The 236845-nt window shown below is 40.2% G+C and overlaps 4 protein-coding genes and 3 long non-coding RNA genes across 18 annotated transcripts; 2 read left to right on the top strand and 5 right to left on the bottom strand.

Annotated features, from left to right (window-relative positions):
- Nucleotides 1-7342: 7342 nt before the first annotated feature.
- On the bottom strand, nt 7343-50499 carry LOC123586562 (membrane cofactor protein-like). The gene is made up of 13 exons (XM_045455800.1): nt 50491-50499; nt 43379-43730; nt 35121-35303; nt 34704-34806; nt 28432-28526; nt 26172-26369; nt 23709-23891; nt 22931-22975; nt 20922-20984; nt 16379-16426; nt 14855-14890; nt 14275-14335; nt 7343-8095 (listed from the first exon to the last, which is right to left on the bottom strand). The coding sequence occupies exons 1-13, from the start codon at nt 50497-50499 to the stop codon at nt 8023-8025; spliced, it is 1449 nt and encodes a 482-aa protein (XP_045311756.1). The 3' UTR covers nt 7343-8022.
- Nucleotides 50500-52498: 1999 nt separating this feature from the next.
- Nucleotides 52499-59178, bottom strand: LOC123587015. Its single transcript, XR_006707076.1, has 2 exons — nt 59004-59178; nt 52499-52673 (listed from the first exon to the last, which is right to left on the bottom strand). It is a non-coding gene; the product is annotated as an uncharacterized LOC123587015 (long non-coding RNA).
- Nucleotides 59179-70744: 11566 nt separating this feature from the next.
- On the top strand, nt 70745-114626 carry LOC123587013. 3 transcript variants are annotated; one of them, XR_006707074.1, is made up of 4 exons: nt 70745-70899; nt 90836-91015; nt 97008-97134; nt 106354-107911. It is a non-coding gene; the product is annotated as an uncharacterized LOC123587013 (long non-coding RNA). The 3 variants fall into 3 exon arrangements; XR_006707073.1 differs by lacking the exons at nt 70745-70899; nt 90836-91015; nt 97008-97134 and adding exons at nt 104949-105618; nt 113303-113480; nt 114439-114626 and having other exon boundaries at nt 106354-106745; XR_006707072.1 differs by lacking the exons at nt 70745-70899; nt 90836-91015; nt 97008-97134 and adding an exon at nt 104949-105618.
- On the bottom strand, nt 72266-104877 carry CD46 (CD46 molecule). Of its 4 annotated transcripts, none has more exons than XR_006707071.1 (10): nt 104653-104877; nt 96879-97058; nt 96450-96549; nt 91918-92003; nt 90910-91107; nt 81858-82040; nt 79195-79288; nt 73394-73444; nt 72847-72882; nt 72266-72348 (listed from the first exon to the last, which is right to left on the bottom strand). XR_006707071.1 is itself a non-coding variant. In XM_045456748.1 (10 exons), the coding sequence occupies exons 1-10, from the start codon at nt 104768-104770 to the stop codon at nt 72287-72289; spliced, it is 1062 nt and encodes a 353-aa protein (XP_045312704.1). In that variant the 5' UTR covers nt 104771-104877; the 3' UTR covers nt 72266-72286. The 4 variants fall into 4 exon arrangements, 3 of the variants coding, with proteins under 3 accessions (XP_045312704.1, XP_045312705.1, XP_045312706.1); XM_045456748.1 differs by having other exon boundaries at nt 79241-79288; XM_045456749.1 differs by lacking the exon at nt 104653-104877 and adding an exon at nt 99805-99936 and having other exon boundaries at nt 79241-79288.
- Nucleotides 109966-177400, bottom strand: CR1L (complement C3b/C4b receptor 1 like). The gene is made up of 19 exons (XM_045456736.1): nt 175923-177400; nt 170817-170996; nt 170074-170173; nt 163615-163700; nt 153652-154050; nt 151780-151956; nt 151581-151683; nt 150215-150300; nt 145401-145628; nt 142697-142876; nt 141983-142082; nt 136602-136687; nt 128306-128533; nt 127136-127312; nt 124351-124536; nt 120565-120588; nt 119705-119780; nt 114697-114798; nt 109966-110794 (listed from the first exon to the last, which is right to left on the bottom strand). The coding sequence occupies exons 1-19, from the start codon at nt 176038-176040 to the stop codon at nt 110782-110784; spliced, it is 2649 nt and encodes an 882-aa protein (XP_045312692.1). The 5' UTR covers nt 176041-177400; the 3' UTR covers nt 109966-110781.
- Nucleotides 177401-177974: 574 nt separating this feature from the next.
- LOC123587007 (complement receptor type 2-like) lies at nt 177975-213600 on the bottom strand. Of its 7 annotated transcripts, none has more exons than XM_045456728.1 (27): nt 213440-213599; nt 205775-205954; nt 204362-204461; nt 203859-203944; nt 202888-203286; nt 201709-201885; nt 201525-201627; nt 200783-200868; nt 199203-199592; nt 197661-197849; nt 197477-197576; nt 197141-197223; nt 196225-196635; nt 195249-195425; nt 195079-195169; nt 194706-194782; nt 193247-193654; nt 192476-192652; nt 192314-192401; nt 191878-191960; nt 190509-190901; nt 189099-189284; nt 187580-187768; nt 186820-186843; nt 185677-185752; nt 180814-180922; nt 177975-178718 (listed from the first exon to the last, which is right to left on the bottom strand). In XM_045456728.1, the coding sequence occupies exons 1-26, from the start codon at nt 213495-213497 to the stop codon at nt 180829-180831; spliced, it is 4425 nt and encodes a 1474-aa protein (XP_045312684.1). In that variant the 5' UTR covers nt 213498-213599; the 3' UTR covers nt 177975-178718; nt 180814-180828. The 7 variants fall into 7 exon arrangements, with proteins under 7 accessions (XP_045312684.1, XP_045312685.1, XP_045312686.1 ...); XM_045456729.1 differs by having other exon boundaries at nt 177975-178687; XM_045456730.1 differs by lacking the exon at nt 192476-192652.
- On the top strand, nt 179300-185997 carry LOC123587014. Its single transcript, XR_006707075.1, has 3 exons — nt 179300-180184; nt 180433-180434; nt 185986-185997. It is a non-coding gene; the product is annotated as an uncharacterized LOC123587014 (long non-coding RNA).
- Nucleotides 213601-236845: the final 23245 nt, after the last annotated feature.

Here is a 236845-nt window from a genome sequence, read left to right as displayed (position 1 = left end):
CTCACGATTTGGGAGTTCGAGCCCCGAGTCAGACTGTGTTCTGACAGTGCAGAGCCTGCTTGAGCTTCTCCCCTGCCCCTCTCCCTCTCCCTCTCCCTCTCTCTCAAAATAAACTTAAAAGAAAAAAGTGCAGAAGATCTACTTTTTGGTTCTTCGTTTCTATCACCGTTGAAGACAGGGTGAGCCAGTTCCGTGAAGGTATTCAGCAATTAGCCAGATTTTACTTCATGGGGGATTAAGCCTGGGGAATCTTCAGGTAGGAGGGCTGTGGCCCCTTGAGTGAGCATTTTGCACAAGACTCATGCGGCCAGCTATTAGTTACCTATGGTACTTCATGCCAGCGGCTCTCGGTAAGTGGTCGCAGCTCTAGCACCTGGGAAGCTTTTCTAAGTTCACGTCCCCCAGATGGCTGCCCTGCCTGGCGGGTGGGGGTGGGGGGGTGGTGGTGAAGCATCTGCTGGGAAGACTGCCCAGGGAGGGTGACGCACCCCTCCCTGCAGCTGCAATGCTATTTCGGGCTGTTGATTGAAGAATCCGTGTTCTCATCCCCAGGATGTGATGGTGGGGATGGTTTTGTTCCCTCCCTGGCCGCGCTAGGTACAGTAGGACCTGTGGGTCTAACAGCTTTGGCCCAGTTGTAGCGTGTTCAGCCAACTTTTGATTCCCCTACCGAGTCCCAAGCTCCAGCCTCAGAGTTGCACCAAGGATTCTGCCTTCGGGTTATGCTGATTCTGGCCACCCAAATGCTGGAAGTGCCGGAAGACCGGGTTTAGTATCAAAGCACAGAAACAGTGACTTGAGACGTCTTTTCCGAAAAGGGGGTCCCTCGTGCTCCCACCGAGTGCTAGGTCACGAGAAGCAAAGTGCACGCATAGCTGTGGTGCCTCTCACACAGGATTATTTTACTTTATTCGTCTAGATGCTGACAGCCCTTTACTTAAAATTGCCATTCCAGGTTGGGTTTTCATAACAAATTAGTGAGCAGAATGTTTCTTCTGGAGACTTTTTGTTTTGTTTATTTTTGAGAGAGAGTGAGCAGGGAAGGTGCAGGGCGGGGTGGGGGGGGGGTGGACAGACAGTCCGGATCGGGCTCCATGCTGACAGCACAGAGCCCACTGTGGGGCTCGAACCACGAACCGTGAGATCATGACCTGAGCCAAAGTCAGACGCTCGACCGACTGAAGCACCCAGGCGTCCCTCTCCTGGAGACATCTTGAATCTGTTTTTAAGGCCACGCTGTCGACCTAGATAGGAAATGCCGTGTCAGGCATGGGTCCCCATCACCTCAGTTTTACCACATCTTTAGCTGTAGGTGTGTAAGTGTAGAGGGAGGATTGGATCTAAGCCTCATGCAAGTTGGAAACTGGCGACTAATTCCCGTCTGTGAAAATGAGTGCAGGTGAATTAATATGACACAATCCAACCTGACCAATTGAGGTAAAACAGAATGTTTTAAGTCTTGAAACTGGTAATTCATGGAAGATGTTGGCCTGGCCTGCAACGAGAAGCTGGTGGATGTTTTAGGGGCTACCTAGCAGCCTAGGGTGTCCATATTTGGGGTAAGGTTAAGAACATTCCTTGAACACAAGTCATACTTTGGGTTTATACTAACCCAGTAGTGTTCTATAGTTAGATTCACCCAAGTAGCCTTTGAATTAGTGATACTTCGGGCCCACCTGTACGGGTTCTGGTTATACTGTTTTAGGGGCTTACATTTTTGTTCTAAGGTATTTCCAGATGATTCTGATTGGCAGCAATGGGTGAGAGCCGCTCCTCTGTGGTCTTGTTCTAAAAGGCTTTCTACTCCAATTGCGGTGGGAGGACCCCTAGCAAGGGTGTATTCATGTTCTGTAACAAGTCCCACAACTTGGTGTTGGTCTTAGTCCCCTCGGGCTGCTGTCAGAAAATACTAGACTGGGCAGTTTATAAACAACAGATATTTCTGTTTTGGATGCTGGGAAGTCCAAGATCAAGGTGCTGGCAGATTCAGTGTCGGGTGAGAGTCAGCTTTCTGGTTCAAAGACAGTGCCTTCTGGCTGTGCGTTCCCAGGGCAGCGGGCCTGAGGGAACTCTCTTGGACCTCTTCTTATTAGGGCACTAAACCCATTCATGACCTAATCCCTTCCCAAAGGCCCCACCTCCTAATACTATCACATTGGGGGTCAGGACTTTAACAGGATTTTCGTGGGACACATTCACACAGTGATTGTCTTACCACACAGGAGCTGGGTGGCTCAGTTGGTTAAGCATTTGACTCTTGATTTTGGCTTGTGACCCCGGGGTCCCGGAATCAAGGCCCAGTCCATGCTCATTATGGATGAAGGCTGCTTAAGATTCTCTCTCTCCCCGCCGTTCCTCTACCCCGTTTACGTACATTCTCTACAACAAAAACAAAAAAACACATCATTTATTTTAGTTCTGGAAGTCAAAAGTGTGATATCATTTCACTAGGCTGAAATGAAAGCATTGGCAGGGCCGGTCTCCCTCCAGAGGTTCTAGAAAAAAACCGTTTACTTGCCTTTCCCCACTTCTAGAGCTGCGTCCTTTGGCTTGCGGCCCCTGCCTCCATCCTGATGGCCAACAGCAGAACATTCTGCTTCCGGGTCACGCCTCCTTGTGCTGCAGTCAGGTCCCCCCTGCCTTCCCTTCTAGGGAACCTTGTGATTACATTCAGGGCCCCACCCAAGATCCCATCTGCAAAGACTCTCTGCCAGAGAGGTGACACTCACAGGTGTCAGGTGTTAGGACTCTGAAATCTCTGGAGGCCAGTAGCCTACCACAAATGGCAGTAGGTAGAACTCATGGAAATGCTGAACCCCGGCCCCACCTGGGACCTAGGGAATCAGAATCTGCATTTCAAAAAGACTTACTACACACGAAATTGAAGCGCAGTCCCATGGGGTCCTACACCAGGAATTCTCCAATAATGAACATCGATTACAGATCGAAGGGGTATTTTCCTGGGAGCCTTTTCAGGTGGTGCTGGGTGACCAGTTGACCAGTCATTTTCCCAAACACCATAACTAAGTGTCATCTAAACAATGGTGGTTTCCAGATTCTCACTGAAGCCACCAGCCCTAAGCACCAGGATGGCAGAGCTCTTGCTTGATTTCCATAGATCGGCACAAGGCTTGCCACGGCCACAGAAAATGGTTCAAGTTTTTAAAAGCTGCGTAAGGGAGATAAATGATGTTAACGTAAGTAGCTTATGCGAACATCAGTTTTACTACCCAGCTGCAAATGTTCTTGGGGTAGCAAGTCAGGAATCAGAGTGGGGAACTTTCTCCATGCGATCTATACTTGTGGTGATTTACCTTCAGGTACGAAACTGAGAGGGAAGGAAGATGTTATTGACCGCAGACCCCAGTATTGGATTTCTCCCATATTTAAGCAACAAGGGGCAGAGTTAAGCCCTTTTAGAATGATAATTTCACAGAAGGAAAGCAGAAAAGACCTAGTTAATACTGGATACAACATGAAATTAAAAACGGCTTCTGGGAATCACCGCAATGGTCGGAGCCTGTGAACGATGACAAAGTTGGAAGGACTTCGGGACTGTCAATGCCCGGGAAGGCCACAGGAGGGCAGCAGTGCCCTGTCATGCAAAGGCTGACCGCTTCAGTTTAGTGCAACCTTTTCTGAAAGGAACCTGGAAATGAAAGCAACATAGGGCCAAAAAAATAATAATAATAATAATAATAATTAAAAAATAAATGGTGCACAGGCACTCGATTTTTGCATCATTTCTGGAAGTCAGTAGACTATGTTAAATTGTTAAATCCTGCTCTTTAGCGGAAATATGCAAATATTTAAAATACGCAAGGGAGTTCATTCTTGGTTGCAGCTAGCTGGCAGGCATTACTAAATTTTAGAATACTGAAGTTGCCTGTTGTCCTTAAACCAAGCATATTCCTTAAGAGTGCAATTCTGCCCTTCCCTCCTCAGCATTCCTACAAAAGACTTTTTGTTACTTCTCCCTGTATATTTTATGATAATTTAAAAAATAAGGTGTAGTTTCAAATTAAAGCCCAATAAAATTTAATTTCATTTATAGAGAACCTAATTGGGGCCCCTGGGTGGCTCAGTCGGTTGGGCGTCCGACTTCGGCTCAGGTCATGATCTCGCGGTCTGTGAGTTCGAGCCCCGCGTCGGGCTCTGTGCTGACAGCTCAGAGCCTGGAGCCTGTTTCGGATTCTGTGTCTCCCTCTCTCTGATCCTTCCCCGTTCATGCTCTGTCTCTCTCTGTCTCAAAAATAAATAAAGGTTAAAAAAAATTTTATAGAGAACCTAATTTACATCAGATGTTATTGTAAAGATTGCTTTTTTCTTAAACCAGAGCCTTGTTAGCCATGCAACAAGACCATGATTTTAAGTCTTAGATGTTTTCGGATTTATTAAGTATGCTGAATGAATAAAACCTCGATTTTCTTTTGTAAATATAAGCCTGTGTCATTATAAACTTATGTCACTAATGCAGAAGTTCTCGGCCTTAGCTGCATATTAGAATCACTTGGGAAGCTGGGAAAATCCCTATGCCCAGGCAGGCCACATCCCAGACCAGTTACATAAGAAATCCAAGAGGGGTGGGACCCAGGCATGGGTAAAATGCCCTGTGATTCCATGTGCAACATGGTTCAGAACACTGAGGCCTGATCGCAGACATGTAGCAATCTGATTTAATTCGAATCTGCAAAAAAGACCAAGAAAACTTTTTGTGTAAACAAAAGCAAACCCTGTTATTACACAAATCAAACTTTCTACTTTTATCATTGGGGCTTGGGTTTGTAAGCACTTAATCATACCCACGCACTGACATGATGTGGAAGGTATATCTGCCACCAGATAGAGGCACAGAGACACCCGGTTAACTCAAGGTTCGGTAACATCACAAAGGCTCTAAGAGCTGGGCAAGTCGGGAGAAGCTTCACGGAATGGGCAGTAGGAGCTGAGCCTTGGGGAAGACGTCCAGGACCCGGCCAGGACTAGAAGTGCTACAGGCGACAGTGAACCAGGAACACAGCACAGCACGTGGGGCAGACGGTCCGCTCGACGGACAATAGGTTCTTTGAAGAAATGGAGAAGTCTTCGGAAGGCAAGTTGGGATTTAATTGTAGAAAGCTTCAGGGTGCCTGCGAGAAACCTTGCACTTGACACTGTGCACTTGGGACTGAACACCTCTGAGCAGGAGAGGCCCGGGACGGGCTGGGCGAGGAGCCTGGACACATTCAAGGCTCTGCAATGTGAGGGGCTGGAGTGGAACGCGTAGAGAAGTCGGGCCAAGTACAAGCATGCTCTGCTCTGAGCTAAAACACACTGGAAATGAACGCATCGTCACAAATGAAAATTCTCCCAATCTTGGATTTTATTTTTCACAACACTTGAAGATCCCATTTTCAAAATATGAACAATAAAGACCCCCCCCCCCCCACGGGACTTCTCATTTCACTGCAAATACATTCTTCCGGTTTTAGCAACCTTTCACATATGCTACTTTCCACGTCATTAGAGAAACTTTTCATTTTATCCCATATATATAAATGTATATAATGGCATATATAATTGCCATTATTTGAAAAACAAAATTTATATTTACATATCGAGAGCAATGTTGTATAAATATACAAAATAAAACAAATAAATTTGAAGCAGAAACTAGTATAAAAGTCTGTTTTGGAAAAACAACGTAACAATAACATAACAATTTTTTTGGAAAATAGCATAACAATCTTTGGTTGCAAAAGAGTCAACTGGGCTTGTTAAAAATCAACAGTACAGCCATCTCTTGTTTCTGAGCAAGTGCTACATCCCTGAAAAGTATGTGAAAATGGGTAGAGTAAAACTTCGCCTTCGTACTTAATTCAAAATTCCTGTTTCTTTCTGCTCAAGCGTATCTTCCCAAAGTACCTCACCGATCCCTCAGGGAGGGGACACTTACAGTGCATCATAAACATGCTTTATCCGTGAAACAATACTTGTAAAACACGATTCCCAATCATGTCCTTCTCAAGGCAGCGTTTCTTTGGCCTAACTTATGCTACTAACTATGAAAGTGCAAAACAAAATTTGTAAAACCGTACTCTGAATGAGTGGCCGTCCCTCCTCTCTGCCCAGTGGCTTATTTCAGAGACTCTGCCTGGTGTAAGGACTCAGGTCACGGTCAGTGCCACCTGAGCCCCAGGTGCCACTGCAGCTGTTTGCTTTCTCTGTCCCTTTGTTCGGCCAATAGCGGACACGGTCTCCTTTCTTGAAATAATGTGGCTGGATTTTTACTGTTCTTAGCAGTAAAGGTGAGATGCACATAAGAACTAAGATTCTGATACAACCTGAGGTTATCAGATGGAGATATTCCTGCCAAAGTCACTACTTTTACATGACGTTGTTTAAAGGCATCGTCTTATTCAAGTACAGGGAGAAAATCACCCGTTGCTGGAATTTAGAGTGGAATCTAATGTTATTAAAGAGCAGAATCTTCTTAGAGAAAATTATAGGCCACAGGTTCACTCTGTACCCCCAGCTGCCATTCCTTTTATGAGTGTGAGAACTCTCCAAAGTTGTACAGGAGTTTCCAACGGATTCTGAATTCCTAACTGACTTCTCTGACTGTTTACTGACGTTTGAAAAAGTGAAGAACAAAGGCCATAAACTTTCTAGCTTCTGGAAGTCACCAAGAAATTACAAATAGTTAAAAAACATATAGAATTCAACCCTATTGACTTTGTTTTCTGATAATATTCTCAGTTAAGGAAGTCAAACTTGTTCAAAATCCCAATTTTCGGTGTTCCTCTTTTTAATGTGAAAGGTGAAAGTAGCATACACATATTTGAAAGACTTTTTACACCGAACAATATGTAAAACACGTTTTAGAGTTGTTGAGAGAATGAATCTTAAGACTTCTCCTTAATCTTTTTACAAAAAAGATTTGTCACTTTCTTTACAAATGAAATGTAATTTATTTTGCACCACAGTTGTCTAAAGTTGGAAATTTCATTTTAAAAAATAATTTCCGCACCTAAATACCAGGGATATTGTATTGAGTTGCCCTATAAATGCACGTGTTATTTTAAGGAGAAACAGGCCAGATGTTCATACCCAAATGCATATACGGTTCAAAGAAGCATCGAAAGATGGTGAGTACATTCAGAGCACATTAAAACGCTAGCACGATGGCTTAATTAACAGTTGCATTCATGGAAGTGGGGGAAAAAACCTTAGGGAATAGTTTTTATACATCCTTTCTTTCCCCCTTTCTGGTTTTATTAACTGACACGTAACATTGTGTATAAGGTGTAGAGCATAATTTGAGAATGTATATACTATGAAATGATTACCACAATGAACTTAGTTCACATCCATTACTTCAATGATAAAAGTGTTTGCCTTCTGCTCAGCAACTCTCCAAAAATACAATATACTACTGACAGCAGACTGAACGATAATTACATCCCAGCACTCGTTAGTCTTAGAACTGGAAGTTTGTCCCTTTTGACCACCTTCAGCCAAATCTGCCCCCACCCCCCAGCAACCACCGATCTGATTTGTTTCTAGGGTCTTTTTGTTTTTGTTTTGTGGGGTTTTTTTTTTTTTTTTCCTTTTTAGATTCTACAAATGAGATCATACAGTATTTTGTCTTTGTTCGACCTTACTTCACTTAGCAAAATGCCTGAAGGTCCATGCATTTTGTGGCCAACAGCAAGATTTCCTTCCTTTTCATGGCTGGACAGTATGCCACCGTATTTGGATACCATGTTTTCTTTTAACGATTCATCTGTCCAGGGGCACTTAGGTTGGCATCCGTGTGGTGGCCGCTGTAAATAATGCTGCAGAGAACAGAGAGCTGCAGTGTTTTTGTTTGTTTGTTTGTTTCCTTTGGATATATGCCAGCAAGTGGAACTGCTAAATCATTCGTTGGTTTGGTTTTTAGTTTTTTGAGGAAGGCATGTATGTTTTCCATAGAGGCCATATGAATTTACCATCGATGTCAACATTCTAAAAGAATCAGAAGATGCACTGTGTGGAAACCGTTTACTGCGTGGACTCTGCTGGCGAAGCGGATTTATCCTGGTAAGTGCTGTATGAGGCGCTAACTTCTGTTTTCCTAGAAGGCGAGGTAAAAAAAGACAGGATCAGAGAGCAACATAAAATCAATTCCAAAGCCTATGTAGAAAATCCACAGTTCAAACAAAAACCTGCAGGGGTGCCAGGACTGGGAAATAAATGGTTTTTTAGGAACGATTTCGAATGCGTGGCTACTGCCAGTCTAGAAACCCTTCTATCCCTGTGTTACATTTTTGATTCTCTTCGAAACAACAGAACAGTGTGATACGAAGTACTTTGTAAATATTTTCCCATTTAAGTTAAAATGAGGGCTCGTGGAGAGAAACACTTACTTTCCTAACACCAACATTTTAAATCTGGCTCTGAAATGAAATGTTTAAAGGCAGAACGATTCCACCAGTGCTCAAGTTCAGTCATGCCCCATTTAGCCCTCACCGTCAAGGAAGCCATGCGTTTTGGAAAGAGATTCTCCTAAATAAGTGAAATTTACATCACAATTTTATGGCGGCAGTAGACCTCTAAAATCGATTATTCTAGTCCAGTGCCATCCAAAGAAATGCACTATGAGACACACAGGTAACTTTACATCTTCTAGAAGCCACATTAAAAAAGTAAAAGAAGCAAGCAAAATTGATTTTAATGTATTTTGCTTAACCGAACACGCATGTTCGTTTACATTTAACGTGTACTGAGTCTTTAGAGTCCGGCGTGTTTTATAAGCACCACTTACGCAGGACCAGCCACGTTCAAGTCCACAGTAGCCACACGGGACTACGGACGGTGGAACTGGAAAACGCAGGTGTAGTCCCTGCCTCAGTAAACGGACTAGAACGGGCAGACAGAAACTAACAGTGGCCAGTCAGCTGTTCACCGGTGTGTGCGCCCCAGCCAACACTTGAGGGACGCTCGATGCTACCCCACACAACAGCTAACCATGGTGGCTTTGGACCCCCTCCTGTTTCTCCTTGTGGGGGAGGCCGTCCTGGGAGCCACCACCGTCCCCAAACTACACTCGTCATAGAGCCACTTCCTGAGGGCGACGGGGAGCGTCTTTCGATTGTGGGTCAGGACTGTCACTGAATTCTCCACAACTGCTCTCGTTTTCTAGTTTTTTTGGAGTCAAAACTCCTTTTGTTGGTGTGGGAGTGGCATATCCTCTTCTGATGGAATTTTAAACAGAATCCGATGCGGGAGAAAGATCAAAAAGACTCTCCTACATTGTAAGACACATTGATTTGGCATAACAACGAAGCTATTTCAAGACGGTGAAAATCTAAAACTGGATTACTAATCACAGAAAGTTCACATTATCTTCAGCATCCATTAGATTACCTTCAGGTGTTCACAGACACCGTAAAGCTCACGACAGACTGAAATCTCCCTTCCTGGTTGGCTTTAGCCTCAGAGGAATTCTGGGACCAGGAAGATACACTGGGCTGGGTAGGCCTCGACTGCCAGTTTTAGTTGCTATGTTTGTCTTGTCCTTTGCTGCTGTGACCCAAGACACCACTCTGCTTTTACCAAGAAACTGCCCTTCCTGTTGGCTTTGACAGAGTCTGCTCCCAAACTCTAGACCGTAAGGGAGAGGAGCACCTCACATTGTGAGTGGGTGGGATACGTATCTGCTCTCTTCCTGGCTATGCAGACACACATTCTGGCACAAATAGAGGAACACTTCACTTCACTCAGACACAGGGCAGTGGGGCTCGAAGGGTCTAAGGCAATGCAATTCATAATTTTCCAAAATCCAGGATTTTTTTGTTGTTGGTTTCTCTCTCCTATGCTAAAAATATTCTGGTAAAGGAAAACATAAATGTCTTTACAGAATTAATATTTACAAGTTGAAATTGCGGGGTGCCTGGGTGGCTCAGTTGGTTAAATGTCCAAATTTGGCTCAGGTTATGATTTCACTGCTCGTGAGTTTGAGCCCCACATCAGGCTCTGCGCTAACAGCTCAGAGCCTGGAGCCTGCTTCAGATTCTGGGTCTCTCTCTCTCTCTGCCCCTCCCCCGCTCACGTTCTAGCTCTCTCTCTCAAAAATAAATTAAAAAACATTTAAAAAAAATTGAATGCATTTACAAGCTTAAGTAAAAAGTATTTAAGTTTCTGAAAGGAGTATTTTTCCTCCCTACACTTAAAAATAATAAGATTCTAGGATAATTTCCCACTGGGCTAAAAAAATTTCTGCATTTTGGATTCACAGCTACCATGAGGTCAAGGAAGCTAGATAGTCTAATAAAAGGACAATGGGGACATTACTCAGTTGGAGCCTACGTCAAAGTAAAAGTCTGCCAGTATGTATTTTTTTGTTTTTACTTTTAAAACAGGAGTGGTATAAAAACCAATAATTTAGCAAAGGGAACAGGAATCTAAGTGTTCCCCCTGATGTTTACTAAAGCCAACATATCTTAGTTCAAGGTACTGATATCTAAATAGTCATTGGATATTTTCTATTCTAGAAAGGGTATCTCTGAAAAGAAACATACAGAAGCAGGTACCTTTTAATGATAAAAGCAAACCTTTCTCTCATCTCTTCTTCTCAGAGAGAATTTAATTTTACTTCTCTGTGGCTCTCACCAGTTTGGTATGTGCTGAACAGAGGAAGGGAAAATGCTGAATAAAAAAGTCACAACAAACCAAAAGGAAGCAGAATGGCACAACAGGTGGGATAAAATGAATGACAAAGAGAATGGAAGTAGGGCTGACATTTAGAGTCACAAATTACGACTTTTCTGATTCTCCTTTAGGAATGTGAAACAGGAATTAGGTGCAGGGAGCTACTCTAATGTTGACATCTTACAGATCGTCTGGCAGATGAACTGATTCGGAATTTCTGTGCAATCTGTTTACCTCTAAAACCAATTAGCCTGATACGAATAATGTAAACTCTCTCTCCTAGCGTAAGACTGCGTGCGGACAAACGGCCCTTGTCTCTCACATCTTAGATTTAGAGGGAATACACAGAGCATATATTAAATATTATCTTAGCAATCAATTTTAGGACAAGCCAGACATTTTCAGATGCATCCTGACTTTCGCATCGAGTACAGTTTCTTCCTGCGGCACATCTGTTTTCACCCCGCGGAAAGACCTCTGTAAAACTTACTACATAACATCCCATTGTCCTGGGATGGATCTAAAGTTTGCTCTCAACTAACTACACCATCCTTTGTTATGTATACAATTTTTTGAAGTTTACAGCTCCAGAATTCGAGAGCCAAGTAGAACAATGTTCAAGTTAATTTGATCTTTTGGGTTTTTTCCCCCATGTCACTATACTCCCCACCACCTGATCTGGCCACTCTATGTAGTACATCCCAAAACGTTGTGTAACATTCACTTAAGCACAGACAGCTTAAGAACTGCAAATTTTTAAAAAATGTAAAAGAAAAGTTACAAACTTAGTGGGTCAGTCATTATTAATATGACATTAAAAACAGGTTTAAGTTATACCAAATAATAAATATCCTTAATGGAAATAAAGGAGAAACGATTTAGCCACAGGTGATAAAATACATAAAGTATGTATATGAGTCGAATGGACTTAAGCCAACTCTCACTTATCCAGGGATGATTTAACCGGACAAAAGAAAACCATGCATTTATGAAACACGTGCATGAAAACACTGATGTCAACAAATGGCATGTTTTCTAGAACCACACACTCATGACAAGCAAAACAGAACTCGAGCAATAGCAAGACACAGGGCAAGGGCTGCGCATTCCAAGACTAGAGATGGGAGCAAATTAGTTAAAGGAAACTGGCAGGAGAAGCTGCATTTCCGAGGCTCTGGGATCCCATCCTATTCCCAGCTGAGACTATGCAACCCTAGCAGAACACTCCAACCGGGGGCCACTTTTCATCACATAATTCAGGGATCTGTCCATCGATCTGAAAAATGACTACTTACACTATTTGTGTACTTTGGGATGGAGGCTGCAGGAGGGTAACGGTGTTTCCAGGTCATCATAAATACAAGTTTACATCAAAATCCGTTCTGTGCCAAGTTTTAGCAGCCATTTGGGACTATCTGTGCCTAGTGCCCTGCTTCCAGAGTTCTTACCTGCCTAGAAACAGAGAAGGAACTGCCTACGTTTCATAGTCTTGTAAGGAAGTTTCTAGGCGACAATGCTCCGTTTCAGGGGAACAGATGAAGGACATTAAACAGTGCAAAGGACATAATAGAAATCTTTACTTTTTTTTTCTTTTTTTTTTTTAAGAAAAGCAACATAAAGCCAAACTTTAGCCCACACACTTTTTAAAAACATACACATAGATGTGGTACCTTTTGAAAATTCAATGATCTTAAACAGGAGGAAATTTCACCTTTATGTTTGATGGCATTTCTTCCAATTTCAAGACTATGGGTGCATCACTAATAACCTACACTTGGTAACTCAGAGTGTCGCCCCGTCTGGCAGCAACATCGCCTGGGGCTCATTAGACATGGAATCTCAGATCACTAATGTCACTGAATCTTTCATCTGGGGTACAATGCTCAGACAATTGTTCAACTTTAAAAAATCCATTAATGGTGGCTAGAGAGAGTATCATTAATACTTGTTAAGGAATCTATACGTATTTTGATTCAGTGTCATTGTAAATAGTAAAGTAAGTAAAATAAGGAGCAGAGAGCTATTTTAGGGGTTTTTTGTTGTTTTTAAATATTTATTTTGAGAGCATGAGGGAGCAGGGGAGGGGTAGAGAGAGGAAGGGAGGGAGAGAGAGAATCCCAAACAGGCTCCGTGCTTAGCTTGGAGCCTGACCCGGGGCTTGTGAGATCATGACCTGAGCCGAAATCAAGAGTGGGAGGCTTAATACTGAGCCACCCACATGCCCCCAGAGGGCTATTTTGATTTGTTATTGTGAGAAGCTATTTCTATACAAACATTTTGGACTTGCAAAAATATTCCACGACAGTATTTCCTACTCAGAGTGCTGCGTATGTACAATTTTAAAAATATACTGCTGATTGAGAAATCAAATATGCATATCATATGTTCTACAAATATTAGACTGAAGATTCAAGTGAAGGCACTGCGGTACTTTGTTTTAAAAGTTGAGCTCTTTATGCGTAAAGAATGTTCTTTTTGGGGCGCCTGGGTGGCGCAGTCGGTTAAGCGTCCGACTTCAGCCAGGTCATGATCTCGCGGTCCGTGAGTTCGAGCCCCGCGTCAGGCTCTGGGCTGATGGCTCAGAGCCTGGAGCCTGCTTCCGATTCTGTGTCTCCAGAATGTTCTTTTATTACATATTCCAAACCAGATGATTAATATAAAGGGAAACTGTATCAAAAAACTATGAATACCAAAAGTCTTAAAATTATTAGTTTGATTTCAAAGGTATTTTCAAAGCAACAGGGAAAAAAATAAATCACTAAAGTTTAAAAATTTCAAAGCACCTAATTTGGTCTATGCTCCAGGATTTATTCCAAGTCTTTCATAAATTGTAAATTATTTCATTAAGATTTGTTTGATGTTTAAACATCCTATTCTGCTCAGAAGATATATACTTGTATTTTTTTTTTCTATTTTAAGATCCCCTGCTTTTCATTTTTACAGATTAAAACACAGATAAAGTTAAATAAGAAGGTGCTTTGTAAATCTTACCCCTTAGTAATGTTAAGTTTATCCCCAACAGTTTTACTGCAACCTAGTAAATCGAGAGAACATAAGAGGGAAATCAAACACTGCTGCTTTTCACTCCCCGGTTTAACAAGTGTAAGTAACAGCTCTAAAGGAAAAGAAATCAAACTGGATATTCGAAAGAGACACCTGCACAGCTTCTTACAATTCCCTAACTTACCCGGACAAATGGAAACTTTCACATAAAAACTCCACTGAATACAACTGTCCGAGTCTCCACAGTGAACTGTTCTAAGTTTCATCTTGGCCCCGGTCCAATTTAGGAAATAGGGGGAAGCTGGGTGGGGAAGGCCCCGTAATGCTCCGTGATTTGCTATAGAACTTAAACCTCAAGTCCCACCCCACAGAAATTTTTCGTGAAGTCCTAACAGACGAAGCAAGTCTGCGCAGGTCGCTCTGGCCGCCGGGACAGGAAAAGCAGCCTAAAATACTGTTAGTAAACAGATGCGACTGGCAGGGCACACTGATGCGGGCTCAGCTTAGGGAAAGATGGCATAGGCACAGGTGCAAATGCTGCACGCACGTAGGTGAGGCGTGAGAAGGACCGGAAGTTAGAAGAAATGTCCTTTAATTTACCCTTTCTTCTTGTGTCGATAAAATATGACCAGGATGCAGCAAAGGAATACAATGCCAGCAACTACAAGAAACCAGAAACAAATGACATGTAACTCTGAGAACTAATTGCCAAGATTCAAACTGTAGCAGCAGAAATAAGTAAGTGTTGGTTACATTTCAGTGGTCAGAAAATGCTATTTCATTTAAGCACATATATATTCATATTCCGTCTAGACTCTTCACTATCAGAAGTTCGTGAACAGTCCACAGTAAGTCAGGGAAGAATCCTTGCTTAGTTTAGAAAAGTACCCAAAGCATATTTGGGACGCAGAGCCATGACTAATCATCCTGAAAACACATGGAGTATTTAGGTTTGTTACTAAGTGGACAAGTGGAATATAAAAGAATACACATTCACCAACAAAACATAGTGTATTATATACAAAGTCAGACCGTTCTAGACTGCTGTACTTCACTTCAAGCTATAAAAACTATAGAAATTGGAAAGTTAAATTAAAAATAACTTAACTGCATACATTAAAAAATGCACTTGCTCACAGTATTATTTTCATTTAAGTAACATCAAGTTTGGGCTACTTACGAACAACAATGACAATCACAGCAATGATTCCTCTGCCTGAGAAAAAAACGAGAACAGTTTGAAGACAATTGAGCACACAAGGGTCCCAGAGAGTAGTCGCATTTAATCTTGCTCAGATCATACACTACAGCAAAGAAAGAGTTCCTCAGTGTAGTTTTAGCACGACTGCTACTGTGTCCAGATCGTTCCGATCACAGAGCCTTGGACTCTGATCCCACATCCAGGGTCCACCTTGTAAGACTCTTCAGAGGAACCTCACTTTTCATTGTTTTGTGCTGTCGTTGCCATATCAGGTTATTTAGTAAAGCTTACTAGGACAACTAAGAATTCAGTAGATCAGAGGGAAATTGCTTTAAAACGTATTACCCCATTATAGTTGGTTTACTTGAATCAGTATTCATCCTATCATTTATGATTTTGCTAGGAATTTGTATTTTTTCCACCAAAATGGGCTCTGTGGACTGGGTCATAAATAAATCTCTACTCATCTATCACAAACAAGGATGTTAGTTTCAGAATCTTCAAAATAATATTTTATCATCAACCCCTCCTGATCCTCTACCCCCTAAAAAAATAAGACATAATCCTAATTACCAAGGAGATTCTACATATGTAAATGAAACACCAGGGCACATAGATGAAAATAATGTATAGAGACTTAAACATGCATTTTTGACTACCCAGAGAGCAATAAATCACACTACAAAATCTTAATTCTTAGAAGTGATGTCAGGAGTACCTTGGCTTCTAAACTGCCATTACTTATATTAAAGTTCTGGAAGTCAGAGCATAAAATGTCATGTTTACGTCTGTTCTTTTCATTTCATAAAATATTAGGAAGCGTTTACCGTCTTAGGATGGCACTGGTTTTACTGGTACAATGACGGTCTGACTACAGTGTTCAGAGGGAAAATGTAACAAGCCTAAAGAGTTATAAAAAGGTTAGCCTTACTTACTAGTCTAATATAAATAAAAGTAATAGGCATTTCTCATTTACTGATCAAGAAACCTTTATATTTCCATTTAACGGTCGCAACTATAGCTTTTTCTTCATTTTCTTTAACATACATTGTGCGAACCATGCGAGCCTATGTAAAGTTTGCCATACCAGCCTGTAACAGAAAAAAACTAACCCAACCTGTAGTATTTTAAGGCTTATGTATACAAGGTACAAGTAGAAAGAAACTTTATCTCCAAATTGCCACAAAAAAATAACACTACCCCATGAACAGCAAGTTATGTTGTATGTATTTTAACCTATATATAATCATAGTATTTAAGAAAGTGACCTCACCCTACTAGGAATCCTATCTGGGGACAGCTCTTAAAAACTATATTGTGTACATGTATCTACAGACACAGCTTACGTCTGTCATCGTATCTGCACTATCAGAATAACTCCAAATGTGACATATTACCAATTTGTGACATGCTCTTTCTTATCTACACATAACTGAAATATGATATTTACACGTAGAACTCTAGGGTCTCATAATACAAAGCAATCAATAACCAAAATAGTACCTAAAGTATTAACGTCTCCAGGTGGTGGTATAGTGGTAGTGGGAGCTCCTGGGGGGGGGAAAATGGAAATAAGTTAAAAAGAAAAAAAAAAAAGAAAATAATAAAGCTTAAAGGCCTCCAAATTTAGAGGTTTTGATTTCTCGCTTTTGTATAAAAACCCTTGTAATTTCATTTTCCTTATATAAACTATGTTAAATGTTTCCCATTAAAAGTAGTATCATAATATATCATAAATTTGTATATTATTAGTATTCTTCCTATTCAGTAACATTTCCTGTGATAATATTCTATGGTATAACAAGCAACTGCATCATAGATAGCCTATGGATTCAATGTGAGTCTACTTAAAAGTAAAAATTTGGGGGGCCGAATAAACTATTTAGATGTTGATCTGCAATAGAAGGAGACACCATTGTGATAAAGGCCATTTATGAAAACGCCATCATTAGCATACTCAAAAACTGAAAAGTTTTCCCCTTAAGATCAGGAACAAGACAAGATGCTTGTGTTTTCCACTTACTATTTAACATAATATTAGAAGTTCTAGTCAGAGCAATTAGGCAAGAAAAAGAAATAAAAAGCATCCAAATTGGGAAGGAAGAACTAAAATGATCTCTATTCCACATGATGTGACCTTTACACAGAAAAGTCTTAAGGATCTCTCTCTCTCTCTCTCTCTCTCTCTCTCTCTCTCTCTCTCACACACACACACACACACACACACACACACCTGTTAGAATAAATGAATTCAGCAAAGTTGCAGGGCACAAAACCAACACACAAAAATCAGTTGTATTTCTATACACTAACAATGAACAATCCAAAAAGGAAATTAAGAAAATCCCATTTACAATAGCATCAAAAAAGAACAAAATGCTCAGGAATAAAACAAGAAGACGAAAAACTCATACACTGAAAACTACAAAACGTTGCTGAAACAAACTGAAGATATAAATAAATGGAAAGACATCCCGTGTTCATGAATTAGAAGACTATTATTAAAATGTTCATACTACACAAAGCAATCTACAGATTAAATGCAACCCCTATCACCATCTTGAATATGCATTTTGCAGAAACAGAAAAAACTAACCTATAATTCATATGGCATCTCAAGGGACTAATAATAGCCAAGATAATCTTTTTTTTTTTTTTTTTAATGTTTATTTTTGAGACAGAGAGAGCACAAGCAGGGGAGGGACAGAGAGAGAAGGGCATAGAGGATTCGAAGTAGGCTCCACGCTGTCAGCACAGAGCCCGATGTGGGGCTCAAACTCACGAACCTTGAGATCGTGACCTGAGCTGAAGTCAGACGTTTAACCGACTTCACCCAGGTGCCCCCAAGATAATCTTGAAAAGAAAAGAGCAAAGTTGAGAGGACTCACACTTCCTGATTTTAAAATTTACTACAAAGCTACAATAATCAAGCAGAGTGGTACTGACATAAAGACAGACACAAGACTGATGGAACAGAATAGAAAGCCCAGGAATAAACCCTTATGTCTGTGGTCAAATGATTGCCCACAAAGGTGCTAGGAATATTTAATGGAGAAAGGGCAAAATTTTCAACAAATGGTTTTTAGAACACTGGATATCCAAACACAAAAGAATGAAGTTGGACCCTCACTTTATACTACACACAAAAATTAATTCAAAACTCACACAAAACTAAAATAGGGCTACAAGTGTAACACTTTTCAAAGAAAACATATAGAACAAGCTTTTGTGATGCTGGATCTGGCAATCATTGCTTGGATGTGATACCAAAAGCACAGGCAACAAAAGAAAAAAAGAGGTAAGTTAGGTTTCATGAAAATGTAAGACCTCTGTCCATCTGTGGACACTGTCAATAGTGAAAAGGCAATCCACAGAATGAGAGAAAACATCTGCCAATCATACACCTGATAAGACCTCCATACACAAAATACATAATGAACTCCTAAAACTCAGTAGCAAAGAACAAGCCAATTAAAAAATGGGCAAAGGGTGATGGGCATTGAGGAGGGCACCTGTTGGGATGAGCACTAGGTGTTGTATGGAAACCAATTTGACAATAAATTATATTTAATAAGAAAAAATGGGCCAAGACTTTGAAAAGACATTCCTCCAAAGATCTGCAAAAGACCAAGAAACACATAAAAAGATGATGAAATCACGAATCATTAGGGAATTCAATACAAGCCACAAGGAGCTGCCACTTCGCATGTGCTAGGATGGCTATTCTCAAAACCCGGGAAGGAACGAGTGGTGCCAAAGAGGTGGAGAAACTGGAATATCTGTGCATCACTGATGGGAATGTAACATGGTGCAGCCACTGTGGACGACGGCAAGACTGCTCCTCAAAACAGTAGACACAGAACTAGCACGTGACCCAGCAATTGTACTCCTAGGTATATGAGCCACCAGAAGTGCAAAAGAGGGCCTCAGACAGTTTGGTGCTAATATTCAGAGAAACATTATCCAGAATAGCCAAAAGGCAGAAACAACCCAAGCATCGATCAACAGATGAATGGATAAACAAATGTGGTACATAATACAACGGAATAGGATTCGGCCGGAAAAAGAAGTAAGTTCTGATCCATGCTACCCCGCAAACCAAGAGCACACTGTATACACTGTATGTTCACCAACTTGACAATAGATTATATTTAAAAAATAAATAAATAAAACATTATGCTAAGTGAAATAAGCCAGAATACACTGGCTAACTGAAATAAGCTAGAAATGACTCCAGTTCTATAAGGTATTTGCAATAGTGAAATCCGTAAAGACAGAAACTAGAATAGTGGTTACCAGGGCTAAAGGGGGGTGGGGGGGGGGGAGAAGGGATGGAGAGTTATTGTTTAATGGGTATAAAGATTCAGTTTGAGATGATGAAAACGTTTTGGAGACACAGATAGCAGTGATGGTTGCAAATAATGCGGATACACGTAATGCCACTGAAATGTACATTTAAAATGGCTAAAACGGTAATAAAAGTTTATCTAGAAAAACTAACATACAGAATGGTCTAAACATTCCTGAAAATGAAGTGTTCTGCCAGATACTAAAACATATCATAGTCCCATAGTAAAAAAAAATGATTTGGTGCTGGCATAGGAGTGTATAGAGTTCAAGGGCACAGAAGGGTATGTAGGATACCCATGAATTTAATATATAATAAAAATTGGCACTTGAAAAGAGTTGGAGAGAAAACAACTTATTCAACGAATGTTGCTACTTTGCCACCAGGTAGGGGTGGGTGGAGTAGAGAGGAGCCCTACATCACACCATATACCACAGTGGATTTCAGATGCACCAATGATCTAAATGCAGAGAAAGTAATCGGAATGCATGGTTAATAGATTTCAGCCAAGGGAAGGCCTAAAGCTTTTATGAAGAAGACAAAATACACATAGCCATTAGAGAAGAGATCAATATATCCAACTGCTTGTTAATATAAAACGTCTTCATATATAAAAGACCCCTGATAGGAGAATAGTTATATCAACTCTGGCATATCTTAAAGTCACCATTGAAAGGATGGGATATAGTCATCTAATTACAACCACAATCCATGAAGTGGAAAAGTGCAAGTTTCAGAAAAAACAGCATGATGCCATTTTTATTTAAGAACAAAGAAAAAAAAAACCACCAAAGTATGTATCACTACACCTAAAAGGATGCTTATGTACAGAAATAGATGAAAAAATACCCTGAAATATTAAGTGATTAACTCAAGTAACAGACTAGAGAAAGAGAATGAGAACTAATCTTTTACTCTAAATACTTCTGTAATGTTTGAAATTTTATAAACTTATATTTGTATACTACTTATATATTACAATTATAAGACGTAAGGTGCCTGGGTGGCTCAGTTGGTGGAGTGTCCGACTTTTGATTTCAGCTCATGTCATGATCCCAGGGTCGTGGGTTCGGGCCCCCTGTCAGGCTCAGCACTGAGTACAGAGCCTGCTTAAGATTCTTGCTCTTTCTTGGGGCGCCTGGGTGGCTCAGTTGGTTAAGCATCTGACTTCATCTCAGGTCACGATCTCATGGCTTGTGAATTCGAGCCCCATGTTGGGCTCTGTGCTGACAGCTCAGAGCCTGGAACCTGCTTCAGATTTTGTCTCTGTCTCTCTGCCCCTCTCCCGCTCTCACACTGTCTCTCTCTCAAATATAAATAAACGCTAAAAAAATTTACATATAAAAAAGATTCTCATCTCTCTCTCTCTCTCTCCCTCCCTCTCTCCCCTACTCGTGAGCTCTCTCTCTCTGAAATAAAAATAAAATTTTTTTAAAAAAAAATTATGAAAAACAGTCTACATCTAAGAGTATAAAAATCTTAAAAGAACTGACTAGTAAAATTAAAGCAAAGAAAAAAATCCAGGAAAAAAAGTTGTTCACTTCATATTAACAGGGCTTTCATTTACAATCGAGAAAAATATTGTAGAAACCTAGTAGAAAAATGAGCAAAGGAAATGCAAATTAATGTAGGACATCATTTTTAATGCATCGCCTTATAAAGCTCTTAACAATGTAAGTAAGACAAAGAGTGCTGGACCTGGATGATCTGAATCTGGATGGCTTGAACCCGAAGTCGTAGTCATAAGAGGAGGCTTGGATTCTGAAAAAATTAATGTTTCAATTCACCAAACTTATTAATACAAAACTACGGATTTAATTTTGATTTTGACTTTAAAAAGATTATGTAAAAAAGAGTATGTAAAAAAATACATACTTCTTGAACTTTGTAATTCTACTTCTGGGAATTTAAACTAAGTATCTATTTGCACAAGTCCATCAGAATGTATGCATAATAACCATGTTTGCTGTAGCTTTGTGTTTTAAAATGGAAATCCCAGAAGTTAACTGGCAATAAATCACAAAAATAATGTGTTCAGAGATAGCAACTCTGAACCCTGGAAGATATTTCCTTCCAACCCTAGCAAAATAATCTTTTCGGTTCTCAAGCAGAGTAGCTCATTAGCAGAACATGCAAGATTCAGCGAATAAAGACTATTCCCGCCTTTCGGTGGCTACGAAATTTAGTTTCTATCGCCAAATAAAAATGCCAGTAAAGAGAAAAAGAATGAGTGTACGAGGTGAGGAGGGTTGGTGGAGGTGGGGGATGGAAATACAGGTCTTTAATTCTAGAGATAGCAGAAATTTCCCAGTTTAAACTGAGCTACAAAATAATTATGTGTGTATATATATATATATATATATATATATATATATATAATTTATATATATATTACTTATATATATGTATTATTTATATATATTATTTATATATATATACACACATATATACACACACATATATGTATATATATTATTTATATATATTATATATATTATTTATATATATTTATATATATTATGTATATTATATATATTATTTATATATATTTATATATATTATGTATATTATATATATTTACATATATATTATCTATATATATTATACATATATATTACATATATATGTACATTACATATATATATATTACATGCATACATATGTATATATAATATATATATATATATATATATATATATATATACACACACACACACACACACACATATATAAACAAAAAGAAACAAAACCCTAAGCTAAACTGGTTGCATTCCAGCAACTGAAACATTGTTCTGGACCAGGAAGATACCCTAAAGGAGCCAACAGATCACTTCTGAAAGGAGTAAAACATCAAAGTCAAAAGCACAGAATATGTACATGTTAAAAAACAGAAGCCAAGGGCCTTCCTTTTCACTAATATTAATTTGAGTGATGTCATATAAGCTGCCTTTAGGAGCTTCCCATGTGCCAGGCACTGTGCTGTTTTAAATGAATCCCATTAAGGGGTGCCTGGGTGGCTCGGTGGGTTGAGCATCCGACTTCAGCTCAGGTCATGATCTCACGGTTCATGAGTTCGAGCCCCGCAACTGGGCTCTGTGCTGACAGCTCAGAGCCTGGATGGAGCCTGCTTCCGATTCTGTGTCCCCCCCTCTCTCTGCCCCTCCCCCCAACCCTCTCTTTCTCTCTCTCTCAAAAATAAACATTAAAAAAAAAGTAAATGAATTCCATTAAACATTTACCATCACTCATTGAGGAAGGCATTAAATCATTTTGCAGGGGCGCCTGGGTGTCTCAGTTGGTCAAGTGTCTGACTTGATTTAGGCTCAGGTCATGATCTCACGGTGGTGAGATCGAGCCCCGCATTGGGCTCTGTGCTGACAGAGTAAAGCCTGCTTAGGACTCTCTCTCTCCCTCCCCTTCTCTCTGTCTCTTCCTTGCTCGAGCGCTAGTGCTCTATCTCTCTCTCTTAAAAAAAAAAAAAAAAAATCATTTTACAAATACGTAAATACATTTAAAGTTTGCATAAGTTGCCCAAGTTTACGTACCTGTTTATATCTGCATACTATGGCAAATAATTTTAGAATCGCTAACAACTTAAAATGGCTATCGATACGTTCTTCCTCCTTTCATTACTAAACATGATAAATGTGTGTAAAACATTAGAGATTTAGAAAGTTTTGAAAAATATAAGCAGGAAGGTACTAAACCTGAGACACTCGGAATTGGAGGTTTTATACTGGGAGGAGTTGACGCTGGAAAACAAAATAATGTAGATGCATCAAATCTTGGGGTTATTGCTGGCATTTGCACCAGAAATTTAAAAGACTTTTGGAAAATATAAGCAGAAAGTTAACTAAATCTGAATGATGCAAAATCGGAGGACTAGCGCTGAGAGGAATCAGTACTGACAAAAAAATACATAAATAAATAATGTAGACTGGATTAGTACACCCCTACCCCCGAATTACTGCTTTCTTTTCATTTAAGTGAATTATGCCTTTCATTTTTTTAAAATTTAAATTCAAGTTAGTTAACATACAGTGAGTGTAGTCTTGGCTTCAAGAGTAGAACCCAGTGATTCACCTCTTACACAGGACACTCAGTGCTCGTCCCAAAGCATGCCCTCCTTAATGCCGGTCATCCATTCACCCCATCTCCCACCCACCTCCCCTTCATTTTTATATACAAAAAAGCCATACAAGAGAAACTTATATACCTGTGTGACATACGTAACATGCAAAGACCCTAGGAAAACGGATAAGATCACAGCGTAACATGCAAAGACCCTAGGAAAACGGATAAGATCACAGCAGCAGAATGCTTCCGTGAATTCTGTAATACATCTGTCATGGAACTGAATATAAGGCAGAGTCCAATACTAAAATTGCGACCGTGTACCTATTTTTGGCGTCATTGTTATTTAACGTCAAAGAAACAAAATTACAAAAAAAGAGAGAGAGAGGAGGAAACAGATACCCATTGTACCTTTGTAACACATTGGGGCTGCAGGCTCCCAAGTACCGTTACTGCCACAGACTGCTATGTTGGTTCCATTATAGTAATAACCCTCTGAGCACGTAAACACAACTGTTGCTTTGTAGGAATATTTTCTTCCAAATCCTGACTTCAGCTTTCCATTGGCGGGTTCAGGATGTGGACATATGACCACTGAAAAGCAGAGAAACTCCAGAATCAATGGAAAGCGGTTTCAACAAAGGACAAAAAAAAAAAAAAAAAAAAAAAAAGAAAAGAAAGAAAAATAGTTTACAGTAGTCATTTCCAGCAGGAAGAAACATACAACTAATGAAAGGCAAGGTGTTAATTAACATAAAAAAAAAATACCCAAGAAATCTTTATGTGTATGTACACTTTAATTCCAGGAAAAAGGATTTAGAGAAATCTGTAACTTTTTTCCACCTAGAAAGACTGTCATTAGAGTTTATTGACTTTCCTGCTTTTTTTCCATTACTGACAGGTTTTGAGAAAGGTCTGACCACCACATACAAATCCAGGGCAAGTTCAAGAGCAACTTTTGATCCTCATTAGCTCCAGGGATTTTAATTAATTATTATTATTATTATTATTATTATTATTATTATTATTATTATTTTAGAGAGAAAGAGAGCATGAGCAGAAGAGAAAGGAAGAGAATCTTAAGCAGGTTGAGTGCTGAGCAACGTGGGGCTCAATCCCACAATCCTGGGATCGTGACCTGAGCTGAAATCAAGCGTCAGATGCTTGACCCAATGAGCCACCCAGGTGCGCCAGCTGTAGGTATTGTTTTTTTTTAAAGGTCATGCTAGCACTGGCTGCAGTACCCTGCTTTTCTAGAAAGGTAGGAAAGACTTTTCTGAGAAGGTAATACTCGAGTTCCGATTTAAAAGTTGAAAAGCAAGTAGCCATGCAAAGATATGCAAAAAGAAAGTGCTCAGGTAGCAACAACATACACAAATGGGATGTTCAAGAAACAGAAAGGCCAGTGGAGTTAGGGCAGTGTTTTCCAAACATCTTGGCCTGCAAGCCAGAGATCGAAAGGCACATTTTACATCGTAAACCAGTATATAAGCACACAGGCCTGAAATACAGGTCAGCCTCATACCAGCGTGCTCTCCTGTTTTCCATTCTACTTCACCTCTTGGGAAGTAAACTGCTCATGACCTGATAGATTCATTTCAGAATCTATTAATTAATCTATTAATTAATCTTTTCGCCGTTGTGCGAAACTACTGTTAACTGCACTAATAATTTTCTTTATGTTATGTTGGCTAGACATAATTTACGTACAGCAAAGCTCGTCCTCTTAAGCGGACAGCTGTATGAGGTTTGACAGAGGCAAATAATCATGTAATTACCACAATAAAGACACAGAAAACCTCCATTGCCCCCCAACATTTCCTCATGCCACTTTGTAATCAACCCTTCCCACCCCCACAACCACCTTCGCCAACCAGCCAAACACTGATTTGTTGTCTATTCCTATGGGGTTGTTTTTCCAGAATGTCATAATGAGCCTAATTTCTTCTTTTTTGGTTTCTTATGGTGGAAGCTTAGATCATGGGTTTGAGACTTTTTTCTAATATAAGTATTTCAGGCTATAAATATCCTTCTAAGTAATGCTTTTGCTGTATCCCACAAATAGTGAGATTTTGATATGTAGTCTTTTCATTTTTATTCAAGTCAAAACATTTTGCAATTTTCCTTGTGACGTCTCCTTTGACTCATGGGTTGGTTAGAAGTGTGTTGCATCGTTTTCAAATATTTGGGACTTTTATAGATACCTTTGATTTCTACATTCATTCCATTGTGATCTGATATTACACTCTGAATCATCTCAATTAAAAGAAAATTTTTAACTATCATATTGCATAGAATATGGTATTAGAAAATGTTCCATGTGTACCTGAACAGAGTAAATATTTTATTGCTCTTCAGTGGTCCCTTTCTTCTAACAATCAAATCCCCTCCTGTGTCTCCCCGCATTACGTCACTCTCTAGACCCTTATACATTAATTTTTAAATATGTTTTATCTAGGGTTTGTTATTCTTGTTTGTGAGATGGGTAGTCTTTTACAATTTATTCTACCATTTCCTATAGCCCGAACTCTCAAACATCTTGTAATAGAAGATAAAATTGTTATTTTTAAGCCAGTGTGTGCTGTGTTTTTTTGATGTTTCTCCCCCCCAAAAAAAAAAAAAATCCTAACTCACGCATACACAGAGGAGTTCACAATAAATACATTAGAATGCTAAGAATGTGTAGGGTAAGGGCTGGGGAACTCTATAAATAGAACTATTTTTGAGTCAATTTTACCTGTATTAAATTGAATTAGAGACCAATTTAACAGGAGGAACGAGCACATGGGGCTGTTTTGTTTACTTGTAGGTAGGTATCTACCAAGTGTTTCCAAAATATTTACAAATGCAGAAGGAAGAAAATGGAAGTATTACCTTTACACTGTGGAGGGTTACCACTCCATTCACCATTTCCGGTACAAACAAGTCTGCTCTCTCCAATAAGTGAATATGCATCTGGTCCACTTGATTGATCACAACTGTAAGTTACCACTTCATTATATTCATATTCTTCCTTGCCACTATTGGTATATTTCCCATTTGTTATTTTTGGCGGTGGTAGACACAATATCCCTTAAAAAATGAAAAAAAAAAAAAAAAAGGACATGAAAGGCAAAAGGAAAGGAAAAGATGAAGGTAACATTAGTGAAGTCCTATGAACTGCCTTCAATAAATTCATTAACACATGATTTCTACAAGCTGGCTATAAATCCAATATCTATTTACAAGAAAGTTTCTGTGAGAAAATGTATTCTTCCAAATTCAAACCATTAATATAGACATGAACTTTTAGCATAAAACTCATTTTCTTAAATACTTACAAAAGATACCTATATGAAATACCTATGTTTATCTGCAAGACCATTCTAAGTTCTCATCATAAGAGATGCTGATGCTTTAATGAGCAAATATGCTTGTGATTAAAAATAAAACTTAGTGCTAGTTGAGAAATGCTTTATAATTTATAAATACTCTTGACACTTGAACAACATCGGGGTTAGAACTGATCCCCTGCAGTTAAAACTCCTCATATCTTTTGATTCCCCCCAAACTTAACTACTAATAGGCTACTACTGACCAGAGCCTTACCAAGAACATAAAAAGTTGATTAAGACATATTTTTGGTATATGTAGTATATGCTGTATTCAGAAGAAAATGTTATTAAGAAAACCACAAGGAAGAAGAAACACATTTACCATACTGTATTGTTAAAAAACCACAAATAAGTGGACCCACAACAGTTAAAACCTGTGCTTTTCAAGAGTCAATTGTATAACCATTCACTAAATTGATAGTTCCCAGTATCAAAATATTATTATCTGTTTTCACTTTTATCCATATGAGTCTATGGTGAAATCATCCAGATACTATAAATTGTGTGATAACACCACCGACTGAATCCAGACATCTTCCTTTAAGCCAGATTTTGAAGAGATTTGCAAAAATGTAAAACAATACCCTATTCTATTCCTTGTGGAAAATTCTGCTTTTTTAAAATTTATTTATTTTTTGATGTTTGTTTATTTTTGACAGAGAGACGGAGTGCAAGTGGGGGAGGGGTAGAGAGAGAGGGCGACACAGAATCCGAAGCAGGCTCCAGGCTCTGAGCTGTCAGCACAGAGCCCAATGCAGGGCTCCGTCGAACTCACGAGCCGTAAGATAGGACCTGAGCCAAAGTTGGACGCTTAACGTACTAAGCCACTCAGGCACCCCGAAAATTCTGCTTTTTTAAAAAATTTGTTGGGGCGGCCTGGGTGGCTCAGTCAGTTAAGTGTCTGACTTCAGCTCAGGTCATGATCTCACTGTTCGTGGGTTCGAACCCCACATTGGGCTCTGTGTGACAGCTCAGAGCCTGGAGCCTGCTTCAGATTCTGTGTCTCCTCTCCCTGCCCTTCCCTGCTCACACTCTTTCTGTCTCCCACAAATAAACATTTAAAAAAATTGTTGCATAGGTTAACATGCATTGAGCTTACAGTTCTTAAAAGTGAATTAATAAATAATTATGAATATCAATAGACATAACCTGCATAGGAAAAGCTCTTTGTGGTTTTTATTAATTTAAAAGCATAAAGGGATCCCAACAGCAAAATTTTATTTTATTTTTGTTGTTGTTGTTGTTGTTGTTGCTGTAAGACTTTATTTTTTTAATATGAAATTTATTGTCAAATTGGTTTCCATACAACACCCAGTGCTCATCCAAACAGGTGCCTTCCTCAACACCCATCACCTCCTCTCCCCTCCCTCCCACCCCCCATCAACCCTTAGTTTATTCTCAGTTTTTTAAGAGTCACTTATGGTTTGCCTCCTTCCCTCTTTATAACTTTTTTTTCCCCTTCCCCTCCCCCATGGCCTTCTGTTAAGTCTCAGGATCCACAAAAGAGTGAAAACATATGGTATCTGTCTTTCTCTGTATGACTTATTTCCCTTAGCATCACACTCTCCACGTTGCTACAAAAGGCCATATTTCATTCTTTCTCATTGCCAAGTAGTATTCCATTGTGTATATAAACCACAATTTCTTTATCCATTCATCAGTTGATGGACATTTAGGCTCTTTCCATCATTTGGCTACTGTTGAAAGTGCTGCTATTTTAAAGACTAATCCTCTAAATTCAAAAGAAAGCATATACTTACTACTACATAGAGGGGGATTATCACTCCAAGCCATTGTATTATCGTCGATACTAGAAAGTTCACAATAAATAACTTTTGACCCAAACAATCGATAACTAGAAAAGAAAAAAAGTTACTGGATTCTTCAGCAGTTAACAAGATGTGTAGAGCAATGAAAAAACATTTCACATGGCTGTTTTTCTCTACTACAATAGTTTGAAGAAGAAGTTCCTTAAGGGACATATAATGAGAATGGTAACCATAGCTGCAACGTAACCAAATAAAGAATTTCTGCACTGAAATATACACTGGCCTAGAGCAAAGATTTCTAAATAAATCTGTCACAGCTGTCAGTCTGGCCTCTCTGCTATCTCCAGCCATCACATTACACATTCACTTCTATGCTCTGGCCATTCTTCTCAGTCAGAACAACCAAGCAGAGAGATTAGGCCCTAGGGCTTGCCTGGATGGAGCTGAGTCCCAGCTCCATGACTCGCTTTCTATCTGACCTCAGGCAAGTCCCTTAATGTTCCTCTTGCTCAGCTTCCTCATCCCGCCAAAGAGGGTAACAGCATATACATCATGGAGCTCTTTTTTTAACATGTATTTATTTTTGAGACAGAGAGAGAGAGAGAGCATAAACAGGGGAGGGTCAGAGAAAGAGGGAGACGCAGGATCTGAAACAGGCTCCAGGCTCTGAGCTGTCAGCACAGAACCCGATGCGAGGCTTGAACCCACGGACCGCAAGATCATGACCTGAGCCGAAGTCGGACGCTTAACCGACTGAGCCACCCAGGCACCCTCATCATGGAGCTCTTTTGAGGATTAGATGAGTTGCCATCTGGCACATAGCAAGTGTTAGGTGAGTTTTAGTCCTTATTCATTTTTACATCACAGTATCTGTTTTTATAAATGCTTATTCATTTGGGGGGGGGGGGGACCGAAAGAGAGGGAGAGAGAAGCTGACAGTGCAGAGCCTGATGTGGGGCTATATCCCACGAACCGTGGGATCATGACGTGAGCCGAAACCAAGAGCTGGCTCCTCAACTGACTGAGCCACCGAGGTGTCCCCATAGTATCTTTCTAACAAGGAGTAGCTCAGGGATATGCCTACTCATTATCTTCTCTGATGATTTAAATTCACAGTACTCTCTTCTCCTGAACTCTCATTGTAATGATCATGAATCATTATATTTATTTGGGACTATTCATTTGCTACTTTGTTTTGACATCTTTTTGTATGTATTTTGTTTCTCAATAAGGCTACAACTTCTCTGAGAAGAGAATAGGTCTTAAATTTTTACTGTTCCTTAAAGTGCCTAACAAGCTATCTCTAAATAACTATAGGCATACCTCGTTTTATTGCGTTTTTTTTTTTCTGTGCACTTGGCAGATACTGTATTTTTTTTAATAAATTGAAGGTCTGTGGCAATACTACAACATGCAAGTCAATCAGTGCATTTTTCAAACAGCATTGGCTCACTTCGCGTCTCTGTATAAACTTATCTTTAAATTAAGGTATGTACATTGTTTTTTTTTTTTTAATATATAATGCTATTGCACATTTACTAGACTCCATTATGGTATAAACCTAACTTTTATATGCACTAGAAAACCCAATAATTAATTTCACTCACTTTTTTGAAATACTTGCTTTATTGAGGGGTTATGGAACCAAACCCCCCACCTCTGAGGTATGCCTATGGTGACAGCGTGCTCCAATATTTTTACTGGACCAAGTTAAAAAACAGACAGTGAAACTGCCTACAAATGCTTCTAGCTGAATGTTCCCCCAGAATCAGTCAATCACTGATTCTCTATTAAAATGTATTAGGAGATTATTCTGGAACAATGGCAAGGTGGTAAGCACCAGGAATCTGTCTCTCGATCTAGAAGACAACTGCACTCTTAGGATCTATGTGATGTAAATATTTTAGAACTAGGGAGTCTGCTGATGGTCTACAACTTCCCAGGAAAGACTTGGGCAGGTAAACTGCATTGATTTCAGTCAATTTCATCTCAGCAGAGTGTCAGGTACCCATCCTCCACCCCCCAGCAGGCAGCTGTGCGTGCGTTCTTGGAGCAGCTTAGAAGCAGTTGGGAGATCCAGGGTGGGCAAAAAAAGACTCTGTCCTCCAAATAGCGGGGATCTGTGCTCTTATCACTGAACTCTGCTTCTGATCACAGAGAAGCAGTGAGGCAGGCAGTTACTGTTGTCACACCTGCCCCTAACTCTTGTAAGCCCCCTTCTACCAGCCTGAAGTGACTTCTAGGGGACTAAACATCCAGTGCCCTCTGCTCCTCATTTCATGTTTCATTTTTCTCCTCTCAGGAGCCAGACATTAAAGACTAGAACACTGAAAGACAATTGCATGTGTGAGAAAAAGTAAAAGTGAATGTGCATGCCCAGAGAAAGGCTAGAAAAAACTGAAAAGACCTTCGGTTTACATGTCAGGCTGATCCTTCGCATGGAGACAGCCTACAAGAATAACATAAAATGGCAAACCCTAGGGAAAGAGGAGAATCTGATTTCCAGAGTTAGCACATTAGTAGATTCAAATGTACAGTGCAACAAAAGTTACAAGGTATGCAAAGAAAGAGGAAAGTCTGGTCCATTCAAAGGAAAATATACATTAACAGAAATTAACAGAACTAGACAAAGACTTTAAAATAAAAGTCTTAAAGATGCTCAAAGAATTAAAGGAAGAAATGTAGAAAGTCAAGAAAACAATGTGTGAAGAAAATGGAAACATCTACTGAAGATAGAAAACCTACAACAAAACCAAAATGAAATTCTGGAGTTGAAAAGCATAATAACTACAATGAAAAATTCACTAGGGAATTGAATACAGATTTGAACATGCAGAAGAAAGAATTGGTGAAGAGAGGGCAATGGAAATTATGGAGTCTGAGGAGCAGAAAGAGAAAAGATTGAAGAAAAGTAGACAACCACAGGTACTTAGGTGACACCAATACGTTAGCCAACATACATGCTGTAAGACAATCAGAAGAGGATAGAAAGGGCACAGAGAATATCTGAAGAAATAATGGTTGGAAACTTCCCAATTTTGATGAAAGTTGTGAATATAAACATCTAAAATGCTTAACAAACTCCAAGTAAGAAGAATGCATAGAGACCCACACTAGAAAGCATAAGAAACTTTCAAAAGACAAAGACAAAGACAGAGAATCTTGAAAGCTGGGAGAAAGAAGTGAATCATTGCCGAGGAGGGATCCTAAATAAGATTATCAACAGATTTCACATCAGGACTTAGAGGTCAGAAGATAGTAGATGGACTGAAAGCTCAAAGGGCTAAAAGAAAAAGAACTGGCAACCAAAATTCCTCTATCCAGTAAAACTGTCCTTCAAAAGTGAGGGAGAAATCAAGACTTCCCCAGAAAAAAAAATCTGAGGGAGTTTGTGACCAACGGTTTGTGACTACAGTTTCGCTTGTAGGAAATGTCCAAGGGAGTCTACGAGGTGAAATGAATGGACACTAAAAAGTAACTTGAAGCTGTATGGATAAAGATCTCAATAAAGTAAATACCTGGGCAACATTAAAAGCTAGTATTATTGTAACAATGGTTTGTAAGTAAAATTTTTGTTTTCTATATGATTTAAGACACCAATGTTTTAGAAGAAAATAAGTTATTAGTGCAGAAGCTAGTATTACAATTATTAGTGTAGAGATCAGCGCGGCATCAGCAACCAAAAGGGTGGGGATGAAGCTGTAAGTGAGCAGTTTTTGTAATTTATTGAAGCTAACCTGGTATAAATTCAAACTGGAGTGCTAAGAGTGTAGGATGTTAACTGTAGTCCCCATGGTAACTACAAACAAAATAGCTGTAGAATATACACAAAAGGAAATGAGAGAGGAATTTAAACATTTCACTGTAAAAATAAACTAAATAAAAAATTAAACAGTAATACAGGAAATGAGGGACATAAAAAGGTATAAGGCATATAGAAAAAAATAGCACAATTTCAGAAGTGCCTCCTTGCCAGTAATTACTTTAAATGTAAATGGATTAAATTCTCCAATCAAAAGACAGCGATCAGCAGAATGGATGAAAACACATGCATGATCCAGGGGGACCTGGGTGGCTCAGTCAGTTGAGCATCTGACTCTTGATTTTGTGTCAGGTCATCTCACAGTTTATAGGATCAAACTGTGTTGGGCTCTGTGCTGACAACACATAGCCTGCTTAGGATTCTCTCTCCTTCTCTGACCCTCCCCAACTCAATTCTTTCTTTCTGTCAAAATAAACTAAACCCAAACCTAGCAGAAGGGAGTATTAAAGATTAGAGAGGAGATAAATAAAATAGAGGAGAAAAACCAAAAGTTGGTTCTTTGTAAAGATCAACTGAATTCACAAACCTTAGTTAGATGGACTAAGAGAGAGAGAAGACTCAATTTATTGAAATCAGAAACGCAAGTGGGAACATTACTATCAATTCTACAGAAATATAAAATATAATAAAAGAGTTCTATTAACAGTTTTGCACCAACAAGTTGGATAACCTAGATAAAATGGACAAATTCCTAGAAACACAAAGGCTACCAAAACTAAACCATGAAGAAACAGAAATTATGACTACTTAGTCACCTATAACTAGTAAGGAGATTGAATCAGTAATCGAAATTCTCTCAATAAAGAAAAACCCCAGACCTGATGGTTTCATGGGTGAATTCCACTAAACATTTAAAGAACTAATACCTATCCTTCTCAAACTTTTCCAAAAAATTTAAGAGGAGGGAAATCTTCCCAATTCATTCAATGAAACCAGCATCAACATGATACCAAAAGACACTACAAGCAAATAAAGCTACAGACCAATACTTCTTATGAACCATGATGCAAAAAATCATCAAAAAATACTAACCAACAAAATTCAGTAGCATATTACATACCATGAACAAGCAAAATTTATTCCTGGGATGCAAGGATGGTTCAACATATGAAAGATGACCAATGTCATATGTCACATCAGCAGAATGGACAAAAACCACACAATTATCTCAATTGATGCAGAAAAAGCATCTGACAAAATTCAACACTCTTTCATGGTAAATATATTCAATGAACTAGGAAGACAAGAAAACTATCTTAAGATAATAAAGGCCGTTCATGAAAAACCCACAGCAAATATTATACTCAATGGTGAAAAGCTGAAAGCTGTTCCTCTAAGATCAAGAACAAGTCAAGGATGCCTGTTTTTACCATTTCTATTCAACATAGTACTGGAAGTTCTAGCATAGCAATTAGGCAAGAAAAAGAAATAAAAGACATCCAAACTGGAAACGAAGAAGTAAAATTATCAGTTTGTAGACAATGTGATCTTATCTATAGAAAATCATAAAGATTCCACCAGAACAAAACAACTGTTAGTAGCACTAATAAATGAATTCAGCAAAGTAGCGGGATAAAAGACAATATAAAAAAAAAAAATCAGACGCATTTTCATATTGTATTGTTTACCTTCTAAATGAACATTTTTCATAAATGTCCAGTATCCCCAATATAGACTACTGAAAGAACCCTATAGAACAAAGGCTGTTAATCTTTTTAAAAAAATTTTTTTATGTTTATTTTTGAAAAAGAGAGAGAAAGACACAGTGTGAGTGAGGGAGGGGCCGAGAGAGAGGGAGACACAGAATCCAAAGCTGGCTCCAGGCCCTGAGCTGTAGTCACAGAGTCCGATGTGGGGCTTGAACTCATGAGCCTTGAGATCATGACCTGAGCTGAAGTCAGATGCTTAACCAACCAAGCCACTCAGATGCCTCAAAGGCTGTTATTCTTAAGTGCTCAATACCTCTTTTTGAGATACTTAACCTTTGTAACAATCACAAAATTCTAACTAACAGATCTTGATCATCATAAGGGTTCAGGTTAACCAGGTGAATTTTGGTCTGCTCTCAATATAAGAATATCTTCAGTTGGCAATTTGGTCTTTCATTTCTATAAGCCCAACTTCAACTGAGAGTTGGCCATTTTAAATAGGGTGCACTTTACTGTAAAAAATGAAGTCACCATTGTTAATGCTCACAATAGATTTATAGTAGATATGGTAAATATTATAGAATTTTGTTTTTCTTCAATTTAAATTTCTTTCTACTAATCACACATCTTTTCAGTTTCCATAAAAAGCCTGAGCCTTGTTAGGCGGTAAGTACGACTTGTCAATAGGAGGAAGATGCAATCAACTTAATGGGAACGCTTATGAAGAGAAGCAAAACAAAAATGGAATTAGGAATATTTACTTTATTTCCTCTAAGGAACAATTTACTTACCCCTCATTACAAGCATAGTGAACCTGTGATCCAAAGAGAAAACCTCCATTTACGCTGACCATATGGCCATTTACGGGATCTCCTGGATGTTGACATGATTTTTCTAAAAGAAAATTTTCAAATTTGTTGTTTCATGTCAATTTCAAAATACTTGAATTAAAATAAAAATTCTGCATTGCTTATCTGAATTCATGAGAGTATTTTCTATTTTTGACTATTATAAAGCCAAACTTAAGATTCACATTTAACCAGATAACCAATTGCCAAGAAAAAGATGCCTTGGGGATTTTTCGAGGACTGAAAAACTACTATTTAAAACCTACATTCACATGAGAAAACAATCACTGCACTAGTGGAATATGCAATCTCAAATGTGTGAAATCTCTAGAGCAATAAAAAAAAAATCTGTACACTTACTTGTACAAGCCTCCTGGAGAGGTGTCCATGTGTTATTAGGGTAACAAACAGAAGATACGGGAAGAAGAGGTGTAATACGCTTGTATCCTGGGCGACACTGAAATTGTACATTTTCCCCAGGATTATAACTGGATTTAACAACAGTTGGCCTCATAGAGTTGTACTGCGGAGGGTCACAGGCATCTAGGGATAAGAGAATGAGAACATGAAAATGAAGTATTTTCTCTCTGTCACCAACCAGGGACTGTGGTCTCCCAGCAGGAATGTAATACGGAATAGAAGGAAAACTCCAAGATTTTAAATGATTCTTCCATTCCTTTACCAAAGTTGTGATAGCAGTCGAGGATGTGCCTTGCTCATTTTAAATAAAAATAATATCCTACTAGGTTTGGGGAATAGGATGAATTTTCTTTCAACAATACGTTGAAGAAACAAAATCACTGGTTTTTGTCTTAACGATATATGTAAAAAAGCATCCTTCCCCATCTTTTTCTAAATTCATTTCAAAACTCACCTCTCCTCAGGGTGCCTGGGTAGCTCAGTCAGTTAAGGGTGCAACTCTTGGTTTCAGCTCAGGTCATGATCTCACGGTTTTGTGAGATCGGGCCCTGAGCCCGCTTGGGAGTCTCTCTCTCCCTCTCTTTCTGCCCTTCCTCAACTCACACTGTCTCTTTCAAAAATGAAAAAAAAAAAAAAAAAAAAACTATGAATAATTGCCCTTCCTCTAAGAAGCCTTCTATAGTATATATAGCACTCTGCTCTGAATACTCTTCCATAGCCTGAAACAAACTAAAATAACTTGTCACTTCAGGCTTAGTTTCCTCTCAGAAGGCAAATTCCTAGAGGTAAGGGATCATATGTCTTCTTTTTTCTATTACTGTACCCAGTGGGTGCTTACGAAATGCTATAGTAACAAGTGATTATTAAATAGGCGTAACGTATTTCATAGATCAAAATAAATACTCACTAAAGTCTTTCAAAATACAAGACTTCATTTCTTGTTTCATGTTAGTGAACTGGGCATTTTATAAGTGAATAAATACCATTTAAATATCAAAATTTACTATTCTGAAATCCTTTTTTTAAGTTTATTTATTTATGTAATCTCTACACTTAATGTGGGGCTCAAACTCATGACCCCAAGATCAAGAGTTGCAGGCTTTTCTGACTGACCAGCCAGGCACCACTCAAAATTGACTACTCTCAATAGCATTACATGAAAAATATGTTGCTTTGGGGGACATTATTTTAAGTATGATTTCATCTTCCTCCACTGATCAATGGATCACACATTCTTTCAGAAGCTCCCGGGGCGCCTGGGTGGCGCAGTCGGTTAAGCGTCCGACTTCAGCCAGGTCACGATCTCGCGGTCCGTGAGTTCCAGCCCCGCGTCAGGCTATGGGCTGATGGCTCAGAGCCTGGAGCCTATTTCCGATTCTGTGTCTCCCTCTCTCTCTGCCCCTCCCCCGTTCATGCTTTGTCTTTCTCTGTCCCAAAAATAAATAAACGTTGAAAAAAAAAAAAATTAAAAAAAAAAAAAAAAAAAAAAAAAGAAGCTCCCTAAACGCAGCTGTCTGGGCTGTTTATCCAATATACACCTCCAGGAGTGCTACGATACTGCTATGCTTTTAGAATTTTGAGGGGGTAAGGGAGGGTTTTTTTCCCCCTCCCTAGAATAGTGTCATTTCTACTTCAGCAATTCCTCTTCCCTTTCAATTAACCATGAGCTTGAAAACCAAACAGATCTGTCAGAACAATTATGTAAAACAATGGAGACACATCCAGTAAAGTCCTAAAGGGCTAAAAGAACATGGAAGCCTCTCCTGTAAGGGTGAGGACCTAAGGACAAAGGAGATAGATCTACTTTGATCCCTGAGGAAACTTTTCTTTCTTACTCCCTGGATCTCCGTCTTACTTCAGATTAAGAGACTGGTCAAGAGAACTCTACTCAAGTGAAATATTACTCTCCTTTTACACCATATTCCTAAATTCTAAAATTGTATCTATAAACACTGTCCAACATTTCCTTTACATCATGTCCTCAAATCCACCTACTGGCAATATGTTTTCCACATTACCACTATTCTGACCAAGATATGTGAATGTTCGTTCCTCAATCAACTGTCCAAATCAGAACAAAAGCAAAAAGCAAACAAAAAGTCATAGCAATTAAATGCATTAAAAAGATGATTAATAAAGAGATGAATTTTATTAATAACATTACATTTACATTAAAATGAATACCCTGAGTCATTTTATAATAGGGGGGAAAAAAGCTAGAAGTGCTAATATAATTCCATTCTAGATACAAATGCACCATGTCATTAGAAATCCTGGAACCACCAAGAAATAAATCAAGTAACAGCATTCCTCTGATTAAATTATGCAAGTATTCCTTGTTTTATGCATTCAACTTCAGTAACTATATTGAAACCAGATAAACATTTTAGAATTCCAAATATGACTTTCATATATAGTGACCTGTATGGAAAAAGAAATGTCAATTGGATGGTTTATCCATTCAACTAATTTGAAGTATTTTCTTCCTCCTAACACGTATAATTATAAGACATGCTTTCAAAAACATGCAAAGTTGACAACTTGGTTTGCAAGCTTTATACACTATAATAATTGAGTCCAATATTACACTGTTTTACAATAGCTTCTTCTCTTGCTGGGAACACTGATGATTTTTTTTTTTTTTTAACCCTCTGGCTACCCTTTGTTCTCTGCTTGATTGGATAATGTGATATTCCTGATGGCTTGCTCTAGGAATTCGTGTTACTTCATTCTGCAGATCCCTCAGGGTGAATATGTATACTCCCATGACCTTATTATCACTGAGAGGAGTTGCCTCCCGCATCCTGGTCCCCATCCTCAATCTCTAGCCAGGGTGCCAAATGTATATATCCAATTGCCCACCCACATGCTCCACTTGGAAATGTCACGCTATCTCCGATAACATTTTGAAGCCAAAGTGTGGTCTCTTGATTCTTTTCATACTTACACATGCCCAGCAAACAAAATAGATGGGTTTTAAAATTTCAATTCCTGTATAATTAACATACAGTGTTATTAGTTTTCAGGTGTACAATACAGTGATTCAACAACTCTATACATTACACAGTGATCATCATGATAAATATACTCTTTATCCCCTTCACCTATTTCATTCATCTCCCCACCCACCTACCCTCTAATAACCACAAGTTTCTTCTCTATATTTATGAGTCTGTTTTTTAGTTTATCTTTTTTGTTGTTCATATGTTTGGTTTCTTAAATTCAATATATGAGTGAAATCGGAGAGTATTTGTCTTTCTCTCACTGACTTATTTCACTTAGCATTATACTCTCTTGCTGCAAATAGCAACATTCCATTCTTTTTCATAACTAAGTAACGGTCCATTGTATATAGCTTCTTTATCCATTCATCTATCAACTCACCCTTGGGTTGCTTCCGTATCTGGGCTATTGTAAGTTAATGCTGCAATAAACATAGGGATGCATGTCTCTTACCAAATTAGTGTTTTCACATTCTTTGGGTAAATACCTAGTAGTGGAATTATGAATCATACAGTAATTGTATTCTTTTTTTTTTTTTTTTTTCAACGTTTATTTATTTTTGGGACAGAGAGAGACAGAGCATGAACGGGGGAGGGGCAGAGAGAGAGGGAGACACAGAATCGGAAACAGGCTCCAGGCTCTGAGCCATCAGCCCAGAGCCCGACGCGGGGCTCGAACTCACGGACCGCGAGATCGTGACCTGGCTGAAGTCGGATGCTTAACCGACTGCGCCACCCAGGCGCCCCCAGTAATTGTATTCTTAATCTTCTATGTTTTCCACAGTGGCTGCACCAGTCTGAATTCCCACCAAGAGGAGGACTTTTTACCCACAACCTTGTATTTTGGATTTTGGCCATTCTGACAAGTGTGAGGTGGTATCTCATTGTGGCTTGGTTTTGCTTTCTCTGATGACTGGTGATGTCGAGCACCTTTTCATGTGTCTCTTTGCCATTTGTCTGTCTTCTTATAGAAATGTCTGTTCATGCCTTCTATTTTTCATTAGATTATTTGGGGTTTTTTGTTCTTGAGTTAAATATAGATGGTCTTCAAAACAGAAATTCCTGTTCCTTCTCTTTTATTCTGCCTTTGCTTTGAGTTCAGATCACCATCATTTCTATCTACATGGCTACTAGCATTTATGAATAGGCCTCCTTACCTACCACCCACCTTTCAGCCAGGCAGCCTGGTTCCACTGCCAACACTTCTTCCCACCACATTCGTCTGAAACCCTCCCGCGCTTACACCAACACTCTACAATGTGGTCCTCAAGAAATGATCTTCTACTGAGTCTAGAGAAATTAAAGTAACTCTGGTTTAGATTTGCCATGTGCCAAGTCAAACAAAAGGGCTCAAGGTGCCCTAAAAGGACAGATGCTAACGTCATGTCTGAATTTTAATGATGGTGATTGTTCATTCTTGACTATCCTGTTGCTTTCACAGTGATCTGCTCTGTGATCCAGTCCTCTGCCTTTCTCTCGCCTCTGTGTCCTCCTGCTGCCACACCGGGCAGCTCCACAGTCCATGGATGCCCTAAGCTATGTCACATCGCTAAGCCTCTGATCACAGCGTTCCCTCTTCTCTGAACACCCTTCCTACCTGCTCACCCGCAAGCCCTGTTCAACTCTCGTCTCCTTACACTGGATCCACTCAACTGTTCCTCCAGCAAGCGTTTTCCACTTCCCCGGGGAGGCAGGGCCCCTTCCCCTTCCCTTGCACCGTCCTTTGCATGGACCTCTCAAGTCACTATCACATGTTTTTGTGTTTAACAGTTCCCATGGCTGGCTCCATTCATCCATGCAGCCACAACACCAAGCACAGCATGTCCCTCAGAGTAGCGAGGCAAAACAACATGGCACTCAAAGGACCACTGGTGTTACACAGAACACCATGGGGAAGAATACGCTGTCATGCATCTGACATTGAAACTAACCATCTTTAAGCTTTAAGCACTGGAGAAAGATCTGGCCATGTCATTTCTTCTGTTGCCTATCTCCCAGTATTCTGTAACCTAGCAACTGACCAGAAGGACTGTCCTCTGGGTATTACAATACGTAGAGTAAAGAAACTAAGAAACTAGCATGTAAGCACTTACAGATCTTGGCTTCTTTAATTAGAGAGAAAGAAAAGACCTAACAATATGACCCACAACAGGAGATAGTGGGTTTTATACAAAACAGCAGACCCTTTGGAGAAGAATGAGACTGGTCCCAAAACTGGACAAATGTTCCCTTCTGCCATCTCGTGCAGCTGGCAACTAACTACCTCTGAGGTGGTGGGCTTCCGGGCACAACACTGTCTGCCTACACACCTTCTCCTGAGAGGATGAGATGCATCAAAACTGATCTGTGTACTCCCTTCCCATTGTTTCCCTGCCCAATGTAATGAGGGCTCATTTGTACTTTCCCTAATTTCATACCTGTCCTGATTTTACCTTTAAAAAAATATTTTTTTTAATCTTTATTTTTGAGAGACAGAGTGCAAATAGGGGAGGGGCAGAGAGTCAGGGAGACACAGAATCTGAAGCAGGCTCCAGGCTCCGAGCCATCAGCACAGAGCCCAACACAGGACTCAAATTCACGAATCGTAAGATCATGACCTGAGCTGAAGTCGGACACTCAACTGACTGGGCCACCCAGGCACCCCATGATTTTACCTTTGAACCTTACACTTGGCCTTGATTTCCCTTTTCTTCGTTTTTAAGTCTTATTCCCTTCCATGTTGCACTCTGTTCATTTCATTTGTCTCTTTCCACTATTCCAAATGACATTCAGAGTCTCCTTCCCCTTTTAGCTATAAGGCTAATCTAACCTTGATCCTTTTTAAAAACTTCTTTTTGTTTTCTTTTTACCACCACTGGCCCCTCTCCACTCCACTCCCCCCACACAGAAATGAACTGTTTGATGATCAGTATCAAGCAAGACTATTGTGAGTACTGCAGACTCTACATAAACAGTGGAAGGCAGAGCCCCTCTGACAGGCGCCCCTGCCTTAGCTTAGGCACCACGGATAGGCCATCCTAAGCACGATGCTTTAAAGAACCTTCCTCCGGTACTGTAAGCCTCACCTGAATCCTTTATTTCATTTTCTGGTACTTAATGTGTATACAAGAGTGTTGATGCTGACGCAGAAAATGGGCATCTGGAACCACAAGTGTGACAAGACAGAGGAGCTCTCTGCATTCTACTGGGGAGAGCAGAAGACACAGTTTTGCAAGGGTGACTCCCAGTCGGGGGATTTGAGGTGGAGTGTGTGGGTCCACCTGAGACGGGGTGGTCAGAGAGGGGCCTTCCGAGGGGGCAACATCTCAGCTGAGTGTGAAGGACAAGAAGGAGCCTTAGGCACAAGGGGCCGGGGGTGGATGCTCCAAGTCTAAGGGAATACCAAGTGCAGAAGCCCCACAGTGGCAGAGCATGGCCTGTTTAAAGAGAAAACTGTTCCTGCCTCCAGTTAAATGCTGTCAGGGACTCAAGCTCCTTTCCTCCGGAGCACTTCTGCGCTACAACATATTTATTAGTAGTATGCTTGGTGTCTGCCACTCCCAATAGATTTTAGCAACAATTTCTTGACGGCCACTGTGTGCATGGCACTGGGGGCCTCACAGTGAGTAATGCAGTCTCTGCTTATATCGTTGTGACTGCAACCAGATCAATAGTGAAATCAGGATCATGAAAATGGGGCAGTTTTATGAGTGCTCACCAGTGTATCCTGAGGACCAGCACAGAACCTGGCACACAGAAGACAAATATTTGGTGAATGAATGCTACTAAGGAAAGAATGCAGCATACATAACGTATACCTAATAGGCTCCTAGAAATAACTTGGGCAGAGAAACACAGGTACAGATATAGACAGAATGAAATATACTAAAGTTCTGAAAATGGTTGTTGCTTGAATGTTAAGTGTTTAACAATGAGCACTCTTTTTTAACACACGTGCACACACACACACACACACACACATATATTATAAGCACTCATTCCTATTCAGTGAAACATTACACAAATTTAATGGATGGGCCTTCAGCTTCTGTTAATGCATGCAAGAGAAAACCACACTGACATTATTTATCATGTTATTTCTTAGGATACTCATTTATCAGTAAGCTACCAATCTTTTTGATTCATTCAGTGGGCACCTGGATGGTTCAGTCAGTTCAGCCTCCAACTCCTGACTTTGGCTCAGGTCATGATCTCATGGTTGGTGAGTTGGAGCCCTGCATCTGACCCCGCACAGCAGGGCACCTGCTTGGGATTCTCTCTCCCTGCCTCTGCTCTTCTTCTGCTTGAGAGCGCAGGCTCTCTCACTCTCTCTCTCAAAATAAATAAAATTAAATTAAAAAAAAATTCCCTCAAATATGACCCACCCTAATGAAAAGAAGGAAATGGCCAAAAAGCCATTAGGTAATGGAATTGGGTAATGTCTATTGGATGGGAACAGGAAGATGATTCTATGTCCAAAAAAAAAAAAAAAAAAGAACAGCATTTGACCAACACCAATATGATTGATCTTGGACAACAAGGAGACTGTTGTCTTTAGGTACAAAAAGCAAGGTGTGGCCTTCCCAAACTCTAAGCCCCAGGGACCCACAGCATTTTTGCACTCAGAGGCTCTCAGTCAACCTTGCACACACACGGGGGCTTCTCAGCCCCAGTGCAAACCAAGCAGAGAGCTTTCTTACCCAACACTCGACACCATAGGCCTGGTCACTTCCGTAAAGCACACACCCGGTAACACCCAGCCTGGGGTCCCCTAGCCCGGCACAAATTATACCCTCTTCCCAAGGCAGCACCCCTCCAAGAAACACAGGGCAAATATCCCCACAGGCACAGCGCGGATCCTAGCAACAGCTGCACGCACTGAACACGAAGACCAAACCTTCACCCTGAACTCCAGGTCCGCAAGTGCTCAGGCCCAGAAGCACACTGCAAGCTATCGCTGGGGTCAGGGATCCGCCCTGGGAAAACACCCGCCGCACCCATCGCCCGCAAGACTTACTCCAACGCCTCACAAGTCTTCACCTCCGGCACCCCAGAATCCCCAACCGATAGGTGCTCGCACAGCACGTCCAGGGGCACCCCCGGCCCGCGCCTGCTCCCGACCCACCAAAGCAAGCTCCGGGGCCCTGGATCCGGTCGGCCCGCTCGCAGACCCGCTCCGGCTCGCCACTTGAGCGCACACCCGATCCAGGCTCTTACCGGAGGGCATGGGTAGCAGTAGCACTGGGGCCACCAAAAGGATTACAAAGCAGGACAGTGAAGAGCGCCTCTCGGGGAGGCCGGGATCTGCGTGGAACAGCGCGCAAGACGCCATCATCTTCCGGGAGACCAGCGGGAACCGGGGAGCTCGCCGGGCAAAGACCTTCCCGAGTCCGGGTACCAGACGCAACAATTCCCCTCGTATGCAGGTGTCAGGCTCCCAGGAGCAGGGGCGTGGCCTGCGGAAGTGAGTGGAAGTGACGCAGTTGGGCGGGAGTGAGAGGACTTCCGGACTGGGCGGGGCTAGCCAGCAGCTGGAAGCGGGATCTGCTTGGCGGCGTGCGGGACTCGGCTGGCTCAGGATGAGAAAGGGATCCGGAAGGGTGGAAAGGAAAGGAGGGCTAGGGAGTCATCTTTGTCCCTTTTCCGGAGCGGAACGCCGCTTTGAGGGAAAAGCGCCTCGCCCTGAAAATACAAACCCAGAGCCCAGGCAGCGGGTCGTCGTGGGGCCAGCACCCCTCGGGGCTCCGGTCGTGTCCTGAGGCACTCGGGACTGTCCGGACCCCCTGGGCCCTTGTTTCAAGAGTTGGCAGTGATCGGGCATATTTAGGGACAATACTTGTGATTTCCGGGGCTCAGCACCTGCTCTTGGATCTTCTCAAGGCCTGCTAGATTTCAGAATCACAAAGGTTTGGCCACTGCACTCCCAACCCCTAAGGAAAGGATGGGAGATGAATTATTAAAGGACACCGGGCCATTAGCATATCGGGCCTCACCTCTCTGGGGCCCTTGCCCTTGAGCAGCTGAATGTTTTATTGAAGAGGAAAAAACATGCACGAAAAAGGTAAGGACAAGGGAGTATTAATTGCCAATCTCCTGGAGATACTTAAAGCCGTTATTGTTGGGATGCGAGGAATTGATAATAGAGAGCTCTTCTGGGGAAACAATCTCTCGGTGGAAAGTCAAGCGGAAAATGAAGAATGAGCCAGATCTATTTGTAGCGTTGTGATTAAACCTGTATGACTAGTAAGAGGAGAAGTAACATGACCTGTATTAAAAGAGCACACAAAAGGAGGTGATGTTTTCTTCCTGTTAGCTGGCAAAGAAGGATAAACGTCAACCAGCGTGAGTAAATGTATGGGGGGGGGGGCAACACCCTCAAACTTTTGGCTTTCAGGTTGTCCATACGTTAAGTTTTCAAATGGACATGACTTTTAAACCATTAGTTGTTCCATTTAGGGTTCATGCCAAAGAAATCGTCAGAGCTGTGACCAAAGATGTATAATTTAGGGGGGAAAAATAAATCCTAAGTGTCTAGCAAAAGTAGAAGGCAGTTTTGATAGGTGACTTTACGGTATGAATGTCTAGGCAGAAGCAGTTAAAAATCCACGTGAGAAACTACGCAATATCTTTGTGAGTTAAAAAAAAAAAAAAAAAAAAAAAAAAACCTCCATAAAGTATTTCACTTTTGGCATTCTCATAGAGGAATTAGTGTAAAATATTCCAGAATTAACTAATGGTGATAGTGATGAGGGAGTATGAGGCAGGCTGAGGGCAAAACACAAACTAGCACCCCCCTCTCCCACAGTGGGACATGTGTGATATTCCTTGGCCACTTCCACCTGCCCCAAAACCAGAAAGGACAAAAAACCAAATGGTGAAACTGATGAGAGTCTCCACCCGTTTACCAGAAAAAGTCAGTCCCATCAACAGCCTAAAATTCAGGCTCTCCCTACTGTCTCAATGTTAATGCCTTGCTAGAGGGAAAAACAACCTTAGCTGGGCAATAGCTAGGCCTCCAGTAAGTCTTTAGCAAACTCCCTCTTGACTTTTTGTCCCCAGCCTCCATAAAATGGTCACCCCCACACTTACAGTGCAGGTCTTCCTGCCCATGAGTCATGTCCCCGTGCTTTCACAAAATCACCTTTTTGCACCAAAGCCGGCTCCAAGAGGGCTTTCCTGGCCGTTGGTGCCAGACCCCACGAACCCCCCATCACCCCAAAACTTCAATAGGATCATGGAGATTTCATTTTCATTGTGGTTTTTAGTTTTCTTTAATGCCCCTGTGCTACACTGGGAATCAGATGAAGGAAAAAATTGTCAAAGTCCAACTTCTCCATCCACTGCTGTTTCGTTCATAGAATCTCTCAGAGTTAAGTTATAATGTGAATGGTGAGGAAATGTGAGCTTTTTGTATTAATTTCAAATGCATCTTCTGGAATTGTAAAATGCTGTATGCATTTAAAGAATTCTAAAGCAGAGATGTACTAAAAACTTTGTGGGTTCAACAAACCGTGGAATTTCCTCTTTCTCCCAGAACAAAACAATGTCTAGATTCTTGGCACTGTGTATAAAACGTTATGTAAAGTGATACATAAAACAAACACCTTAGCATCTTAGATTGTAAAATCCAGACACTCCGTGATGACATTGACTTGAAGGAAGTATAGTTAAGGAGACAGTGAGGGGGAATTATTTCTGTTCATTCTTAACAGTTGCAAAAGACTGACAGAACAGAAGTGTCCTATGGACCAATGTTGATACTTAACGCGTAAAAACAGAGAATGTATTTATTGTTCTCTGTAACCATCTGTATAAAATGGTATATATCATTGACATCTCAATAGGATGAAAGCATTTTCCCATCTATTTGTGGTCTTAGAAGTAAGTGGGTTTTTTGCTTATGAGTAAATTAAAGGTTCAGAACATGGCTGGGGTTTGGTTTGTTAGTTACAAGCGCTGAATTAGATTCAGGAATTGGGGTTGCACGGTTGCACTGGAACTTTCCTTCTGTCAGTAAAGCCTATCCTTGGGGTTCAGCAAACCCTTCTTAATGTAACTGAGTACTTTCACATTGATTAATTAATTTTCAAATGACCCAATTAAGGCTCCCTTTGAAAGGTTCTGAGCCCCATTCCCTCTTGTTCTGGACAAGCTCCATGAGACAGGGATAGAGTTCTCTTGCTGTAGCTCCAGTGCTGAGACAGTTCTGTGTCTGTAAGGTGTATAATAAAAACCTATATATACTGAATGAAATAAATGGGGGTTGCTGTCTCGTGCATCTAACATGTCTCTGCCAATTCTCCGCCACCATGGATTTACCAAATGCTGGGGAAGCTCTGAGAGATTTTGTTGTAAGAATTTTAAGATACTGGGAGCAAAGTGGGGTTTGCCTCTAAAAGGATGAGCTACAACTGTGTGCACACAAACCGTTCCTGGATCGGGCAGTGCAAGCTGTGTTACGAAGCAGAGCTGCTGTCTGTCCCTTAGCCTTGAGATCGTTTTAGTGACTTGGTTCAGAGGGAGAGTGTCGACAGTGAACTCCTTGAAGCCCTGACGGGAATGGCACTCAAGAGTCCAGGCTTTGAGTGAAGCAGGGGAGTAAACACTCATGGTTTCTGCAGCTCCCCCTGGAGATTCTGTCACACTGCTAAAGTGCAGGAGAGGAGAGCATGGAGAACATGCCTGTGCGTAGACCAGGTTTGGAGCTGCGAGCTACATCTCCTTTCAGACTGTGTGAAGGCCAGTGGGGAGGAGGTAGGTGTGTGAGGATGTCTTTAAACACAGGCCAACTTCTGGAAAATAAATCGTAATGTTGGATGATTCCTGGCCTCCTAAATTAGTCTGTTTCCATCGTGCTTATCAGAGGTCGGGGTAGCAGCAAGAATGGGCCTGTGAGTGCTCTCAGGAGAGGCTTTCCACTGCCATGGTAAATTACACACGAGGCATTTGTGAAAACCTGAAAGAGGATGGCTAGACAGGATGGTTCAACCATCTTGCTGATGTTGGCCCTGGGGGCTGTGCCACCGCCCTTTGTATCTGGTAAACACCTGCCATTCAGTTGACCTTCTTATTTAGCTCTTACCAGCAAGAGCGTTCCTGTGGTAAGCCATTACCTGCCTGGGGGTTCTAAAACAATCAAGTGCAGAAAGGAAGGCGTTTCTTAGAAGGAACACATTCATTTTGTTTCCTCTTGGCTTGTGAAGGTTTAAAATGTAAATAGATTACAAACCATAGTCCACAAGTAGATTTAGAAAGGAAAATCTTTTATCCCTTTCTTATAATGATGGAGACAAAACATTTTATTTAAATGTCATAGATTTAAACTAACGTACACCTTACACTTGCATATACACAAAAGGCAAATGAGAAAAAAGAGAATATTAGCACTAGGAATAACTTTGGAGACCAGCTGGACCAGCCCCTACTTTTCAGAAGGAAAATGTAAGGCCAGAGGTTAACACAGTTGCTCAAGAATATAAATAAAGTTTGTATTTAAAAATTTTTTAATTTGAAATTCAGTATTTTACCCATAGTTAGTATATAGAGTATTTCCCTTATATAAATGTTGTACAGGTAAAAAAAAGTCTAATGAATTTCTTGAAATTAAATGACCCAGGCATCAGATAGTTGTTAACCATAATACTCACAGACCTACTTCATTCTGGGTGGAAAAAAAGGAATTTACATTTTTTTCATGTGATAGGGAATTTTGATTCTAAAACAGCCCAGTCCCCAACAACTATTTTCTAGCCCTCCTTTAAAATGTACTTCTTCAGAAGCTCGAGACGTAATAGATTTCCCTATGTTCCAGCTAAGCAAAGCCATTTAGGATCTTTTTATGTATTCATAGGTCACTTCCCTTTCTTCTTTTGGTGACCTGGCTGTATATCTTTTGCCCTTTTGCAGGGAGGGGGAATGGAGAGGGATGGTTTTTGAATTTTTAACTCTCTAAATATGCCTGTTTCCCCTGTCCATGATCTAAGTTGTAATTTTTTCTTCTGGTTTGTCAGTTGACTTTGCTTATTCTGTTTTTCCCTACCTTCCATGATTTTAAAGAAAACTTCAAGTTGATGTTCAGCTCACTCTTTATATTTATCAAGGTCAATTTGGCAGAATACACTCTAAAAGCAACTTAAAACCCAAGATTACACGGTAGATAGCAGTAGTCATATGCGAATCTATTGTTAAATATCCAGGAAGATTCTGATATTTTCTAGATTATTAGCATGACCCATAATATCACACCAGATAATTTTTGATCCGTAAGTATGTGGACTAGTTAAGGACTCCAAGACCACTTATTTATATATTAATTTTTTAACTTCTTTTTATTTAAAAAAATTTTTTTTTCAACGTTTATTTATTTTTGGGACAGAGAGAGACAAAGCATGAACGGGGGAGGGGCAGAGAGAGGGAGACACAGAATCGGAAACAGGCTCCAGGCTCTGAGCCATCAGCCCAGAGCCTGACGCGGGGCTCGAACTCACGGACCGCGAGATCGTGACCTGGCTGAAGTCGGACGCTTAACCGACTGCGCCACCCAGGCGCCCCTTAACTTCTTTTTAAAAAAAATTTTTTTTTACCGTTTATTCATTTTTGAGAGACAGAGAGAGACAGAGCATGAGCAGGGAAGGGGCAGAGAGAGGAGGAGACACAGAATCGGAAGCAGGCTCCAGGTTCTGAGCCGTCAGGCTCAGAGCCTGGAGCCTGCTTCCGATTCTGTGTCTCGCTCTCTCTCTGCCCCTCCCCCGTTCATGCTCTCTCTCGTCCCAAAAATAAAATAAATGTTGAAAAAAAAAATTAAAAAAAAAAAGTCATAGTTTCTTAGTTTATTTAGTGTATTCTGAATCCATACAAAAGTAAGCCAGTTGCTTTTATAATAAAATTGATCTTTTATTTAAAATAGTTATGTTTTTGTAAAGAATAGAGTAAAAGTGCTTTTGAAATAGAACTTAGGTAATATCCAAAGCTCATTGTTTCAGATATTTCTCTTGAAAACCTCTTCTCCAGAATCATTTAATGTTTTTTTTTAATAAACAGAAAATATTCTTTTCTAAGGAAGTAAAAACTGATGTAGCTATATTTTACTCGGATCTAATAGGAGGAGGTTTTGCTCTATAAAGAAAAACTAACTATTTAAGTAAGACTTGTGTATAAAGAAACATACATGAAGAAAGGTTAGCAGAAAATGAATCGAAATATTACCAGTGGTTATCACAGAGTAGTATAATTCTATGTGACTTGTTTTTCACATCGTCCCTCTGGATTTTCAAATTCTCATTAATGAGGGCATTCCATAGTATGGACATTTGAAAATAAGAAAGGAAAATACAAACTGGTAAACCAAGATCCTAGGCAACACCTTTGTCCTTTAAGTAAGTGAGGCTATTTATATAGCCCAAGGGCAGTCTTTCCCCCTAAATGGATGGTGTGTGCTTTGAGCACAAGGACAGAGGGTGAAGGAGTGACAGTAATCCAAACTAAGAGGAGGGAGCTTTTCCTAGATTCCGGGGGCACTTCGGCATCTTCAAGTGCACATGCTTGCATCTCTGTGAGGTCACTTCCACTTGGGATTTTATGCGTTTCACATCTTATTCTGTTGAAGTGAATCGCTTTCTTCCCGACCAACATTTTAATTCGAGGTGTTCTCCAGCTTTATATACTTTGTCAAGGAAGGACACCGAAATAACAGGATATTTTTATTCAGATGACAGCATGGCTGAAATGAATTACCCAGAACTTACTGGTAATAATCATGAGGACAGTATTACACCAATTATGAGTTCAGAAGAAGTGTTTATTGCCTTCCTTAGCGGTTGCTGTGCAGGGCACAAGAAGGTATTGCATAAGCTGAGACACTTAATAGATAAGAGAGAGATTAATGAATAAGCTGACCTTTCCCCGTTGCTGCTTTTATCAAAGGAAAAATGTTTCTCAGCGTTGGGCAACTAAATAAAAAGAGCCTCATTCCAGAAACAGAGGTTCCTTATAACACACCAAATGTTTCTGAGTCTCTTCTGAACCATGTTGTGGCAGGGGAAAGCAAACAGGAGCTGGTAGTTTGGAGGACGGCCAGCCTCAGAGAACAGGTCCTCGACCCTCAACACCGTCAAGACTGGAAGAAATCATTGTATCATCCATGATGTCCAGATGCTTCCCTGCCCATGCTGAAGCCTCTCCCCTTCCTCGAGGCCGGGAAGACTGTCCTTCTGCCAGTGGACAGATCCCTGTTGAGGCCCATCAGCTCACCGGACACCCCGTTATTACTGCCACCTGATCCCCCATCATTGTTCCCTTTCTACCTCATGACACGTCCCAACGCTTGGTACCTGCGTCATCTTTGAACATTCTCATGTCCTTCAGCATGCAGCTGTGTCTTTGGAGTCTGCCTCTTTCCCTGTATCACCCTCTGCCCTTGCACTTGGCTCGGGTGCACGGGTCCTAAGCTTGGTACAGACACTAACTCACTCCTTGTCTGCCATATGTGGCCACAAATGATCAACCTCGCTCCTGTGGAACACTGTGGCTAAAATCCCAATCTTGAAAAAGAGACTTGTGACAAATTCATTTCGGACTTCCTGTATTATTATTAAAACGGTGGTCAACAGTCAGTCTACACAATTTGAGATGCACCTTGATGTCAAAAAACATTTCCAAAAAGTTAGGTAAAATGAAATTTCAAACAGTTCCCTCTCAAATATCTATACTTCTCATTTGATTAAGTCCATACACAGAAAGTTTGGGAAATTTAAAAAGGAGTCGTTACTCATAAGCTATCATGAGAAAGAAAACATAAGCACAATGCATAGTACGTGTTACAAGTGACTAATTCATGTTTGAAGAACAGAGGAATGTGCTAGTGAATACAATAGTGGTAACAGGCAAAAAACATCAAATGTCATTGACTGCTGTGTGATAGGAGTTTTTAATGATAAAGAAAATGGTCTTCATTTGGTGAAAACAAAATCGGGATTCGGTATTACACAGTGAATATACTCTCAGTGCATAATCTTGCAAATATTAAACAATATGTAAATAAAAGAAACTTAAAATACTAACCACTGGGTGGAAGCTATTACAGATAATTTTTATATTCTTTATATTTTTATTTTCGATGTATTTTTGGCAATGAGCACTTATAGGTCTTGAAAGGTAACAGTTTATTTAAAACATGTTATAGGAAGTGCTGTGAGTTTTAAAGAAAGACATCACTTTGGACTGGCACACTTTGGGAGAGCTCCTTAGATGAGTGAATTCTGAGCCTGATTAATGCCACTTAGATTGGAAAAAAGGTGGCAAAGTGTTTACGTACATAACCAGGCAGGAAGGAGTAGAAATCAAATGATATTTTAAGCCCTCTTGTGAACTAGTTTTTAAAGTAACTTTTGTAAAGACAACCACGCAGTCTACGTCTCTGTGGCTTCTACTCAACTCTGTTGTTGCAGCATGAAAAGCAGCCATAAATAGGCTAACGGTGGGGGAGGCTGTGTTCCAGTAACTTTATTTACAAAAACAGTCACTTTCTAGTCCAGTGATTTTTTTTTTTTTTTATGTTTATTTTTGAGAGAGAGAGAGAGAGAGAGCACAAGCAGGGAAGGGGCAGAGAGAGAGGGAGACACAGAATCTAAAGCAGGCTCCAGGCTCTGAGCTGTCAGCACACAGCCCAACGCAAGGCTCAAACCCTCAAGGGTTAAGATGGTGACGTGAGCCAAAGTTGGACACTTAACCGACTGAGCCACTCAGGCGCCCCTGGTCCCGTGATTTCTAATATTCGCTTCTACGTGTGTGCCACTTTGGCACACATAGTTTGGTAATTTCCCTTTTCACCCCGGTCCTGTAGCAAACAGCTAAACAGTGACCACCCAACAGCTATGGTAGTAGGCTGATACTTTGACTAGGTGGCATGCAGGGATGAGGTGTGGTGACAAGCCCCTGTTGGGGAGGACAGGAAACAGGAAGGGGAGAGCAGTCCTAGGAGACCTGGTGAGGCAGAGAATTCAGTGGGAGCCAGAAAGCAGGGGGAGGTAAATGCGAAGTCTCCACAGGATCCCCAGGTGATCCTGCACATTTAAGGGAAGGGGGAGCCAGGGGGACACCCAAGTTGCAAATGCTTGCGTTTCACAAGAAAACAAAAGCTTGCTTCTTCTCGAAGGTTTATAGCACCAGCGCACAAAAATACAGGAATGCTTTGAGAAAACAGTGCCCGGAGCACAGCGCTGACAGCCATCACCCAACTCCCTGGGAACAAGAATCTAAGAAAACAACAACCAAGGCATTTCCAGTTCCTGAAGAACTTTCTATCTCCGGTGGTCCCAGTGATCCAGCCAGAGCAACATCTTAGGCACATCCTGTTCTCACTTTCGCTCTGAGTTACTGACAACATTATGAATTCAATATGTACATTAGGTACCTGCTGTTTTCCTGATTTGTTTGCACAGTTTGAGGACTTACACCGCTGTCTTCTTGAGGGTGTAAATGGATACTCTCCTTACATTTTTCATCTGTAGTTTTGCTAATTGGCAGAGGGAGAAAAATAAGACAAATCATTTTATACATTTCAGTCTTGGAAGAAAGTAGTCAGTGGCTTTCATTTTGAAATTGAGGGCATAACTTGCCTCAAGTTTCTGAAATCTTTGCACGATATGTAAGAGGAAAACAACCAAATCCCACCTCTCCAGACTAAATAACTCAGAGTAGGAAATAAAACTAAAACCATCTTGTACGTTGCCAGGAGACTAGAATTGCTTATACACAAGTGTCCATGCCTTCAAAGGACATTTGCTTCCAAAGTCATTTTGACTGGTAAATACTGTTTACCACCAGGTGGTGACATTTAGGCTTCACAAGGGCAACAGCTTTGCACAACAATCTTACACAAGGCTTCCTTCTTCCGATACAGCGAAGATAGAAGTTCTGTTTTGTGTACAGTTAACACCCAGAGTTTGGAAAGCAGCAGCAGTTGTCCGGAGGCATATGAGGACTAGGGTAAATCCAAGCATTTAAGCACTTTTATGTATTTTTTTTTAATTTTTTGAAATGTTAGTGGGGGAGGGGCAGAGAGAGAGGGACACACAGAATCCGAAGCAGGCTCCAGGTTCTGAGCTGTCAGCACAGAACCTGACTCCGGGCTTGAAGCCATGATCATGACCTGAGCCGAAGTTCGCTGCTCAACCAACTGAGCCAGCCAAGAACCCCTAAGCACTTTTAAATGTCAATAACAATCACATGTAAATAACAATAGCGCACACTTTCTGACATTCATCCTAACTGAGGCACCATGTTAAGTGAGGTAGGAGCTATTATTGTCCCCACATTACAGACAAGGAAAATAAAGTTTAGAGAAGATGAGTGCCTTGCTGAGGGTTTCATAGCTAGTAAGTGGGTGTGACACGGCTCCTAATGATTGCAAAGCCCATCATCTTACCTGGGATGCTACTCTGCCTCTTTGGCAGTTGTTTAAGCACTTCATTTTACATAAACGACATGGTAAATGGTACAATACCAGTACCCTTAGAGGTCAAATATGTGTTGGTATTAGGGACTTAAGGATCGAAACGCAAAGAGTTAACTCACTCCACCGCCTCCCAGTACTTCCTCATTGCTCAGTTAGTCTTTACCCTTTGGTGGAAATTACAAAGAGGGCATCCCTGAGACAAAGAGGAAGACTGAGTCAGAAGCCAAAGTGTTCCCAGAATGAGGAAGGACAAACTTGAGATCCACGCCTCAGGAAGAGTAGAGGGTTGTACTGACAGGTGTTATGGGCGTCCACGGAGCAATGACTAGTAAGTGGTTAGCCAAGGAATGGCTGAAAGTGGTTTTGGATGATGACCAGTACATGGGCCTGAGAGAATACAACCTTGGTATGTGCTGAGTGGATGGCTATCCACTTGATTGGTGGTAGTCAATGTGGGCATGGGGTAATGCAGGGATACTTCATAGAAGGCGGTCTTAGTAATTTTGTCACTCCAAGCATCATACCAATGAAGACTTTATAGCTTTATCTGAGTATATACAAGAAGGCTGTTTTGTATGGGAATGGGAATGGATCAGAGGCAGAAACAAGGAGCAAGGCTAAGTGGGCTATGAATGCAGGAATTTAGCAGTATTATTCCTCAGTGATCAGTGCATGACTTATCCTGCTTAACATTTGCCACAAATCAGGGTGCTTGGATGGCTCAGTCCATTGAGCATCTGACTCTTGAGTTTTGATCAGGTCATGATCCCGGGGTCGTGGGATCAAGCCCTGTGTCAGGGTCCATACTGAGCGAGTATGGAGCCTGCTCAAGATTCTCTCTCTCTCTCCCTCTGCACCCCCCTTCTCTCTCTAAAAAACAAAAAACAACATTTGCCACAAATTCTTGTGTAAATATACTTTGAAATGGAATGTATGCAGAGATGACATGTTTTTTACTAGTGAAAAGCCAGTAAAGTTAAGTCATCAAACTTGCTAGTCTATGTGAATGGACAGGAAAATTTTCACTGAGCCTAGTAAGGACAGAAGCCCTTCCCGAATTACTGTAATTTCCATAGAGGCTGATAACTCAGGATAGAGTAAAAGGGAGAGATTGCATACTGTTCTCTAGGATACCTGCCCCATGTACCAGACTAGCTAAAACAAACAAACAACAACACACATACCAATAAAATGGACAGGGTAAAGTACTATAAGAAAAAAAGGAAACCTCCCACTTTTGTGCTATATGCAGTTCTGGGTGGTACAGAATCAAATTCAGAAATGGCAGCTGAGATTATTACCGGGTAGCTGAATGGGTTCAGGGTCCTAAGATCATCGGGACTGAAGCCCTACTCCTGAAGGACCACCTGCTGGTACAATTTTAAGCAAGCCACTGAATTTCTCTGCACCTCAGACCCTTCTCTGCTTTGGGATAACAATGCAATTGGACCTACCTACCTCACAGAGTTGCTCTGAGGGTCAAAGAAGACAATAAATGGTAAAATATTTTGTAAACAAATACATTAGCTGTTGCTATTATCCTATTAATCCTGACTGCTGTACAATTGGAAGTCAAAAAATCATTAACTGAAAATGATTTTTGCGCCTAGAGGTGGTCTCTGCTTACGAGAAGCTCATTTTCTGCTTGGTGTGTGTGTGTGATTTTGGGGGGGGGGTGATTAATGAGGAAGGTAGGGGGATTAAGGAGACGAGAAATAATTTAACAGAGTGTGGGGAACGCAGCGTGGGGCAGAGGGAGCAAACGTCCCGAGTAATTAGACATGCTGAATCTGGGAAAGCTAAGGACCGAGGAGGCATATGAAATCATCAGTGATGTGACATAAGTGCAAAGCAGGCTTGTTTACCAAGTCCAGTGGCAGAATATTAAAACAACGAGCATCCTTGAAACCTCTGGTAAGTTTAGGACAATTAAAAACGTCCCACCTGATAGACAGTTGCCACCGAATTCCCTGGTGGAGGAGAGGGCTGTCAAGTCCTTCAGTCCTGGGTCATAACACAACCACAGGAAGATGCCACTATTTGATCACAACCCTGCTTTGTGCTGGACACTAACCAACACCTCAGCCCGTTGACTCCTATTTTGTAGCTGGTATTTTCCATGCTAACCCCACTTCTGGCCACTTCTCCTGCCTTGCTCTTTAAACAGGGCAGGAGAAAACAATCTTCTTTTCTTAAGACAGCATAAGCAGTTTAAAGATTTCCTAACTAATTAACATGAGGCAATCTCAGAGTGCCGGGGGGGGGGGGGGGCTCAGTCAGCTGAGCAACTGACTCTTGATTTCAGCTCAAGTCATGATCTCACGTTTCATTAGATCAAGTCCCACATCAGGCTCTCTGCACTGAGATCACGGGGCCCGCTTGAGATTCTCTCTCTTCATCTGTCTCTATCTCTTCCCCACTCGCACTCACTCGCTTGCTCTCTCAAAATAGACATCTTTAAAAAATGAGACAAAAATAGGATGCACACAGACACACAGGCATGATCCCCTGTGTGTCCCCATTGAGGAGGACATGAGGTGGTCCCTATTGAGGAGACCATGTTGATCATGGTATTAAAAATTGTGTCTTTCCCACATCCACGTTTCGAAACTCTGTTATTCTCAGTTTTCTCCTAGTCTTTGTATCCTCTTTATTTTTTAATTTTTTTAACATTTATTCATTTTTGAGAGACAGCGACAGAGTGTGAGCAGGGGAGGGGCAGAGAGAGAGAGGGAGACGCAGAATCTGAAGCAGACTCCAGGCTCTGGGCTGTCAACACAGACCCCAACGTGGGGCTTGAGCTCATGAACCTGAGAGATCGTGACCTGAGCCGAAGTTGGACACTTCAACCAACTGAGCCACCCAGGCATCCCTTCATCGCCTTTATTCTAATTAATTAATTGTGTGTCTAATTTATAGTCTCTGTGCCACCACTGGAGTGAAAACTCCATAAAGGAGTCCATTTTTGCTGATGGATACACAACAAACCTCAGAACTGTCCTTGGGACAAGGAAGTACTCAATAAAATATTTGCAAAATGAAATGAGCCATGCTAAAACATCACCTAAGAGTGTTCCCACAAAATGTAGCGTGTTGTCTCCTGTGTCCGAGAGGTAGACTTGCGCCTGCAACCCTCCAGGCCTGGTGTGATCCTGCGTCTCCCATGGAGCAGGCCATTCCTTCTACACTGTTCTGTCAGTCTTTTGGGGCTCTGACATAAACTGCTCTTCTGTCGAGGTCATATTCTGTGCCTGTCACATGGCTTCCTTCTCGTTACTGTAAGGAACTTCCCTTCCTGTGAGGAAAGCTTGAGATCCAGATAAGAATAATCAATCTGCACCCACACAAGGACACAGAACAATGATTACTCACCCAACTGCTTCCAAGAACAAGGTCTTGGGCATTCCGATTATTTAAGCACAACACCCCCTCCTGCTAATCTCACTTACGTGTTATTTCTAACATGAAAATAAATGGCATTTTCTTAACGTAATTCGCCCATTACTCCAAGAAGTGCAAACAGGCCAAATACATACATACATACATACATGTTTAGCTAGGTTTTGAAATTTTTATGGATTACATATGTATGATATGTTCTATGGTGGATTATTTAGACGTTTGGGAGGTTTTACTCCATGATCTTTTTCCCTGCCACATCCCTGGTTGCTACTGGTCAGCAAATGCTTATGCCACGGCTTTACACTTCTAAAGAACATAGGGACGACAGGAGGCAGGTTCAAAGCCATGGAGTACATGAAGAAATGGCATATGATCTGAGGGTACTTAGAGGGGATGAGATCACCATTTCTAAGGAAATCATTTTTATGAAATGGCTGTTGAATCTTTTTCATGCCCAAGGATGATAATAGGAGGGAACCATCTTAAGTTACATGGGTGAAACGAATCAATAGCTGGGCTAGGGAATTCGATCGGCAGTTGATGAACTTGGACCAGGCCACAGGAGTTGGAATGAAGTAGTTGGAAGGGAGGAGGAGAGAGACTGTTGTGAATATCTCTAAGAGAAGAGTCGTGTACTCTGGCTGGTTTTAACTGGACATTGGTCCAGAAATAGAAAATTAGAAGCCCCAACTACTTTAATTCAGCCTTAATTTTTAAAACAGCCTAATTAAAAAAATTTTTGACCCAAATTATAGTAGTAATAAAAGAGAAACTTTAAGGGGAAAAGGTTATTGACACAAAGGCTTTTGCGAACATCAAGCATTAAGGCTACTTTCACTTTCTATTTATAGTGCAGATGAGGGAAGCATATTTACTTGTCAAACCGCAACATCTAGAGAACATTTGTTATGAAGGATAAAACCGTATCTTAAATGTAAATCCCTACTAATTGCTTTACCATGAAATTAAGTTCCTGACTAGATCATTAAGATGTTCTGCTGTGATGCTCTACCTTTAAAAAGTTTACACTGGCCTCCTCCGTGAAATAGCAACTTTTCATTTCTGTTAGGCTTCTTTTAGGAGACTGCATTTGCTTAGAAAAAGTTATAAACTGTTTCTCATGGGTGTCGAATTTGCTTATCAAGGTGATAACATTGATCTGATTGACTTTGAGCTCCCAGATTTTGTTCTAAATAAGTCAATTAACACAAACACTGTATATGTTCTCTTCCTAGTCAAAACTGTTTCTTTAATCCTTGCAAGGTTTTAGCAAGTTTAAAACTTGGGTGGGTTTAGGGCGCCTGGATGGCTCAGTTGGTTAAGCACCTGACTCTGGATTTCGGCTCAGGTCATGATCTCAGTTTGTGAGATCAAGCCCTGAGCTGGGCTCCATGTTGACAGTTCAGAGTCTGCTTGGGATTCTCTCTCCTTCTCTCTCTCTGCCCTTCCGCCTCTCGCATCCACACGCACACGCACTCTCTCTCTCTCTCTCTCAAAATAAATAAACTTTAAAAAAATTAGGTGGACTTATAAAATATTTTTTAACACCCTACACAAAGCCTCAATTCTTCGACACTGGCAGCCTGTGATGTATGTTCCAGTGGGCACACTGTAACTCCTAGTGCCTTGATGAGGCCTGTGTCTAGCGGTCTGTTTGGAATGTTTCAGCAAAACTGGGATAGCAACAGCCTCATCAACACTTTTGGAAATTCCTTCTATTTTCCTTTGGGTAAAACTTGAGTACTTCTTAAAATCCCAAGTTTTTTTTTTTTTTTTAAAAAAAACTATTCTTATTATCATGTATTTCTTTTAGTGTGAATATTTCTCTATCCATCATGTGTGTCAAGGGCCTTCTTTATAATTATGAATCGTATCAGAGATTATCTAGTAGTGCTTGTTCTGAGGTTTTCTTTTACTTCTCTTTGGCTTCCAAGAGGAGGCAAGGACACTTACAACCTTTTTCTAGGCGAGTTTGGTTGTACTTACCCTTGTTTGTGCTTTACAATTATCCAACCAGCCATGATGATGGGTAAAAGAAAGAAGATCGTGCCAAAGAAAATGCCTAGGCAGTAAAACAGGGTCATTGGATGCATGGCAAATATAACGCATGGGTCTTAAACAATGAATAAATATCTAGTCCCGCTAGAGGCTGCCAGTGAGTTTTTTAAAGGCAACTATAAATTCTGCCTTTAAGAACCCCCTCACACAGGCTTAGCTTGAAGATTTTCCCTCTGCTCCTGGTTTGATCTGGTGCATTAGTCTTACTACCCCAGGGTCACAGACGAGGGGTGAGCAGAGCAGTGCGTAACCTTTAGTCCAAAGCAGCCTTTCATCAAGGAGCTGAGAACCGCCCGGGAGCTCCTGGCTGTGGCGCCCGTGGCCCCGCACTCGTGTCTTATGTCAGGCACAGGCTACCGACTCCACTGATCCCTGCAGGCAAAGTCTCACCAAACCACTCCTCTTGCACAGGCAGGTCACAGAAATGGCTAAGAAAATTGATCTTCGTGGCTTCTAATTCGTGCAAGCGGGCACGACTACCATCCTGAAGAATCTTCCCGGCTTGTAAACCAAAGGGGACGTTGTGTTCTCCAGCCCCGTTAAAATAGGAAGGATGACGATTATTCATTTGTAATGATTCAAAGACGGTGTAGAACCTTCGATAGAGGACACTCACTCACTCTGTGCCTGTGAGGATACCAGTCTTGCCACACCATAGCCTGAATGTAGACTCTTTTCCTTCTGACTAAAATTGTAAGAGATTTTGAGGAGCATCTGGGTGGCTCAGTTGGTTAAGCGTCTGACTCTTGGTTTTGGCTCAGGTCATGGTCTCACTGTTGTGAGATTGAGCCCTGTGTTGGGCTCAGTATGGAGCCTGCTTTGGATTCTCTCTCTCTCTCTCTCTCTCTGCCCTTCTCCCCTGCTCATACTCTCTCTTTCTCTGTCCAAAATAAAAAAATGATAATAATAAAAAGAGATTTTTATCTTTCTCTCCTTTTTTTTTCTTTTTTTTGAGAGGGAGAGAGAGAGCACATGTGCAAGAGAGCCAGGAGGGGAGGGGTAGAGGAAGAGCGAAAGAGGGAGAGAGAGAGAGGGAGAGGGAGAATCTTAAGCAGACTCTATGCTCAGCGTGGAGCCTAATGCAGAGCTCGATCCCATAATCCTGGGATCATGACCTCAGCTGATATCAAGAGACAGGCACTCAACTGACTGAGCCACCCAAGCGCCCCTGAGATTTTCTCCGTTGTACCTGGACTGTGTGACTTGCTGTGTGCCTGGAGGACGGTTCCATCCCCATCGGCGGCGTTGCACCCGCTCCTAGAGGCCCCGGAACACCCAGCTGCACTTGCAGTGTGGCTGGAATCAGACTTGCCACCTGCACGGTCAAGTGCCGGACCCCCGGGAGCACCACTGGACCCATCTCTTACACAGGCTGACCGATTTCTCCTGGTGTTCAGAGTCTGTTTTTGTCTAGCACCATTTGAAATCGGTTATGATGTAGGGGGAAAAGCAGCAGCCTCGAAACCTCACGCCAAGTCTGGTGAGCAACAGCCTCTGTTCTCCTGGAAGACGTGGTCTCCCGGAAGACGGATGGGCAGAAGGTGGGGAAGGACGATCACGCTTTTTTCACTAACTTCTTTCACTGCATTAATGATACATTATTGCAGAGGTAAAAGAGAATTTAATGTATTTTTGAAACAAATCACTATAATGTTTCTGATGTCCTGGGGTGCATTTTGCTAAAATGTGGCAGTGCTGTATATTCTGTAAACGGCTGCTGTCAAATTCTCTTTCTGTTAAGAGTCTATTCATGTGGGTTTTCAGTCGGTTGGACGTCCGATTCTTGATTTCGGCTCAGGTCATGATCCTCTCTCTGTCCCTTGCTTGTGTATGCTCTCTTTCTCTCTCAAAATAAATACATAAAATTTTTTTTTTAAAAGAAGAGTCTATTCATGCATCCGGACCTGAATATTTTACTCTATGTTTCCGTTTCTTTGTGTTCTTCTTCAATTTCCTTTCTAAGCTTTCTATAGTTTTCAGCATACAGATCTTTTACATCTTTGCTCAGGTTTATTCCTAGGTATTTTATAGTTCTCGATGCAATTGTAAATGTGATCAATTTCTTCATTTTTCTTTCTGTTGCTTCATTATTGGTGTATAGAAATGCAACCAATTTCTGTACATTGATTTTGTATCCTGCAACTTTGCTGAATTCATGTATCAGTTCTAGCAGCTCTTTGGTGGAGTCTTTCAGGTTTTCCATGTAAAGTGTCATGTCATTTTCGAAAAGTGAAAGTTTGACTTCTTCATTGCCAAGTGGGATGCCTTTTATTTCATTTCGTTGTCAGATTGCTGATGCTAGGACTTCCAACACTATGTTAAACAACACTGGTGAGAGTGGACATCCCTGTTGTGTTCCTGATCTCAGGGGAAAACTCTCAGTTTTTCCCCATTGAGGATGATATTAGCTGTGGGCTTTTCATATATGGGTTTTATGATGTTAAAGTATGTTCCTTCTATCCCAACTTTCTTGAGGGTTTTTATTGGGAAAGGATGCTGAATTTTGTCAAGTGCTTTTTCTGCATCTATTGACAGAATCATATGGTCCTTATTCTTTCTTCTATTAATGTGATGTATCACATTGATTGATTTGTGAATATTGAACCAGCCCTGCAACCCAGGAATGAATCCCACTTGATCATGGTGAATAATTCTTTTAACGTACTGTTGAATTTGATTTACTAGTATCTTGTTGAGAATTTTTGCATCCATATTCATCAGGGATATTGGCCTGTAGTCTCCTTTTTAGTGGGATCTCTTTCCGGTTTGGGAATCAATGTAATGCTGGCTTCAGAGAATAAGTCCAGAAGCTTTCCTTCCATTTCTATTTTTTAGAACAGCTTAAGAAGGTATTAACTCTGCTTTAAGTGTCTGGTAGAATTCCCCTGGAAAACCATTTGGCCCAGGACTCTTATTTGTTGGGAGATTTTTGATAACTTATTCAATTTCTTCACTGGTTATGGGTCTGTTGCCATTTTCTATTTCTTCCCATTTGAGTTTTGGTAGTGTGTGGGTGTCTAGGAATTTGTCCATTTCTTCCAGGTTGTCCAGTTTGTTGGCATATAATTTCTCATAGTGTTCTCTAATAATTGTTTGTATTTTTCTGGTGTAGGTTGTGATCTCCTCTTTCATTCATGATATTATCAGGGTTCTCTCTTTTCTTTTTGAGAAGTCTGGCTAGGGGTTTTTCAATTTTGTTTATTTTTTCAAAAAACCAGCTCTTAAATTCATTGATCTGTTCTACTGTTTTGTTTTATTTTGTTTTGTTTTGTTTGATTCTACATTGTTTATTTCTGCTCTAATCTCTATTATTTCTCTTCTGCTGCTGACTTTGGGATTTCTTTGCTTTTCTGCTTCTAGTTCCTTTAGGTTTGTGGTTAGGTTTTGTATTTGGGATTTTTCTTGCTTCTCGAGGTAGGCCTGAATTGCAACGTATTTTTCCCTTAGTACTGCCTTTGCTGCATCCCAAAGGGTTTGGACTGTTGTGTTTTCAATTTCATTTGCTTCCATATATTTTTAAATTTCTTCTTTAATTGCCTGGTTGACCCAATCATTCTTTAGTAGGATGTTCTTTAACCTCCATGCATTTGGAGGCTTTCCAAAAAATTTTTTTGTGGTTGATTTCAAGTTTTATAGCATTGTGATCTCAAAATATGCATGGGATGATCTCAATTCTTGTATATTTATTGACAGCTGTTTTGTTACCCAGTATGTGATCTATCTTGGAGAATGTTCCATGTGCACTCGAGAAGAATGTGTATTCTGCTGCTTTTGAATGAAAAGTTCTGAATATATCTGTCAAGTCCATCTGGTCCAGTGTATAATTCAAGGCCATTGTTTCTTTATTGATTTTCTGCTTAGATGATCTGTCCATTGTTGTAAGTGGAGTATTAAAGTCTCCTGCAAATACTGTATTCTTATCAATAAGATCGCTTATGTTTGTGATTGATTTGGTATTTGGGTGCCTTCAAGTTGGGAGCATAAACATTTACAATTATTATCTCTTCTTGATGGATAGGCCCCGTAATTATGATATAATGCCCTTCTTCATCTCTTGTTACAGTCTTTAGTTTAAAATTTGTTTTGTCTGATATAAGTATGGCTACTCCAGCTTTCTTTTGACTTCCACTAGCATGATAGATGGTTCTCCGTCACCTCGCTTTCAATCTGAAGGTGTCCTCAGGTCTCAAGTGAGTCTCTGGTAGACAGCATATAGATGGATCTTGTTTTTTATCCATTCTGATACCCTATGTCTTTTGATCGGAGCATTTAGCCTATTTATATTCAGAGTTATTATTGAAAGATATGGATTTAGTGCCATGGTGATATCTGTAGGTTTCATGCTTGTGGTGATGTCTCTGGTCCTTTGTGGTCTTTGCTGCTTTCCATTCACAGAGTCCCCCTTAGGATCTCCTGCAGGGCTGGTTTAGTGGTCATGAACTCCTTCAGTTTTTGTCTTTCTGGGAAAGCCTTTATCTCTCCTTCTCTTCTGAATGACAGCCTTGCTGGATAAAGGACTCTTGGCTGCATATTTTTCCTATTCATCACATTGATATTTCCTGCCACTCCCTTCTGGCTAACTGCCCTTATGTGTCTACCTTGTAGGCTAAGGCCCGTTTGTCCCGAGCTGCTTTCAGAATTCTCTCTTTATCTTTGTATTTTGCCAGTTTCACTCTAATATGCCATGGAGAAGAACTATTCTTGTTAAATCTGAAGGGAGTTCTCTATGCTTCCTGGATTTGGAAGTCTGCCTCCTTCCCCTTCATATATATATAAGAATTGACCAAGAATCAAATCAGAAAATTGAAAACCACTGGACCGATATCTGATGGTGCCTTGGAACCAGTGGCTGCACTGGTCTGGTGGAGGGGCCGTCTGGTTTGGTCCCACGGAGGGGTGCGGTTTGGTGTAGGTGGGTCCCGCCTCCACTGTGGGCCCACTGTCGATTCCCTGAAGCCCCACCATGTTGGTCATCAGGCAAAAAATAGCAACACCCCAGTCTCTCCACCCTCCCCACCAGGTGTCCCAAACCACTCTGTTCAGGCTGTCCTCCCAGTGCCCCTAGCATGAGTGGGCCAGTTTGTTTCCCTCCACACTCTTCTGTGCCTCCCAGGCACTGGGCCGGAGGGCATTAGCCTACCACAAATGGCAGTAGGTAGAACTCATGGAAATGCTGAACCCCGGCCCCACCTGGGACCTAGGGAATCAGAATCTGCATTTCAAAAAGACTTACTACACACGAAATTGAAGCGCAGTCCCATGGGGTCCTACACCAGGAATTCTCCAATAATGAACATCGATTACAGATCGAAGGGGTATTTTCCTGGGAGCCTTTTCAGGTGGTGCTGGGTGACCAGTTGACCAGTCATTTTCCCAAACACCATAACTAAGTATCATCTAAACAATGGTGGTTTCCAGATTCTCACTGAAGCCACCAGCCCTAAGCACCAGGATGGCAGAGCTCTTGCTTGATTTCCATAGATCGGCACAAGGCTTGCCACGGCCACAGAAAATGGTTCAAGTTTTTAAAAGCTGCGTAAGGGAGATAAATGATGTTAACGTAAGTAGCTTATGCGAACATCAGTTTTACTACCCAGCTGCAAATGTTCTTGGGGTAGCAAGTCAGGAATCAGAGTGGGGAACTTTCTCCACGCGATCTATACTTGTGGTGATTTACCTTCAGGTACGGAACTGAGAGGGAAGGAAGATGTTATTGACCACAGACCCCAGTATTGGATTTCTCCCATATTTAAGCAACAAGGGGCAGAGTTAAGCCCTTTTAGAATGGTAATTTCACAGAAGGAAAGTAGAAAAGACCTAGTTAATACTGGATACAACATGAAATTAAAAACGGCTTCTGGGAATCACCGCAATGGTCGGAGCCTGTGAACGATGACAAAGTTGGAAGGACTTCGGGACTGTCAATGCCCGGGAAGGCCACAGGAGGGCAGCAGTGCCCCGTCATGGAAAGGCTGACGGCTTCAGTTTAGTGCAACCTTTTTTTTATTTTTTATTTTTTATTTTTCATGTTTATTTACTTTTAAGAATGAGAGAGAGCGTGAGCAGGAGAGGGGCAGAGAGAAGGAGACACAGAATCCAAAGCAGGCTCCAAGCTCCAGGCTGTCAGCACAGAGCCTGACATGGGGCTCAAACTCACGGAACATGAGATCATGACCTGAGCCAAAGTGGGACGCCTAACAGACTGACCCACCCAGGCGCCCCATAGTGTAACCTTTTCTGAAATGAACCTGGAAATGATGAAAGCAACCATGCGTAAGGGGGGAGGAAATGCATGGACACTCAATTTTTACATCTTTCTGGAAGTCAGTAGACTATGTTAAAATCTGCTCTTAAGTAAAAATATGCAAATTTGTAAAAGATCTAAGAAAGTGCATTCTTGGTTAAAATTAAGTTTAACTGTCAGACATTATTAAGTTTTCAAATACCAGAGCGGTTGTTTCTTTAAAGGTAGAGTATCCTGTAACAATGCAAATTCCGATTTGTGCCCATCCTCTCTCTCTTCAGCATTGTTTGAGGAGACTTTTGGTAGTCACCTTTTCACCTTAAAAGCTCCCCTGGTTACCAAAACAAACAAACAAACAAACAAACAAAAAAAAAACAACCAAAAACCAAAAAACAACAAAAAAAACTTCCTTGTATATTTTATACCAATTTAAAAAATATGCTACACTCTCAATCTAAAGCCATATACAATTTAGTAAGTTATTTTCTATATTTATAAACAACCTAACTTTCATCCAGAGCTGCTATCAGAAAGATTGCCTCTGTTTTTTTCAAACCACAAAAAGTCTTGTTTTGTTAACCAGGCAATAACATTTTAAGTTTCAAACTGTATTGTGATGTAATATGCTCAATTAAAACAAACAGCATTTTGTAAATATAAGCCTTTACGTCCTGTTTTTATTAGTTATTATATGTAGAAATGGGCTATGGAGCTTGAGAATCACTAATGCAGAGGTTCTAAACCATAGCTGCATTATTAGAATCGCTTGAAAAACTTAGAAAAAATAGCAATGCCAAAGCATCATCCCAGATCAATGACATGAGAAACTTATGGGGGATGGGACCCGGGCATCAGCAAAACTCCCCAGGCAATTCCAACGTGCAGCCATGATACTAAAAATACTGAGGTCTGATCTCAGACATGTAGCAATCTGATTTAATTCGAATCTGCAAAAAAGACCAAGAAAACTTTTTGTGTAAACAAAAGCAAACCCTGTTATTACACAAATCAAACTTTCTACTTTCATCATTGGGGCTTGGGTTTGTAAGCACTTAATCATACCCACGCACTGACATGATGTGGAAGGTATATCTGCCACCAGATACAGGCACAGAGACACCCGGTTAACTCAAGGTTCGGTAACATCACAAAGGCTCTAAGAGCTGGGCAAGTCGGGAGAAGCTTCACGGAATGGGCAGTAGGAGCTGAGCCTTGGGGAAGACGTCCAGGACCCGGCCAGGACTAGAAGTGCTACAGGCGACAGTGAACCAGGAACACAGCCCAGCACGTGGGGCAGACGGTCCGCTCGACGGACAATAGGTTCTTTGAAGAAATGGAGAAGTCTTCGGAAGGCAAGTTGGGATTTAATTGTAGAAAGCTTCAGGGTGCCTGCGAGAAACCTTGCACTTGACACTGTGCACTTGGGACTGAACACCTCTGAGCAGGAGAGGCCCGGGACGGGCTGGGCGAGGAGCCTGGACACATTCAAGGCTCTGCAATGTGAGGGGCTGGAGTGGAACGCGTAGAGAAGTCGGGCCAAGTACAAGCATGCTCTGCTCTGAGCTAAAACACACTGGAAATGAACGCATCGTCACAAATGAAAATTCTCCCGATCAACACTTGAAGATCCCATTTTCAAAATATGAACAATAAAGACCCCCCCCCCCCCACGGGACTTCTCATTTCACTGCAAATACATTTTTCCGGTTTTAGCAACCTTTCACATATGCTACTTTCCACGTCATTAGAGAAACTTTTCATTTTATCCCATATATATAAATGTATATAATGGCATATATAATTGCCATTATTTGAAAAACAAAATTTATATTTACATATCGAGAGCAATTTTGTATAAATATACAAAATAAAACAAATTTGAAGCAGAAACTAGTATAAAAGTCTGTTTTGGAAAAACAACGTAACAATAACATAACAATTTTTTTGGAAAACAGCATAACAATCTTTGGTTGCAAAAGAGTCAACTGGGCTTGTTAAAAATCAACAGTACAGCCATCTCTTGTTTCTGAGCAAGTGCTAAATCCCTGAAAAGTATGTGAAAATTGGGTAGAGTAAAACTTCGCCTTCGTACTTAATTCAAAATTCCTGTTTCTTTCTGCTCAAGCGTATCTTCCCAAAGTACCTCACCGATCCCTCAGGGAGGGGACACTTACAGTGCATCATAAACATGCTTTATCCGTGAAACAATACTTGTAAAACATGATTCCCAATCATGTCCTTCTCAAGGCAGCGTTTCTTTGGCCTAACTTATGCTACTAACTGTAAAAGTGCAAAACAAAATTTGCAAAACCGTAATCTGAATGTGAGCGGCCGTCCCTCCTCTCTGCCCAGTGGTTTGTTTGAAAGAGACCCTGCCTGATGTGAGGACTCAGCGAGGTCACGGTCTGTTCCACCCCAGCATCCGGTGCTAGCACAGCTGTTTGCTTTTTTTGGTTCCTTTGTTCCACCGACAGCAGATACTGTTTCCTTTCCTGAAATGCATGGCTTAATTTCTACTGTGCGTTTAGCAGATATGATAAGATGCACATAAAAACTAAGATTCCAGGGGCACCTGGGTGGCTCAGTCCGTTAAGCTCAGGTCACAATCTTGCGGTCTGTGGGTTCAAGCCCTGTGTCAGCCTCTCTGCTTTCAGCAAGGAGCCTATTTTGGATTCTCTGTCCCCCTCTCTCTGCCCCTTCCTAGTTCATTCTCTCTCTCTCTCTCTCTCTCTCTCTCTCTCTCTCAAAAGTAACAGTAAAAAAACAAAAAAAAACAAAAAAAAAAACACCACTAAGATTCTGATACAACCTGAGGTTATTGGATGGAGATGTTCCTGCCAAACTCACTACTCTTATATGACATTGTTTAAAGTAAGACATGTTCTTATTCAAGTACGGGGAGAAAATCACCCATTGCTGGAATTTAGAGTGGAATCTAACTTTCTTAAAGAGCGAAATCCTCTCCGAGAAGACTACAGGCCACAGGTTCACTCTGTGCCCCCGCCCAGCACTGCTACGAGTGTGAGAGCTCTCTAACATACAGAAGTTTCTGACTGATTCTGAATTCCTAACTGATTTCTCACTGTTATTGTTGTTTGAAAAAGTGAAGAACAAAGGCCATAAACTTTATAGCTTCCTTCGGTCACCAAGATATTATAAATAGCTAAAAAGTATGTAGAATTCTATCCTATTTACTTTGAGTATTTCTCAATAATATTCTTAGTTCAGGAAGTCAAACTTGTTCACATTCCCAGTTTTCAGTGTTCTTGTTTCTAATGTTTAAGGGCTGAGATAGAATATATATATTTGTAAATGCATTTAACACCCAACCATATATAAAACACATTTTAGAGTTGTTGAAAGAATGAATCTTAAAACTTGGCATTACTCTGTGAACAAAAGAAACTTTAAAATAACTTTCTTTTTTTTTTTTTTTTTAACATTTATTTATTTTTGAGACAGGGAGAGACAGAGCACGAACAGGGGAGGGTCAGAGAGAGGGAGACACAGAATCTGAAACTGGCTGCAGGCTCTGAGCTGTCAGCACAGAGCCCGACACGGGGCTCGAACTCACGGACCGCGAGATCATGACCTGAGCCGAAGTCGGCCGCTTAACCGACTGAGCCACCCAGGCGCCCCTAAAATAACTTTCTTTACAAATGCAATGTAATTTATTTTGGACGATAGTTCCCTAGATATGGAGATTTAGTTTAAAAATTGTTTCCCCATCTAAATACTCCCAGGGGTATTGTACAGAGTTGCTTTATAAATACAAGTGTTATTTAAGGGAAAACAGGCCAGATGTTCATACCCAAATGCATACACCATTCAAAGCAGCATCAAAGGGTGGTGATTACACTCAAACCACATTGAAATGTCAGCCTTATGGCTTAATGGTTGCATTGTGAGAGTACAAGCACTAGAGAACAGCTTCTGTAGATCTTAAGATTTTAATTGTATCGAAAGATAAAGTGATGCCCTCATTTGTAGAAACCACTTGGTACATCTGCTCTGCCTCAGTGGTTGATCTATTCCAGTAAGTGGTATATTCACCTCTAACCTCTGTTTCACTAAAAGGCAAGGTATGCAGATAGCATAATTTAGTACAGGAATTAAATCCAGAGGCCTAGTAGGAAAATGGACAACTAAAAACATATATTTGTAGTAGCAAGAGACCCTGATCTAGGAAATAAATGATTCTTTTCAAAATAATTTCACATGTCGGGGTGCCTGGGTGGCTCAGTAGGTTAAGTGTCAGACTTCGGTTCAGGTTATGATCTCAAGATTCGTGAATTTGAACCCCACATTAAGCTCTGTGCTGACAGCTCGGAGCCTGGAGCCTGCTTCAGATTCTGTGTCTCCCTCTCTCTCTGCCCCTTCTCTGCTCATGCTTTGTCTTTCTATCTCTCTCAAAGATAAACATAAAAAAAAAGAACTGTCTCTTTATTTGTTACTGTATTGCTGACCAGCAGGGCCTGGTTATCAAGGGACGTGTGAGTTGCAGCCACAAAAGCTGTGGTGCCAGACGTGTATATGAGGTCCTTTCTCAGAGACACTGACAATCTGGGCAGGATAGGCGAGTTCAAGGATGGTGCCTGCCCACCAGTCTCCCCAGTTTCTGGGGGGGGGGGGATTGCCTTGGGCTCACCGACATGTGTTTAATTAGAAGCCCGTTCCTCAGGCCATAGCTATGCAGATAAGCTAAAAGGCGAGTCACAGAAAGACCGGGATGATTTCAGTTGGCCACCTCTGTGCTATGTCCTGGGTAGGGCGGCCAGTTAACAACTGTTCCTCCATTTATTCCAGTCCTACGTGACCTGCCAACATAAGCCCTGAGGGCCACCAGACAGGTGCACAAGCTCCTTTTCGGGAGGCACTGGCGATGTAGAGCACGGCAGAGGGAGCGTGAAAGGTCGCTCCGGCCCTCCAAGGTCTGCGGAGAGGACTGCGGCCAGACTTGGGTCTAGGTAGAAGAAGCCTGTCACCTCAGGCCTCAGCTACACAGATAAGCTAATAGGCCTCTTTCCCAGAAAGACTGGGGGTGCATTTCAGACTGCTGTGTCTGTGCTGTACCCTGGAGGGTTGGCCAAAGTAAAACCACATGAGCACTTTAAGAACTGTTTCTCGGTTGGCTGTAGCCTTGTGGACATAGGCCCCACTGGCTTTCAGAGCCAGATGTTTTGTGGACCCATCTCTGGGGTGCAGGTCTTAAAAGCTGGGGTGCCAGACGTGGGGTTCAAACATTTGGCTTCCCAGGAAGAAGCTCAGAGTTGTGAGCTTCCACCTAACTGTGGGTTGCCACACTGGGGGAGGAGTTTATGGTGAGACACTATCTCCTACTCATTTTTGATGTGGGTTTGTGTTTGTTTGTCTTCTTTTTCTTTTTCAAGTAGGCTGCACACCCAATGTGGGCCTTGAACTCATGACCCTGAGACCAAGAGTCACATGCTCCGCTGACTGAGCCAGCCAGGCACCCCTTGATGTGGTTTTGTATCCACCCAACGTAGATTTAGTTTTCAGATCTCCTTCAGAGAGAAACTGTTCTGAACGTGGCTATAGACGTCGTGTGTCGGACAGGAGGTGAGTTCAGGGGATCCTCTCACGTTGCCATCTTGAACCAGAGGCTCAGCTTACAAGACCCATTACTTGGTAGCTAAAGAGATTTTGATTAATACTTGTGAAGGAACCAGCATTTTGATGCAGAGAATTGAAACAAAAAAGGAAAGTGAGGAGCAAAAAGCTATCTTGTTTTGCTTTCTCCACAAAACTTTTTGAGACTTGTAAGAATATTCTACTGACAATATTTCCTGCTCACGCTATGTGTATGTGCAATTTAAAAAATGTATGCCACTGATTGACAAATCAAATAGGCATATCAAGTGTCTTACAAATATAAGATCGAAGATTCAAGTGGAGGCATTGTGATTTAAAAAAGATAACCAATAACATAAAAGAGTGTGAGCTCGTTATGTGTAGAGAATGTATTTTTATTACATGCCCTAAACCAGATGACTAGTATAAAGGCAAAATATATCATAAACCCATGAATACCAAAAGTCTTAAAATTATTAGGTTTGCTGTGAAAGTCATTTCCAAAACTACAAGGAAAGAAAATTACTGAAAATCAATAAAAATCAAATTTCAAAGTACCTAATCTTAGTCTATGCTCCAGGATTTATTCTAAGTCTTTCACTAAATTGAAAAGTATTTCATTAAAATTTAAGTTTGATGTTTAAAAACCCTATTCTCCCTAGAAGATACGTACTTGTACACTTTTTTTTCTATTATAAGTCCCTCCCCCACATTTTTCATTTTTATAGATGAAAACAAAAATAAGGGTAATGAGGTGCCTTGTAAATCTTACCCCTCAGTAATGTTAAGTTTATCCCCAACAGTTTTACTGCAACCTAGTAAATTGAGAGAACATAAGAGGGAAATCAAACACTGCTGCTTTTCACTCCCCGGTTTAACAAGTGTAAGTAACAGCTCTAAAGGAAAAGAAATCAAACTGGGTATTCGAAAGAGACACCTGCACAGCTTCTTACAATTCCCTAACTTACCCGGACAAATGGAACCTTTCACATAAAAACTCCACTGAATACAACTGTCCGAGTCTCCACAGTGAACTGTTCTAAGTTTCATCTTGGCCCCGGTCCAATTTAGGAAATAGGGGGAAGCTGGGTGGGGAAGGCCCCGTAACGGTCCATGATTTGCTATAGAACTTAGGTCTCAAGTCCCACAGAAATTTTTCGTGAAGTCATAACAGACGAAGCAAGTCTGCGCTGGTCGCTCTGGCTGCCGGGACAGGAAAAGCAGCCTAAAATATTGTTAGTAAACAGATGCGACTGGCAGGGCACACTGATGCGGGCTCAGCTTAGGGAAAGATGGCATAGGCACAGGTCCAAATGCTGCACACACGTAGATGAGGAGTGAGAAGGACCGGAAGTTAGAAGAAATGTCCTTTAATTTACCCTTTCTTTCTTTGAAGACATCTGTACAGGCAGGTGCAAAGTACTGCAAGGCCGACAACTACAAGAAACCAGGAAACAAACGACATGTAACTGAGAGCTAATTGCCAAGATTCAAACTGTAGCAGCAGAAATAAGTAAGTGTTGGTTACATTTCAGTGGTCAGAAAATGCTACTTCATTTAAGCACATATATATTCATATTCCGTCTAGACTCTTCACTATCAGAAGTTCGTGAACAGTCCACAGTAAGTCAGGGAAGAATCCTTGCTTAGTTTAGAAAAGTACCCAAAGCATATTTGGGACGCAGGGTCATGACTAATCATCCTGAAAACACATGGAATATTTAGGTTTGTTACTAAGTGGACAAGTGGAATATAAAAGAATATACATTCACCAGCAAAACGTGTAGTATCATATACAAGGTCAGACTGTTCTAGACTGCTGTACTTCATTTCAAGCTATAAAAACCACAGAAACTGAAAAGTCACTTAAAAAAATAATGCACTTCCTCGCAATACTGTTTTGATTTAAGTGGCATTGAAGTTTGGGCTACTTACGGATAGTAAGAATAATCACAGCAATGATACCTGCATCTGGGAAAACATGAAAACAGTTTGAAGATAATTGAGCGCACAAGGGTCCCAGAGAGTAGTCGCATTTAATCTTGCTCAGATCATACACTACATCTATACACGACAGCAAAGAAAGAGTTCCTCAGTGTAGTTTTAGCACGACTGCTAGTGTGTCCCGATCATTCTGATCACAGAGCCCTTGGACTCTGATCCCACATCCAGGGGCCATCTTGTGAAACTCTTAATTGGAATCGCTTTTCATTGTTTGGTGTTGTGGCTACTACACCAGGTTATTTAGTAAAGCTTATTGGGCACTTAGAATTCCCTAGATGGGAGGAAATTACCTACATGTGTCTACACATAAGTACCACTTATGTTTATCATGTTATCTGGACTACTAAAATCACTATCAATGTCAAATTTTGTGAAACTTGGTTCCTTCCTTAACTACAAATAATTGGAACATGATAGCTATTTCTATATAGTACTCCAAGGTTTCATAAGGAAGAGTAATTAATAGCCAAAATAATACCTAATTCCTCCAATTCTTCAAATAATGCTGATTCATTGGGCTCAGGATAGCCTGGGGGGCAAAATGGAAAAAAAGAAGAAAGACTAAACCTTAAAGATCCATAAATTCACTGGTTTTTATTTTTTGCTTTTGTATGAAACTGCTAATAATTTCATTTTCCTTATATATTAATGTTTCTTAATAAAAATATCATAAGTTATAAATTTATATTTGATGTCACCAACAATCTTCTTCCTGTACATTGGTATTTCCTGTGACAAGATTCTGCAGTATGGCAAGCAAATTTATCACCACCGCATCCTCAAAATTAGCCGGAATTCAACATGAGTCTACTTAAAATTAAAAGATAGAGGAGGACTTTAAAACAATTTAGAAGTTGATCAGGAATAGAAAGACTCTTCAACATAATAAAAGCCATTTATGAAAAACCCATAGCCAACATCATATTTAAGACTGCAAGTTTTTCCTTTAAGATCAGGAACAGGACAGGGTGCTTATGTTTGTCGCTTCTATTCAACATAAATACTGCAAGTTCATATTAGAGCAATTAGGTAAAAAAAAATAAAATAAAAACATCCAAATTGGGAAGAAATAAGATGATCTCTGTTCACACATGACATGATATTTTACATAGAAAACTCTAACTCTAACACACACACACACGTATTACAACCAATAAATGAATTCAGTAAAGTTGCAGGATACAAAATCAACATGCAAAAATCAATTGTGTTTTGGGGTGCCTGGGTGGCTCAGTCGGTTGAGTGTCCAACTTCAGCTCAGGTCATAATCTCACACTCCGTGGGTTCGAGCCTTGCGTCGGGCTCTGTGCTGACAGCTCAGAGCCTGGAGCTGCTTCGGATTCTGTGTCTCCCCCTCTGGCTGCCCCTCCCCTGCTCATGCTCTGTCTCTCTCTGTCTCAAAAATAAATAAAAACATTAAAAAAAATAAAAGTTGATGGGGAGTGGGAGGGGGGGTGGGCGGGTGATGGGTATAGAGGAGGGCACCTGTTGGGATGAGCACTGGGTGTTTTATGGAAACCAACTTGACAATACATGTCATATTAAAAAATAATAATAAATAATAAAATAAATTAAAAAAATCAATTGTGTTTCTACACACTAACAGTAAGCAATGTAAAAAGGAAATTAAGAAAACAATTCCATTTACAATTGAATGAAAAGGAGCTACCCTATGACCTGGCAATTGCACTACTAGATATTTATCCAGAGCATAAAAAATGCTGATTCAAAGGGGCACACGCACCCCGATGTTTGTAGAAGCACTATTGACAATAACGAAATTATGGAAAGATGCCCATTGACTGATGAATAGATAAAGAAGATAAGGAATATATTTAAAATGGAATATTACTCAGTGATTTAAAACAATGACATCCTGCCCTTTGCAACAATGTGGATGGAACTAGAACGAATACATTCAATACGTGCGAAGCGAAATAAGTCAGTTGGAGAAAGACAAATATATTATTTCACTCATATGTGGAATTTAAGAAGCAAAACAGATGAACATAGGGGAAGAGAAGGAAAAGTAAGAGAAAAACAGAGAGGGAGGCAAACCATAAGAGACCCTTTTTAAAAAATGTTTGTTTATTTATTTTTCTAAAAATAATTTATTGTCAAGTTAGCTAACATACAGCGCATACAGTGTGCTCTTGGTTTGGGGAGTAGATTCTCATGATTTCTTGCTTACATACAACACCCAGTGCTCATCTTAACAAGTGCCCTCTTTAATGCCCATTACCCATTCCCCCCTCCCTCCTGCCTCCCCCTACAACCCTCAGTTTGTTCTCTGTATGTAACAGTCTCTTAGGTTTGCCTCCCTCTCTCTTTGTAACTATTTTTTCCCCTTCCTTTCCCCCATGGTCTTCTGCGAAGTTTCTCAAGTTCCACGTATGAGTGAAAACATATGGTATCTGTATTTCTCTGACTGACTTATTTCACTTAGCATAATACCTTCCAGTTCCATCCATGTAGTTGCAAATGGCCAGATTTCATTCTTTCTCATTGCCAAGTAGTAATCCACTGTATCTATAAACCACATCTTCTTTATCCATCCGTCAGTTGATGGACACTCAACAATTTGGCTATTGTTGATAGTGCTGCTATAAGGAGACTCTTAAATACAGAGAACAAACCGAGGATTGCTGGAGGGGTGGTTGGTGGGAGGATGGGCTAAATGGGTGATGGGCACTAAGGAAGGCACTTGATGGGATGAGCACTAGGTGTTATATGTAAGTGATGAATCACGAAATTCTATTCCTGAAACCATAATTACGCTATAGTTAGCTAACTTGGATTTAAATAAAATTCTAAAAAAAATAATAAAAGACTTTGGAATAAACTTCACAAAGGAGGTAAAAGATTTGTACACTGAAAACTATAAAACACCGCAGTAAGAAATTTAAAAAGACATAAGTAAATGGAAAGAAATCCTGTGTTCATGGATTGGAGGACCTAATAAAGTTAAGATGCCAATATGATATGAAGCAACCTACAGATGAAGTAGCCAAAAGCCTAATGATGCCCTTTGCAGAAATAGAAAAATCCATTTGAAAATTCATATGGAATCTCAAGGGACGAGGAATAGTTAAAACAATCATGAAAAGAGAGAGCAAAGTTGGAAGGACTTGTACTTCCTGATTTCAAAACTTACTACAAGTACAATAATCAAAACAGAATGGCACTGGCATAAAGCAGGGCACCTGGGTGGCTCAGTCAGGTAAGCGTCTGACCCTTGATTTTAGCTCATGTCATGATCTCATGGTTTGTGAGTTCAAGCTCCATGTCAGACTCTGAGCTGATGTCATGAAGCCTGCTTGGGATTTTCTCTCTCCCTTTGTCTCTGCCCTTCCCCTGCTCTCTCTCTTTCAAAAGTAAATAAACATTAAGAAAAAAAAAAAAAAGACAGACAGACAGACCAATGGAATAGAAGAGAGGCCACAAAATAAACCTTTGCATATATAGTCAAATAATTCTCTACGAGGGTGCTATCAAAATTCAATAGGGAAAGAGCAAACTTCTCACAAATGGTTTTGAAAACTGGATATCCACATACACAAAAGGATGAATTTTAACTCTTGCCCTACAACAAACACAAAAATTAAAATCGATCAAAGACCCTAAATATCTAAAACCATAAAAACTCTTAGAAGAAAATAAGATGTTGGATCTGGTTTCATGATGTTGGATCTGGTAATGTTTTATTGAATGTGACACCAAAAGCATAGGCAACAAAAGGAAAAACCAAACAAATTAGACTACATTAAAACTAAAAACTTTTGTGCATCAAAGGACACTATCAATAGAGTGAAAAAACAACCCACAGAACGGGGAAAAAAAAAAACATTTGAAAATCATATATCTAATAAGGGATTGAGATCCAAAATATAAAATGAGCTCCTAAAACTCAAAAACAAGACAGAAAAACAACCCATCAAAAATGGACAAAGGACTTGCATAGACATTTCTCCAAAGAAGATACACAAATGGCCATTAAGCACACAAGAGGATGCTCAACACATTATTAACTGTTAAGGAAATGAAAGTAAAAACCACAATATACCTCATGTATATTAACTAACATATATTATGATGGTTATTACCAAAAAGCAGAAAATAATACGTGTTGATAGAGGTCAAGAAATTGAAACTTTTTCAAATTAAAACAAAAAAAGAAATTTAATTTTTTTTTTTTTTTTGAGAGAGAGCACAGGCAATAGAGGTAGAGAATCCCAAGCAGGCTCTATACCCAGTGTGGAGCCTGACACAGGGCTGATCTCATGATACTGAGATCATAACGTGAACCGAAACCAAGAGTTGGACGCTTAACCGAGCGAGTCACCTAGGCACCCCACGAAATCGGAACTTTTGTTGCTGATGGGAATGTAAAATGGTATAGCCACTATGGAAGACAGTATGGTTGTTCCTCGAAAAAGTGAACACCGAATTGTCATATAACCAGCAATTCTCCTAGATATATAGCACCCCAAAATTGCAAACAGGGGCCCAAAATTAAAACTTTTCAATTAAGTTCACAATTGAAAGTAGGACTCAAACACTTGAAAGCCAATATTCAGAGATACATTATTCAGAGTAGCCAAAATGTGGAAAAACCCCAAGCAAGTGTCTTTTCAACAGATGAATGAACAAACAAAATGTACAAAACAATGGAATATTATTCAGCCATAGAAAGGAATGAGGTTCTGATACATGCTGCAAGGTGGATGAACCTTGAAAACATTATGCTACGTGAAATAAGGCAGAAATGATTCCACTTCTATGAAGTAGCTCGACTAGTCAAATTTATAAAGACAGAAAACAGAATGGTTACCAGGGATGGGGTGGTGGTGGGGGGGGGCGGGGGCGGATTGAGAGTTATTGTTTAATGTGTATAAGGTTTCAATTTGAGATGATGAAAAAATTTGGGGGATAGTGCTGGTTACAAACAATGTGGATGCACTTTATGCCACTGAAATGCACACTGAAAATGGTTAAAACGGTAATAAAATATAATACAAGTTTATCTAGAAAAACTAGTATACAGAATAGTCTAAGTGTTGCTAAAAAGGAAGTGTTCTGCCAGATATTAAAACAAATTATAGTGGGGCACCTGGATGGCTCATCTCAGGTCACGACATCATGGTTTGCAGGTTCAAGCCCCACGTCGGGCTCCGTGCGGTCAGTGAGGAGCCTGCTTGGGATTCTCTCTCTCTCCCTCTCTCTCTGCCCCTCCTCTGCTCTGCTCTCGCTCTCTCCCTCTCAAAATAAATAGACTTAATAAAAATTAAAAAAAACAAACCCAAAACATATCATAGTATTATAGCGGGGGAAAAATGACTCAGTGCTGTTACAAGAATGGCCAGAGTTTAAGGAAACATAAAGATGACTGGAAAACAGTTGGAGAGAGGACAACTTCTTCAACAGATGTTGCTATTTCACCATTACAAGGGGGTGGGTAGAGTGGCGAGGAGACCTATCTCACTCCATTTGTCAGAATGAATTTCAGATGCACCAATGATTTAAATGCAAAGAATACAATCAGAACACAGGGTTGAAATGTTTATAAAGTTTTATCATGGGAAAAGCCTAAAGCTTTTATAAGACAGGCAAAATACACACAGCCGTTAGGGAGAAGATCGATACGTCCATCAGTCCATCTACTCATTGATGTAAAATTTCTATACATGTAAAAGACCACTAACAGAATACTTCAATAAATAAATACGGTATACATTTCAAAGTCATCATTGGAAAGAATGGCAATAAATCTAAATACAACCCCAATATAAGACATTCAATGGGAAAAGGGCAAGTTTCAAAAAATTACATACAAGATGATGTCAATTTTGTTTAAGATAAAAGAAAAAATGCCCAACTATATGTATCTAAGGATGTATCTAAAGACTAAAGTAATTCTTCACTCTGTATACTTTCACAATGTTTGAAAATTTATAAAAATATATCATCCATTTACCACTCATGTAACAAAATGTTACAAAAAGCCATCTATAACCAATAATACACCATAAAAATCTTGAAAGGAAACTGACCAGTGAAAATAAGGCCCCAAAGCCCCTGAAAAAATGTTCACTTCGTATTAAAAGTGTTTTAGCTTATAATGAACTCTCACAAATCAACAAGAAAAATATTTTAGAAATCTGATTTTTAAAAAATGAGCAAAGGGCCTGGATAAATCAAAGTGGGGCAAAAAAGTTCAAATTCTTTGTTGATAATTAAAGAAATGCAAATTAGAACAAGACACAACGTGGCACTCATCACCTTATAAAGTTGTTAACTATATAAGCAGGAGGAAAAATTACTGAACCTGGATACTTTGAAACTGGAGGTTTGGTTGGATGAGTAGGCTTGAAACCTGGAAAAGTAAATTGGATACAATTCACTAGCCTTATCAACACAAAATTAGGGATTTAATTTTGAATTATTTTCCAAAAAGACTCATTATTTCTCAAAATGAAAAATACAAATACTTTCCAAAGTTTGCAATTCTACTTCTGGGAATGTAGTCTAATGTATATTTGCACAAGTTCATAAGCGTGTATGACTAAGAATGTTCCCTACAACTTTGTATTTTATATGGAAATCCTAGAAGTTGACTAATAATAAATCATAAAAATAATGTGTTCAGAGTAAACACACATATCTGTAAAAAAAAAAATACCATCCAAGTCGTATCATGCTACATAAGAAGGTGTACCTTTTTCTCTTCTGCCTTGTATTTCTTGGACTTAAAAAATATTTGCACATTTAGATCTGCTTTCACACCATTATCTGTTGCTGGTCCTTTTGATACAGTCTTTCTCTGACTGATGAAAAAAAAATGATTGACAATCCCATGGAGAGTTTTGATTTTGATTTTTTAAAAAGGATCCCTGTAGTTTGTCCTCTTTATAAGCTTTTTCTTACAATTTTTCTTCTAAAAACTAAACTGTACAGTGTTTTATAAGTCCTTTATGAAATGCTTATGGTTCAACTCTTTCAAAAGAGCATATCAACAAACATAGGATACACCACAGTGCATATACTCACTAGGATCATGTAAGTAAATACGGATGGTTCATGGAGTATAAATTTCATATGCAATCTTAATAAATCAGTCCACCAAAAAAAACCATTTTCTTTCCCCCCAAACCTCATAGCCCTCAACTAAAGCACACAAGGAGGGTATCAGGTACTAGGTTTAGAGGAATTATTTAAAAAATATATTCTAATTACCGTATTAACATGCATAATTCCACAAATCCTTTAAAATACTATGGCCATAGGAAATATACAAACAAATTAAAAGCTATTAATCATGATCTGTTTGAGTTCAACACTTTCAAAAAACGGGAAGCTAAAGTCCACAGAAATGAGGTTACTTGAGTAAGCTGAGCCAAACTAGGACCTTAGTGAGGTCGCCCAGGATAATGTTCTTCCCACTATTCCTGTTGTCTCTTGCTTCTGATGGAAAGAGAGGCCAAAGATAGGAGCACTGAAGTCAGGAAGATATTTCCTTCCAACGTAGTAAAAATAATCTTTCAAGTCTTGAACAAAGTAGCTGACCTATAGGAAATCCTTCATTTCATTTCATTTCAATGAATAAGGATTTTTCCTGCCTTTCAGTTGCTATGAAGTTTAGGTGCAGTTGCCAAATAAAAATGCCCAGTAAAGGGAAAAAGAAAAATTGTATGAAGTTGGAAGGGGTGGGGGTGGGGGGAGGACATACAGGTCTTATTTGGAGATAGCAGATATTTCCCAGTTTACAGTGTGCTACGTAAAAAACAACAAACTAAACTGGTTGTAGTCCAGCAAGTGAAACATAGTCCTAGACCAGGAAGATACCCTGGGAGCAAACTGATCACTTTAAAAAAAAAAAAAAAAAAAAAACGAAACAGCAAAGTCGACCCAGAAAACACACATGTTAAAAAACAGAAGCCCTAATCCTTCCTCTTCGCTGATACTAATTCGAGCGATGCTATGTCATATGAGCAACCTTTACAAGCTCCCCATATGCCAGGCACTATGCTAAGTGTTAAATGCATCCCACTTAAACGGTATGTAACCTTCCCAAGTTTACATACCTGTTTATATCTGTGGACTCTGCCAAATAATTTTAGAAAAACTAAATAGAACTAAAATGGCTGTAAATACGTCCTTCACCCTTTCACTACTCAAAATGTGAATGACTATAAATCACATAAATGTAAAGGATTGTTGTAAAATATAAGCAGGAAAGTACAAATCGGAATGACTCAAAATTAGAGGTTTTATTTTGGGAGAAATCTGTACCGAAAAATGAAATAATGTAGAATCAACGACTTCAGAATTATTGGCTTCATTTCATTTATATAAATGAATATTATTCTTTTATTCTTGACTTATAAGTGTAAATAAATGTACGTAAAATTCTTTTAGTCTTGACTTACAAATGTAAAAAATTCTCATGCTTCAGGCTACTCTAAAAGTGGTTGCTAGGGGTGCCTGGGTGGCTCAGTCGGTTGAGCGTCCGGCTCGGCTCAGGTCATGATCTCACGGTTTGTGAGTTGGAGCCCCGCGTCGGGCTCTGTGCTGACAGCTCAGAGCCTGGAGCCTGTTTCGGATTCCCTCTCTCTCTGCTCCTACCCTGCTCACATTCTGTCTGTCTCTCTCTCAAAAATAAACATTAAAAAATTAAAAAAAAAATAAATAAAAAATAAAAGTGGTTGCTATACATTTTTATACATAAAAATACTAAATGAGAAATTTGTATGTGATGTAGATAATGTGGAAAGACCCTATGAAAACGTACAAAATCACAACATAGGAATGATGTCATATCTCCATCATGTAAATAAATACAAGATGGAACAAAATACTAAATTTTTAAAAATTATTTGTTTTCACTGATATTTCATGTCAAAAAAATTAAAACTAAAAAGATGAAAAAAAAACCACATTTGTACCTTTAATACATGTCGGCATCTCAGGTTCCCAAGTATTTCTCTCACCACAGAACACTGGGTTGCTGCCATTAAGATAGAAACCTGGGAGGCATTCAAATAGAACCACTGCTTGGTAGGAATAGGTTTCTCTGACTCCTGATACCAGTCTTCCATTCACAAGTACTGGATGTTCACATCTGACCACTGAAAAGTATAGAAACTCTAGAGTTAATGGAAAGCTGCTTTAACATAGGATTAGAAAAAATAGCACCAAGTAGTAATTTCCAGCGGGAAGAAACATACAAGGAATGAAAGGCAAGGTGTTAAAAGAAAAAAAAATACCCAAGAAACCTTTATACATATGCACATTTTAATTCCAAGGAAATGGATTTAGAGAAATCTAATAACTTTTTTCCACCTAGAAAGACTGTCATTAGAATTTATTGACTTTCTTACATTTTCTTCCATTACTAACAATTTTTTTTACATTTATTTATTTTTTGAGAGACATAGAGAGACAGAGCACAAGTTGGGGAGGGGCAGAGAGAGAAGGAGACACAGAATCCAAAGCAGGCTCCAGGCTGCGAGCCATCAGCACAGAGCCCGATGTGGGGCTCGAACTCATGAACTGTGAGATCATGACCTGAGCTGAAGTTGGACGCTCAACCGACTAAGCCACCCAGGCGCCCCTCCATTACTGACAATTTTTGAGAAAGGTCTGACCACCACATACAAATTCGAGGCAAGTTTTGATCTTCATCAATTCTAGGGATTTTTTTTAAAGGTCATGCTGACACTGGCTGCAGTACCCTGCTTTTCTAGAAAGGTAAGAAAGACTTTTCTGAGAAGGTAATACTTGAGTTCAGATTTAAAAGTTGAAAAGCAAGTAGCCATGCAAAGATATGCAAAAAGAAAGTGCTCAGGTAGCAACAACATACACAAATGGGATGTTCTTTTTTTTTCTTTTTTTTTTTTAATATATGAAATTTATTGTCAAATTGGTTTCCATACAACACCCAGTGCTCATCCCAAAAGGTGCCCTCCTCAATACCCATCACCCACCTCCCCTCCCTCCCACCCCCCATCAACCCTCAGTTTGTTCTCAGTTTTTAACAGTCTCTTATGCTTTGGCTCTCTCCCACTCTAACCTCTTTTTTTTTTTTTTCCTTCCCCTCCCCCATGGGTTTCTGTTAAGTTTCTCAGGATCCACATAAGAGTGAAACCATATGGTATCTGTCTTTCTCTGTATGGCTTATTTCACTTAGCATCACACTCTCCAGTTCCATCCACGTTGCTACAAAAGGCCATATTTCATTCTTTCTCATTGCCACGTAGTATTCCATTGTGTATATAAACCACAATTTCTTTATCCATTCATCAGTTGATGGACATTTAGGCTCTTTCCACAATTTGGCTATTGTTGAGAGTGCTGCTATAAACATTGGGGTACAAGTGCCCCTATGCATCAGTACTCCTGTATCCCTTGGGTAAATTCCTAGCAGTGCTATTGCTGGGTCATAGGGTAGGTCTATTTTTAATTTTCTGAGGAACCTCCACACTGCTTTCCAGAGCGGCTGCACCCATTTGCATTCCCACCAACAGTGCAAGAGGGTTCACAAATGGGATGTTCAAGAAACAGAAAGGCCAGTGGAGTTAGGGCAGTGTTTTCCAAACATCTTGGCCTGCAAGCCAGAGATCGAAAGGCACATTTTACATTGTAAACCAGTATATTAGCACACAGGCCTGAAATACAGGTCAGCCTCATACTAGCGTGCTCTGCTGTTTTCCATTCTACTCCACCTCTTGGGAAGTAAACTACTGCTCATGACCTGATAGATTCATTTCAGAATATATTAATTAATCTTTTCGCCATTGTGTGAAACTACTGTTAACTGCACTAATGATTTTCTTTATGTTATGTTGGCTAGACACAATTTACGTATAGCAAAGCTCGTCCTCTTAAGTGGACAGCTGTATGAGGTTTGACAGAGGCAAATAATTATGTAATTACCACAATAAAGACACAGAAAAGCTCCATTGCCCCCCAACATTTCCTCATGCCGCTTTGTAATCAACCCTTCCCACCCCCACAACCACCTTCACCAACCAGCCAAACACTGGTCTGTTGTCCATTCCTAAAGAGTCGCTTTTCCAGAATGTCATAAGGGGATCACAGCCTCTGAGTATGAGTTATTTCACTCAGCATCATGCATTTGAGAGCCATTCCTATTGGTGCATGGGTTAGAGCTCACTCCTTTCGATTGCTGAGTATAATTGCATTGTATGGACGTACCATGGTGGTTTGCCATTCACCAGCTAAAGGGCTAGTGGGTTGTCTCCAGTGCGGGACAATTACGACTAAGGCAGCTGAATATTCTCACACAGGTTTCTATGTGAACATGTTTTCATTTACTTGGATTGATGAGTTGTATGGTAAGTATATGTTTTTAACTTTATGAAAAATGTAAAAATATATTCCAAGTGGTCATATACCACTTTGTATTCTTACTAGCACTGTGTGAAAATTCCAATTGTTCTACATCATTGCTGGTACATGGTATTGTTAGTTTTTTGTATTCAATTTCAGTTCTTTTATTAGGGGTGTTGAGTGGTATCTCTTTGTGGTTTTAAATTTTTTTTTTCAACGTTTATTTATTTTTGGGACAGAGAGAGACAGAGCATGAACGGGGGAGGGGCAGAGAGAGAGGGAGACAAAGAATCGGAAACAGGCCCCAGGCTCTGAGCCATCAGCCCAGAGCCCGACGCGGGGCTCAAACTCACAGACCGCGAGATCGTGACCTGGCTGAAGTCGGACGCTTAACCGACTGCGCCACCCAGGAGCCCCTCTTTGTGGTTTTAAATTACATTTCTGTAATCACTAATTGAGAAATTTTCATGTGCTTTTTTGTCTTCCATATATCATGTTTGTTGAAATAGGTCTACTCAAATATTTTACACATTTTTTAAAAAAATTGGCTTGTTTTCTATGATTGAGCTTGGACAATTCTTTATGTATCATAGATAAAAGTTATTATTTGATATATGCCTTGCTAATATTTTTTCCCAGTCTATTGCTAATTTTTTCCCCATTCCTTTAACAATTTTTTTGCAGACCAGAAGTCTCAAATTTGGAACATCCAAGTTTTTTTCTTTAAAGGATCACACACTTTATGGGTGGTATTTAAGAAATTTTTGGCTAGGTCACAAGTATTTTGTATGTTCTCTTGCAAAAATCTTATGGTTTTAGGTTTTACATGTAATTCTATGATCCATTTTTTCCCAAAGTTTATTTATTTTTAATTTTTTAATTTTAATTGCTCTTTTATTTTTTTAGCATGAGAATTACACATCACAGCTCAGCATGTAGAATTCATTATCCAAAGAAATAGAAGTCATTTTTAGTTTTTTCCTTTTTTATATATTTTTAAATTTATTTATTTAAATTCAAGTTAGTTAACATACAGTGCAGTATTGTGGTCAGAGGCAGAATGTAGTGATTCATCACACATAACACCCAGTGCTCATCCCCAAAAGTGCCCTCCTTAATGCCCATCACCCATTTAGTGCATCCCCCACCACCCTCCCCTCCAGCAACCTTCAGTTTGTTCTCCGTATTTAAGAGGCTCTTATGGTTTGCCTCCCTCTCTGTTTTAATCTTATTTTTCCTTCCCTTTCCCTATGTTCATCTGTTTTGTTTCTTAAATTCCACACGTGAATGAAATCATATGGCATTTGTCTTTCTCAGTCTAACTTATTTCACTTAGCATAAAGTTTCTAGGTCCATTCATGTTGCAAGTGGCAAGTTCTCATCTCATCCTTTTTATAGCTGTGTAATATTCCTGTGTGTGTGTGTGTGTGTGTGTGTGTGTGTGTGCGCGCATACATTACATCTTCTTTAGCCATTCATCTCTTGATGGATACTCAGGTTGCTTCTATAGCTTGACTATTCTAAATAATGCTGCAATAAACACAGGAGTGCATATATCTTTTCAAATTGGTGTTTTCATCTTGGATAAATAGGCAGTAGTGGAATCATTGGATCTCTGATTCATTTTGAATAAATGTGTGTCTATGGTTCTAACATCGATGAAGGTTCCCTTTTTTTGGCACATGGATATCCGATTGTGTTGTATCATTTGTTGAAAATATCAACATTTTCCACTGAACTGTTTGTATACCCGTACACCTGAAGAAAATCCACTGGACATATTGGCAGGTATCTAATTCTGGATGTAGTACTCTATTCCATTGCTCTCTATGGCTATCCTTTTACCTATACCACATTGTTTTGATTATATGCCTTAAGTGTGCTTTATATTAAGTCTTAACGTCCGGTAGAGCGAATCTTCTAATTTTTTTCAAAATTATTTTCACTATTCTAGATATTCTCTTTCCACATAAATTTCCGAATCAGTTTAATTTATACAAAAGGTTCTGCTGGGATCACCTGGGGAGCTCAGTCAGTTGGGTGTCCAGCTTCAACTCAGGTCATGGTCTCATGGCTTGTGGGTTTGAGCCCCGCGAAGGACTCTGTGCTGAGAGCTCAGAGCCTGGAGTCTGTTTTGGATTCTGTCTCTCTCTCTCTCTGCCCCTCCCTCACTCATGCTCTGTCTCTCTGTCTCTCAAGAACAAATAACCATTAAAAAAAGGTTCTGCTAGGATTTTTGTTGGGATTGTGCTGAGTTTAGATAAATTAGAGAGGCTTGACTATTACATTGAATCCTCCAAACCGTACCTAGTGTATATCCCTTCATTGATTAAGGATTTCTTTAGTTTCCATTATTAGTGTTTAGTAGGTTTTAGCATTAATATCTTTCACATATATTGTTAGATTTATACTCAAGAATTTCATATTTTGGAACTACTGTAAATGCTTCTTAAAATTTCAATTTCTTTTTTTTTATGAATATAACTTATTGTCAAATTGGCTTACATACCACACCCAGTGCTCATCCCAGCAAGGGCCCTCTCCTCAATGCCCATCACCCATTTTTCCCTTTCCCCCACCTCCCCCCATCCACCTCAGTTTGTTCTCTGTATTTAAGAGTCTCTTGTGGTTTGCCTCCCTCCCTCTCTGTAACTATTTTTTTTCTCCCTTCCCTTCCCCCGTGGCCTTCTGCTAAGTTTCTCAAGATCCAAATATGAGTGAAAATATGTGATATCTGTCCTTCTCTGACTGACGTATTTCACTTAGCATAATATCTTCCAGTTCCATCCACGTTGCTCAAATGGCATGATTTCATTCTTTCTCATTGCCAAGTAGCATTCCATTGTATATAGGAAACCACATCTTTTTAATCTATTCTTCTGTTGATGGGACAATAGGCTCTTTCCATAATTTGGCCATTGTTAAGAGCATTGCTATAAACATTGAGGTACACGTGCCCCTATGCATCAGCACTCCTGTATCCCTTGGGTAAATTCCTAGTAGTGCTATTGCTGGATCATTGGGTAGATCTTTCTTTAATTTTTTGAGGAACTTCCACACTGTTTTCCAGAGTGGCTGCACCAGTTTGCATTCCCACCAACAGTGCATGAGGATTCCCGTTTCTCCACATCCTTGCCAGCATCTGTAGTCTCCTGATTTGTTCATTTTAGCCACTCTGACTGGTGTGACGTGGTATCTCAATGTGGTTTTAATTTGTATTTCTCCGATGACAAGTGATGTTGAGCATCTTTTCATGTATCTCTTGGCCATCTGGATGTCTCCTTTGGAAAAGTGTCTATTCATGTCTTTCGCCCAATTCTTCACTGGATTATTTGTTTTTCGGGTGTGGAGTTTGGTGAGTTCTTTACAGATTTTGGATACTAGCCCTTTACCTGATAGGTCATTTGCAAATATCTTTTCCCATTCTGTTGTTTGCCTTTTAGTTTTGTTGATTAAAATTTCTATTTCTAATGGCTTATTCCTAGTATATAGACATATAATTGTCTTCCATATGCTGATCTCATATTTTGAAACCTTGTTAAAACTTCAGTCATTGGAATATTGTATACAACCAAGTCGTAAGTGAATAGAGACTATATTTCTTACTTTCCAATGTGTATGTCTAATTCTTTCTCTTGCCTTGTTATAGTAGCTAAGACCTCTTGTACAACGCTGGAGAGTAGTGGGAGTGGATTTCCTTCTCTTTTTCCTGCTTGGGGGGAAATTAGTCTTAACATTAAAGTATAATGTTAGCTCTGAGATTTTTGTTGATGGCTTTTATCAGAATGAAGTAGTTACTTCCTTTCTATTCCCACTTTGTTGAGAAATTTTATCCTGAAAAAGATGATGAATTCTGTGAAGTGCTTTTTTTAAAATATCTATTAAAAGTTTCACTTTTTTTAAATTTATAGTCTCCTCATCTAGTATACTGATTAATCTTTGAATTTGAACGAATCTTGCATTTATGGGATAAATCTTACTTTGTTGTGATGTATTATTATTGTTATACATGGCAGGATTTGCTTTGTTACATTTTGTTGAGAAGTTTTGGTTCTATGGTCATTAAAGATATTGTTTGTAATTTATTGCAATGTTTTTGTCCAGTTTTGGCATCAGGGTAATGCTGTCCTCATGAAATGAGTTGAGAAACATTCCTTTCTCTTATATGTCTTTAAATTTTTTTCATTACTGTTTTTATTTTTGAGAGAGAAAGCATGTAGAAGGAGCAGGGAGAGAAGGACAGAGAAGAACAGAGAAGGAGACAGAGGGAGAGAGAGAGAGAATCCAAGGCAGGCTCCTCACTGTCAGCACAGAGCCTGACATCGGGCTCAAACTCAGGAACCATGAGATCATGACCCGAGCTGAAACCAAGAGTTGGATGCTTAACTGACTGAGCCACCCAGGTGTCCCTCTCCTCTTATATGTCTTGCAAAGCTTGCATGAAGGTACTATTATTTATTCCTGAAATGTTTGCTAGAATTCCCCAGGGAGGCCATGTGGGCCTGCAGTTCTTACTGTGGGAAGTTTTTTGTTTTTTTTTAATGTTTACTTATTTTTGAGGTGGGGGGAAGAGCAAAAGTGGGGAAGGGAGAGAGAGAGGAAGACACAGAATCAGAAGCAGGCTCCAGGCTGTGAGCTATCACTACAGAGCCCGACCTGGGGCTCGAATTCACAAACCGTAAGATCATGACCTGAGACGAAGTCCCAGGCTCAACTGACTGAGCCACCCAGGCGCCCCTTTAGGAAGGTTTCTAACTGTAAGTTCTATTTCTTTAATAGATATAAGACTATTCAGAGGTGCCTAGCTGGCTTAGTGGGTATAGCATGTGACTCTTGATCTCAGGGTTGTGAGTTCAAACCCCATATTAGGCATAGAACTTACTTAAAAAAGCAAAAGGAGGGGGAGGAAGAGGGGGAGGAGAAGAAGGAGACAATTATTCAGCTTATGTACATCTTTGAATAAGTTTGGGTTGGTATTTTGTGTCTTTGAAGGAATTTGTCAATTTCATACCTATGTTGTCAAATTTATAAACACAAATTTGTTTGCATAATATTCCCCTATTATCCCTTAAACATCTGTAGGATATTTGGTTTTTTTTTTTTTTTCATTTTTGATGTTAATAATAAGTATCTTCTTTTTTTTCTTCCAGTCTGGCTATAACTTTATCTACTTTATTGGTTTTCCCCCCAAACCAGGCGCTGTTTTCAGTAATTTTCTCTTTTCAATTTCACTGATTTGTTTCTAAAGATATTCTCTCTTTCTGTCTCCTTGTTTAGAGCTTAATTTGTTCTTTTTTAGAAGCACAGGTTATTGAGACTTTTCTTTTTTTCTAACATTAACTATTTCATGTCATAAATTTTCCTCCAAGCAATGTTTTTGATATTTTGATATGCTGTATTTTCCTTTTTATCCAATTTATTCAATTCAAAACACTTTCTAAATTGCCTTATGAATTCTTCTTTGATTCATGGGTTGGTTAGCAGTATTTTGCATAATTTTCAAATATTTGAAGATTTCTAAGTTATTAACCTGTTTTGATTTCTACATTCATTCCACTGTAATCAGGTAATGTACTTGGAATCATATCAATTTTTTGAAATTTGTTAAAAATTATCTTGCTCATTTTAGAGAATGTTCCATGTGCGCTCGAAAACAGTAAATATTTTGCTATTATTCAGTGGTCGCTTTCTTCCAAGAGTCAAATCCTCTCCAGTGACCCCCTGCTTTTGATCGTTCTCCAGTGTCTTAATCATTGTTTTTTATTTTATTTATTTTAATTTTTTTAATGTTTATTTATTTTTGAGACAGAGGGAGACAGAGCGTGAGTGGGGGAGGGGCAGAGAGAGAGGGAGACACAGAATCCAAAGCAGTCTCCAGGCTCTGAGCTGTCAGCACAGAGCCTGATGCAGGGCTCGAACCCACGGACCGTGACCTCGTGACCTGAGCTGAAGTCGGCGCTCAACCGACTGAGCCACCCAGGCGATCCCGTTTTTTAAATATGTTTTGTACAGAGCTTATCAATCTTGGCTGTGAGAGGGTTAGTCTTATATAATTTACTGTCCAGCCAGAACTCTCAGACATCTTGTAATATAAGAAAAGATTTCTTTTTTTTTTTTTTAATTTTCTTTTAACGTTTTTATTTATTTTTGAGACAGAGAGAGACAGAGCATGAACGGGGAGGGGCAGAGAGAGAGGGAGACACAGAATCGGAAGCAGGCTCCAGACTCTGAGCCGTCAGCACAGAGCCCGATGCGGGGCTCGAACCCATGGACCGCGAGATCGTGACCTGGGCTGAAGTCGGACGCTTAACCGACTGAGCCACCCAGGCGCCCCAAGATTTCTTATTTTTAAGACAGTATATGTTGAATTTTTGAGCTCTTTCAAGCCAAAAATTCCTAACTCATGCCATATACGCAGTGGTTCACAATGTGTGAACTAGAATTCTGAGAACGTGTGAAATGGGGGGTGGGTAGCTCTGTAAAACTGATTTGACTTTCTCTATATTAATCTATGTTGGGAGTCAATTTAACAGGAGGAGGAAGCACATATGACTGTTTTGCTTACTTACAGATAAAACCATTTACAAACTGTTTCCAAACTTACAATTAACAAATGAAGAAGGAAATAAATGGAAACATCATTACCTTTACACTGAGGAGGGTCACTACTCCACTTGTTATTCCCAACACAAATAAGTTTGCTGTCTCCAACAAGTGAAAATTCGTCTGATCCTTGTGAAGGATTACAACTGTAAGTTATTAGTTCATTATATTCAAATATAGTTCTGTGGCTATTGCTGTATTTTCCGTTATTTATTTTTGCAGGCGGTTGACAGTAAATCTCTTAAAAAGGAAATACAAAGAGACAAGACAGGGCCAAAGGAAAAGTGTCAAGATAGCATTGTAAAGTCCTATGAACTGCCTTCAGTAAATTCATTAACATGATTTCTACAAGCTGTTTATTTAGGCTTCTATGAGAAAATGTATTATTATCCCCAATTCAAGCCATAAACAAATGAACTTTCAGAACAAAACTCTTTTTCTCAAATACCTCTATGAAAAACCTATTATTACTTTAGAAGGCCATGCTAAGTTTCGTTCTAGTCTCATTACTGAAAATGTAATGAGAAAAAATGCTTGTGATTAAAAATAAAATTCACTGCTATTTGAGAAATTCTTTATAATATTTAAATATACCCATTTGCTAAATGGGTGATTCACAATAATACCAAGATATTGTCTTTCTTTACATCCTTATGAATGTACAGTGAAATTTTCCAAGCTACTAATTGTGAGCTTTCACAACAGACTGAATCCAGATGTCCTTCTGTAAGCCAGATATTAAAGAGATTTGCAAAAATGTAAAAAAAAGGCATTATTTTCAGCCTTTGTTTCAGAAAATTATTTTTCATAAAAATATGCTACATACATTAACATGTATTGAGCTTACTGTTCTTAAACAGGAATGAATATATAACTATTTTCCTAACTTCTCAGTTTTTCTTCCAATATAATGAATATCAATAAACACAGCCCACATTAAAAAAAAAAAATCTCTTTGGGATCTTTGACAATTTAAAAGCTTAAAGGGGATATGAGGTCAAAAAAGACTGAGGCTTGCTAGTCTAAATTCTAAACTGAAAATTTACTTACTTTTACATTGTGGGGGGTTATCACTCCAATACACGTCATTTCCACGAAGGTTACAAACTATAACTTGTTGCCCAACTAAGTAATAACTAAATGAGAAAAGAAAAACTTACTGTTTTCTCTATTAGTTAACAAGATGTGCATAATAATGACAATTTCAATACTGTTGCGTTTCTGCACTACAGGAGTCTGAGGGAGAAGTTTCTTAAACAACATTATACCGTGAAAGCGCTAACCATATCTGCACTTAATGAAATAGAGTTTCCACAGGTGAATGCTCACTGACCAAAAGCCAGAAGATTTTGAAATAACTCTGTCGTACCTGTCAGTCTGGTCTCTCTGTCATCTCCAGCAACCACATTACACATCCATTTCTATGTCTATGCTCACTCCATTCTTCTCAGTAAAAGCAACTGAGACATTAGGCCCTAGAGCTAGCCTGCCTGGATCTGAGTCCCAGTTCCATGACTCACTTTCTGTTTGAGCCCAGGCAAGTCCTTTAATGTTTCTCTTGCTCAGATTCCTCATCTATGAAAAGGGGATAATAGTAAATATTCCATGGGATTGTTTTAAGGATTAGATGAGTTAGCATCTGGTACATAGTGAGTGCTGGGTAGTTTTCAGCCCCTTTAATACTTTTAGGTAAGAATATTTTTCTGGGAATAGCTCAGGAATACTACATAATGAAATTTTCTCTCATGATTTAAATTCACAGTACTCTCTTCTGCTCGACTTTTTTGTAACAATCATGAATAATTTTATTTATTTGCTACTTCTCATTAATTATTTTGCTTTGACACCTCTCTGTATACATTGTGTTTCTCAACAAGGCTATAGCTTCTTGGAGAAAAGAATAGGTCTTAAACTTTCGGCATCCCTCAAACTGCCTAGCAGGCTCTCTCTCTAAAACTACTGACTGGATATTCCAGTATGTTTTCTTGATCAAGTGAAAAAAGTAGTCAGTGAAAATGTCTATACATGGATGCGGTTGCCTTTTCTCTCTATTAGAGTGTTTGGGGGAGAATTCCAGGAAAATGGCAGAGTGGAAAGTGCCAGGAACCTGTCTCCCCAACTGGGCAACAACTGCAATGGCAGAATCTGTCAAGGGTGACTACTGTGGAACTCTGGAGTCTGTTGATGGCTTGCAACTTCCCAGGAAAGACTTGGACAGGTAAACTCCATTGATTTCAGTCGATTTCATCTTAGCACAGTGTCAGGTACCCATCCCTGACCCCCAGCAGGCAGCTGTGCACATATTCCTGGAGCAGCTTGGAAGCAGTTTGGGGGATCAAGGGTGGGCAAAAAGGGCCCCGTCCTCTGAATAGCAGGGATCTGTGCTCTTATCACTGAATTCTGGTTCTGGTCACAGAGATGTAGTCAACTCCTAACTCTTTTAAGCCCGTTCCTAATTGGCTGAAGTGACTTCCAGGGGATTTAAACAGCCAGTGCTCTTTGATCCCCATATCATTTTTCATTTTTCCCCTCTCAGGAGCCAGACATTAAAGATTATTCAGAAACATCTTACTATGTGAATAAAGTTAAAAAGTGAATGTGCATGGCCAGGGAAAGGCTGAGAAAAGACTGAGAAGGCCTTCAGTTTAAATTTCAGGCTGGTCTTCAACAGAGATATTGTACAACATTCAAAAACAAAACAAAACAAAAAAACACATGAACAATAACATAAAACAACTGGCCCTGGGGAAAGGGAAGAATCTGGTTTACAGAGTGCCCACATTATTAGATTCAAATGTCCAGTATTCCACAAAAAAAATCACAAGATATACAAAGAAACGGGAGAGTTTGGAACACTGAAAAGAAAAAAATAAATAAACGAAAACTGTTCCCCCAAAAGACCGGATGGCAGATTTACTAGACAAAGACTTCAAAATAACTATTTTTACATGCTCAAAAAACTAAGGAAGAACTGGAGAAAGTCAAGAAAATCATGCTTGATCAAAATGGAGATGTCAATGGGGTGACAGAAACCCTAAAAAGAAATAAAAAATAAATTCTGGAACATAAAAATAAAATAACTGGGATATGAAAAATTCACTAGAGGAATTGAATGCAGATTTGAGCAGCAGGAGAAATTAGTGGACATGGAGACAGAAGAATGGGAATTATTGAGTCTGAGGAAAAGAAAGAAAAAAGAGTGAAGAAAAGTGAGCAGAACATATGGGACCCGTGGGACACCATCAAGTGGACCAACATACATATTGTGGGAGTCCCAGAAGGAGAAGAGAGACAGACAGAGGCAGAGAGAACATCTGAATAAGTGATGGCCGACAACTTCCCAAATTTAATGAAAGACATGAATATATTGGGGGCGCCTGGGTGGCTCAGTCAGTTAAACCTCCGACTCTTGATTTTGGCTCAGGTCATGATCTCATGGTTCATGGGATCGAGCCCTATGTTGGGCTCTGGGCTGACAGCATGAAGCCCTTGGGATTCTCTTTCTTATTGCCCCTCCCCTGTTCTAGCACACATATTCTCTCTCTCTCTCTCTCTCTCTCTCTCTCTCTCTTTCTCAAAATAAATAAATAAAATTAAAGAAAAAGAGACATAAATATAAACATCCAAGAAGCTCAAAAACTTCCAGGTAAAGTGAACTCAAAGAGTAACTAAGACACATAACACTCAAACTTTCAAAAGACAAAGACAAAGAGAGAATCTTCAAAAGAAGGACGACAGAAGTGAGTCATCATACAAGGGATCCTTAATAAGACTATCAGCAGATTTCTTATCAGAAGCTTTGGTGGCCAGAAGACAGTGGGACAATATACTCAAAAAGTGCTAGAAGAAAAAAAACTGTCAACTAAGAATCCTCTATCCAGCAAAGCTGTCTTTCAAAAGTGAAGGGGGATGTTGGGAAGAGTACTGGGTATTGTATAGAAACCAATTTCACAATAAATTTCATATTAAAAAAAAATAAAGGTTAAATGTGTATTTCTGAAAAAAAAAAGTGAAGGAGAAACTAAGACTTGATAGATACGCAAAAGCTGAAGGAGTTAGTGACCACTAGACATTCCCTGCAAGAAATAAATTCTCAAGGGAGTCCTGCAAGATGAAATGAAGGAATACTAGAAAGTATCTTTGAGCCATAAGGAGAGATAAATATCACACTAAAGGTAAATACATGGGAAATTATTACAGCTTGTATTATTGTAACAATGGCTAATAATTGCAATTTTTATTTTCTTTATAACTTAAGAGACTAGTACATTTAAAAGAAAAAAAAGAAACAATCAGTGTAAAACATAGTATTACTGTAACTTTGTTTTTAACACCAAATCTTGTTTTCTACATAACTGAAAGGACTAATTTATAAGAACTATTAGTTTATGTTATGGCATACATGATGTATAAAGATGTACTTTTGTGTAATAAACAACCAAATGGGGTGGGGATGGAGTTATAAAGGATAAAAGTTTTTGTATGTTATGAAGTTAAACTGGTATAAATTCAAATTAGAATGTTTTAACTTTAGGATGTTAAATGTAATCTCCATGGTAACCACAGAAAAACAGCCATAGGATATAGACAAAAGGAAATGAGAAAGGAATAAGAACAGTTTACCAGAAAAAGTCAAATAAACAAAGAAGACAGTAATGCAAGAGATGAGGGCCAAAACAAGCTGTAAGGCATACTGAAAACAAATAGCACAATGACAGAAGTAATTCCTCTCCTTATCAGCAATTACTTCAAACTTAAGTGGATTAAAACTCTCCAATCAAAAGACAGAGATTGGTAGAATAGATAAAAACACATGATCCCACCATATGCTATGTATAAGAGACTCCCCTTGAGATCCAAAGATGAAAACAGGTTGAAAGTAAATGGACTAAATAAGATATTTCAGCAAATAGTAACCAAAAGAGAGTATGGTTGGCTATACTAATATCACACCAAGTAGACTTTAAATTAAAAAAGGTTACCAGAGACAAAGGATATTATATGTTACTAATTAATAAGGGTTCATGCAACAAGAAGATGTCACAATTGTAAACATTTATGCCACCTGATGCAGACCGTCAAAACATCTGAAGCAAAAACTGACAGAATTGGACAAAACAATACACATTTCTACATAATAGGCATTTCTACAACAGTAGTTGGAAGCCTCACTACCCAATTCACAATAATGGATAGAACAAGCAGACAATGTAAGTAAAGAAAGAAATAGAGGACTTTAAGAACACAACATTTCTGTACATCCTCCTTCAAACCTGAGAGTTGGCATTTTAAATAGGATATACTTTGTCAAGAATAAAGTCACCATGATTACTACATTTTTGGTGCTTACAATAAACTTATTATTAGGTATAGTATTAGACAATTTTGCTTCACTTCAATATAAATTTCCTTGAATTAATTATGCATCTTTTCAGTCTCCATAAAAAGCCCAAGAGTTGTTTGGCTATAAATGTGAGTTGTCACATACAAAATAATGAAATAAACTTTATGGGAACGCTTGCGAAACAAAACAAAAATGGACTTAGTGACATTCAACTGATTTTCTCTAAGGAGCAACTTACCCCTCATCACAATAAAAGTGAGCTTCGTGATCAAACGAAAAGGTTTTATTTGGGGCAACAACTTCACCATGTTGAAGTGATAGCCTATCGCATTCTTTTTCTGAAATAAGATTGAAAAAAAACTTTAATGCCAATTTCAGAACAGATTTAAATCAAGGTCAAAATTCTGCACGACTCTCTGCAACTAACACAATATTATTTTCTATACCTAGCTGTTATGCAAACTTAAAAATTCACACTCAACCAAGTAAACAATTATTGCCAAGAAAAAGATCCCCTGGAGATTTATCAAATTCTGGAAAAAACATTGCTATCTGAAACTAGTTTTTCACATGAGAAAAATTGCGGTAGTGGAAAATGGACCCTAATATTTGTAAAAATCTCTAGAGAAAACAATATATATACATACACGTTGTTTTGTTTACTTACTCATACAAGCTTCTTGGAGAGGGAACCACGAGTGATTCTGCTCACAATAAGCCATGACGGGAAACACAGTAATGCGTCCTGGAAGACACTCATAATATATTTTCTCTCCAACCTCATAATATTTTTTAGGTTTACCCTTGAGCTTCATAGTTTCGAATTTTGGTGGTTCACCACAGGCATCTAGTGATAAGACAACGAGAATATGAAAATGAAGTATTTATCTCTTTCACCAGCCAAGGCTCTGGTCTGGCAGCAGGTAGGTAATAGAATAAAAAAGGGAAAGATCTTTGCAAGATTTTAATGATTCTTCCATGCTTTTGCCCACTTAGTGGGAGTATGTAAGATGTGTGCCTTGTTTGCGTTAAATAACCGCCTATTAGCTTTTGATTTGATGGGGAACAAGCTGAATTTACATTCAACAATAAAACTGAAAAGACAAAATTAATGTTCATGTTCTTAAAATATATACAGATAGGCAACCTTCCCCACTTTTATCTAAATTCATTTCAAAACTCACTCTTCCTTGGGGCGCCTGGGTGGCTCAGTCGGTTAAGCGGCCGACTTCGGCTCAGGTCATGATCTCACGGTTTGTGAGTTCGAGCCCCGCGTCGGGCTCTGTGCTGACAGCTCAGAGCCTGGAGCTTGTTTCAGATTCTGTGCCTTCCTCTCTTTCTCTCTGACCCTCCCCCGTTCATGCTCTGTCTCTCTCCTGTCTCAAAAATAAATAAACGTTAAAAAAAAATAAAAAAAATAAAACCTCGCTCCTCCTCCAAGAAGCCTTCTACAGCATATAGCACTCTTCTCTGATTACTCTCCCATGATCTGAAACAAACTAATGATAACCTGTGACTTCAGGTTCAGTCTCTCTCAGAAGGAGAGTTCCTAGAGGTCAGGCAACTTACGTCTTCTTTTTCTAGTATACTCTGTACCCAGTGGATGCTTAAGAAATGCTATAGTAACAAGTGATTATTAAATAAGCATTATGTATTTCATAGCTCAAAATAAATATGCATTGAAGTCTTTCAAAATATAAGGCTTCATTTCATGTTAGTGAACTGAGCTTTTCATAAGTGAAAAGATGTCACTTAAATATCAAAATTTACTACTCTGAATAGCCCTACATGGAAAAAAAAAATGTTGCGTTTTAGGGCATTATGTCAAATAAAAGTTCATCTTCCTCTACCGATCAGTGGATCACACATTCCTTCAGAAACTCCCTGAGGTAGCTGTCTGGGCTGTTTATCCAATATCCACTTACAGAAAAGCTACGATGTTGCTATGCTTTTAGAATTTTGAGGGGAGTGGGGGGGAGATTTTTCCCCCCTAGAATAGTGTCATTTCTACTTCAGCAACTCCTCTTCCTTTTTAATTAACCATGAGCTTGAAAACCAAACAGATCTGTCAGAACAATTATGTAAAAAAACATGATGGAGACACATCCAGTAAAGTCCTAAAGGGCTAAAAGAACATGGAGGCCTCTCCTGTAAGGGTGAGGACCTAAGGACAAAGGAGATAGATCTACTTTGATCCCTGAGGAAACTTTTCTTTCATACTCCCTGGATCTCCGTCTTACTTCAGATTAAGAGACTGGTCAAGAGAACTCTATTCAAGTGAAATATTACTCTCCTTTTACACCATATTCCTAAATTCTAAAATTGTATCTATAAACACCGTCCAACATTTCCTTTACATCATGTCCTCAAATCCACCTACTGGCAATATGTTTTGTTTTGTTTTTAACATTTCCACTCTGCTGACCAAGATAAGTGAATGTTCCTCAATCAACTGTCCAAATTAGAACAAAAGCAAAAAGCAAACAAAAAAATCATAGTAATTAGAAGCATTGTTTAAAAAGAGGACTAATATAGAGTTGTATTAATGACATTACGTGCACTGAATACCCTGAGTCATTTTACAATAGGAAAAAAAAAAAAAGGTAAAAATGCTACATAATTCCATTATAGATACAAATATATAATATCATTAGAAATCCTGGAACCACCAAGAAAAAGATTGAGTAACAGCATACCCCTGATTAAATTATACAAGTATTCCTGTTTTATGCATTCAATTTCAGTAACTATCTTGAAAGCAGATAAAGAAGATAGAATTCCAAATATGACTTTTATAGACAGTGATCTGTATGGAAAAAGAAATAATCAATTGGGTTGTTTAACTTATTCAACTAAGTTGAAGTGTTTCTTCCTTCTAACATGCACTATAAAAGACATGCTTTCAACAACATGCAGAGTTTATAATTTAGTTTGGCAACCAGTTGATTGATTACATGCTTTATACCTCTTATAATCAGACTTCTTCTATTGCTCAGAATTTTTTTCCTATGGGGATTTTGAAACTAAATATTTCCAGCTCCAGAAAAAGAGTATCTTGGCTTAGTTTGTTCTAGATAGTTTACATGTAATTACTATTACCCGGCAATGGTATACTTTAATAATAGATGCCATTATATAATACCATAAGCAGTATACAGAAAATTCCCCAATGTTCCAAAGGAGTTTCAAGAAAGTGAAATAGTGCTCTACTATGGATCAAGACAACTGTTCACGTCTACACTTGCAAAAATCATGCAAGCACTCCCTAACCTTGCAACAATTAAAATAACTCCCAGACAGCGGCACCCACCCACAGCTCCACCCAAAACGCTACCTTCAGAAAATCATGGTCTCTGACCAAAACTGTAATCTCAGTGAAACCTGACCTACCCGCTACATCTCGTGCGTCTACACAACCTAGTTTTCTTTGCTTCCTTAAAACACAGACTCTGGCATCTACCCCTGTCAATTGTAATCTCACTTTCCACTCATTTCTGAGTCTATAAAAATCACTTAAATTATTCAAAGTCATTAGGTGGCTCTCTTCTTGGTAAATTCATCTTAACAGTTTCTTCCTCAGTGATGTCAGTTACCCTGTGTATAACACCTGTAGCCATTGATGACTCTTAGCTGTCTCCTGCCCAAAAAGCTCTCTCCTTGGTTTCCAGGACAGCAAACCACCCTGGTTTTCAGCTTGTACTCTGGCTACCTTTCCTTCTCCGCCTCATTAGATAATGTGATGTTCCCGACGGGTTCCTGTAGGAGCTCTTGTTACTTCATTCTGTAGATCCTTCTGGGGGTGAGTGTGCATACTCTCATGACTTCATTAGCACTGAGAAGACCTGCCTCCCGTATCCTGGTCTGCCAGGGAGATCCTCGATCTCTAGCCAGGGAGCCTACTGCATATATTCAGTTGCTTCCCTGAAACTGTACCCCATCAGCTTAATGAGGTTGAAACTAGCACAAAGCTTAAACCTTTTTTTTTTTTTCTTCCAGAGAACTGTTTCTCCCTGATCAGCTACTGTTTCTTTTCAGACCCTACTAAAAAAACTCAGAAGATTTTTCTGCAGCAGCCTGGTTTCAAGGTCAATGGATGAACAAGCAAGGCCATACATTCCTTACCCGAGATAAGGAGTCCAAGACCCAATCCAGGTTATACTGGCTCTCAGAGCAGACCCATAGCCCCTTCTCCTTGTCCTAAGATAACTGCATGAGGCCGGGGTGCTAAATTTTGCCTCCTTCTGATGCTAAGTATCCACCCCAAAGGGAACGTGGGATATATGCTTGCGGTCACTGAATGCACATGCTCTACCTCTCCTCATGATTAGTTGTAAGTTTCCCACTGTTTTATCAATATGTATATAATCCCAACCCTATGATTATAAAAAAAAAAAACTTGTTCTTGCCTCCCTCAGAGAGGGAGCTTTGGGGCTTGTTCTCCCATCCCCTCCTTGGGTTGCCTCTCAAATAAACTTTCCTCGCTGCATATCCAATAGCTTTGTGCTGGGCTTTGCTGCATATCAGGCAGATGAACTTGTCTTTGGTTCAATCCCCACACGCTCCACTTGGAAAGTGTCAAGCTATCTCAAATAATATTATGAAGGCAGAGTGTGGCCTCTCGACTCTTCAGCCTCACGTATGCCCAGCAAACAAGATAGAGGGTTTTCACAACTGAAATTCCTGTTCCATCTCTCTAATTCTGCCTTTCCTTTGAGCTCAAATCACCACCCTGTCTTATCTACATTGCCACTAGCATTTCTGAATGCCACCAGCACTCCAGACCTCCCATGCATCATTTAACTTTTCAACCAGAGATTCCAAGTCCCTCCCGCCCACTCATCCCTCAGCTTCCGCTGAGATGCCACTTGTTACGGCTCTTGACATCTCTCATCGAAAAACTGGGTTAGGTATCCTCATGATGTCCCATTTACCTCTTCCAGAGAACACTTCAAAGTGTTAGTCTTTATTGTTCATACTCCCTATGAGACGGTCACCTTCTGAGGACCATGTGTGATTCATCACTGCACTTCCAATGCCAAGTGCCAGAGCTGAATGAACACTGTCATCAGTTCCATACGCTCTCAGATCAAAACTCAAATTCTTTTCTGCTCAGCTAACTTCTTCCGGAGATAGCGGCAAATTATACGTTTTTTTTTTTCTCTGCTGTTTTATGCCTGTCTTCAAACTATTTCCTTCGGTTTAACGACAACTATTTCCCCTGGTCAGAGTATTTAATTTCTTTCATGTCAATCTGTCTATGCTTTCTTGTTTTATTATGAACGCTTTCTCCCTTACTGCTATTATTAGAAACAGTATTTTGACATTACAGAAGGTGAACTCCAAACACTGGGGATTTTGTTTTCTCCCAAAGTACAGTAATGAAGGATTCTGTATCCTGTTTTCTCAAACAACAGTGGTGACACTAATAATTTTAGAAATTGCAAACATTCAACACTACTTGTGCAACCATTATTTTAAGAGCATTTTGACTAACAATCTTCATACGCATCCAATGAGTTGGGTTCTATCCACCCTCTCCCCACCCCACCCCATAAGATGAGCAAACTGAGGCAAGGGGATTAAGTAAATTACCCCCAAAAATATTCCAGCAGCGAGGCACCATGGTTCCACTGCCAACACTTCTTCCCACCACATTCGTCTAAAACCCTCCCGCACTTACACCAACACTCTACAATGTGGTCCTCAAGAAATGATCTTCTACTGAGTCTAGAGAAATTAGAGTAACTCTGGTTTAGATTTGCCATGTGCCAAGTCAAACAAAAGGGCTCAAGGTGCCCTAAAAGGACAGATGCTAACGTCATGTCTGAATTTTAATGATGGTGATTGTTCATTCTTGACTATCCTGTTGCTTTCACAGTGATCTGCTCTGTGATCCAGTCCTCTGCCTTTCTCTCGCCTCTGTGTCCTCCTGCTGCCACACCGGGCAGCTCCACAGTCCATGGATGCCCTAAGCCATGTCACATCGCTAAGCCTCTGATCACAGCGTTCCCTCTGCTCTGAACACCCTTCCTACCTGCTCACCCGCAAGCCCTGTTCAACTCTCGTCTCCTTACACTGAATCCACTCAACTGTTCCTCCAGCAAGCGTTTTCCACTTCCCCGGGGAGGCAGGGCCCCTTCCCCTTCCCTTGCACCATCCTTTGCATGGACCTCTCAAGTCACTATCACATGTTTTTGTGTTTAACAGTTCCCATGTGGGGCGCCTGGGTGGCGCAGTCGGTTAAGCGTCCGACTTCAGCCAGGTCACGATCTCGCGGTCCGTGAGTTCGAGCCGCGCGTCAGGCTCTGGGCTGATGGCTCAGAGCCTGGAGCCTGCTTCCGATTCTGTGTCTCCCTCTCTCTCTGCCCCTCCCCCGTTCATGCTCTGTCTCTCTCTGTCCCAAAAATAAATAAACTTTAAAAAAAAAATTAAAAAAAAAAAAACAACAAAAAAAAAACAGTTCCCATGGCTGGCTCCATTCATCCATGCAGCCACAACACCAAGCACAGCATGTCCCTCAGAGTAGCGAGGCAAAACAACATGGCACTCAAAGGACCACTGGTGTCAAACAGAACACCATGGGGAAGAATACTCTGTCAGGCATCTGACATTGAAACATTGAAACTAACCATCTTTAAGCTTGAAGCACTGGAGAAAGATCTGGCCATGTCATTTCTTCTGTTGCCTATCTCCCAGTATTCTGTAACCTAGCAACTGACCAGAAGGACTGTCCTCTGGGTATTACAATAGGTAGGGTAAAGAAACCAAGAAACTAGCATGTAAGCACTTATAGATCTTGGCTTCTTTAATTAGAGAGAAAGAAAAGACCTAACGATATAACTCACAACAGGAGATAGTGGGTTTTGTACAAAACCAGCAGACCCTTTGGGGAAGAATGAGACTGGTCCTGAAACTGGACAAATGTTCCCTTCTGTCATCTCATGCAGCTGGCAACTAACTCCCTCTGAGATGGTGGGCTTCCGGGCACAACACTGTCTGCCTACACACCTTCTCCTGAGAGGATGAGAGGCATCAAAACTGAACCGTGTACGCCCTTCCCACTGTTTCCCTGCCCAACATAATGAAGGCTCATTTGTACTTTCCCTAATTTCATACCTGTCCTGATTTTACCTTTAAAAAAAATTTTTTTTTAATCTTTATTTTTGAGAGACAGAGTGCAAATAGGGGAGGGGCAGAGAGTCAGGGAGACACAGAATCTGAAGCAGGCTCCAGGCTCTGAGCCATCAGCACAGAGCCCGACACAGGACTCAAACTCACGAATCGTAAGATCATGACCTGAGCTGAAGTCGGACACTCAACCGACTGGGCCACCCAGGCACCCCATGATTTTACCTTTGAACCTTACACTTGGCCTTGATTTCCCTTTTCTTCGTTTTTAAGTCTTATTCCCTTCCATGTTGCACTCTGTTCATTTCATTTGTCTCTTTCCTCTATTCCAAATGACATTCAGAGTCTCCTTCCCCTTTTAGCTATAAGGCTAATCTAACCTTGATCCTTTTTAAAAACTTCTCCACTCCACTCCTCTCCCTCTCCACTCCACTCCCCCCACACAGAAATGAACTGTTTGATGATCAGTATCAAGCAAGACTATTGTGAGTACTGCAGACTCTACATAAACAGTGGAAGGCAGAGCCCCTCTGACAGGCGCCCCTGCCTTAGCTTAGGCACCACGGATAGGCCATCCTAAGCACGATGCTTTAAAGAACCTTCCTCCGGTACTGTAAGCCTCACCTGAATCCTTTATTTCATTTTCTGGTACTTAATGTGTATACAAGAGTGTTGATGCTGACGCAGAAAATGGGCATCTGGAACCACAAGTGTGACAAGACAGAGGAGCTCTCTGCATTCTACTGGGGAGAGCAGAAGACACAGTTTTGCAAGGGTGACTCCCAGTCGGGGGATTTGAGGTGGAGTGTGTGGGTCCACCTGAGACGGGGTGGTCAGAGAGGGGCCTTCCGAGGGGGCAACATCTCAGCTGAGTGTGAAGGACAAGAAGGAGCCTTAGGCACAAGGGGCCGGGGGTGGATGCTCCAAGTCTAAGGGAATACCAAGTGCAGAAGCCCCACAGTGGCAGAGCATGGCCTGTTTAAAGAGAAAACTGTTCCTGCCTCCAGTTAAATGCTGTCAGGGACTCAAGCTCCTTTCCTCCAGAGCACTTCTGCGCTACAACATATTTATTAGTAGTATGCTTGGTGTCTGCCACTCCCAATAGATTTTAGCAACAATTTCTTGACGGCCACTGTGTGCATGGCACTGGGGGCCTCACAGTGAGTAATGCAGTCTCTGCTTATCGGTGTGACTGCAACCAGATCAATAGTGAGACAAGGATCCGAAAGTAAGGAAAGTAAAGGTCCGGGGCCTTGGGCCTTTGGACCCGCTCCCCCTTGCAGCCAGGGGGCACACCCTCTCCAGGCTCTTACCAGAGTTTAGAGAGAGCAGGAGCACTGGGGCTACCAAAAGAATCCCGACCACGCGCCAAGAAAGGCGCCTCTCGGGGAGGCGGGGACGGCAAGGGCGCCGCGCGCAGGACGCCATCATCCTCCTGGATATCTGTGGGAACCCGAGAGTCCGCAGAGCAGGGACCCTTCCGAGTCCGGTACCAGACGCAACAATTCCCCCAGGACCCAGGTGTCATTCGCCCAGGCGCAGGGCGTGGCCTGGGCGGTGCTTGGGCGGAAGTGCCAGGACTTCCAGTCAGTGTGGGCGGGGCCGGCAGGGGGCTGGAGGCGGGGCCTGCGAGCGGGGCCCGTTAGACTGGGGTCTCCCCACCCGGTGGGCAGCCGCCTGCGTCCACTATCGCGGGCGCCCTGCGGCGACCCCGTCTGGGCACCTGCGCGAGGCCCCCGGCGGCTTGCAGGACTCGGCCGGCTCCCCGCCGCATCTGGAAGGGTCGAAAAGAAACGAGAGCTGGGGAATCATCCTTTCCGCTCCTTTCCGGAGCAGAAAAGCGCCTCGCCCTGAAAATACAAACCCAGAGCCCAGGCAGTGGGTCGTCGTGGGGCCAGCACCCCTCGGGGCTCCGGTCGTGTCCTGAGGCACTCGGGACTGTCCGGACCCCCTGGGCCCTTGTTTCAAGAGTTGGCAGTGATCCAACTGCCCTAAATGATCCCTAAATGTTTAGGGACATTTAGGCAGTGTCCCTAAATATTTAGGGACAATACTTGTGATTTCCGGGGCTCAGCACCTGCTCTTGGATCTTCTCAAGGCCTGCTAGATTTCAGAATCTCAAAGGTTTGGCCACTGCACTCCCAACCCCTAAGGAAAGGATGGGAGATGAATTATTAAAGGACACCGGGCCATTAGCATATCGGGCCTCACCTCTCTGGGGCCCTTGCCCTTGAGCAGCTGAATGTTTTATTGAAGAGGAAAAAACATGCACGAAAAAGGTAAGGACAAGGGAGTATTAATTGCCAATCTCCTGGAGATACTCAAAGCCGTTATTGTTGGGATGCGAGGAATTGATACGAGAGAGCTTTTCTGGGGAAACAATCTCTCGGTGGAAAGTCAAGCGGAAAATGAAGAATGAGCCAGATCTATTTGTAGCGTTGTGATTAAACCTGTATGACTAGTAAGAGGAAAAGTAACATGACCTTTATTAAAAGAGCACACAAAAGGAGGTGACATTTTCTTCCTATTAGCTGGCAAAGAAGGATAAATGTCAACCAGCGTGAGTAAATGTATCGAGGGGCCAACACCCTCAAACTTTTGGCTTTCAGGTTGTCCATACGTTAAGTTTTCAAATGGACATGACTTTTAAACCACTAGTTGTTCCATTTAGGGTTCATGCCAAAGAAATCGTCAGAGCTGTGACCAAAGATGTATAATTTAGGGGGGAAAAATAAATCCTAAGTGTCTAGCAAAAGTAGAAGGCAGTTTTGATAGGTGGCTTTACGGTATGAATGTCTATGCAGCGAGCAGTGTAAAAAAAAATCCATGTTAAAAATATGATACCTATGTAAGTGGAAAAAGCAGATTCCAGATCAGTATGTGCCTTTTGGTATTCCTTTATTAAAACGAAAGTAGTATATTCATACATGTAAATAGAGATTAGTTGGACATATACCAAAATTAACTAATACTTGAGAGGATTATGGATATTTCATTTTCTTTGTGCTTTTCAGTTTTCTGTTACGCTCTTACATTACATTTGGAATCAGTAAAGAAAAAAAACCCAACTGCTACTGTTTTCACGAATGGTACTGATAAAACCTGCACCACAAGAGTCAAGGTAAGAGACGATGGGAAGGACATGTCAGCTCTCTACATAAACTTCGATGCATATTCTGGAATTACAGAAATCTCTATTTTTAAAATTCTGTACCCAAAATGCACTGAAGACATTCTGGGTTGGACAAACCGTGGAATTTCCTCTTCCCAGACCAAAACATTATTTTCAATTCTGGGGGCAGCCTGTAGGCCACAAAATTGTGGGTTGTTGTATAAAATCAACACCTTACCTACTATCTTGGAGTATAAAAACGAGACACACCATGATGACACTTAATTGAAGGAGGTATATATAATTAAGGAGACACTGGAAACTCAAATGAGGGAGAATTATCATTTCTGGAAATTATTACAATTGTTAAGAGTGATAGGACAGAAATGTTTTACAGCTCAATGTTGACATTATTTCTGCAAACAGATAATCTATTTCTTACTCTTTGCAACCATCTGTACACAATGATATATGTCAGTTGTATCTCAGTTAAGCTGAAAAAACTTCCACATTTATTTCTAGGCTTGGAAGTCACATTTTCTCATGAAAAAATTTAAAAGATGTGGAACGGTATATGGCTAGTGTTTGGTTTCTTAGTTTCATATACTAGATTAGATTCAAGACTTGGGGTTTTGCTGGAACTTTCAATCAGTCAAGTTTCTATACCTGGCGTTCATCAAACCACTCTTAATATAATTGAGTACTTTCACATTGATTATTTTTATTTGACGCAATGCATCACATAATTTATCTGAAAGGTCCCGAGCCCTGTTCCTTATTTTTCTGGACAAGCTCCATGAGACAGGGATAGAGTTCTCTTGCTGTAGCTCCAGTGCTGAGACAGTTCTGTGTCTGTAAGGTGTATAATAAAAACCTATATATACTGAATGAAATAAATGGGGGTTGCTGTCTCGTGCATCTAACATGTCTCTGCCAATTCTCCGCCACCATGGATTTACCAAATGCTGGGGAAGCTCTGAGAGATTTTGTTGTAAGAATTTTAAGATACTGGGAGCAAAGTGGGGTTTGCCTCTAAAAGGATGAGCTACAACTGTGTGCACACAAACCGTTCCTGGATCGGGCAGTGCAAGCTGTGTTACGAAGCAGAGCTGCTGTCTGTCCCTTAGCCTTGAGATCGTTTTAGTGACTTGGTTCAGAGGGAGAGTGTCGACAGTGAACTCCTTGAAGCCCTGACGGGAATGGCACTCAAGAGTCCAGGCTTTGAGTGAAGCAGGGGAGTAAACACGCATGGTTTCTGCAGCTCCCCCTGGAGATTCTGTCACACTGCTAAAGTGCAGGAGAGGAGAGCATGGAGAACATGCCTGTGCGTAGACCAGGTTTGGAGCTGCGAGCTACATCTCCTTTCAGACTGTGTGAAGGCCAGTGGGGAGGAGGTAGGTGTGTGAGGATGTCTTTAAACACAGGCCAACTTCTGGAAAATAAATCGTAATGTTGGATGATTCCTGGCCTCCTAAATTAGTCTGTTTCCATCGTGCTTATCAGAGGTCGGGGTAGCAGCAAGAATGGGCCTGTGAGTGCTCTCAGGAGAGGCTTTCCACTGCCATGGTGAATTACACACGAGGCATTTGTGAAAACCTGAAAGAGGATGGCTAGACAGGATGGTTCAACCATCTTGCTGATGTTGGCCCTGGGGGCTGTGCCACCGCCCTTTGTATCTGGTAAACACCTGCCATTCAGTTGACCTTCTTATTTAGCTCTTACCAGCAAGAGCATTCCTGTGGTAAGCCATTACCTGCCTGGGGATTCTAAAACAATCAAGTGCAGAAAGGAAGGCGTTTCTTAGAAGGAACACATTCATTTTGTTTCCTCTTGGCTTGTGAAGGTTTAAAATGTAAATAGATTACAAACCATAGTCCACAAGTAGATTTAGAAAGGAAAATCTCTTATCCCTTTCTTATAATGATGGAGACAGAACATTTTATTTAAATGTCATAGATTTAAACTAACGTACACCTTACACTTGCATGTACACAAAAGGCAAATGAGAAAAAAGAGAATATTAGCACTAGGAATAACTTTGGAGACCAGCTGGACCAGCCCCTACTTTTCAGAAGGAAAATGTAAGGCCAGAGGTTAACACAATTGCTCAAGAATACAAATAAAGTTTGTATTTAAAAATTTTTAATTTAAAAATTTTTAAACTTGAAATTCATTATTTTACCCATAGTTAGTATATAGAGTATTTCCCTTATATAAATGTTGTACAGGTGAAAAAAAGTCTCATGAATTTCTTGAAATTAAATGTCCCAGGCATCAGATAGTTGTTAATCACAATACTCACAGACCTACTTCATTCTGGGTGGAAAGAAAGGAATTTACATTTTTTTCATGTGATAGGGAATTTTGATTCTAAAACAGCCCAGTCCCCAACAACTATTTTCTAGCCCTCCTTTAAAATGTACTTCTTCAGGGGTGCCTGAGTGGCTTAGTCGGTTTAGCGGCTGACTTCAGCTCAGGTCATGATCTCTCGGTACGTGAGTTCAAGATACGGGTTGGGCTCTGTGCTGACAGCTCAGAGCCTGGAGCCTGTTTCAGATTCTGTGTCTCCCTCTTGCTGACCATCCCCTGTTCATGCTCTGTCTCTCCCTGTCTCAAAAATAAATCAAACGTTAAAAAAAATTTTAAAAAAATGTACTTCTTCAGAAGCTCGAGACGTAATAGATTTCCCTATGTTCCAGCTAAGCAAAGCCATTTAGGATCTTTTTATATATTCATAGGTCACTTCCCTTTCTTCTTTTGGTGACCTGGCTGTATATCTTTTGCCCTTTTGCAGGGAGGGGGAATGGAGAGGGATGGTTTTTGAATTTTTAATTCTCTAAATATGCCTGTTTCCCCTGTCCATGATCTAAGTTGTAATTTTTTCTTCTGGTTTGTCAGTTGACTTTGCTTATTCTGTTTTTCCCTACCTTCCATGATTTTAAAGAAAACTTCAAGTTGATGTTCAGCTCACTCTTTATATTTATCAAGGTCAATTTGGCAGAATACACTCTAAAAGCAACTTAAAACCCAAGATTACACAGTAGATAGCAGTAGTCATATGCGAATCTATTGTTAAATATTCAGGAAGGTTCTGATATTTTCTAGATTATTAGCATGACCCATAATATCACACCAAATAATTTTTGATCCGTAAGTATGTGGACTAGTTAAGGTCTCCAAGACCACTTATTTATATATTAATTTTTTAACTTATTTAAAAAAAAATTTTTTTTTTACCGTTTATTCATTTTTGAGAGACAGAGAGAGACAGAGCATGAGCAGGGAAGGGGCAGAGAGAGGGGGAGACACAGAATCTGAAGCAGGCTCCAGGCTCTGAGCTGTCAGCACAGAGCCCAATGCGGGGCTCGAACTCCCGAACTGTGAGATCATGACCTGAGCCGAAGTCGGACGCTCAACCGACTGAGCCACCCAGGAGCCCCAATTTTTTAACTTCTTAAAGTCATAGTTTCTTAGTTTATTTAGTGTATTCTGAATCCATACAAAAGTAAGCCAGTTGCTTTTATAATAAAATTATTCTTTTATTTAAAATAGTTATGTTTTTGTAAAGAATAGAGTAAAAGTGCTTTTGAAAATCAACTTAGGAATATCCAAAACTCATTGTTTCAGATATTTCTCTTGAAAACCTCTCTCCAGAATCATTTAATGTTTTTTTTTAATAAACAGAAAATATTCTTTTTTCTAAGGAAAGTAAAAACTGATATAGCTATATTTTACTCAGATCTAATAGGAGGAGATTTTGCTCTATAACAGAAAACCTAACTATTTAAGTAAGACTTGTGTATAAAGAAACATAGATGAAGAAAGGTTAGCAAAAAATCAAAGGTTAGCAGAAAAATAAAAATATTACCAGCGGTTATCACAGAGTAGTATAATTCTATGTGACTTGTTTTTCACATCGTCCCTCTGGATTTTCAAATTCTCATTAATGAGGGCATTCCATAGTATGGACATTTGAAAATAAGAAAGGAAAATACAAACTGGTAAACCAAGATCCTAGGCAACACCTTTGTCCTTTAAGTAAGTGAGGCTATTTATATAGCCCAAGGGCAGTCTTTCCCCCTAAATGGATGGTGTGTGCTTTGAGCACAAGGACAGAGGGTGAAGGAGTGACAGTAATCCAAACTAAGAGGAGGGAGCTTTTCCTAGATTCCGGGGGCACTTCGGCATCTTCAAGTGCACATGCTTGCATCTCTGTGAGGTCACTTCCACTTGGGATTTTATGCGTTTCACATCTTATTCTGTTGAAGTGAATCGCTTTCTTCCCGACCAACATTTTAATTCGAGGTGTTCTCCAGCTTTATATACTTTGTCAAGGAAGGACACTGAAATAACAGGATATTTTTATTCAGATGACAGCATGGCTGAAATGAATTACCCAGAACTTCCTGGTAATAATCATGAGGACAGTATTACACCAATTATGAGTTCAGAAGAAGTGTTTATTGCCTTCCTTAGCGGTTGCTGTGCAGGGCACAAGAAGGTATTGCATAAGCTGAGACACTTAATAGATAAGAGAGAGATTAATGAATAAGCTGACCTTTCCCCGTTGCTGCTTTTATCAAAGGAAAAATGTTTCTCAGCGTTGGGCAACTAAATAAAAAGAGCCTCATTCCAGAAACAGAGGTTCCTTATAACACACCAAATGTTTCTGAGTCTCTTCTGAGCCATGTTGTGGCAGGGGAAAGCAAACAGGAGCTGGTAGTTTGGAGGAGGGCCAGACTCAGAGAACAGGTCCTTGTCCCCCAACACCGTCAAGACTGAAAGAAATTATTGTATGGTCTATGATGTCCAAATGCTTTCTGCCCATGCTGAAGCCTCTCCTCTTCCTCGAGGCCGGGAAGACTGTCCTTCTGCCAGTGGACAGATCCCTGTTGAGGCCCTTCGGCTCACCGGACACCCCGTTATTACTGCCACCTGATCCCCCACCATTGTTCCCTTTCTACCTCGTGACACGTCCCAACGCTTGGTACCTGCGTCATCTTTGAACATTCTCATGTCCTTCAGCATGCAGCTGTGTCTTTGGAGTCTGCCTCTTTCCCTGTATCACCCTCTGCCCTTGCACTTGCCTTGGGTGCACGGGTCTTAAGCTTGGTACAGACACTAACTCACTCCTTGTCTGCCATATGTGGCCACAAATGATCAACCTCGCTCCTGTGGAACACTGTGGCCAAAATCTAATCTTGAAAAAGAGACTTGAGACAAATTCATTCGGGACTTCCTATATTATTATTAAAACGATGGTCAGCAGTCTACACAATTTGAGATGCACCTTGATGTAAAAAAAAGTTTCCAAAAAGTTGAGGATAAATGAAATTTTGATAAATTTATTCTCAACTGTTTAGTGTGCACTTCTCATCTTAGTAAGTCTGTACTTAGAATTTGGGGAAATTAACTTACTCATTAGTTAATTTAGCATGGGAAAGAAAACTCATAAGTACAATATTGGTAGATTACAAGTGACAAATGTTTGAAGAATGAATGAGCAAGCGCATGAATGCATTGGTGTTACTGGGCAAAAACAATAAATGAAATATTGGATACTGTGGGATATAAGCATATATACAGTTTTTAATGATAAAGGGATGGTGGTTATTTGGTAGAAACCACACTAGGAATAGTTATACAGTCAATATAATCTCAGTGTATAACCCTGTAAATGTGAAGAAGCTTAAGAGTACTAGCCACTGGATGAAGGCTGTTATAGGTCATTTTTATATACTTTATATTTTCTGTATTTTCTACCTTTTCAATAAGCACATATTACTATTAAAAGACACTATTTTAAAAATGGTATAGACACTAAGTTCTATGAGTGCCAAAGAAAGACATTACTTTGGACCACAGCACATTGGGAGAGCTTCTTGGGTGAGTGAATTCTGAGCGGAGTAATGCAGATAGGATTGGAAGGAAAATGGTAAAGCATTTAGGTGGGTAACCGGCCAGGATTGAGGAGATATCAAATGATATTTTAAGTATAATTCTGTATTATTTTTGAATGGACTTTCGTAAAGACAACCATTGCCCTCACAGTGGGCAGTTACTTTGTGTGTTTACAGTGGGTGACAATCCGGCTAGGGATGAATCAGTCTGGCCCAACTTTTCCATCATAGTAAAGGACAAGCAGTACATCACCCCAAGAGCCTCGGAGGCATAATGTAAAGTATTCCTGAAAGCATAGTATTATCTGTCTTATTTTATCTTAAAATCTGCATTATTTGACTTCTGTTCCTATACCTATGTATTTGTGTTAAGATATAAATAATGCTCTTTTCATTTCAAACTACTGGGATCACAGTAGAAAAAAAAAACACTCTCCTAGGAAATCATGCCATTCCTGTCTCATGACTTCTATATCCTACTGATATAGTAGTCAAGCTTCTCTAGGTATATGCTCTTTTGAGAAGAATCAGGCTGATGGTTATTATAGCTTCAAAAAGTTAATTACTAATACTGAGTTTTTAAAAAGCAATGCACATTTCATTTGCTTCCATAAACAGTCATGAAAAACAAACTGTTCAGCAAAAGCAAGGTGAGTACAAGCCAGAAAACAAACCTAGGGATTCGCAAATTTCTATTTAGGAGAAAGTTGACCATACCCGATATATTTGTTCAAACGATTTGAATTGCCTATGTCTTGATTATAAAATGCCTCTCTGACCCCTTGCCTTTTCCTGTGGCCACTTCTACTGTCCGATGTTGAATTTAAGATTTGGGACATGTGTGCAGATATAAAATGCCAAGTTTAGATAAGTGCATGTTGATATATGGGAAAGAGGACAGAAAGGAAATTGACGAAAACACATGATACTTTTTGCTTCTGCTTTCTACAGGAGTGGCCAATCCCCTTTATGGCATTTTCGTGCTGGTGTTTCAGACACCCAAGAATCTGAATAAAAATTTTAGGATACTTAGGCACAGCCAGAGGAAGCAAGCACTGGGTGAATTGCTCTGTATGATAAAGAAAAAATGGAATTTTGAATTTACGACAAGACCAAGAGTCAAAATGAGGTACCCTGAGAACACATTAAAGATTTTAACAAGGGGCGCCTGGGTGGCGCAGTTGGTTAAGCGTCCGACTTCAGCCAGGTCACGATCTCGCGGTCCGTGAGTTCGAGCCCCGCGTCAGGCTCTGGGCTGATGGCTCAGAGCCTGGAGCCTGTTTCCGATTCTGTGTCTCCCTCTCTCTCTGCCCCTCCCCCATTCATGCTCTGTCTCTCTCTGTCCCAAAAATAAATAAACGTTGAAAAAAAAAATTAAAAAAAAAAAAAAGATTTTAACAAAACTGACAAGTGTCTAATGTGAGAGTGGCCTAGGAAAAGACTGGAAAGCCAAGGCTTACAGGGGAACTAAACAGTGAGAAAATCCTGATCATATGATAGAGTTCAGGGTTTGGCATTTTTCTTCTGAAGGACCAGATAGTAAGTCTTGGTCTCTGTAGCTTCTACTCAATTCTGCTGTTAGAACATGAAAGCAGCCATAAATAGGCTAACAGTGGGGGAGGCTGGGTTCCAATACCTATATTTACAAAACAGTCCATTGATTTTTAGTCCATTGATTTCTAATATTCACTTCTACCTGTGTGCCACTTTGGTACACATAATTTGGTAATTTCCCTTTTCACCCCGGTCCTGTAGCAAACAGCTAAACAGTGACCACCCAACAGCTATGGTAGTAGGCTGGTACTTTGACTAGGTGGCATGCAGGGATGAAGTGTGGTGACAAGCCCCTGTTGGGGAGGACAGGAAACAGGAAGGAGAGAGCAGTCCTAGGAGACCTGGTGAGGCAGAGAATTCAGTGGGAGCCAGAAAGCGGGGGGGGGGGGGGGGGGGGGGGGGGGGGTATGTGCGAAGTCTCCACAGGATCCCCAGGTGATCCTGCACATTTAAGGGAAGGGGAAGCCAGGGGGACACCCAAGTGCCAAATGCTTGCGTTCCACAAGAAAACAAAAGCTTGCTTCTTCTTGAAGGTTTATAGCACCAGCACACAAAAATACAGGAATGCTTTGAGAAAACAGTGCCCGGAGCACAGCGCTGACAGCCATCACCCAACTCCCTGGGAACAAGAATCTAAGAAAACAACAACCAAGGCATTTCCAGTTCCTGAAGAACTTTCTATCTCCGGTGGTCCCAGTGATCCAGCCAGAGCAACATCTTAGGCACATGCTGTTCTCACTTTCACTCTGAGTTACTGACAACATTATGAACTCAATATGTACATTAGGTACCTGCTGTTTTCCTGATTTGTTTGCACAGTTTGAGGACTTACACCGCTGTCTTCTTGAGGGTGTAAATGGATACTCTCCTTACATTTTTCATCTGTAGTTTTGCTAATTGGCAGAGGGAGAAAAATAAGACAAATCATTTTATACATTTCAGTCTTGGAAGAAAGTAGTCAGTGGCTTTCATTTTGAAATTGAGGGCATAAGTTGCCTCAAGTTTCTGAAATCTTTGCACGATATGTAAAAAGGACACAACCAAATCTCACCTCTCCAGACTAAATAACTCAGAGTAGGAAATAAAACTAAAACCATCCTGTACGTTGCCAGGAGACTAGAATTGCTTATACACAAGTGTCCATGCCTTCAAAGGACATTTGCTTCCAAAGTCATTTTGACTGGTAAATACTGTTTACCACCAGGTGGTGACATTTAGGCTTCACAAGGGCAACAGCTTTGCACAACAATCTTACACAAGGCTTCCTTCTTCCGCTACAGGGAAGATAGAAGTTCTGTTTTGTGTACAGTTAACACCCAGAGTTTGGAAAGCAGCAGCAGTTGTCCGGAGGCATATGAGGACTAGGGTAAATCCAAGTATTTAAGCACTTTTAAATGTCGATAACAATCACATGTAAATAACAATAGCGCACACTTTCTGACATTCATCCTAACTGAGGCACCATGTTAAGTGAGGTAGGAGCTATTATTGTCCCCACATTACAGACAAGGAAAATAAAGTTTAGAGAAGATGAGTGCCTTGCTGAGGGTTTCATAGCTAGTAAGTGGGTGTGACACGGCTCCTAATGATTGCAAAGCCCATCATCTTACCTGGGATGCTACTCTGCCTCTTTGGCAGTTGTTTAAGCACTTCATTTTACATAAACGACATGGTAAATGGTACAATACCAGTACCCTTAGAGGTCAAATATGTGTTGGTATTAGGGACTTAAGGATCGAAACGCAAAGAGTTAACTCACTCCACCGCCTCCCAGTACTTCCTCATTGCTCAGTTAGTCTTTACCCTTTGGTGGAAATTACAAAGAGGGCATCCCTGAGACAAAGAGGAAGACTGAGTCAGAAGCCAAAGTGTTCCCAGAATGAGGAAGGACAAACTTGAGATCCACGCCTCAGGAAGAGTAGAGGGTTGTACTGACAGGTGTTGTGGGCGTCCACGGAGCAATGACTAAGTGGTTAGCCGAGGAATGGCATAAAAGTAGTCTTGGGTGAGTGGTACGTGGGGTATGAGAAAATACAACCTTAATATACGTTGAATGAATACCTATCCAGTTGATTGATGGTGGTTATGAGGTAACAGAAAATATATATTGTTTTCTTCCCTCAGTCCTTGGCACGGATATCTGAAACCCATGTATAATTTTAAGAGCACTAGGATGATCTCTTGTTTTAACATTTATTTTTTGACCCCATCTCTGACACATTCTCCTAAAATCCTTGTGAAGTCCTAAGTGGTAAGAGCCCTAGGAGAATCTTTTTTTCAAATGAGGTGACTCTGGCTGTGCTCCTGGATGGCTCCCGGATAGCTCATTGGTCACTAGAATGATGAAACTGTGAGCAGAAGGTTGGAATTTCAGCCCCATCCCCTACCCTCCAGAGAGGGGAGAGAGGCTGGAAATGGAATTAATAATTGATCATGCCTACATCAACAAACTTCCATAAAATCTCAGAGGTATGGGGTTCAGAGAGCTTCCTAGCATGTGAATGTATCCATGTTTGGGGAATGTGATGCACCCCAGCTCCGTAGGGACAGAAGCTCCTGTGCTTGGGACCCTTCCAGATCACACCCTATGTCTTTCCTCAGCTGGCTGTTCATTGTATTCTTTCTCATATCCCTTAATAAACGGATAAATCTAAATAAATGCTTCCCTGAGTTCTATGAGCCACTTGAGCAAATACATCAAACTCAAGGAGGGATTCCTGAGAGCTCAGATTTATAGCCCATCTGTCAGAAGCACAGATGACAACTTGTACTTGAGATCGACATGTGAAGTGGGGTGGGAATAGTCTTGCAGAACTGAGACCCGAAGCTGTGCGATCTGACATTATCTCCAGGTAGACAGTTTAAGAATTGACTTAAGTTAAATTGTAGGACACACAGCTGGTGTCACAGAATTGTTTGGTATGGGGGGGGGGGAACCCCGCACATTTAGTGACCAGAAGTCAAAAGTGAAGTGTTCTGTGTGAGCAGTTAAGGGGACCCACAGGAGGAAAGACAGATTTTTGTAATATTGTGGTTAATGTGAACATAGGAAAACACAGGGAGCCTTTGCACAGAGGGGCTTTAATAGTTTTGTCACACGAAGCATTAAGCCAACAAAGACCTTAAAGTGCTGTCTCACTATGGACAAGAAGGCTGTTTGTAGAGAAAAGGAAATAGATCAGCGGCAGAAATAAGAGGCAAGGATAAACGGGCTCTGAATGGACAAGTGTAACAGCATTACTCCTCAGTGATCAAGCTCATGACTTACCTTGTTAACATTTGTCGCAAGTATTTAGTAAATACACAGTGAAATGCCAACTGTGCAGATAACAGCATTTTTCACTAGTGAAGTATCAGGCCAGTGAGATTTTGTAATCACAAAATGAACAATTTCAATCTTTAAACATGCAGTCACTCAAAATGAGTAAGCAGACTTTTATTCAAACCTTACAAACAACCTTCACATTTAGCCTGAGATTAATCATGAGAAAGCTGAACCCGTGGTTACTTTTCATTGCCCAGTTAAGCATCTGAACACAAAGTATTTCCAGTGAACACGCATTTATCAAACATGATCATCCCAATGAACTTGACAATGAATAGTGACCCAAACCAAACTGTAATTTACTCTGGTCTACATGATCCTCAGAGCCTAAAAGTACCTATTTAGTAACGATTTTAAAAAGTCACAGAACTTGAAGTCTGCATGAATGGACTTCCCTAAGTTTTCAGCAAACCTAATAAAGGCTAATGAAGGGCTTCATAAGGACAGAGGCCCTGACAGAAATATTATAATTATCTTATAGTATAATAACTGAGAATAAAAAGGAAGAGACTGCATACTATTCTCTAGGAGAATAATGTACTCTTAATGTACCAGAGTCCCTAAAAAAAAAAAAAAAATCCAATAAAGCAGATGGGAAATATTGAAAGAAAAACGGAATTATTCCCGTTTTGTGCTGTATGCTGTACTGGATGATACAGAATCAGATTCAGAAATGAGCAGCTGAAATTTTTACCTGAGAGCCAAATGGGTTCAGGATTCTAAGATCATCAGGCTGAAGCCCTACCCCTGAACAACTTCCTGCTGGTACGATTTTAAGCAAGCCACTGAATGTCTCTGCAAACTCAGAGCCTTCTGCTTTGGGATAACACCGTTTTTGGGCTTCCCTACCTCACAGGGTTGCTTTGAGGAAGAAACAAGACAATAAATGGTAAAGTATTTTGTAAACAAATGTATTAGCTGTTGCAACTCTTCATGAATCTTAACTACTAATGCAAGGAAAAGTAAAAAAAAAAAAATCATTAAAATTATTTTTAAACTAGACTTGCTGTTGTTATCATTTTGCAACGTATACAAATACCAACTCATTATGTTGCACACCTGAGACCAATATAATGTTTTATGTCAATTATACCTCAATTAAAAAGAAATCACTTAGGGGCGCCTGCGTGGCTCAGTGCGTTAAGCCTCCGACTTCAGCTCAGGGCGTGATCTTAACAATTCGTGGGTCGGGGCGCCTGGGTGGCGCAGTCGGTTAAGCGTCCGACTTCAGCCAGGTCATGATCTCACGGTCCTTGAGTTCGAGCCCCGCGTCGGGCTCTGGGCTGATGGCTCAGAGCCTGGAGCCTGTTTCCAATTCTGTGTCTCCCTCTCTCTCTGCCCCTCCCCCGTTCATGCTCTGTTTCTCTGTCCCAAAAATAAAAATAAACGCTGAAAAAAAAAAAAAAACAATTCGTGGGTTCGAACCCCACGTCGGGCTCTGTGTTGACAGCTCAGAGCCTGGAGCCTGCTTTGGAGGCTCCATCTCCAAAGAGACATGCTCTGTCTCTCAAAAATATGTTTACAAAACAAAAACAAAAGAAATCACCTAAAAAATGATTTTGAGTAGCTACAGGCGGTCCCTGCTCATAAAATGTTCATTGTCTAGGGAGGGGACTGAGGAGACAAGAGCTAATTTAATAGAGCATGGGAAGGCCCGATGCAGGGCAGAGAGAGGAAACACATGACCCTCTGCTTCTTAAAAAGTTTACATTAGATTGGCATCCTCTATAAATTATCAACATTTCAGTTTCTGTAAAGCTTGTTTAAGAGACTCTTTGCTTAGAACGTTTACCGCAGAAAACTGTTCACTTAAAGTTATAAACTTTCTCATAGATCTAGAATTTGCTCATCAAGCTTATAACATTGATCTCATTGACTTTGACCCAATGATTTTGCTAGAAATAAATAGTACAAAAGCTGTATGCATTCTTTTCCCAGTCAAAATGTTTATTTAGATCTTAATCATTGCAAAGGTTTTGCAAAGTTAAAAAGTAAATGGTGTTTATAAAAGTTTGGTTTTTTTTTTTATACTCCAAAGCAAGTCTCACTTCTTCCATACTGGCAGCCTGTGATGGCAACCAGTGGATCATACTCTCTAACTTCTAGTGCCTTGATGAGGGCTGTGTATAGAGGTCTGAGTCTGGAATGTTTTGGCAAAACTGGGATACCAACTGTCTCACTCATCTTTGGAAAAATTCCTTCTGTCCATTTTCCCTTTCGCAAAATTTGAGTCCTTAAAATCCTAAGCTTTTAAAAAACATATTATAATATATATTTCTTTTAGTGTGAATACTTATCTATCCACAGTGTGCCTCAGGGCCTTCTTGACGATTATTACATCTGTTTATATAGTAGTGGTGGGTTGTTTTTTTTTTAATTTTTTTTTTTCAGGTTTTCTTTTTTATTCCTCTTGGCTTCCAAGAGGAGGCAAGGACACTTACAATCTTTTTCTAGGCGAGTTTGGTTGTACTTACCCTTGTTTGTGCTTCACAACTATCCAACCGACCACGATGATGGGTAAAAGAAAGAAGATCGTGCCAAAGAAAATGCCTAGGCAGTAAAACAGGGTCATTGGATGCATGGCAAATATAACGCATGGGTCTTAATGAATATCTAGTCCCGCTAGAGGCTGCCAGTGAGTTTTTTATAAACTATAAATTCTGCCTTTAAGAAACCCCTCACACAGGCTTAGCTTGAAGATTTTCCCTCTGCTCCTGGTTTGATCTGGTGCATTAGTCTTACTACCCCAGGGTCACAGACGAGGGGTGAGCAGAGCAGTGCGTAACCTTTAGTCCAAAGCAGCCTTTCATCAAGGAGCTGAGAACCGCCCGGGAGCTCCTGGCTGTGGCGCCCGTGGCCCCGCACTCGTGTCTTATGTCAGGCACAGGCTACCGACTCCACTGATCCCTGCAGGCAAAGTCTCACCAAACCACTCCTCTTGCACAGGCAGGTCACAGAAATAGCTAAGAAAATTGATCTTTGTGGCTTCTAATTTGCACAAGCGGGCACGACTACCATCCTGAAGAATCTTCCCGGCTTGTAAACCAAAGGGGACGTTGTGTTCTCCAGCCCCGTTAAAATAGGAAGGATGACGATTATTCATTTGTAATGATTCAAAGACGGTGTAGAACCTTCGATAGAGGACACTCACTCACTCTGTGCCTGTGAGGATACCAGTCTTGCCACACCATGGCCTGAATGTAGACTCTTTTCCTTCTGACTGAAATTGTAACGTTACAGATTTTGATCTCTCCTTATACATCTCACCCATTGTAAGTGAGTACTTACTGTGGAACGTGCTAGAGCTCCTCAGCAAACCCTTCACAGAACTTACCAGCTATGAGAGCATCATGTGTGCCTACAGGGAAGACAGAAGCCAGGACGACATCAGTCTGGTACACAGGGTGATCAAACAGGAGCTCTCAGCCAGTGAAAATTCATCTGATATTTTTCAGCACACAGTCTAATGTTTTTCTAATATAAAAAGCCATTGGTTTCCCTCACACAACCTCATTTTATCTTGTGCACTCAGCAAAGTATGTTTTTATTTCTTTTTAACATAACATTTTAGCATAAAAGTAACATAATTACAGCAGAGAGTTATAAAACAGTACAAAAGAAAAATACCACACCTGGTCCCACTACCCTGAAATTTTTTGTTCTTGGTAAAACAGTCCAAAAATTGTGGGGTACATTTCTCCAGCTTCCTAGGCAGACGATGCTTGCCTAATGGTACCTTTTTTCTACATTCAGATCTAAAAAGCTATTTCTGGAAGTTATGATTTCATAACTCTGGTTAAGTCTTCAGGGACTAGAGGGCCTTTAATTCGATCTTACTTTTTAGGACTAATTCTACTTCTATCTCTCTTTTACCTTGTTCTAAAAAGAATAATAGAGGAATGATAGAAGAGGGTACAAGTCCTTGCAGTCAATTTGGCTTGGTTAAAAATCAGTTTTATTACTAAATAGCCATATATTTGCCATGTTAGTTGATTTCTCGGTGTCTCATTTATCTTATCTGCATATGGGGGTTCACAGTACATCTAACTCATAACATCATTCATTCAGTAAATATTTATGGAGCACATATTATGAGCTATTTAATTCTGGGTACTGGGGACACAGAAGTGAAATAAAGAGCAAAAATCTCTGCCCTCATGGAGGTTTTATACATCTATATTCCTATATCTCTCTATCTCTCTATCTATATTCATATATTTCCCCCAATTTAATATTAAAAACCAAAAAAATTAAAAAAAAAAGGGGGGGCGCCTGGGTGGCTCAGTTGGTTAAGCGGCCGACTTCGGCTCAGGTCATGATCTCACAGTCCGTGGGTTCGAGCCCTGCGTCGGGCTCTGTGCTGACAGCTCAGAGCCTGGAGCCTGTTTCAGATTCTGTGTCTCCTTCTCTCTGACCCTCCCCCCTTCATGCTCTGTCTCTCTCTGTCTCAAAAAATAAATATATGTTAAAAAAAATTTTTTTTTAAATATTAAAAACCACTTAATGGGACAAACTTTTTATTACTTTAGGCATAATCATTAATTAACTTGCTCAAGATTTCATAGAATTAAAAGAACAAATGTAAAGGACTCAGAGAAGTGCTTGTCGTAAAGGTATTAATAAATAGATATTAGTTCTTGTTTACTGTTCATAATGTATATGTATTTTTTCTTCATCACAAATGTAATAGTATCCAAATAATGTACAAACATGTGAAGGAAAAATAAGAGTCCCTGTAATATTCTCCTGTACTGTTAAGAATTTGGGGGGGGGGGTGCCTGGGTGGCTCAGTCAGTTAAGCATCCGACTTCGGCTCAGGCCATGATCTCATGGTTTGTGAGTTCAAGCCCCGCGTCAGGCTCTGTGCTGACAGCTCAGAGCCTGGAGCCTGCTTCGGATTCTGCGTCTCCCTCTCTCTCTGCCCCTGCCCTGCTCAAAATCTGTCTCTGTCTCTCAAGAAGTGAATAAACATTTAAAAAAAAAATGGCTCTTAATGTATTTGGTGGACTTTTCTTCCTAGGGCATCTATGAAATGAATTCTCAGGATGTAATAAGCCAAAAACTGGTTATAATCAGTATTCATCCAGGAAGCATCAAGTGATTTCTTTGTTTCTTTCTTCTTTCTTTCTTTCTTTTTTTTTCTTTGCCAAATTTTCTCTAGAGAACAAAATCACTTTGGTTGAGAAGCACTGTTGTTTTTTGGTTTTTGGTTTTTTTTTAATATCCTGAAATGTTTTGGTACGTTCTTTCCTGGGACATTTTCCCATGCATCTAAGTTTTTACGTGGTTCTAGACTCTCTATATGCATCTAATATTTGAACGATGGAATCAACTTTTGCAATCCTCACAACCATCACTATTGCTAATTTGCACGATAACACTATTAGCTCTTCATTATATTGAACATATTTCTCATCTGGCTAACGTCGTCCATTTACTTTTCAATGTACGTAAATTCTAAGTCAAATTTGTTGACCTTTCATGATTTCCTCCATCCTATCAAGAGGCTCAAACCGCTGGCCTTCTTCTAGCTGTTTCATGAACATTCTTTTTTTATGGTTTACCTTGGCTTTTCCGTATTCACGTTGAAAACTTCTCTTTATTCAATCTGGTGTTTATTGTAAGATAAAAAGAAAGGGTCTAAATTTTCTTCCATGCTACCTCGAGTATCTGCCCATCTTTTCCTTTCCCATGGGTTGATGTTCGTTATTAAATTTTACTTATAACTTTTCTTTTTAGTAATCGTTATTTTATTAATATCTGTTTTGTTCCACTTATAAAAAATAAGTTTATTTTTGTGCTAGCATAAAGTGATTTATGTAATGTGGTTTTATATTTTGTTTTGATATCTGGTAGGGCTGGTTCCTCAATTATGTGAATTTTCTCTCACAGCCACCTCTTCAGGATACTCTAAAGGCATCCAGTCAGTTCCATGGTGAGATTTTTGCCAAAGAAGTGAATATAATTTGACATGAAGGGAGTGTCAAGCTTATAATTTGGAAATATTACTGAGTCAGCTTAATTAACGTGTTTAAGGGATTAACTAGAAAAAAGTAGATCCTGGGGCGCCTGGGTGGCGCAGTCGGTTAAGTGTCCGACTTCAGCCAGGTCACGATCTCGTGGTCCGTGAGTTCGAGCCCCGCGTCAGGCTCTGGGCTGATGGCTCAGAGCCTGGAGCCTGTTTCCGATTCTGTGTTTCCCTCTCTCTCTGCCCCTCCCCCGTTCATGCTCTGTCTCTCTCTGTCCCGAAAATAAATAAACAAAAAAAAAAAAAAAAAAAAAAAAAAAAAAAAAAAAAAAAAGTAGATCCTGAACAATCTTAGTATTCAATCATGTATTATAAAAAAGAGTTCTAAGCATTGTGGAGGGCAGCCTAGCACTAATTTAGATTGTCTGTTGAAATAAACGATTTTTTTTGTTACCTGTTTCTTCTGCCCAACAAATATTATAATAAATCCTCTTTAAAAAAAAAAAAAGGTACAAGAATTATGGAGGGCAGCCTAGCACTAGTTTAGATGAAGGATGATTATGCATTGTTGACTTTGCTCATCAGCAACTTGCTGTGTACGAGTTTGGGGTTTAGGGTTTTCTATCTTACATCATTCTCTGTTTGCCAGCAGAGGGCTACTCGTCTACTGAACTCAAGGATACGTGATTTCTAAACTGCTCTAGTCAGCTCTACCAGCTTAAAATCCTGTAGCCTACACCAGTGAGCGAGGCTGACCATCTGGTCTCTGCAACTTGGAAAGTGCTCCCTCACTCATGTTGAAATATTCTTGAAGGTCTGCTTTACCACTGATGTGCTTCCTCTGACTCTTAAGGCCCACAGGCTACGAAATCATTTCCATGCCATGCAATCAGCAGTAGAGTAATATAGACAAAAAAGGGTCAGAGGGGGTCCTGAGGAGAGTTGAATGGGTTGAGCACTGTGAGAAGAGCAAGGCCTGCTTTACTTTCATTGCCAAGGGCTTTCTTGGAAGAATTAGGGGCTCTCCCACTGGATTCCTTCGTTCTTAGCAGGTGCCATGAACATCACACCACATTCAATGACAGGATGGACGAGTGAATGAACAGTGACCATGACGAAGGAAGGACCTACATTTCTTGCAGGTACACTTACTAGATGCACACATGGCCAGAGGAGGGTCCCATGTGTTATCTGCCTGGCACTGGCTCTGGGGACTACCTTTCAGAGTATACCCCTCTTCACACTCCAAAGTTACATTATCTCCATGGTGATAGACTTTTCTCATTTCCACGTCCTTCCGGATTCCATTCATATGCGCTGGGAGTCTACATTTTGCCTCTGAAAACAGAAAAATCAGAAGGAAATGGATATTTTATTAATTTTTAGTTGAAACTGCCATAATGCAAAGATCTATGACCCCCAAACTACCCTGCCTTCAGCAAAGATGAGTCATGTTTTCAATCAAGACCTATTGACACCTACCCAACACCGTACAATTTTAAATTCTCTTTCATTTCTTAGGTAAAGAAAGAGAATACAGAAGGTACTGCAATCCGCTTTTAATTATTGACAACTCTGCAACTGTAAAGTGGTCGACAGGTTGGGAGTTATGATAACCATGTTCTAATCCTGGATCCGCTTGGGTCACACCGTAAGGAAAGAGGAATATCACATTAACTCTCTCTAGGTATACAACAAATACTGGTATTTTGCTTCTTGGTTAAATGCATGTTTCTGGCTCATTTCTATGCATAGAAGCTAGTAAATCATGATTCTCAATTTAAAACATAATTTTAAAATTTAATTTATTTTATCTCATTTATCTTATCCTTTGTTTTGCTTTCTTTCTCTGCCCAGCTATTGATACCTCCTTCAACCAGCAAAGCCGGCTTTCCAGTTGTAATTATCTCAAAATTAGGCGAAATTATTATTTTCAAAGAACCAACAAGGCGAAGTGGTATTTCCCAAAATATGGTCTGTGGTCTTCCTACATCAGAATATGCTGATGGGTCTGTTAAAAATAGACCTCGAGACCCCACCTCAAAATGTCAGAATCAGAGTTCTTAGGAATGGAGCTTGAGACTGGAATCTTCTTAACTAGGTGCTTGGCTGATTTTGCTAATGCTAAATACAGAATGACCGCTATAAAGCACGTTTGACGAGGACAATTATTAAGACAAAACGAATTTCACTTGGAAGCAGCTGCCAAGAGGCTAGAATAGTACCCTTTTATATTCAGGAGAAGAAACGTCCCAGAGTCTTAATTTGAATAATCCGTCTTTGAAGTATTCTCTGAATCTTCATACTTCTCCATGTAACTAAAGCAAAGAGGGGTGAGCTTTCTTCCTGTTCCTGCAGAGGCACAGGCACTCCACAGTTCGTGGAGAATAGAGAAGAGCCACTTACCGTCTCTGTAGAGGATATTTTCTCTATCTCTAAAACCAGAGGTCGGCTGGACAAGAAGGACTTCTGAGACTTTTAGGTTGGGGAGAGCCCCATGATCCTGTCACCACCCCAGCAGCCATAGGACTAACTGCTCCTTAACGTTGGAAACACAGGCCTGTCTGAAGTCCCTCCTACCTCATCCCTGCCCTTCGCCTAGTTTACTACAAAGGAGACAAAGAGCAAACTGCTAACTTAAAGTTGTGCCAAGTCAAAAGAACCACATTTAATAGGAGACAGAATACAGTGCAGTGTTCCAAAGCATGGGCTGGGCAGTCACCCAGTCTTGGCACCCCCGTCTGGGAGCTGCCTATCGTCGAGTGATTACTGGGGCTCTCTATTTCCTCTTCTGTAAAATAGCAAGAATAATCCCATCTCATCAGATTCTTTTGGAGACTAACACAAATGACTTTTTTTTTTTTTTTCAACGTTTATTTATTTTTGGGACAGAGAGAGACAGAGCATGAATGGGGGAGGGGCAGAGAGAGAGGGAGACACAGAATCGGCAACAGGCTCCAGGCTCTGAGCCATCAGCCCAGAGCCCGACGCGGGGCTCGAACTCACGGACCGTGAGATCGTGACCTGGCTGAAGTCGGACGCTCAACCGACTGCGCCACCCAGGCGCCCCCACAAATGACTTTTATAAAGACCTCGGTACCATGCTTAGTCACTGAATAATATTTTTAATTCCATATTTTGTGGGGTTTTTTTAATTTTTTTTTTTAACGTTTATTTATTTTTGAGACGGAGAGACAGCATGAACGGGGGAGGGTCAGAGAGAGAGGGAGACACAGAATCAGAAACAGGCTCCAGGCTCTGAGCTGTCAGCACAGAGCCTGATGCGGGGCTCGAACTCATGGACCGCGAGATCATGACCTGAGCCGAAGTCGGATGCTTAAACGACTGAGCCACTCAGGCGCCCCAATTGTGGGTTTTGTTTTTTTTTAAAGAATATTGCCAACAAAAGATGTTTTGAGTCAGATGCCAGTTTTGCAAACATAGACAGGAATAAAGGAAGTAAGTTTTGGCACTTGTTTTAAGGAAGAGATGAAACAGACATTTCACCTTTGGTCTTGGAAATTATAACGAGGACCCATATCCAGTAATTCCGGTAATTAATTGCTCTCAACCTTCCTCCATATTTCAGTTTTCCTCACAAGAAAGTGTGCTTCCAGCCTCCTCTCGAAGGTATTTATGAGGACCACTTGTAACTCCTCTGAGGTCTCTTAGAGCTGAGATATTTTATTAGTTAAAAGCCTGCAAAGCATTTTAAATTGGTGTTTGATGTCTACTGTATTACCAGAAATTCCATCAGTTCTTCTTACTTGTTTGGTAGAGCTGAGAATCCTTGGGCAGCCTCCTTCCTATCTTTGTCTCTGCTTTTCTCCCCCTTCTATTGATACTCATTTCACAATCCTCTCAGAAAGGTGGCTTAGCCTTAGCAGCCTCATTCATCAATTTTCCATTAACAAAACCCAGCAAGAATAAGAAATACCTCTGCAATAATGTTCAAAATGACTCCAGGTTCCCAGGTACGTGCAGAAGATGAAGTTCCTTCCCACCAACAAGTAGCCTGGGTCACAAGTGTAGCTGACCGTCATCCCAGGAAGATATGGAAATGGATGTTCTCCAATGTAATGCCCATTGTGGATCCTGGGTGGATGTGGGCATGCTAAGAACAAGACCCCCCCCCCCCAAAAAAAAAAAAACCACAAGAAAAGACATTCAGTTAAACAAAGAAGTACAAATACGCCAACGTATCTAATAACATCTCTATTAGAGCCACACGGAGACCCAAGGCAGGCAGGTTCCAAAGGCACTAAATATTTACTGATCCCTGGGAAGAATGATTCTTCAATCGGAGACCTCTCAGCCTTTAAGCAGGACCATCTGTGTTGTCCCCTGCATACTGCACTGGCTGGGAATACCACCAGGATCTCAAATGACCAGTTGCACGCTGTCTGTCCTCGCTGGCTCACAGAGCTTGTGTGGACAATCACAGCCACAGATGAGCCTCCAAGTGCCTGGCACTGTCACTTCATGCCAGACTAATGTGTAAAAGGAATGAGCTGCTAAGAGCACAACCTTGAACTCCGCTTCTCTAGGGCGTGTTGAGTTCCTATTGCTACAAGTGAGACAAAGGGTCACCAAAATGCAGTTACAGGCTGAGCAGAACACTTAGAAGTAACAAAAGGAATACAAGTGCCTATGTTGGAGTTTCTTTATTTCTGTAGCCTCCAGTCTGAAGTAAAATGAGGCCATCAACATGTGCTTTTTGCTCTGCACACCCACTTAGCGAGTATAAAGACAACTTGTACTGGAGATGGCACGACAGAGTATTTTCTTTGGCACTTGTATTTTACTGCTTTGAAAATACTCTCGAGAAAATCTGGGCCTCGCTGTCTCTCCCCATTCTCCACCTCCTCCTCTTTTCACTGTCCCACACTCCTCGCCCCCGTGGGAAGGATCATCAGAGTACCACGGATTGGGACACAGCATGGCACATCTAGAACCCTTCTATTAAGTTGCTCAGCAGGTAATTCTGTGTGTCTGACTTTTATAACCAAGCCACGTTCACAAGCAAAAACAGCTGTCACCACAGACATGAGGACATTCTAGCCTAGATATTCTGATCCGGCTGGGGCATAGGGAAGTGGGTACTGACCAGCAGGGCCAGCAAGTTCACAGGAAGGGGCAGGGCCGCTCCAAATCCCGTTCCCTTCACCGTCGCTTGTGCAGCGGATGGTGCTCTCCCCGACGAGGTTGAAGGTCATCCCTCTGGCTGAGCGGGGTTCACACATGTAAGTAACTTCCTCTCCATAGGGAACGTCTCCCTGAGAAGTTCTGGGGTGGTTCCCATTAGGGATAGATGGAGGACTTGGACAAAAGATTTCTAGAAAGAGAACAAGAGCTTTAGATCCCATTAGAGTTTTAATCAAAACGATCGTACAGCAGGGGTGCCCTGGGACTGTATTTTTTCCGTGAGAACACAACTACAGTGGGTGGACTTAAGTATGTAAGGCTTCTTCTGAGAAGGAATGAACTGAAGTGAGACTTGAATTACAGTTTATTGCAAAAGTTCCAAGACCCTCCAGGTAGCTAAGGTTTTAATCAATTTGAAAGGTAACTAATTTGCTTTTTCAGCACCTATCATTTGTCTACTTTCTGTTTGGCATAAAGACAGTCCTGGGTTGACACTGAGACACAAGGCAGACAAGATTGGCCCTCAAAGATCCGAAGTTGCCAAGAAATCTTTGTAAATCTTTAGTAAACACAGATGACCACCTTCAGCAGATATAAATGTTTCTTGATAATTCAAGACCATTATCTGTGTCACTAACAAATACACAATAATATCTTCAGGATACACTGATTACAGGGCTTTTCAGAGCCAGATTAAGTGGCTCTAGGGAGGCGGGTTTTTTTTCCCTTTTGCTTTTTTTTCTTTCTTCCAGGTGACCAGCTGTCCTTTCTTTCTGCTGTTAGTGTATCTGTTTCTAGCAGTTCCCTCCCTAAACTAATCTGATGCTTTGAATCTGACATGAACTTAAGCATAGATACCCAAGCCTGTCAGAATTGTGTGAATAAACAAAGTGAAGGTCCTAGGACGTCAAACAGTGATTGACTTCTCATATCTGGATTTTACCCATGTGTTTATGTTTATCTAAAGTTTATTTATGTATTTACTTTCAGATTTACATGTCTCAGGAAAGTAGAGTTTGTTTTTGTTGGATATCTGAGTTTTATTTATACCGATCGTTCTTGTAAAGTTCCATCACAATCCCATCAGGTGTCCAAATAGATTTCTAGCAAAGATATTTCAACAAAATCCAGATGAAAATAGCCATTCACAACTGAACAAAGGTGCCTCTGTACATTACATTTCTGCACACCTGCGCTTCGAAAAACAATGAGGATAGTTATCTCAGAGGCTGCTATGGATCCAAGGGAGCTGGGATCCAAGGGAATTGGGGGGAATTGCCCCACCCACATTTGCTGGAGAGAGAAAAACATGGTGGACATGCACCAGAGACAGAGGTTTTGCAGAGGCCCAGCCAACTTGATGGGAGAAGCGGGCACCCATCTAGGCAGGACAGAGGCAGAGGAGAAGGATCTTGAGGAGCCAGCTGCGTCTTTAGGGCCAGTGACTTCCCTCACAGAAGAGGTGGAAAGTGAAAGTGGTGAGTGACTGTGACCCATTTCTATCCAGCTGCACAGATTTCTGAGGGGGGCACCTGTGCACCTGGGAGAGAGAGGAAAGGGAAGGAGAGGCAGTCAAGAATAAAAAAGGGCCTTGAAGGGACCTGTTCCCTGGCTATCAGCTTTGGGATGTTAGCGGGAGGTTTGCTCTCAGACCTCTGGGAGTACCCCTGATCTGTGGGCAGTGGGCACCCACAGAGCAACAGGTGTTAAACCCACACTTCCTCCAACTCCACCGTCAGCTGTTTCTACACCAGCTTTTTAAAACCAGCATGCTCCCCTGTGCAGCCCAGGGCCACTGCAGGCGAAGAGAAACCAAAAACTTGAGCTAAGGCGCCACCTTCTGGAAAACAAAAGAATGGTTTCTAATTGCAAGTTAGTTGAACTGGAGTAAACAAATAAAGGTGTGTGCTACTTCAAGTGCAATGGCAGAACACTCTCCAGTTCCATCCATGTTGCTACAAAAGGCCATATTTCATTCTTTCTCATTGCCAAGTAGTATTCTATTGTGTATATAAAGCACAATTTCCTTATCCCTTCATCCATTGATGGACATTTAGGCTCTTTCCATACTTCGGCTATTGTTGAAAGTGCTGCTATAAACATTGGGGTACAAGTGCCCCTATGCATCAGCACTCCTGTATCCCTTGGGTAAATTCCTAGCAGCGCTATTGCTGGGCCACGGGGAAGATCTATTTTTAATTTTCAGAGGAACGTACAGAGAAAGACAGATACCCTATGTTTTCACTCTTATGTGGATCCTGAGAAACTTAACAGAAGACCATGGGGGAGGGGAAGGAAAAAAAAAAAGTTAGAGAGGGAGAGAGCCAAACCATAAGAGACTCTTAAAAACTGAGAATAAACTGAGGGTTGATGGAGGTTGGGAGGGAGGGGAGGGTGGGTGATGGGCATTGAGGAGGGCACCCGTTGGGATGAGCACTGGGTGTTGCATGGAAACCAATTCGACAATAAATTTCATATTAAAAAATGCAATGGCAGAGATACATTTTGTCAAACACAATGAAAAATCACAGGAATATTGAATCGCAAAGAGGAAATGATAATTCTCCAGCGATCGATTACAAAGGCATGGAGTATTGCAATCTAACTGACAAAGAATTCAAAACAGCTGTTACGAAGAGATTCAATGAGCTACAAGAAAATTCAGCATGATGAGTCGATGAGTTTAGGAATAAAATTAATGGACAAGAGTTCTTTACCAAAGAGACTGAAATTAAAAAAAAAAGAACCAGACACCCACTAAACTACCCTTTTATTCATGTACAATAAAGTTTTCTATTTCTCTAAAAGAAAAAAAAAAAACCCAGAAATTCCGGAGATGATAAATTCAATGAATCAGATGAAAAACAGAATGGAGAGCTTAGGAAATAGGGTGGATCAGATTGAAGAACAAATTAGTGACTTGGAGGATAGGAATTTAGAAAGGACTCTGAAGAGGAGAGAGAGCTAAGATTTTTTTAAAGCGATGAAACCCTATTAGAGCTATGCGATATGAGAAAAACAAATATAACTGGTTTGCCAGAAGAAGAAGAGAGGGGGAAAGGAGCAAGAAAACAGTAGCTGAGAATTTTTCTAACGTGGGGAAGAAATTGAACATACACATCTAAGAAGCTAATAGAACACCCTATTATCCCATTGCAAAAAGACCCTCCTAAAATATATTATAATGAAACTGTCAAAAATCAATGAGCAAAAAAGGATCTTAAAAGCAGCTAGTGGAGGGGGGTGGGGAAGAAAACAATCTACAAAGGAACCCCCATTAGGCTATCAGTGTATTTCTCAGCAGAAACTCTATAGGCCAGGAGAGAGGAATGATATATTCAAAGTGGTGAAAGATAAAAGTTGCCAGCCACCAACACTTTATCTAGCAAAACTGGCCTTCAAATATGAATGGGAGATAAAGGCTTTCCCAGAAAATAAAACAACTGAGGGAGGCTCATCACCGCTAGACCTGCTTACAAGAAATATTGAAGGAAGGAAGCCCTTCAGCTGAAACGAAGAGACGTTAACGAGTGACATGATAGCAGATGAAAGTACACAGCACTCTGGCCAAGGTGAAAAATAAAGACAACTGTAACTCTATATTGGAATGGCATATTAACCATTTAATTATAATATAAAAGCTTACAGAGGGGCACCTGGGTGGCTCAGTCAGTTAAGTGTCCAACTCTTGATCTTGGCCCAGTCATGATCTCACGGTTCATGGGTTCCAGCTCCATGCTGGGCTTTGTGCTTGGGATTCTCTCTCTCTCTCTCTCTCTCTCTCTCTCTGCCCCTCCCCGACCCTCTCCCTTTCTCTCCCAAAACAAATAAATAAACTTAAAAAAATATATCCTGGTCTTTTTAAAAAAAAGCTTACGGAAAAGAACATTACAAATAACTATACCTACTATAATTTCTCAATGAATTCACAGCATAAAAAGAGGTAACCTGTAACATCAAAAATATAAAAGGGGACGAGTAGAAGGGTGGAAGCTTTATAGGTGAATGAAGATAGGGTGTTATCAACATAAAAAAGGACTGTTTATCTATGAGATGCTTCGTGTAAGCCACATGGCAACCACAAAGCAAAAGTCGAGAATAGACTCATGAAACATAAAACATGAAGAGAATGAGTAAATCACCCTAGAAAACCACCATTTTGCAAAGACAAAAAAGGGGTGGGGGGGGGGGAAGGAGAAACAAGACAATAACCGAAGGCAAATGATCCGATGGCAGTAGTAAGTCCTTATGTAGCAACAGTTACTCTAAATATAAATGGATGAATTCACCAATCACCAGGCACAGAGTAGCTGAGTGGATAAAATATAACACCCAACATATGGTGCCCACAGGAAATTCATTTCAGCTCTGAAGACATATAGGCTCAAAGTGGACAGATAGAAGGGGATATTCTTGCAAGTGGAAATCAAAAAAAGTGGGCATAGACATACTTTATAGAAGACAGAATAGACTTCATGCCAAAAATAAGAGACAAAGAATGTCATTATATAATGATAAAAGGGTTGGGTCAATATATCTAGAAGATATAACAATTGTACGAATATACACACCCAACACTGGAGCACTAAATATATTAGGCAAATACTGAGAGATATAAAGAGAGAAACAGAAAACTCTCCAATAGTAGTAGGGGACTTCAGTACCCCTACTGTGAGCAAAGGATAGATCAGACAGAAAACCAACAAGGAAACATTGGAATTGAACCATGCTCTAGAACAAATGGACTTGACATACATATATAGAACATTCTACCTAACAGCAGCAGAATACACATTCTTCTTGAGTGCACACAAAACATTTTCCATGGTAGATCATATGATATGGCACAAAACAAATCTCAGCAAATTGAACAAGACTGAAATCATACCAACTATTTTTTTTCTGACTACAATAATAGGACACCAGAAATCCACAACAAGGGGAAAACTGGAAAATCTACAAATATGTGCACTAAACAACACACTTCTGAACAACCAATGGATCAAAGAAGAAATCAAAAAGGAAATTAAAAAGTTATCTTGAGAGAAATAAAAATGGAAATACAACATATCAAATCTTATGGGATGGAGCATAAGCAGTTCGGAAAGGAAAGTTTGTGGTGATAAACGCATATATTGAGAAACTGAATGACCTCAAATAACCTAACTTTACACTTCAGGTAACTAGAAAAAGAAGAACAGATTAAGTCCAAAGTTATGAGAAGAAGGAAATAATAAAGATCAGAGTGGAAATAAATGAAATAGAGAACAGAAAAGCAACAAAACTAAAAGTTGGTTTTGTGAAAAGGTAAACAAAAACTGACAAACCTTTAGCCAGACTCACCAAAAAAAGAGAGAGAAGACTCAATAAATAAAATTAGAAATGCAAAAGGAGACAACGGATACTACAGAAATACATAAGACCATAAGACACTATTATGAACAATTATATGCCAACAAATTAGATAATCTAGAAGAAATGGATAAGTTTCTAGAAACATAACACCTATCAAGACCAACTCAGGAAGAAATACAAAATCTGAAAAGACCAATGACAAGCAAAGAGATTGACTCAGGAATCAAAAGCCTTCCAACACAGAAAATTCTAAAGCTGATCACTTCACTGGTGAATTCTACCAAACGTTCCAAGAAAAATTAATACCAATCCCACTCAAACCTTTCCAAAAAACTGCAGAGGTGGGACTACATCTAAACTACATCTAAACTCATTCTATGAGACCTTGACACCAATTCCAGATAAGGACACAACAAAAAAAGTAAACTATAGATCAATATTCCTGATGATATAGATGCAAAAATTCTCAACAAAATATTAGCAAACCAAATTCAAGAACACAAAAAAAAGGATTATACACTATGACCAAGTGGGATTAATCCCTGATATGCGAGGATGCTTTAGCATACACAAATCAATAAATATAATATATCACATTAATAAAATGAAAATTTTTAAATCACATGATCATCTCAACAGATGCAGAAAAAACATTTGACAAAATACAGCATCCTTTCATAATAAAAACCCTTGGCAGATTAGGTATAGAGGGAGTATTTACATACCTTAATGTCATAAATACCATATATGCCAAACTCACAGCCAACATTATACTCAATGGAGAAAAGTTGAAAGCTTTTCCTCTAAGATCAGGAACAAGACAAGGGTGCCCACTCTCACCGGTCTTATTCAATGTAGTATTAGACATCCTGGCTAGAACAATTAGACAAAGAAATAAAAGACAAAGAAATAAAAGGCATTCAAACCAGGAAGGAAGAAGTAAAACTGTCACTATTTGCAGATGATATGATTCTATATATAGGAAATTCAAATGAATCAAACAACAGCTGGAACTAACCAATGATTTCAGTAAAGCTGCAGGATATGAAATCAAGATACATTTCTATACACTAAGGATGAAACATCTGAAAAAGAAATCAAGAAAAATTTCCCATTAATTTGATGTTATTACATCAAAAAGAATAAAATACTTAAGAATTAGTTTAACCAAGAAAATGAAAGATCTGTACAATGAAAATCACAAGACTTTGCTGAGAGAAATCAAACAAGCCACAAACAAATGGAAAGACAACCTATGTTCATGGATTGGAAAAATAAATACTGTTAAAATGTCTACACTACCCAAACCCATCTATAGATTCAGTACAATCCACATCAAAATATCAATGGTATTCTTCACAGAAAATAGAAAAAAAAAACATTTCTAAAATTTGTTTGGAACCACAATGTAAAAACAAATCAAAACACTAAGACCCAGATTAGCCAAAGCGATTTTGATGAAAAAGAACAAAGCTCGAGGTATCATACATTCTGATTTCAAACTATACTACAAGGCTACAGTAATAAAAACAGTAGAGTACTGGCACAGAAACAGATACCTAGACCAATAAAATAGAATAGAAAGCCCAGAATGAAATTCCTGGTTATACAGTCAGTTAATAGTTGGCAAGACAGCCAAGAGCACCACTCACAAAAATTAACTCGAAATGGATCAAAGACCTGATACTATAAGACTCCTGGCAGAAAATGAAGAGAATGCCCTTGACATTGGTCTAGGCATTGATTTTTTGGACATGACACCAAAAGCACAAACCTCAAAAGCAAAATCAACAAATGGGACTACAACAAACCTGAAAACTTTTGCACAGCAAAAGAAACAATTCACAAAATGAAAAGGCAATCTACAGAATGGGAGAAAACTTTTACAAATCATATAGCGGATAAAGGGGTTAATATCCAAAAAATATAAAGGACTCATAAAACAACTCACTAGCAAAAACCAAACAGTCTGATTTAAAAAGGGCAATCTCTAATTCCTCACGGTATACTTTTTACATTTCTTAAAAATTTATCAGACTTATTTTTAATAAGTTTTATTTCTTCCATTAGCTATTTTCCAACCATGCTGAACATTTAGATTTTTAACATTTTCCACTGTCATAAGTATTGTTGCATTGAGTGTCTGTGAACCAAAATCATGGGAAAATTCCATGATGATTTTCTTGGGATAAACTCTGGGAAATGGAATTACTAGGTCAAAGGGCATTTACATTAGGCTTTTGTATATATTGCTCATAAGCCGTCCAGAAGTTTGTGCCCACTTTTACTGCCATCAGTCCTGTGTGTTTGATCTTGACTTCCTCAGAGCCTTACAATTTTACCAATTTGCAATCGGTCATTCTTCCGTGTTCCTCAAAGTTTTGGAGGTTCACTTTGCAATATCCCACTGAAAAGATGCAGGGTCAACTAATCAAGAACAAATACAACCTGGAAGAATTTAAAGAAAGGATAAAGCGCAGAACGATCAGAGGCTTGGGGCAATTGCTAAGATTTACGAGATCTTATTTCCTTTTTCAGAGTAAAAATAATAAGAAAGGGAGTTACCTACTTTTTGGGCTTATCACATGCTACTAAGAGGTGGCAGAGACAAATTTTATTTTCTTCAATGTCTTTTCATTTAGTCATGAGGAAAAGCCTTACACTGGGAAGCATTTACTATCAAAGTAGGAAAGGAGAGCAATTTTACCTGAGTTCAGGTTCACAGTTTTAGACAAATAACCTCCTAAAATAAAGAAAAATCTGGACAACTATGTAGCATAGGACTCTGGATTTCAAATATCAGGGAGACTACTCTCTGCAAGATGGATTGGATTTCCTCTTCATAACATGAGGCAGATATGGATGGAGCAGAGGGAATTATGGGAAAAAATACTTCAACTCACTCTTACAAATAGGTGTTTCCTTATCCCAAGTGACAGTATTGCCCGAGAGGTGACAGGCTGCAGAAGGGGAGCCAACGAGTCGATACCTAGAAGCAAAGAATGAAAAATGATTACACTCTACACTTCTTACTTAAGTCGCCATGAGAAAATAATTGCAGGTAGATGTTACAAATTACAGGCAGATTCAAACAGGAGAAGTCAAGGAAGAAACCTCATCTCTATCTGCGAATTAGTCCTTTATTTCTAAGGACAAGCTTATATTCTTCCTGCTTTTATCCATGTTTACTGCTAGTTCCTCACCACTGAACACAAAAATTCCCTTCATCGTGGGACATTTTGTACTTGTCTTTAGCGAACCTCAGGAGTTATTTTATTCATGCGCACTTCCATCAAGGAAATGATAAGCTCCTTGATTAACAGGGAAGATGCCTTATTGAAATATTCACATCCTCTAGCACCTTGCCTAGAGATCAAGCATGTGGCACTCAAAGGACAGAAAGATGGCCTTACTAAGAAGATTCAAAAGTGAGAAGCAGGGGAAACAGCTAACCATCTTCACACCTTAAATGTAAAAGGCAGGGGTACTTAACTATTTTGCCATCAAATCACTCAAAGTAGGCCACAAAATTTGGAACATTTTGTCATCACTTCTTTTTTATTGATTAGGTAACTATACAGTTACCGTAAGACATGTCACAAAGGATATCCAGCTAAACCATTCACGTGTTCCATGTACAGTAGGGTTAAACTTGATTAAGTAAAAGGTAAGGGATATCATGCAATGTCATATAATAGTGAGCAGTTACTGGAACAGCTAAGAACTTGGCTTCTTGATTACCCAAGACACGTGATCAGGACAGTAACCATTTGTAGCAGAGTCTACTGATATCTCCAGTATCTCCTTTCCTCTTCTTCATTAGTAATGAAACTGTGTGTTTTTAACTGGGCCATTGGCCACCTCATTAAAGGCTTCATTTCTCAGCTTCCCTACAGTTGCGTACAGCCATATGGCTAAGTTCTGGCTAAAGGGATGCCCCTGGAGGGTCTTGTGAAACTTCTGGAAAGTGTCTGTAAAGGAATGGGTGTTCTCTTCTTCCATTATTTCTCTCTGCTGGCTGGAGTTTGGGCCGTGTGATGACACAGAGTCTCAAATAGAAGGATCCCAGGTTTATGTGGATCATGGAGCCAGCTATCAGCCCTGGACTTGGAAACTTTACAGTCTTCTTTGAAGGACTGCCCCTGTTCTTAACCTCAGAGAGAAGTAAACTACTATCTTGTTTAAGCTCCTATTATTTTCTTTGTTCTTTTACAGCTTAATCTAACCCTAATATACACCAGCTCTTGCAAAAATAGTGATATAAAGATGATGGGGAGCTATGTGGGCATAGCAATGACAGTGAATACTTTTGGAGGCATATTGAGTCACTTTTGTTGACAGCTTGTAGACAAATTGAGTGAATTTTACTTACTGTTACTTTTCATTGATTATAGTGTAAAATCCTTTCAAATGTGCCAACAAATATTTCATCTTCAGAATTTCTTCAAAGAAACAGCTTGAGAGCCACTAGTATGTTTCCTTCCGCCTGCTTTCTGTCCTACATTTAAAAGTTGTCTTACCAGCACAACATCACGGATGTTGCTCGACTTCTGACTATAGAGGTTGCTCTTAATGTGTTCACTATGACTAAGTTAGAGAACTGGAGTAAAAAAAAATGTGAAGCAGCTTCCAGCCTATGTGTGGCTGTAAAAAACAGCGAATATTTTTTAAAGCATTATAAGACACTAATATGCTACGATCGCCATTATGTTGTAATTCTTCCTGACTCGATTACCCATCTCTCTGAAACTCATAACTGTACTCAAGCCTTACTCCTTAGCTTCCATCAGCATTAGAAATTTGGGTGGCCATAAAGCAAAACCACTGGTCAAGAAAAGCCATGAGATTCCCTTCCCTATAAGCAAATATACACACTGTGAGAAGCATGCGGAGACAGGCATCGGAGAGTCCATTGCATGAGGTCAGGGATGGGATAATTAAGGGCTGGAGGGTGGTGCTCCTTCCATCCTTCCTATTTGTTCACGGACTTCTAAGTATTTGGGAGTAGAGGGAATCTATGGAGATATTCAATAGGCTGCAAATGATTAAAAGTTGCTCACAGATAGGATGCTGCGGCACAAATCATATAACAATATGATAAATCATAGCAATAAATCATAACACAATTGTGTATTAAACTTTGCATCTCACAGAGAATATAAACTTTCTCTCCAGGAGCCATTTATAAAAGTTGTATCATATCCCTCGGCAGAGTGTACCCCAAGAATTTGCACAGAGAAGAAATCAAAACAGCTCTACACCCTCATTATAATATAACAACACTAGGAATTAATAATCACAGAATAAACACAAAATTGAAAGTTTTGGATCTTGGTCAAAGACGAAAGTAAAACAGCCATTGCAGATTACCTATAGGATAACAATGACGCATGATCATTGAGTCATGTGCCCAAAACTCTTCAAAGTGCTTTGCATCAATTAATTTAATCTTTATTTTTTAAAATTTTTTTTAACGTTTATTTATTTTTGAGACAGAGAGAGACAGAGCATGAATGGGGGAGGGGCAGAGAGAGAGGGAGACACAGAATCGGAAGCAGGCTCCAGGCTCTGAGCCATCAGCCCAGAGCCCGACGCGGGGCTCGAACTCACGGACCACGAGATCGTGACCTGGCTGAAGTCGGACGCTTAACCGACTGAGCCACCCAGGCGCCCCGAATTAATTTAATCTTTAAAATGATGCCTTGAAGTGAATGTTATGCATAGCTCCCATTTACAAAAGAGGAAACAGAGAGTTTAACAAATTTGTTCAAATTCACATGACAGATATTGAGGTTCGAGTTTGAATAATGTTAATTGGCCTTAACAGCCTGTAGTAATAAACCTTACATTATTCAGCTACTTCATTACAAATGCTGATGCAATATTACTCTTTGAAAATTTCTAGGACACTGATGCCAAAACCGTCCTTAGAGAAATATTTAGTACTTTTGTTATTTGACGAGAAAATTTTCAAATAAATGAACACAACATTTTATGTTAGATGTTTTAAAGACTATAAACATGAACATATGAAAGAAGCTGGTCTGAGGAATTACTAAAATAAATTAATAAGTAAGAAAAATGGAATATAAATGATGAATAAATCTAAGAGCCATTTCTTTAAAGTGGTCGATTGAAATAAACAGAACTTGGTCAATTGTAACCTCACAAAATGACACATCTACAAATACACATGAACGAGAAAGTAGTTATCATCACAGATATTTAAAAAACTCAATACTTTATCAAAATATTATATCCTCTCTATCTTAATGAAATTGAAAACATCCATGAGATGTATCAATCTAAAGGGAAAATAAAATGTATCAGGATGTATTTAAAAATAGGTAGAACGGCTGATAAACCCGTATCTGTTTGACTATATGTTTTTAATCTTTTTGGATATGTACCTAGGATTGGAATTGCTGGATCATATGGTAATTCTGTGTTAACTTTTGAATCACCGAACGGTTTTTCTCAGAGGCTGCACCATTTTACATTCCCAGTAGTAATCACAAGGGTTCCATTTTGTCCACATCCTCACCACACTTTTGTTTTCCATTATAGCCATCCTATAAGGTATGGAGTGAGTTTCATATGCATTTCTCTAATGACTAATAATATTTAGTATCTGTTCATGTGTTTCCTGGACAATTTGTCTGTCCTCTTTGGAGAAATGTCTACTCAAATCCCTTGCCCATTTTTAAGTTGGGTTGTTAGTTTTTTTGTTGTTTAGTTGCAGGACTTCTTTATATAGTCTGTATATCAAACCCTTATTAGATAAATGATTTGCAAATATTCTCTCCCATTCTGTGGGCTGTCCTGTCACTGCCTTGATATGTCCCTGGTGTTGCCTGGGGCTCCCGTCATTTGAAGGACTGATGAACTAAGAAGTCAGAACTCCTTGTTGGGGGCAAGGGGTGAGCAGGGCAAAATCCATACTTTCCAGATAATGCAATTGATACTTGTGTCCAATTTAACCACCTCTCTCTTCTAAGGGTAACTGAGCTCAACTGACATGTGGGTTACATGCATATTTTCAGGTAAAAAAGGCTAGAAGACTTCATAGCAAAATATTAACTATGATGAGTTAATTGTGGGTAGAACTGTGGGTGGTGATTTTTTTGATCTTTGGGTTATTCATGGCTTCCAAGTATGGCTAATGAATATATGTTCAATCCAATAAATATGTTCAATCCAATAAAATTCATTGGATTTTACAATCCAATAAAATTCTATTTTTTTCTCTGAATTTGTTGTGGCAACTGAAAATTAATACACATTCTTTAATTGCTCCCTTTAAGTTGAGGCGATGTTTCTGGCATGGTTCCCTGCGCTAAGGAAAAGTTCAGAGCAAGAACTCATTAATGTTCCCGCTTTGTGCATGTTCATACAGAGCTGCTATCATGTTAAGATTTACCCTGCAACCCCTAATTCAAGGTCCTCCAATTCAGCTATAGTGCTCGCTGATCTTAGTTAAGAACATTGCATGCACGGGGGCACCTGGGTGGCTCAGTTGGTTAAGCCTCCAACTTCAGCTCAGGTCATGATCTCGCAGAGCTTGAGTTCGAGCCCCGCGTCAGGCTCTGTGCTGACAGCTCAGAGCCTGGAGCCTGCTTCGATTCTGTGTCCCCCTCTCTCTTCACCCCTCCCCTGCTTGTACTCTGTCTTTCTCTCAAAAATAAATTAAAAACAATTTTTTTAAAGAATGTTCCATGCATGGTACAACTAGCATTTTTCCTTTTACTCATTTAATAGACTGGTCCTTTTTATCCAGTGAATATCTTACCAGGCTTCACACATACTACCTTCCGCAGGAACCTGGTGCTGTCCTCTAGTTAAAATACAAATTGCTTGCTACTCTTTTTTTTATTTTTAGAATTTATTTTTTAAATTATTTTTTCTAAAAGTTCACTTATTTATTTTGAGAGAGGTGGGGGGAGGGGCAGAGAGAAAGAGAGAATCCCAAGCAGGCTCTGCACTGTGCCCAACACAGAGCCCAACACGACACTTGAACCCACAGACCATGAGATACTGACCCGAGCAGAAATCAAGAGTCAAGACACTCAACCAACTGAGCCACCTAGGCATTCCAGCTGTTGCTATTTCTTTTTTATATTCCTTTGGTCATACGCCCATGTTCAAGCTACCATCTCTATCCGGAAGTTCCTATTGATAACTTTTTGAAGTGTAGATGATAGTCTAGTGTGTCTGGTTGGGAGTAGGTCAGAGATAGCATTGTTGTTCTGAAACTCACATTCCAGGGATAGTGCTTTCAACTCACCCTTCATTACAAGAATAATTCACTGTTGATCCAAACTGGGTATCTGTGTTTATATGTACCATGCCATTGAAGGGTTCTGGAGGAGCTCCACATGATTTTCCTATGGGAGAGAAGGAAAATTTGGGACTAGGTGTAGAGTTCAAATTACCTTTGCTTTTACGATTCAGTCTGGAGTGTAGCAGACTGAACAGTCTATATACTTCTGATTGTTCCAAAGGATTGACCACATTGAGGAAGTGCACCAACTTCAGACTCAAGCAGCTCTGGAGCACTGCTTTTTAAAAGATGATGCCTGAATCTCCCAACAGAAGAAATATATGGATAAAGAATTGTTTTCTCATCCCACGAGCCTAAATCAAAGGCCTCAAAATTTGAGATTTCCTCTCCATCTTGGTTATTGAAGCACAGGTCACTGTGATCCACGTGATTTTCTTTTGTGTCCCTATTTCACTCATGTCATGGTTTTAGCCATCAAAAGTAACCTCCAGGGAATGGAAACTTCCCCTGATTCCTTTTGTGAGAGACATTCTTGCGAAATAAACATTGAGTCAAGACTGCAAAAACTCCAGGCAGTAAGAAAGGCTGACCTACAAGTTCACCCTCCATTTAAATACCGTGGGCAAACTCAGATGTCTACAAAATTTGAACAAATTAAATGAGATCCCACAGACGCTTCGACATACATGAATTAGCTCCCAGGATGGGGTTACTCACGTCTACACGTATCTTCGGCACTGGACCAGACCAAGTTTTCTAAGCAGGTGATAGAAAACGTAGACTCAAAATACCCAGGGGAACATTTAAAAGTCAAAGATGTCCCAACTGGAAACTCAGATTCATCAGTCTGAGTTGTAGGCTTGGCAAATGGAAACTGTTTTGGGGCTTTACAGTAACCTGGAGAGCAAAACCACAGGAATACAAAAGTGAGCCGAGAGATTTGCGCCCGTCCTCCTCTTTCTGTCCAGTTAAGCTGATAGATGGGTTCATGGAGACAGACTTCTAAAAACGGCAAAAGGTCTTTTTCCCCTTCAAGTTACCTTAGGATGGGGCTTTCCAGCAGCATTTACTCATCAGGAAATTTTTACTACTTAGAAGACGATTCACCTTTTTGGCCTTTTTGCCCTTGTTTCACCAAAGCAAGAGTTTTATTGATTTTTAAAGTTTATTCATTTATTTTGAAAGCCAGAGAGAGCACAAGCAAGAGAGGGGCAGAGAGAGAGGGAAAGAGAGAGAATCCCAAGCCGGCTCTACACCACCAGCACAGAGCCCAATGAGGTGCTCAAACTCACAAACCATGGGATCATGAACTGAGCCAAAACCAAGAGTTGGACGCATAACCGACTGAGCCACCTAGGCACCCAAAGCAAGGATTTTAGCTAAGGATGTCATGTGTCAGGCCTATCAGACTGCCTCTGTGTAGAGTTAACCATTCATACCCTCATTTATTAGCGTTAATATACTCATATCCATCAAGACATATTTTACCCTCTCTCTCCATTTGTTCCTCCCAACCTTATTCTCAGGGTGTCCACCATAAGTAGCTTCTCTGGCACTAAATAGCAGTCACTACTTATAGTGGGTTGAATGATGTCCCCCGAAAAGATACATGCATCCAGGACCTCACAATGGAAACGTACTTGGAACAAGGATCTTTTCAGCTATAATTAAGGTAACAATCTCAAGATGAGATCATCCTGGATTACCAGGGTGGGCCTTCAATCCAATGACTGGTGGTGTCTATAAGAGAAACGAGAGGGACATTTGAGACACAGAGACACAGGGGAGAAGGCCATGTGAAGACAGAGGCAAAGATTAGAACGATGTGTCCACTAGCCCTGGAATGCCAGGAGCCACCAGTATCTAAGAGAGGTAAAGGAGGAGTCTCCTCTAGAGTCACAGGAGGGAGCACGGCCCCACCAAAACCCTGATTTCAGAATTCTAGCCTCCAGATCAGTGAAGAGAATAAATTTCTATTGTGTGAAGCCACCTAGTTTGTGGTAATTTCTAGGCAGTCCTAGGGAACGAACAGAGCACTCTTCTTCTGATGCTAAACCAGAGATTTAAGGAAAAGGACAAAACAGACGAAGCCATCAAGTAGCTTCTTTAGCATATGAAAATCCCTTTGGAAACTTCCCCTTCCCCTTGCCTTTACCTCCCCCCCATACCCCCCCACCCCCACCCATATAACCAGTCTCTCCTCAAGGTCCTGAGGCAGCTCTTGCTGCCCATGGGTCCTGTCTCCGTCCTTTAATAAAAACACCTTTCTGCGCTGGAAAAAAAAAAAAAAAAAAAAAAAAGAAGCTATGTCTTTTTTTATGAGAGGGTATATTGTGTGCTACATATTTCAAATAGAGTCTGACCTCAACGATCTCCTTTTTGGAGGAGACTGCTTCTGTTTGCCCACTCAATAAGCGTGCCTGGTGGCCTAGGCAACTGCTTTTAAAGAAATCTCACTAGATTCTAATGGGAAGGGGAGGGGCAGCAAAGAAAAGTTAACGCGTTTTATCATGTGTTGCCTTTTCTCATCGGATTGCTTTTCTCTGTCATGTGGTATCCCAAGTCTGGTGCCACCTCCCTGTGTACCCTGCTTCTGTCTTGGGAAGGCCTACAGTCAGTCCTCAAGAAGCAGGTAATTTTCAGTCCTTCGGAAGAAACAGCCTCGTCCTTTCCATACTCTTTCCCTTGAGCTGATCTTTCCTTGCTTCTAACTCTCAGAACGGGTAAGTTCAAGGGCAAAGATTAAGGTGGGCCCCACAAGCCAGCAGACAGAGGGGCATACTTTGAGTCAAGGTCTTAAGCTACAAAAGTAGAGTCCCTTTGGTCACTTAGCCTATTTGGCATAAGACTGGCTAAAGCCTTAGCTAAATAATATCCATATTGCCAGTTTTGCAGACGATGAACTTGAGGGGAGTGTTTGGCAATCATCCGGCATTGGTTACTGTTCATAGCCAGTTGTTTTCATGTCCTCTCCAGTGAATACGTTTTTCTTTTTTTTTTTTTTTTTTCAACGTTTATTTATTTTTGGGACAGAGAGAGACAGAGCATGAACGGGGGAGGGGCAGAGAGAGAGGGAGACACAGAATCGGAAACAGGCTCCAGGCTCCGAGCCATCAGCCCAGAGCCCGACGCGGGGCTCGAACTCACGGACGGCGAGATCGTGACCTGGCTGAAGTCGGACGCTTAACCGACTGCCCCACCCAGGCGCCCCGAATACGTTTTTCTTCTTGATCTTCCCCTCCCCGTCCCTCTCCCTTCTTACCCCACTCTGCTCACCACTGCACCAGCAAGAAGAGTTTTAGAACTTTGACGCTTCCACTTATGACAAAGTTGAACTCACAAGCACACACCATAATCTTAGAGACATATGAAGGATCTGGGCCTGATATTCTGAATCCACTTGGGGTATGTGGGTACTGACCAGCAGGACCAGCAAGTTCACAGGAAGGGGCAGGGCCGCTCCAAATCCCATTCCCTTCACCGTCGCTTGTGCAGCGGATGGTGCTCTCCCCGACGAGGTTGAAGGTCGTCCCTCTGGCCGAGCGGGGGTCACACATATAAGTAATTTCCTCTCCATAGGGAACGTCTCCCTGAGGAGTTCCGGTGTGGTTCCCATTAAGGATAGATGGAGGGCTTGGACAAAAGATTTCTAGAAGGAACACAAGAGCTATAAGTTACATCAAAATGTTTACATTTTAACCCAAGTTGATTCTACAATTATGGGATGCTGTGACTGTGTAGCCAATTAAATGACTAAACTCTCAGGGAGAGTATAAACCATAAAATAAATATATTAGGCTGCTGTTGAGATGCTTCCAAATGAAATGACACTGAAACCAATGTTTATTATTACAACGTCCAGGAGGGATTTAATCATCCTGAACTCTTTGAAGACATAAAACTTCTGGATAATTGAGAGCTCATTCTTTTAAAATAGACAAAAATCTTAACCACATTGACAAGGAAGGCATTCATTTAATAAGGAAGTTATCCATTAATTCAACAGGACCTACTGTACATCCCCTACTATTTTAAGTACAAGATAGACCAAATCTTTTAACATCGAGGCTCTTCATCCCAGAGAAATCTTTCAAAATATATTATACATTTACTATCTATCACTGATTTAATCTTTTCTTGATGACTTGAGGCTGTTAGGCTCCAAAGCAAAATGAATGGTTGTAGTAATGTCATCATAATGAAATGAAACATCCCAATGTTCCTGTGCATGCTCCAGAAGACTCAGAAATGTTTTACGACTTTGTGATACTTATTGGTTTCTACAGGGGTTTTTGTTTGTTTGTTTGTTTTTATTTGTTTTTGTTTTTAATTTTTTAATGTTTTTATTTTTTTGAAGGAGAGAGAGCGGGGGAGAAGCAGAGAGAGAGAGAGGGAGACACCGAATCCAAAGCAGGCTCCAGGCTCTGAGCTGTCAGCACAGAGCCTGACGCGGGGCTCAAACTCACAAACCGTGAGATCATGACCCAAGACGGAGTCTGGACGCTCAACCGACTGAGCCACCCAGGCGCCCCTGTGTGTTTGTTTTTAAATAACGATCTGGAGAAGCTCCTTTCCCCTTCTGCTTTGATCTATATTTGGGAAGATGATACTCTTGAAAGGATTATGGATAAACTAATCAAAGGTGGACTAACCTAACCAATGTTTGTCCTTTAGCAAGTGATTTTAGCTGTATCTGGCTTCTAGAGAGCATTTTTTTCTTTCTTTCATGCTTCTTAATTAACTATATTCCAGGAAAGTTAACATTTTCAAATAGCTGGCTTCCAAATATGAAGGATATAATGATCAAGTTTCGTTATATAAATACAAAAGTTCCAAACAATTTTAGAGCAAAACATTCATTTGAAAAAAAAATTCTATTATAAACATATTTTTCAATAGTTATGATCAGAAGGTGAAGCAACATCCTGTTTGTTTTAGTGAAGAAGTAAATGGGCAGACTGAATATATTCATAGTATTTCTGTATTTAACACATTATATTTCTGTCCTCTTAAAAACAAAAACTAGGGCACCTGGGTGGCTCAGTCGGTTGAGGGTTTGACTTCAGCTCAGGTCATGATCTCATGGTTTGTGAGTTTGAGCCCCATATCGGGCTCTCTGCTGTCAGCACAGAGCCTGCCTCAGAGCCTCTGTCTCCCTCTCTCTCTGCCCCTCTCCTGCTTGAGCTCTCTCTCTCAAAAATAAACATTAAAACACACACACACACACACACACACACACACACACACACCAAAACCAAAAAACTAGCTCCCTTCATCCCACTTCCCTGTGCAGCAATAATCCCATTTCTCTACTCCTGTGACACCAGGACTCCTCTAGGAGATGTGGTCTATGGTCTGCCCTTCCTTCCCTTCATTCCCCCTTGAACTCATTCCAATCAGACATTTGTCCCACAATTCCACTGAAACTCCTTGTTGAGGCCAACTGGCACCTTCAAGTCATTATACCCAATAATAATTTTCCACCATCTTATTTGACCTCTCTGGAGAATCTCACCTCCTTCAGAGAATTTTCTCTTGGCTTCTAAGATATATCACCCTCCTGTTTCTCTGTCTCTGTCTCCCTCTCTCTCTCCCTGGGTATGGTTGACTGGACAACCGTATCCCTTCCCATATCTTACACTCTGCTCTCCACAAGTGAAGCTCCTGTATGTCCGCACCCATCGCCATTACAGTATCATTGACTGTATTCCTTACGTTGCATCTTTTGTTCCCGTGACGTACTCATTCTGTAACCGGAAGCCTGTACCTCCTCCTTTCCTGGTTTTTCTCTTAATATACTGGCTGCTTCTTCTTCATCTCTTTTGTTGATTCATTCTCACCTTTCCAACTTATTAGTGTTGGATTTACAAGGCTCAGCCCACGCATCCCTTTTCTGGCCCCATTCCCCCCCTCGGTGATCTCACTGAATTTCTATTTTAAACTCTGTTTCTTGGGGCGCCTGGGTGGCTCAGTTGGTTATGCATCTGACTTCGGCTCAGGTCATGATCTCATGGTCCATGAGTTCGAGCCCCACATTGGGCTCTGTGCTGACAGTTCAGAGCCTGGAGCCTGCTTCGGATTCTGTCTCTCTCTCTCTCTCTGCCCCTCCCCTGCTCATGCTCTGTCTCAAAAATAAATAAAAACATTAAAAAAAAAAAAAACTCTGTTTCTAAACCATCGGCAAATTGTGTCATTTCACCTTTCAGAATACACCCAGCCTGTGACCACTTCTTACCTCTTCTCCCACTGCTATCCAACATCTGTGGTTAGATCTGTGTAACAACCTTCCAACTTACACCCTCAGCCATCCCCCTACATTTCCTTGGCTGCATCTCCCTTTTGGGCCCTCAGCTGCTTTCTCACTTGGGAATGCTGATTGACACCCCTGTCACCTCCTTTTCTAACAGTACTGGCTGTCTCAGCCCCCCGGAAGTGAGGGGGAGATAGGGGCTCTCGCACATTACGTAGAGGTCACAGTAACTCCCACATCCAAGCCAACATGACTGGGATCCATGGCCACTCTGGCTCCTTCCACCACTTCTGGTCTTAAATGGAGCAGGTCATGGGCTCCGGTGTCTTCAGAGTTTGTCCAGAGGGATGAGATAATACAGCGTAGAAATAAGGGCCTTAATACCCTTGGGATAAACGGGAGACAAGAGACAGGGAAGATCCAGCAAATAAACTGCTCATTCTTTCTCTTTCTACTAGACAGTTCTGGTTTCACAGAACCTCTTCAGGGATGTGTTATATGAGCCAACAGCCAGCTGGTTTTTTTGTTTGCTTGTTTTGGTAAAGCTTACGGCCACCTCAGCAACACAACATATTTTATTTATCAGCTTTTCTTTCCTTCCTGCACCCTTTTTTCCTCCTTCAGTCTTGTTGCTCCAGAACGGCACCCTCTAATAGAGCATGACAATTTATGCTTTGCCTCCAACACTGTTTTCCGGAGACTCTCGATTGAAGGTACGTTCCTTCCAACTGAGTCCTCTCTAGAGTAGCCAAAGTGATATCATTAAAAATAAATTCCATCATGTTACTTTACTACTTACAATGCTCCAGTGGCTTTCTATCTTGCTCAGAATGAAAACCCACGTTGTTACGGGATGTACATTTACCTCTCTTTTATCACCTCCGACTACTCCTCTATTCGCTCGCTCCGTATCAGCCATATCGGCTTCTGAGAACATGTCGAAGACAGGTTTGCCAAAGAAAATGCCGGGAACGTGTCTGCCTTGGGCCTTTATACCATCTGTATGGGAAGTTATTCCTCTGTCTGTGTCCATTGGTAGTGACCACTTTCCATCAATACTCAAATGTCACTTTCTCAGTGAGGATTCTCATCATCACCTTATTTTACTTATTTATTATTTTTAAATGTTTATTTATTTATTTTGAGAGAGAGAGAGAGAGAGAGAGAGAGAGAATGAACAAGTGACGAAGTGCCAGAGAGAAAGAGAGAGAGAGAGAATCCCAAGCAGGCTCCATGCTGTCCAGTGCAGAACCCGACGTGGGCTCAGTCTCACAAGCCATGAGATCACGACCTGAGCTGAAACCAACAGTCGGATGCTTAACTGACTGAGGGACCGAGGTGCCCCTCTATAATCACCTTATTTTAAATGGAGACTTTATTTTTTTCCTGGCATTCCTTATCCCCCTTCATATAACCATTTTATTGCATCACTCTGGTTTTTTTTCTTAATAACACTTGGCGTTATTTGAAATCGTCTATTTATGCGTTTGTTTGTTATTTCCTTTGTCTTTCCTTCTGCACAAGAATATAAACAACACAAAAGCAAGGTCCTAGTCTTTCTTGTTGACAGGTATATTCCTAGTGTCTAGAAGACTGGTTGTTGGCACATAGCAGGTGCTCAAAAATTTTTGTTGAAAGAATGAGGACAGGAATGAATAGATGATTGAAGAAGGACAGAAAAGCGGAAGCGGGAGTATCATTTTTGACAGGAAAAAGAGCCCAGGCCTTAAATTTCTCTCCATCTGTGAAGCATGTCTTTCCACCTGTAGCACAAAGGATGCTCGTAAACGTTTATAGGATGGTATCCAAAACACACGATGCGCAGATTTATTTCCCCCAGAAACAATCCTTGCAACAAAGAAATATTTCAATCAAAAGTGAAGATAAACAGAGGGGCAAACGTTAGCTAATTTTACAGGCAGAGCACATTGAACAAACAAACAAGGAGGAAGGTGCAGACCTGAACAGATATCCCTTGTACTCACGCTCACACACAGGAACACTGTTGTTCCAAAGGCTTTTCATTTCAACCAAGGTACAGTAACTAGCAGAACTTCCCTTTAAACGGAACCTGAGGAACAAAAGCAGTAGTGACCGGGTGAGCACACATGTCTCTCTCCCCTTCACTGACAGATCTCAGCTTCTGTCTTCCTGCTGAAATACAGTTTCATTCCTAAGTTAAACCCCAGGTGAAAAAGTTCTGCTCATTTGTTTTCTCAGCTGATAGAGGGACTGACACCAAGACGTCTGGAGGGATTGCAGTTTCCAGTGAGGACAGAGCAGTAACAACTGTCTCTGGTCCTCGGCCTTCAGGAGGTCGTCTGCCCCTGACTGCCCTCGGACAGCTCCCTATTTGTCTCTGTAAGGAATTTTGTCCTCTAATGCAACCCGTAGCCCTTTCCTTTCTTACTGGACCAGGAGGGAAACAACTGCCAATTCAAGTTAGCAAAGAGAAAGGCATCAGAGACTGCCCTTTTTTGCCAACACATCCGGAATGTTCCCGAATGACACCTGTGGCATATCCAGATTATTGATGAGAAAACCAAATTATCTAGGAAAAATAAGAAAAGGTGAGAAAAGAGGATTCTTTGGAGGACAATCATCCCCAAACATCTGGTTTATTGTTGGACCAATAGCTGCCTGAGTTGCCTCCAGGTGTTTATTGGGTGACAGATATTTGATGCCTGATGAAGGGCCCTTGGAATGTACTGACAACAACATGCTTTTTACCTGTCAGCGGTGTGGGAACATAATACCAAGATCACTTACAGTCACATAAAGAGTTAATGACATTGCTTGGAACATGAACATCAGTCTTCATGCTCCTTCAACACAGCCTAATCCTAATCAGATGGCATATAATTAGATTCAAAAATACTCCCATTTACTCTTACATTCCTATTCCACATTTCACTACTGACTGGTTTCAAATGTTCTTGAAACAGTCCCTGCATGTCACTTATCTTATAAGTAACTTTCTTTTCTATATCAAACTTTTTTAAAACAACCCCTCTGCAATATTTCTCCCTTCGCGCCTACAAACTACTTTTTATTCATACGTGTAATAAATAGGCATCAGTAGTAATAAATAGTTTCACTTCAATAGTCAAGATCTGTTGTTATACTTCTGCTGTTCAGTATATTTTACTGTTCTTCCTTTTTAAGCATCCGTTCATGGTTCTATGTGGTTGCTACAATACTTCCCAATCATTGCCTCAAATACTAGTCTTTTTTGGTACTTCCGTTCCATTAGACAGCTTGCTTTTTGGATAAACCCCCACTGCCCAGGGCGCCAGCATATTAGCATCCAGAACTGAGTCCCTGGTCTCCATGCCAGGTCATCATACTCACCCCTCATTGCAAATGAAGGACACTTTTGCCCCAAGCTGGAAATTAAGTGGAAAGAGCACACGACCGTTAGGGAGTTGGTCCAGGAAGTCATCACATGATTTCACTAGGAAAACAACAACAACAACAACAACAAAGAGGTAAGACTGCCTCTGTGAAGAACAAGAAGACTGATCTGCAAACCAGAGGAAACCGCAGGTACCTGCACATGTAGGGGCTGCTGGGCTCCAGTTTCCCTGGGGCGTACAGCGCACAGAAGCAGTCCCTCTGAGATCATAGCCAGGCTCACAACTGTAGAATACTTCCTGCCCAGGGGAAAAGCTGTCCTTGTCGCTTGGGGTGGGCTTACCATGCGGAATTTCTGGAGGCGGCGCACATACTGTGGAAAGAACAGGTGCCAAGTACCAGTCATTTATGGAGAAATATCTTTGGCTAAATTCTAACCCTTCTGAGGAGTCAGAGACACAGTTAAAGGGGCTTGGTGTTATAAGAAGGGAAATCAAACGATACTCTAGCCCCCTCCTTTTACTGATATGGAAGTTAAAAATATGGCGATGTAGCCGAAGATCTCACAGCTAGTCAGAAGCAGATAATTAGAGCCAAGTTCTCCCCAGCACAAGGTGAAATACATTTACAAGTCCCTTCTTCTAGTGCTGGCTATTCAAGATGGAGTTATTAGTATTGGTGGGGTTCTCCACCCACATATTTGGTAGAGAGGTGATCCAATTTACAGGCTCATCTTTCAGAGGAGAGGGCTGCCTGAGCCTAAATCTATTTAATAGATTTCCCATGTCTTTTACTGTACTCCTATGATCGAATGTAGTGATCATTCATATTTATATCGCTTTGTCTGTTTGTCCTTCCAGCTCTCAGTGGTTGTACAAGGCTGGTGTTAGTTGGCACAAGAATGGTAAAGTCCGTCTTTGTCCCTACGTATCAGCCACAGCATTTACCCATCCACTCCTAAGGCAGCTATTGTGGCATACAAGGCCATTGAGATAAGCCACTGAGAACAACATCCACTCAATAAACCCATCCTTGTAACGAGAGGGCATATTGCTTAAAGAGTATTTGACTCAAGGTCTGGCCAGCTCCATTCATAGCCCTCTTCGTGCTCAAGGCATCTGAACTCATTTGCACTTCAACCTAATCTGTATCCAATTAACAATGAGGGAAAATCTGTTTGGCTTTAAGCAACTTTCACTCTCAACTTCAGATTCCTAATGATAAAATGTAGGAGATGGACCAGAACAGACAAACTCTAAGGTCTTGGCCACTATTCTGAGGCTATGATATCTGTCTTCAGAAGCCAGTTTCTTATTTTCTGGGAGAGATGCTGACAGAAGTATAACTAGGACCAGAGAACTCAGGCCCTGGAGTCTGACCCATTTGCTTCCATTCCTGGGTACTCCACTTAATAGCACGTGATCTGGACGGTTCACTCAACCTCTGAAATACCAAACTTCACTGCCATATGGATATAAGAATAGCCCTTTTGTAAAGGAGTGTTGTGAAGGGTAGATGAGATCATGCATTTAAGGTGCTGATCGCAGGGGCGCCTGGCCGATTGAGCGTCTGACTTCGGCTCAGGTCCATGATCTCACAGTGAGTGGGTTCGAGCCCCGCATCAGGCTTTGCACTGACAGTGCAGAGCCTGCCTCGGATGCTCTGTCTCCCTCTCTCTCTGCCCCTTCCCTGCCTGCTTTCTCAAAAATAAATAAAGACTAAAAAAAATGGAGTGCTTATGACACAGCTGACTAGAAAGTCCACCTCAGTTTTCAATATATTTGAGAGATACTGGAGCTGGTATTTCGCCCGGAGACGTGCTCAATAGGAGAGTCTCAAATGTCTCCTTCCTTGATTAACTAAACTCCTGCTTTCAAAACGAAGGCGCATATACATAAGAGCACACACACATACATGCACACGCCCACTTTCTTAATTTCATGCTCCATCCCCCCAAATTGACCCACACTGCTTCCCATGCATCCTCCCCCGGAACAAACACTAATCTCCCCATCCTTTTACAACTCATGCCATTTGTAGGCCCCTTCAAAGCCTCAGTCAGACTCACGCCTAGAGCAGCTTGGCAGCTGTGGCCCCCATCTGTTTCGAGGTTGGCATCTCACACTGGAAGGTCCTTTCATGTCAAAGCCGGACTCACACATAAACACCACGATTTCATTTAAGGAATATAAGGTTTTGCGCTCAGATACTATTATTGCATTTTCAATTTCCGGAGGTGTGCATTTATTAGGTATAATGCACTGAGGGGGAGGGCCGCTCCACGTGCCGATGCGGTTGTCTTTGCTGGTGCAATATATTGACGGCTGGCCCACAAGCTCAAACGGCTTTTTCCCTCTCTGTCCAGAATTGCAGCGATAGGTCACCACGGTCCCGTATGGAAAATATTCTCTGTTGATGCTAATGAAACTTCCATTGGCAATGTTTGGGGGCGGCCCACAAGGAATTCCTGGGAAAAGAGAGAGTGATTTAAATAATAGTGAATTAAAATAACTAGTCAGAGATCCAATGAGTATAACTCTTTTTACATTTGCTATTTGCTTTTGATCTTTCCTCACATGTGGGTATGTTTTTACAAAGTCATATTTTATTTTTAATTTATTTTTTAATATGAAATTTATTGTCAAATTGGTTTCCATACAACACCCAGTTTTCATCCCAACAGGTGCCCTCCTCAATGTACAAAGTCGTAATTTAGGTGGGCATAATAAATAGCATGCGTACTGCCTTTCTTACTTACATTATTTCCTATAAGCATATGCATTTTTAATATAAATTCACATTCCTTTCATTTTAAACAGTTCTTTGATCATTTTATTTTACCATACTTTACACAGCTTTCCCCTACTCTTTTCCATTTTCCTTCTTAATTTTCATTTTTGTTATTAGCTCAGTAAAGCTTTAAAAAAATAAAAAAAAACCCTTGCTAAAAGAAAAAAATGTAAGGGAAGAGAAACAACACAGATATACAACAGTGGGAAATAGTATTAAATATATTTGCATATATGTGAGAAATTTATACAGCTGTAGGCTAATATATGTTAATTAAACATTTTGAAAATCTAAATGATATAAATGGAAATGGAAATTACCAATATGCATTCAAGAAGATATAGAAAGCCAGAATGGGCAAAGAAACTTGTAAGAATAGAAGAAAATATTTTACATAAAAATGCTATCAAGTTACTTTCAGGTAAATATACTTTCAAATGTAATTTCAAATTTTTCACAAGATGTAGAAAATAGAAAACTTACCAAATCATTTCATCAAGCCTAAGTTTGGTATCACAACATGATACCCATGTAAAAGGGATCATACATTAGTTCATAAAAAAAAAAAACAAACTCTCAATACAGTTGAAAATCTAGAAGTAGGACATAGTACATTGTACAACTATAATACTATATAACTAGAATGAAGTAACTTCAGCCAAAACTCCAAAACACTTGAAGTTAAAAATAAAAATTCTTAAGAAGGATACTCCTTCTGATAAGGGTAACCTTAACAATTTAAATCAAACATCATTCTACCCCTCCATTCTCCTTCCCCCCCCCAAGAAAGACTATAAATGCTGGATAAAATATAAACTATGTCTGTGGATGTATCAGAAAGCAATGAACTAGTGAAGCATTATCAGACCATAATCTGATAGAAGATAAAAAGCTGGGTAAGAGGCATTTAGGCTGCTGTTCTGCGGGAAGGATAGCTGAATCAGGAGGGGGGATCTGAGTGGTGAGCAGACTTTGATAGTCTCAAGGAGTCAAGGAACTAAAGTGGAATCCACATCTTGCAAGGTGGAATCCTTGGTAATATCTTCTGCTGTATACTTATGGGGACCTCAAAGAAATAGGCCTTGGGAATCAAGATTACTGGAGTTGTTCCTCAAGTACTGTGGGTGGCCTAGAAAAATAACAGTTTCTGAAATTGAATGAAAGTGGTCCCAGACTGCTAGGTCCCCAGGTTTCTGGAAGAAATAACAACAACAAAAATCCTTCCTGAAGAAGGTTCGTTTTCTAAGACCTTGAATTTATTTGTACAGAGGAAGGTTCTCAAGTATAATTCCTGACATACAATCAATGAGATACTTAATGAGATAAAATAACATGAATTAGAAGCAGCATAATCACTGACAATAGAAACTGAACCGTTAGGACCCCAGCTATTGGAATTTTCACTCACAGATTTAAGATAATTATGTTTATCTATTCAAAGGTAAAATATACGAAACCCAAACTTTTGGTAAGAACAAGAAACAATTAAAAACAACAGGGAAAATTTTGAAGGGAATCAAATAAAAGTTGTTGTCATTGTAAAATACAGTTACTGAAATTAAGAATCTGATGGAATTAACAGCAGGTGGGACACAGTTGAATAAAGATCAATGAACTGGAAGCCAGGACTGAAGAAAATATCCAGAATAAAACACAGAGACACAGAAGGATCAGAAATACATAAAAAAGAGTAATAGACTTATAGGATAGAGGGATAAGGAAGGCCTAATGCATGTTTAAGTGAATTCCAATAATGAGAGGAGAGCGATAACACAGGGCGTGAACATTTGAAGAAGTAATGGCTGAGAATTTTCCAAAACCAATAAAAGACATCATTAAACCTACAGATTCAAGAAGCCATACAAACTCAAACAATACAAATACTAAAAAAAAAAAAAAAGGAAAAACTTTACCTAGACACATCATAGTAATATCGTAAAAAAAAAAAAAAATCAAGAGCAATCAATTTTAAAAGAAGCCAGAAAATAGGGATGATAACTTTTAAGAAAGCATGCCTAGAAAAATATTTAAAGAATCTATTGCCAGAAGACCTACAATACAAAAATGCTAAAAGATAATTTTTTAGATTGAAGGAAAATAGTGTCATAAAGAACTGACTGAACTACAATTTGGAGGAAGTATAGCAGAAATAGTTAATAGATGGAGGAGTATAAATACTCTTTTTATAAAAACAACAATAACGTCTTGTGAGATCAATGTAAAAGCACAAAAACTGACACAATGAAGGAGAAATAGGATCTGATCGTCTCATTAAATGAACAGTGATAAATTAGAATACACATTCGTGATAAATCTTTTAGCAAGTTAGGTATAAAAAGCAACTTCCTTAATCTGATAAAGACTATCTCCCTAAAACCTTCTGTAAACATCATGCTTTATAATGACTATTAAAAAACCAATATTAAAAAACCAATATAATGACTATTAAAAAACCTGGGTGGTTCAGTCCGTTAAGCATCCGACATCGGCTGAGGTCATGATCTCACAGTCTGTGGGTTCAAGCCCCACGTCAAGTTCTGTGATGATAGCTTGGAGCTTGGAGCCTGCTTTGGATTCTGTCCCTCTCTCTCTCTCTCTCTCTCTGCACCTCCCCCACTCACACTTTGCCTCTCTTTCTCAAAAATAAATAAACATAAAAAAAATGTTTTTAAAAACCCAGTATCTTCTCTTCCATTCAACATTGCACTGGAGGTTCTAGCCAATGCAGTAAAGCAAGAGAAATAAAAAGCTGCAAGAAAGGAAAAGATTAAAAAAATAGGATAATTATTTACCAATGACATGATTATTTATACAGCATATCCAAAAGAATATACAGATAAACTACAGCATTTCTAAGTAAATTTAGCAAGATTGTTGGTTCCAAAGTCAAATGATTGCGTGTTTAAGAAACAATTAGAAAATGTTACATTTTTCAACGTTACATATCTATGTTTACATTATTTTCTATAATGTAAATAGGCAAATATTATTAAGATTTCAAAAATTTCAAAAATTTATGTTCATGAATTTAAAATTAAAAAATGTCAGTGGCCCACAATTGCATCTGCTGAGTCAATAGAAACCCAATGCCAATTCAAGTAGTATTCTTTTTGTGGAAACTGACAAGCTGGTTCTAAATTTTATATGGAGATGCAAAGGGCCAAGAATCACCAAATAAATCTTGGAAGAAGTACATGGCAGAGGATATGCCACCAGATATCAACTCTTATTAGAATACTGTAGTAATGAATACTATAGTAATGAATACTATAGTAATGAAATACTATAGTGATGAAAACTATAGTAATGAAAATAGCACAGAACCTCTCTGAAATGAGACCCACATATAATGACACCTGACATAGATATTAAACTATTGTATTGTGATATACAAAAGTGTTTTTTTAATGGTTTTTAAAATCAGTAATATTAGATGAATCGCCTACCCATTAGGAAAAAAACAAACAAAAACACATACAAAAAAGGAAATACATTCCTTGACCATACTTCACACCACACAAAAAATAAATTTGAGGTGAATCATAAACTTAAGAGATAAAATGATAGGCAAAGCTTCCTTACATAGAACAGAGAAAGTGGTGGGGCGCCTGGGTGGCCCATCTAGTTGGTTGAGCATCCAACTCTTGATTTAGGCTCAGGTCATGATCCCAGGATTGTGGGGTCGAGCCTCATGTCAGGCTCCATGTTGAGTGTGGAGCCTGCTTAAGATTCTCTCTCTCCTTCTCTCTCTGCCCCTCCCCCACTCATACTTGCTCTCTCTCTCAAAAATAAAAATAAAACATTAAAAAAAAAGAACAGAGAAAGTAGTGACTAGAAAGGAAAAGATTTATTAAGTCTTATTAAAAAACACTATAAAAATGTATACCTTCTATCATCAAAAGACATCATTAAGAAAGCAAAAGGACCAATTTTAGCCTGGAAGAAAATGTGTTTTGTTAAGTGTTATGTTTATTTTGTATAAAGAATTTCTACAAGACAATAAAAAAGATACACAAACTAGCAAACATTGGGTGAAAATTTTGAACAGGCACTACACAAAGATATGAAAAGGTGCTCTGCATCATCAGTCATTAGGAAAATGTGAATTAAAGCCACAGTGAGCCCCCAGAATTGCTGAAATTTAAACAATTGATAACTATCAAGTTGACAAAGATATTGAGCAGCTGGACTTTTCATCTGATTTCGGTAGAAGTGTAATGTGTACAACCACAGTATGAAATCTTTTGGCAGTATCTATTAAGACTGGCTATGTTCATACTCAACAATTCCACTTATGTAAATATAAACACTATATAGATGTGCATATATATATATAAATATTTGAAAATTTATATTTGCATATATATGGATATTTATTGCATATGCACATGCATAAAATACTGCTGATATATAAACAGCTGAGTTTACGAATTCATTGTTAAGTTCTTACAATGAAATACATACAACAATTAAAATAAAAGATCCAATTAATCCATATACAACAACATGGATAAGTCTCCTACATATAACACTCAACAGAAGTTGGACACAAAAGAGTACATGCTTTTTGATTCCTTTAATAGAAAATTCAAGACGGGGCAAACTAATCCTTGTGATAGAAGCCAGAATAATGGTTATTTGGGAAAGATGATCACTGAGGAAGAGCATGGGGAAACTTCTGATGTGCTGTATCTTATTTGAATGCTATTAATGTGTGTTCACTTTGTAAAGATTCATTGAAGTGAATAATTACTACTGAGCACTTTATATATATATGTAGTAATATATAAATATATGTCTTTCAATAAAAAGTCTAGATGGTATGAAAAAATTGTTGCAAAAAAGACCTTCCAGGGGAGTCGGGCAGGGGGATGGGTTAAGTAGGCGATGGCTATCAAGGAGGGCACTCTTTGTAATGGGCACTGGGTGTTGTATATAAGTGATGAATCACTCAATTCTATTCCTGAAGCTAATATTACACTATATGTTAGCTGGCTGGAATTTAAATAAAAACTTGGAGATTTAAAAAAGGAGAAGAAAAAAAGAACTTCCAGCAACATAAACTATAGGCAATAGGGCTTTATTGGTGAGTTTTTTTCAAATATCTAAGGAAGAAATAATGCCTTAAAGGGAAACAAATCTATGGAACACAATCAGGTGGCTTTATGAGTCTATTGTAAGTTTGATACCAAAACCTCATAAGGACATGAGAAAAATATTTTATTTTTTTCTCACGGGAGAAATGAAATGGGAAAAATATTACACGGGATATTTAAGTCACGGGAAAAATATTACAGTCTGATCCCTCTAAAACACATTAGGAATGGGGTGATAAAAGTGTTCTAGAATGAGTGGTGCTGGTCGCACAACCTTACGAATATACTAAAAATCATTACAGTGTATCCTTTAAAAGAGTAACTTTATGATATGTAAATTATATCTCAAAAACATCTAAAATACATTACAAAAGCACATTAAACAACATACAAAAATTATAAAATATTTTGTCAAGTTGATGTATTCCAAGAATATAAAATTGGAATTCAAAATCAGTTTGTCTTTCAAAAAGAAATTAAAACTATTCATTACATTAAGAGAGTAACGGAGAGGGGCGCCTGGGTGGCTCAGTCGGTTGAGCATCCGACTTCAGCTCAGGTCATGATCTTGCAGCTTGTGGGTTCGAGCCCCGCGTCGGGCTCTGTGCTGACAGCTCAGAGCCTGGAGCCTGTTTTGGATTCTGTGTCTCCCTCTCTCTCTGTCCCAACCCACTCGCATTCTGTCTCTGTCTCTCTCAAAAAGAAATAAACATTAAAAAAAAAAAAAAAAGAGAGTAACAGAGAAACAGATATGATTGTTCAATATATGTAGCCAATGTGTTTGGTAAACTTTACGGTTTAATGATAAAAAAAATTCTTAGCAATGAAGAATATTATAAGGGAATTTTCTTAATCTAAAAATGGGTATCTACAAAAGCCTACAGCAAATATTGGTTAATGGTGAAATATTCCAATCTTTCCCTTTGAGATGGGGAACAAGACAAAGATACCTTCATCAAGATTTTATTAGGGGTCCTATCTAGTATATGAACAAAAGAGAGAAGGAAGACAAGGAGGGAGGGAGGAAGGGAGGAAGCAAGTAGGAGAGATGGAAGGAAGGAAGGGAGGGAGGGAGGAAAAGCGAGCTGGTTGGTGGCTTGCTTCCAAGTGCTTTGGAGAACTTAAGAGGAAGAAAATGTTCTAAATTCCTGTTCAGGGTCTGGTTCTGAAAGCTTCTCTACCTGCCCTAAAAGAAATACTTGTAGGGCACCTAGGTGGCTCAGTCAGTTGAGTGTCTGACTCTTGATTTGGGCTAAGGTCATGATCTCAAGGTTGGTGTGATAGAGCCCGCTTCGTGCTCTGCGCTGACAGCGCTCTCTCTCCCTCTCCCTCTCTCTCTGCTCCTCCCCAGCTCCCACGCTCACTGTCTCTCCTCTCTCTCTCTCCCAAAATAAATAAATAAACTTAAAAAGAAAAAAGAAAAGAAAAACACTTGCATTCCGTAGCCACAGAGCCAAAATTTCTGAAGCACAAATCTAACATCTAATCAATCCCGTAGCTGGATTCCACGACAAATCGAATTCATGACAGGGTCTCTTATGTTAAAGTTTGAGAACTGATTGGAAGGAGGACTCTGAAAATTGGGATGGAGATATATGGACAGATTCGAACAAAGCTGAATACCTTGAACCTGTGAGTTCTGCTGAGTCTCCTTTGCTAGGGGAAACAGGCCCTCCTCCCCTGTCTGAGGGGGTCCTCCCCTTCTCTAAAGAAAATGTAATGATCTCTTGTGAGGCAGCTGCCCTGATAAGATTGCCAGAGAAAATATAGAATGTCCAGTTAAATTTGAATTTCAGAAAAACATTGAAAAAACTCTAAGCGTAAGTATATCCCCAATATCACAAGGCACATAGTTAGAATACAAAAGTATTTGTTGCTTATTTGAAATTTGAGTTTAACTGAACATCGTGTATTTTTATTTACTAAATCGGGCAGCCCAAATTTCAGGGACTGCTGATCTTCCTCCGGACCTACCCCTACTACTTCACATTGTTTCTGGTCCTTAAACCTGATTTAAGTCCTGGCAGACCTGGAAGTACAGGAGGGGGTGGGGAGTACAAGTTATGACCTACAAGAAGGTGCAGAACACCAGAAATGAGACTGTGAATTCAGCGGGTCAGAGTCTGGCCTCTGCTGAACGAAGCTGAAATACCAGAGCTTTTTCAGGATACTGTTGAGGAAGCAATTCTATGACTTGGGGATTTAGGAATGCCAGAGTGGATTTATGTAGTATCTGTTTGTCAACTCCCCAACAATGTGCACAGGGGTGGGGTGTTTAAAGAGAGAAATTTAGGGGCACCCGGGGGGATTGGTCAGTTGAGCATCCAACTTGGGCTCAGGTCCAGATCTCGCAGTTTGTGGGTTCAAGCCCCACGTTGGGCTCTGTGCTGACAGCTCAGAGCCTGGAGTCTGCTTCCGATTCTGTCTCCCCCTCTCTGTGCCCCTCCCAAGCCCATGCTCTGTCTCTCAATAATAAATAAGTGTTAAAAAAAAAAAAAAAAAAGAAACAGAGAACATTTACCTTTTCACCCAAGGCTTTGAGTAATACATTCATGCAGAATATTCAGTAACCTTGAAAAACATCTATGGTGCTTATTCTCTGTAGGCTGGGAATGACATTGGGATTTAGTTATGGAATTGTCTTCCCTGAATTTAACGGTGACGGAAGGACCTCAGGATGGTAGGCGTCAAGTGGCAGCACTCGAGGGCCAGAGGGCCAGAGACAATTGAAACAGAAATGAGAATGATTTGCCTGCAGAAATCTTTGTTCCTGGCTGATTGATTGCGGAATCTCTAAAACCGAAATAGAAGAATAACAGACTAAAGTGTTATTAGATGGGTATAAGCAGAAAAGATCTAGGTTTGACTTGAATCACTGAAAAAAAAAAAAAGTTATGGTTATTCACCAACCAATGCCCAGATTTGAGAGCCAGTTTATGGACCTAGGGCAGTTTGAATAAATAGGAGACTGGATCTTCTTGAGAAAGCATGCGGCTGCACGGTCAAAATGTCTACCAGAAGTTTCCTCCCACTTTCACCAAGGAGGCGGAAAGCCATTCACCAAGGTTTAGATATACAAAAGGTTACAGATTTAGAAACAGAGATGAAAATACAGGAATAGATATAGGTGTGTTATATTTAAATTAAGAGATCTAGCCAGAGTACTGTCCTGTCACCTAATTTTTTCACATAAAATATATAATTAACATCTTTACATGTCATGAAGTGCTTTTCCATGACATCTTTTTTTTTTTAATGCTTATTTATTTTTGAGATAGAGAGAGAGAGAGAGAAAGAGTTGGGAAGGGGCACAGAGAGAGGAGACACAGAATCTGAAGCAGGCTCCAGGCTCTGAGCTGTCAGCACAGAGCCCGATGGAGAGGCTCAAACCCACAAACTGTAACATCATGACCTGAGCTGAAGTCCCAAGCTTAACCAGCTGAGCCACCCAGGTGACACCCCCCCCCCCTTTTTTTTAATGGCTGAATAATATTCTGGTGCATGGCTGGTATTTCTTCTAACTCTGATTTTATGTTTCTTAGGGAATTCTCCATAGTCATTTTTAACATGACTCCTTCCAGTACTTTCCAGACCATGATTTGAAACATTTAGGTTACTGTAACATTTTTGCCATTATAAAGAATGCAGCAATGAAATGTTTACAGTGAACTCCTAGTAAAAGTCTGTGTTTATTTCCCAAGCATAAGTTCTAAGAACTGGGTCAAAATAGATGCCCACTTTTGAGGGTCACAGTACATGGTACCCTTCAAGAGGTTTTGTGTAACTCTAGGTACATGAAAATGTTGATTCATACACAGCTTCACCAACCTTGGAGAGTAACACTTAAAAAAAAACTTCACTAATTTGCCAAGCAGAATGATTGTTATACTGGGGGTGGTACAGTCAACATAATTCCAAATTATTTGAAGTAAAAATAAAGTTTGAAGGCTTTTCTGCATTTAAGTCCCCAGATTCAGAAAAGGTACATCCTGGGATAAGGAAACATTTAAGGAAACAGTTGCCAGAAACCCCCTAGGGATTGAGGGACAGAATGCACAAAAGGAATTCAATTAAGATTTTTACAACTCCAGGAGGAAACTTAGAATCCATTGGTGAAGGTAACAGGAAAGAATATCTCAACTCACTTTCACAAGTAGGTGGGTTGTTATCCCAGACGACAGTATTGCCCGAGATGAGGCACGTGCTAGAGGGCTGACCAATGAGTCGGTATCTAAAGATAAAGAAGAATGAATGTTATATTCCCTGTTCATTTTCCTACTTGTATTGCTACTTACTAGAGATCGCAATCTTGGAGAATTCAGAAGGACAATTTCCATTTGTCATAGTACTATCACTTTCCCAAAGTTTATGTCTTCATTTGGACTTTAAATTTTTTTCTTCATGCTTTCTCAACTAAATGGGCTCTCTCTACTTTAAGCCACGCTTTTGTAGAAACCTACAGTATTTAAGATTCATCAACCTCAAACCAAAGGAAATCCAAACAGAACAACAAAAGTCCAACACTGATTTCATATTTAAAATGGTCAAGGCAGAAATTCTCACTTAGTATGCCACAAACTATTCCAAGCGTTCCATAAATGTGGAATATCTCCCCCATTGATAATGTCTTGCAAAACTATAGTAGAATATTACAACCAGGACATTGGCATAGGTATGATCTGCCAATTTGGTTCAAATTTCCTCAGTTTTATTTGTGCTAATTTGTGTGAGGGGTGCATGTGTATTTACATCTATGCAATTTTTTTTATACAGACTATTTTAAAGAGGAGTTTCAAGTTTACAGAAATATTGACCAGAAGGTACAGGGATTTACCATATACTCCCTTTCCACACACATGCACAACCTCCCACATTACCAACATCCCCCACCAGAATGGTACAATTTGTTGCAATTGATGAAGCTACGTGGACACATCATTATCATCTCAAGTCCATAGTTTACATCAGGGTTCACTCTTGGTGTTGGACATTCTATGGGCTTGGACCAATGTAAAATGACATGTATCCAAAGAGTCGGACGCTCACCCAATTGAGCCACCCAGGTGCACACCCCCCCCCCCACCGCCGTGTTGTTTTAGTTTGCATTCTCCTAATGGCTAATGAAGCTGAATATATGTTCATGTACTTACATCGCATATTCTCTTCAATGACATGTCCATTCATGTCCATTCTGGATTCAATAGTATGCCTCTAAATTTATGTCCTGAAACCTCAGAATCTGACTTTATTTGGAAATAAGTTTGTGGCAGATGTAACAGAGTTAGGATGAGGTCACACTGGATTAGCGGGGGCCCTACTCCAATGACTGGTGTCCTCAAAGGAAGAAGGAAGTTTGGACAAAGAGACACACAGAGGGAAGACAAAGGTAACACATACAGAGGCAAAGTCATGTGAGGCAAAGCCAGACAGAGGCAGAGATGGAGAGATGTGTTTATAGCCAAGTGATACCAAGGACTGCTGGTAACCACCAGAAGCTAGGGGAAAAGCATGGAATAAATTCTTCCTTAGAGCCTCCAGTAGGAACCAACCTGCTTACACTTTGATTTCAGACTTGTTCAATTCCATCCCTAACTTGCTGTGAGTCTTTACCATGATTTGTTATTGGACTTTGTCAACTGCAATTTCTGGGACCGTTGATATGAGCATATATATTTTCTACTTTGAGCATACAAATTTATATGAGCTTGGGTGGATCAGTCGATTAAGTGTCTGACTCAATTTCAGCTCAGGTCACGATCTCACAGTTCACCAGCTAGAACCCACATCGGGCTCTATGCTAACAGTGTGGAGCCCGCTCGGGATTCTCTCTCTCCTTCTCCCTCTGCCCCTCTTCCGCTCTCTCTCTCTCTTAAAATACATACATAAAACACTTCTAAAATATTAAAAAAATTTTCCTCTTTAGCCTGTTAATATAGTTGATTATGTTCATTGATTTTTGAATGTTGAATCTGTCTTGCATCCCTGGAGTAGTTTCGACTGTGGTCACTGTAGGCAATTTTTTAAATGCCTTACTGGGTTTGATTTGCTAACATTTTATAGACGGTAAAAAAACTTCAATAAAGTATTAACAAATCAAACCCAACAGTTTGATAAACTGAATCATATACAATAGCCAACTGGGATTTATTCCAGGTATGCGATTAATATTTTTAAAGACATGGAGTTCACAGTTAATAAGTTCTTTTCTTTCGTATTTGGGAAAGGTGTGCCACTTCCTTCTTGCCTCCATATTTTCAGATAGTAAACCCACTGCCATTCAAATTGTGTTCCCCTATAGGTAGTGTGTCCTTTCTCTTTGCTTGCCTTTAAGATTTTTCTCAAGGGAATTTGTAATTACTTATTGAAGCGATTTTATGAAGGCTGCTTTAAAATCTTCGTTAGATAGTTCCAACATCTGATTCATCTTGGCTTTGGCATCCTTACTGGTATTGATTATCCCTTCTCAGTCAAGCTGCCATTTCCCTGGTTCTTGATGTGACACGTGATTTTTCTCTTGGATCCTAACACTTGGGATATTGTGTTAAGGGACTCTTGCTCTTAGTGAAATCAAGTTTAGCACGTAACTACTCTCTTTAGGGTAGTGTGTAGATTCTGGCCTATTTTTGTGGGCTTTAGTTCCAACGACAATTGGATTTTCCAGTCTTGCAGGGCTATTCTGGTCGGCTTCATTCTCCTGGCTCCGCATCCCTGCTGACACTGCCTGGGACGGCAGAGGCGCTTCTCTGACCTGCCTGGTACCACTAGGTGAGGCGTGAGAGATGTTCAACCCTTGCATGGAGAGGAACCTCCCTGGCCTGTTCTCTGGCTATCTGGGGAGGGGGGAGCTCCCCCTTCGTTTTGTGTTGTGGCCACCAGGGGAGGGAAGCCCCTATCTAGGCTGCATTTTCCTGCTGGGTGGAGAACCAGGAGTCATGGGTCTGGGAGGCTCTCTCCTACTGCATGGAGGAGGAGGAAACCCCGAACCTGGTTCCCTTTCTGCTGCTGGGTTGAAGTCTAGGTCTCGCCAACTGGGCTCCGTTGACGCCGTCACCACCGGCAGAAGAGAGCTCACTGCTGCTGGCTGGTGTGGGGCATTAGATAAAATTGTCATTGGGACTGAAGCCCAGGTTCTACCATTGATACAGCTGCTGGTGACCTGGGGACCTGCTGCTTCTCAGGGCTTCTCTGAGAAGGAGAGACGCTCCCCTGACCCCATCCCTGATTTCTGCTTATGCTGCTAAGCTGGGCAGATTGGACCACTATTGCCATCAACATGTCTCCCCACCACCTCCCCACTAAGCTTCCCTTTTCCCAGCCCTTTGACCAGAGAACAGGCTTCTCTCTCCCTCTCTTCCTGCCTGCTGAATATTCAGGGTTGCGTTCCTTCCAAGCACCCAGTCTGGGAGATAAAAAGGAAATCCAGGGACCTCACTAAGGGGTCACTCTGTAAGTTTTATAGTCCTCCAGCCCATCTCCTTTCCACCTTTTGTGGCCCTTTCATGGTCGTGTGTTGAACAGTTTCCAGGGTATTTAGCTACATAGAGAGACGCAGAGAAAAGTGAGTCTGCCCATCATGTCCTGGAACTGGAAGTTCTTGCAATCGACATAAGTTTTAATGCTCTTGGAAGATATGGAAGTATTAAATGTGTATGCACCTAATTACATAGCCTCAAATATATAAAACAAAACCCAGAAATACAAGAGGAAATTGGAAAAAAAAATTGATAGATCAAGCCTGCTTTAGAAAAGAAACACACTCTGCTCATTTTATGAGGATAAATTGGTTATAAAGCCAGACAAGGACAGCATGAGAATGGGAAATTATGAGGCCTATCATACTTATGAGAATAAAAAGGAAAAAAATCTGAAATAAAATATTATAAAACAGATCTAGCAGTATATAGAAAATATTTATTATACTTCCAGACTGAGTTGGGTTCCTCCAACATTTCAGGTTTAATCTGTTAGCACAATTCATGACATGCATTCCTCCTACTTCACTCTTTTGTATTTGGTTATTCAGTTGCCCCAGGCCCAGTTGTTGAAAAGATTCTTCTTTTACCTTTGAACAGTCTTGGTGCCTTGTTGCAAAATAGTTGATAAATGTATGGTTTTACTTCTGGATTCCCAATTCTGTTCTATTGATCTGTACATCTGTCCTTATGTCAGTATCACACATTCTTGATTGCTGTAGGTTTATAGTAAGTTTTGAAATTGAGAAGTTCTGCTTTCTCAAGATTTTTTTTGACTGTATGGGTGCCTTGCACTTCCATAAGAATTTCAGGATCAACTTGTCGATTTCTGCAAAAGGATGCTGGAATTTATAGGGATTGTATTAAATCTGCGGGTCAATTTGGTGAAGTCAATATTCTATAATTCTATAATATTCAATATTATTATAACACTAGCAATATTAAGTCATCCAATCTATGAATATAGAATATATTTCCATTTATGTAGATCCTCTTTCATTTTGTTTTCAAAAATATTTCATAATCTTCAGTGTATAATTTTATACTTCTTTGGTGCAGTTTATTTCTAAGTGATTTTATTTTTTTGATGTTATTGTAAGTGGAACTGGTTTCTTAATTTCATTCTCAGATTGTTTATTGCTGGAGTATAGAAATTCAATTTAATTTTGCGTATTGGTCTGATATCCTGAATCTTGTTGAACTATTTATTAGCTGTAATAGGTTTTTTGGTGTGTGTGTGTGTGTGTGTGTGTGTGTGTACATTCCTTAGGATTTTCTATACAAAACACATCATTTTCAAACAGTTATTTATTTAAATTTTTTAATGTTTGTTTATTTTTGAGAGAGAGAGTGAGAGAGCGTGAGCAGGGGAAGGACAGAGAGAGGGGGAGACACAGAATCTGAAGCAGGCTCCAGGCTCTGAGCTGTCAGCACAGAGTCCAATGCGGGGCTCAAACCCATGAACTGTGAGATCATGACCTGAGCTGAAGTCGGATTCTTAACTGACTGAGCCACCCAGGTGCCCCCAAACAGAAACTGTTTTAATCCTTCCTTCCAATTTGGATGCCTTTTGCTTCTTTTTCTTGATTAATTGTCCTGGCTTGAACCTCCAGTACAATGTTGATTAGAAGTGGTAAGAAGTTTTCAATAACTTTTAATTTATTTTAAAATTGTGTGTGATGTGTATGTGTGTGTGTGTGTGTGTGTTATAAAACTACATTTCTTAGCTGTGGATCATGGTAAGAGAAGTTTGAAAACCACTGTCCTAAGGAAACTTTGGTACATGTGCGCTAGGAGGCATGTATATTCATATCAAGAATGCTTAGAGTAGCCAAAACAAAACAAAGTAAAACAAACTGGCAACAATCCAAATATAACAAGCAAGAAAAAATAAATTGTGGCATACCACATAAGGAAATACTCTCCCAAGTGAAAATGAACTAACCACAACCACATAGATAATTGGCAGAAACAAACTGTTAAATAGAAAAGCCAGTTGAAGAGAAGTACATAGCGTATCATGCCAGTGACATAAAGCTTAAAATAGGGAAAGCTAAATGTAAACTGACTTGGAGTATGTATGGGAGAAAAGGGGAACAAATGGAAGGGAACGAACCACACAAAATTCGGGATGGTCGTTACTTCCACACAGATGTTGGAGGTAGAAGGGGAATTGGAAAAGGCACATAGGAGGCTTCCAAGGTACTTAGCAATGTTTCTTAAGGTAGGTGGTGTATACGCCGAAGTTCATTTTATTGTTATTGCTTATGCTACAGTAAATGTATTTTAAGTGAGCAATAAATAATAAAAACAAAGCAAAAGTTAAGATCTATGGTAAAGCAGTCTCTCTACTTCTTTCCTGAATTGGTTGTCTCCCTTCAGGATAAGCCAAGAATATGCCCACAGCAAGATTTCTGCACTGTGTGCGTTTCTGGAGAGGGGCTCTAACAATTGAAATTTGCCTGTCTACCATTCAGCTCCATCATCCCAAACAAATCATTCTTTCCCACTTCTCCGTCCAACATCTCTAGTTCTTGGTGCTTTGGGGCAAGAATATATGCATGGATCAACTAATGTTTGTTCCATTCGCTTCTTTAGAGAGCTGGTCCTTCCCATTTAATGAATGTTTCGCTTGGTTTTAGGTACATTAATTGGTTGTGCAGTAGGCATCTTTCCTCTCCACCCCCAGGTTTCTAGCACGGATATAGGTTTTTTCCTACTTTTCCAATATTTGTTTAGTCATTTCAGGCAGAGTTGAATGCTTGGATTCAAGCCACCACTTCTATTTAGAAATCTTATTGCTGTTTTTTTAACCTCTTTTTTAAAAAATTTATTTTAAGAGAGAGAGAGAGAGCAGGGGAGGGGCAGAGAGAGAGAGGGTGAGAGAGAGAATCTCAAACAGGCTTTTCAGCATCAGAGCAGAGCCCGAGGCAGGGCTCAGACTCATGATATCGGGATCATGACCTGAGCCAAAACCAAGAGTCAGACGCTTAACCAACTGAGCCACCCAGGCACCTCTCTTATTGCTGTGTTGTTAATAGGCAGGTAGACTTTCTAAGACTATTGCTTAGAGATTGGTGCTACAATTCTGGAACTGTCGTCCCAAACAGTGATGCTTGGCACTAGACTCACCCTTCATTACAAGCATAATTAACAGTTGATCCAAACTTGGTGTCTCCGTTTATGGTCATTCTGCCATTTATGAGTTCTGGAGGAGTTCCACATGATTTACCTATGGGAAAGAAGTCGAATTTGGGGACCGGACATCGAACACTCCAAACTTCTCTTAGTAAGTACATAAGATCCCAACTGGCTGTCCCAACCTTTACTGAAAAGCATTTGTAGTTCCAAGGCTTTTGCCCCCTTGCAGACACTTACAAAACTGCCTTAGGACCAGCCACCCACTAAGCACCACTTTCAAAAAGAGCCTCCCTCCAGATCTACCTCATCCTCATACTGTGCCTCCCAGAAAAATGTAAACTTCCCTTATTCCCAAAGTGTTCACTTTGTAATTCAACCAGTGTAAATCAGGGTCTCGAAGTGTGGGATTTTCTCCCCGCCTACACTTCTCTTTCCTTTCCCAAGTCACTCGTTACTCAGTTTCAGTGGTGACAACGGGGAACCCCTACTGAATGGAGGTTTTCCCTCAGTCATGCCTTGTGATAGTCATTTCTCATGAATCGAACTTATAATGGAGGTGTCAGGAAATCAAAGCAATAGGAAGATAGGACGCAGAGAATAACTCTCACATCTGCAATCCCTTTTACGCAAACTTCTTAAGTCATATGCGTCTTGGTTCCAAAACCTGAACAATTGAATCAGCTTTTATGGACGTTTAACTGACACAGTAGAATTCTCAGTCTAAAGGTACTTACGTTCACATTTGTTTTCAGCACTTGACCAGGTCAAGTTCTCTTGGCAGGTGATTCGGAACTGTTTCTTGTAGTAACCAGGGCGGCACATGTAGTTCAAAGATGCCCCAATAGGAAACTCAAACTTCTCAATCGGTTCTGTAGGCCTGGCAAACGGGAGCTGTGCCGGGACTTTGCAATTACCTGGAGACCAAGACCACAGTGGCATCAAAGTTAATGGAGAAACTTCTACTCTGCTGTCTGTTTTTCTCCAATATGCTTCATGGATGTGATCAAAGAAGAAGAATACTGTAATAATGGTAAAATGATTGCTTCCCTTAGTAGCGATCTTAGATATGAACTTTTTAAATCAGCATCTACTCACTTAGAAAGTTGTTGCTATTTTGAAGGCAATTAAGAGTTAAATATATATATGTGTGTGTATGTGTATGTATATATATGTGTGTATATATATATATATATATATATATACATATATATATATATTTAAATACTAGACTCAGCTATCTCCCCTTCAGGCCTAATAGGTTTAAGTTAAGGTAATAAAAATAATATTTACAGTCAAACAGTATGTAATCAAGAAGAAATATCTGTTGGAAAAATATCATTTTATTCTAGGCTTGGAAATCTGTCGGTTTTGTTTTTTCAAATTTTTAATTTTTATTATTTAAATTTTTGTTCAATTTTTACTTATTTTTGGGAGAGGGAGAGCTCCTGTGGGGCAGGGGCAGAGGGAGGACAACAAAAAATCCAAAGGGAATCTGCACTGACAGCAGTGAACCCTACGTGGGGCTTGAACTTGCAAACTGTGAGATCGTGACCTGAACTGAAGTTGGTTCATTAAGCTTGTGGTAATTTGTAACAGCAGTAATAAGAAACTAATACAAAATATAATGGTGTATAGTGTTAGGGACTGGATTCATATCGATCTGGACTTGAACTTCTACTTACTAGCTGTGAGGCAAAAGTAAAAATGCAAATATGGATAATAGCCCAAATAAAAAAGAATGTATGAATCCTCACTAGAGAAAGCTTGACCTAGCTTCCTTTTCCTCCTTCATTTCCAATCCCTCAAATTATTTATCCTATTTATCCTATAATAAATAAATTATTTATCTTATTTGTCCTATAGTAAATATATTAACGTGAACTCCATAAACTCAAGATCTACTCTAATTTATTAAAAAAAACCTCTTCCGCATAGCTTTACAGTATATTAAATACAATAACTGAAAAGTATTTGGAGTATTCAATTTGATGACTTTTGACACATGTATGCCCCATGAAACTATTACCACAATGGAAATAACAAACACTTCCATCAGGCTCCCTCTAGTTTCCTCACGTCCCTTTGTAATGCATCCACCTCTCCACCTCCTCCTCTAGGTGATCTCTGACCTGCTTCCTCTTACAACAGACTGATTTGACCTTCTAGAATTTCATATAAACCACATCACTCAGTTGGTACTTTTTTTTCTTTTCTTTTCTTTTGGCCTAGCTTTTACACAGAAAGCTTATTTTGAGATTTATCCGGGTTGTTGCATTTAAAAAAAAATTATTTCTTTTTGCTCGGTAATATTCAGTTGTACAAATATACTTAATTTAGTTCATCTCTATAGCTGCTGGAGGTTATTTGGATTGTTTCCAGTTGTGGGCTATTACAAGTGAAGCCACTGTGAAAATTCTATAGAAGTCTTTGTGCGGTCGCATGCTTTCACATCTCTTGAGTAAATACCTAGGGGTAAAATGCTCAGTCGAATGACACATTTGTGTCTAACTTTTTAAGAAACTGCCAAAATGTTTTCCAAAGGAGTTGGAAGTCATTCCAGTTAGTTCATCGTATTGCCAACACTGTATGGTTAATTTTTAACATTTTAGCTATTCTAGTGGGCGTATACTACCATCTCGCTGTGGTTTTGTCTTGGGTGACCCAGTCCACATTGAAATACTCCCAATCCAAACTTTCCATTCAAGGCAGATTGATTTATTCTGTGCTAGAAACACAATTTACTTATTACTTCTATGCTTCTGTTCAAACATGAACTGTCAACCTGGGGCACACTCTGGTCTCCAGTCTGCAGATTCTACTCTTTTATGAAAAGATCTGCAAATGTCTGCAAATGTTTTGTTAAAACACCTTCATCAGTTAAGGAAAAAAAGCATACATTAAAAAAAAATTAATCTACTTATATTTAATATTAAAAATATTTATATATTTTATAATATTAGTATATACTACATATTCTATTTGGTATATTATGTAATCTAATGTAATATATAATATTATGTATTATATAGTTTGGAATATTATGTTATATATAACATATTCATTTATTATATTATAATATATAATATATACTGTATCTATTATACAGATTAATGTGTATTATAAATTACTTATAAACTATATATACAAACTATAACAACTTAATACTACACATTAAATTATATTCGTATTATACAGCTTAATAAATTTCACATGTATAATATATGATGTAATTATATGTTAATTATATAACAAATTGTAATGTCATGTTATATATACATAAATATAACATAATTTATATAACATTGTTATATAAAAGAACTACATCACATATATTATATATTAAAATAGTAAATATATTTAAATATATGTGATAATTTTATATTTATAAAACTATATAATATCACATGTTATACATAAATAGAAATTTTAAAATACGCGATAGAGGTGAAATAAACATTTTAAATGCTTTGCTAATCATGATGACTTAATATGATCATTAATTAATGTCTAAAGGGACAAAATAGTCACAATGAGTTTCTCTGTTCACAAGGTGGATGTTCATTTCAAGTAGTCTTGACATTTTCTCGTTTTTTTATTTTGTGAACTTCTGGTCACTTGTGATTAGACTGACAATGTTTCTTCCTCTTAGTCTCTCTGACAAAGAGCTTGGATATGTGTGTGCCTACGTGTGCCTGTGTGCGCATGTCTGCGTGTGTCCATGCGTGGAAGGGATTGTCTTGTTTGCTTAAGTTGGCCTTATTAGAATTATCTTCATTCTGTTTCTATGTGGAAACACTTCAAAGTTACTTGTGCGATCACAGAGGTTATATTAGTTAAAATGAGGTAATATAAACCATAAACCTGCTCATCTGAACACATGTAAACTGAAATAGGTGACAATTCACAGAAAGCCACTGGACTTGCCATCTTTTCTACCTTGCGTCTTTACACAGCACGGCAACAGAGTGAGATCTGCCCCAAGGACCAGGTGAGGGCGCCAGAGTCCGTCCTATGCTCCACACAGCCCTACTACCTGGAGTGTGCTCCTGTGTATGTGAAATAACTATCCGGGTGAATCCGCATGTCCAATTTGGATTCACTCCTTAAATGCTGCGAGCGCCATGCCCCTTGCCCTCTGCCTTCTCTGATCATCAAAGCTGAGATGTCCCCCTTTTGAGTCATGCTGTGGTCTTTAGGCTCTTGTCAGGGAAGGTCCTACTCATGGTTTCTCAGATCTACAGGGGCTTTTCAGGTTACAAAAAACACTGTCACATACACTACCTCATTTGATTTTCACAATAGTCCTCTCATATGGCAGGATGTCGACTATGTTCATTTTCTATGTATGGACACTGAAAGTCAGGGATGTGATTGGCTTGCTGGGCTCCAGGCCGACAGATAGTAAGTAGCGGCTGAAAAAAACAGAACCCAGGCCTCCTAATTAAGAAAAGTTCATAAAACTCCACCACACAGCTTCTACATGAATGCACCTTGGAGAAATAGCTCTCTCATAAAGTCCGAAGTGCTGTGCACACTGTCAGCATTCCATAAACATTTTCTTTACCTAAATTCCTTTGGCAAGTAAATTACTAAGCTGTTTCACATTTTCAGGTTATTATGATAACCTTAGTAAATATTTTTTTTTGCAATTAACATTCCAGTAAGAAGAGACACAAATATACTCAAAAGGTTCACAAAAATTTCTACTCATTGACCATAGATTGCTTAATACACTTGGCTTGCTTCTCTTCTAGTAATAAAACTTTCGGCTTTATCACGTTTCTTCACCTGGTTGGTTACTTTAGGACGTCTATTAGTAATGACTTCAGTGGAAACTTGGTTTTCCATTTTCCTTACTCTCTTAGACGGCACAAACAATGAACACACAATGTCTAGCGACAAGAGAGAACAAAGTCACTTGGTCAAGAAGATGCCGGACAAAAATAATTAAGACTCTCATTTCAACGGAGAGGTTTTACCAATGAGTCCAAGCAACTAAGACTTCTCAGAAAGCCAAAAATAAGAAGAGAAGGGTTCAAACTGAAAATGTTTACCTACATAAAAGGAAGGAAGGAAGGGAAGATGCCACCTCAAAATTTCCCATCAGTTATAACAGGCTTTATTTTCTACTAAAACACATGACCACACTGCCACACTGTGAAAACATCTCTCCACTTCCCTTCTATCTGCAACTAGTGACACTGAGGGTTCTGGAACTTCGCTGGCTCTTCCAACCCCGTGGGACTTCTTCACACGTTGGCGCTCAATAGGTGCACGTGGTGGTCTGGGGTGTGAGTGGGGCGCATCCAACCAGATGCAAGGCAGTTTACGGTGAAAACTCCACCGGCAGGACTCCTTGTCCAAACACCCTCACGCACAAAGTTCAGAAAGATTGGCTGGAGGAAAGAACTTAAGTGACAGGCTCTGTGTTAGACCCCTGGACACACTTCATGCCATTTAGGTAACAACACCACGAGGTAGAAATCCAGGTTCACACCACACAGAAAAGGAAACGGACTCGGGCAGGTGCGGGAACCTTCCTCACACTTAAGAACTTGCTAGGATTAGAACCCATGTTGGTCGTATTTCCAGCCCCCCGTTTCTTGGCTGCAATCAGCACTACGCTCCTCTCTCGCCGGCCTTTGTTAACAGACGAAGGCAGAGAAATTTCCTGCTGCACCTGCTCTGCACCTGCTCGGCACCTGCGCGCTCCCGGGCGCTGGCACAACACAAGCCCCGGCAGAGGGGATCACCCGGAGCCACCAGGGTCCGGGCATGGGCGGGGATCTCAGAGTCCCCCTGCCTTCTCGCCCCACCCAGCGCCCAGCCCCGAGTCTCACCCCAGGCCGCCGGCAGCGTGAGCAGCAGCCGAACTGCGAGGAGGGCTCCTCCGAAGCGGGAGAGAGGGGGCGCCGGCGGCCCGAGAGGCTGCGGGCTCCTCCGAGAAGAGGCTCCCATCCTTTTCAGGAAGAGGTGCGACCTCGAAGGAAAGCGCAGCAGAGAGCGCAGCGGGGAGATGAGAGGCAACGCGCTCGCTCCCAGCGCTGCGGAGTGTGGAGAGCGCAGCTGGGAGGGGCGGAAAGAAGACTTTGACCGCAGCTTCCCCTTAAGGGGCGAGGGCTTGTTTACTACTAATTTGCATCGTTTCTAACGAGTTTCGCTCCCACGACCACCATCGGGAGCCCTCCGCAGGAGCAAAAGCTGGTGATGCTTCGTTTCCTTGATGTCGCCCGCGTGGAGGCTGGGCGGCTCCGGATAAAGGCGGTGGAATCTTGCTGCTCAGCTTTCCAACGCCTCCGCATGACTTTTCCCCTGGTCAAGAATCCGCGTGAATAGGTCAGCAAACGAAATGCTTGCTCCTTGTGTGAAAGCCACCGTTTGGGGCAACATGTACAGTATGTAGGAAATACCAGGAACTAATTCCTTTAAGTTGAATTGAGAAATACCAAGCCACCGGAAAAATTTTTTTTCAGCTGGCCTAATCAGATTTACATTTTAAACATATAATTGTCTATACGGCGGGGAGACTGGCTTGGAATAAGGCGATAGTGAATGGGGCTGACCAGCAAGGAGGTTTTGCCATCATCCAGGTGAGATTTGATGGTGGCCTTGACTGGAGGTAAAGTGGACAATTAAGAAACTGGACACAGAATGAACAGAATTTATTCATGCATTGGATTTTGGTTACTTCCTTTCTTAAAGTTAGTGCTGAGAAAGAGAATTAGCCTTGAATCCTGAATTAGCCTCAGGATTCAAAATGAACGATGGTGCTATTTATTGAAATGAACAAAAACGTGGAGGAAGGATGCATTTGGAGCAGGGGGTTAAGAATTCAAGGGTGAGAGAAATGGGTGTGTGTGATGGGTTGAATAATGACCCCAAAGATGCCCACATCCTAATCCCCAGACCAGTGACTATGTTATTTTAGGTGGCAAGAGGGGGTTTGCAAATGTGATTGATTTAAGGGCTTTGAGATGGGAGATTACCCTGGATTATCCAGGTGGGCAGTGTTATCACAGGGGTCCTTATGAAAGGGAGGCACTAGATCAGAGTGAGAGAAGGCAATGACCCAAGCACAGACTGGAGAGGTGCTGCCATGAGCCGAACAGAATGACAGCCACCTCTAGATGCTGGAAAAGGCAGCACCTTGGTCTTAGCTCTGTAGGATTCATTTGGCCTCCTGACCTCCAGGCTGGTAAAAGAATACATCTGAGTCATTTCCAGCTACAAAGTAACTTGTTGCAGCACCAGTAGGAAACATACGGGAGAGAGAGGGTAACTTGATCAAGGGAGAGTATGTTGGGGCACCCAGATGACTCAGCTGGTAAAGTGTCAGCCTTTGGCTCAGGTCATGACCTCACAGTTTGTGAGTTCAAGCCCCGCATCACTTTGGATCCTCTGCCTCTGGAAATCTGTTGCACAATAATGAATATGCAAACATTTATGAACTGTACATTGGAAAATGGTTAAGATTCTAAATTTTATGTTATGTATATTTTAAAACAAAAACAAAAAAGATGCCAAACAGAATACATAGTCTAGGAGAGGATGGCAAGAGAAATTTGTGGTAGCCACGGAGCAAGGTTTTATTTTCTCAATAGTATAAATGCCACAACAAGGAAACTTGTCAGCTGGATTTCGAGTGTGGTGGCAGGGGGCTAGGGAAAGGCGTTGTCTGGACGAATAGAGAATATCTTGAGGATGAGGGAATGGAGTTTGTGGGTTGCAAGTCGGCTAAAACAACCAAGTGGGAAGATCCAGAATGTATAAATGTTAGATCAGGAACTCTAGAAACCTTAACTAACTGCAATTAAAATTCAAAACAAAAAACGAAAAACGAAAACTCTAAGAGTTCATTGACTCTAAGAAAAAAAAATCCTGTAAGGCAAATGTTTTTGTTAAAAGATAAAATTTATTTGAGTAACCACTGTACACATTATTAAAGGACACAGAGCTTTGACAAAACTGCCAAGGAAATATCCAAAGCCTGAATTGTACACCAAAACCTTACAGTGAAAACTTGACTCCTATAATGAAAAAAAAAATGTGCAAATTGGAATTACTGAGTGATTATGGAAAGGCAAAGTATACATTGTGGAAAAAGAACAACAACCCTCAAAACAAGCGGAAATACAGGTGAAATGTTTAACCATATGAGAGCAAGATGCTACTATTAACATAAAATTAGACTTCCCAACAGAAGAATGCCCATCATAACTGCATGAAATCCTCTCTCCTTTGCTTAAATATTTAAAACCACTCTAGAACCAAAAATATATGGTGACAGTAAGTATGCTGATTACAAAAGAAGGGTCGAGATAGGAGGCAGCGCTTTTTAGCGCCTTCCTTAATTAAAATGGCGACACTTATGGAGTTCTGTTGTTTGTAGCCATAGCCAGGCTCCAGGCACATCACAGGGGAGGCGGCAAAAAGTCCTTGAAGAGAGTGTGGCGGTGAGACTGGGATCCCATCTTTATTATCAAGCAAACTTTCTTTGTTCTGCTTGAGAGAAAGTGCATATGGGAAATCATAGCTTATGAAGTCATTTCACTGATGTTGAGACCATACTCATAGACTGGCTGATATTAAAATCGTTTCGTCCCAACTGATGTTCAGTAGGATCCAAACAAGGCACACTGCAATAGAGAATTTCTGTTCAGGGGGCAGCAGGAAGAGCAGTGATGTGACTCAAAATTTACATAATGAGAACGTTAACATTCTCTCTCTCCCCCAACTGTGCTATAACCGATAGAGCATCAAGCCTCTTAGAAGACACTTTCTATCAAGAGATCCCTTCTCCAGAAACAGGATCTGAAGGAAATGATAATTAAATTTTATGTTGATAAGTAATAAGTAATGAGATAGAAATCCAAGCAATGGTATCATTCTTTCTCATTCATGCATTCATTCAACAAATTATTTATAAACTAGTTTTACTTGGGACCCCTAGCGGTTTGGATTTAGGTATCACTCTAGCCTGGTCTCCGCTGTTCTCTTTCCTCTTTCCATGGTTCACCAGCAGTAGGTAATCTTGGCTTTCTTAGCTACCATACCAGTTTTTCTGTATCTTGTTTAAGGTACTTACTCTCACACTATGATAAGTCGATGTCTATTTTTTGTTCTATTGTTTTTTATTTTGTTCTATTGTTTTCTATTTCTATTTCTATATTTCTATTTCTGTTTTCTATTCCATATTGTTCTATTGTTTTCTATTTTTTGTTCTATCGTTTTGTCTTTTTGTTGTAAATGAGTTCCAAGAGGGCAAAGGGGTTTATTTTTATATTTTGTAGATTATGTAAGAGAAAACAATTTGAATGTAGATTTGGGCTTGAATTCAGCCTCTGCCCATTACTGATCCTGAGACCCTAGCCGATAGTTCAGCTTTGCTTCTCTCACCTTGGATAGTGTATGCTCACCTGGGTATTATTTGGAGATAATACTTTTCACTGTTGTAGCAGGGACTGAGACGAGGCATGAAAAGTGAGTATTATCCCAAAATAATACCGAGGTTCCCTCTCATACTCCATGACTCTGGATGTGGAAGGACTCAAGGTCCGGCACGTGGACCTTTTCTCTTCCCTAGCCCCTTTCACCCCCTTGCTAATCTTATTGGATTTCATTATTACATACATCCATATGCTGACAGGGCCCATATTTATGTCTTGAGCCTGGACTTATTCTCTGAAATACACACTTGTACATCCACTGCCTTCTTGATACTTCTACTTGGATGCCCGTTAGATATCTCATTTCTAACCTCTCCAAAGTGAAACTCTTGTTTTTTTCTCCCTAATCCTGCCTTTTCACATTGCCAGCCATCCTCATTAGTGGCAATTCTGTCGTTCCAGTCGTCAGGCCAAAAAACCTTGCCATCGTCACTGCCTCCTCCCTTACAAACCATGAGCAAACCCTACTGTTGCTCTCTTAAAAATAATGCAGGGACCCCTGGGTGGCTCAGTCAGTAAGTGCCCAACTCTTGGACTTCGGCTCAGGTCATATGCTGATTACAAAAGAAGGGTCGAGATAGGAGGGCAGCGCTTTTTAGCGCCTTCCTTAATTAAAATGGCGACACTTATGGAGTTCTGTTGTTTGTAGCCATGGCGTCCCATGTTGGGCTCTACGCTCACAGCTCAGAGCCTGCCTGGGATTCTTGCTCTTCTTCCTCTCCCTCCCCACTCCTTCTCGCTCTCAAAAATAAATAAATAAACTTCAAAGCAATGCAGAAGCTGCCCTCTTCTCACCGTCCTGGTGGCAGCCACTCACGACCTCCTCCCTAGACTGTTGTGATAAAGTCTTCATGGATGCCTCCATCTTCCACCTTTGTCTTCCTATACTCCATTCTCCACACAGCAGTTAAAGTGACCATTCTCCCCTCTGCTTAAAACCCTCCATTGGTTTCCATCTCAGAATACTCACCAAGCTCATTACAATGACCCAGCATACTCTATAGGAGTATGCTTTCTTTCTCTTCAAAATACATATCATCTTCTCCATTTTATCCTTAATTGTTACACTATGTATTCAGTATTTGTTGAATGGATGAATGAACTGAAAAGAACCCATGGCATTAGTTTGGCAATACGAAGTAGGTAAGTTAACAATTTCTGGGCATGATTGCTGAAGACTTGTGCAATTCAACCATACTCATCTAGTACTATACTTATTGGCAAATATAAACTGAAGGCGTTTTGACAGATGGGTGAATAAAAATATTTCAATTTCATTAGATACCAGTTTGTCTTCCGATTAGCTTGCCGGGTTGTATGGATCAATAGAATATACTTCTTGTGTTTCTAAATGAAGATCTCCTTCTATAGGGCTTTTGTTTGTATAATAATTCCTAAATGGAAAAAGGAAGAAAAAAGGAAACTCTTTACTCATTGGCCCTGATTACTATAAACATGTCATAGTTGTTTGTTTTCTGTAATTCCCATCACGTGATAAGTACTTTTCATGAATGGGTTCATTTTGATGTCCTAAGTATCGTATGAGATGATCACTATAACCCCTATTATTTGGAAAGGCCCCTAAAAATAAATAACTTGCTAGGATGCTAAGTGTCCAAATCAAAAGCTGGTACAAGGTTGCCTTCCCTCGGATCCAGGACCCTCAATAACTTAGAACTATGATCTTCAGTTTGAAAAAATAAATTAAAAAAAGAAGCTTTAATTTTAGGGTATGACCATAAATTTACCTTTGTGGGACACAGTCTTCCAGTCTAACTTAAAGGAAAGTTTTCATATTTGATGTTAAATTCTGAATCCTTCTGTAGTCTTACAGCACTAAAAGCTTGAGATAATTTTTAAGAGGACATTTTTACTTTTACACTTTGAAAGCCCACACACTTCACTGTGCTCCTAAAACCCCTTGGCCAAAATTAGCAAGAGACATGAAAATGTGATCACATTATCAGGTAGCACTCTGAAATAAAGTATTACAGAATTACCAAAGAATGATTTCTGCTAAGGTTACTCAGAGCATGTCACTTACTACCATATTTAAGACGTCAGCTTATAGATAGAGGCGTCAAGAATATTATACAATAGTAATTTTTAGGTCTACTTGAGATTTAGGTTTCATTAAAAGATCTTAGATTACTAGAGAAGAAGAGTGGTCTCTCTCAAATGTTTGGGTGGCTTTAAAAAATATTTAATTTCGCGGAGCCTGGGGGGCTCAGTCAGTTAAGCATCTGACTCTTGATTTCGGCTCAGGTCATGATCTCACAGTTTGATCGAGTCCCGCCTTGGGCTCTGAGCTGACAGCTGACAACGCGGGGCCTGCTTGGGATTTTCTCTTTCTCCGCTCCTCACCCTTGCGCAAACTCTTTCTCTCAAAATAAATAAATAAACATTTTAGAAAATATTTAGTTTTGTTACTTAGGCAAAATTTCTAAGTGACCGATTATTTATCTCGTTTACAGAAAGTATTTAAGGCAGCTCAAACATCTAGATCAACTATCAGAAAATAAATTGAAGTCAGTTACAAATTGGAAATAAAACGAGTGATGCTTAGGAATGGAGTTTAACATATAGGTTTGGTTTATATCAATGGAGGTGCTTCAGTATAGTACATGATATAGTCCCATTCATAAACTAAATAATCTGCCTGGAACATTATGAATTACTTGAGTTTATAGGCATTCCTAAAGTTTGCCAATTTTCCTACACATGTGACTCTCTGATAACAAAATTAGTAGTATGAAGGAAAGTGATAGAGACCACATTTTCTATTTATTTAAATTTCTAATTACTCTTGGCTAAAATTATCTTCTAACTTCCTGTGAGGAAAGCCATGTGACTGACATCCCTATTTTTCTTTTTTGAGACCCTTTTCTCCCTTGATTCTGTGAGACTACTCCTTCCGTTTTCTGACTGTCCCTTCTTCTCCTCCCTTGTAAGCATTACTGTCCTCCTGAGGTCCGTTTTCATCCCTATTCTTACCTTTTATGTTCTTTTTGGTCTCAAGGCTTCAAATGTGATCTAAATGTCACCTGCCGGAGTCCAGGTCCCTCTCTTGCGTCCTGCATCATGAGTGCCCCCAAAGTGAACTCCTCTTTCTCCACAAAACTGCCCCTCTCCTCTTTTGGTGAACCACTGGATCCACTCCACATGAGTCATTCTTTTTCTCTCCCTTCTGCCCGCATTTGGCAAGTCACTAAGTCCCAGAAATCCTCTCTTCTAAATAGTGACGATCTTCTACCTGTTCCATCCTCCCGATCCCCACCACGGCTGCTTTGGTTGGAAGCCCAATCCTGCCCTTCTTTTGAAAATGCGTATCTTGGGGCGCCTGGGTGGCGCAGTCGGTTAGGCGTCCGACTTCAGCCAGGTCACGATCTCGCGGTCCGTGGGTTCGAGCCCCGCATCAGGCTCTGGGCTGATGGCTCAGAGCCTGGAGCCTGTTTCCGATTCTGCGTCTCCCTCTCTCTCTGCCCCTCCCCCGTTCATGCTCTGTCTCTCTCTGTCCCAAAAATGAATAAACGTTGAAAAAAAAAATTAAAAAACAAAAAAGAAAAAAAAGAAAATGCGTATCTGAACATATTATTACCTTGCTCAAGATCTGACGGGATACCCACCAACTCCTCTGTCATGGTATGCAAGGCTTTTGATGATCTAGCTACTGCCCACCTCTCTAGATTTCCCAGTGACTGTTCAGTGGAACATTAGTTCCATGGGATGTTCAAGCATTAGTTGAGAAAGAGTTCTCCAGTCCAATTAATTTGGGGAACTCCGGTTTGAAAATAAAATGAAACAGGCTTCTTCGTTGTAGGGCTTTAAATATTCTCATGGTCATTGTGAATCTTCATGAGAAAAATAACGCATGTTATTTGGTCACAGAACACCCTTTTTATTTCCTGAAGTCATTGACAAAATGAGGGCTATAAGGTCCGTATTCTGGTAAACACTACAGGCTAAAGTATATCACAGTTGTAGATCCTTGTAGGACCTGCGGTGCTCAGGCCCCGCCGGGCTCAGAACAAAGCACTCAGGTTCATAGGTGACATCGTTACAGAGGTTCAGCGTAACCCCGTCACGTCTAATGCCTCCATCAGGCATTTTACAACGGTGAACAGTGCGTCAGCCCTGATAGATCCAAGTGACTTAGCATGTGAAAGTAATGTTGCTGGAGTTTATGGGTGACATGTTTGGGGTGACATGACATGGTCACCCCCCCCCCAACACACACACTAGAGGTTACCTGAGACGTGGTAAGGCTTCACCTGATTATCTTCTCTAACACTGGCACATACAGAGATTCAAGAACCTATGCACACAGACCATCCTAGGCTGACATCTGATGGTCTCATTTGCTAAAAAGGTATCCTTGGCACTTATCAGAATATTTTGATACAAGATTTATGGGTTAGAGGGGTCTTTTACGCCATCTCTCCACCTAAATCTATGCTGCCTTTTCCTTCAGTCACCATGTCCCAGTTGTGTCAGATTGCGTGCGTATTTCTCATAACACATGATGGAATGACAAGCCTCTGGGTTTTCACTCAAACTGCTCGCTTACTCTTTCCAGGAAAGCCTTTCTCTCCTGGTCTACAGTTTCTTGAGGCACTTTTGAAACATTTTGTTCACCATGGGATTTTTTTTTTCTGCTACAAATTCTCTGTGACTTGACCATTTGCTTTGTGCACCCACCAAATAGCACATAACCCACTATGGCAGTCAGTATTACATTATAGATTAAAATATTTTTTTTTCAACGTTTATTTATTTTTGGGACAGAGAGAGACAGAGTATGAACAGGGGAGGGGCAGAGAGAGAGGGAGACACAGAATCGGAAACAGGCTCCAGGCTCTGAGCCATCAGCCCAGAGCCTGACGCGGGGCTCGAACTCACGGACCGCGAGATCGTGACCTGGCTGAAGTCGGACGCTTAACCGACTGCGCCACCCAGGCGCCCCAGATTAAAATATTTTAAAACTTTAATAAGTTAAAAATAAAACTAGATCTAATCTCTGGATAATAAAACATAATATAACAAAACACAGAAAACCTAGTAATATATTTAAAAGTAGTCATGAAAACAACAACCAAGCGGAAGAAAAGATCACTTGAACGAATAGAAAGGCCTACGATGCTTCCGAAGAGGAACACATTACAGAAAAAGATGCCAATTTCTCACCCACTAATCTACAGACTTAAGTGTAATCACAACATATGTTTTTTTTTTTTTGGAAATGGCAAATGATCTAAAAGTCGCCTGGTAAGAATAAACAGAAGACAATAGAAAAGAAAATAGTAAAAATTATAGCAAGGGAATTCTTGCCCTGCCGTATATTAGAACAGTATAAAACTATACTAATTAAACACAAAGTGATTTGTGATAGAAGAACAGATAAGTCAATACAGCAGGAATAAAAAGTCCAGAAACACAACACATCCAAAATACATTAATTATTCAATGTTTGGTCAAGTTAGAGCAAACTTTTTGGAAAGTCATTGGGCACTATTTATTAAGCACCTTAGATGTTCATACTCTTAGTAATTCTAGACATCTTGTGCTACAGAAATAAGTAGATGGGGGAAAGGTTTTATTCAAAAAGGTCTTATTCAAAGGGGTTTCTTGTATCTTTATTTATTATCAAAGTAAATGTGGAAGCAACCTAAAATTTCTACAATACAGAAATACATAGAACGATCTGCTGTTAAGTAACTAAAAAAGAAAACATACGATACAAAAGACAAAGGCCAAATTTTAAAAATTTAGGTGGGAGACTATCATGCTAAAATTTCAGTTAAAGAGAGAAAAAGAGGAAGAAAGAGAAAGATCAGATAGGAATATACCAAAATATCTGCAGTTGTTACCACTGAGATTTTTCAAATTTTAATTTTCTAGATTTTTTTAAATAATATATCACCTGAATAAACATCATTCAAATAAAGTAAGTGTTTGATAATTTTTTTAAGTTCTTACAGAGAGGGCTTCCTCTCAAGAGCCCTTGAGAGGACAAGGGACCCACACAAGATCCCTTACTCCAGTGATCACACTACAATATTCATGGCATATAACTTGTGCTTCTGAATTTAGTTTCAGGCAAGAAGCCAAAACCTTTTGTGCCTTTTGGTCAAGTGTGCAATGAACTTACCGTTCTCTGTGTTTTAATATCGTGCATAAGGTGACACCAATCAAGAATATAAGAAGTACTGAGCCTGCAGAAAGACCTAGAAAACAAAACAGCAAGTATCAAACGCCAGAAAAGTGTGACCTGTATTGTTTTGAAGTCATTGCAGGACTATTCCTAGTGTGTGGGGGGAATGTTATGTGATTTTATACCTATCCTTTTTCAGCCATATAAATACCGAATTCCTAAATAATCATAGTTGGGATTAAGTGGGTTTTTTTTTGATTCAGTCCAGCCCACATTTAATCTAAAGCACTGAGCATGTGACCACAGGGCTCCAGTCACGTTTGTGTCTCCTTTCAGTTTTATTAGCAATATTCTCGTTGCTGGGATGAGGAGTTCAGGACACCGGGGTCCCACGACTTGGCCTAACAGCATAACTCAGCTGTGAAATATATTTGGCCGCTGCAGAATAAGCCAACCTATTTGATAGTACCGAATCATGCAAATGACCAGAAGTTAATATAAACTACACTTCCAGGTTAAAAACTTGGAATAGCTGGCTGTTTAAGCCATTTATTCAACTTGATGCAAAAGTGTCAGTGTGTAATATGGAGGACACATTAATAGAGCCTTAAACAGCAAAAAGGATCATTTCCTAGGACTTAACAGGCAGGATATAGGGCCTCAAAATACACGCATATTTTTAAAAAATGTTTATTCATTTTTGAGAGAGAGAGAGAGAAAGCGAGCACAAACAGGGGAGGGGCAGAGAGAGAGGGAGAATCTGAAGCAGCTTCCAGCCTCCAAGCTGTCAGCACAGAGCCCAGCACAGGGCTCGAACTCACGAACCGCGAGATCATAACCTGAGCCGAAGTGGGACGCCACCCAGGCACGACTTACATATTTTTTAGAAAACATTAGAGGGGTGCCTGGGTGGCTCAGTCGGGTAAGCATCCGACTCTTGCTTTCGGCTCAGGTCATGATCTCATCGTTCATGGGTCTGAGCTCCACATCGGTCGCTGTACTGACAGTGCAGAGCCTGCTGGGATTCTCTCTCTCCCACTTCCTCTCTGCCCGTCCCACATGCTCTGGCTCTCTCAAAATAAATAAATAAACTTAAAAAAAATCATTAGAGATTTAATTCAAATATTTAAGAAAACTTACCAGAAAGAAGAGGAGCAAGTGAGGCTAAAGAGAATACAGAACCATGAAAATATTAGTCTAGTTGCATGCTTCAGTGCAGCCCAAAGTCCCATGGTCATGTCCCCAAAGTTAACATTCAGCTCCTCTCTCTCAAAATCCACTTAAAAAAGATGTGATGGGACCCTGGATTATAATCACGCTTCATTTTTTATGCGACAACTCACTGGACTTAAAAAAAAAACAAAACTCACTTTAAGTCGGGGTAGTTCCTGAACGAAAAAACCAACATAGTCAATTTCATAATCAGAGACTTCTCAGGTTATAATGCAGATATTAGCTGTTGATATTTATCATTAATTCTAACAGGTTGTTCACCGTAGAGAGTTGTCAGAGGTGAGCCATATAGTTTGTAACAGGTGAACGAACGCCCTTAGTTGGCATAACAACAATGTTCACCGTTGTCCAATCGGTAAGTGGTTATAAAACAAGATTCAGCAAGGGAAAGCTCAGTAGTGACTCCTTTCAAAACGTAAGGTTGTTAGTCTTGCACCTTATAAGTTAGTATTCCTCTCCCTTTATTTCCTTTCTTTATTTCCTCCATCCTCAGAGAGTTTTGCTTTTTGTAGAATCGACTACTAACTTCAAACTCTTCCATCAGTGTAGTGCTGGTCACAGACCCATGTCAAGTTAAAACCTAGAACTTAATGCTGAGGCATAGCCCTTACTCTCTTCTCTCCAGTGAGGCAAGTACACGAGCTGCAATAGAGCCCTTGGTACTTACCTGGCGATTTGCAAACAGCCAGGGGCGGGTTCCACCGGTGATCATCCTGGCACTGGCTCTGGGGACTGCCTTCCAGGGTATACCCCTCCTCACACTCCAAAGTGACAATAGCTCCATACTGATACATTTTCCCAGGCTCCAGCCCCTTCTGGATTCCGTTAATATACTCTGGGGAGCTACAGTTCACCTCTGAAATGGAAGAAAGCTAATGGAAGCTGGGTCATAGTTTAGCCTTTTCTCGAGGAAGTAGATGCCGCCCTGAAGGGAACGGTTTAGGAAACCAACTCCGTTCATTCTAAGTAAAGCCTCACTGTGATAACACAAAAGGATATTGTAGGCAGTCTTTTCGTGTCAACAATCCATCTCGATTACCTCTAGGCAATTGAAGCCAGATTATTTTCCTCCTTTGTGCTTTAGTTTCTAAACGGATAGCGTTGGATCGTTTTGATGGCTTCCTGGAGAAATGGTGAGGGCTGAATGGGTAATATTAAGAATTCTGAATGACTGTCTCATCTGCTTCACTGTTACCTAGAATTCTCCTTATAGGAACATGCTCCCTCATTTCTTCTTTCAACTTGCAGTGTAGGGAGTGATAGTGGGAGATTTGGGATTTGAATCATGACTCCTAGACTTCCCAGCTGTGCGACTTCAGGTAGGTTACAAATCTCTCATTCTACCGAGACCTCACCTGTCATACAGAAATAGTGGCACCAACTTCATATTGTTCTCAGGAGGATTAATGAAATAATGCATGCAAAATGCTGTGCATGGTTTCTGGTATTTAGTAAAAAGTGCTTGACAAGTATTGGATATTAACTCACTGCGTATTTCACATGTGTTGTTTATGCTAATGAAAGTGAAATCCTGAAACTTTTATTAAAAAAATAGACCCAGGGGCGCCTGGGTGGTGCAGTCGGTTAAGCGTCCGACTTCAGCCAGGTCACGATCTCGCGGTCCGTGAGTTCGAGCCCCGCGTCAGGCTCTGGGCTGATGGCTCAGAGCCTGGAGCCTGTTTCCGATTCTGTGTCTCCCTCTCTCTCTGCCCCTCCCCCGTTCATGCTCTGTCTCTCTCTGTCCCAAAAATAAATAAACGTTGAAAAAAAAATAAAAAAAAAATAAATTAAAAAAATGGACCCATAATGCCACCACCACTGATAGGAAATATACTGACAAGGTCATTGTGCGTTGTATCAGCATTTTGTCGAATGCGCACTTCCATAACTACAACCGTAGTATAAATTCAACCTGTATTTAGTTACATAAGTTGTGTAAGTACTTCAATTTTCTGTACTTAAAGGACTACATAAGCGATCACTCATCAGACAAGCTATTCCTTAAGTCATTTTTTCTTATTTTGTGGTTAATTAGTGGATTAACCCAATTAAATCAGTCCAATCAAATGCATTGTATTAAATGATCCAATTAACGCATTTGTCTATTTTAAGTTGAAAGCACCGAACTGAATATATCTACGTGGGAGAAATTTAATTGACAAATAAGAAAATAATAGACACCGCACCTTTACAATAAGGGGCAGGTTGGCTCCAGGTTCCCTCATGTGTGCAAAGGAGGAATGCCTCTCCCACCAGCAGGTAGCCTTGGTCACAGCTGTACAGGATTGACATTCCGGGAGAAAATCGAGCCATAGCTCCACCAGTGTGATTCCCATTGGGTATATCAAGTGGACGTTGACATCCTAAGAAAGCTTGGACACCAAGAAAAAAAAGGATCGTTAATTTAGCACAGAGGAACATATAGCCAACTCTCTCCGTGAGTGACAGTGATACTGAAAGAAGGTAGGAAACAAGCCAATGAATTGGTACCCAGAAATACTCATCCCACCCAAGCCAAGCAGCAACGGATAGAAATGTGCATTTTCTACATCTCTCATAAGTGACCTGAAGATGTCAGAAGTGAAATAATGAAAAATCAATGGTTGTAGCCCACAGTTGTAATCTATCAGCTAATAGTATTCTTTTCTTTTCCCTTTAAATAGCAGAGAGGCTGTAGTTTAAGGGTCTCACACTCAAATGCCTACTGGAACCAGGAAGGGAAGCTGCTATAAATGATGAATCCAAGAGCATCTGTCCTAAAAATGGCGGCCATTGCTACCCAATTCAAGCTACTGGCACCTTGCAGGAAAGCAAAGCACCATATTTCAGCCAAAGAAAACAGTTCTGGTGAGCTGGGTTCGGTTCTTAGGGCACCAATTGGCAGGCTCGGTGGTAGGTAGTTTCTGACAGGAGCAAAACTGCCACACAATAACTAAAAAAAGAAAGACTAATTCAATGGGTTTGAAGGCCAGCATTCCTCTTGAGAAACACAAAGTTCTCTTCCTGGCTGCTATCACCGTTTTATATATCAAATCATCAAGCAGTATTATCGCCAGACATTTCCCCTCCCAAAGACATGTGTATTTTTTAAAATTATAAATTAGTAAAAAGAATAGATTTTAGAGACTCCATCAGTTTGGGAGGTAACCATTATCCTCTCATGTACTTTTGCTCGACGCACTTAGAAAAGGGGAAAAAGGGGCGCCTGGGTGGCTCAGTCGGTTAAGCGTCCGACTTCAGCTCAGGTCACAATCTTGCGGCCTGTGAGTTCGAGCCCCGCGTCGGGCTCTGGGCTGATGGCTCAGAGCCTGGAGCCTGTTTCCAATTCTGTGTCTCCCTCTTTCTCTGCCCCTCCCCTGTTCATGCTCTGTCTCTCTCTGTCTCAAAAATAAATAAACGTTAAAAAAATTAAAAAAAAAAAAAGGGGGGGAAAAAAGAATCAGATGAAAAGACAAGACAAGGCAGGTATCTTGTAAAACAATGTGACTGTCTTTGCTTTTACATGCTTTTCTGCAGTTCAAATGGCCAGTGGAGATTCAAAGCCCTTTCCTTTATTCTCTGCACCATCCCATACTTAATTCCTTAAAATATCTTACCCATTTTGATACAAGTTGGTACACCTGGCACCCACTGGTTGTTGGTATGACACCTAATCAAGTTACTGCCATTCATGATGAAGCCGGGATTGCAGGCGACATATACTATGTCATTGTGGGCATATGAAGAACGAGTTTTGTTTAGCTTATATCCATGTTTGACTTCTGGGTTAGGGCAGTGGGTCACAGGAGGAGATTTGAAGCACTGGGGGGTAGGTCCACTCCAAGATCCATGTCCTTTAGAATCACTGATGCATCGTATATTTTTCTCTCCCAGAAGGGAGAATCCCTGGTCACATTCATAAGAGACTTCATTTCCATATAGGAAGTGTTCTGCCATCACACCCCTGGGCCTTCCGTGGTCAATCACTGGTGGAGGCGGGCAGTGAATAGCTGTAGAAGAGAGTTAGGAAATTCTACTTCAGTTGGACAGTCTTCATTCAGGCACGAATGAAACTAGGCAACTGTAGGTATTACACAGAACGATAAAATAACTTAGATTTTAGGACCCGGGTTATACTTTCTTGAAAACAACTTTATTAGGGGTGCCTGGGTGGCTCAGTCGGTTAGGCGTCCGACTTCGGCTCAGGTCATGATCTCCCGGTCTGTGAGTTCGAGCCCCACGTCAGGCTCTGTGCTGACAGCTCAGGGACTGGGGCCTGCTTTGGATTCTGTGTCTCCCATGCTCTCTGCCCCTCCCCCACTCATGCTCTGTCTCTCTCTCTCTCTCTCTCACTCTCAAAAATGAATAAATGTTAAAAAAAATTTAAATATTTAAAAACAGCTTTATTGGGGCACCCGGGTGGCTCAGTCAGTTGAGCCTCTGACTTCGGCTCAGGTCATGATCTTGCACTCTGTGAGTTCGAGCCCTGCGTCAGGCTCTGTGCTGACAGCTCAGAGCCTGGAGCCTCCTTCGGATTCTGTGTCTCCTTCTCTCTCTGCCCTTCTGCCTCTCATGCTCTCTCTCTCTCTTCTCTCTCTCAAAAATAAATAAATATTAAAAAATTAAAAAAAACAGCTTTATTAAATTCTCTATGTGACTAATACGTCATACTCATTCAAAAAAAATTCAGGAAACACAGTGAAGTCTTCAGAAAGGAATAAATGCAGCTATGCTACCATGAACTAGAAACCTAGGCCATATATATATTTTCTTAAATCTTGAGCAGATATACGGCAAATACTGAGTTCCTACTTGACAACTTCATTTCCCAGTGTCAGTGCCCATCAAACACGGAAAGATTTGCCTTATCTTATGTACACGGAGACTGAACACACAGACCACTGAGGTAGTTATAGGCTAGCTCCTCAGTGGCCTGCCCTCTCTAACCCCCTACTGCCCCTCCAACAACTTTTTTTTCTGACTTACCTTTACAAAGCGGAATCTTTTGGAACCAAACCCTATTCTCAGCATCTTGACACTTCTGATAAGCATGTCCAGTCAATCGGTACCTAGAGAGAGACTGTAATGCATTTCCTCTTCCTGATAGCACATCTCTGCCGCCTCTCTTCCTCAAATCACAGATGCAGGGGCATTTCTGAGTAAGAACTTGGGGGGGACAGGAGCTAAAACTCTCGGCCCTCCAAGCACAAAAGCTACTTTAAACAGAGTTTTGCACAGCACAGTTATTTCCATGTCAAGAAAGGACTGAAAAGTCCTAGATGTTAGACCTTTAGAACCTCACGTTCCCTGTGAGTGCGACAATGAGGGACTTGTAAATGGAGTCACCAAGACAGGTTGAGGATAGGATTAATGCATAAAGCTAGTGAAGACCCTTCCCAAGAGTGGACCCTCTTCTACTCACCCCTCTTGACAGGACGTATTAACCAGTACTACGTGTGAGTGAACAGGAGGCTCTCGAAGATCTTCTCTCACAGGTTGACACGGTGCTTCTGGACGAGCAAAGTTTGAGTTACTTATACATGCCTGATATCACGGAGAAAGACAACTCTGGAACTGAAAGTACCTTCACACCGAGGGGCAGAAGGACTCCAATTTCCCGAAGGCATACAGTGAATGGATTTGTTTCCCACCAGCAAGTAGCCAGGGTCACAGGTGTAGTCTACAGTCATCCCAGAGACAAAAAGGACCCTATTTCCACCTGTATGCCGACCATGCTGGAGCCCAAAAGGTGGCGGGCAGCCTGAAGAGAAAACTCCCCACATAAATACCAACAACAACAACAAAAAAGGAATTTATACGTGAGAACATTAAGTATACATCGTTCGACAGCAGACAATCTGAAACTTAAACCAAAGACCATGAAGTGCTAATTCATTACTGAATGTTTTCTGCTCTTTTGCAGGAACTAGGCACCTTTAAAAAGGTCGGGAAACAGATGCTTAGCTACAGAGAACAAACTGATGGTTGCCAGAGGGAAGGTGGTTGGGGGGGTGGGTTAAATAGGTGACAGGGATTAAGGAGGACACTTGTGATGAGCAGCTGATGTTGTATCACCAAATTCTACATCTGAAACTAATATTACACTGTATATTAACTAACTGGAATTTAACTAAAAACTTGGAAACCATAAAAAGGTCCTCTCATTACCTACCCTGAATACATCCCAGATCCATGGGGGCATTCACATGAAGAATATATAAAACCACATAGAACATTCCATCACAGAATGGGAGAGATGGGATAGTAATGTGTGCATGCTTGCCTTTTTCCGTGACTCTAATTTTGGGTTGGAGATAATAAGAATAAATAAATAAATACCTCACTGGGTCGTTACCTTTTTCACAGACTGGTATTTCAGGATCCCAGGTGTTATTGGCTTTGCAGCGAATCTGACTGCTGCCCTTCAAAGTAAATCCCTTATTACACTTGAATGTCACACTGTCATTGTAGAAATATGGGGCTTCCTTGCCAGATATCTTGTATCCATTTGCCACGTGGGCAGGTGGACACTGAACAGCAGGGAGGGAGAGTTTACAGACAGGGGCAGGGCCACTCCAGATGCCCCTCTCTTGGTCATTGCTTATACAACGGATGGTGCTCTCTCCAACGAGGATGAATTCCACTCCGCTCTCTGGCCCAGGGTTGCATGTGTAGGTGACCGTGGTGCCATATGGAACATTTTCGGAGGAACTCCTGGTGTGTTTCCCATTGTAGATCACAGGGGGTGGCGGGCAGGTGATTTCTGGAGAAAGAAGAATTTACTGTAGAATTCTGTTCCAGTATTAGACACAAAAGAAGAGAAGGGAAGCTGGTTACAGACCTCTTGTTATCAGGTTTCCTGGAGGATATGGATGAGTTTTGATGGTAGAAGTTACATCAAAGCTCATTATGTATGTAAAATGTGATTTAAACAGATATCATAGCAAAGATCTTTGTAACGGAAATCTGTGTTTAAAGTGAACATGTACATCAATGTCATGTTGTGAGGCAGTAAAGTCCAGTAGAAAATAGGCCCCCCGTGTCGGGCTCTGTGCGGACAGCCCGGAGTCTGGAGCCTGCTTCGGATTCTGCGTCTCCCTCTCTCTCTGCCCCTCCCCAGCTTACACTCGGTCTCTCTCTCAAAAAATAAACATTAAAAAAATTTTTTTAAATCATTGTTTTGTTTTTTTTTTTTAAATCAGTAATAGGTGAATAAAAGCCACAGGGGAGTAGAATTAAGCTTTTTTGAGTATCATCTTTGTGCTGATGTGATATGATAGGTTACGCAAGAAAGACTGTCGATTGAGCACCTATTTTGACAGGCAATTTTCTTAGCTACTAAATAGGAATAGTACCACTTAATTCTAATAACATGGAAGTCTGCAGTCTTAGGTTAACTTCACAGGTAAGAGCCTAGGATTTCCGAGAAGTTACATAAATTGCCCAAGGTCCAATCAAGCAATAGCAGCAGAATCTGGGTTCAGATTCCACACGATTCCCCTTTCTCCCCACTAAACTCCAGTGTTCCCTCTATCAAGGATGGTGGCTCATATACTCACTGTCCTTATTACTTTTATACTCCTCAATCACAAAAGAGAATCAGAAACTAAATAGGTTTACATTGATGGTCATGCTCTGAAGTAGAAAGAGGCGACAGCAGAAAGACAGCAAGACTGCACAACTAGAAGCGGTGACAAAGTGAATCAAATAGAATCTAATATTCTTATTCCCGTAACAGCACCTCAAGCGGCAATCTCCCGGGAAACGCATACATCTTACCCTGTTTGAGGTCCTCCGTAATTTTTGCTACTCACCTTCACAAAGACGACGCTCCATAAACCAAGGAATCGCACCTTGACACAACTGATAAACACTCCCACCTAACCGGTACCTGGAGACAAAGAGTCATGTCATTTTGCCATCCGGTGCCCACTAAGCTAAGCAAGAGCTATTGGCTCAAAGCGGACTCCCCACTTTTAGGATAAGAAACAATAGGAACAAAAATGTAGCCAGCATCAACCCCATCCACCCATTGCATGGACAGAGCTTCCAGGCATGGAACAACAGCACAATCAACCCTTCTGCAAACGTGTGACAGGGAAGGGTCTTTGAGATAAATGCTTGCAACAGAGCTTGTAGTGTGCACTGATAAGCCAGACTTGGTTCAGGCTGAGAGCCCTCACTCACCCTTCATCGCAAGAAGAGTTAACATCTGGTCTAATAAATTGATCCCGGGGTCTCTTAAAGACTTGTTTTCCTATAGCTTCACACTCTGCCACTAAGAAAAGAGAGCGGGATGAGAAATCAACTCAAGGCAGTCTCAAAACCACAAAACATCTGCATTCAAAGACTGGCACCTTTGCATTCGGGGGCGGTGGGTGTCCACACCCCCTCAGAGGTACAACGTATGGATTTTTCTCCCACTAGCACATAGCCAGGGTCACAGCGGTACTTTATGGATGTTCCTGGGTCAAAGCGGACCATGTGTCCATCTTCCTTTTGCCCATTGAGGATTTTAGGAGGGGCTTGGCACTCTAAAGGAAAAGAAGAAAAATTTTCTTATATAAACAACTGAAAGAAACAGCCAAGGAAATTATCATGAATATCTACAATCCGCTCTGGTGGCAGTTATATGGGATAGAAGTAATCTGTGCAGTCCAGTTTGGGGTAATTTTAAATCAGTGGTTCTCCATCTTTTTTCTTTTCTGCATTTTTTTTTTAATTTGTTTTATTTATTTTTGGGACAGAGAGAGACAGAGCATGAACGGGGAGGGGCAGAGAGAGAGGGAGACACAGAATCGGAAACAGGGCCCAGGCTCTGAGCCATCAGCCCAGAGCCTGACGCGGGGCTCGAACTCACGGACCGCGAGATCGTGACCTGGCTGAAGTCGGACGCTTAACCGACTGCGCCACCCAGGCGCCCCTCTTTTCTGCATTTAGTTCAGTTTCCATTTGGTGCTCCAACTCCCCTCCTCTTTGTTTCTCAAGGAACGATCTCATACGTGTTTCATGGGATATATGCATGGGGTACAAGATTTGTTGACTTCTCTTAAAAAAAAAAATCAATACTGAGACAAACAAGCATTTTTTTTCCCCCTAGAGAAGTGGGCAACTTAGTGATCCTCAGTGTTTTTTCTCCCAAGGATGCTTCCACAAAATGAAACAATGGTGGGGTGATGATGTTAAGAAAACCTATATAATTTATATTCACTATATTTAGTAGAATCGAGGGGACTAGAAGCTGGAAAAGGCCCTGCTTAAATCTATAACCCCATCTTCTGACTCTTCAAAAAGATGAATTAGTAGCACTTTGCTGAGTATTGGAACACCCACCCTTTTCACAGACCGGTACCGATGGCTCCCATGCACCTTGGCCATTACATCGGGTCACCTTGCTGCCCTTCATGGTGAAGCCAAATGTGCAAGCAAATACCACGGTGTCATTATAGGAATATTGCTCTTTCCGTCCAGATGATATGTGGCCTCTTGGGATCTGGGGAGGTGGACACTGAATGGCAGAACTAGAAAGTTCACAGCGTGGGGCAGGGCCACTCCAGACTCCTCCAGTCTTCTGACTATTGGCGGTACAATGGATGGTTTTCTTCCCAGTAAGGATGAAGCTCACTCCTTTCTCTGGGTCTGGGTCACAAGCATAAGTGATCATGCTTCCATATGGGATGTTCCCTGAAGGGTTGCCTGTATGCCTTCCATTGAGAATAGAAGGAGGTGGCCCACAAAGAATTTCTAGAGAAATCAGAAATAATGACAAGATTGCAGCTGTACAGCAAACAAAGGATGCCTCAGATGTTGCTTGAAACCGTGGTCCCACCCAAGGTTCAGGGACAGTGATACTTGAATCTGTAAGGTATCAATCAGGACACCTACAGCAGCATAATTTTAAAAGTATGATTCGGAACTTTATTCTTGACTATATCTATTAGCATGATCCTTTGATTTCTTCTACTGAATATACAATCTCCTTTATATGCCTGGCCTGGCTGGCAAGTCTCCACAGTTTCCAGAGAAAGAAAAGCCTAGGAACCCCATTTTACTTGAGGAAGCAGGGAATAAAGAAGTGGCTGAAGGATGCTTCAGTGAAGAACCTATCCCTTCGAGAGGTCTACGTGAGATCTTTGCTCTATGAGATTCTGTATAGTAATGACTGAACCAAAAACTTTTAGTTAAGCCGAGAATGAGGTGTTCTGGTCAAGGACCAGAGAGCTAGCTGCAAACCAGTTTCCTAACATACCTTTGCACACTGGCATCCTGGTCCAAGAAGCACGCTGTCCAGCAATTACACACCGACTAGAAGGTTGGCCTTGTAACCAATACCTGGAGACGGAAGGCGGACGTTCAGGACTATTAAGCAGTTGGCGTCACAGGGCAACCGCCCCCACTTAAAACCCAAGACAAATGCACTCAGTTGACACGTACCAACTCCTTTTATAAGCATTCTCTCTCACAGCCTCACTCACACCAGGCTGTCCCTGCATCCTCATGGAGGAGCCTTGTGCAGGTGTCCCGGGTCCTACCGTGCACGCATAAGCCAAATGAATTAAATCTCCCAGGCCCTGCCGACACTCACCCTTCATTACAGTAAAAGTTCACAGTTACACCAACCCGAAGACTTGGAGGGTCCTCTATCTCTCCATTGAGAAACGGTCCTGGAGGTTCACACTGTGCCTCTAAGGAAACAAGCCAAAGGTGAGCGAAGCTTGGCAAATCACAGAATAGCCCAAATTCTTAAAATTGGTTGCAAATTTAGGTACCTTTACACCCGGGAAGAGCAGCGCTCCACTTTCCTGAAGACAGACACCTAATGGTCTTTTCTCCAACAAGCAAGTAACCAGGTTCACAGCTGTAAGTCACAGACAATCCTGGGGCAAAGGAGCCAACACTCTCCCCTGTGTGATGTCCATTGGGGATCTTGGGAAGCGATGGACACTCCTGCGGGAAATCTTTACATGCACACATTAGGAAAAAGGCTGTCAGGTGATACATCCTTCACAACCTAGACTTTGACTTAGAACAGAGATCCAGGCACAAGACATGGGGTCGACGGTAAACAGTCATCACTAATTTTCAACTCAGTCTTTTCAAGATCAGGCAGGTGTGGTTTAAGCGTGGTTTAAGCGTGTGCATTTTATACCACAAATGGTACTGTAGTTTTCATTCTTAGTTACACTTTATGTGTTACATTTGCCTTGTGAAAAATTTCAGTTACCCAAAGAAGTTCCTTTATACCCATACTATCCTCCTACCCTTAGCCTGTTCTCTGCTCCAAGAGTAGCATGTTATCATTTATGGGGGGATCCTCAAAGACATTAGTAACATAGATTTTGGGGATCCTATCTATGATACATATCTACACACAGGTATGTGTATGTACTTAATACGTATTACTCTATGCCTTTTCTTTGCCTCATAATCTGTCTATATGTATAGATTTATCTAAATCTTTCTAAAGGCCTCATTGTTTTCCATGGTCACCCCATTTTGTGACTATCTTAAGATCTTCCCTACCCCCAAGATTAAATACTTACCTATGCATAGATAGACCCATATTTTTCTAATGAGTCAACAGTGTGTTCAACTCAACTGATTTAGAGTTGGTCAATAGTGTTCTTTATCAAGAAAATAGCTAATTTTGATGGTATAGTTTTTGCCAAGTATTGCCAGTCTGTTTAATTGTAGAACTAAAATTCAGCTTTGGGTTTTGGCAGTGACATAAACCAAACCAAATGAAAAGAAAATTAAGAACTTATAGTGGTCCCTGGTTTTCAAAGGGATTTGATTTGAAATGCGATGACTTAGTAGGTGACTTGGATAATAGTGGATCACTCCAGAAAAAATTCACAAAGACCATAGATAAAGGGGAATCATTTCTGCCAGACTATCCCAACAGCTATTCAAAGATGCGTTTTAAATCCATTGCGTACATCTTGCTATTAGATCCCACATTTCTTCTCAATTTAACAGTAACCCAGATACGCAGTTTAAAACCATCTAATTCCCACATCCCAACCAACATTGGCCCCCATTCTTGTGAGATCTATTCCATTCAGTTATTAGGTACGTTCACAGTTACATCTCCTCCTTATTCTTTGCTCTGTGGATGGTTGTTGAATGAACATTTATATCCCTCCAGAACTAAGGACAAGCCAGAAACCCTAATTTTCACCCTCTTCCCTTCCTTCTGCCCTCACCATTCACATATCTATACTGTTCTTCCTTCAGAATAAAAACTTGATCTGCACAGAAATGCAAGGCTCCAGCCTCCCCACTTAGCATTGTGTTGGGTTTTTACTTACCACTCTCACAGATGGGTAGTGGTGTTGGCCCCCAGGTTCCATTTGCCTGGCACCAAACAGATTTGTTGCCTTTCATGGTGAAGTTGGTATTACAGGTAAATGTCACGGAATCACCATGTCTGTATGGTGGTCTAGATGTTTTATCTCTGTATCCCCCTGGTACTATGGGCTCGGAGCAAAAAGAATTTTTACGATAATATTCACATACAGGAGCACCTTTATCCCAGATGGCCTTCACTTGGTCTTTACTTATACAAAAAATGACTCTTTCTCCAATGAGGCGGAAGTTACCAGAACAAGTGTACCGTATCACAGTGTTAAGAGGTATGGGACCAGAAGAATAACTACTCCAACCATTTTTGATAGGAGGAGGAGGGTCACAAGAAATTCCTGAAAAGTAGACAAGGAAAGATATGGTCATCCTGATCCTGACAACGAAAAGATCTAAATTTAGATAAAACGTCCAAATACAGGTCATGTCATTTTTTTTTTCAGAAATAGATATTTGTGTAATCTGTTTCTTACTCATAGTCTGTGCTTATCCCCAACCTCGTAAATTCTTACCTTTCTCCCAATCTGCAGCAAACAAATCAGCTGGTCTATAAATACCATCCCAACCAAACAGTAACAATGAAACAGAATTTACTGAATAGTTGTGGATCTCATCAATCTTAGTAGAGAAATAAAAGGCAAACAGCACACGAAAATAATCTTAGTCACATGTTAATCACATGTGGGGAGGCACCATGCACTAATGAAATTTGGGCTCAACAGACCTGGTTTCAAACCCCCACTGTCATCAATAGCTGTGTGACCTTAGGCAAGTCTTAACCTCTCTAACCCTCAATTTCTTAGTCTATAGTAGAATTCAAGCTACTTCATAAGGTTACAAGAAGCATCCAGTGAGCTACGAGTACCTAAAAATGGCAAGCACAATACCTGGAACATACTAATAATTCAATGTCTGTTTCAAACACACAACTGGGGCCACAAGTGGTGAGAACACATTCTGTTTTGCTAGTGAAGACACTGCGGCCTCACCACAGATCATTTGTTATCCTTTGATGCTGGACGCCTTTAAAAAAGCCACAGAAAGTGATCAGAGGTTTTGAATAATGACCTCACATCCTTTATTTAGTTGTCCTAATGCACAAGAAGGATATTAATGGTTTACAGCTGTGTTGATATATGCACACCTTTCCTGAATGAGACTCAGAATGAAGGGAAAATGGCCAATTCCCACAACTTATGGCTGATTTCCATTTAGCTCCCAAGAGTTGCTCATCAGTAGAGGGGAACTGGCAACAGAAGACATAGCCAACCCATTTCAACACATCAGTGCTACTCAGTTTCAACAGGGGGAACTTTCAAAGCATTTGTCTTTATACATATAGAATACCTAATACAATAGGTAATCAAATAAATTTGGCTTTGGTCTGCCTCCTAGAACATAGAGAAGACTGGCATACATACATTCAAAGCACACATATGAAGAAGATGTTATGATTGATAAATGCATGGGAATACACCAAAAATCAAGGGGTAAGATCCATACTTGATGATTTTTGTTTTCTACTCACGTTCACAGACAGGAAACTTATTATTCCAGAGTACTCTCGTTCCTTCTGAGACACACTGACTAGAAGATTGGCCATTTAATCGGTACCTTAAACAATAAGGGGTAGCAAATCATCACCAGAACAAATCAGTTCTCGGCTGCGTGGAATTAATCACTTCTCTCAAGTATGTGGTATTAATGGCCTCTATTTTTTAAATCATTTCTGATTTAAGGAAAAAGTCCAAGTTTGTGAATCAGCTCAGCTATGTGATGACTTCAGACCAGGTAAAAACACAGAGGGAAAAAAAAAATTCCTAACAATCATATTCTGTTTTTGTATTCTCCATTTCCTCTTTGGCATCCAAATGTCAAGATTCTCTTTACCATTTAGAAGGAAAAAAAACCTCAGTTCTTAGTGAAGAAAACGTCAAAGACCTTGTTCCCTAAGATCATTCCAAAGAACCCCTCTTAGTGAACCCCCATTATTCTCCATAATAGGAGCCTTAATTTCTGACCCTAAATTTTGCTTTTTCAAATGGTTAAAGGACAATTTCTAGCTCTCTCTGGCTATGCACAATATATACAGTTGGAGAAAATCAACAGGATTTGCTTAACAATGGAATTATGAGTCATATAAGGTAAAGAAAATTAGAGAAAAAAATCAGAAAGAGCAAAAAATTTTTAACCATCTTTACAGATTATTCTTTGCAATGCTTAGCTATATGTTATACGCCTCAATTCAGGCCCTCTCACCTCACACTCACCCCTTATCACAAGCGAACGAAACCTCTGCCCCAAGCTTGAGATTAGGGGGGACCACCACACGGCCATTGAGAAGTTGGTTTGGAATGGCATCACATGATTTTGCTAGGAGAAAAGAGACAAGGCTGGCACATGAAGAGTAGGAAACAATTGAGTTTCCTGAAGATGGAATAGAGATTTAGGCACCTTCACATTCAGGGGCTGTATGGCTCCAGGTTCCCAAGGATGTACACTGAATAGGGTTAGTTCCAATGAGGGTGTAGCCAGGGTCACAGCTGTAGGACACTTCCTGTCCAATTGGAAAGAATTCCTTATCCAAGATGCTATAACTACCATGGTTGATAGGTGGAGGTGGTAGACACCCTGAGAAAAGAACAGGACCAGAGGTCTTTTATTCCTGAAATAAGAACTTTCTCCTCTACAACCTAAGCCAACTTGAGGTTTGTAGGGGTGGGATGAAGGTGGCCATGTCAACTCTCCTAAGCGGAAGGCAGAGACTCCTTTGGGTGGGGTGGAGGTGGCGTGGAACTAACACGCATTACTTCTTTAGATAGGATGAACCATGAAACTATCTGCTTTCCCTATCTTGATCTATGCTGAAAACATTACACCCACTCATCATTTTCCATTTTATTTAACTAAAAAGGTCTCAGGTATTCTCTCACTAATATTGTAGCCAAGGGAACCTAACTATTATAATACATTTTTATTACCAAAATCTTCCTCTTTCTTCCTGCTGTCCCCAAACCAGGTTGATGAAGTTCCTGAACCTTGTGGGAGGGGCTCCCAATATTGTCATGTTTTTAGTAAGTCAGACATTTCTTAATAAGAGTAGGGGAGAAAGGCAGAATGGGGAAGTGACTCAATCTTAATTCTAGCCTTATTCCATAAAGGCCACATTCTCAACAGGAGCATGTATAATGTCTACAGTATTTTTAATCAAACTATGATTTGATTATAATCAGATTATGATTTGATTTGATTAAATTGACATCTGATGTCAATTTACTCTATTAGCACGGCCAATAGGATTCAGACTTTATTTTATCCTCATTTAAATAAAATCTAATCACCTATGTCCTGGAAAAAAAATCTCTGATCATTGGCTCTGCTTTTCTTCACTTTTCAAAGTGTCTTCTAATTTGCTCTACACTAATGCACATCTAGTACTGTCCAAGAATATAGTAAATTTCCTACTTCTTCAACATTTAGATATTGCTTTGAAAGTATACCTTCAAATTCTTTAACCAAGATACCGAACTACATATACTATCTTTCCCCTTCTTTTTTCCACAGGTACCATGTATCTATTTCTCTAAAAGTTTCATTTTGTTTCTAGATCCCCAGAGTTTCAGCCCAACTCACCCTTAAAGCACTTTGGCAGTGGAGGATTCCATTTGCTGTTTGCTTGGCACCATACTATGTTGCTGCCTTTCATGGTAAAGCCAGGCTTACACCTAAACATCACAGTATCATTTAAATAAAATGAACGTCCAAATCCAGATTGTATAATTCCGTTTTCGACTTCTGGAATTGGGCAATTGACTAAAGTAATACACTGAGGGGGAGGGCCACTCCAGACGCCAACTCGATTGTCTTTGCTGGTACAATGTATGGACTTCTCACCCACGAGGTCAAACAACTTTTTTCCATTCTGTCCAACGTGGCACTTATAAGTCACCACCATTCCATAGTAAAAGTTCTCTCTACTGCTGCTGTAAAAATCCCCATTGGAGATGGCTGGGGGTGGTGCACAAGGAATAGCTTTTGGGGGGTAGGTGGGAAAAAAGAGAAGGCATTTAAATGTTATACCTTCTTGGAATCTTGTCTTCACTCTTGCAAACCACACTTCAATGCAGCCAACAATTAACCCAGATTGTTGAAACTCTACATCCTCATCTCAAAGGTGGTTCTAAATAGGAAGTAGCAAGGTAGGAAGATTCATGGAACTGGCCTGAAGAAAACTTAAAAAAAAACTGTGATCTGGTCACCAGTTGCTCCTTCTACTGCAAAGTACAGATAAACTATTCTGGGAACACCTAGGATGGCTGACATTCTGCATAGAATAAAGATGGCAGTGTGTAATCTCATAGTGTATTTTAGATTCAAGCACTTATTCACTCTGAAATAACTTATCCTCTAAGAACAGTAATCAAAGGAAAGTGTGGTGAGACTGGGAGACATGGAAGAAGAGAAACCACAGCTCTGTACCCAGAGCTACCCAAACCAAGTGTAACTCTCCTGGGTACTTGTTTTGATGTGTAGATGCCCAATTTCCCTCTAGAAGGGGACAAGAGGAATTGCAAAGGGTATGACAACGGGATCATTTTACTCACATTCGCAAAAAGGCATGTCCTTATCCCAGGTTACAATATTGTCTGAGATAATACATGTAGCAGATGAATCACCAATGAGTCGATATCTAAAGACAAACAGATGAGTGATCATCTCCCAGCTAGATGTACATTTTAGGAAAGCTTAGTTCTTCCTCCACTGAAATAATGGCAAAGAATAGATCATCATGTAAGACAAGTAATGGTGATAAACTAAGGACTCATACAAAAAATTCAACAATACAAAGCCAAATGACATTTGGCTCCTGGTCAGTAATGCTGGAGATGTAAAATTAGAAGAAGAGTAGCCCAAATTTCTTTCTCTTCTAGTGGGTATTCTTGAAGTGTTGTCTCTGGAGCAGATCAGGGTGGTAGTTCTCTTTTTGCTTATCTATGTTTAAGGGTAAGTGGCAATTACTTGGATCTCTTTTGGAAAACTGATAGTTTATGGTTGAAACCACTGTTCTAATACCCATGTATTCTGGAGATGTCTCCTGCCAACTCACCCTTTATCACAAGAATATGTAATTGTTGACCCAAACAGGACACCCGTGGGTATGAGGACAGAGCCATGGAGGAGTTCTCCAGGACTCCCACATGATTTACCTATAATGGAAAACAAAACAAAAATTTGGGACTGGGATTTGGGGGATGTTCTGTGTTTCATATTAGATACCAACCTGACTGGACTTGCCAACTAGCCTACTTAAATTAATTCAAAGACAGTTTTGATATCTACAAAACTTGTATCCTCCAAAGGGTCAGTCAACTTCAGAACACTATCTGTTTGAAGCATGCACTCTCTATTTCTGAGCATGGATGCAAACATTATTTGTGGTCAACCATAATTTATAATCTGTATTTCCCCTTTTTTATATCCTGTCAGTTGATGGCATCATCTACCAAGTCTGTGGCTTAAAAAACCTCATAGACATCATTTCCTTTCTGTAACTCATCCTCCACCTACTGCTCTTCACTCAATTGGTTACCAAATTTTAGCGACTGGATTCCAGAAATCTCTCTCCAGACCAACTATGTAGTCATTGCTGTAATCTCTCATTGGATCATTGAGTACCAAAATTTACCTTTCTATCTTTGGTCTCCATTGGTCTAATACATCTTCTATAGCACAGCACACACTATCTTTCGGAAGCACAAATATGGCCATGCCCCTCCCCCCACTGAAAAACTTACAATGACTTACCACTGTTTATTGGGGAAAAAATGCATGGCCCATCAAAATTAAGCTTCAATACACTTAATTAACTATTATTCCCCACTATGTACCTTATACTCCAGCCACATTGAATTTTTCTATTTTCCAAAGATGTCCTGTTCTTTTATAGCTCTATGCTTTCGAATATGCTGTTTCCTCTGCCTATAATGCCTACATTTGCCTAATTCTCCAAGACAGTATTATTTACTTCCCTACAGAGCTTTATACCTATAAATAAATTACATAATAGTACAGCATTTATTTAAAAGTCAGTCTTTACAGCTAGTATAGGAGCTCCTCAAAGGCAAAGACTAGCTAATTTTTATGGGTATTCCCAGCCCCATCATCCAGCCTAATGCTTCACACCTAATGGTTACTAAAAAAATATTTCTTGGATTGAGTGGGACAAGAATGAGGTGACACACAAGTGTTCCTTGTATACTAACTCTTAAGCTCATTTAACACAGTATAGAGACTGTAGAACAAAGCTGTGGAGATTACAGGATAAACAGGGCTGGCCAGCTGTGATGATTTAACCCCAAGACCCCATATTATTCTTGGGAGTAAAAGAAACATGGAGAACCCAGGAGCACCCTTCATTTGAAACCATTTAGTAATTTTCTGGTCTTTCACCTTGAAAATAATAGGCTATCTCACAGAGGTACAGATAGACCCAAAGATGCTTCTATTACAGATTACTCACGTTGACACAATCGCTGAGGATCTGACCACTTGGAGGTTTTTAGGCAGGTGATAAGGAATGACATCTTGATATACCCAGGAAGGCATTCATATTCCCAAGATGTCCCAACAGCAAACTCAGACTGATCACTCTGAATTTTAGGCTTAGCAAAATGATACCTTGGCAGGAGCTTACACTGACCTAGAGACAAAGACCACAGGAATATCAACACTAGGAATGGCTGACACTGCTACTCCGCTGCTTTTTTGTCACCGATCATCCTGGCAATTTTGATCTTTAGAAAGTAATCCTAAAATAGGGCAACATTTTCTGGGACAAAGAACATATGGGTGAATATACAGAGATATAAGCTCACAAGTTCAAAGACTTTTTAGGATGGACTAAGAGGAAGAGCTCGAGAAAATAAATTTTTACAAAATTCCATAAGGACCTTGGAGTTGTTTCATCTCCTTAAAGACTCATTAAAAAAACTAAGCCTTATAAATCAAAGCTTTTCTGGGATAGCACAGGGAACAAAAGTGCATCAGAGACCTTGTAAGCTCAGCACATGTATGATCTTCTAAAATTACCTTAATGAATTAACATTACTCTGTTAATCATTAAACCTTTAGGTCTTAGCAAGACGAAAATACATTTATTAATTCTTCATTACTTTATTCCATTAACCTAATAGTGTAATATGCCTCTTAAGAGACCACAGTATATAATTCTGATGGGTACTAGATAAAAGGAACTAGTCATTTTGAAATAGTTCCCTGTGATTTAAAATAGTATGATGATGATGATGTTTAATGAAACAAATATCATCATAGGTGATGGGTGAGAAACTGTAACACCCACATACTTGAGGATGTGCCTGGAAAAGTCATTTTTCTAGGTATGAAAGAGAGCTCAAGTTTCGATGCCAGAATGGCAGAATATCTGAATATCGCATTTATAAATCTTTCTTTTTCAAAGAAGTTTGACACAGGTACAGGTGAAAGTCCAAGAACAAACATGAACGAAATGACACAAAGGCAAACGTAGAGCTCCCAAGGTTGTAGCCAGACTCGGTCTTTCCGCAGCCAGACACTTCTGTTGGAGAAGTCAGAGACAGGGTCTAAGAACAGCCATCACTGTTAGGACCCAGATCACCGTAGGTCTTCTTCTAGTTCTCCCAACTCCTTTGTTTTGCTTCATTAACCCCCACAAATATCTCCAATTGCATACCTGTGCAAAACAGCAAGACTCTGTAGGGAAAGTAAAGGTTTGACCTCAACGAACACCATCTTCACGATCCTGGTATTTCTTGTACCAAGTCATCCTAAGCAAGTGATTTAATCTCTAAATACATAATGTGAATAGGGGAAGTACCAAATAATGCTCTACAAACCGGAAAGCCAATTTAAAGTTGTACTAATCGAAAAAAAAAAAAAAAAAAAAAAAGTTGTACTAATCGGTAGCAATGACATGGCCTAAGATGGAACTGAGACCTAAAAGCAGGAAGAGCAGAATACTTTATAACGTGATCTTCTGGGGCAAAAGGAGAGAAGGGTCATACTTTCTGGATGGGAAATCATGATAAAACCTTATCCCTGATAAGAAGACTCGAGGACCCTTTTGGGGGACAAGAGTTATTTGTGACGAATTGCCAAAAATCTAGGTCACGGAAAGAATTTCCCTCAATCATGGTCTCTGCCATCTCAGAAAAAAAAGGTTAGTCCATGAGCCATTAAGTAAGAAGACTTTTCTTCAGGGTCACTGTACCCTCTTTACATCTTTTTATTATCAGGAGGAAAAAAAATCAGAGTAGATCGCGACTGGATCTAAAACAGAGGATAGTGGTTAAGACACCGACATATGCATTCTTCAAACGGTTTTAAAAACTAAAGAGGCAAAGCAGTTCTTGGAGAGCAGGGATACATTTAACTCTTTACTTGGGTCCAAGGGGCTTTACCTAGAATTGCATAGAAATCCGTTCGAAATGAATGAAGAACACATATATAAGATAATAAAAATAAAATGGAAAATTAGGTCAGAAGGCAGATAGGAAAAAATATTATTGAGAACGAGAATTATTATAATCAAATGCTTTAACAATGGGTTTCCTGACTCATCATTTTTGTTTTTGTTTTTCCTTTGTTTAAATGTTTTCTTTTTTATTTTGAGCGAGAGAACATGCGTAGCTGTGTACATGCTGGGGAGGGACAGAGAGAGAGAGAGAATCCATGCTGACAGCCTGGGGCCTAATGTGGGGCTCGAACTCACAAAGTGTGAGATCATGTTCTGAGTCAAAACCAAGAGTCAGACACTTAACTGACTGAGCCACCCAGGCGCCCCTGATCATTTTTGAATGGCAGTTATGCATATTAACCAAGGTACTGTCCCAAACACAGGAGACACTCTAGTGAACATTAGAAACAAGGTTCCCACGCTCACCAAACTCATACTCCAATAGAGGGAGACAGACAGACAGGTACTACCAGTAAATAAACGGTATGTAAAGGAAATAAATGGGGCGATGTGTCACAATGTAACGTGCCAGAAGGAGGAGGGGACGGAGAGGCATTCGACCATCAGCTTATGATGGTTTAGGAAGGCCTTTGAAGAGGAGGCATTTGAGTTGTGACCGGAGAAGGAGCCAGTCAAGTAAAGCATGGAGTAAAAGCATTTTAGGCAGAGGTCTAAGAGCAGGGATGGATTTGTTATACTTTAGGGATAGACGGAAGGCAAGTGTGGCTCTAATGTAGTGATCACAACAGAGTGGTAGGAGATCAAGTTAGAAAGTTCAGCGTTGGGAGGGGGGGTGGGTTCATATTAGGCTTCTTAGGCCATAGTAAGAAGTCTGGATGCTCTCCTAAGTGGAAGCTACCAGAGAGTGCAAGCAGGAGAGTCACATGACCCGATTTACCTTTTAAAAAGAATATCCTGGCAAGTGAGGATAAGTTTGGAATATATTTTATAAGTAGAATTTAGAACAAAAACTTCTTGTTGCATTAGATGTGGGGGTAAGGAAATGGCAGGATTCAGTAATGTCTTCTAGGCTACTTGTAGTGACTTAAGCTACTTGGTTGATGGTAAGACCATGAACTAAGATGGGAAAGCACCAGTGTGTGTGTGTGTGTGGTGGAGTGTGTGCAGTTGGTTTTATGTTAGTCTTGGTATATTTAACACATTTACTGGGAACCCATATGGAGACGCAGGAGGGAAGTCGGCTATACAAACTTTCTACTCAGGAGAGAGTTCAAGACTACAGATAGTAAATGAGCCATCAACATATAACTAGTATTTAAAGCCATGAGACTGGATGAGGTCTCTTAGGAAAAAGGAATGGAGAAAAACAGGAGGCTCAGGGCTGAGCCCCCAAACCCTATAATATTTAGAGATAGGGCAAAACAGACCAAGAGCAACCAGAGAGGTACAGAAAAAAAAAAAAAACTTGATAAGAGTGCCCTGTTTTGGAAGAGGAGAATGAAAACTGTTCCAAGAGAGAAGAAAGAGTCAGCTTCTGCTGAAAGACTGAGACAGAGAAGGATAGAAAAAATGGCCATTGGATGCGTCGGCATGAAGGTCAGTGGTAACCTTAGAGAGAGTAGCTTCAGGAGAATGTGGGAGAAGGAGCCTGTCGAGTGGGTGAAGGAGATAAAGAGAAGTGACAAGTAGTCCATGAGAAGTTTTGCTGAGAAGGATGAGAAGAGGGCTGGGAAAATGGAGTTTCACTAGGCCATGAGAAGTCTCCTGACGACCTCAATCAAGAATGTCCCAGCATAGGGGCGCCTGGGTGGCGCAGTCGGTTAAGCGTCCGGCTTCAGCCAGGTCACGATCTCGCGGTCCGTGAGTTCGAGCCCCGCGTCGGGCTCTGGGCTGATGGCTCAGAGCCTGGAGCCTGTTTCCGATTCTGTGTCTCCCTCTCTCTCTGCCCCTCCCCCGTTCATGCTCTGTCTCTCTCTGTCCCAAAAATAAATAAACGTTGAAAAAAAAAATTAAAAAAAAAAAAAGAATGTCCCAGCATATTTAACTGCTGGTGGGGATGATCCAACAGGGAGATACAAATAGGTGATACGAGATGGGGTATACGCAGAAGTCAAGTCCTTGCACACCGTAATTCTGAAGGAGGAGTGGACTCCAGTCAAGAGAAAGGATACTTTTTCCATTATTACAGGAGGAAAAAGAACGTTCTTACTAAACTCCTTGTTATGTGCTAGTGTGAGGGATTCATCAGGCAGTAAGACAGATAAAGACCTTGTTTTCATGGAACTTGTATTTCAACGAGAGAACAAACAAGCCAGTGAAAAAATAAATAAGAAGTTTTCATAGGATGAGAGATAGGTGCTCTGTGGAAAATAGAACACGGTTGTGTGATAGAGCGTGACCTGGGGTACAGACTACTTCCGATGAGAGTCAGAGAAGGGTGACAGTGGAGCAGAGACCTGAATGTCGAAGAGACAGGCAAGGGATGATACGTAGGATGAGCATTTCAACGGAGGGAGCCCCTAGTGCCAAAGCTAAACAAACGTGACTGTGTTCAAGGAACAAAAAGAGGGCCAGTGTGGCTGGAACAGAGGGAGTGAGGGAGGAGAACAGAGGATTTCAGAGACAGACAGATCTACGGTCAAGGTTAAAGAGCATGGATTTGTTCTAATGTGATTGGAAGCCCTTGGCAGGTTTTAAGCAGGGGAAAGAATCTGAGCTCAGATGGAGACAGATGATTGGCAAATAAGGGAATTCTTATTTAATGATTTTGTTTTCTTAGTGTAGGATGAAATGAAGTGGTCAGTCGAGGCAAGAGTGAAATTTAAGAGCAGGACATTAGAATCGGTTTATGCAAACAGACAAAAGGGGAAAAGCGGGAAAACACTCTAAGAAGGGAATTCACTTCCCATATGACTTTGCTCATAGCAATGCACCCTATAGACTTCCAGAGTACTTGTTAAACTCAGCTTCCTGGGCCACACCCCAAACCTATGAATCTCTGAAGAATGAGATGGAACCCAGGAACCTGAATTTTTGAAAAGCACTTCAATTCCTCAAAAAATTAAAAATGGAACTACCATATAATCCAGCAATTCCACCTTTGGGAATATATCGAAAGGAAATGAAAACACACACTCAGAAAGATCTGCACCCCCATGTTCATTGTAGCATTATTTACAATAGCCAAGACATGGAAACCACCTAAGTGTCCATCAATAGATGAACAGACTAAGAAGTTGTGATATATATATATATATATATATATATATATATATATATAACACACACAACACAATATTATTCAGCCATTAAAAATGCCAGAATCCTACCATTTGTGATAACATGGATGGACCTTGAAGTCATTATGTAAGTGAAGTAAGTTAGACAGAGAAAGACAAATACTGTATGATCTCACTTATATGTGGACTCTAAAAACAAACAACAAACAAAATCCAAAGAACCACACCATATTCGTAGAGAAAGAGATCAGATTGGCGGCTACCAGAGGCGGGATTGGGGGAGGGCAGATTGTAAGAAGGTGGTCAAAAGGTGCAAACTTCTAGTTATAAGGTAAATAAGTACTAGGAGATAATGCTCAACAGGGTGATTCTAGCGGATGCTGCTGTAGGATACATAGGAAAGTTAAGAGAATAGATCCCAAGCATTCTCATCACAAGGAGAACTTTACGTTTCCCTTTTATTGTATCTCAATGAGATGATGCATGTTAACTAAACCTATGGTGGTAATCGTTTCCCAGTATCTGTAAATGAAGCCATCATGGGGTATACCTTAAACTTATACAGCGATGTATGTCAATTATTTCTCAACAAAACTGGAAAAATCACTAAATTTTGCAAAAGGTACCTCAAGAGTTTCTTAAGAATGCTCAAGGTCAAGAACTGGCCATGAGCTAAGGAACGGCCTGTGGGACGTACACAGTAGAAGCGAAAGTCAGAAGGGATGTGTGGGCACAGCACCAGCAAAGGACCGTGGTGGTGGTGGCAGGGGGAAGGGGACAGTCAGGCAATAGGATGAACAGCAGAAGCAATGGGGAGTCAGGAGGGGCATGTTTAGATGAGATCCAATGACAAAAAGCTTGAAAGGCTGAGGCATTAGATTTTTTTTTTTTTAATCCCACAGGCAGTGGGAAGCCCTCTTACATTTTTGAGCAACGGAATGGAGTAATGAAAAAAACATATCTAGATCTTAATCTAGATCTAGATCTAGATCTAGATAAGATATGTTAAAATGTTGGTGGTCACCACTGGTAAGTTAAAGGCGGGTATCAGAGTGACTGGTAAGAGAGGAGGTTGTTACTCAGGTAATCAATCATATGCTCAGGATTAGAATTTTGGTGGGTGGGTGCAAAGACAAACAAGGGAAGCACATTAGCTGGAAGCAGACAGGGAGGCCTGGTCGTTCATGAGTCTCCAGTTAAGTGGCCAGAGAGGACGGTGGCATGCTGGTACTGGGATGGGGGGGGGGGGGGACTCTCGGGCATACTTGGAAGGGGCGCTGAACTGGCAGGGCCGGTGTAGAACCTGATTTTCAATGGATAATATCCTCTGCAAAACTTAGTAATAGGAACAGAGCGTCAGTGAGAAGTCAGGTCTGGAACCGTGCCATGCAGAGGTGTTAGAGAAAGTTGTGAACGTGCACTTGTTCAAAGGGAGTTCATGCGTAGGAAAGAGAGATGAAGATGTTGGTCTGGGGGAAATGTCCAACTGAGGGCCCGGAGAAAGCAGAATGTCAGGAAGCAAGGGAAGCTGTAACAGAACCATTGATTGCATGCAGGATGCCTTAGCAAGGCGGGGGAAGGGGGGTTGCGGATTATGCGTAGATGCTGGCTCCATAAAACCGGATCTATACAGTAATCTCAGGACTGGTATTTAGTAGTAACAAGTAACGCCTGACCTTCATTTGCCTAATTTCATCTCACACTCAGGGCAGCGCTGTAAGGTGGTAGGGCAGCTTACCGCACTAGCTTCATTTCACAGATGAGGAAACTGAGGGTCAGGGAGCTAAAAGACTTGCCAAAAGTCACCCAGTTATTGGAATGTGCAGATAGTAAACTTTTAACTAAGATTTCACTCTACCCTGGAGACAATTACAAAGTTAGACCCACGTTGTAGCCAAGAGATTCTAGTCTTAACAAACTGCCATGCTTCTCTAAAATAAAGCCAATCGCGGGTGGGGAGAGTTAGCATCAACGTGGAAGGAGACCTTCTGGGGCCCTTGCCATTGCAGAAGGTAAATAACACGAAGGCTGTAGTTTTAATTCACATACCAAGTTTCCTTCAATAGCTCTAGGTGTTTGTCATTTAGGATCTCTTTACCAGCATTGCATCAAAATACAGACGATGGGAGAACCAAGCCCGCAGCGGGAGGTCTTCGCACACCCAGCCCCGTAGGGTTTGGTTACGCGGCCAGCGTTACGAGCACTTGCAGACCTCGGGCGAGTGCGAGGAGCATCAGCTGAGTCCCCGGGGCCCGGGAGCCCAGACAGCGCAGAGCGAGTGATCCCAGCCCCGGGAGGAGCCAGTGAGCACATTCAGGACCAGGAGATCCTAGGGGTCCCCCCAGAGCGAGCGGGAGGCAGTCAAGCGTCCGGCCCTGACCCCACCTTCTCACTTACTCCGTTTTGCATCGCCGCACAGAGGCGTCCCTGCCCCAGACGTGTCCCTACCTCCGTGCTCCCCCTCCCAGCTCACCGAGGACCCCCGGCGCGACGAGTGCCAAGACGACGCAGAACAGGCCCGCAGCGCCCATGCCCCGGCGGCAGCCCCAGCGGCGGGATGCGTTCCGAGATGCACGAGCCTCCGGCAACTCCGAGAAAACGCAGCTGAAGCAACAGATGGCGACAAGCGAGGGAGGGGGGGCCCTTAAATAGAGCCTGGCACCACGTGCTAGCTTTGCGCGCACACCTGCAGGCTGCCTGGGGCGGGACGCCGGCGCCTGTTAGGTTGGCCGGGGCTGCGAGGCGTCCGCCTGAGGGGGCGACGGGGTCAGGGGGGCAGAGGGGCGGAGCAACTGTGACCCGGTCTTTGGCTCAGGCTCTAGCCCTCAGCGTTGTGGCTTTCCAACCTTTCCTACCGTGCAACGATGCGTCCACTTCGTCTTTTCTGGAGAAATGAAACACGTTTCACAAACTGGGACTCACCCTTGCTAATCTATAATGCTCCATCCCATCCCATCCCATCCCATCCCATCCCAAAATTCTGGTTTGACTCCACTGAAATATTTTCAAAAGCTATTAATGTTTCAAATCCTCTGTTTAAAGAAATAGTTTACTTAGAAAGGAAATTTACGAACAGCAGTCCCCTCTGCTCTTTGGCCCTTTTTATTTTGAAGCAATTTCTACAGAAAGTTTTGAGAACAGTACAACGAATTCCCATATACCCGTCATCCAGATTATCCACTGTTAACATGGCACTATTATTTTCTTTATTATTCCGTCTATACACAGTTAGATGACATATAGGTGTAATTATATAGAGATCGATCTAGATGTGTACACACATACATACATATGATTCTATAATTATAGAATTGTTACTTTGGAACTGAAGTAAGGTGAAGGTATGATACCTCCTGCTATAAATACTTGGTGTGTGTTTTTCCTAAAAACAAGGACATTCTCTTGCATAACTAAGTAAATGCACAAAAACAGGAAATAAACATTGAAATATCTAAGCAACAGGCATACTCAAATTTCTCCACTCATCTCAGTAATCTTTATTATTGCAATCTCTCTCTCTCACCCTTTCGTTTTTCCGGTCCAGAATCATTCAAGGTTCACACATTACATTAGCGGGTTATGTCTTTTATTTCCCCTCATTTATCTGCAAAAGATCCTCGGCCCTTTTTATGTCTCTCATGACCTTGATGTTTTTGAAGAGTACACAGCAAGTATTTTTGTAGAATGATTTTTATGTTGGTTAGCTATTGCACAGTAACAGATTACCCTATGCTCACTGGTTTAAAGCAAGGATAAGAATTTAGTATCTCACACAGTTTCTGTGTGTCAGGAATCCAAGAACAGCTTAGCTAGGCAGTTCTGGCTCAGGCTTGTCTTGAGGCTATAGTCCAAACATCAGCCAGAACTGGTTACCTGAAGGCTGGACTTGCCCTGCAGGACCCAGGTCTAAGAGGACTCACTCATGGCTGTTGGCTGCAGGCCTCATAGTCCCAACATGTGGACCTCACCATAGGACCATTTGAGTCTCCTTGTGACATGGCAGTTGGCTTCTCCCAGAAAAAGAGAGAAGGGCAGATGCCACAATGTCTTTTATAATCTGTTCTCAGAAGTCACACTATGTTATTTCCACAGTATCCTATTGGATAGTGCGATGATTAATTTTATGTGTCAACTTGTCTGGGCTGTAGGATGCTCAGATATATAGTCAAATATTATTCTGAGTCTTTCGGTAAGGGTGTTTTGGGATGAGATTAACATTTTTTTTTTTTTTACAGTGGTAACTGATATTTTTATTCTTTCCATTTTGTTCTCCAGTTTTATTAAGATATAATTGACATACTAGTTAAGGTATACAACGTAACGATTTGATAATGATTACCACAGTAAGCTTAGTTAACTACCGTAGTTACAATTTTTCTTCTTATATTAAGAACTTTTAAGATCTATTCATTTAAAATAAATGCACAATACAGTATTGTTAACTAGTCACTACGCTGTACATTACATCCCCAGAATTTATTTATCACCTAACAGGAAGTTTGTGCTTTTTGACCACCTTCACTCACTTTCCCCACTCCCCACCTGTGTCACATCTGGCAATCACCAATCTGTTCTCTATTTCTACAAGGTCAATTTTTTTTTAGATTTCACATATAGGTTAGGTCATATAGTATTTGTCTTTCTCTGTATAACTTATTTCACTTAGCATAATGCCCTCAAAGTCTATCCAAGATTTTATTCTTTTTTATGGCTAAATAATATTCCACTACGTGTGTGTGTGTGTGTGTGTGTGTGTGTGTGTGTGTCACATTTTCTTTATCCGTTCATCTATCTCATTAAGACAGTGATTTCTTTTCCCCTTTGGATATATACTCACAAATGGAATGGCTGGATCATATGATAGTTCTATTTGTAATTTTTTGAGGAAATACTGTACTGGTTTCCATAGTTGCTGCAACAATTCATATTCCCACTAAAAGTGCCTGAGGGTTCCCTTTTCTCCACACCCTCACCAACCCTTACCTCTTCTGTTTTTGATGATGGCGATTCTAACAGGTATGAGGTGATAGCTCATTGTGGTTTTGATTTGCATTTATTGATGTTGAGTATCTTCTCATGGTGGCTGTGCAGAAGCTTTTTAGTCTGATGTAGTCACATTTATTTTTTCTTATGTTGCCCTTGCTTTGGGTGTCAAATTAAAAAGTCATTGCTAAGACCAATGTCAAGGAGTTTACCCCCTATGTTTTCTTTTAGGAGTTTTATGGTTTCAGGTCTTATGTTCAAGTCTTTAATCCATTTTGAGTGGATTTTTGTGTATGGTGTAAGAGAGTGGTCCAGTTTCATTCTTTTGCGCGTGGCTGTCCAGTTTTATCAACACTATTTACTGAAGACATTATGCTTTTTCAATTGTATATTTTTGGCTCTCTTGTCATAAATCAATTAACCACATATGTTTGAGCATATTTCTAAGTACTCTAAACTATTCCATTGAACTATGTGCCTGATTTCATGCAAATGCCATACAGTTTTGATTTTTATGGCTTTGTAATATAGTTTGAGATCAGGAAGTGTGATGCCTCCAGCTTCATTTTTTTCCTCAAGACTGCTTTGGTTATTTGGGGTCTTTGGGGTTCCTTACAAATTCTAGGAATGTTTTCCCTGTTTATGTGAAAAGTGCCATTGGAATTTTGATAGGAATTGCATTGGACCCAAAAATCTCTTTGAGTAGCATGGCCTTTATAATAATATTAATTCTTCCAATTCATGAGTATGGAATATCTTTTCATTTATTAGTGTCATCCTCAATTTCTTTCATCAATGTCTTATAGTTTTCAGTGTGGAGATCTTTCACCTCCCTGATTAACTGTATTCCAAGGCATTTTATTCTTTTTGATGCAGTTGTAAATGGGATTGTTTTCTTAATTTCTCTTTCTGATAGTTTGTTGTTAGTGTATAGAAATGCAACAGATTTTTGTATATTGATTTTGAATCCTGCAACTTACTGAATTCAAATTGTTTGAATTAGTTCAAACAATTTTTTAATGGAGTCTTTAGGGTTTTCTTTTATTTAAAAATTTTTTTAATGTTTATTTTTGAGAGAGACAGAGAGAGACAGAGTGTGAGTGGGGGAGGGACAGAGAGACTGAAAGAGACACAGAATCTGAAATAGGCTCCAGGCTCTGAGCTGTCAGCACAGAGCCCAACACAAGGCTCAAACTCATGAACTGCGACATCATGACCTGAGCCAAAGTCAGATGCTTAACTGACTGAGCCACTCACGTGCCCCTTTAGGGTTTTCTATATATAATATCATGTCATCTGCAAATGGAGATAATTTTACTTCCTCCTTTCTGATTTGGATGGTTTTTACCTGTTTTTCTTTACTAATTACTCTGGCTAGGCCTTCCAGTACCATCTTGAATAAAATGACAAGAGTGGGCCTTCTTGTTTTGTTCTTGATCTTAAAGGTAAAGCTTTCAGCTTTTCACCACCGAGTATGATGTTAGCTGTGAGCTTGTCATATATGGCCTTTGTTATGTTGAGGTACATTTCTCTGTACCCCGTGTGTTGAGTTTTTATCATGAATTTCTGTCAAATGTTGGATTTTGACAATGTTTTTTCTGCATCTATGCATTTTTTTCTGCATCTATAAAAATCGTATGATTTTTACCCTCTATTTTGTTCATATGGTGTATCACATTGATCAACTTATGGATGTTGAACCATCCTGGCATCCTTAGGACAAATCCCTCTTAATCATGGTGTATGATCCTTTCAATGTATTGTTGAATTCGATTTACCAATACTTTGTTGAGGATTTTTACATCTATGTTGATGATGTAATGTTCTGCAGTGTTCTTTTCTTGTAGTGTCTTTGTCTAGTTTTGGTCTGAGGGTAACTCATAAAATGAGTTTGAAAGTATTCCCTTCTCTTTTATTTCTTTGAAAGACTTTGAAAATGATTGATATTAATTCTTTAAATGTTTAGCAGTATTCACCCGTGAAGCCATCTAGTCTGGACTTTTGTTTGTGGGGAGGTTTGTGATTACTGATTCAATTTTTTCACTAGTAATTGGTCTGTTCAGATTCAGTCCTGGTGGGTTATATGTTTTTCAGAATTTATGCATTTCTTCTAGGTTGTCCAAACAAGTTGTTCCAGTCTCAACTTGTATTTTTGCAGACACAACATTGAAATCTACCATTTCTTGTAAGAATGTTGGTTCTTTTGAGCAGAGTACAGTATTTGAAAACCAAGATCTGGTTGCTAAGTATGTTCACTGCTATTGGAATATCATTGCATCTATACCCTTTCAGAAGGCAGTGTAGGAAATATATGTATGTATATATATTCCTATATCTATTTAAATCTATTCCAATCTATTTTTATATCTAAGTCATGAATTCATGTCAGTTCTTCAAATTCAAACCCAATACCATAGATGTCATTTTAATGTTTACTTTTTCCATATTTGTACTTCCTTTCTTCAACAGCAAGATACCTAGTACTCATATCCACCATGTATTAACTTATTTGCTCAATCCTAGAATACACAGAAAGTTTTGGAATTGTAATCCAATACCATGGTGGAAAGCAAACCTACTAGTTTTTAAGACTTTTGTTTTTTTGTTGTTTTTTTTTTTTTAGCCTGGGAGCATAAAAATAACATTGCTCTGTTCAAAAGTTACTTAGATTAATTATCACACATCATCTCCGCTGACTTCAGTGTGGTTATGTTATACAGGTAAATTTATTTGTTCCCTTTGGATTTCATTTTAGCTTTTCCTCTTTTTTTTAATGTTTGAATAATTTTATTTTTTTAAATTTTTAAAAATTAAAATTATCAGGGCTCAATCCCACGAACTGTGAGATCGTAACCTGAGCCTAAATTATAAATAATAATTTATAATAATAATTTATATAATATAAAAATTGTATATATAATTATATCATATATTATATATAATTATATATATTATAATATTATATATTATATATGTAATTATTTTATAATTCCATATAGTAAATATACAAGGACATGAATGATAGCATTGTAATAGCAAAGAGTTTAAAACAATCTAGGTTATGTCTCTTGAGGCAAGGGAAACAAAAGCAAAAATAAACTATTTCACTTAGCATAATGCTCTGTAGCTCCATCCATGTCATTGCAAATGACAAGATTTCATTCTTTTTATGGTTGGGTAGTACTCCATTCTCTATATATACCACATCTTCTTTATCCATTCTTCAATCAATGGACACTTGGGCTCTTTCCCTAATTTGGCTATTGTTGATAGTGTTGTTATAAACACTGGGGTGCATGTATCCCTTCGGATCAGTGTTTTTGTATCGTTTGGGTAAATACCTAGTAATGCAATCGCTAGGTTGTAAGGTAGTTCTATTTTTAACTTTTTGAGGAACCTCCATACTGTCTTCCATCCAGAGTGACTACACCAGTTTGCATTCCCACCAACAGTGTAAGAGTGTTTCCCTTTCTCTGCATTCTTGCCAGCACCTATTGTGTCCTGTGTTGTTAATTTTAGCCATTCTGAGTGGTGTGAGGTGATGTCTCATTGTAGTCTTGATTTGGATTTCCCTGATGATGAGTGATGTTGAGCATCTTATCATGTATCTGTTGGCCATCTGTATGTCTTCTTTGGAAAATTGTCTATTCGTGTCTTCTGTCCATTTTTTAACTGGATTATTCATTTTTTTGGGGTGCTGAGTTTTATAAGTTCTTTATACATGTTGGATACTAATCTTTTATCAGATATATTATTTGCAAATATCTTCTCCTATTCTGTCAGTTGCCTTTTAGTTTTGTTGATTGGTTCCTTTGCTGTGCAGAAGCTTTTCATTTTGATGAAGTTACAATCATTTATTTTTGCTTTTGTTTCCCTTGCCTCAAGAGACATAACCTAGATTGTTTTAAACTCTTTGCCATTACAATGTTATCATGAATGTCCTTGTATATTTACTATATGGAATTATAAAATAATTTCTTTGAGAAATTTACCTAGGAGAAGAATTACTGGGTTATAGAGTATGTGTGTTATTCAATAGAATAATACCAGATTGTATCCTCTGCATCATTCTATACTTCTAGCAACCGTGAATCAGGGACATTTTGCCTCTGTATTCTTGCCAACCCTAGACATTATCCAGCTTTCTGTTTTTTCCCTTTGCACAGGTGTGCAAATATCATGTGTTTGTGGCTTTTCTGCCTTGTAAACATTATCTAATGTAGTCAAATTGATCTATTGTTTTTAAATTGTATCTGGATTATGATCCATAGTGAGAAAGCCTTTACCCAAGTTATAAGGTATTTCATCCAAAAAATAAACAAATAATTCATCCATATTTTCTTGTACTTGTATCATTTTCCTTATTTTACAGGTAAATCCACAAAACATTTGGTATATTCTTGTACTTGTTCTTGACTCTTCAAACTATATTCTTTTGGAGATAAACACCTTTCACCAAGACCAAAACCCAAGTTCTCAGCAGGTTAAATGTGCTCAGTGTCTCGTATCTTGCAGTGATCCTATGTAAATCTTTGTCACAAAAAAAAAATCACTTCTTTTTGCCCCAAACTGTCCACTAATTTTCTATCTCGTTCAAAGTAAAAACTAATGTTGTAACTTTGACCTACAGGGTCCCATGTGATATGGCTGTCTTTAACCTCTCTGAGTCATCTGCTGCTTTCCCTTTCTTTCCTCTGCTCTGATGGCAAAGGCTTCTGCTTTTCTAAAATGTAGGCATCATGTTCTGACTGAGGTCCTTAGACCTCAGTGTCTTGTTTCCTCTACCCAGAGGCTCTTCTCCCAAATACCTATAAAGAAGAAACTCCCTATGTAGGGAAAATCCCAGCTCTTCCCCACGTGTGTTTCTTCCCTGTGTGTCTCCTTTATTTTTACGTGGGACACTTTACTTTTGGTCACTGAATGTTTGTAGGGTTTTCCCTATAACAACAAGCAAGTCTCAACACCAGCAAGATATCCTACCTTTAACCAGCAAGGTATCCTGTAACTTAACTCAATTCTGACACTGTCTATCTACACATAGCATCAGAACTCACAGGTTAAGGGCTGAGTTCCATAAGACTACCATCCCCCACCCCCACTTCAGATGCCAGTTGCACGCAAGCTCACTTTATCATCTGTGCTTCTGACTGACCAGCTATAGATCAGAGTTTCCAATGAACCCTTCCTCAGGTTCCAGTAATTTGCTAGAGTGGCTCAGAGAACTCCAGGAAACACTTATGTTTACCAGTTTATTATAGGGAAAGATACAGGATACACATGAACAGCCCGATGAAAATATGCATAGGATAAAGTCTGGGAGGGTCCTGAGCACACAAGCTTCTGTCCCTGTGGAGTTGGGGTGCATCACCCTCCCTCCAGTGTGGATGTGTTCTCCCACCTGGAAACTCTCCAAACCCTGAACTTGTTGAGATTCTATGGAGGCTTCTTCACACAGGCATGATCAATTATTAACTTCATTTCCAGTCCCACTCCCATCTCTAGAGAAGGGCAGAGAGCTGAAAATCCCAAGCTTTTAAGCATAGGTTGGTCTTTGTGGTGACCAGCTCCTGCCCAGGAGCCATCCAGGAGGAGCTCATTCACAGTAGCCTCATTAGAATGAAATATGTTCCTAAGGTTCTTATCACTTAGGAAATTACAAGAGTTTAGGGGCTCTGTGCCAGGAACTGGGGACAGAGACCAATGCTTATATTTTCTATTATCTCACAATATGCCGATGGCCAGCTGCCCTTTTCTTTTTAACCTTTATTCAAAGATACCTTCTTAGTTTGGTCTTCCCTGGATGGTCTATCTCACATTTTTACCTACCTTTCTATTTATATTCCCTTTGATCTATTTTTTTTCTCCTTAGTACTTAACTCTATTGAACACTTTATATATTTTACATTGATTTTGTTTATCTGTGTCTATAACCTAAGACCCACAAAGGCAGAATTTCGTCTATGTGTATTTATTTTTTTATGACAAAACCCCTAGTTCCAAGAACATTACCTGGCACATGGTTAATGGACACTCAATAGAAATCTGTTGAATAAATAAATACATGAATCCCATGGGGGGCTGGGGATTCTACATATGGTAATCCCCCTGTACTGCACTTAAGACATTAGTATGCAATGGAAACATTTTCTGATTGTTTATAATAAATAAAATCCAGAATTCGTAGAAATTTTTGCCAACGCGACCAATATAAAATCTCAAAAAAATTGAAACTGGGGCAGTGAGTTATAGGCATACATATATGGCAGGTTGTATTGAGGGCAAGCATCAAGTTTTACTACAATCAGGAGACTAAGCTTTGTAGGGAAGTGCAGTGAGTAGGCAACTTGACCTAAAATTTTTTAATTAAGCTGGGTAACACAGAGGGGGCTATTGTGGTCTATGTTGTACATCTGAAACTAATATACTCTTGTATGTCAACTATTCTTTATTAAAAATAACAATTTTAAAAATTTAGGAAAACAACTTCAAAGATTGAAATCACAAAGTGTATGTTTTCTGACCTCCATATCTTAAGCCTAAAATCAATAACTAAAAGACAAGTAATTTTAAAAATCCGTATGTTTGAAAATTAAGGTAGACATGTTTAAATAATACATGCAGTAGAGAAAAATCACAGTAGAAATTAACATATATTTATATGTATTTCAAAGTGAACCATAGGGGTATATCACATTAAAATTTGTGGGATTCAGCTAATGCAGTTTCTAGAAGGAGGCTCAAAGTTTTACACGGATACTGAAAAAATGCTGAGTGAAATAAGTCAGTCAGAAAAGGACAGATATCATATGTTTTCACTCATATGTGGATCTTAAGAAACTGAACAGAAGGCCATGGGGGAAGGGAAGGAGAGGAAAAAAAGTAGTTACAGACAGAGAGGGAGGGAGGGAAACCACAAGAGACTCTTATATACAGAGAACAAACTGAGGGTAGATGGTGGGGTGGGGGAGAGGGAAAAATGGGTGATAGGCATTGAGGAGGGCGTTTGTTGGGATAAGCATGGAGTGTGGTATGTAAGACAATTTGGAAACAAATTATATCAAAAAAATAAAAATAAAAATTGACAAACAGTTCTCGGGGGGAAAAAAAGGAAGTCTGAAAAACATCTGTTTCAAGAAGTTAGGAAAAAAAATCCAAAGAAAGGAGAATGAAGGTGATTCTAAAAGTAAGAATTAAAATCAATCAAATAGAAAACAAGTAAGAGACAAGTCATGTTCTTGAAAAAGTCCAATTAACTGGACAAATAATGACAGTGATCAAAAATAAAGGATAAAAATAAAAATAATGGTGAAGAGTGGAAATGTTGGGGTCATAACTGCAGATAGATCAAGAAGACAGCTAAGTTTGTTGAATGAACCAACCCAGAAGTCCCTAGCAAAACGCTTCCCAGCCTGTGACTTACCAAAGGATACTGTCTATGACCACGATCAGTTTTGGAACTTCCTAGCTTCTGGTGAATTAGGAAGGAGATTGATATCCTAAACGATTTCTGTCTAATCCCCCTTTCTTACACACTATATATATATATATATATATATATATATATATATATATATATTTATATATTCGTGCTAAGGTTAACCTTGGACTTCAGGTTGTAGATGAGCTCCTTGCACCAGCACTGAGCAACTGCCATCATACAAATGGGTCTAACACGTCTACACATTGTGGTTTTCAGTGGTGACGGTGCCTGGGACCTGAACGTCTTGGGGTATTGCCAGGAACACATAAGAACAGTGGGTCTATGGGCATAGTCGGGGGGCACCCAGAGAAGGGCACAAGAGAAGAAAGTTATTCTCCATGAGACTTAATTTTTCCCAAGTCAAATAGTATTTTTTTTAAAAAGCTGTCATGACACTAATCCTGTCATGGCATTAATATGGAATTTAAAAACAGCTGCAATGTTTCTACCATCTATTAAAGTAACATTACTGGGTGTAGCCGCGCACTGAGGAAACAGTTCTCAGGGCTGCCTCTGCCAGCAGAACAGCAGCAGCAGCAAATTGCACATGTCTTTATTTCACGTTCTCCAAGTATAAACATCAAAGAATGTTAAAGCATGGGAGGAAAACACAGAGTTCTCTAGACATAGACCGAACAGACATCTGGTGTTTACATGAAAGCATGGAGGGAAGATGTCCAGTTTCAAGGACTCCTGGGCAATTACGGTCGGTTTGTCTCCTAACTGGCTCCTGGGAGATCATGGGGCTCTGTTCTCATAGTGCTATGGGCTCAGACAGCCTCGAGACCAGAACATCACTGATGTTTCAGCAACTACCCCGTCCACTTTCCCAGGGGCTTACAGTATGCCCTCTGGAAATAACTCCACAACTTGGAATGTGGGTCTCTTGAATACAATAAAAAGTCATATGTTAAACACACACACACACACACACACGCATGCACACGCGCGCGCGCGCGCACATACACACACACACACACACACACAGGAAAGAAAGAAAGAAAGAAAGAAAGAGAAAGAAAGAAAGAAAGAAAGAAAGAAAGAAAGAAAAGAAAGACCAATTCCTTGAGATTTCCTGGGAAAAAAACTTTGGTCAGTTCATTTAAAAAGCAGAAGAGGAACCTCCCTTTTGGGGGGTTTCCACACTGGCTTCAGAGCATGTAATGCTGGACCCTCAATGGTGAAACAAGTTCATTCAGGAGTCACATGAAGAGAAATATTCTTTTCCTTTTGGAAAGCAGGATTAATGTAATATCAGATTCCATAGAATCAGTGTCTAGATCCTGGCCAGGACAATTTCTTCTCCCCCCCAAACCACTTGATCATTTCTGTCAGTTTAAAACCAATGCACTCAACAGTGAGTTACCTCAAGAAAGTTCTGTTACACAATACCAGTCAACAAATGACCTTTTCAGGAAACAAGTCAGAAGTCAACTTGCATTTTCGAACCTTAAGACCAGCTCAGTGGTGGTAGTAGTGATGAGAATTCATGATGTGGTGTGGGTCGGGAGGCTGGAGGACACAGACATTACAGGGGCTTTCCAGGCTACCTAAGTCCTGACAGACATTTCATCACCATTTCGGCTCTCATTTTCAAAGACGAGCCAGAAGGGCTTTTGCTACCATTTGGCCCTACCTTCCTGCAAAAATCACGGATTTGCATCTCAGAATTTACTGTATTTCACCTATTGCGGATCTTGTGTTTGTGGGTACTGAAGCAAAGACCTGACACAGCCCTCCGAAGTGCAGAATACTCAAAAAGGTGCACCCCGCCCACGCCTCTGGGAATGGAGACCGATTGCAGTCATCTATGGCCTATCTTTGCCTCCTAGGGTGGCCCGATTAAGAAGGACAATGAGGGACTACTAGGTAGTGGAAGAGGGTGTCCAGTCACACTCCTTTCAGACCTTCTCCACTTTTTCTTCATAATTCCTCCGTGTCTCTTACTTGGGGTTGATCTAAATTTTCACGTCAACAAAGATCTTTGGTTTCGAGAAGACACAGAATGAGTCATGGCTCATTGTCTTTATTTCTATTTGTCCCCGACATGGGAAGAAGTCCTGTCGTTGATCGTTCTTGCCTAGAGTTCACTTTGAAAACAACTTGCGCAAACTAACTTACTGATGGCACTAAATTAAGTTCCAAACACTTAAGACATAATGTCATTAAAAAGAAATCACGGTCCCTACTTTTCTCAGCAATCAAGGATTTTTTTTAACAATTTTTTACTGAGGGTTTGAAGATGAAGTGAAGACAATGCCAAGTGATACAGATGATTAGCAGTTGATTAAAATATATATACAGGCTTACAAAAGAACAACATGGGCTTTGTTTAAAAACCTGGGCATTTGGCATTCGAAGAGGAAGCAAATTTTCCTAAGTTGGAGTTCAGGTTGCATATTAAGAAAAATTAGAAAGAATTATTCTCAACACCAGAAATAAGACAAAGAGTAAGCAAGTAAAGTGGTTTTGAATTTCGTCACAGTCTATAAGCTATACAATTAGTAATTAATATAACAAATAATTGGCTCAGTGAAAAAATTAATTTGTTCGTGACAAAAATAACGAAATACACAAAATGTTGGTAAACTTCCTAAAGCAATTTTAACACATTTGTAAAAGCTCCAAATCAGTATGCTCACTTGAGTCCATAGGGTTTGAAAATTAAAATGAAAGCAATTAAACTCAAAGCGATAACAAACAGCAGCAACAATCGACATAACAAAACCTTCATTTTATAAACATTTCCAAAGACCCCTTTTTAAACCTCCTAAATCATGAAAATAATTTAGGATTATGCTATTTTTGTACCTACTTGGTAAAAGTTCGATCAATGATAGCTAATATTTGCAAATACAGCAAGTAGATGAAAAGGTCAAAGCTCATAAAGGGTTTACAACTTGGAATTCACAAGACAATTGACAGTCAATATACTGAACCACATACATATATACAATTTCACTTTTGATTCCACTTAATATGGAGCAAAGATACATAGAACCCATAGTGACAGCAGATAAGCAGTTTAGACTATCATCCCCCAAACTGTAAATCTCCCAGAAAGTCTACAAATTCTTGCCAGCTAACATATAATTTTAAGTGGTAATTAGTGACCATTTTTAGTTCTGGGATATATGACAAATGAAAGAAAAGAAAATCTTTCTTACTTCGGAAGGAAAGAAAACAGTGTATTCATCGAGGTTAAATAATGCATGAAAATGTTAATGAGCCACTACATCTAAACATATTCTCCAGTCCTAGTAGAAACCATTTATCCTTTAACATCTTGGATGTTTTCAGTCATCTCAAGTTACGGATACTAACTCCGCAGTATGTTGTAAATCATACATCTAAAACTTGGCTTCTCCAAAACACTTTACATAAGAAGTAGGCTGAGTAATAAAATCTGAACTTGCTCAAGGTGATTAGACCTGCAGTTTTTCCTCTAGGAATCCTTAGTTTTACTAGCCTTTGCTGCTTTTTTGGCTGGTGATTTTGCAAGCCTAGATACTCTTTGTACCACCTTGTGACAGCTTCTAGAACAAGTTACCCTCCAGGCAGAAAGAATCCGATGCTGGGAACCTAGCTTGGACATCAGTCTTTCCTTTAACGTTGGATGGAGCAAACTACATACTCACTCAGAGGCTCTGTTTTAGGCCTCAGTAAAGGGTGTGGTTGTTATTTGTTGATGTCTCCCTCTCACTGTATTAATTCTGAATCCCTCCCACATTTTATCACTCTTTCCTTGTACCTTTAACATTGGTTTCTTCAACTGTTACAATTCCACCTGTCAGTGAATCTTGTCATGATTCTCCCAGTCTCTTCACTTAAGTCTAATGAGACAGAATTTATCTGGTAGGTAAAATGTGGAAGTTTGTAAAAACTATGAAAAGTCAATCTCTTTTGCCAATGATATAGAAGAATCCCTTTCTTTATTTTACTTATTTATTTGTTTGTTTGTGTGTGTGTGTGTGTGTGTGAGAGTGTGTGCTCAAGTGCACATGAGCAAGGGAAAGGAGCAGAGGAAGAGAGAGAGAATCCCAAGCAGGCTCCATGACCCTGGGATTATGACCTGAGCCAAAATCAAGGGTTGGACACTCAACGGACGGAGCCACCCAGGTACCTTGAGGAATTCCTTTTTTAAAATAATTTCCATTGTTCCATCCGAGTCCTTTGCTTGCCTAAGCCATTTAATTGCATACATTTCTCCACTTTTGGCTTTTACATGTCAGTATACTTTTCATGTATCTCTCCTATACTTCCATGTAATTTGTAATAATTCATTATCAAATGAGTATTCAGTTTTGCATTTCCACTGATAATCATAGTTGAGATATTTTCCCTGAAGCACGTAATACACTTTTCTCTGCTGCTGGCTCAAATATGTCATGACTCCTACTTATTTCCTTGAAAACTGCATGGCCAATAAATTCACGACAAGATGCTCACCAGTAATTGAAAAATTACAAATTAATACCAATATTATTTCATACCTATTAAATCGGCAAAAATTTGAAGTTGATATTAGCAACAATGCCAAGTGTTGATAAAGATGTGACACAAGGGAAATTTCATGCCCTGCTGCTGGAAATTAAGTTAGAACTTCTATGAAGAACACTTGTCACATTTAGTAAAGTTAAGGATGCATATACATGTGGACCCAACAATTCCACTTCTAGGTATATACCCCAAAGAAACTGTAGCATGAGAGCTACATTTATACAAATTTATGTAATTTATACATCAGTGAAAATTGTTGAACTAAAACTACAAGTATCTTCATGAATAATTCTCAAAAGCATACTCTTCAGCAAAGATGAAAAACTGCCTACTACATGGAGGATGAAGCCATTTATGTAAAAAGCATAAATATATAAAACTACTGTTTTTATATTCACTTAAAAATGCATGCACTTTTGCTAAAAGGATACAACGTGCAGAGAAATAATGACTACCACTTTGGGGATAGTAGTCACCTCCAAGCAGAGGACAGAAATTGGATGTGACCATGGCGTATAGAGCACTTAAATTTTAGATAAAAGATAAAAAATTATCTTTAATTTTACAGAAAATCTGAAGATTTACAAAATGGTAAGATTTGGCAAAGTTTGGTATTGGATTCATAGTTGCTTATTATTCTATTTTTTTCTGTGTGTTTGAAATATTTTTTAAATGTTTTATTTTATTTTTTTATTTTTGAAAGAGAGAGTGCGTGCGTGAGTGGGGCAGGGGCAGAGAGCGAGGGAGACAGAGAATCCAAAGCAGGCTCTGCTAGACATCCCCAAGCAGGGCTCTAACTCACAAACCGCAAGATCGTGACCTAATTTTTCATTTATTCATATTTTGACAGAGACAGAGCGTGAGCAGGGGAGAGGCGGAGAGAGAGGGAGACACGGAATCGGAAGCAGGCTCTAGTCTCTGAGCTGTCAGCACAGAGTCCGACGGGGGGCTCATGAACCATGAGATCGTGACCTGAGCTGAAGTCAGACGCTTAACCTACTGAGCCACACTTCTGAAACTGTGAAATCAAAAATTAGGCCTTGGGGTATGGGGACACAAATATTAACCTTGAGAAACCTTGTCTAGGTGGTCAGCCAGGCTGATTTTATCACGATCTCACTCTTCCCTTCTACCTGATCATCTATAATCCCTCGATTGATCATTATCCTCAGGCAAAGCCCAACTATCTTAACATGATCTGTAAGATTTACGATCAGGATCCTCTGGCTTCTTGGTCTGGTCTTCCCCTCCACACTACTGAATTGCCTGCATTGCCACCTGAACTTGTCAAGTCTCTGAGATGTCAACCTTGAACAAAGTCTTCCCTTGACCTTTTCCAGCTCTTTTGCCATGATTGCCACCACCACCTCTCTTTTGGACGACTCCCACTCATCTCTCAGGTTTCAAACTTAGAGATCGTATCCCCCAATGATCCTTCTCCTAATAGTTTTAAAGGTTTACGGTCACATTTCTGTCTATTGGCATACATAGTCCTCTTTCAGCATCAGTATCATTGATCCCAGATGGATATTTTTACTCCTTTCCTATCTATACAATGTTATTACCGTTTGCCCAAATGCAAAGTGGTTTCTCTTAAATATATAGGAAAGAGTCTCCCATATATTTTTATCTCAGTCTGAAATGTGTTTTCTCATTCATGCATTTGGCAAGAACTTATTGGGAATTTCTGGTGTTCTAGGCCCTGTGCTGGGTCTTGGGAAAACGAACAGTCTTGACAAGGATCATTAACACCTACTTATTCCTGGGGTCTCAATTTAGGCCTTATTTCTTCCAAGGAACATTCTTGACTGTTCATCCAGGTTTATGTCCCTTTGTCACCTCCTAGACTCTGGACTGCCCCATAACCCAGGGTTTTTTCACACTCCAGGATCACCTGTTTGTCTGCCTATATTCCTATATTCACCTCAGACTGAACTCTGTAAAGGCAAATCTAGTTTATTTATTGACATATCCCTACTACCTTGGCAATGCCTGGCACCATAGTTAGGGCTCAACAAATATTTGTAAAAAGCACAAAGCTTTTACAACGAGCTTTGTAACAACGAGAAAAGACTTGGGATTTTGAAGATGACGATGAGATCTCCAAATGGGCTTAGGCTATTGACAGCCAGCAATATGGCACCAGGGTTTGGGGAAAAAGCAGGACTTGAAGTATAGACTAAAAATCTGCAGTACAGGGAAGGTGGGAGGGGTAAGTAACAAAGTGTTTGAGTTGCACACAAGGAGAGAATAACTGAAGCACCGAGATCGGTCTTGAGGAATATCTTTCATCCATTGTGAAAAGGTCTAGAACAGGTGCTACAGCTATGGATGCCCCTTGTCAGTTCATCTCTACACAACAAGGCTGTTCACTGAAAACCCTGGGATCTTCTGCTTTTTTCCCCTCTACGAAAGAATGCTGGGCCCATAGAGGGCAAGTCATGTTCTTATAAGCAGTTCTCAACCACTAATGACATATGGGTAGGACAGCAATGACCTAATCTGTGGAAGCTCTGACTTTGTCCCAGCCTTTTCAGTTCAGTTCTCCTTGCTCCACAGAAACAAAGTGTTGTCTGAGGTCCTGTTGCCATGTACCACGTGAGCACGTATGCACAGTGCAGCCAGAATCCAGAGGGAGATATCAGATATTGCAGAAACAGTTCCTGAGTTTTCCTGGCTTGTCTTCATGCTGACTAAGGACATCTGTGCTCTGTGAAACTTTTAACAAAGCAGATTTTTTATAATATCTTTTTTTTTTTTAATGAGTGGCAATGGCAATCAGGCAATACAGTTGGCTATTGGGACAAAAGATCCTTTGCTCCCTTTTGGAAAATCCCTGTATCAGACTAAGAAAGACCGGTGCTTTCTGCAGGATGGCAAAGGAGTATTGTCTTTGACCTGAGGACTTCCATAACATCTAGCAAACACCAATGTTTCTAGTGAATCTAGTGGAATAACTAGACAATAAACAAGCTAGGGTTTGTTTTTGTTTCTTATTTCTTCCAAATTCTCTTTCAGATCACATTTCTAGAATATTCATATAAGTTAGCTAGCGACAAATTAATAAACATAAATTAAATCTTAGACCTATTGAATATTTCATTAGACAATTTAGCCAACAGCATCATCTTTTAAAAGCATTTGTAATTATAGCATTTACAGTAGGAATATATTTTTATATTTATTTATTATTTTTTTAATATTCATTTTTTAGAGACAGAGCATGAGCAGGGTAGGGGCAGAGAGAGATCCTAAGCAGTCTCCAGGCTCTGAGCTGTCAGTACAGAGCCCAACACGGGGCTTGAGCTCACGAACCATGAGATATTGACCTGAGCTGAAGTCAGATGCTCAACCGACTGAGCCACCCAGGCACTCATATTTATTTATTTATTTAAATGCAAGTTAGTCAACATATAGCGTAGTAATGGTTTCAGGAGTAGAATTTAGTGATTCGCACGTTACGTACAACACACAGTTATTTTGCAGCTTGGCACCAATATTTGAATAACTTTTGAAGGCTGCTGCACATTTCATTCCTCTGTCTTATGCAAGACTCTTTGTGTTAGCATTATCCCTGAAGAGTTTTACTAGTTTCCTCTTGTGGGTGAAGTTTGTTGAGGCATTATCTCCTTCTTTGTTGTGGCATATAGACAAAATTTGTCTAACCTGTTCTTTTTACTCATTGGCCTCGCTGAGTCCTGTCATCTGGAACTACACAGAATGAATCTAATGTTATTTCACATTTTTAACACCAGCTGTGTCTTTTCTTCTATAGGCCAAGTATTTTACTTCTTTAATTCATTATATTACGGATTCAAGTTCTTGTACCATTGTCTTCACCCGCTATCGGGTACAACCCAGTTTGCTTGTGCTCCTAAAGTATGGTGGACCTCAGCACCATGCAGCGTAATCAGCAAAACTGAGATTAATTCCCTTTTCCTGAATGCTATACTTGCATGGGTGTGTTCCAGTAACAGAAGCAACTTACATCATTCTATCACATTATTGGCTAATACTGAGTTAATTAAAGCCAGAAGTTATTTTTACATGTTCTGCTCTTAAGCCATGTCAGTTCCCATGCTAAACTTACACATTTGAACATCTGAAGACTTTTTTAAATTAAGTACCAGTGTTTATTGAGACGTTTGTAACATTTCTTCATATTGGATTTGACCTAAAGTTTTCCTAGATCAATGTTATTTTGCATCCTTATTCTTCCAACTATCTCTGGCTATTCATTCCTACATCATATCAATCACAAATTTTACACACAAGCCATCAATAATTCTTTCAAGTCCCTGAAAGGGCCAAAGTCAGATTTTTTTTTTTTAGGGTGCGATATCATTTGCAAGGAATCATTATTTTATAAGTATTAAAGTCAAGGGAGAATGAGTTTAATTTATGCACAAACTCAGATCATGGATGTGCTTCATGATCATGCACATTCAGTAATATTTTATGGACATTGACTAGGTTTCTGAGCATGTGGACTTTAAAAAGGGGTTAGTCTCCTCTACCTGGAATTGGTGAGTCTGAAAACTATTTTACTCTAGGTATTCTCTGGTTGATCCGACTTACATAATTAAGTTCACTTCCTCCCTTCCCCTATGGGTTTTCTCTTAAGCTCTCATAAAGAGTTCCCGTAGGAAATAGGAACCAAGGTACATTGCACCTGTGTTTCGATTCTTCTTTTTCTGGTCCTGAAGTTAAAGAGTGTGACAACATTCACTCTGAAAGTTGGTTTTAAGCCTCTGTGTTTTTGTTAAAGAATAAGCTAATGTTAGGAGTAATCCTATTATTTGAAATAAGATTATATATACAGTCTTTACAGCCAAATAAAAAAGCTTTCTACTTTGTGGCACTTTAGGTACAGCTCTTACAAAACTTGATTCAGAGTTCCTGTCGAAATCTGAAGCCCCAGGTTTCCAGCCCCAGGTTGTCTCCATCCTATCTTAAAATCATTTTCAGTTTTTGCTCTTCTTTGGATTTATTTTGCAATTTTTTTGCTTTCCACCACCATTCTCCTTAACACAGTCTTCTACAATAGCTTCCCAACTTATCTTTTTCCAGTCTCCCCAAACCAGATATAGAGGAGAATATCAAATGATAAGAAAAACCTTGAAATCAGTATCATAAATAACGACACCATTTTATCCCTTTAATTTCTTCAAAATCCATAAATGAGCTCAATGAAATGTAAATTTGGGCTCCATTTGTTTCTAGTTTGTGTCTCCTTCTTCCATCATTCCAACTGGGTCCTTTGAGATCTCTAGCTCCAGATGTTTGTATCGAGGACTTGAGAGGTCAGAGCCAGAATCCTTCCCTGTCTCTCGGGGAAAGGGTAGTCATCTATGGCGAACTGGTAAAAATTACTTGGGAAGCTATTTGTTAATATGCAGATTCCCACGCCCCAGATGAGAACTGCTGAATCTAGTTAACCATGGGCAGACTGGGAACTTGCGAATTTAAAAAAGCTCTCCAAATGATTCTGATGATCAGCCAAGGTTGTGAAATCACAGAACTAGGAAATTGGTAAATGGGTAAGAGAAATCTGAATGCCATTGAGAGGAAGTATGCACCCTAAATATAAAACTTCACAGCTGCTACCAGTCGATGACATGTAAATGAACTCTATGAGAATTGATTCAAAGACTGAACATGCAAACCTATCCCTAATGGATTTGTTTTTTTAAAAAATGGTATAACCCCCAATGTTAGGGTTAAAAATAATAATTGTCATTATACTGACTTGAAGCGTGAGGTTAAAATTTAGCATGGTTTCAAGTAGAGAATTTCAACAATCTACTTCCTTGGTCACACCCTGACCTTATGTCATAATATTGCACCACTTCCAAAATCACGAATTCAAACATCCTGCTCTCTGTCTATAACCTCTACGTTCAACTTACTTAACGACTCACCCTTGACCGCTGTTTGACCACGTTGGGGACTCTGTCCTCCCCAACTTCCAAGTCTACCTGCCCACTCTTTCTTCAGTTCCTCAATCAGTGTAGAGACTATAACCACAAATTCAGCAGTATTGCCAATAACAAAAACACATTGCTTTTCTGTTTTCTTACTACACGTGTTTAGAAAGGCCTATTTTCCACTTTCTCTGCACCTTCTTCTTCATCAGCTGCAGGTAGCCCTCATGGATAAATTCAGGGTAACCAATTTCAAATGGGATTTCCACTTTGCGTGGCAAGCTTAAAATTGTTTTCTTCCCCACTTTTAGCAGATGAAGTTCTCCCTTTCTTCACTGAGGAGCCATCGGAGATCTATTGTCCCATTTTCCTGCTACTGATTCTATGAACCTCTGTCTGCATTTATCTTTTCCTTGTCTCCTGTCTCTACTCCTGCTTAAAGTCAATCTCTCACCTGGGTCTTGGATTCTACATTTGCCTGATTTTTCATAAACGTTACATTACCAAGCAATTTCTCTCTCTTTCTTTTATATTCAACAGTTTCCTAACATTGGATCATTCCCAGTGACATTTAAACATGCTAAAAAAATAGGTTTTTAAAAGTTTGTATTTAAATTCCAGTTAGTTAACATACAGTGTAATATTAGTTTCATGTGTACAATATAGTAATTCAGCAATTCCATACCACACCCAGTGCTCATCATGACAAAGTCACTCCTTAATCCCCATCACCTATGTCACCCATCTCCCAACCCCTTCCCTTCCTGCAACCATAATTTTGTTCTCTATAGTCAAGAGTCTGTTTCTTGGCTTGTCTCTCTCTCTCTCTCTCTCTCTCTCTCTCTCTCTTTTTCCTTCCGCTTGTTTGTTTTGTTTTGGTTTGTTTCTTAAATTCCACATATGAGTGAAATCATATAGCATTTGTTTTTCTCTGACTGGTTTATTTTACTTGGTATAATACACTCTAGTTCCATCAACATTGTTGCAAATGGCAAAACTCCGTTCTTTTTGATTGCTGAGCAATATTCCATTGTATGTATGTACCACATCTTCTTTATCTACTCATCAGTCAATAGACATTTGGTCTGTTTCCATAGTTTGGCTATTTAGACAATGCTCCTATAAACATCGGGGTACATGTATCCCTTTGAATTGGTATTTTTATATTCTTTGGGTAAGTACCCAGTAGTGCAATTAGTAGACGGTAAGGTAGTTCAATTTTTTAACTTTTTGAGGAATCTCCATACTGTTTTCCAGAGCGGCTGCACCAGTTTGCATTCCCACCAACAGTGCAGGAGGGTTCCCCTTTCTCCACATCCTCACCAACACCTGCTGTTTCTTGTATTGTTGATTTTAGCCATTCTGACAGGTATGAGGTGATATCTTTTTGGAATTTTGATTTGCATTTTTCTGATAATGAGTGATGTTGAACATCTTTTCATGTGGCCATATGTATGTACGTTTTCTTTGGGAAAATGTCTATTCATGTCTTCTGCCCATTTTTTACATTGGATTATTCATTTTTTGAGTGTTGGGTTTTATAAGTTCTTTACACATTTTGGATACCAACTCTTTATCAGATATGTCATTTGCAAATATCTTCTCCCATTCTGAAGATTGCCTTTTAGTTTAGGTGATGGTTTCCTTCCTGCTATGCAGAAGCTTTTTATTTGATGAAGTTCCAATAGTTTATTTTGCTTTTGTTTCCCTTGCCTCAGGAGACATGTCTAGTAAAAAGTTGGTATGGATGATGTGAAAGAGATTACTGCTTGTGTTCTGCTCTAGGAATGGTGTTGGGAAAACTGGACAGAAACATGCAAAAGAATGAAACCGGACCACTCTCCTATACCATGTACAAAAATAAACTCAAAATAGATTAAAGACCTATATATGAGACACAAAAAAATGTTTTAAAGGCCTTTTTCAACTTCTTATACTCAGACCCCTTTTCACTCTCACTTCCTACCTTTCCCCTCACTTTCAAAGCCAAATGTTTTAGCCTATTAAAAGAGTTGGAGATTCCCTATTCTTTTTGACATCTTTTACTAATGTTCAATCTATTTTAATTTGGCCTCTGCCTGTCTCACTCAGGTGAGCAATCACCTCCATATTGCCAAAGCAAATGGACATTTTTCAGTTCTTGGCAGAATTTGATGTTTTTCTTTTATTTTCTTATTATTGAAATTTTTTGATGTTTATTCATTTTCGAGACAGAGAGAGAGAGACAGAGTGTGAGTTGGGAAGGGGCAGAGGGAGAGGGAGACGCAGAATCCGAAGCAAGCTCCAGGTTCTGAGCTGTCAGCACAGAGCCCAGTGCAGGGTTCCCACCCACAAACCGCAAGATCGTGACCTGAGCTGAAGTCAGACGCTTAACCAACTGAGCCACCCAGGCGCCCCAAATGTTGGGGTTTTTCAAGACTCAAGCCTGATCTCTTCACAGTCTATTTTACTTCCACAGGTAAATGCAGCTGTTACCAAGTGTATTTACATGGCTTAAAAAATTCTAAACCTAGTTCACATCTGTCTTCTGAGCCTACGTCCCTATGTGTCTTATTTTACATCTCCACGCAGGTGCTTTAGCCTCCATATGTCAAATGCCAAACTCCCTGCAAAGTTTGTTTGTTCCCTCCAATCAGTGTTTCTAATCTCACTGAATAGTGACACCATGCATCCGGTTGCATAAGTTAAAAATCCATGATAACTGCATTCTCTTCAAACCCCAACATTTAATCCATCTTTGAGATCCATCTATTTTTTAAAATCTAGGTAGAGATTTCTTTTTCTTTTTTTATTGAGGTATAATTAACATGCAGTGTTAGTTTCAGGCATGCAATATCATGATGCAATAGTCTGTACATTCCTCAGTGCTCATCAAGATAAGTGTACTCTTAATTCCTCTTATCTGTTTCTCCATTCTCCACCCACCTTGGGCAACCACCAGTTTGTTCTCTATATTTAAGAGTCTAGGGGGACCTGGGTGGCTCAGTTGGTT

The sequence above is a fragment of the Leopardus geoffroyi genome, chromosome C3 (assembly GCF_018350155.1).
Source record: "Leopardus geoffroyi isolate Oge1 chromosome C3, O.geoffroyi_Oge1_pat1.0, whole genome shotgun sequence".
Lineage (NCBI taxonomy): Eukaryota > Metazoa > Chordata > Mammalia > Carnivora > Felidae > Leopardus > Leopardus geoffroyi.
This window is presented reverse-complemented; position numbering and strand designations above follow the sequence as displayed.

Bases quoted from the DNA above. Each gene is read 5' to 3' on its own strand.
- LOC123586562 (XM_045455800.1), bottom strand. The intron at 28,527-34,703 runs GTAAGTAAATTG...TTTCTTTTCTAG, and splicing joins CACTATGCTTGTAATGAGGG to TTATCGATTGTTTGGGTCAA. The intron at 22,976-23,708 runs GTACAATGGGTA...TTTGTTTTCCAG, and splicing joins AGCCCCAATGTGTTACAAAG to CGTCAACTCCTCCCAGTATA.
- CD46 (XM_045456748.1), bottom strand. From the start codon at position 104,770: ATGATGGCGTCCTGCGCGCGGCGCCCTTGCCGTCCCCGCCTCCCCGAG. The intron at 96,550-96,878 runs GTAAGTAAACAA...ATCTTATTTCAG, and splicing joins TCTCCAAGAAGCTTGTATGA to AAAAAGAATGCGATAGGCTA. The intron at 72,349-72,846 runs GTAAGTAGCCCA...GGTTTCTTGTAG, and splicing joins TGTGATTATTCTTACTATCC to TTGTCGGCCTTGCAGTACTT.
- CR1L (XM_045456736.1), bottom strand. From the start codon at position 176,040: ATGGGAGCCTCTTCTCGGAGGAGCCCGCAGCCTCTCGGGCCGCCGGCG. The intron at 142,083-142,696 runs GTGAGTAACCCC...TCTCTCCCATAG, and splicing joins TGCCGAAGATACGTGTAGAC to GAAAATCATGTGGAGCTCCT. The intron at 114,799-119,704 runs GTAAGTACAACC...TCTGCCAATTAG, and splicing joins GTTGTGAAGCACAAACAAGG to CAAAACTACAGATGAAAAAT.
- LOC123587007 (XM_045456728.1), bottom strand. From the start codon at position 213,497: ATGGGCGCTGCGGGCCTGTTCTGCGTCGTCTTGGCACTCGTCGCGCCG. The intron at 193,655-194,705 runs GTGAGTAGCAAA...TTCTTTCTCCAG, and splicing joins GGAGCGTCGTCTTTGTGAAG to AAATCACCTGCCCGCCACCC. The intron at 186,844-187,579 runs GTAAGTACCAAG...TATTCTCTTTAG, and splicing joins GGCTGTTTGCAAATCGCCAG to CCTCACTTGCTCCTCTTCTT.